Source organism: Calypte anna, chromosome 9 (assembly GCF_003957555.1).
Source record: "Calypte anna isolate BGI_N300 chromosome 9, bCalAnn1_v1.p, whole genome shotgun sequence".
Classification (NCBI taxonomy): domain Eukaryota; kingdom Metazoa; phylum Chordata; class Aves; order Apodiformes; family Trochilidae; genus Calypte; species Calypte anna.
This window is the reverse complement of record NC_044255.1, coordinates 7,828,082-8,116,439: the sequence shown is the minus strand read 5'-3', so window position 1 is coordinate 8,116,439 and position 288,358 is coordinate 7,828,082. Positions and strand designations below refer to the sequence as shown.

General features: G+C 43.5%; 8 protein-coding genes across 23 annotated transcripts in view; 4 read left to right on the top strand and 4 right to left on the bottom strand.

The window, feature by feature from the left end:
- GIGYF2 (GRB10 interacting GYF protein 2) overlaps positions 1-72,940 on the bottom strand; it is a 75,041-nt gene extending 2,101 nt beyond the window's left edge. The window contains exons 1-29 of one of the 16 annotated variants that reach the window (XM_030456248.1): positions 72,842-72,918; positions 72,149-72,269; positions 60,289-60,368; positions 57,569-57,698; positions 54,776-54,871; positions 51,628-51,736; positions 44,477-44,588; positions 43,892-43,932; positions 26,076-26,255; positions 19,867-20,084; positions 19,599-19,761; positions 19,312-19,512; positions 18,644-18,834; positions 17,801-17,960; positions 15,980-16,146; positions 15,488-15,576; positions 14,397-14,504; positions 13,727-13,824; positions 13,148-13,248; positions 12,168-12,329; positions 10,274-10,375; positions 7,287-7,445; positions 5,844-6,080; positions 5,200-5,322; positions 4,407-4,610; positions 4,074-4,279; positions 3,652-3,806; positions 2,227-2,396; positions 1,528-1,675 (exon numbers count right to left, since the gene is read on the bottom strand). In XM_030456248.1, coding sequence (XP_030312108.1) covers positions 1,528-1,675; positions 2,227-2,396; positions 3,652-3,806; positions 4,074-4,279; positions 4,407-4,610; positions 5,200-5,322; positions 5,844-6,080; positions 7,287-7,445; positions 10,274-10,375; positions 12,168-12,329; positions 13,148-13,248; positions 13,727-13,824; positions 14,397-14,504; positions 15,488-15,576; positions 15,980-16,146; positions 17,801-17,960; positions 18,644-18,834; positions 19,312-19,512; positions 19,599-19,761; positions 19,867-20,084; positions 26,076-26,255; positions 43,892-43,932; positions 44,477-44,588; positions 51,628-51,736; positions 54,776-54,871; positions 57,569-57,698; positions 60,289-60,329 — 3,871 coding nt within the window. In that variant the 5' untranslated portion in view covers positions 60,330-60,368; positions 72,149-72,269; positions 72,842-72,918. Of the gene's footprint in view, positions 1-1,527; positions 1,676-2,226; positions 2,397-3,651; positions 3,807-4,069; positions 4,280-4,406; positions 4,611-5,199; positions 5,323-5,843; positions 6,081-7,286; positions 7,446-10,273; positions 10,376-12,167; positions 12,330-13,147; positions 13,249-13,726; positions 13,825-14,396; positions 14,505-15,487; positions 15,577-15,979; positions 16,147-17,800; positions 17,961-18,643; positions 18,835-19,311; positions 19,513-19,598; positions 19,762-19,866; positions 20,085-26,075; positions 26,256-43,891; positions 43,933-44,476; positions 44,589-51,627; positions 51,737-54,775; positions 54,872-57,568; positions 57,699-60,288; positions 60,369-71,791; positions 71,819-72,148; positions 72,270-72,841 lie in introns of those variants that run through there. The other 15 variants (XM_030456249.1, XM_030456247.1, XM_030456250.1 and 12 more) reach the window with 15 other exon arrangements.
- Positions 31,496-40,221, top strand: KCNJ13 (potassium inwardly rectifying channel subfamily J member 13). The gene is made up of 3 exons (XM_008490989.2): positions 31,496-31,552; positions 37,460-37,940; positions 39,029-40,221. The coding sequence occupies exons 2-3, from the start codon at positions 37,463-37,465 to the stop codon at positions 39,649-39,651; spliced, it is 1,101 nt and encodes a 366-aa protein (XP_008489211.1). The 5' UTR covers positions 31,496-31,552; positions 37,460-37,462; the 3' UTR covers positions 39,652-40,221.
- Positions 72,941-77,132: 4,192 nt separating the features above from the next.
- On the bottom strand, positions 77,133-92,598 carry EFHD1 (EF-hand domain family member D1). Its single transcript, XM_030456286.1, has 4 exons — positions 92,258-92,598; positions 84,974-85,121; positions 79,885-80,019; positions 77,133-78,769 (listed from the first exon to the last, which is right to left on the bottom strand). Exons 1-4 carry the CDS (start codon positions 92,539-92,541, stop codon positions 78,635-78,637), a joined length of 702 nt encoding a protein of 233 aa, XP_030312146.1. The 5' UTR covers positions 92,542-92,598; the 3' UTR covers positions 77,133-78,634.
- A 6,043-nt stretch (positions 92,599-98,641) lies between these two features.
- LOC115598764 lies at positions 98,642-105,692 on the top strand. Its single transcript, XM_030456319.1, has 6 exons — positions 98,642-98,978; positions 101,033-101,233; positions 101,855-101,955; positions 103,389-103,487; positions 103,613-103,706; positions 105,449-105,692. The coding sequence occupies exons 1-6, from the start codon at positions 98,642-98,644 to the stop codon at positions 105,568-105,570; spliced, it is 954 nt and encodes a 317-aa protein (XP_030312179.1). The 3' UTR covers positions 105,571-105,692.
- Positions 105,693-108,060: 2,368 nt separating this feature from the next.
- Positions 108,061-268,459, bottom strand: STAG1 (stromal antigen 1). The gene is made up of 35 exons (XM_030456265.1): positions 268,418-268,459; positions 230,752-230,880; positions 227,012-227,110; positions 224,172-224,274; positions 216,506-216,670; positions 203,347-203,443; positions 183,141-183,217; positions 179,274-179,478; positions 176,395-176,546; positions 172,120-172,193; positions 166,410-166,533; positions 160,802-160,900; positions 156,027-156,106; positions 154,346-154,453; positions 152,030-152,144; positions 149,773-149,890; positions 148,546-148,649; positions 146,918-147,010; positions 146,701-146,790; positions 146,338-146,541; positions 143,719-143,789; positions 138,980-139,067; positions 137,345-137,425; positions 130,739-130,831; positions 127,053-127,227; positions 124,769-124,908; positions 123,520-123,621; positions 121,858-122,006; positions 120,755-120,883; positions 115,952-116,157; positions 114,741-114,912; positions 112,635-112,745; positions 111,685-111,799; positions 110,053-110,133; positions 108,061-109,954 (listed from the first exon to the last, which is right to left on the bottom strand). Exons 2-35 carry the CDS (start codon positions 230,778-230,780, stop codon positions 109,931-109,933), a joined length of 3,873 nt encoding a protein of 1,290 aa, XP_030312125.1. The 5' UTR covers positions 230,781-230,880; positions 268,418-268,459; the 3' UTR covers positions 108,061-109,930.
- Positions 268,460-268,828: 369 nt separating this feature from the next.
- On the top strand, positions 268,829-275,834 carry SLC35G2 (solute carrier family 35 member G2). Its single transcript, XM_030456581.1, has 3 exons — positions 268,829-269,138; positions 273,402-273,475; positions 274,181-275,834. The coding sequence occupies exon 3, from the start codon at positions 274,203-274,205 to the stop codon at positions 275,445-275,447; it is 1,245 nt and encodes a 414-aa protein (XP_030312441.1). The 5' UTR covers positions 268,829-269,138; positions 273,402-273,475; positions 274,181-274,202; the 3' UTR covers positions 275,448-275,834.
- Positions 275,835-276,404: 570 nt separating this feature from the next.
- SCLY (selenocysteine lyase) lies at positions 276,405-281,361 on the bottom strand. The gene is given in 19 exon segments (XM_030455894.1): positions 276,405-276,988; positions 276,991-277,035; positions 277,037-277,061; positions 277,445-277,514; positions 277,642-277,747; positions 277,889-277,972; positions 278,293-278,329; positions 278,499-278,606; positions 278,921-279,066; positions 279,068-279,091; positions 279,203-279,330; positions 280,187-280,235; positions 280,237-280,311; positions 280,313-280,344; position 280,394; positions 280,450-280,552; positions 280,656-280,766; positions 280,836-280,911; positions 281,307-281,361. Coding segments are annotated over 18 exon segments (1,401 nt in total). The 5' UTR covers positions 280,886-280,911; positions 281,307-281,361; the 3' UTR covers positions 276,405-276,781.
- Positions 281,362-281,496: 135 nt separating this feature from the next.
- Positions 281,497-286,140, top strand: LOC103525984. The gene is given in 6 exon segments (XM_030455893.1): positions 281,497-281,620; positions 282,632-282,716; positions 282,718-282,832; positions 282,835-282,864; positions 282,867-283,015; positions 283,017-286,140. Coding segments are annotated over 5 exon segments (843 nt in total). The 5' UTR covers positions 281,497-281,620; positions 282,632-282,665; the 3' UTR covers positions 283,515-286,140.
- Positions 286,141-288,358: the final 2,218 nt, after the last annotated feature.

The following is a 288,358-nucleotide window of genomic DNA, read 5'->3' as shown; positions in this document are numbered from 1 at the left end:
GCTCAGCAGCCTCTTGGAAGGGAGCACACCTGAGTCAACTGGCACTTGGAGTGCCTGTCAACACGATGCTTACAAGGTTCCAGAGGCAGAAATAACATTTTGAAGGCAGAATCCATCAGGCTATGCAGATGGCTCAAATTGCACCTGAATTTCTACTCTACCCACTGGCTGTAAGTGCTGATGACATGACACGTGAGAAGTGCAAGAAAAAATTCCAACATGTTGTATGCAACTTGCCTACCGAAATCCAGTTCTTACGGTTTTACCAACCTAATATGGACTATGAGGAAAAGGAAATTTTTCCTGAGTAAGGCTACACAACACAAACCTGACATTTCCTTGTCTCGACACTGCTACTTGCTTGCTCTGTGCTAGAAAACAAACTCCTTTTCACAGCCATTATCTTCAACAGCTAGGAAGTGCTCTGTTCAGTAGGTTTAAGGAAATTGTTTTGGCTCCCTCTCGTGGCAGTTTGCTACACCTAAAAGGTTTTGGAATTTTTTTGTAATAGCATACTGGTTTTTAGGAAGCAGCATCTGTTACTTCTCCTACAGTTGCAACCTCTGAATTGGTTTTAGTGATTATCTCTTCACATGACATGAGCAGTTTTTTAAACTATTCAAGTGAATACCCAGATCGGCCTCACCAGACTGGCACCTCAGAGTGGCTTAAGGCAGGAATTGCACTGAAAAGTTCAGTATGCTTCAGTCCAAAAATCATTGATTGAAAAGATAAAAAACAAAGGCAGGGCTCTGGCAGAACCTTAAAAAAACCAGTGACTTCCAGATAGTCAGTAAAAGGCTGCTTTTAATGAAAAAGAGCTAAGTAGGCCCAGCACAAAAAATACTGGCCCAATGTGGTGCCCTGGTTTCTTTTTCATCACACCCAGCACAAATGTGGAGATGTTTTTTCTAGAAAAATCCTACAATGCTTTACATCCCCCAGTGCTCACTACTCACATACTTAGACCATGCCCTTGCATCTTAAAGGCCACTTTAAAGAAATCTCTACCCAACACATAACCACTCAGACAAAGAAAATAAATAAATAAGACTGTGATTGATGTTATCATCTCCACTGCTTCCAATTGAAAACTTGAGCACTTTTCATCTTTTTTTCATAAGATCTTTGCTATCTTTTCTGACTAGGGTGATTAGCTCATCTAAACAGGCAGGAAGGAATCAAGCCTCAAGATGCTATCCCTAATGAACAACCCAGAAAGTGTGGTTAGGTCAACTCAAAAGATGAAAGGCAGTTTCACTGACATGCCTGAACTACTTAACAGTTCCCAGGGATAACAAAGGTACTGAAGTGGCCTTTTCACGAGGGACAAGGGACAAAAATTTTGACAAAAATTTCTGAGAAAACCAATACAGAATTTTTGAAATCATTAAGTAGTAATAATGAAATTCTACAGATGTTTCAACAACTACCTTTTTTATTCAAATCTAGTATTCCCATTTAAGGCTAATAATTCTACAAGGCTTTCCCAAAATTAAATGTTAATTTCTAAAATTAAAATCTGACCTAGCAAGCTGGGATCTGCACGAACCATCTTCTGTTTCTTCTTTTTCTTCCCACTCTGCACAGCTTCAAAATTGGATTGCTGGTTGTTGCTCTGATTAGTTTGAAAGACTGAATGTAGCGAGCTGTGGTTCATTCCCCACACTGAATCCTAGAAAAAGAAGGGAAATACAGGATAATAACATGCAATGAAGTCTGGTTGTTGGTTTACACCGAAAACATTCTGAGAGCCCAAAGCACTTTCTACATTATGTGTGGCAGCACTAGCTGGTGATGCATCCATCCAATACATTTTTGTCTCACTGTCCTGGATGCAGTCCTGGGTGAAGTGCTCTGGGAGATCCTGCTTTAGGGGGAGAGTTGGACTGGATGATCTCTAGAGGTCCCTTCCAACTCTGGTAATTCTGTGACTCTGTCCTCAAGCCTATCTGGGAGCAGCACCCTGAGACATTACTGGATCTAGAGTTGGCCCTAGATGGTAGTTATAGAAGAAACTTGATTCTGCAGTAATTATTTGAAATCTGTTTTATTATTTGCGTTTTGCGTTTTGCAGTTTTGCGTTTGCTGTAAAATCCTGCTCCTCCTACTATGATTTTTTTGTTCTTTGATTCTATGATTCTATCAGTCTAGCAGAAGTGAAGACTCCTCAGCCTCAAACACAGCCTCCAGGCACTGCTGAGGGCTGCAGTGAGGAGGATTTACCTGTTGCTGTTGCTGCTGCCGCTGCTGACTGGCTTTCTGTTTGGCACGGCGCTCAAGAAACTGCTTGGCAAACTCCTTGGCCTCAGGAGTATCTCCAAGATAGGCTCTGATGTAATCATGGACCTCATAGGGAGACTCCACTTCCTTCAGGAAAGAAACAAACGTGGGAACTGCAAGAAGAAGGCAGACCATGAGGGAAGGCTGTTGATATCTCAAGATGTACGTGCAATTAACACAAACTTGGGATTTGTGTTTCAAGTATTTGCAAATCTGGTAGCAACTGCAAGCAGTTTGCCCTTGTAGAGCCCTAAGATGCCCCACTTCATCTATTCTACTGTCAAGGCAAGGAGAGGAAAGGAAGCTAATAGGGTGAGAAGGACAACTAAACTGACCATCCTAAAGCTACTTACCCCAGGAGCTTCAGACACTGTCAGCTTTACAGCTCAAATTTCATGCTAGGCCCAAACAGAAGATACTTAAGCCTCAGAGATGCCATCAGCAATCTCTTTTTGGCCAAAGCAGAACAGATGAGTCTCCAACAGTGGCTGTCCTGACTTGCAAGCACCATGTACAACAGCTACCTGACTCACAAGCCCTCTTTACCATCTTTTTTTCTTTGGAATACTTCTGCTGCACTGAAATTTTTTACTACTGAGACAAGCAAAGCTAATCAAGCCAGGAAGACATGAGGACAACAGGCTGGCACCCCCGGAATTGGGGAAGGCCACTGTGTTCATGAGGCCCTCCAGGGCCCAGCCTCTTCCCAGTCACCACAGGCAGCTCATCAGTACACCACAGATGGGGCCAACACATCAATTCCTGTATCTCTTTCCCATGAGGAGGGAAGCTGTGGCACTGCCATGGAGTGAGGGGTGATCCTGCTCAGGAGCAGCACCAGTTCAAGGGTTCCACAGAACCCCAGCTAAGCAGCTGCTGGAGGCAGGAGGATATCCACAGACCTTTGGTACAAGAATGTATCTGTTGATCACCTCAGACTGGGCATTCCTCTGCATGCCCTCCAGCAGTAGTAGTAAAAAATCCAACCAGTTTCCTGACAAAAAATGTTTTGCAGAGGGGCACAAGGTAATTTGGCACGTAATTAAGAGTGAACTGGGCCCTCACCCATCAGCCTGATAACATTTCCATGACCACCAGAAGTCCTCAGCAAAGCTCTGGGTGGCACTTCCAAACTGTTTCCAATCCCCTGAGATTTACCCCAGAAAACACCACAGAGAAGATGAAGCAGCCAGTTCTTCAGACCACTGATGAATGAAGCCACTCTGCTGACTGAAGAATGAAGCCATTTTTAACGCATAAAAGCATTACTTTGACGTCATTATGGCTCCCTCAGAACATTCTATCTGGTCAGGAAAGAAATTGGGTATTGTTTCCCACAGTGGATTTACATTCCTCTCCACCTCTTACCATCTAGATTGTTGGCTGTGTTGAGTGCATGAAGCATCTGTTCACACCACTGAGTGAATCCATCCTGGGCTTTATTAACCCCCTGGAACAATTTCAACAGCTTCTCTTCTTCTTCCACCTTCTTATTTTGTCTACTTGTAATACCTACAGATTTACTGAAATAAACATATATAAAAAATTACCAGACTTATCAACTGCACAGTATATGGTACAGTGCTACATGACTTTACAGGATGCAAACACTGGTTTTTCAAGCAGATGACAAAATAAATTGTGAGTGGTAACCTATTAGCTATTTTTGTTGCTGAAACAGATCCTGAGTGACACAGAAAAATGGAAACACATGAAGATATCATAACTGTTAAGTGATCAACTCAGGAGTGGTAGCCTTTCTTTGCAAAAGCTCCTACACCAGTTCCTACCTGAGGCTGGCATTGCTTTTGTTTTTATTGGTCGAGTTACGAGGTCCCACTTCCTTCACTGCATCATCCCAGAAACCCATGTTTGAGTTTTTGGTATCAGCATTACTCCAGATGCTACTGACTAGGTCAGATGCCCACTGGTTGCTGGGATTAGTGTTTAGGGAGCCCCACACTGAATTCCCAATGCTGGTGTGCAGGTTAGAGTGCTGTTGAAACATAATAAAGAGATCCTGGTTATTAGCACCAGACCTGGTGGAACAGTAATGATCAAACATGGAGAACTGTCATGTACTGCTCCTCTCCACAGACTGAGGAGATAAAGACTGTACATACCGTGGTATTTCTGACTCTGTTCGGCTGCTGGTGCTGCTGTTGCTGCTGTTTCTGCATCTGCCTTGCCTCTTCCTGCTGTATTTCCAGCAGGGACTTGGTAGTGCCAGTTGGTTTGGTGACATTACCCCAGCCTGACAATTTTTGCTGCTGTTGCTGTTGCTGCTGCTGGAGGGCCTTCATCAGTTCACGCTGCTGACGCCTTTGCTGTTTCATGCACAAAATAAAGGCCTTGTCCATACTTTACAAAGGTAATTACGTTCAAAAGTCTACCCCAGGAATTGGTTTTAAACTGACTTCACTCCCTTCTGGACAAGTCTGGCTAATTTATTATTTTTTTAAGCTCTTTCAAATAGGGATATATTGAGTACCAATTGTTTGTTAGTCAGGAAAAGATTGCATTGTCAAATCTTGACAGCAGCCAGTTAAGCATTTAGAGTCTTTGAGGAGGAATATCTACGCTCCCACCATCACTTGGCTCCCTCTCTCCCCTTCAACCGCCCTGGTCTTGTGCATATTTGCAAACGGAACACAGATGTGAATTTTGTATTGTTTTGTGAACATATGACACTCCAAGGGTTAAAAGTTTCCCCTCCTTTCAGATACTTGTATTAAGACACTACAAAAACTTTCAAACAAGTACCTGTTCCTGAAAGATGGGATTTTAACCAAGTTCTGGTATTTCAAGAAACATTCCTCACCCCTTCCATTCCTTCTAACAACATACTCAACAGTTAAGCAGTCACATATTTGAGTCCACTCTAAGAAGCTGCACTCCATTACTGCCAGCATTTACCTCTTCTCGAAGCTGCCGTTCTCGTTCTTCTTCTAACTTCTGTATTTCTGCCAATGACAGTGTGGTCTGGGATTGACAAGCTCCTGAATTTGATTGCTGACCCCATGTTGAAGATGAAGGGAGCTGGGTGAAAATAAACATCATTGATAATTACAAAACACTTCAGAGAGTAACACTCAGGAGTATAAAATGGTATGATTAGGTATGAAAAAGTTAAACCGAATAAATTATAAACTGTATGTCTCTTTGAATTGCACTGGATGTATCACGGTGTCAAAGACACTGCATTATCAAGAGTAACAACCCACCTCTGCCTTAGCAACAGCAATCAGTTGTGATTTCAAAGACCCTAGGAACGCCAAGCTTTTGAAACTTCACACTGGCCTTTACTCATTGCAGCAGAATAACTATCTGTCCCCATCTCAGATCCCTTTCCAGCACATTTCTACTGAATGACCCTTTTTCATTTTTTAACTTGCCTTCCTTTTGTTTCTCCCAGTACTTTCAGTCAGCAATTAACCCTCTTTCCTCCCCAGCTATTTCATCCATCTCTGCTCTGTCCAAGCCAGTCCAGAAAACCCTCAATCCAGCTGTGGTAAACTACACTGACCTGAAGGAAGCAGTTCAACCCCAAAATACATTACCTTCATTTGTGCAAGTTGCTGCTGTTGCTGCTGCTGTTGCAGCCGTCGTAAAGCCTCCTGCTGCTGCTGCCTCTGTCTCATTATTTCTTTCTGGCGCTGGAGTTCCAGCTCCTTGCGCTTTCGCTCTTCCTCTTCCAGCCTCTGCCTGGCTGCCTCCTCCTCCATACGGAGCCGACTTTCTTCGAGTCGCCGCTGAGCTTCCTCCTCTTCACGTGCCCACTTGGCAGCCTCCTCTTCCTTCCCAGGACATAAAGAGGAACAAAGTCTAAGTGGACTTGCAAAATCTAAGCTACCCCTGCTCTGTGGTCTTGCCACTCTGACTGAAGAGAGTAATGTCTCTGGAATCCATATCTGTAATCTTTCCTCTCTATTGTTTATTTACCTACATGTTTTGCAGGCAGAAAACACAGTAATATAGTTTGCAGACCCTATAAATACAAGTTTCCCATTGCTCCATCAAGGAACTTGGCAGAGTTTAACACCTTCCTAGTTCAGCCTGGATAATTTGATGCCACTTTCTTTCTAGGAGTTGTGCACCTTTCATTATGAGCCTTTATCTGCTAATCTATTTTCAACCAAGCATCGCTAAAGTTCCAGGGGAATAAAAACTGACAGGAATGAAAAGGGAGAAAAGGTTTTGACATCAAAGCTGAAGACAGGTGACAAAGAGAGTGATGTTCACTGCTGTGACTCAATACAATCTGCAGAGGAAAAGATGCTTCTGCTAACTAAGGAAATGGCTGTGTGGTAGGATAGAAATGTTGATTAATGACTTATAAGGGGGGGCCTTGAAAATAAATTTTTAAATAATTACTGGCAATTCTGAAGTGGACCTACTATGTGAAGCCAATCGTGTTTCAAGGTTAATTTGATTTAGGGACAGTGACAGTATCAGTTAGGGGGCTGGAAGCTCAAGTTCCCCAATATGAATTTCTAAAGCTGACCCCAAGGAGGAAAACAAAACCAAAAACCTGATAGTAAAGGAAATGAACAGGAAGAAAAAAGTTGGAATTTTGATAGTGGGTATAGTCTTGGCATAACACAAAACAGGAAGACTGGAAAAACTGAACAGATGATGATGATAAAGACAATTCCACAGCCACTCAGAGTGACAATTCAAACACAATATTATTATGGTACTGTACTCTGCTTTTCTTTTGAAGACAGGAGTGGACATATCGTGCTGCAAAGCCACTCTTAAGGCTCAAACAAGAAGGAAAACACTCATTCTGCACAAATATCCTTCCCAAAGGCAGACTGGATTCTTATTATTTCATCTGAAATCAGGACACAGGACAACAACCTATTTGTCATTCAAGCAAATGTCTACAAGCAAAAGCGATGATCTCTCGGGCATGGATGCAAGTTTCAAAGCTTGTTTGTTCTGGCAGACTTCATAATTAAATATAATAGATAAAATGGATCCCCTTTGCCATTTTTCACCTGTTTACGAATCATCTCCTCTCGCTGCCGCCTTTCCTCCTCTTCTCTTCTTCTCTCTTCCAATCTTCTAAGTGCTTCCTCCTGCTGTTGCCGTTCTTCTTCCTCCCGCTGCCTCCTTAGTGCAATTTCCTGCTCTCTTTGTCGCCTCAGGGCTTCCTCCTGGAGTTAGGAACACAATGTCCATCTCTAAATGCCATTTTATTGATAAGCTGCATCAGAACACAGACTACAACATGATCTGGCCAGAATAAATGGCCTCAAGAAAAGCTCCACAGTTCCAAGCTAAGCACTAGCAAGATCAACTGAAACACTTCAGACCCAATTCTTAACAAGATCTTTGATGCAATGTGCAACTCACACATAAATGATTTTAATGAAAACAGAAACACATTGAATCATTGAAATAATTTATCTTTGGTTTTAAAAAGAACAGTGTTGAGAATCAAAACAAAGTGTCAGTGTCCTCTTTCCTGTGTATCTATCAAATTTTCTTTTTTTTTTTTGATTGTCAGCTCTAAGCTGGAAGCTCTTCCTGCTCATAGGAGTTTCTAGCACTGAATACTCAAGAGAAGTACAAAACCCAAACTGTGTCTCCAGACACCAGAATTAAGCTGAAGAAGCCCAGAGCTCTCAGGAACACTGTAACCTTTAGAAGTCTCAGAGATGTGGAACTCAATTGAAGGGCTTTCACTGGGCTATTCCTATACTATTCAAATACTATGAGCAGCTAAAAGTCTCCTGAGGGCTTTGATTTTGGGCTATCTTTACGTTATTTAAATAGCTTCCAATAAATTATGTTTTGCTTTCCAGGGTTGGACCAGATGATCCTTGAGGTTCCTTCCAACCTGACATTGTATGATTCTATGAAAATTACTTAACGTAAAACCAAAACATCACCCTTTCCTACCTCTCTGAAGACTGACTGAAACTTTTCCACTCTGGCACTTGGTTTTAGGAGGCACAGGGCAGGACCACCCTTCAGCTGGCTTCCTGTATTACACAGGAACACATCTGAGCAGCTTTTACCCCAGCTCTGACTCTCCCTTGCATAACACAGCCCTGGGGTTTGCTGCCTTTTCTTATCCTAAGTCAAGTGTTGTGTTCAGTGCCTCTGCTTTTCGTTCCTTTATTCATCTCTCTGCTCTCTGATTCAGGCTACCAGCTCAACCTAAAGATCCTATTTTTTTAATAAGAATTTTTAAAGCTCTCATTGATACATTTTCCTTTTGAACCATCGTCTGATAAGTTTTTTACTTACAAGTCCCAGGACTGAAGGGAGACTAATTGTGCAGAACAGATACAAATTTTGTGCTCTGGCAAATCAAGGAAATTAATTCAGAAAGCTAAGACCTTTTTACTAACTCTGATGTGTACATGTATGTAACCTTAATGTCATATATAACCCTTCATGTATATACAGCATGGATAAACTGCAATACAGGTCACTGAACACCTCTGGCAGGGTCTAACCTCAGGTGTCAATAATGTAGCTGTCCAATTGACAGAACCTTCTATTTCTAAGTAACCTATGGCATTGAAGAGCTGCTGACTGCAAGCCAAGAAGTGATTCGGATTCCTGTAAATCACTTCAGTGGTTTAGTACTAAATGCAAATGCTTCTAAGCAAGGTTTTCTTCCACTGGCTGGAGATAAAACAGTAGCCAGTGGGTAATTTGCTTATTAATCAAATTCTTGATTTGTCATATTCTCAAAAGCTTCAAGCACAACACCACAACACCTACACAGTGTTGTAACTTGGGCCTGGAACTGAATGCATTGGACACGTGAGGTAAAGTCACAATAACCAAGTGTCCCCAGCCCAAGAGCTGAAAAATGTCTGCCTGTTGCTTTTGCTGAAAAGTCCACTGAGGAGGCTGGAGACTGTGCCAGTCTGTTTTGTGGGACTGAAGAGATCACACACCAGGATCTCAGCTCAGGAGGCCTCACTGTCAGCCAGGCTGGGAGGAGCTTAGCACTCTCACCTGAGAGAGGTGAGCAAAATCAAAGTTCATTGGCATTTCTGCCCTACCTTCCCTTGGGAAATAGAACTGGAATTGCCACTAATCAAGCTGTAGGCATCTGTCTTGCTCAGATATGCCAGGAGAGACATTGCTGAATGACTGCAATTAAAAAACAGACTTCTCACCCCTAGAGGATGAACAATGTTGTACCAACAAGAGGAAAAAAATCAGCAAGATTATGAAAAGCTGGAAAACACATGGCTGATGTAATTCTTCTTTCCTACTCTCCAAAGCCATAGCAAGGGTTGTCTTATTTTACTTCTGTGTCTTCCTACTATTCAATGTTTTTGTTTGGGCATGTAACTAAAAATATTCAAAGCTCTCCAGCCTGCTGCCACTGACTTGGTATGGGAAACAAACTCATTCCTTTGGCTCTTGCTGCTCTCACGTGGCTTCCTGCTTCACGAGAATCCAAATATTCTTCAGCATTTTCTCTAATAATTGTTTTCAGGCACACATATCTTGCTGTACAGACAGCTTATTTCAAATCTTTTAAAATATCTAGAATATTGCAGAAAATCTTGCATCAAGTCTCATGGCAGTAGACTTGGGTTTTGTAAATAAAATACTATAAAAAAACTTTGTTAGTAGCAAACCAGGACAACCTGCAATTCTGCCTGCTTAGAAATCTTTGTTTTGTGGATCTCATCTTTGAACCAGGCACTTCAAAGGGACAGCAAAAGATGTAATTCAGAGAAAACAATTATTACTAATTATTAAACATCAAACTTTGTTCCTGAAAGTGATCAATCATTAAAAAACAGAAGATAACAGACCAGAAATAAAAAAAATACAGGAGCTACACAAGCTGAGCATTACTGTTTGCAATTCTACAGAGCAAGTAATTGATGAAAACTATGAACAGAACTGGATTCAACATTTGGCATGACATTGCATCCTAGAGAATTGAATTTCTATTAGTTATTTTTTTTATTTAGAATTCACCATCAACAGCATATTTACTAACCTTATATACTAGTCTTTTATGCAGTATTACATCAAAAGCCTTCCTGAAGTCCAGGCAGATTAAGTCTACTGCTTCACCCCTCTCAGCTCTCACTGTCATCTCCTCAAAAGAAGTTAATCAAATTTGTTAAGCATCATCTCCTCTGTATAAATCCATGCTAATAAATCAGTTCATCCCTGATTCTACAATACCTTCCAGTACAGAAGTCAGATTCAAATATTAGACCAGTTTTTAAAAAAATACATAATACAATATTATTTTCTCTTTCCAGAGAAGTGCTTAAACTCTTTGTTACCTTTTCAAGACAGACTGCCCAGAATTAAGCATTGTGGCAATTATTCCATTAGTAAAAAACTAAGATACTTGCTGTTACTGCTTTTCAATCCCATTCTGCTTCTTCCTTGTAAGTAATTATTTCCCACAACACCTCAGAAAAGGAGTCAGAATGTTTACTGTACAAATCCACAGTGGACAAAAAAACTTTGGAATTTAATGGACATTTCTCAGAAAGTAAACACAGTAGCAAAACCATTAATCTGAAAAAAAAAACCAACCCAAGTCTATTTATTTGAAGCCACCATGGATGAAACACATTGAGTTACCAGGTGAACAGCTGTAAAATTAGTTATTAAGACAAATCTAAAGCAACATACCTCAAAAGTTAAATTTTTGAGTCTATGATTGCTTTAGTGCTACAGGAAAGCTTGAACTCAAGCAAAGGATGCTTTTCCAATGTATAGCATAAGGACTTGCTGCATACAAAGTAGATCTATTAATGGAAGGACCCACTTATTTTTAGACTTGATTCTTCAAGATACCAGGAAAGCTGAATATAAATCACACTGCATTCTACTGTAATAGTTCTTCAGTGACATAACCCCAACAATGAGTAAACTGAGGTGTAAGACTAGCTTACAACTGACAGCTTACAAAAACTGAGGAGAAACACCTGATCCTTAAGCCAGGAAAGAAGCTTTTACAATTGCCTAAACATATAGAAAATATTCAAATGGACAAAACTGTTGCTTTCACCTATTATTCATGTGCTACTTCACAGGGCATTTATTGAATAACTCAGAAGGCTCAACAACCATGCTAGCCCTTATGCTTTGCATGCAGAGTGAAAACTTCCACTCTTTCCTTCCTGCAACACCTAACAATTCATCTTCCCTCCCTATAGGATTCAGAAATAAATGCTAGAAACATCAAGCCAATAATCTCTATGTCATGTTCTTGTCTGACTGCAGCCCTTACATTCATTCTCCTACTGCAACACAGATCATGCATTCATTTAAATAAATCTGCTTGTCCAAACTACATTCCTTCCTTTCACATGTACCAATGCAAGAAAATCAATCTGATGGACAGCCCAAATAATAATAATATATTGGAAAAAAATGTAATAAGTTTAAAAAAAAAAAAGGAAAAATAAGCTAAATATTAACCAGTTTTTTCCTCCATAGCCCTCTACATTTCATCTATTTGAAACAGCTGCTCAAGCTCCAGCCTACTTCAGAAAAACACCTTTACCAAAGCACTAGACTGCATAAATAATTAATGAAGATTAAACATATAATAACCAGGCAACTAACTAGAAGTCTAATATTGAAACTAAGAAGTTGGGAGGGAATATTCCAGATGGAATAAAGCCTCTCAACTCACAAACAGGAACCTATCTTGAGGTGACCCATCAAACCCCATTTCTCAGATTGCAATTTGGGCTCTTAAACTTCAAATCAGGAACAGAAGAAGAATCATTTAATATACTCACATTAAAAAATATTAGAACTGTCTTCAAACACACCTACCAAAGATTAATTAGACCCCACAGGATTCTTAAAGTGAGTTTTATAAAGTATTAAAATTAGAGATTAACTACATTGAGGAAACTCACTTGCTTCCTGCGGGCCAGTTCTTCTTCTTCCCGTCGCTTCCTCTCATCTTCCTGCTGCCTCCTAAGTAGCTCTTCTTGTTGCCTCCGAAGCTCCTCCTGCCTTTTCCTCTCCTCTTCCTCTCGTTTGGCCCTCATTTCCACTTCTCTCCTCTCTTGCTCTAGCTACAATTCACATAAAACTATACTCAGATGCAGGTAACGTATTCCTACACCATGTCTTAGGGCAACTCTGCTGAGATCATAGTAACAACATAACAGATGAAGCCTCTGACAAATTCTCTCCCTTCAGTCCAATTTTACCTATCACAGCTGGCTGCCTACTGGAATCAGATTCCTGAAGTAGCCTAGAAAGATTTCTGACAACTTCTGTTCTCTGACGAACACCAGTTCTCTCGTCAGTCTTTCTACATCAGCTCCTTAAAATAACCTCTAACTTTGGAAGCTAGCAGTGAGCTGCTTTGCAGTCATCATACAATAATCAAGTTTCAGGAAATGTACAGAATCATACAGGTTCAAACTTAGAAAAACAATTTAATACTGGAGTAAGTGCAAAACAACCCTTGACAAACAAGACTCTTACGATTCCCCAAACCAATGCTGGTGAAAAGATGCAAGAATTAAGAAACTGACTACCTGCTCCTACTCAGGGTTTGGCACAACAGCTCATCATGATCTCGTTTGAAAACAAAGGTGGCTAGTGAAAAATTTTTCATCTAAAGTGTAAAACACATAACCACTACTTTAAAGGTCAGTAGTACCTCCAGCAGCAATGGTTTCCATACAGCAGTCCACAAGGATTTCATAACTGGTTTCTATAAACCGTATTCTCTTTACGGTGTTTCCCATGAAAACCTAATTAAAATCACACTGAATGACCTGAAGATTGAAGAGCTAATAAACAGTCTTCCACTGGCTCAAGAAACACAGTTACACTGCAGAACAGCAATCCCAACTTCTTACAGTACAAAACAGTTTCTGACCTTTGCAGCTTTGGCCTTCTCGAGCTGCTGAAGTTGTTCTAGAGCTGGTCCCTGAGATGCAGTATCAATGGGGAGATCCCAGACACTGCTTCCTTCCCAGACTAGACAGTGAAGAAAACAAACATTGACAAGCAAAAATAAGCACATCAACAAAAACACAAGTGAAAGGGGAAAATTTTAGGCATATATTTTATGAACTAACATTAGTCTTAATCAGCAGAAGGCCACGTTATCTTCCTGTAGAGGGAGGCTTGTCCATTACTGAAGCAAAACTATTTTATACAAAGTTCTACACAAGAATCAACTGTTCAGGCTCCTCTCACCAGAGCAGAATACCTTCAGAATACAATGTTTGATCTGTTTGGATCAAGACTTTTTATAATCATAGGAAAAAATAACCACATTCTTCACAGCTCTCAAATGGGATTTCAACGGCAAGGCAAAGTATTCTGAACCAACTGAAAACACTGATGCAGAAATAATTACCCCTAGTGTCAAAAAGGGATCAATCATCTCAAAGACGCTGTTCTTAATCTGTGAACTCTTCTGTACAGATCTGACAGGTGCTAAGCATCTTACCTGTAGGCTGTGAAGCTGACTGCAGTTCCCATATTGAGCCAGTGTCCGGCACTGACACAGACCTTGTAACAGGTGGCATCATGTTCTGTTCAGATATTCTGTAATAGCAACAGGAAGAGTCATTATGCCACTTCCAGGGAGAGGAATGTTCTCAACACACATGAGATTCAGTGACTTGTAACGGCCTCTTTTCCTTCCACACCTCCATTTAAAACAAAAATATGATGGGGACAATGCCACTTGCTTGCAGAGTTCTTGTTCACCTCATCCCTGCTGCCAAGCCAAGGGCTAAGCCAGCTCCTGCTGCAGTTTTACTTTTGCTGCACAAGCAGAGGTGTTCTAGCACTGCAGAACTCCATTAGCAAAGCTACTATGCTACCAGCACCACAGACCTGTCAAAAAGTATGACTTCAACTACATGATGTTGTACTTTAAACTCCTTGTTTTCACTGATATTCTCTGAGGTACATATATGTATGTACATAAATAATTACTACATATACGAAGTATTCAACACGATAACTCCTTCATTTTCACACAGTCTTTAAATTGTCTAACACTCAAATATGAGCAAGCTTGAACAGGACAGATCACTGACAAGATTGTAATTATCATTATAGACAAGTTAAGGGTATAGAAAGAAGAATATTCAGAGTCTGGGTTAACTCACCTCATCTTCAGGGCCTGGAACTGTTGCAAAAGAATAGCAAGCTGCTGCTGCTGCTGGGATGAGAGGGCTGCCTTTTGCTGCTGAGCCAGCACCTGTGCATATTGTTGCCTTCAAAAGAGAAGCAGAGAATCACTGGCATTTATTTGCTTATTTACATAGCACCCAAACGGCAGGAGCTGTGGACAGACTCATACTCCAGGACTAAGCCCACTGATCTCTGTAATATCCAGCCTAAATACTGGGAAACCAGAGTGGGGCCTTGGAATGAATCCAAATACAAGATTACAACAAACTGGTTCCCCAACAAACTGTTGGTAAACAGTACAAAATTTCTTTTTGACTGGTCAACTGATTATTGCTGTCCACTGTTTCTCTTGTAAGATGTGCAACACTACTTCTCTTTTTCTATACATTACACAGAGATTGCTCAAATTAATCTGGCTTTAATGACTGCCCTCCTACAGAAATCAACCTCTCCTCAAAATGAAGGTATTCCCTTCAATATACAGGGGCAGGCTCTTGCCACATCAAATCATAAGCTGACATTCATTATTCAAAGATCAGAATCATGGCACATGCTTTCAGGACCCCTTGAAGAGCTAGTCTTAGCTGACAGCTTGCTTTTCTCCAAAACAAGTTGTTAGCCAAAACTGAACAACTGACAATTCTGGCAAAAATGGATGAAAACCTGCTTTCTTCAGCAGTTACCTTCCACTGATCTTCAAAAATCTAAGCAATCAGACCAAACCTAAGCTCTGTCTTCTCCATCTCCAGTTCAAAACACACGTAGCCCTCCCTTAACTCCAAAGCATACAAACTGCATTACAAGGGATTTGGTTTGACCATAACAGCTCCCTGCAGGGCAGGTCTCAAAGTAGCTATGCATGACATTGAAAAACTGAGGTAGCCACACTCTGCCCTAATCCTGCTGCCCATCAAGCCCCTGGTGCCTGAGGAAGCTACTGCTGCTGGAGGTGAAGCACTCCCAGCTCCACTGCCCACAGAAACAATGACAAGAACATGAATCCAGATGATTAAATCTGCAGAGCAGAACACAGCCACTGGAAGAGCTTTGGAACTGAGAGTCTTACTGTATTAAAAGGTGCTGATACTGGAGGTGCTGCATTTGGATCAATGCCAACTCTTGCTGTCTAGTCAGCCGCTCTTGGTCCAGCTCACCCTATGTTTCAGAAAAAAAATATTAAAACAGATAGTCATATATTTCAAATGCAAGCAACAGAAAAGTTGCATTCTGAATTGGAAAGACAAAGAAAAACATCTAGACACAGTTCAATATTTACAAACAAAGCCCGTAAGATGGTGACTGTGAAGTACACAGCACTTGCATGTACCACAAGACAAAGTTTTCCAGGCACAGGCATAGCAAACCAAGCATTTTAAAATTCAGTGTCTGTTCTCTTAAAAAAGTAATTTAACACAGGGTGTTGAAAACATAAGGTGTTCAAAGCACAACTCTGGTGCTTGAAATACCTGAAGTTCCAAGACCAAGCAGTTGGAATGTGAATAGTTCCACATGCATTTGTTACAGGGCTATTTGAATACTGCAACTATCCCATAATTACCAGATGTGGAAGCGGTGCTGGACCTGGAGTGAAGGGAACCCTGCCCCACATTTTCATGATGTCTCCAAGGGGCTGGAAAGTCTCATCACAGGCTCTCTTAACCAACAGTGACATGGTGAAGTATCCAGCCTGGAACCACTCTGCCATCTCCTGATTACTGAAAGGACCTGAAATAACACCAGCCGATACACATGAGAGACAGGGAAGTGAGGCCAAACTGAAAATGCTGGAAACAAAGAGTAATGTGTCTGCTAAAATAAAACAGTACCCAGCAGCAAACCTTCTGTCTGTCTCATCCACCTGTCTGGACAGACACCAGTCCAAGGCTGGAGGGTCAATACATCTATCAAGACGGTTACAGTGGCTCCAGCATTCCCCCAGATGTCTACTGACTTGCCTTCAAATCAGAGCAATTCACACACTTCATGGAAGTCCTGCTTCTGGGACTTAGGTAGATCCATCCACCTCTGAGTGGAAGATTACATATTTTAAGATAATAAGGCAGTGAGTTTCTCCTTCTATTCTCATAAAGCTGCACTTCTCTTCCTCTTTTTCCCCAAGATTTCAGCCACTCCCTTCAAAGGAGGACTCCTATAGACATCTTACATATCCAAATGGACAAAGCCAGTATGAACAAGAGGCTGTCAGAGTAAGAACCACAAGAATACAAGTTTTCCAAAATATCTGCTGAAAAGCCAGAATGTTCAGTAGCTCTTTGCCTTCACCATAAAAAGTATCTTCAGAAGCTAATTGCTCCCAGAGAATATACAACCACAACAGGTATCCCCCTCCTGGAAAAGTGGGAATATTTACTTCTGGAGGTCACACTCAAGGAAGTACTTACTCCAATGAAAAACTGTCTGACCATCACAGAGCAATAAGCATCCAGCAGCAACTAACATAGTTTGAAGCAGAACGGGCAAACAAAATCACTTTCCAGTTAATACCCTTTAAACTTAAAGGGCTGAGAAGAAAGCCCTAAAGATATAACACCTGCAGACAAGACACTGGCATGGATCCCACAAATAACACCCCTACAAGCCCTCTCTGGAGATGGCAGCTGAGGAAGTCATTCACACTAAACAGCATCACTAAATACTAATTAGTTACTACAGCAAGTAAGGAAGTTGCTGCTTAATTGCATTTTTGGGAGGCAGGTAAACAGCTGCTAAAACAGTGCCAAGACCTTCAACAGGAAAGTACCTTCTGAAAGCAAAGGTGCAAGTATCCATATGAAAGGCATGAGTCCAACTGTCATTGCAAGAGATCTGAAATGTCTCAAACAAAAACTGCAAGCATGAAATAACTGGTATTATACAAACTCATCATGCAAGGGCTGCAAGTACAACATAAACTAAGAGTATGCACGTACACTGCCTTGTAAAAACTTGTTTTCTCTTTGCTCTAGATTCCCAACAAGTTCCCCTTCCCTTAACACTGTCTTCAGGCTGAAGACTAGAAAAATGAGGATTCTGTGACAAGCTACTGAATGGTCACATTCTTGTTTTGTTCCCACTGTTATCTGAAAATCTGAGCAAATACTGTCATGAAAAACAGGTTTTAGTCTAACCTCAATCTACAGAAACATGAAGTGACAGCAAGCCTTATCCACAATAATGTTTAACTCTGGACATGAGGCATGCTGAGCTGATGGGGGCAGTGATGGATAAAAGATCCGTTTTCAAAATCCAGTTCTAGAGTGGCAAATTCCCTGTGCTACTTTTGTAAAAATGCACGTTGGTATCTGTTGGTGGTCATTTTGTGAAGAACTCTTAATGGTTCTGTGAAACGAAAGAGGAAGTGTAAAGGGCACAGACCTACCCTGAATTTCTCCTTGTGGATCTTTGTAGTACCACTTCTGCATGGCTTCATGGAACAATGGCATAGAGGAACCCTTTGCTCTGTGCTCTTGAATTTTTGCTGCTAGCCTTTCATCATCAAGGGCACTGTCTTGTAGGTATGCCACCATTTTCTCTGCTTGCTGCAGAAGACACCAGGCAAGGAATACAAGAGGTTAGCAGTGGGCTAACAGATCTGCAAATGAGCTCAAACACAACCACCTTGTACCACCCAGTGCTCAGAAGTGTACTAGGAACTACAGGTGACCCAACGACTGGCGTAACTGCACCACAAACCCTGAGCTCAGTCCACCACCTTGTCAGAATCAGGAACAAGCACAGTACACTTGATTAAGTAAAGCTTTAGAAAAAGCTTGCCAAGAAGGTACCACCCAGTATTACCGGTGAGAAATAAAACAGGTACAGGACCACTAGTATAAAAAATGCTCCACATCCCAGCATACAGGAAACTTCCCTGAACACAGTATGTCTTTTGTTTGTGTGCTTTTGTTTTTTTAAGCACATTGGGCATATGCTGTTATGGATGCTAAAGGCAAACAGCAAGGTTACTTGACTATGGTCACAAGTACTGGGATCTGAAGCTCTTGAACACTGGCTACAGTACCTTTAATCAGAAAAATACTATACAGGCTTGAATTATTTTCAAAAAAAAAAAAAAAGAGGGAAGAAAGCCAGCTTTCAGTATACATTGGAGTGGAGTGCAAAGTTTCAGCTGCATATTTGGTTTTATAGGCTTCAAGTATTTTTCACATTCCACATTCCTCCAGTCTGACAATTGTCACCAAAGGAATTTGAGAAATTTTACCTGCTCTAGGTGTTTGAGGCCCTCTTCATCATCTGGGTCAGTGGGAATGTTGCCCATGCCGGGAGCAGCTGTAACAGGTGTTTGAACTGGTCGCAGAGCAGGATTTGAATTGGAAACAGGAGGAGAAAGATGAGCAGGAGAAGCTGTGTCTGCAGAAATCTGTGGCAAAGGTTGAGCAACAGAAGCCAAATCTAAAGAAAAAATGTTAAAGTTAATTCATTATCTTTAGCATAAATTAAAATTACTTCTAAGAACTTATTGCAGAAAACACTCGACAGCTCAAAATTAGCACCAAAGCAAAAGTCTTTCCAGATCTTCCTGTAGGTATGACTGAACACTTGGTACTGTTACCAACACTGGCATCCAACCTAACTTGAAGGAACAAGTAGCAGAAAACTCAGCATGATTCAGCAGAGCCCATTCCCTGTACATTTGTCCAGACTGCTCTGCTACCACGAGGCACATCCACAACTACCTCATGCTTCTCTAGACTGTGGTGTGAAGCACCCTGAACTGCAAGCATCTGAAACAGTGTTATCCAACAAATCTTGTGTTTACACAGGAGTTGAATTTCAGCTTTTTATCACTATAATCCAGTCCTTGACTCTTACGAGAGACCAAGACTAATCATGACTAATCATGATAGATTTATCTATGAAGTTTATTACCTTCCCCTCTGTTGGACGTTTTGGCTGGTGGTGTACTCTCTGTTCGATTCTCTTTATCTTCTGTTTTTTCTGTTCTTTCCGGCACAGACTCCTCCTTCCTTTCAAAAACGCTTGTCTGCAGTGGGTCTGGAGGCTGGGATTTTGGTGGGGTGTCTGACCTGGCAGCTGGTGAAGATGTCTGTGCTGCTTCCTCTGCTGCTTCTGTAACATTGCACGGTTCTATGTAAGTGAATTAACAGAAATTCCACACTGCAGCATAAAATAGATTCATGAGAAGTCCCTCTTACCTGCCACTACTCTATCTGTTTTCTCCCCCTCTTTCTTGGTGGTCTTTTCATGGTCTTTGGCTTCTTCATTGTGGCTCCCTTCAGAGTCAGATCTTTCTTCACCCTCCTCCACAGGTCGGAAGTCCATCTCTTGTTCCTCAGGGATTGGCTCCTTCTGCACCTTCTACAAAGCCAACATAATCAATACAGAATCACAGAATCACAACCCACCGGACATAATGGCCCATTTTCGCAAAGAAGTTAACAGGGGATGGAGACAGCTTTTCACCTTTAAAGAGAGAAACGCCCCAGATGAGTCAAATGTTCCCATTTCTTCTTCTGCATCTTCTAAGCACCACTCAGGGAGACTGTCCCTGTCGTCATCCATGCTCCCACTCCCACACCGGACTCGTCGATAACCCCGTTCGTCATCTCGCTCCCGGAAATCGAACTCGAATCTCCGCCGTCGCTCCAAGTGCTCTCGCCAGCCTGCGGAACGAGGGCCGTCTAAGGCAGGGGGAAAGCAACTTTACAAAACAGTTCCAGGGGCAGAAGCTCACTTGGAAGGGGGAGGGGTGGGTGAAGAGATGACCAGCCATGACAGACACTCAAAGGCCCTGCAGGGTACAATCCACCTGTGAACAGGCATCTTCTAGACAAGGGAATGAAAACCAGTATCTTACCTTTAAGCAGAAGACTTTCAAATACTGTCCTCTGTCTGTCACACTCTAAATTGCATTATAAGTATTAAAAAACCATGTAAAGCTAGGAAAGATGGCCTACGCAATCTAAAACACATTGGGGCACCAAAATAAGACAAGTGACACTAGATGCTGACCAAATTTACCAGTCACCATCAACTTAAATTTTTGGCAACTTTATACATTAAAGATTCTGTATTTTGTTTCAAGCAACCTGAAAAAGTCTCAGAAGCCACTCATGGTTTTACCCTCCTGCCCTCAGTGACATTTTTGTGCATATATCATAATTTTTGGAAGTATGTGAGGAACGGACAACTCTTCAAATACTGGAATACTGCAACTCAGAATGCTAATAAAGAAAGGAGGAAAAATGTAAAAGCTCAAGCATAAAATTTACTTTACCTTTCTTTCTCATCTATTTAGAAGACATTTTCTTTCAGCCAAGCTTAAAATACTGTCTGCAGTATTATTATTTAAACTGTAAAGAACTTGCTGCTGTGGAAAACAGTTGGGTGTGAAAGGATTGTAAACAGCTTTCCATCTGGAAAGGTGCAAAGCAAAAAAGAAAGCACCTTAGTTTTTCATGACTTTTAGTGGTGACTATGTTCTTTTCTGATGAAAAAATTCTTTCTTTGGTCTCAGAATTAGTGCAAGCAGTGCAGTCTCACTGTTTATCAAAAGGCTACTAAAAAAGTTCCAGTAAAGAGCATTCGTATGAATGAGGAATGTTTCCATATCAACCCTAGCACCCTAAGTATCAATGTCAACCACGCAACTCCATCTTTGTGTTACAAAGTTAGTTCTAGTTATGCCTTATAAACAACTAACACTTTTGGAATGAAGAACTGTCAAACCAATGTTCTGATGCAACCTTTTTAATGTCATTAAGGAGAGAAATAAGGCACACTAAGCTTGCACTCATCCCATCTTTTCTGCCTGCTTTAAAGTAGTTCTTACTATCTTAGGCCTATTGTATCAACCTCTTCTTCACCAGTAACTTCTCAAAGAATATGTAAGCAAAAATAAAGGCTCACTGAACAAAGGCTCACTGAAGGCACGCGAATGGAGTAAGTACTCCAGAGAGCTCAAGCAAGAACCATTTCATGCAGCCTCTTGCCTGCATCCTTCCCTGAGTACCTCTTTCCCCAGAGCCCTGGCCTCCAGCTCAGTGCCAGCTGAGGAAGTCCAGGTTCCTAAGGTCTTCTTTTTGAGCAAGTCATACACACATGAACATCATGTTAAAATGCTATTCCATTTTAAAAGAACAAAAATACCTCCAGAAGCAACCAGCAACTAAGCAGGACAACAAAGTCTACCTGAACAGAAGGGTCTGCTGCTGAAAAAGCAGCAGAAAGCAAAGTTTCCTTCCCCTCCCCCCATCAGAAATATCAAACCCAGGACTTCCCTTGGAATCACAGACTCATAGTCTATTGAGTCCAATGCCCCTTCCACAGCAGGGTCACCCAGGGCAGGCCACACAGGAACACACCCAGGTGGGTTCAGAAAGGCTCCAGAGAAGGAGACTCCAGAACCTCTCTGAGCAGCCTCGGCCGGGGCTCCCTCACAAGAAAGAAGTTTCTCCTCATGTTGAGATAAAACTTCTAGTGTTCCAGCTTAAACCCATTATTCCTTGTCCACCACAAAGAGATTTGCCCCTTCCTCTTGATACCAACCCCTCAGATATTTATAGACAATCATAAGATCCCCCCTCAGCCTTCTCTTCTCAAGAAGAGAGAATCAGAGGGCTTTCTTAAGGCTTAACTTAAGGTTTTACTGGTTTAACACAGGTTTAACTGTGAGAGGTTGCTGACCACCAGACTGCATTTCTGACTAAAACCACTGGCAGACACCTCCTCAGCAATGTCCCTGTCAGGTTTCCCAGTATGTGGAAAAACAGTTATGTCCTTAAACTGCAAATGCTATATCCTATATCCTACAAACTGATTAATCTCTCTGGCCTGTTTATCACCCTGGGGCTTGCAAACAGCTGAGCAGATTTTCTTCTTTCATATGGAAGAACAAAATCTGGTATAAAGAACTTGCTGTGCAGCAGCAAATAGCCATCTTGAGGCACTGAGAAAAACCTCCATTATTTTTACACAGTTCACATCCCCACACTTTACAATGGCACCCAGACACACAGGTTTGAAGATGAATTTTAAATGGTTTTGGTTTCGCAGGTATCTGCTAGGTTCAAATTAAGAACTTCAGAAGATTGCTTACCACACCATCTGCTTTCAAAGGTTCAGTCACACAACCTCCTTTCTGGCCCACACACTTCCAGAGCTACATGGACTAGCCAAAAGAAGAGTGAAGAGGAGCACTCATACCCTCTTTGTTTCTTAATAAAAACAAAAGAATAAAAGCCTGGCTAGAATAGAGTGAGAAATTCAGGTGTGAAGAACAGGGCTACCAATCTTTAAAATAAGACAAATATTATTCTTCCCTGAAGTTTTTTTAATCAGCCCCTAGAACACAAACATGGATTTAAATTCAGTCCTGTAGTACCATTAGGCACCAGCTATATGATCAAGATTCCAAGGTAAATTTTAAGCTATATTTACACCTTGCAATAGTCTCAATTATTAATAGCTACTTATACCTTTAAAGCTATATCCTCTAATTCAGAAAGCTGCAATGTACACTGAAACAAAGATAAAGAAATGGTACACATTTTACTTTTTTGACAATTTTTTATGAAACTGATTTTTATTTTGCTCCATTTTAGAGCAAGATTCAGCTGAATGTGTATTTCAGCTGCTTTAAGATAATCAAGCAGCACAAAGATCAATAGCAACAAAGTAACAAGTCTTATGATTCACAGCAGTTGATTCTGAAAATGGAATGCACCAAGATGAATTTGAAAAGCTTTTCAAAAAAGCATCAATGAAAAAAAAAATGTGAGTTTGCAGACTCTAAAATGCACTTCAGGAAAAAAAAAATCTTAAGATGCTTAAGCAAAGTTAAAAAAATCGTACCAAAGAGAAATTTTAGGCAAGAAGAGGTGGTTCCTATTCCTTAAGGATGACTTTGTAAGAAAAAAACAATACCCACAACCATTCATATACAGAGACAAGTTTAGAGACCAGAAGAGCTTTGTCTCTCTGATAAATTTGCTCTGCAAATTTAAAAGCCAACCACTGTATGAATGGAAGAACCAAGAGAAACATGTGGCTTTTTAGGTAAGCAGTAATTAATTATTTTTTTTAATGGTGAAAAGCATAATTTAAAAAAAAACAAAAAACAAACGTTTGAAGGAGCCGGTGAATTTAAAGCTGTGGTCACACTCCTCTTAAAGACAGTTAACCCTATCTAACAATCCTTTTTCACATTTGCAATAGCAGCTGTACCACATCTACCCAGAGTAACGAGCAAACCAACATCCTCTTTGCATAAACCAAGGAAAGATGGCTTCTCATCAGACCTTAATCCTTACCAGTAGGAAAACTAGAAAAGCACATAAGCTTTCACTAGAGAAGCTTAGTGATGCAATCCAGACATTTTTATGCTGCAAAACTAGACAAGTATACATTCTTCTAAATTAAGCAGTAGAAGGAAAAAAGCATTAGGCTTGTCTTTTTAAGAAGTCTGACCAATTTGCTTCTTCACTTTACTCAGAAGATCTCTCACTTCATCTGAGGCCCAGACATTTAAGAGGAGAAAGTGTAAACACAGTGTGGACACATGAGAATCCTTCAGCTATGCCAAGGGAGTTAACTTTAGCTACAGTAAACCAGACCACAGAATCTGCTAAACTGTACTTGGGGGCACAGGACACAAGACTGTTTCAGCAGAAGCAGTCTGTCCTCTCAGTCCTTTGTGCCTATTAAAAAAAGGCACAAAGTGAGCAATTTAGGTCAACCATCCTGCAGTAAAAACACAGCTGAAAGAGCAAGAGGAATTCAAAAGCTGGAAAAACAATGATCTGTGGGAATCAAAGTATTCTTTGCTTAACAACAGAAGAAGATAAACTGAAGCCTGACAACTGCTATGATCTTCTAAACTGTTCTCACCCAAAAGTAAAAACTAAGCTGCATACAATCTGGTAGGGAGGATGCATAGCCAAGAGAAAGGAAGGTCCAGCTAAACAAATGACACCAGTACTCTGAAGACACTTCTCTATTTTTAGCAGGACACATGATTAGTACTATTACCTAACAGCAAAATAAGTACAAAGAAGCAGTTTAAGGCATGCCAAACTGAGTTAAACTCATTGTTTAAAGCAAGAATGTGATTAAAACTATTTTGATGGTCCTGTGGCTACTACTAACAGGAGAATTCAAATGCTGTAAACTCAGATTATCCTTAAGTTAGCAACTTCTCTGCAGATTCACACAGGTCTTAGAACAGGTTTTTTATTCCATCTGTGAAAACTAACTTCAAAGTGAAGTTGTTAGCTGCAGACTGAACATTCTAATAAGCAGTAATATTTCCTATGATGGAAGTACAAGGAATTTTCAAAACCTTCCTCAGAACATTTTCCAAACAAGTTCAAGACACAAACTCCTGAACTTTAAGGTCCGTGCTTCCTTTTAAGCTAAAGCATGCAGGCTTGTATTTGTAACACACTCCTCTCTGGGTATCATGCTGCATCTGATCATCATGAGGTACTATTGTAGCTGGTCCAATGTCATCTCAACTAACTAACAAAGCAGCAGTGTGTGATGAACAATCATGACCAAACACTGGGGGGAAAAAAAAAACCAAACTATGTTCTTCAAAATTTGCCCTTCAGCCCTGTTCTGAATAGAAAACATCTGATAATAAATCCAGTTGTGGGTTCAGTACTAAACTGTAGTACAAACCAACAACTGTTTGAGGGCAGAGTAATATCTAGCTGTGGTTAGGAACAGAGGGGATTGATCACAGCCACTGAAGCACCAAAAGTCCTTTGGGCTGTTGAAAAGGGAGACACTAATTGTAAGAACAAGTGTCACTCTCTAAAACTGAAGAAAAGAAGTTGTCCACCTCAGCCTCCAAAATGTACCCTGCTTCCTTTGCTTCCCTATGAAAATGTAATAGTAGAGGAGATGCAATTCTCCCTTGCCTTCCCAAGAGCCTTCTGCAGCCAAAAGACACCCCAAAACAAGGTCCCACAACTGGGATGACTGGCTAGTAGGATCTTTTCCAAGCTGTAAGAAAAAACAAGTTTCAACCTCAAATACCAAGCTCTGCATTTCTCCTGCAACTTGGGCAATGCAATGCTGGAAAGCAAGTGAACCAGATGGACTTTGTCATGCCAGGGAAGAGGAGAGTGACACCAAACAGATGCCTGGAACTTAGCAAGAAAAGACTTCATGTAACTAACTAAAAGATGCACAGAGCAACATATTTTTAGATTTTCAAAGGATACCTCTTGGCACTGCGAAAACATCTGAAGAAGTATAGAGGCCAACCACCTGCACGGTTTAGCAATAGCTTCACTGCCCAGCCTTAGATACACACCCTCTCCCCTCAGCACCACAGCCATAGAGGAACAAAAGCCTCATGCCATCTGGCAACTACACACCTGAAGCACAACACATATGCGAACACCTGAAAAATCTCCTGAATACGTTAGGATATTGACGACATTAAAAAGATAGCAAAAGGCACATAATCCTGTGCTAATCTTTTTGGGACCCAGAGCCCCCTGTATGCCAAAACAGTACGCATTGCCCCAAGCCTCAGGATCCCTACCTATTTTTGCCATAAACTTCATGCCAACCTCCCTTTATTCATCTTTCCCTGTGTCCTGATTCACCCACTGCCCTTTCCCTACAACCACAGCTACATTTTTCTCCGGATCTCCTCTCACCTGGGCTGTGAGGGCGCCAGCGCTCACCATCCCTCCGTGACCCAGCCAGTCTCCAGCCTCCGTCATCATCTTCCCCATTTTGTTCCTCCCTGAAGATGCGCCAGTTCTCGCTCTCAGAGCGGATAAACTCATGCTTCCTCCCCGTTGTTGCTGCCCCACCTTCCTCAAAGTTTGGTCTCACTGCAAAGAAAACACGTGCCAGTGAACATGTGTCCTGACTTTTAGGAACCTAGAAAGAAAAAGGTTGAAATCTTGCTCCTTTCGAGGCAAAAATGCATCAGAGGTTAAGTGGTGATAGAAACCTAGGAGAGGAATGGAAGTTCATGGAAGGAAACATACGACAGAAACAGATTTAGGAAATCCCTCCATGTTCCCACATACCTTAGGGTGGAAAGACTGAGAAAAACACACAGAAGAAAGCAAAGCATACAAGAAGTTATGACCTTGATAGGAAAGACAGAGGAGGAAAAGATGACGGCTCAGGAGACAAAGAAGAGTAAGTGGAGAGAAGCTGAAGTGTGCAGATAGAAAGAATGAACTGCAGTATCATACTAAAGGAAAATGAGAATATAGGGAACTGTACACATCACACATCTTATTTAAACCAAAGACTATTTACTAATTCTGTAATAAAGAGTATGAAATCTATATACTTAATCCAATACCCTGTACAGCATTAGGAAAGACTGAAAATTCAAAGAAGGGTTAAATAAAAATCACAGCAGTGTCAATATTATCCAGTGAATCCATCTTCTGGAGAGCCAAGGCCAGCAGTTAAGAGATAGAACCAACTATGCTTGAGCTCAAGAATGAGCCTATCAGAAATCTGGGGATGAGATCATCTTTTAGTTCCTAATTTACATGGTGTTTAAAGTAAACCAGAAAATCCTCCAGTACTTAAGAACAACACTGTCACATAAAGATCGATGTAACTATGGAGCTACGGTGACACCACTTGGCTATTGCTATTAACCAGTATCAACCTGAAACTGTGTGGCTACCTATAACAAGATTCCTGGGGTAGAAAGGGACATTAAGGATTTAGTTTAAGAAGGATCCCAGGGAACTGTATTCCCCTTCCTTCACCTCATGTAGCTTTTTCAGTCAGTGAAAGAATGAGGAAACAGAGTACCTGAAATTCTATGGCATCTCTGATTGATTACTCTTCCTACATTCAGATAACTGCACCCTGGAGACAGAAAACATGCAGTCTTTGGACTTTGCATGTATCTTGGAGAAAAAAAATCTCTTCACCATCTCAAAACACTGGAGGAAAGAAAAAACCCCAACCTCTCTCTTTCTCCAGCTCAAAATTTTCCCCATGTTTTAGGGAGGTACTATAGTAAGAGAGTATAGGTGGAATTCAGTGCAGAGTACAAAATCTGTACTACTGCGACAGAAAACAAGTTACCACAGAAATTCTCATGATGACAGGGCCCTTGAGCTTTCTAGTCAATAGGAGAGGCAGGAAACAACCCCAGGTTTAAGATTAGAGTCCTCTCAGTAACTGTTTGAGTGACTACAGGTGACTACTGCAGGACCTCAGGAAGGTTAAGAATAGCTTCCTCTTATGTTTTTTCCAGATAAAGAAAGAGCTAAAATGCATTGGCTAACTTAAAGTACATCAGTAACAACAGCTATGAGGTCTTATACAACGCAGATATACATGTACTTTACCAAGGAAGACATGTGCCCAAAGATCACTTCTGTACTTGCTGGGCTTTGAGAACAAAGATTTTTAAATGGAGTATTTTGGGAAGTCTCTGATGATATCAGCTCAGAATAGAACAAAACTGCTAGACATTCAGCTCCCTTCCATCTGCTAGTGCAATGCTGGCAGACTTTATCTGGAATGGATAAATCCTTGCAGAAGAAGGTCAACAACATTCTCTTTTCCCATGCTTCAAAGAAAATAAAGCAAGACAACAAGCCAGACAGAAGATATAACTCTGGGAAACATAGGTGGTTTTTTTAATTTTAGGTCTCTGAAAATGTCATGTAGAAGAATGACGAGGAAGTGCAGGGAAGCCTGTCAGTATTGATTCTGGGATGGGCTTCACAGAGGAGACAGAGCTACAGAGAAAAGTCAGCTGAAAGTAAAACACACAGGGATAGTGGCCCAGGAAAGAGCTGCAAGCCAAGAGATCAGATCAGCCCGAGACCCAGATGATAAGGAATATGCTTCATTCTTTCTGAACTTATGTAAATTCCTTTTGTTCTCCAGCACAAGGCACTTTTTTCCCTCTCTACAACAACTGCTGACAGAAAAGTTACTCAAATTGTTATTTTGCGACTAGAAAAATATTAGAAATGTATCTATTCACAGCTATTATCTGACACCAATTCAGCAACATTAATTTGAAATATATTAGACTCTAAAAATTACGAAAGATTTCTTTCCATTGTTATTCAGCTCAGTTAAGATTCTGGAGACTGCTCTTTAACACTGGCAAATTAACAGCGCACAGGCTCTATTCTGCTCTTCCAAAAACATTTGGGGAAAAAAAAGTTACCTAAATAATACTGTGAAGCCTACTTTGCCAATTAATATTCCTATGTTCTTAGCCCCTCTGCAAATGTATACATGCTGTAGATATAACCAAGACAACTCAGGTTTGCTTAGTCCTTAAGGTAGCTGGTCCCACTCCCCAGACCTGCTTTATTAGAGACAGCTTTTGTATTCTGAACTTGCAAAAAACCAGCAGCCCTGTTTGCTGCTGTGGGGTTGGAAGCACACATCTCCACATCACATGTTGTTTGTCAAGATCAGACAACACCCCTCCTCTGATTTGAAGTTCTTCAGCATTAGAAGTCTGAGAAACAAGAAAAGAATCCATCATGAGGGGTTAGTATTGTATTCTACTGAGGATGGTAGCTGAAGCCTTCCTAAACAGAACAGCATTCCAGTGTCCGGGACCCACCAGTCACAAGTCAAGGATTAGGGGAAAATAAAATAAAAAAAAAAAAATCAGGCCACCCAAGTGACAAAGTCTGTGGAAAAACCTGTGTACAGTAATACTCCTACAGCTTACATATAAATTCACCAATTCCAAAGCCCTGGCATATTGTCTTTGAAAACTGTTCCTAGACTAGAGAACACTCTGCTGCAATGACTTGGGCCAAAGAGTCAGGATTTGGCTATGTTTTCAGGATGAAAAAAATGAAAATGCAATCTATGGTTTTGCCTTGGACTAATTGACTGGACTTCCTGAAGAGAAGGAGCAGTAAAAGGGCACCGCTGTTCAAGCCTGTCACACAGCCAGCAATGGTGTTTACAGAAAACTTCAGATAGCACCTAGTGGTATCCAGCCAAAAAAGCTTACAGCAACGCTGAGCTGAAGAGAGACCAATCCCACCAGCAAGTCTGGGATTCTGGGACCGAGTCCCGTAGCAAAAGGTTTATGAAGAGGCCTGACAAACAGAATGGCAAAAACTTCTGTCCTCTGTGCTATCAGCCCACATTGCCTCTGACATGCTCATGGCTGCATGACAGCAATGACAGCAATCCTGTTCCTCCTTAAGAGAGGAAAAACTGGGAGAGTCTACTAAGTGCTTGCTCTCTTCCTTTTGCTGCAGGCTACACAGGTCTCAAAAGAGATAAAAAGGGAAACTATTGCAGCTAGTGGTTTCAAAAAAATTTGAGTAGCTTTGCCTAAATGTATAATTTGTAGTTTGTTTTACAGAAGAATAAAACCACAGAGCCTTAAGATGATGTTTCTAAAGAAGGACCACCTTCTCATCAGGACAGTATTTGACATGCTAGGGACACTACACATCATGAAGTGACTTGTAACCAAAGTGACAGAAATCAGAAGTTCTAATAATGCCTACATCTAGCTTTGCATTTTCTTTCTCTGCATAAAAATCACAACAGTAGGTCTCAAAGACAGATACCACTCTGGATTTTTCACTCAGTTGACCCTTACCCACTATCATGAGCTTGCGTGAACCAGGGAATTAACAAGAGAGTTTAATTCCAAGCATGCACCTGGAAACCACGTACTGTAGCTACTCCATCTGCTTCGTGGTAGTGTTAGATTTTCATTGAATCAGATTAGCAAACCTGTGACCGGACACTGTAGGCTTTCTACAGCACAAAATATGGCTTGTAAAAAAATGCAGCTTGTTAAAAAAAATAAAATAATCCTACTTGGGAATAAAAGAGGCTGTCTGGAGAGTGGTTCAACTGTGCTGCAGTCTAGAGAGAAGGGTCAAGGGCGAGTCACTTTGTCCTGTCACAGTGGTGGGAGTCCCCTTGCACAGCAGCACTTGCCCTGGTTCTAAAGGTCACACTATGCCTGTCACAATTTTCAGTGCTGTGCCCAAACATGTATTAGTGTTCCATACTAATGAAGCAAAGAATTAATGTTTTGCAGTTTAGGATTGGGAGGAAGGTTAAAGAAAAAAAAAAAGCGCGAGGGCGGATTTTGTTTCCTAAGCAGGAAAGTCTACATTAATAATTTTCCCAGCAGGCCTTCAGCAGTTTTACTGCAAACAACCAGTCTTTGTTTCTCAGATCCTCTTACATCTGACGTTCAATCAAAGCCCTCACATCGGCAGCTCACCAAGGGAAAAAAAAAAAGTGTGAAATACTACTGCATTACAAAGCTGTCCTCAGAGAGCAGCACGCTGACCACTCTGCACGGTCCTTCATCAGAAACATCTTCCCTAAACAACTTTTTAATCATTTGATAAGTGAAATACCTTCAGGGCAAAAGTTTCCTGCACAGAATCAGCAACCCACCTAATCTGCACCGTTTCGTTCTGAGGCTTTAGCAAATCCTGTGATTAATTCCCTGTTTTCACAAAGGTGCAATGTGGGTATGAACAGAAGGGGCTAGAGCTGTATCCTCTGAGCAGCACTCCAGAGACCATAGGCAGAGGGGCATGAAGACAGCAGCAGGGAGACACAGGAGTTTCTCTTGTCACCAAGCTGTAGTGACACTGGTTAGGGACAGAGTATGGAAGAGCAGTGTGTTTGTCAGCACCAATATGGAAACTTTTTCCATTCAGCTTTTCCAGGGGAATTTTGGCCTTTTCAACTTTCACGTAGAACTTTAAGATTATACAAACCTAAAAAATTATCTTGATTAAGGAGGTGAAGGAAAAGGCACCCCTTCTCCAAGTAAGTGTTGGAGGATTTCTCCTTGGCTCCTAAGGGTTTGTGTTGGGTAAAGAAATGCTCCTAACAAACCAGCATTCTTTTCCACATGATCAGAGCTAACCGGCCCCCCTGCAGGCAAAATGACCAATCAAATCAGCTTCAGATGAAAACCAACCCCCCCTCCCCAGCACTATAAACACAGGAATGAGACATACAAACCCATTTTTACATATTTAAAAAAAAAAAAAAAATCTCTACCAACCACTTGTGGGAAATCTCTTGCCAGTGCTGGGACCAATACACGAGACCAGCCCAGTCCCTCTCCTGGACCAAGTATTCCCCCTTCTCCTGCACACAAACCCTCCAAAGACTGGTGAGTACACAAAACGATCTTCATTTTTTCTCTTATTCTAAGATTAGAAATTGTTCTGTCATTCTGTAATCAAAGAAATCCAAAGTTCTTCTCAGGGCGCAGGGTTTTATTTCTAAAGCTTGCTAAATTAAGTATAACTTTAAACAAAATGGTTTCGGATTTTCCCTCCCTTCAAAATCAAAATGCTTTCTCAGATAACCGTACTCCTAACATCATACAGAGCAAGACCGAGGTCATTATGCAGTAATTTTCCAGAAAGGTTTCAGGAGAAATAGTGCCAGAAAAGCTCTGCAATCAGGGAGCACTTGCAAGCTTATAGCTAAGGCAGCGAGGCTGCTGCTCAGCCAGACATTACAAAAGTCTTCCTCACCTTCCTGGTACATTCATCCTAACTCAGCATTTACATACCACCACAATTTAAAGAAATCAGCTTCACCTCTTCAAGTCTGTTTTTGCCATTTCTAATCCTACCTTGTGCCTTTAATTATTTTCAACCAATGCATTCTGACCCAGCTAGCCCTGCTGCTCAGAGCCCATGCACAGGTACCAGGTACCAACTATGACACCCTAGAAAGCTCTGTCATTCCAGATAAACCATCAGAAACTCTGAGTCACACAGGGCAGGACTGCTCATTCCAAAAATTTAACAAAAAAAAAAAAAAAAAAAAAAAAGGCAGCAGACTACAATTACTAAAGCCTTACATCAAACATTCTACCTCTTAATTTGAAATTTACTCCACTAGCAACACTTAGTTTTGCATTCCAATTTCTTTGTAAGGATTTAATATATGCTAGCATGTTTTAAAACTTCAAACAACACTTAGGCAAAGCCATGATAAAACTTTTCTGTTTCTCTAAAGGTGACCAGGCTAGTTGGTCTACTCAGATGGTACTTCATAATCAATATGTAGGGTTCATATGGACTTTCACAATATTTTTGGACTGCTTTACTATACTTTATACAAAATGAAGCACTACAGATGTCCCCAGAAAATCAAGTATATCAGCAGCCTTGACTTCTGTGCTATGAAAAGACATACTCTCTCATTTTATCAAAATTTTTAGTTTGGCTTGGTTTTTACATCCTGTTTTTTGGCTTGTTTACTACATCCTGTAGTAAACTGTCACAAAAACACAAGCTTCCACATCCTATATTTTGTTTGGCACTTGCTTTGAAAAGTATGACTTGGGCTCAACAAATTGAAGCTCCCAGGTTTACAAGACTGACATAGGTAGCAAGTTCTGAAAACTGTTACTTTAATGCTATAGACTGCTTGGAAAAAAACAGTTTTGCCACAAACTACTCCCATTCTTCTCAATGAAGCAATAGCGACAAAACATACAGGAAAAACATGTTTGACATTTTAACTACTCTACTAACAGCTGTAGCATAAGCTTTCAACCAGAGCAATTTTTCTAACTGAATTACTTCTAGCATTTCTAAGATTGTCTCCTAATGAAAGTTATATGATCCAGTTATATCATCAATACTGAACAACCCCTTCACTTCCTAACATTAATGCAAGACCAAGGATTGCCACTCAATCTAAAAATAATAATACTGCAGCAAACATTCAGAAAAGTGGCTTTTAAAAACAATTATAAACCTAGTTTGTTCTTGCTGCAAAGTTTAGAGCAATGTATCTGAACAATGCCAGCTTAGAAAACAGAGGTGATGTTTAAAGTTGAAATTAGTCCAGGATTCTGTGAACTGGGGACAAGTAAGGAGGGGACGTACACACCCCCAGGGGGCACGCCAGCACCCCTGAGGCTTTCATACATCTTCAAACCACGTTACAGCTGTACAAACAGTTCTTGCAGCTACTCCCAGCAAACAGCAGGTCCCCTGGACTCCGCTGTCACCATGAGGCAGTGCACTTTAAACCATCACAAATCCCTTCCGAGGCCAATTAGAACAGACTGTGTGCAGAGCAGCAGCGGGGCAGGTGGGGCAGCACTGCAGACATTCCCCCCACCCATGAGCACAGCCCCACTCCAGGGCATCCAGGCCCCTCCTGGTCCCAGGCTGGGAAGGGGGACATCAAATGCCATCAGAGAAGGCAAACAAATAGAAAATACAGACACTGCTGCAAATGAGTCCCCTGCCAGCCTATCAGAGTCGTAACAGCTCAGCATCTGCTGTTCAGGGAAAGGCTAAGCAAGAGGGAAGAACTGGAAAGCAGCATGGTGGCATGGAACAGTAATGCAACAAAGAGCTGTTGCAACACCAGGAAGAAGATGCCAACCAAGAAAGCAAAGCCTGGGAAATCAGTATGCTGGATCAGGAATTTCAGAAATGCAAGTGATATCCTAGAGCTGTAGGGCAAAGTTTTATGGCACATAAATCATTAGCAAGCCGGGTCAGTTCAGAACCTGTCCGTCTGCTATGGAAAGGGAAATTGATTTTAAAAGGTATTCACCCTACTTTGACTTGTCCTATAGGAGTGTATAGGACAGAGCAGACGGAGAGAAGGACAATGACAGCAAAGAGATATTTAAAAAAAGGAACTGATGTGCACCCTGGACTTGGTGATAACCATTTCACTTTCAGCAGACTGCAAACAACAAGGATTAAACACACTGTAAGAATGATAAAAGACTGGTCAACATTCCAAAAGAGGTTTAGTGAAGTAATTTCTGACCGTTCTTGTCCTTCCAGTCAAGGGCTATCAGTTGAGAGATGGAGGGGGAAGGAACACCCCAAACCCACAAGACTTTCAACAAGTCAAGAACCAGGAACGGTAAAACCAGACAAGTAGCATAACACAAAAAGTTAAGAGCTGAGCCTAGACAAATCTGGATTAGAAATACAGTATGTATTTATCAGTGGACACAAGTACTCTCTAAACAATGCACATTTTCTCTTTTCATGTCAAGGTTGAGTGCCTTTCCTAAAACACCTGTTTGAAACTGGGATTAATGAAAGGACATCACAGAAAATGCTGGGCAGGGGATCAGATCAGATGGTCCCAACTGTACTTTGTAACTGCTTTAATTTATCACTTACAAGAAGATATGTATTTTAATACAAAAATTTTTAAAATTCAAAGTCACATCTACTCAAGTTAATTCTGCTTTGAAAACAGAGGACTAATCCTCGAGGGCCAAGTAATCAATTTCTCAAAGCTGTTTTTTCACCTCTTACTCTAAATCAGCTGCATTGCTCTCAGAGCCCATTGGCAATTTCTTACCCATTATTCCCATCCCAAGAAGTTGAGACTTGTGGCTCTTAAAGCCCTCGAGCTTACAAACAACCATCACTGCCATCAAATTATGATACCTAATATTTTAAAGAGTCCTAGACAAGAAAAATCATAGGCCTGCATCAAGTGATACCAGAGCAGTAACATGGCTAACCAGCAAGCAAACTGCCCTGCTGGGTGTCCCCAGAATCAGAGACACAGGACTGCTGCAACATCTGCTGCTGGGGGCTAATGGAGGTTCTCTTCACCAGGTACCTTTGAGATCTCTCAATAATGGATGTGCTCTCACAGAAGATCCAAACCAACCTGCTGGTGAACACTAACCAATTTTTTTCAGAGCTTTAAGTCAATGTTAAGTGATTAATCACCACCCTAGAAAGCTCCTTAATCAACAAAACCGAGACCCTGCAATGCTGTTAACATTCTGCTCTAAATCTGCACTGCTCAAGCATGCCACGTGGGCCTGAAGTATAGCCTCAAAATGTAATACATTAAGACAAAAAGAAAAACATAGTTAATATGACACTGTAGGAAAGGCTTCTGTCACCAGTCACACCATATCAGCTTCATTCTCACAGTGTATGTTTGTTTTGCAAACCCAAGGTACTTTGAGGCTATGAGGCAGATGCTGCTGCTTTCAAAGCACCATGGAATTCACACAAGCACACTAGGTTGTTTTTTTTTCAGGAACACACGAGGTTTACACCCAGAGGCATTCTGCTCTGGAAGTGTTCTCCTCTCCTCAAACAAGGGAGTGCTTCTTGCCAGTACTGCTTATTCTAACATGGTAAAACCAAGGTGTTGTCCAGTTTATTAAGAGCACTGACCCCATTATCCTTTCCATTGAGAGATGTTCATTTTCCAGGCCCTCCCAGGCATCCAGAAGCATTGTTCTACACCTCAGCACTAGGTCTCTGCTCTACAGACAAGTCACTGATCATCTGGTTCCTAAAGCATTTAAAACTGCACTCAGGTTATTGTAAATTACACAAGTGTGCAGCAAGACTGAAAAGTGCCATTTAGAAAGTTCCATAGTAGACCAAAGATAAAACTCAGAGGAAAGCCATGCTACAAATCAAGGGGACTATGACCAGAATTCCTCAAGAAAAGCAGCCTGGTACTACTGACCAGAAGAATCTCAGAAGGCCCACTGTATTCTTTGGCACAGGAAGTGCTTTTGAAATATTCTAGGAAATGTGAATTTGAAAATAAAAGGGGAAAACACCAAATTCTGCTCAGGCCTATAACTACTTGACATCCTCTTGGAACACAGCAAGGATGTAAGAACTAGCTGGATGGTTCTGAGAAGCTAGAGAAAAAGGAGTAAAGGAAAAAAGGAGCTAGAGTAAAGGAAAATCAAAATCCAGCTAAATATTCACTGTGATGTCAGTTCTCATACTTCTGTATGCACTGAAAGCACAAGTAGAAGAGACTTTTGTAATTACTAAAACCTGGTATCAGTATCAAGTAACGAGTCAGGAAAACCGTGGGTTTACAGGATCTAAGATCACGGGAAAAATTTTTACCCTTCAAATTCATTCTGAAGTTCAGGTTCCTTAGCTCTGATGTGTTCCGAGTTAAAACTAGGGCAGTATTCCTGCGGGGTAAAAAAATCTGATTCCACTAGCTTGTTTTCACAATTGTATAATTATAGACTTGCAGAATCTATGTGTATCTTCACAATATTCATTGCTCCATGAACAAGGTTCCTCACAACCTTCTTCATGTAGGTTGCACACAGTACAAAGTCTGTATTTTGCATGAACACCTACTTATTAAATCTGCCTCAGGTGACCTTAAACATTCAGTATCTATATTGAGTGGCCAGTGTATTTCCAAAGACACTCAGGATCTCTGCCAAGTTTGGCAAGTTTCAAGGTTTAGAAGTGAAGAGAGAAGCCCAACACCTCAAATACCTGCAAGTATCCATTTTGCCTCCTGCATCTGCAATTCCGCCTTCATCCCCTAGTTCCCACCTACCTGCTGTCCTATTTTCTCATTTGATCACAAATAAATATGCTGCTTGGGCAGACTAAACTTCCAACTGCAGAACAGTGGATTTTCAGCACTGGTCTGTTTTACCCTGATCCTTACACAAACAGCCTCAGACTCCCACAAAAGCTCTACCCTGAACAGAGAGGGTACAGACAGCAGTCAGTTCCTGACCAAGGAACACCTGAGAGGGCTATCAAAGAAACTCCAGCATTCCCCTAAAATGCATAAAAATGTTGGGAAAAATAATGTAAAAAACATTATGGTACTATTGTTACTAGTGTTCCTAATAGCATCAGGAAACTGTTGTCAGATAAAATGAAGTTACAAGACCCAAAATAATTGGACAAAATTCAATTACTTTTCATATACAGTAAGCATAACCCCATCCCACTCACTCCTTAAGAATCACAGCACCTAACTCAAATGTAAACTTAGAAAGGTAAAGTATGAAAGTTATATTTAAACAACTAAGCAGGGAAACTTGGAGAAGTAGTCAGATTTTTAAACCTAATCTTTTCTAGCAAAGTATTACCACAAACAGTGGTAAATTCCTCTCCTGACTTAATCTTCTCTGGATTGCAATGTATAAGCCCTCCTTTGTTGGCTGCAGTATTTCAACCCCTGCTGATGTGTCAAAAACTGTGAACATTAGGCAAAACACAAATATGCTGCACTCTACTGGATTTTTTCCCTTTTTTCTCCCTTCCAGGAGATGCGAACAGATACGACAGAGAGCAATAACACCAAAGCCAGTGCCCCCCTCCTGACCCAAAGATACATGAGGATGGTCACCAAGGATGGACACAGCACATTCCAGCTGGATGGTGCCCAAAGAAAAGGTCTGGCCTATCTCCGAGATGTATGGGGAATACTAATGGACATGCGCTGGAGATGGATGATGCTGGTCTTCTCTGCTTCTTTTGTCATTCACTGGCTGGTCTTTGCAGTGCTTTGGTATTTGCTGGCTGAGATGAATGGGGACCTGGAGCTGGACCATGATGCTCCACCCGACAACCACACTATTTGTGTCAAGTACATCACCAGTTTCACAGCTGCTTTCTCCTTCTCACTGGAGACACAACTGACCATCGGCTATGGCACCATGTTCCCCAGCGGGGACTGTCCCAGTGCCATCGCCCTGCTCGCAATACAGATGGTTCTGGGACTCATGCTGGAAGCCTTCATCACAGGTAACCCTTCATGTTTCATCTTTAGATAGAATAGGTGGAACAATCAGATTTAAGAAACTGAGCTAGAAATAAATAGTGATCACATTAATACCTGAAAGAACAACTGAACTGGTCACTAAAAGGTTAATGAGATTCCAGCAATGTAGCAGCAAAGTTGGACACCTTTCATTAACTAAAGACAAAGACTCCTTTATGTCAAAAGGCATAAATTAGGCAATAACAAGATCTAGACTTGAGGGTTCCACTATTCATTGGTCGACACTTGTGGCAGCTCACCACTTACCACTCTCAATCACTTATTTCATTATCTCTCAAAATTTTTTCAATGGAATTACAATATTTAAAGTCAACTTTTTGATTAACAGTTTTAAAGTTTACTTTTTTTGTCTAGCTGAAGTATTTTTGCTTGTCTTTGTCATTAAGCACTCCTCAGTACCAAACACAATGAAAATTTTGACAATGTCACAGATATTTCAAGGCCTTTAAAGTTGTTTTGAAAATTTCTCATTTAAAGTATTTCAATAAAGATGCACAGGTTAATCCACTATGTATTAAGAAAGAGCTTCCCCAAGGTCTGGTCCAACTAACAGGCTGGACATTAGAAAAAATTCTTACCCTGTGAGGGTGCTGAGCCCCTGGCCCATCTTGCCCAGGGAACTGTCGCTGCCCCATCCCTGGCAGTGTCTCAGGTCAGGTTGGATGGGGCTTGGAGCAACCTGGGCTGGTGGGAGGTGTCCCTGCCCATGCAGGGGGGTTGGAACTGGATGAGTTTTAAGGTCCCTTCCAACCCAAACTATCCTATGATCATAATAATTACAGTAAATCAGGACAAGCTAACAGCTCTCCTTCCTACAGCTACAGTTGCTCACTCTCCAAATGTCAGCAAGTTAAAATAGTTTAGAAAAGAAGCATTTTAGGGAACGCTATACTTTTTAAACAAAAAATGGGTCAGTGTCATACCAGCCCAGCAGTTTTCAAAGGCTAGAAAGCCCATTCCTCCCCAACATTTGCTTCTGCTCCTCTGACTGTTCCCCAGAGCTAAGAGGCTCCAGGTCCTGGTGTTCAGCTTGTTCTCTTGCCTGACACAGGTGCTTTTGTGGCAAAGATTGCCCGGCCCAAGAACCGGGCCTTCTCCATCCGCTTCACCCGCTCCGCCGTTGTGACACATGCCGAGGGGAAGCCCTACCTCACCTTCCAGGTGGCCAACACACGCCCCAGCCCGCTGACCAGTGTCCAGATCTCTGCTATCCTCTACCAAGAGCAAGAGAACGGGCAGCTGCACCAAACTACTGTTGACTTTCACCTAGACAGTGTGACCTCGGATGAGTGTCCTTTCTTCATCTTCCCACTGACCTACTCCCACTCAATCACTCCATCCAGCCCTCTGGCTGCCCTCCTCCAGCGGGAAGCTGTTCACCATTTTGAGCTGGTTGTCTTTTTATCAGCTGTGCAGGAGGGCACTGGAGAAATGTGTCAAAGGAGAACATCCTACCTCCCCTCAGAGATCATGCTGTACCACCGCTTCGCCTCCGTGCTAGCCCGCAACGCCAAAGGTGAATACCAGATCAAGATGGAGAATTTTGACAAGACTATTCCTGAGTTCCCAGCTGCAGCTGACTCAAAGAGTCCGAAAAGGACTGACAAGGAGATCCGCATCAATGGACAGCACGCTGACAGCTTCCAGCTCTCTGAGACTGGCCTCACAGAATAGAGAGAACAGACTTTGAACTGTGTGCTTTTTTAATTGTTATGACATAAAACTTTCAGGTTCCATTTACAACCTTCCTCCCTTGCCTGCCCTGCCACCTTCTAGTGATCTTTCTCTTGTACTCCCATCCTTTTGATTACAAGACGATAGGCAGAGGAAAGAGAACCGGTGTGCCCACTGTAAGCTGAGGAGAAACTGGATTAACCACCCAGGACAAAGGCAGGTACAAGAATCACAGAACTAATTTTGGGAAATTAGAAGAGCTGTCTGCTGAATTCACCAGACTATGATTAAAGCTGCACTGACCCTGCATGGAAAGGCCTTCAAAACTCCTAAAGCTGACAAAAATCATAATTAACCAGCTTGCACAACTACAAAAAAGAAAAGTCTCAGTCAAAACCAATATGGAGATGTTCACTAAATGTATTATTTCTGGGATAAGCAACTCTATTCATCCACAATCCTAGATTTTTCTGTTCTCCTAACTCCTTTGGGATACAGGGGGTTACCAGTTTTCAGATGGCTGAGTTCACTTAGAAAGTACTGCCAGTCTCTCATGGCAGTGAAAAACACTTTGGCTGTTCTTATTAAGCAAAACTGTAAATACTAACTGTAGCTCTTCCTTCTGCCAAGCAAGAGGAGAACATCTTGGCTCAAGAGAGGTCTATGGAGACACTATCAAAAAATCTTGATGTATGTAAAAAATGCTGCAGTGGAAAATTTTTCATTTTTGGAAACACTGAATAAATTATTTAGTAGTGGAAGAGAGACTATACTAAATGAATTAATGTACTATTTTTACAGGACAATAAACTCCACATGTTCTCCTCTTTGCGCTGCTTGTCCCAAGTAGGTTTGACCTAGAAGGGTGCATTATATACACTAGAACTGCATCCATTTATATTTTATGCTTTTTAACATCAATATTTGCCTGTACACACTGCACATATTTACAGAGACACTTGAATCAATTTTAAAATAAAAAATTAAAAACTATACATGAGACTTTTGTATTTACGTGCGTCATAAACCTACTGCAATCCAGACATTGTTCTGAAGCTCCTAAATAATTTAGGAAGCTAAAGGATAAACAGAATTACGGATAATTATTTCCAAGCTCTCTACAAAAGCAGTGTTGATTATATGTTCATACCTGAATAGTGAGGTACCAAAATAAAGTTCTTTTTCAAAAGTAAAAGGCTTTTCCCAGAAACCCAGAAAACAGATACCAACTTTCCTGGACAACAGCATTGCACACCAAGTGTGCCTCCTAGCTTCAGTGAGGTTGGTAGCAACAGGAAAAAACACCTGAAGCGCTCCAAGATGCTGTTCAACTGAATTCTTCTCAAGCCCCAAAACCTTTCAATTAAGTGTGTCCACATCCCAAAGGAGGTTAAGAAAAAGAAGCTACTTTGCCTTAGAGTCCGGGGAAATGGGAAGTAGTCTCATGGAAACACTTCCCACAGGGACAGGGAATGAGGCAGAAGGCTCATGTTTTCACTGCAGTTCAGCTCAATTTCCAAAACTATTTAGGTATTCCCTCCCAATCAATCCAGACCTCAGACAGATTTGGTTTTATTACAAATACCCTCAAAATCTTTTAATTTTTATGTACAAGCATTCATGAATACTGTGGAGTTTGCAAAGCCACATGCTATGAACATGGCCTTCATCCCTGCTCCTCAAAGCTGTTGACTCATCTGCAATCCACAGATCCTTTATCTACCCTCTTAAGTATTTCCACAAGCATCATTTCCCTGTTCTCTACCAACATACTACCTTGACAAGAGTCCTACAAGTTAAGAATCAGTGCAAGAGAAGTAGAACAGATTCCTGTGTCAAGTCTGAAATAACCACCAAGAAAAAGAGATCCATATTCTGTGCAAGGTATCATTTTTCCCGTATTTCACATACTCTAGTCTCAGACAAACCAATTGTTTTAAAATTCAGATGTATAATCCAAATGGGACACTACTCTAATCTCACCATTTAGAGCCAAAACTATAAATAGCTATTTTTAATTTCAGTTATCAAAGTGTGGGCTGCTTCATTTGGCTTCTAAATGATTTGAAACTTTAAAGTCGTCCTATTTTAAAAATAATTTTCCATTTATAGATTTAGTTTAAAAGGGGGTACAGCAGCAAGTACAGAGGAAAAATGTTTCGTACACACTAAATACAATCTTCAAATATATTTTGGAATGCAATGCTGAAGACTACTACAGAAGCAAATTAGACAGGCACAACTGTGTAGTTATTTCAAAGCAGCTGCAGAATTAAGGTTAGACGAAACATCCCTATTGCTTTTACAGCTCCAGAAAATTGATGAACCAGACATGTTTCACCAAGTACTGGAAATATGTGATGCCCAAATCAGACAACAAGCCTAGAAAGGTTGCCTATAGGCTCTGATGATACAAAATTGCACTCTACACTTTCAACCAACAGGAGGAGAGCAAGATAGTGATGAAACTGCTTCGCATGTGATTCTTGCTACTGAGGCAAGGAAGAAAGCTCAATTCAAAGGAAGTCAGCATCTTTTTTAGAGTCACACCTTTTTTATATTCAACTGATAAAAAATACACATTCAACAGAACCCAAGCAGGTTCCACAACTGACTTACTAAACATCTTCTTCTATTAACATTACAATTACTTACCACCAGTGTGTAATTGCTGGTAACTAACCAAATCCCCTCAGCTACTAAGCTTTTACTAATCAAGAGACTGCTCAGAAAATTAAACTGCTTTTGTGCAGCTCTAAAAGACAGCCATGATCAAGAAAGCAATTTGCTCACTTTCTTTGCTAACAGCCTCAGCCTTCCAGAAGCTATTTGGGCTCTCAGTTAAGCGTCAAGACTGTGACAACTTGCTAAACTCCCAAGGACTTGGTGCACCTTCCATTTGCATACTAAGAGCAGGAACAGATATTGTTCATTATGAGAATCAGTTGCAAACTGTTGCGAGCTCTGAAAAAGTAGCCAATTTTTAAGAATAGTACATTGATCATATTGGAGAAATAATTCTTCATTGAGGGCCTTTTTTCAATCTCATGATTTTTAACTGAAGGGTTCTTGCACTGTCATCCATTATGAATGCCCAGGAGAGTTTAATATTTGATCTCTTAATTCTGTCATGTGATCACCCAGAACAAAGAATATGAAAAAGCTGGCAACTCAGTAAATTATGTAATTTGAGGCTAATCCAAGGCCCTATGAAAGAGCAACAAAAAACTGAAGCACAATACAGCTAGAGAATGAAATCCAGGGTAACAGAAACCACCATGTCCATCTGCTAACACAAGCTGACCTTGAATCAGAAACTGAACACTGATTCCCACCTCAGTCTTTCTGCTTCCACTGTTTTCTGTGGTACCCTAGTGCTTGCTGTTCCTTCTTTTGGCACACCTGTATCCCTGTCTCATACTCAAAATACTGTGTCACTGCAAAGTCTTTCCTCAACAGTAACCCTTAATCAGGGCTCAAGTCAGACCAACACTTTCTCTTAATACTTTTGTACTCCCCACCTTCTTTCTTTTTGAAGGTAAAAAGGAGAGCAGTGGTCCTCCCACCTGTAGGGACATTCATCTCTAACACAGAGATATCCAAATATAAATTGCTATTGTTAAAACAATTTTTTATATTTAAACTTGAGAAATATTGCAGGTCTCTTACTTCTATCGTAATGTGCTACAGAGCTCTTAGCTAATTAAGACCAAACTAGAAGAGAAATAGGACAAGAAACTTCAGAGGAGCAACCAGCTGCTGCACAAAACTTCGTGATTTGAAAATGAGCACACCATCCCTTACTATGAAGCAGGACTTCCACCACAGCACATGCAGACACCATGAGAGGGTCCTCTCTATGAAATGCTCCACAGAATATGAATTCCAAAGTCCTCCTCACTAGGAGGAATTGATACAAATAAGAGACACTTTATACCAGCTGAAAGCTCAGGCAGAATCCAGTTCCACCTGTACGCATCACATCTCAACTGAACAACCAACCTGTTTACTGCAGATTTTTCTTATCTAAAACATTTAAAATGTCTAACAGGAAATACAACATAAAATAAGAAAACCAACACTTCGGGAACACATTTAGGTAACGTGGCACAGTACCACGAATCTTGTATCAACGATATTCTCCGAGTAATAAGAAAGTTTTATGTAAACAGAGGTCCCTTCCCCAAAAAACACCCTGCTCCTCCCTCCCATTTCTGCCCATGTGGTAACAAAACCATACCTGGATCTTTTCGCCCTGGTTTTTCAAAGCGTCTGTCTCCCCTAGAAAGGCAGAACAGAAGTTTCAAATAAGGTTTTGGAACTACTCCACTCTTTTTAGGTATGGTGTTGTTTTGATTATTTTACTTGGGAGGGGGCTTTTTTAAAATCAGAGCTTGATGGACAGTATCCACTCAACAACCAAAGTTTTCAGGAACACTGATACACAGGTAGCCTTTGGCAGCTTGGTATGTTTTGAAATGTGACCTTAAGTACTGTCAATAATACAGAGACTAAAACTGAAGTGAAACTTGTAGCAATCTGTATTTTCCACCCCTCATTTCCACTGCAACTGTGTCTGTTATATTCTCTTAAAGAAGTTCCTTCTCCCCAGGAACTCAGATGAAAAATTCTTTGTGAAAATACCCTCACTTGCTCCAGAGCTTCTAGAAACATTACTGTGTTCACTCCATCCTAGAAATTCAAACACTCCACTGGCAGATACACCTCAACACCTTTCCTCGAGTGTTTTTACGAAGTCAAAAGATACAAACAGAAGCTAGGCAGTTGTATGCAAAAAAAACTTGAAGGGCTAGAGTTCTGTTACCTTTCCTCCCAACTCTGAGATCTGTGCATTTCCCTGCCCCCTCCTCGCCCAAATCCACCCTCCACTTCATCAAAACTTCTTTGGTAGAAACCGCTTTCTCCTCGGCCTCTGCCTGGAAAGACAAAAAACACAAAGTGTTTGTATAAATAATAATAGAAATAGAAAGAACCAGGTAGGTTTCCCTTTCCTGGTGTCCCTGTGAACTAATCTTGCCATCTTAAGCCCCAGTGAAATTAACTCGGACAAAAGGAAAAAGGAACAAAGACTGAAGAAAGAGTCTTAAGTAAAAACTCTTATCAAGAAGCACAAGACCAGACAGAACAAGCAAACAATTCTGAAACAAACACTACAGAGAAAAAAACCACAAAACCCAGATACTTACCCAATAGCAATTGCCAAAAAAGGATGCGTTGTTCACAGAACATCCCCACAGTACATGTATACTTCACACTTACAAATATCAGATTGCTTTCAAGAGTGGAATCCAGTGTAACAGGACTGCACTGCAGATACACTCTTAATTACTGCTACCAAGATTAATAAGGGAGAAGAAAGCTTCACCACTATTCAGTTCTGGCGATCCCCAGCAGAAATCTCCCACAGGAGTAGCAGTGAGAAAAGAAGGCTCACAGGATGTGTATAGATAGGACAGCATGAAGAACCACAAGAGCTACAGAATAAAAACTATCCTCAGTTTCTCAAGAAATTATTCTCTGCAGGTGGCTACCAAGTATCAAGACAGAAGACAAAGTTACAGCTGTATCCTCAAAGCAGAGCATCTTGAAGCACATCTTGAGGGTTTGGGTATAGAATCATAGAATTGGCTGGGTTGGAAGGGACCTCAGAGATCATCGAGTCCAACCCTTGAACTGCCGTTGCGGTTGCTAGACCATGGCACTGAGTGCCACATCCAGTCTCTAATGTAGATGCAGGGTGTTTGGTTAAAAATAAAATAAAAGCACAACAGAAAAACAACACCCACACACACTTCCCCAGACCTTCAAGATAGCTTATAGCACCTTACAGTTAAATTAATGGGGTGAGGATTCCAAATCTACAGGAGATAATACTGCTTCACCAAGTGCTACTGCAGAAAAACGTAGGAGAGCTTTTATCACCTAATTTCCCAATTCAAGGATCTCATGGCAGTAGAAAACCACAATTTGATTGTCAGGATAGTTCCATGCCTACATACACCCAGTCTCTACAGCCAAGTTCAAGAACTTAAAAAGCACCTGACAAATGGAACCTTTGGCTGTGAAGCAAGCAATGCTCACAAGCATCATTCTTTTAGTATCCCTGTCTGCCTGGCTTCAAGAAAACAACCACCACAAAGGATAAGGTGGGGATCTAGAGGAGTAAGACAGAATGAACAAATGAAATGGGAAATACACACCTTGAAAATGAGCTCCAGCCTCTGCAACTTGCTAGAGGAATAATGGTAACAGGCCTTTACATCTAACAACTATAAAGACCCCTGGATGCCTCAAGGAACTGTGCCATATTCCTTATGGTGCCGTATTGTTCCTTATGAAAAGAGGCTCTGAATAAATGGAAATAAAGCACAGTTGCAACAGTTTCTCTAACACCAGATATCTTGAGGAAAAAAAAGTGATGTCCACATAATCTAGTTAGGCTCCTCAGATAGACACCAATTTCATACCAGGCAGCACAAGCTGCAGGGTGTATAACAAAGCCATAAAGTTTGTCTGTACAATTTCTCCCTCTGCTCCTGAAACGGGATTTAAACAAAACTCCCTTTGCATTTAACAAATGCAAAGGTGACACTCAGCTAAGGAAATGCACTGAGCTGCAAATGTCAGGAGGCTGAATATTTATGTGATGTACACACCTTTATACTTTTATACAGTTTTTATTCTCTAGACAAGGTGTCCTCCTTTGGTTGTTGTTAGAGGCAGGATATTGAATTACAGCAGCCCTTGCCCCATTCAGCACAGCTGTTCTTACACAAGTTCAGGTGGAGAGAGTGGAGCTGACAGAGCCCTCAAGGCAGAAGAAGACTAGGATCAAACTGATGACTTTACTAGAAATACAAATCCTCTCAACTGCAGACAATACAATTCTCTAAGGCTGACCACAGTTAGGAGTGCAAAAACAAGTTGCATAGGCAAGAAGCAGTAAAGATGTGATACAGCATCAAAGTACCACAGTGTTTACTGAGTTAAGGCATCACGGGTCCCCTAAGATCCTGAAAAAGAACTCCAAGACATTGCACTATAATAAAGCCCAGGGAAGTTTTAGCACCTCACACAATGGTAATCTTTGCCTGGTTTCTTCACTACAGGAAAGCTCTCTTCCTTCCTCTCACAGGAGATAATAAAGCAAAAGCAGTTCACATGAGAAAGCCACAGGCAGGCAGAGTCAAAACAGAACAAAGGCACTGACTCATTTCCTGTCTCTGAGGTAGTGGAGGTGGAAAGTTGCAAACACTTTTCCAACAGAAACAAAACTGGTTTCTCCTTTCTGTTTAACACAGTGAGTTATAGTGACATTTGTAGTGCTCCCCTTGCAGTGTGAGCAAGCACCAACACACACTGATTATTGACAGCAGACACAAGTAGAAGAACCAGAAGGCTGGATGTATCAAATAAACTGAATGCCCTCTATACAGGAAAGAACAGAAGCAGTTGTTTTAACAGCAGTGTGGCTTATGGCAGCATTAAAAGCAAGTGAAACAGTAGCCTGAAAAACCACTCTCCACTTAGCCTCACTGTTCCTCAGTATTTCAGTTGTGTTCAGCCACTAGAATGTTTGATTTAAAAGACAACCTTGCAGAAGACTAAAACCTCAACAATTCAGTGTAAGTCTGCCTGTGGGGCCACACTACTCAACTCCCAGCTATACTGATAGGGCCCAGGACCAAACAAAGCCACTTGTGCCCTGGTTGTGTTGATCCCCTCCTCCACTGCTTTCTCCAAGGCACTGTTCCAGGAGCAGTGAGCAGACATGCCCATTCAGCAGCACCCTGTTGAATTCCACCTGCAAGGACAGCAGAAAGCAGGCAGAGCACCAAATGAGAAGAATGCTGCTATAAAATAGATCCTCCCAAGCTGCAGCATGTTCGTAGCTAATAAAGGAAAACCGTGGTATACCAAGTCAGTTACTCAGCAAGTATCACATTGATGAGTTGGACATGAAATTGCTCCCTAGGAAAGAGCTAACACTTATCACAGAATGTATGAAAAATGCTTGCAGAGAGGATAAAATTGACATTAAGCACACTGCTTGCCATTCTGTGTTTGCATTTCTTGGCTTTTTTTATGGCTAATAAATTTGGAACAACATGTTTATTGCCATTAGAATGTTTCTGAAAAAATGCCTGCCATATGTGGAGCAGACCTCCCAAGTGTAGAAGCTGTAATTGAATGCAATGTCAGTAGATGTCAATACTCTTCCATTTAAGAATTGAATGGAACAGCTGTGTCATTTGTGTTTCAGTAATTCCTGAAAAATCTCAGAATGATGGCCTCAATCCACCAGATACTACAATTAACATAGCCACAAGTCTCTAATTTGAAAAACAGACAAGTCTGAATTTAAGTAAAATAATACAAGACACAAGCAAGAGAGCAAGAAGCAGTACAAACTGGCATTCTGTCATCACAGGAAAAACCCAATGCAACACAAGAAGCGGTCTTGAAATTACAACATGGCTGACATTCAGGATCTCTGACGACAGCCATAACATTGTGTGGGAAGAGCAGGATGGCTGCAGTTCAGCCACTGCTGGTTAGGTGTGGGAACTTCCCACTTCCACCCCACTGACACACTTGCAAGCAGCAGCAAAGAAGGATTACAAAGGGGAAAAAGGTGGGAGGGGAAAGAGCTCTAAATGGTAATCGAAGTGCCCTTCATAAAGCTTTTAATCACAAAGGAGAATAGCTACAAAACAAGGTGTCTGTAAGCTTACAGCCCATTCCAGGGACTATTTAAATCTCTCCTCCTCTGAGGCTCTTGTTCATGAATGTTGACATTCCAGTCCCGACAGCACAAAGCTCAGGGCTTAACTGCACACCACAGGGAGCTCCCAGCAAAACAAGTCAATTAGAAAAAGGGTCACGTGCAAGTGTTTGGTTTCTTTAGAGAATATAACTTCAGAACTAAAAATGTTTTGCATTGAACAGAAGACACGTGCAGTATTAGTTATGGCAACTGCACACTGCAAATGCTTTTTAATGGCAACATCAAGTTGTATTTCAGAACAGTTAAAAATTTAAAAAATCAAAGACATCAGCTGAATTAATTGCTGTCAGTGAGACTTGAGGTGATTATGGAGAGAATATTTACTCAGTGTTACACTTGAGTTTTAAGTATTGATTAGCAAAGTCATATCTAGAGCTCTAACAAACAGTTCCCATGGGTTCCTCCACCAGTCTGCCACTGATCCCCTCTTACCTTCCTGAACACTGAAACCTTATTCAGTGACTTCTGCCTCAGTGAGGAAACTGGAATAACAGTAACTTCAGGGAAGAATTTCATGTATGATCAGATTTGTTACGTCAGTCACTTCAAGACAGTCATCTGGTTTTGGTAAAGCTGAAGCCCAAGTGTGATCATCACCAGCTTTGTTGCACCCAATGATGCAGGGTCCACAAAAAACATCAGATAACCTTTTGAACCCAGACAATTTTGCAGGGCAATAAAGGAAAATGCTTTTCAACTGTTAAGTGAAGCAGTTCATTTAGTGAACAAACTCTGAAGAAATTCCAAGTTCTTTTCACTGAAACTTGAAAACAGAACAGCTTTTAAAGCTGGCTACTTGCAAGCAACGTGCTCGTTTTTTAAGTTAGATGCCAACAGTCCTACATGAGCTTTTCATAAATAACTGTTAGAAACAAAGTCCTTAATTATAACATCACATTTATATTTCTCAAAAGTCTATAATTTTCTCTCGGAAGAAGCCCTAATTTGTTTGCTGAGAAAAAGCAACTTTGGGGACACTGATTAAAGCCCAAGTCTAATTGCTCACGGAAAGAAAAGGGGAAGAGTGGAAGAAACAAGCAATAACCTGGATCAGTGAAACAGAAACCTCAGTAATTCACAATTTCAAACTCCAGCAAGAAGGAAAAATGAATGGGGTAAGGTGGGCAAAATGCGTTTTCACAGCAGAAAGGTAACCACGGCAGAGTAGCCTAAATAAGCACAGCACTTAACAAATCACACAAGTTAAGAGAAAAAGGTCAAATGAGGATGAAAACATAAGCGAAGATGACGAATTTTTACAACAAAGTTCTTGAGCTAGTATTTCTTAATATGAAGTATGAAAGAAACAGGAATATATGAAATAGAAGCTTTCAAATAGTCTTAATGACACTAAATTGTAGAGAAATAAGATAAATCAGGTGCCTCGAATTGCCAGTGAGTGGGTGTGTGTCCCACCTTTATTGGCCCCCTGGCCTTGCTCATGCCCAATAGGGGCCTGTCCTAATCAGGCACAGGTGGACTCACACCCACTCACTGGCAATTCGAGGCACCTGATTTATCTTATTTCTCTACACTAAATTTTTAAAGCTCTGTCCACTGAAATGTAATGAATCAAATTTCACTGCCAAACAAAAATTCCATGCATACAAATAGATTAAAAAACTGAATTACTGAATTATGGCAGAAACCATATTCTGCCACACTTATCCCTGTGGCCTCACTGAAACTAGCAGGGGCAATTAAAAAGCCACCTACTGCCCATGGCATTGGATGACATCTACTGTTAATGGTAGAGCAAAAAAAAAACAACAACAAAAAAGAAAAATTTCACAGAAAAAAAAAGGGAGTTTGGCAAATGAGAAATAGTCTTGATACTGAAACTAGAGAGCACACTAGTGGTCATATGGTCTTAAATCACCCAATTTTAAGCAGCATTCATTTAATTTGCAGAATTAAGCTTTAATGCATCTAAAAAAATAGCAAGGACATGCATTAACATAACACAGATGTTAGCAATGCACATGAAAAGCACACAGCAAAAAGCAACAGCTTGCAATGTATAGAGATGTAACAAGGTACACTAAGTGTGCACACACTCTTATTTAAGCCCTGAACTTACAGGCAAAGACAATCATAACTAAAGGGCAGTGTCCAAGAAATCAGGAGACAGCCTTATATGAGTTTAAATTGGATGTGCATTAGCTGGGAAGCAACCACAAGAGGACAGATGACAACCTGCAAATGTCTGAAGGATCTAAACCAAGAATGGAGAAGGATTAAGGGGTAAGAACAGACACGAGAGAACAAATTAAGTCAGAGCAAAATTCTGGTCAAGTATTGAATTATGTATGAAGTGATTTCTGAAAATGTTACTTAACATATCACCAGTTCAAGACATTTAGAATTAATTTAGAAAGGGCCTTAAGAGAAACCTCACCCAAGTACTTGCAAAGGCAGAGGTTATACACTTAATTACTCCTATGACATTTCCAAGCTAATAGCTTCTCGTATTCTAATGTAACCCATAATATTTGTATGCTAAACCCCCCAAAATAGTGTTCACAGCAGTATGCACATTTAAAGGGAACTTCTGAGATAAACTCCAGATTTAGCAATTTGTTTTGAATCGAGACATACTGCTTAAGGACATTTTCTCAATTAATTTTCAAATGATACAGAATGAGAGACCAGTTATAGCAATGCACAGAAACTGCCAAGTCTCTAATTTCTCCCTAATTCAATTGTATCTTTCCATTAACATTCACCTATTTATTCTCAGGCTGTTTATATATAAGAATGACTTTCCAGAACAGTGAAAACCACCTATTACAATCCTAATGTTTTAAATGCATTTGTAGATTCTTTTCCCCTTTCTCTGTAAATTGGTTTGACATCTTTATTACAGTTATCTCTGACAATTCTGAATGAAACAACTTCCTATCTCACCTCAAAACTACTTTTCCTTTTGCCTTCTACATCCCCAGTCTGACAAAAAGTAGGTAAATACAAGTACCAGATGTACACCATGGCAGGCAGAACAATTGCTATACACAACATTCATTCTCTTACCAGTATCTTACTGGAAAGGTTTCCAAGTCTTCAGGGAAAAGAAACTTGGCACGAGAAAACCTTTAGATAACCAAGCTCTGACATCCTTCAGACTCTTTAATCTGCCCAAATGGCAGCACACCCCACTAGCAGCTCACCTCGACCTCTAGAGGAACTTCGACCTCGCGGAGCCCCCACCACCGTTCCTCCTCCACGTCCCGTCAACCGCAGGACAGCAGCACTGTTTACAGACATGGAGAAATTTCTCTGCCAAGAAGAAAAAGCCAAGGTGAGACTCTATTAAAAAAAAAACAAAACAAACAAACAAAAAACAACAACAAAAAAAAAAACAAACAAGCAAACAAACAAAAAAACCAAAACAAACCCAGAAACACTACTGTCCTAATTTTAGCTTAGTATCAGCTTTGTTTTCCTTACATTCATCACAAATTCTCTACAAGTGACTAACAAGGAAAAGGAGACATCAGTAGCTGGAGCTCCTCTAAGGATCTTAGTCCGTACTTGCGCTTCCAAGTTACTTACCTGCCATTTCCACACTCTAAAGGTATTAAGTGAGCACCTGCTCCTTTAATTGATGATTCCAGCACAGAAGTGATTACACCAGCAGCTTTAAACACATTCAGTTGCAAAAAAGAGATCAGCACCTACCTATACCTGACACCATTACTACCAACTCTTGACTTAGTTAAGTAAAGCAGGAACACGCAAAGAGCAATAGAATTTGAATAAAAATTTATTCACTAATCTGCTTTGCAGAAATGTCTGGTTTTTTCTCTAAATGTATCATAAGAGTAACATTCTTTGGGAAAAACTAAGTTTATTTAAGCAGTTATTTAAAGCTTCAGAAATTTAAGTGGATACTCATTTTAATAAACATAAAATTCAACTTTAATATGAGATAATTTCTAAATAAAGTTTTCAATACTGAATGCATAATTCACAACTCTGGCCCCATTCTCTGTCCCTAAAGAATTCAAAACTGGGCCAAAGAATTCAGGACTATGTTCAGAAATGCTAATGAAGCCAACCTGAAGTCACACACTTTCTGAATTCAAGTTTTAAATCACCAGAATGCAGTGGATTCCAGACAGCTCTCCTATCAGCTTTCTTGATAGGAACTTAAAGAAGTCAAACTGCTCAGGTGAACCCATCTGTATTACTAGATGGGCTTTGAAGGCCTTCAGAGAACAATGAGACAAGCAAATATATACTACTTAAAATCTAAATGGCTAAGATCAAAGCAAACAGACAGCTGAAGGACTTTTAACTCATTTCAGAAAAAAAGCTTAACCGCTTGATTTGTTCTTCTTACAAAGCAGACCCTCCTTCCAGAGAAAACTGGTAACTAAGACTCCAGAAGAGGGAGAAAAAACAAAAAATCAACTCACATGTAGCATAACAGCAAGGTCAGCCTCCAGTAAATCTGATTTTATTCTCCTAGTGAAGTTTAAAGCACCTACTTCAAGTGAAAATGAAGCACCTCTGTTTGCAAATCACCACCCTAACTGCTGTTGATACTTCTGCTTTTTTGTGAAGTGATGAAATATTTAATTACAGAAACAACTTTAAGCTATTCATCAGCCCCACTATCTTGCCTAGGTGATTCCTTAACTTTCAATGCCTTATTTCCCAGTAAGGAAAAAAAAACAAAACCAGTAATCTCATATCTTTTTCCAGCTGTATTTGACTTGTTTGCCTAAACTCTGAACAAGTTCTGCCTCCCCTCTGCAGACCCTGTTGTGATGAAGATGCAATCCTTGTAATGTGCATAGTGACGATAATCCCCACGGTAAGCAAAAAAAAAAAGGCAAGTCAAAAAAGCACCCTACTTTTGCTTCAGTGTCCATCCTTGACAATGCACACCAAAAAGCAAAGGCGCCCCAAAACAGGGGCTCAACTACTTGTTTAACAGCTATGGAAGATGTCTCAAGAAAAAGACATCAGAAACATAACCAATGAGAGCATAAGAAACCCAACATTCAGCAAAATCTTGAGGCTACATCTCATCTGCTTGTGGAGCAAGGAAGACATCTGAATTCTTTCCTAAGACAAATAGAAATAAGGGGTGAATGGCTACTGTATGTCTGGTTGACCATTTCCTGGGCTGTCTGCCTGAATATTCCTTTTGTTCCCACTGGAGAAGGGAAGCTGGGCTAAGATTTCCCATAAAAGCATATTTTCACTCTCAGGTGTTTTTGAAGACTACAAGATAAAGTGCTACAGCATATACACCTGAACCTAAATATGACTGCTGATGAAAAGCCATTAGCATCTTATGTCAAAGGACAGCATCCTAAAAAGACCCCCAAAATACTCATTAACTTTGAAGAGGAATAAATTCTGGAAGAGGTGAGCAGGATGTGCCAGAATACTCAGGCACAAAAACATGATGAAAATTTCAAGAATACAATAGCATTGGGCAAAGGTAGGAGGATGCTCTGAAATCATAAGAAATTAACACTCCCCACCTCTACAGAAATCAGATTACACTCAAGTCATTAAAATACTCGTATTTTCTAATAGAAAATTTAAAAAAAACACCAAACAAATCACAGCATTCAGACATAAGTGCTAAGGTACCAGAGAGCAACTTCAAAATCTGGAGACAGCATAAAGAAGGAATCAATTCAGAGACAGAAATCTAGAGGAATTTAACCAGAGGGGGACAGGCAGTTTTCTATGCTTGAAAGCCCTTGCTTTAGGTTTGGTTCCTAACTAGTCAAGTCAAACTTGAGGTGGAAACTTTGTGGACTGCCTATTCTCACTCTTATGGAAACTTTGTGGACTGCCTATTCTCACTCTTATCTTGGTCACCAATTAATTATATACCAAAGAAAGAAATAATCATGAAACTGCTTACATACAAACTGGTTGAGAGTACTACACCTTCCTAAGAAATATGGCAAGCCAAAACACTTCCCACACTTTTCCAGCAACCACAAATCTGAAGTTACAGAACTCAGACATTTCTATTAAAACAGAAAAACTGTTGGAAAGCTTTCACTGTTTTTAAAGTGCTATGTAGTAAAAAACAAAAACACCCCAAAAACAGGTAATAATTCCCAGAAGATGATCCTGGATTTAGCAAGTTGACTGTCTGCCATCAACAGAATATCATATTGAGCATGAACAGAATTTAAACTACATGCTAACACAGCATGCTTTCATAATTTCTTTCCCTGAAACCTACTAATCTCCAGTTTTATGTTCTTAATGGAACAGTCTTTATTTTGCCTTTAACCTAATGCCAGCTTTAAGGTTTTTTTATTAATAAAGGATACAAACCTGTTCTTCTTCTGTAAAAGGTACAAGTGCCAGTGGTGGCAGGGGCTCCTCTTGTAAAATAGGCAGAAACTCCTTATCCAGAAGGTCTGAAGGTATCTGGATCAAAGGAAAATAGTTTACAAATGTACCCAAGTATTTCAGTTTCAGGGATGATGCCACATACTTGGATTTACACAAAATTTTTATCCTGCCAATGCTGTCCCCATGCACACAGTACACTGAGTAACTTCCAGTAACAGACTGGGGGTGGCTGTAACTCTACTGCAAATTGACATCTCTAATTAAAAAAAAATCCCCCCCACAACTATAATATCAAGATCACACACAACACAATTCAAACTTCCACACCACTGTAGTTCAAATGTGAACCTAATGAAATTTACACTGGCAAGTTAGAAAAGTTATGCTTTAACCTCAATGGAATTTATAGCTAGAATTTCTCTATTAACAAAAGTACCACATATAGCACAGAGTTAGTATTTGATTCAAGGTCAGCATTTACAATTTACAACCAAGGAGTAAAACTCAAGTAAATCTACCAGTATGGATTTAGTAAGTAGAGAACACTGAATAACTCAAAATAGATTTTAACACTAAATTTTAAATCTGTCCAACATCTGAGGGAAGCTCCATCAGCATGTGGACAAGAAGCTGTGAGTTCTTATTACACAACAGAGAGCTGTTTCATAGAGATCTACCTCACAACACTGGGAATAAAGAATCCTCCCAATTTTAATTGAAGCAAAGCAACCTAGGGCTTTATTTATTCATTTGAGTACGCAGCAGAAGTTGTTCTCCTTGCAATCAGAGCACCTTTTAATCAGAGCTGCATCCCAGCCTAATCCTCAGCCAGCATGGAAATACATGTACACCAAAAGCAAGACACACTCAACTGCACTTGTGGCACACACACAAAGTATTCTTTTGGACCACTCATAACCATCAGAGAGCTTCCCAGGACACAGAACCTTAATGGGCTGTTCTGAATCAGTCCCAGCTGCAGAGGTCTTTGCATCATCTGGTGTAAGACACACAAACTGCAAATGACAATGGCCTCTAACAGGCTGACTGACTCAAGCCTGACATCAAGGTTTACTTTTTAGCTTCTCAACACAGAGTAGGGTAATTCTGCATATTAAAGCATGGCTTTAAGCTACACCACACATTTTTTTTAGAAAAATCTCTGACATTCAAGCAAGACAGGGCTCCCAGCACTGCATGGAATCCCATGGTGGGGTAAGAGGGGGGGAGTGGTGTCTGTGCCCATCTACATGCAGAGCTAAAGGCACAACTTGACATCTTTTGTCTCTGAATTGAAGATAAGGCTCTTAGAGAGCAACTTGGAAGCCTGAAACCATATGTATCAATAAGCCAGCCTCTGACACCATCTACAGAAAAACCTAAAATTTACAAAGGCAGAATGTAGGAATCATTTGCCAGAAACACTTTAAAATGTGACTTTTCTATTGCTGAAAACTTGCTTGAAACATAATGAGAAGCATTTGAATGAGAAGGTTGATAATGAGAAGGTTTGGATTTTTCAACACTTCTCTTTTGTATCACATGTGCTCAATTGCTTCTGTGTCCCAAGCACCAGAGAAGTGAACAACTTAAGGACTGCTCTCATGGACCTGATCACCTGCTGAATTACCTTGCCTCCACATAAGTAAGGAGTTCTTGCCTTTTTTATAAGATGCTAATACAATTTCACAGAATTGTCAGAGTTGGAAGGGGCCTCTAGAGATCATCCAGTTCAACTCTCCCACTAAAGCAGGATCACCCAGAGCAGATTAAACAGGACTGCATCCTGGCAGGTTTTCAGTATCTCCAGAGAAGGGGAGTCCACAACCTCCCTGAGCAGTTTGTGCCAGTGCTCTGTCACTCTCATAATAAAGTTTTTTCTTAAGTTTAAACAGAGCTTTTTTATGTTCCAGTTTGTGCCTGTTGTCCCTTGTCCTGTCACTAGGAACTACTCAGAGGAGCTTGGCTCCACCTTCCTTGCACCTACACTTTAGATACTTGTAGACATCAATAAGCTCTCCCCTAAGCATTCGCTTCTCCAGGTCCCAGCTCTCCCAGCCTTTCCTTATAGGAGAGATGCTCCAATCCCCCAGTTATCTTCTTTACCCTCCTCTAGACTCTCTCCAGTAGTTCCCTGCCCCTCTTCAGCTGAGGAGCCCAGAACTGTATGCAGTATTACATCTGTGGCCTGGCCTCACCAGGGCAGAGCATGAGGGGGAGAATGACTTCCCTCAACCTCCTGGCCACAGTCCTGTTTATGCAACCCAGGATTTCACTGGCCTTGGCACACTGCTGGCTCATGGATAATTTACTATCAGGACTCCTAGATCCTTCTCTTTGCAGCAGGTCCACCCCAAATCTGTACTGGTGCTTGGGGTTCTACCTCCCCAAGTGCAGGACCTGATTTATTGCCTTTCAAGGTGCATGGAGTTACTATTTTACACTATTAAATAAAAATTAAAGAAAAACTACATGGCTGCAAGGAGACTTCAACCTCAGACATCTGTGGCACCAGGACTGAATATGACAATCTGGTTGGTTTTGTTCTTGGGGGGTACCCCTAAGCCTAAGTTGCCCCTAAAGCAGCAAAAAAAAAAAAAAATAATCAAATAAGGGCAGCAAGAATGGGATCAAATAAGCAACACACACAAACCCTGCAAGTGGACCAAGGGACAGTTTCTTTGTCCACAGTCACAAACCAGCTGGTTCCTAATCACAGAACTGTCAGTAGGAACACACATACACCAAGGCCTTCTTCCTCTTCCTGCTCACCTTGTTATCCTTTAGAAAAAGTGCCAACATTTCTTCTCTCCCATAGCGATAGTCTGCTAGTTTGTACTTTGGCAAAGCCGGAGACAGAGGAGGGGATGTCACACTCCCACCACTAGACAAAGCTCGCAGCCTGAAAGAAAGCAGAACAGCAAGGAAAACTCACCTGGGGAGGATGTTTCTTCACCAGGGCCATCATCACTCCACACATTTATAGATTTGACACAAATAAAATAAATCCAGTAATGATGACAGAGGAAAGACATGAGCAGTCTAACTTTGAAACTCTAAAACCGTGTGCTCCACCAAGAAGAGTGAAAGGGCTTCCTGAATTTTTCCCACAGCCAGGAGAGAGAAGGAAAACAATATTCCCACAAGCACATCAAGGAATTCAACTCATCAGCCAGAAAACTCTTTTGTTTACTATATAGCAATACATTCTTAAAGCCTTGACTAAGCTATTTGCACAGGCTGCACAAAATTCAGTTTTAAATCTTCCCTGCATATTAATGACAGCAGCTTCTTTCTGACAAGTAACCACACCAAGGACAGCACAGCAAGCATGAGGAAAATGTTTATTCAGGTGTGTAGCAAAGCTTAACAGAGAGTATAAGACAGTAAATTTTGCTGAGATTTTTTCCTCTCTGGAATCCTACTCTACTCGAAATTCCTTTTCCAGAACTCAAACTTAATGTCATCTTTCTCAAAATGCACAACCATTTAGCCATACTTTACACATCAGAGGTATCTCGAGCAGTAACCTAACATGGTAACTAACAACTATGCTGTTGAGTTTGGTCCTACCCCACACAGCTAAGTTGCTCAACTTCTTGCACATCATATCTTAGTTAGATTATATTTCTCAAACACTACAGGTGGAATTGTCTCATCCTACACAATCGCTTCCTCAGCTACCCAAATATCCCGTGGTTTTAAATTTGAGGAATGTATTACATAAGGATGTGTGTCAGGAAAGAAAACCCAGACCACTTCCCTACATTCTCTGTGATGCATCTTAGAGAAGTAAAGCAATGAAAATTATCCCCAACAGTCAAAATTCTTAGAAAAGAGGATCCTCTAAGCTAAAGCATGGATTCAAAGGCTACCTTTCGCCTAATTACTGAAGCATGCTTTTAATTTGCTTGATTATTCTTTTATCTTTAGAGAAAGGAAAAAGTAATTTGCAAGTCAATTGTTTATCTTACTTTTTTAGTTTGGTGCCACCCAGTGGCAGCTTCTTTACATGCCGCTTCCAACCCAAAAATGCCTTGGGAGGCATTATTCAAAGGATTAGGTGGCTCAGTGTCATGTTCAACCCCAATAAAGCTCAAACGTGACCGAGTTTCCCTGGTAACTGATACACCAGCACACAACAGACATGACAACGCTGCAATCCAAAAGCATAGTTATATATCTTACAATTTTGTGCCATTATTCCTGTAAAAATCTAGTAAATCCTTAGAGAATTACATACACTTCTATACTTTGTCTAATCTGATTGTTAAACTAAATGCAGATCGAAGTTCCCTCACTATGACACAGCTCTCAAGTCACTGTTCAGATCTGTGCTTTTTTTAGAGTTGCCTCCCCCCCCCCTTTTTTTTTTAATATAACTTTGGCTTCCATCTATCAATGAATCCAATCATGTCTCTCTTACACTGAAGAGCACTCCAGCATAAGATATGTGCCTGGTGAGTGTATTTAGAGATAGTGATAAAATCATTCTTTAACCTTCTTTCAATCTCACAAAATAGACTGAGCTCTCTCATTGTTTTCTGGGCCACAAATCATGCCTTATTTCTGTGTTGAATACTCTCCAATTTTTGCACATTGTGTAGAAAAATCTGTCAGCAAAAGTGAGTACATTATTCCAGTAATAGCCTTACCACATGCTATGCAGCAATTATATTGCCTATAAGCACTCCCCACTGCCATTTACATACTTAAGGCTCACATCACTCCTCAGGAACCACACCAGCCAGAGCTCGTTTGTAACAGCGCAGTCATCAACACACCAACAAGAAACTGGAACAAATACTCAACACCAGTCACACCTGGGCAATTATCCTTTAGCAAAAGCCAGGAGGATGCATGTCAGACAAGCCTGAAAACTAACAGCTGACACCAGGTTATACAACCTCATGGATTCCCTTCAACAAACTAGCTCATTCTTCCTGACACTTCTCCAGGTGACATGAAATGCACTTTCACCCTGTTCCATAGAGATTATTTTTTCAAAAACAAAAGTGCTCAGAGGAAACCCTTGGAAAGGGGACACTCAGGGAAAAAACAAAAAAAAAACAAAAAAAACCACAAACTTGCTTAGGTATAGATTTAAGTCCAGTAAGGAGAGTGTAAGAACTTCCTATTTAGTATGTATCACATGGAAAAAACAAACAAGTGATCCTTCTTCACTTGTTTTGCCACACCACCTGATCACAAATATTATTCCTTCCCCAGATGGCAGCAATGTGAATATCATACATTACCCTAACACGAAGCCTAACTCATTTCACACACAATGCCAATTTACAAAGTGAAGACTAAATTTATAATACTGCTTTCAGTCACAGGCCAGAGACTGAGGTAAAGCATATTACAGAGCCATCATGTCCCATTCACTCTTATACCCAGTTAAGACCCAAATGACAAAAATTTTTTTTGGTTTTTTTTTTGTAATTTTAGACAAGGTTTCAGAGTTTCAAAGAACAGAAAAAACTTACCATTCAGGCCCAAAGTTAAGTGTCTGAGTTTCTGCTGCCATTTTTTCCTGTTCTATTTCTCTTTTTTAAAAAGTGTGAACCTGAAAAATAAAACGTTTACTATGAAAAGAACTGGATTAACACAGTCCCTCATAAATGTCTTCATAATAAGAAAAGCACACCTGGTCATGCACAGATCTGGGTAAAAAAAAAACAAAACAACTGGAGACTGTGGAACACATAGCTTGTTAGATTTGGGGTTTTTTTGAGGAATCCATTTAAGCTTTCTAACATGGATCTCTTACCTAAATTCCTCTTTCAACAGCACAAAAAGGACACTGGATCAGAGTGCCTGAAGAAACAGTTTGTACAAACAGCCCCTTTTTAAATTGGTGATTATCACAAGACAACCAAAAACACAGAATTTGATGCATAATCCTCTTCTGTAAGAAGAGTAACGCTTAATTAACAGAATTTCAGCTTCCTGACAATTACAAGAGGATAAAAACCCCACTAGAGCTACAGCAGGAAAAGATTTGCCAGCTGTTCAAGAAATTCAAGAAATTTCCACTGCTCACTCTTGGACACTAAGCTCTCTAAAGACTGTGACATCCTCCCAAATCTGCAGGCAGATAACCATATCTCTCATTCTTAGCTTAATATATTAAGCAAAAAAAAAGAAAAAAAAGCCCAAAACAATAAGAAAAAAAACAAAAACCAAAAACCAAACAAACCCTCCCCTGCCCCCTGCCAAAAAAAAAAAAAAAAAAAAAAAAAAAAAAAAAAAAAAAAAAAACTAAACAAAAAAAAAACAGACAAACAAAAAAAAAAACCCAAAAAAACCACACACAAAAAAAATCCTACACCATTTCAGACCTGAGCTACTTTTGTTTCCATTATCCAGGGTCCTGCAGACCCTAGAGAAGAACAGGTCAACTTTCAAGGTACTAAGACAGCATGGACAACAACAGATGAAACCACACAAACAAGACTGAGGGAAGATCTCTTTATCAGAACCAGACAGTTCTGAGGAAGTATCTTTTGCAGTAAGAAAATATAACTCCTCCTTCATTCCATCAACAGGAAAATCCAAGCTGCAGAGGAAGGTCTTTCAGTTTTCTAAAATCAGATATGCTGTAGCCAAAGCTTCCTCCTCAAAAAAAGACTTGAAGCATTACCTACATAAACTGGTTGATTAGACTCAAAGAACCAATAAAGACAGAAGGTTGGAAGACAGCTTTGCTGTATCAGAACTCTGATACAAGGAGCAAACAAGGAGCTTCCTAAATCTGTCTGTAATTTGAATGAAAAGGTGATGGGAAAGAAAAACAAGATGTGGGGAGACAGAAGTGGGAAGGGCATTTGTTACCAAAGAGATGAAAAAGACAAAAACAAATGAAGGAAATTTTTTCTTGTATGCTACTGAAGTAATGATATTAAAATTAAAAAAAAAAAAACAAAAAAACAAAACACAACCTGAAAGCTAGAAAATGCAAAAAAACAAACCAACCCAGGGCATAAGATTACAAGTAGGTGTAAAGTTCCCTGCAGTCTAAACCTATTAACCAACATTTGGCTCATGTGTTTTATATATATTATATAAATTTTAATTTATACATAAATGATAGTATTTATATTTTCATAATAGCCCTACATAATGAAATGGCATTATCCTCACAAAATGCACCAAAAGCTAATACAAAAATATCCAGCTAGTCTCACAGACATAGTTTGAGATTCTTTTGGTCCAATTTGGAGTGCCTCTTTGAAGCATCCACCAGCTTATTAGAGCTTTCAGGGAATATCCACCCACTCCTCTGCAAATCAAGCTAGAGGTTTAGGTAGAGGTGACATACAGCACCCACACATGAAAATATTATGGGGCAACTCAAGTCAATCATCACACATGCTTGGGCAGAGACAGAGGGAGCAGAGCTCTTGGATCAACCAACATGGATCACTGGGGATTCCAGGATCCTTCCCTCCTAATATCAAAGCTAGGTTAGCATCACTGACACCAGGAAGGATGGCACTGAATGTTTAACTGTAATGGAAACACAGCTGAAAAGTATCAGCTACAAGGAGAAAAGACTAAAAACCAGGCAGGATGGAGCAGTTTGCTAGTTTTGGAGCCACTGGGTCTCACCCCTCTTCAGCTTCTGGGCTCCTTCCCAAAAACTGAGGTTACTGTCCCATTTTTCTCTACTACATTCCTACGTACTTTGTACTTAGTACTTCCTGTTTCACTACCTACAAGCATTCTCAAAGCCTCTAATTTCATCCCAGTGAGCTGCAAAATGGCTTTCCTTGCCCCTCACTTTGGCCACCAGACTCTGTTTTGGGAACTCTTCACTAGCTTCCTCTTCTTTGTTGCATTTCACTAAGTTCCTTTCTCCCTAGAAGTTGACTGTTTGAAATTTGATTCCAAACTGAGACACCTGTAACTGGATAAAGTTGTAGCAGAACAGGAGAAAACCCCACAATGAAAAGCAGATGTGCAGATGATTTGAGTAAGTGTAACAGGTGAATTTACTCTAATAGGCAGTATGACTCAGACATAAGACGTAGACAAAAAAGAAATGACAAGCAAAGCAGTGCTCAGAGAAAACCCTTGGAAAGGAGGCACTCTGGAAGCAGGTAATGATTTGGGAGAGGGGAGCTGGGAAAGAGCAAAGAGAGACTGCAGAAAGGTAAGACAGGAGGAATACACTCAGAGCAGACAAGATGGGGAAAGCAGAAACCCTGTGTTGCTTCTGCTGGTTCCCAAGGCAGCAGCCAAAGGGGAGCGCAAGGAAGCCAGACCAGAGAAGAACCTCTGACTGGGACACAGAAGACAGCTGGAGTGCAAAGGAGGAGCTGTTCCAACTGGAAAGGCAAGTTGGGGTGGCCTACAGCATGCTTGTGAGAGGGATGAGTCAGGGAGGAGCAAGAAAAAGGGTGAAGAATTAAGAAATTTATGACCCAATCTTTCATTTCTTTTTAACTACCTTGGCATGGATTTATGCAGATCTTTGTCATCTAGAGAACTTTAACAGGTTCTCAACTTTAATGTTAATAATTGTTACATTTTGGTCTTTTTTATCTATGCTGCCACCTTATTCATGAAGGATAGAATACCACACATGTACTACATACCTAAGTACATTTCCCTGATGTAATTTAAAGGGGGAAAGCCCCTTTCTGAACTAATGGAGTTTTGGAAACCAAGTTTTTCTACAAATTAATGGTTATTGAGTCAGGAATCTGCACAACCACAGACTTTCTATGGGCAAAGAGCACATAAGGATAAGCCTTAAGCTGAAGATGAGGCCATATGTAGGTAAATGAGTACCACTGCTTGGGCAAGAATGCTGAGGGCTTGCCACCACTCCTTCAAAAAGGAACCATTTCTCCAAGGTTTTCTTCAAATCAGTTCAATCTTTGATCAAGATGCCAATGCAGCCTTACAAACAGCTTTCCTGCATTTATGGGGGCAATTGTTCCATAAACTGAGACTAAGAAGACATTTTCCAAAGGTGGTACCACAGCCACATACTCAATAGCAGCATTCAAGACTAAAAGAAGGAATCACATCAATCCCATCACCAACCTGGCAAGGGAAAAAGCATCTTTTTTATTTTGTCAGGAACTTAGTGCTTTGGAAGTCAGAAGACCATCCTCTGAGCAGGGACAAAAGACAATCCAATAATATTAAGCCCCTAAGTGGCTTTCACTCACAGTTAAGTAATATAGGTACAGAAGTTGCTACCACCACCACTCATCTCATTTCCTTGGCTGGCTTTAGGTGCATGTTTGTTTCAGCAAGATCATGGGGTTTGAAAATTCTTTTTCAAGCAAACTCTTTAGGACCTGACAAACCTATTAATGTTTTTAGAAACATCTGCTTCAGACACAAGTCCAACCTTGGTTCTACTAGCTGGATCTGTGTTAAAACACAGAACATTTCAGTAAAAAAAAAAAAGACATATATATATATATATATAGGTATGTATCTTAGGAAGGTCTATCATCTCTGTGGCACATTTTGGCCACATACAAAAAGTGGCCAACATACAGCTATCTAATAAATACCTAGCTACATACATATCTTCTACAACATACAGCTATCTAATAAACACCTAGGCAAAAAACTGTAATTCAGATTTGGAAAGAGCTGAAATTTCATGTTTTCCAGACTTAGCTCAATCTCAAGATTTACATGCAGTTGCCATTTTAAGGCTTGTCCCTTATTCACAGGCACTTGACATTTTCAGGCAATGTTAAATTCCTGCATTTCCATTACAGAAATCTGTTGGCTGTAAAGTTTCACCAAGATGTTTTGCTGTTTTGGATAAACTGATTCTTAGCATCCCAAGTTGAGTCTAAGCGATGACTGCATTCAGGTCTACCCATCTAATCTTTCCTACAAACAAAAACCAGTAAAGATTGTCACTGCAACTTACAGCTTTGGGGCTGCTCTTTGCTTCAGCTTTTTATTAGTTTTGGAACTTCAGTCTTGGGAAAAAGATAGATCACTGATCCTTCCTATACAGAGCTACTCATTTGGAAAGGGTTTCCTGTCTGATCAGAGACTTTTAGGAAGAAAAGTATTATTTCCTTTCAAGGTAGTTCTGTTGCTAATGTAGGCTGGAACAGCCTTTTTAACCTGTAAGTTGGCTGAAATGTTGAGAACCACGGCATACCATGGAAATCTAACATAAGCAGATTAAGAGCAAAGAACTGGGTACTCCTTAAACAAACAGGAATTTAACAGCAGTGCTCTACCATGCAACAGCAACATTACATGGAGTTGATAAAACTTTACTTTCCAGGAGAACACATTCCACGGGCAGCTATCAGAGCTTGCTAATTTCAGTGCCAGCAAGTGTGATTTAAAAAAAAAAAACAACAGGCTGTCTGAATAATTTATGTTGATTTTTCTCTAATTCTTGAAATATTAAAGATTCAGAACTGTATGCAAGCTGCTTTTAATGTGCAGTGGTAAACAGGATGACTCAGGTGGCCACACTATCAGGCTCTTTGATATTAATCATTGGCTAAAGCAGGCAACACTGATTAAAGGACACTGACATAATTAAGGCCAGCCAAGATGGGTTCATGGCAGACATTAAATCAAAACATACTTTTATAAGAGTAGATATTTCATTGCCCCAGCAAGTAGGTAGAATAAATTTTTAACTTCTGTAGGACATTTCCATTATGCAGAATGTTAAAAAGCACAAGATCATCCAGAACCACAAAGTCTCAAATCATCACAACCTATTTTTTAATTTTGACCCTCTCTTCTAAACAAACCCACAACAACCAATCTCAGAAGGCCAAATATTCTCAAAAAAGAGTAAAGGGTAAGAAGCTATTCTCTGTTTCTATAGAATTTTTAACACTGGCCCACATAACTTGTAAAATCTGAAAATTACAAACATGTATATGGTAAATGATGGAAATGACACATCATCAATAATACCATTATGAATTATTCAATTACTCAGTCCAGTATAGCAGGTTGCATTTAATAAGGCCAAGCATACAATCAAAAGACTCCTGAGCAGAAAACATGGGTGATTCACAACAAATGCAAGAGTATTCTGGAAAAACACAGTCCTGCAACCAATCCCAGATTTATGACAATGATCACCTGAAATGAATATATGACACAACATTGACAAGAAGAGCTAACAGAAAGCACAGAGAACAGAAAAAAAGGAAACAGTAAATACAGAGTGAATTTTATCACTGTAAGGATACTGTGTCCTGTTCTGTTGTCCATCAATCAAAGCTGATAAATCAGGTGTTCAAATACTGATAAAGTACTACAGATATGCCTTAGAGTGAGAAAAAAAAAACAAAAACAACCAAACAGCATAGCTCTATTTACTGGGCTTTGAGAAAAACTTAAGTATCTTGCTCTGCCTGTAAGTGACAATGCAGGTAAAAAAATGCTGAAGACCAAAAGGTTATTCAGTAAAGGTATGGAAACAAGACATTCAGAAATTAACAGCACAGTAAGTTGTCTTCAGATCAACATTAAATGATTTTCTGAAAAGTTTGTTCTAGTTTAAATAGAAAATTCATCAGAGAAAAAAATCCATTAGTCATATTACATAAGATGCCAGACAAGTCACTGTAGTCCCTCCTGGCTTACTAAGACTTTATTCTGATAAAGGCAGTAAATTTTTCAAGACCTATCTACCCAAATGCCAAGAGGAAGTTTTTCCTACAGGAACAACATCTACACCATCCGCTTCTCCAGAAACTATCACTCTGTTATTATTTACATTTTTAGATCTCCTAAAGCCTTACAGCCTTCCTGTCTCAAATAATGGCAAAGGTGTTTCCAGCTCAGCATTTTCTGGTCAAAAACTGTCTGCAACATTCCTTAATGACAGAACCAAACTGATGGCCCTCTGCTCATCTCATACAAATCCAGATGAATCCTCAGGGAGTGCTGCAGCTTGCAACACTTTGCACCACAGTCAAGAACAACAAACACAAGCAGCAGGCACTGAAGCTCTTCTGGGACAGGATGACAAGAGAAACTAGGGAGACCTGCACACCTGACAAAATCCAAGAAAAATAAAGGAACATTAAAGATGACAATTCCAGACAGTTTCCTGCTCCAGTCCTTACTATGGTGAGCTTGGGTGGTTAGAAGTAAGTTAGGGAGCGATCCACCTCTTGCCTCACCTGAACAAGCAGACATGAAAGCTTTTCCTGGTTTCTCCACTGGAAAGCAGCATGACCTCCACCTTTCTGAGAAGCCTCCCAGCCGAAGGCAGACACCAGCCATTAAGCTCCAAGCAGAGTCAGGGACCACACCCTTGGCCCTGCCACTGCATGGAACGCAACCCAATTTTTCCAAATCCTGTCCCAAAAATTCTGCCAGCACTCTTGTTTTGCAGCTGAAAGCAACACTTCCACCTCTGTCTACCTTGTATATTGAAAATTTGCTGGTAGGTAAATACTTGGTCTGTGCCATTCCACAGGACGTTATGGATCAGGATGCTGGCTCTGCAGGGATCCCAGTAGCCATACCACATGAACTCTACCAAACCCAGGCTGCAGCACCTCGCTCTTCCTCGTCAGGCACCTTATACAGCCTATGTGCACAGATTCAAAGTGGCAGAACAAAGCTTCAGACTGCATTCACTGAAAACCTAAACTGAATTAACTGATCTGGGGCTTGTGAGTTTAGTTGTTAAACGCCATTTACATAAACTGCTTCCTTGGGCTTTGTAGAAATTCTCTTTTCCCCACTCTTTGTTAAGGTCTCCTGCTAATACAGTTCTGAGATGCCCTGTATTTCAGGAAACAGCCAACAGCGAGAAAGTGTCTAACATTCACAGAATCATAGAATTGTTCAGGTAGGAAAATACCTGCAAGACCATCTAGTCTAATCTTTAACCTTACTCTACCAGCCCACTGCTACATCATGTCCCTAAGCAGTGCCTAACAGAATAGTAGAGCCTATATGCATCAACCAGGAAGTCAGAAGGTAACTTGTAATCACATGAATTATAGCATTTTAACAGCTTATCACTTCTCTTTACATTAAGATTGCCAAGATATTCACTTGTTTTGATCTAAGAAGCCTATCTTTGTATATTGACTTGTGGTGTTATTCTCATCCTACCTTAATACCCCTAAAGCCTAGCACAACACAGAGAAAACCAGGCATATGGATGAGTCAGCACTAAGCCTAATGTAAAAGCTTCCAATGGTTTTAATGGTAGTTGAACTGGGCGCCTGATTTATCAAATCATTAGATGCTTTCCCTTAAAAACCCTGCCATATGCTACTCCCATCATCAGCCTCACCCACTTTCTATCACACACACGTTGTTCAGCCTCACACTGACGTCACCCCTGCCTGGAGGAGGAGGCTGGAGCAGGCAACAACCAAGCCTTGGTCTCTCCAATCTAAAACATCCTCAGACTCAGCCATGGCTCAAAACCTACCAGTTTATACATCTATTACTCCCTGGTCATACAAGCTCCTTGCTACAGGACATTCTGACTCCAAGTTCCATACATTCAGCATCACAAAACTTCGCTCAAAGTGATCTTCATGAGTACAAAGTGCATCTCTTCCTCCTGCTCCTGCCAGTCTGAGCTGCCACACACAGACCACACACACCAGCCTGACCTACATGAGAGCCTCTGACTCTCCCAGCCACACAAACCTGTATATTTATCCCAAAATACTAACAATAGAATGCAAAGTATTTCCGTTTTTTATCCATGACAGGAGGGGGAAAAAATGTATTTAAAGTAAGTACACCTTGAATAGAGTATTTCTCTACTGAATTAAAAGGATCAAACACCCAGTGAAAAAACATTACCTTCACAGAGTGCAATGCATGATGCTTGCTTTGGCTGTAATGACAGCTATGTAATAGACAAAAATATTTTTCTAACCTGTTCATTTTCCTAAATTGTTATATGCAAGCTCACTTGTCTGTTTATAATGACAAATTATATATACAAGAGCCACTGCTGAAGGCATCAAGTAATCATTCTTACTTGCCTTGATTTTTTTAAAGCAAATGACAAAAAAGATGGGAATTCATCATGCACAGCTTTAGTAATTAGCAGAGGGAACCAAAAAGTAGTAAGTGATCCATAAGGTACTGTCAACAAGGTAGTATTTTAAGACAAATTGTCTGAATGTCCATTAAAATTTCTCATCCAGCTATAGACTCTGCTACCTCTACAGAGCTCCTGGTAGCCTTTCTGCTTTTCTCCACAACCCTGAGGTCTACAAAACCAGCTCCTGTGCATTACAAGCCTCAGGGATTACAGGAGAGACTTGCTCCTGAAAACACAAACTTAGATTTCATGCTTGCCAAAAATACTCGGGTGCAGCAAAACAATTCTGTGCATCCTTTCCATGCCAAAATAAAATAAAAACTAAAAGTGAGGGATATAAACAGTGGCAGCCTATTTTCCCCCATAGATATCAAGCCATTGCTACAGTTTCTATATTCAAGAAATATTTAACCACTTTTAAAGCCAATGGACTGCCAGCCCTCACTCTGACAAGAGAGAGGTGGACACAGTCTGTAACCAAAACTGTGGCCACCTCAGCTGTACACTGCTTTGTTATTAGACCTCAGTCTGCTACAAATGCCTGCTACCATCCAAGCTGAAGATGAAACATTAATAGTATTAAACACCACTCTGGTGAGCTACAGGGTTTATGTATACTTATGCTACCATCAACCACAAGAGGGCCAATGTTATAGAGACCTTATAATTAAATAACTTCATTCTTCTTAGTTCCATCCATAACTTAAGTATACCTTGAACAAACTTGCTAGGTTTTCTCAGTTCAGACAATTTCCAAGTCAGATTGTTTGTGCAACCAAAAAATGGTCAGGGGTTGACAGCAAGAGGAAAGGCAAGGCTAAGCTGGGCTGAAAACTGACTCTGTTCCTATCCACCATCCTCCCTGTAGCATTTCACACATGTAGGTTTCCAAACGTCACTCATTGAATTAAAATAAAATTATGAGAAAACCACACAAAGCAAAAGTGCCTCTTTCAACATCAATGCTTCTTCAGTAACAAAAAGCTGGGTTTCTCCTTACCAAAGCATCCAACAGATCTCTAGCAAGCTATGTAGGAAGGAGAGGCAGGTCACGCCTGTGCTTTTACACTTATAAGCAGAAGCTTCATTGCTCTGTCCTTAGCTCTATCTGTAACCATGAAATAAATACAGCTTATTTTCACTCATCTTGAGCAGATGCACTGAGAGGAAAGCCAAAAAACAACAGCAAACAGAAAAATGAGGTAAAAATGCTAGGAAAAAGGGTTTTTTTCTCAATCACACTATAAGAAGATTTAACATCACTCCTTAAAGAGCCCCAAGACAGAAACTTAAAGACCTTAATGAAAGAGTAAGAAACATACATATGACAGTTACTTGAACTTACAAGATCAGACAAAAGCAAGCAGAATCAGATTTCACATTCTGGGTATTTCAAGCAAAAACAAAACCAAAAACCAAACCAAAACAAAAATCTAAAGATCTGGAAGCCTGAACTACTTTAGAAGAGAGGGCAGAGGGGAAAGAAATGATCCAAGAAGTGCAGGTGCCCAGCTCACCTTTGTCAGTAACTGTGAACCAATGCTGCTCTTCTGTGGTCAAACAGAAAGATCTTTCAACAAGAGGCATGAAGTAGCAAATGACCTCATCAGGCAACAGATGCCCCAGAGAAATGTTCCATATGACTTTGACATTTAGAAGTATCTACAGATATTAAGAGCTGCCAACTTTTTCCTTACTTTCAGGTGTAAGAAACTCCCAACTGATGGCAGCACTCCATTTAGACAACTGGCTTGAAGAGACAGCAAGCACAGCTGCAGAGATGCAATTATGTTTAGCCTAATTCCTTAAAAAAACACAAAAGAAAACATACCCTTCACATTACCCTTTTGCACATCATGTCTTTCTCAAGCAAAGAGTAAAACAGTTTAAAAAATTAAGTTATAAAGCACTTCACCCTTTATTTATACGACTTTTTTTCACTTACATCAGCATAAAGACTATTTTTCATTTATTGTGTGTTTTGGGAAGACAAGAAAAAAAGGAGCATCTAAGGACACTCTACAGTTCTTTTAAGATCAACATGAAAACAGAACCTGCAAAAGTCCATGTTTTTACTGTGGTATTATTTTTGTAAGCACCCTATGAAACAAATCATCACTGAAAGATGACTACTTTGCAGGTTTTTCCTATGCTCTTGCTTTAAAAGACAGGCTCAAGAAACAGTTCAGAAAAGGTCCTTAAAAAAACCCAAAAAACAAAACAACAAAAACCAAACCAAACAAAGCAGTGACCAGGTAGCCCCACACATGCTCAAGTGTCGCTGGCACTTCAAGGCACTGGAAGAGCCTCAGCAGCTCTTAAAATCATTATGAATTCATAGTATTTATACACAATATTGTCAGGTACTGAAAGGGACTATCAGAGCCTCAACACAAGAAACAGGTCTTGCTGGAAGTGACATTCAACTCTACCTCCTTTCTAATACAGCTGACCATTAGACAGCAACTTTTTTTCAATCACACATTCAGTGAGAAATTCACACTGACACACCAGTGAAGCTCTAAGCCTGGGGAGCAAATAGGTTACAGGAGGGGTAACAGACACCCCAATGTTTCTGAACCCCCAAGGCTGATTAGGTCAGCCACTTCTACCTCAGCATCAGCTAACGGTCTGAAGAAGGCCTATGCAAGTAAATGGCAACAACACCAACACCTGAGAGTACTAAAGCTCTTATTATCTATTGGAGCCAACACCCAGAGCTCAAAAATACCAGCACAAACCTTTTTGTTGGTGACAACCCATTTTTCTTTACAAAGGTTCCCAATTACCACAATGTGCATCTACCAAATGTTCTATTCATAAGGCAAATTAAACTGTGTTTATTAAAAAGTTTCTTAAGGACAAAAGCAACCAGCAGAGTTACGGTGGGAAAACAAAAAGAGAAACACACACCAAAAAAACACCACCACCTCAGGTACTTTCCAGGAACTTGCCCAAGTCAGCTCCTGAAGCAAGAAAACAGAATGAGCAGCAAGAAGTTAGACAGAAGAACAGCACCAGAATTCAGAAGTTCTCTCCTCTCCCACCCAAGAAAAGAGACACTTTTTAAGAACTACAATAAGAGGTAAAGCATTACAGCAGTGAAGCAAAACTCAAAACGTTGAAATGAAGGCTACTGGGGAAAACACAGATTTTATTCCAGAAGTACTACTTGGCCACATCTCCTTTTGGTCTACAACTTGTCCCACTTCCAAGTGCCATTACACAGAGCCGAAAGAGTGGAGACTGCTTTGTTGACACTAAAACTACTTGTCTTGAATCAATACCAAACGTACACAATCCTGATCGATGTTCTCTTCGGCCTGCCAAGGCCTCTCCAGTCAGACACTGCTGGTCACTGCTGCTCTCAACACCCTGCTGCCCGCGGAGGGGAAAGGCTCCCTCCTTCCTCTGCCTCTGTAACATGACAGGGCTGAGCGTGCTCGGAGCGGGGCACACACAGGCTTCCACCAGGGCGCACCTGCCCACGGCGCTGCCGGGATGCAGGCCCGCTCCCGCCGGGCAGGCACGGCCGAGATCCCGAGGGTCGGCGCCAGGGGAGATGACACCGGGGAGGCCACTGCCAGCCCCGGAGGCCGTGAGGAGGCCGGGCGCTCCGCCTGATAGGCACCGCCTGCCCCTGCCCGGACCCGCTGCCAAGGAGCCGCATGGAGAGGGCAAGGCCCGCACCGCCGAGCCGGGCCAAGCCCGACGGGCCCCGCACAGGCCCACCGCCGAGAGCGCAGAGCGGGCCCTCCGGGCGCGCCCCTCGCCGCCAGGCCGGAGCGGCCTCGCCCCCCGGGTAGGCCGCAGGGCGCCTCGGGGCTGCGGCAGCGGCGGCGGACAGCAGCCGCCGGCGAGGCCGGTGCTCGGCGCGGGGCCTAGGCCCTCTCCCGCGGGCGGAGAGCGCGACGGCGGCGGCGGGAGCCGGGCGGCGGCAGGGGCGACCACAGCGGCGGCCGGGCAGGGAGCCTGCGGGACGGCGTTACCTGCGCTCCCGGACGGAGAGTCCCTCACGGCCACAGCGACTCCTCAGCCCCAACAACACAAGATGGCGGTTGCGCCGCCACGCAATGTCACGTGAGGATAGGCCCCGCCTCCTGCCTCCGCCGCGGGACCCGGATGGGCGACGGGGCTCCTGCCCACCCCTCTTCCCCCCCCCCCGCATCCCCCCGGCACCCCGCCCACGTGACGACACCGCGTCGCGCGCACCAAGCCCAGCCCCACTCCCTCACGCACCGCCCTGCGGGGGCGGGGAGCGCCCCCTGCTGGAGGCCATGGGGCACTGCTCCCCCGCGCACTGACTGATGGGAAGGGGCGGGGCTGTTTCGCTCTGCCCGTCCCGCAGCGCCGTGGTACCGGAGTCCGCGGTCCCGGCTGCTCCATGCTCCTTGAGCTGCCTCCTGCTCCAGGAGTACCGATCTCCTCGGTCCCGCCTGGCCCGGCAGCACCGGTCCATCAGCCCGGGAGCTACGGCTCCTCGGCCCCTGTTGCTCCCGGAGTACCGACCCCTCAGCCTCGGAGCTACGGACCCTCAGTACCGGCTTGTCCCGGACTACCGGTCCCGAAATTCCGCCAGTCCCGAAGCTCCTGCCCTGGAGCATCGGCTGCTGGCACCACTATCCCCTCAGCTCTCGCCTCTCCCGGAGCACCGGCCCCTCAGTCCCGGCTTATCCCGCAGTACCGCCCCTCAGACCCTGCAGCCGCAGCCCCCCGGCCCCCGCCCTTCCCCGAGCACCTCTCGGCCCTCCCGAGCACCGATCCCTTCAGCCCCGCGCTGTCACGGACCACCGGCCCCTCAGTCCCAGTCCCGGATTTTGCCGCCTGGGCAGTCCCAGGGCCGTCGGTGCCTGCCCCGCTGAGATGAAGTGTCTCGGGGTGCTGCCTCACGCCTCCTCGCTCTTTCCCTCCCTTGGGGTTACGCGTGGGTAATTCAGCTTTCTTGTGGCACCAAAAGCCCCCAGGAGGCTGCCTGGCTCTGAGCAGCTGAAGCACGGGCTGTGTCCAGGCCCCAAGAGCAAGAGCCAGGGGTCCCCGAGGAGTCTCACCACGGCAGGCAGAGAAAGGACATCGGGTCATTCATAGTTGGATTCCAGATTTTCTGATGGAAAACTCAGGAATGCAACACGAAATATTTTCAGCTAAAAATAATGCTTTATTTTTAGTCCTAAAATATTAGTGCATGATGCAGAATAGTCCCATGTGGTTCCTTCAGACTAAAAAACCTGTTCTCAGCTGTTACGCCCCGTTGAAGGTACAACCGTTTTTAGCTGAAACAACTTCTCTCCAATCACGATTTCAGCCACAGTCCATGTGGCTTCGTCCCTCCTCTTCTAGGTGAATGCACACTTGTCACTGTGCACACACTGCTGGCCAGAAATGATGCAACCGTGAACACAAGTGATTCTTCTGAGCTAATGGGCTGAAAGCCTGTAAGTCTTAGGACACATTTTTCGCAGCATGGGACTGGACTACTTGACACGAAAATCTTGGAATGGCATTTCTCCTTTAGGAGGATGGGATAAAAAAAAAAAAACAAAGCCCCTAAGCAAAGGGCTGGCCCCTGATCAGTTCCGTCTCATCCCCCAGTTGCTGCCACACAGCTTGAACCAGAGCCAGTGACAATGTGGGACAGGAAAGAGGCAGCACAACTGTCCAGCTGCAGAAGGGGCAGGTTTGGTTTTGGTTTGGTTTGGGTTTTTGTAAGAGCATCTCCACAACACTCATTCAAGCAGGAGAGGGAGACTGCCATGAAAATTCAACACTATACCTGTGTGGTTAATTCTTGTGTGGTTCAATGACAGGGCTTCAGCTGATGCTGTCTAGGTGTGAAATCAGCCCAGCAGCTAGTCTGACATTCATTAGAGTACCGAGGGCGTGGAAGCACTTCAGAGCACTCTGAATTACCATGTCAGTTAATCCACACTATTAAAAATCCAAGCCCAGGGAAATAGCACCCCTGACAAACTGCCTCCCTGGGTACAGCAGAGGAGCCAAAAGCCCAGAGCACAGCTTTGGAACAGTGAATGATGATCACAAAGAAGTCCAAAAGGTGTGGCAGAGCCTGTCACATATCCCCTTGCTACCCCCACTTTTATGTGTTTGGAAAACCCACTCTCCTGTTTGCCAAAATACCAGGGATTTTGACTGAGAAGAGTCAGTGTCTATTCAGCAACTTCTGTTTTCCATGAAAGCAGGGACAGTCCTCATTCATCACATCCCTAAAAATAGCAATAAAAGCAACAGGCAAAGCAGGCAGGGGGACATCCAGCTGTAGTTTTTGAAGTCAGTCACTTCAATGGGCCTGTCACCTCAGGTGGCTTACGCTGAAAGGCAGACTGCCACAAATACACTGCTAGTTCTGCAACACCCAATTACTTTAAGACATCCTATCCCCACGTGGCAAGCTGCGCTCACAAGGCGACGCTAAAGCACTCTGATTACCCCAATCCCTCTTGCAAGGGATTTATTTGGACCCTCCCATAAGGCTACATTTTTATTTAGTCACCTTAATCCTCGCAGCTAAAGCCTGGCTTCTTAGCTGTGAGGAGCCCAGTGGTAACGTTTCTCTTTCCCTCCTCTATTTACACTGAGCTTTTTAGGTCAGACTTGTGCCATCACACAGCGTGTCCAGCAGCTGAGCCCACAGCATGGTGAGGAACACCCTGCATGCCACTGCCTGGCAGGCTCAACCCACTCTCAGCGCTGGGGGGAGGGTCAGGGACCCCTCTACTCTTCACCTCCTACGCTGGGAAACATGAAACAGAAAACTTCCTGGGATCAAGGATTACCTGGAGCTCCCGTGCTAGGAGATGAGGGACTTGAGGCAGATCTTGTTCCCTTCTGGGAGAGACCCATCACCACAGCAGGCTTGTTACCAATCTTCTCCACCCGCCATCACCAACAGACCTGGTGTCACTTGGTGCACGTCCCAAGTGCCAGAGCAGCATCAATGTACCAGCAGGTGTCAGGAAAGAGAGCTGGGACTGAGCCAGCTGTGGTGACATCAGGCATAAAAGGACTGCCATATATTAATTATAGGTAAATAACACTAATTAAGTGTTGTCAGCCAGTATTAGATGGGAGCTTTAGCAAACCAATTTCTTTTTAGTACTTCTGCATAACCTAATGACGTTGTTATTCAGCCCAATGGTTGGCAGCAAAACAGAGCCATTTAGGAAAAATTAACTTCCCAGTTTCATTTTTTTGCAGAGCTAAATTCAAAACTTACATTGCTGCGGCTTCAAAAATCCCAAAAAACCCACTTACTGTTCACTGCGTGGAATCAAGGCCCCAGCTAACAGCACCTTTGTGAAATGAACAAAGTTACCACAGACACTGTGCACTTCCTTACTGAAACGTGTCAGCCAGAGTTGACTCAAATCTATTAAAAAAAACCCACTGGAAACTTTTTCCACCCTCTCCTGCTGCTGCCCCAGGCACCTCACCAGCTGCACATGCGGAGCAACAGGAGTCAGCAGCACTTGCTACACCATAGAGAAATAAAAAAAATTACGTATAAAAATCATAATTTTTAAAACTACAATTAAAAGCTACAGTGTTGACATTTTCCTTTGGAAACAGAGACTAAGGAGTGTTCACCCAGATTTTACCTGACCTCTGCCACCCCAGGGCTCAGAGACACACAACAAACACCTCAGCTGCCAGCAACGCACAAAGCAGAGCTTCACTGGGTAAAATATTGACCTCTTCCATTTCATCATGGGATCATACCTGAAATGATGCATGGTTAAACCTTCCCCCAAACCTATACATCCCCAAACCAGCCTTGCCAGCCAACCTTAGCAGACCACCAACAGCCAGAAACAAGATGTTTGGGCACATTTTCAGATGTCCACATATTTGGTTTTTTCCCCCCCTAACCATTCCAAAAAGGCAGAAAGAGCAAAAAAATTGGCTTGCTAAATCTCCCATCTCATAGTGTCTGAAGCAACCTGCCTGGCTCCCAGCTGGGGCACTACCAGGGCTGAGAGAAGCACAGGGTAAGAGAAGGTTTATGGTAAGAGAAGGCTGACAACGTTCAGATGTCAACATTGAGCAGTGGACAGGATTTCAAATATTTACACAGCCATGTCCCTTTCGGAGGAATTGCAAACATTAGGGCTTTTTACACCAGAATTGCTGTGCAGAAAGGGAAGTGCCCTCAAGAAGGCTCAATACATCCCTCACTTCTCCAAGTCAGGGAGCCAAACTTAGGGAACTGCTACTGTAACTTGTGATCAAAATGGTATATTCAGGGAACTGAAACCACAGAGAAGACCAGAGATAACAATGCTTTATTTGTACATTTCAGCAACAGGAGAAATAATTGAAGATGAAATTATCTGCTTTTTGTAAAGTATAAAAACATTTAATTATAAATATTTAGCTAAAAAAGCGTGATTTATAAAATATAATCTGTGAAGATATATACACACAGTTTAATTGTTTAGCAATTCTTTCACCTGACATTAAAGAGTAGAGAGTTTTTTCTACTAATTATTCCACACTCACAGTTTAGTGCTCACAGTTTAAGAAGCAAAACAGAAAAGTGAAAGGATGACCAGTGAGTTTAGTTGGGGGGGAAAAAAAAATGTACAAAATGGGGCAATAGCAGGGAGAGAATCTGAGCAAATCCTTGTTTCAAGAGAGGTCTCCAAGGGAACACAGCTCCCTTGCCACGACCTTACAGTGTATATATCCAGACAGGCAGTGGGCATTTGAACATTTGTGGGCAAGTTTCCTGTGTCTGCAAAAGAGAATGGCAAACAATATAGTGCAAGCCCTCCAAATTCGGGCCAGCTAAGTCTGTTCACCTCACTGCTTCCCCCTTCTTGAGCAGAGTGCTCATTATGCTGGGCTGGTGTTTTCTGTTTTTGGCTCTAAGGACACCAAACAGTGTCACCTTCATGATTCAGGGTATATGAGCAAATTTCCAAACAGAAATTCACAGTGTGCCATTCGATTGCACTGTCCAGCTGGCAATATCCCTTGAAAACTAGATACAGCTGCCTAAGGCTGGAAAACACAGTGATGCCATACAGTACACTAAATATGATGGAATGTGGAAGATGCATGGTCAGGCAACTTAGTTTTCTATTCCTCATTTAAGAGAGAGCCAGCTTCCTCCCTACGAAGTCTCAGGAAATCTCACCTCTTAAGGAAAGGTTTTGTTACTATGGCACTTCAGAGAAGAACTGGAAGGCTCTCCAACACACTGGGCAACAGAAAAAAGCTACAAGAAAATAATTAATTGATCCATGTCCCTACTAACTATCTTTCTTTCTTCACAGTGTTTTCACATTGCCTGTGGCACAGGGCTTTGAGGAAGAAGGGGTAGTCAAGGATGCGTGACAACATCCAACAGCAGTACAAACATATAGGGCATCAAGCTGTACCTTGTACAGCTTGATTTACACAAGACCCTGCTACTTGCCTGTAAGCAAGGAATGAATTAATAAGGAATGAAGAGAAAAAGGATGTATAGAAAAGAGGGAAAGAGTGAAGCAGGCGAACACAACACTTGTCAGTGCTACCTGCTGTTGCTGCTTCAGGGTGATGTGCTCCAGACAGTTTAGAGCAAACAGCACATAAACAGCTCTGAATGCATCGTAACTGCAAGAGTTGTGCCCTTAGAAACTTGTGAGGATCTTCAGGACAGGAAGGCTAGTGAAGCTGTAATGAGTTTCAGGCAGGATCCAGGCAGTTCTCCCCAGGTAGAGCCCCGGTCTGGGAAACGTACCAAGTCATGTGCAATCTCAGAGCGCATACTGGATGGTTGGTTACTGGGTAAATGCAGATTTTAACTCCCTGAAAGCTGCTCGGCGGTGTTTCCTTTCCTCCTCTTCCCGTTTTCGCTCATCCTGCTCAGCTTTTATCTCAGCTTCAAACTTACTGGCTGAAGAGAGGGCTTGAGCCTTTGCAAGAGAGAAAATAAGGGAGTGTCAAGCCCTGCATCGGAGGGAAAGCCAGAGCCTGAGCTACTCCCAGATGAGCAAGGCAGAACTGTTGGCTGCACCTCCCAGCTCTTGCTGGGAAGCTCTGTAAGTATGTGTCAAGTATTAATTGTATGGCAGTGCTTGGGTATTTACACTCAATACCTGTTAGCTGGCTTGACTTTAACATCAATAAAAGAAAGGTCATTTATTAATAAGTCACAAACAAGTGACCAAAAACCCTGCTGCCAGTACTGGGTCACATGCATTCTTCCTGTAAGCAGGCAGCACGGCATAAGCTGTGAGTATACAGTGGGAGAAACTACTGCAGAAAACGGTTCTGAACCACAGCCAGATCCTAAAACATCATGCTACACCATGCATAATCTGCAGATCAAAGAGACATTGTTTATTTGCTGGCTATTTTTCCAGCTTTCATCTCAGTACATCTGCTGTGCAATAGCTGTGTTACGCTCTTGGGAAAAAACTTCTTATATAAACAAGCAGGATTATTTTCTCTCCAAGAGTGCTTTCAAAAAGGGTGCTTTGTCAGCTCGGAATAGTGCAAAGCTCTTTCTGCCTACCCCAGGACCTTGCAGAACAATTTTGATTCCAAAGGTTACAGAGAACCACTCGAGAAAGAGATGTCTGAAATCCTATACTCCAAAATACTCCATTCACCACCAAAACTCTGAGCATTCAGGCTGAGGGAGGTTTTGCAAAATGGGAAACTGGGTCCCATTAGTTTCCAGGACACTTTTGTCTTTCAAAGCAGTCAGTCAGCTAGAGCTGCCAGGCACAGAGACACAGGTCACCCTACCCATCAGCTCTGCTGGGGGGAGAGCTACAACAGGGAGAGTGAATAAAGCCCTTGTAGTGTTGCCTGATCAGCAGAGGAAGGCTGTAGCTAGAGCCCAAAGTCAAGTTTGAAGGGAAAAGATGAGTTTGGGAGGGGTGGGGCATGAAATACTCATCCTATTAGCTGGGGGAGAAATCTGGCAGTGTCTTCTACTGAAAAGCAAGCAGGTTAAGTGTCTCAGTGGCAATTAAGGCCTATGTTGCAAAGCTTTTTCATGTTCCCCCATGCCACACCATACCTTAGCTTCAAAGAAGTTCTTGGCTCCTTTGACTCCCTCAATGGAGACATCTATCTCTGAGAGCTTTGCAAGGGTCAACAGGCCACTGTCCTCCTCAAGTTCCCCAGCTGCTGCCTTATGGAAAATCAGCAGGAACTGGCAAGACAGAGAGAACACATTCAAGTTCTTCATGAAGGCTCAACTTAAAATGCAAACAGTGCAGACATTTACCTGGAGGGAGCTGAAACTTCCATTTCTGAGCAAAGGAAACCAGGCCTACATAAGTGAAGTGGCACATCCAAATTGTGCTCCAGAGCCCAGGCACACAGTCCTATTGGACTAAGGAGTAGAAATTTCATGGGAGATCCCCTGGGGCAGGATCCCCTGTTTTTCTGAAGAGCAGAGCCCTGGTGAAGCACAGATCCCACCAAGCTGAGCTGCTGCAAAGCCAGAGGAAGGAGGCCACCTCTCTGCTTGCCTGGTTCAACTGTAGGGAGGGCTCAGATATACCCCTTAAAAGTCCCCCACACCCTAATGGCATATTCACACGTTGCCCACGAGCTTCCTCAGTGCCCTGGGGAGTTCAGATCACATCCCAAAGCAAGGAAAAGATGGCTCTGGCTCACACCTGAACACAGGCTCCCTGGAGCCAGAGGAGGGGAAAACAGAACAAAGGTCAAATGAATGCACCAGAAGAACAGACATAGCTGCTTCAACTCATCCCTTTGTCCAAGGCATGGAAAAGTGATTTTCAAAAGTTGTGGAGCCCATTCCAGGCTGGTTTCACTATGGAGAGAAAAGTCCATGCATTCCTGTAGTGCCCATTAAATGACAAACTGAAGAGCTGCTCTGAGTCTCCAGAGGCATGCCCTGGTGACAGTCAGGGTGGCTTGAACAAGTGTTTACAAGGCAAATGGGTTTGAAATCTTTGTCCTGAACTGAACCACACATCCTGAACCACTGCAGTCTGGTGCACATTGCCATGTGAAATGCAAAAGGAAACAAACAAAAAGCCACCTTGCCCTCCAGGAAAACATAGGTTGTTGGTTTTTTTACTGAAGGAACAAGACTTGCCTACTTAAAAATAAAGACCTCTGCACCAGCTTCAACCTGCTAACCCAGCTCCGGGTTAACATGTGGATACTCTGTGCGTAACTGGAGAGGTGCTGTCACTCCTTGCTATTCTTGGCCACCCCAGGAGGTGTCCTGGTGCTTGGCACAGCACACAAAGAACAAAGACGGGGACAAGTCACTCGGGTACAAAAGCAGCACAAGACAAAACTGCGCCACTGCACCACTGCAGCCCAGGGCTGAGGGCTGCCCTGAAACTCGCTTGCAGGGTTACAGGACCATCAAATATCTCCAGTGCTGTGCTCCAAAGACTGCCAGGCTCAGGACTCAGCTTTTCCCCAGGAGAGCCGGAGCAGTCCCAGCGGAGGGCAGCAGAGCCCCAGCATCGCGCTGAGCCCACTTCCAGCTGCTGGGGCTGCAGGAGCTTGGGAAGGCTTCCATGGGGCAGGGTGTGGGGTGAGGGCAGCCTGACAGTGCCACCAGGCATTGCTTCACCCAATGCCCTGTAACCCCCGGGTGCTCAGCACAGAGCATGGGGTGCTTGGGGAGGAAACTTCTCCCACTACAAACACCAAAGAATTCAATGCTGCTCTGCTAAATGCTCAGAAAGAACCCAAATGCTCCATGAGATATCCCTCCCTGCTGGGTCTGGTATTGGGCTTGTTCCTGTTCTCCTCTTTCAGGTGCAGGGACTGGAGGGCTAGCAGCCAGGATGGGGTTAGTCATGATTTGTCCTCAGTTTCTGCTCCACCCTGCAAGTCCCACTTCTGGCACTGGAACAGGCCAGCACAATCCTGAGGTCTGGTGCAGCTGTCACCCAGGGAGGGACTGGAAACACCCAGTCATGAGTACAACTGTGCATGAATCACCCTGAAACTAGGGGACGGGGCAGCAATCCTTCTCCTGCAGAGCACAGGCTGAGCTCAAGGAAATCAGTGACTGAGCCACCAGTTGGGGTGGACACAGAAGAACATCAGCCCTAAGGACTCGGTATGCAGACTGTGGGGCACCACCACAGGAGCTCCAGAGCAATCCTTCCTCATGTCAGCAACACCACTGGCAGCCCACCACACCAGTTATTTGCTCCTGGTCCTCACAAACTGGAGAACACAGGTGATCTGTATTCAGCCTCTGGCTGAATTCTCATTCCCAGCCCATCTCACACCCTTGGTGGGCCCAGGACGCATCTCACGCAGCTAAGCCTCAGAAAAATGCCACTAGAGAAGCGAAAGGAAATAATGTCAGTGCTTTTAAAGAAACTCTGCTCTCAAGGAGGACATGACACATGCTTTCCACCCCACTAACCTCATAAGAGCTGTACCTGCTCTCGCATCCCTTGTGACCCAAGACCCACCCCACCGTGCCAGGTCCAAGAGGGGTGCTGCAGTGACACGGCCCAACTGGCACTGCTGGTCCTGAGGGACACAGCGAAAGGCAGAGGACAGACAGACCTTTCAGCAGCTCACCAGAACAGCCAACAGCCAGGGCTGTGGTTTGCACCAACCAAGCTGGCAAACATATGATGTGGGGCAGCATTTTGAGCTGAGGCAGGCGTAGGAGATTTTAGTGGGTTGTAGACAGCAGCTACAATTAGACATTGCTATTACAGCAATTAACTCTGGTTTCCTGTGGTAATGCCTGAACCAGACTGTCAGAGGGTTTTTTTTTCTTCCCCCCCCCAACACTGTACGTAACCAGCTTACACCTAAATTTCTTTGCTTGAGTCAGGGAGGAAGTCTTGTGCAGAGTTAATTGCTGATACATATTTGGATGCACAAAGGTCAGTGGTGGAAGTCAGCGTTCCTAACGGGGCTAGCAGCTCTGCAGGAGATGTCAGAGGCAGACAAGCCTGGGACAGCTCCCCTGGGAAGGGAGGACATGATGCCCTCAAATCAGCAACTAAAGGTGAGCTGCTGCAAGCAGAAGAGTCCTAACCAATTCTTGTCCAGGCCATGAGGACCTAATTTCAGGCAGATATGGCAGGACTTGGTATACTCCAGAGAGGCAGACAGGAGCCCTCCAGTGCTCGAGTTAATGACCTGCTGAATTCAGACATTCCCTTAAGCCAAGCTTTTGTCTTGCATTGTCAGAGCACCCCAAGTCAGCTTGGTCACCCACCACCTGCTCACTGGTCACCACCAGTGGGAAACAGAGTGGGACAGGGCTATGGGCTGGTTTGGGCCTCCTCACCCACCAGGAAACCTGTCTCCCTGCCAGTCTTCTGCCCAAACACAGCAGCTGGACACAGTGCATCTGCAACCAGAAAAGCAGCACCCTGATTCCCTCTGCCACAGAAAGCTCTGGGTACATGCCAAAGCTGCTGTGTAATTTGTCCCCAGAGCTCTGCCAACGCTGCCTCTTTGTTCCCACCCGTGTGTCACTCAAGCTGGCATTTGCCTGACCATGGGTTTGCATCTGGTGAGAAGTGACAACAGCCCCAGCTGCTGGCCCTTGGCAGCCAGCAGGCAATGGTACTGCAGCCCCATGCTGGGGCTGTGCTCCAAACAGGTGGCAGCAGAAGAGGAGCTGCTCTGCCAGGACACCACAACATCTTCTAGAGCCTGGGGGAGATAAAGGCCCTTCTCCTTTAGGGGACAGCCCCTGCAGCAAACCCAGAGGCTCTCCCCAGTGATTCAGCCAGGGTGAGGGGTGGCCCCAGAGGGAGGCAGGAGCTCCTCCAGCCCACAGGGTGATTTGGCAATCCAAGCCTGAGCTGGAGCCAAGGCATGGTGCTCTTCCTGCTCCACTGGAATCTTTGCTGCCCCTGGTTCAGCTCTTACCAGGCACATCTGCTGCCCTGGCCACAGGGGCTGCCAGCTTAGGGCTTGGCTGGAGTGCACTGACAGGCTCTCACTGCCCAGCACTCTTTGTGCTTCCCCCTTGCCATGGGCCAAGCCCCGCAACCCAATGGTCTTTTGGTCTCTGCCTTCTACTGCCGCCATCAGGGGACAAGAGCAGGTGATAGGGTAACGTGCCAGGGCAGAGAGACTGTGCCACAGCTCTGCCCTCTCCCAGCCCAGCCCTGGGCCCTGGCTGCTTATCCTCCCTCCCAGATGCCACCAAAGGTCCCAGCACTTCCAAGATGAAGAATTTGATGTCTTGAGCTGTGGAGAGCTCTGTGCTTCACCCCCACAACCAAGCCCCCCACTCCACAAGAGGCATAGTGAGGGCACAGCCCCTGTGGGAGCAGGGAGCCTGGCTGCTGGGGGACACCGTGGTACCATGGCCCCACGGTGGCTGCAAGACAGGGGCAGTGCTGCCCTCCTGCTCCCTGCATGCTGCCAGTCACTCAGAGGGACACAGCATGAGGTACACCCTGACTGAGACAGCAAGCACAGCCTGGGAGGCAGAGATGATGCAAACCAAGGTTTTCATAGGACTTTCAGGGTTGGAAGGGACCTTTAAGATCATCCAGTTCCAATCCCCCCTGTCATGTGCAAGGGCCACCTCCCACTAGATCAGGTTGCTCAGAGCCCTGTTCATCCTGGGCCTCCAACACCCAGAAATGGGGCCTCCACCACCCCTCTGGGACACCTGTCCCAGTGTCTCACCACCCTTGAAGTGAAGAATTTCTTGTGCTTTGGTTGGTCACTGCATGACACAGAGAGGAACCCAATAGCAACTGGAAGAGGGAATCTCCTGCCCCCTGTGAGACTGCTGCTCTGAGCAGAGCCTGTCCCTGCACACAAAACAAGGCCTGAGCCACTGCACCATCACTCACCAGTGACACGGACATGCCACCTCCAGTTACAGCAGGGAGTTCTGTCACCACTCCCAGGCAGCTGCAGCAGGGTTCTAGTGGGCTCCCAAAGCAGGCAGAGAGGTCAGAGAGCTCTGACATCAGGCACCATTACTGCATGTGGAGACAGAGGCTGACAGTGGCCCCGACCTCCCCATGGGATGGGGAAGCTGACTCTGGTCCCCATCTCTGGAGAAACACAGAGGGAACAGTGGCACCTACAGCTGGAGTACACAGCCTGGCTGCCTCCTCCCTCTGCCCCAAAGCCACCTCCCTGTCTGCTCCCACAGACAGCTTTACCTCACGAAAGCTGAGCTTCCCATCAAAGTCTTCATCCACCTCCTTGATCATGTTTTTCAGCCCCAGGTGAGTCTGCGGGGCTCCCAGCTTTTCCATCATCAGCTTGAGCTCCATCAGGTCAATGTATCCATCCCGTCCCGAGTCATACCTGTAGGGTGTAAAGGAGAGGGGGTCAGCCCTCATCATCTACCACATGCATCTTCCCAGAAGAGGAACAGTGCTAACAGATAAAGCCACAGGGTGATTCAAGCTTGGAGGAGAGAGGAAGCTGCACAGCATGACCAGTTTTGAGATATATTAAGCTCAGGGAAGTAGTGGTCAGCCTTCCAAGCTATCTCACCAGAGACCAAAGTGCTCAGGGGAGCTCAGGCCAAACCACCCACACAGCAGCAGCATGGAGGAACTCTGCTTATTTCAGTGGGATTTCCATCTCACCCACTCATGTGTCCAGCACAAAGATTACTTACACACAGCTTACCCCATGCACCAACATGGTTAGGAAAAGGCATGCTGCAGCCAGCTGCTGCCAGACCTCCTCCTCCAGAGGGGAAACAGGAGAGCAGAGACCAACCAGGACCTCCTAGCAGAAAGCAGCTATCTGTCTCTGTAAGCAAAACATCCTCCCTCTAGCTGCTAAAAAATCTTTCCTCTCCAAAATGGTTTTGCTGTTTACTCTGTGTTCCAGGGCAGAGCAGAAGGATAGCCCTGCGGGAGCACAGTGGTCCCAGCCAGTGCCAGTGGCTGCACCAGGGCCAAGCTGGCAGGGGGAAACAGTGCCCACCTCTAGGAGCAAGACTGGAGAGGGACCACACTCCCAAGTGGAGCACAAAGGACAGCAGGACTCTCCAGGACAGCACCCATGCAAAGGGTGTGCTTCAGGGACAGGGAAGCAGTGACCTGCTCCGCTCAGCCAGGGACCCTGTGCCCATTCCTCACACCCTCGCATCTGCTGCAAGTGGGAGTGAAGGATCTGGTCACGCAGCTGGATGCCCTCCCTCATCCTGGTCCTGCCTGCAGGTCCAGCAGGGCCAGGAGCTGGCACAGGAGGATGGGGCAAGGATCATCAGGTCAGGCTCAGTCCCAGCACACTGCCCCTTCTCCACATCTCAACCCTGACAGAGTTAAATCCTGCCAACCAGTCAGAAAGGAAACCTCAGACACAGTGCTGAGGCTTTCCCCTTGGCAGGAGACGGCCAAATCCTCCCACCCATCATCTCCCATTGACTGTTAGCCCTCTTCCAAAGATATGAGGGCTGCAGCAGTCCCAGATGGAGATTTGCACAGTTGTGGTTGCCCTGGAAGAGAGCCCTTTCCAGCTGAGAAACCTCAGAGCCACAGAGGAAGCTGTGGCATTGGAAGGTATCAGCAGAGCCACTTGCCCCAGCTGCACCAGGCAGGGCTGCAGCCCACAGCTCTGCCCCTGGCATGGTGCTTATTCCCCAAAATGGAGTTATCTCCACAGCTTTCTAGAGCCCCACCACCTCCACAACCATCCTTTATTCTCTCTGCCTCTCTTTTGTTTTCAAAAGTCCCACGTCTAAATGACGGGGAGGTCACCACGGGACTGCTGGCACACAGCCCTGCTACCATCCTGCCTGCATACCCAGCAAACCCACCGTGCTGGAGAGCTTTCTGGAAAACTAGGAAAGAGACCTCCATGACAGCAGAAACCAGGTCACAGACCTGAGGTGTCACAGGGAGGAAAGGCAGCAGGTTCCTCACAGCAGAGGAGGTGTCAGTTAATTAAGGCACATGTTCACAGCATCACCCAGCCCAGCTCCCAGACGAGACACACTTACAAGCATAATAAGTGCAATGTCTAATTGCCAATTTGCTTTTCCTTTAAGTTTGGGGTAAAGGGTGTGGAGCTGTTCCTCTGGAGCTGCAGAGACAGTTCCTTTGATCAGGTAAAGCAGCAAAGCATAGAGCAGCAGGGAGGGCCTTGGGGTTGGGGGCTTTTGGCTCCAGCAAGCTCACACAGCCCTTTGGCTGGGTGCAGAAGTGGGATGACACCAAGGTCCACTCCAAATGCTGCTGATCCCAGATTCAGGTCACTGCCCAGTCCTCTGGAAAGCACTGGGTAACAGTGATGGAGGCAGGAAGAGAGCACAATCCCTCACCTTGCCCTTCTGCCAGGGACACAACCTGCAGGTAAATGCCATGTACTCCAGCACCGAGCCCAGGGGCAAGCATGCTGCCCTGAAGGGGTTAAGCGAGGGGCACAGCTTCTGGGCTGTCACCCCCACAGAGGCAGCACAAAGCCAGGATTGTCACAAACCAGGTCAGTGGTGGCAGAGCTGTGCCATGTACCAGTCACACAATGGGTGTCTGCACTCTGGGATGGGGTGCAGTTGGTGCTGAGGTGCACCCCAAAACCAGCCCTCAGGCCTTCACCTTGGGGACAGCGCCACAGGGGGGACATGAAGCTCCTGGATTCCCAGTGCCAGCCCCACAGAGCAGCAGCAGCAGCACTCTGTGAACTGCTGCATTCCCTCCCCATCCCCCAAACAGCCCCAGTATTGTAAAAGCCAGTGAAGCCACTCACAGCCAGGCTATTTTGGGAGAGATGTATTTATTTATAGGGCATGAGAGGACTCATTCCTTCCCCCCACCCTGCAGACTCTCAACACTGCACAGGCTGCACCTTGTGGAGCAGACAGTGCTCATCTCCTACCAAAATCCTCTCTGCCTGCCCTTTGTGATCCCCCTAAGCCCCTTCGCCCCCCCAAACACCTCTGCATGTGCTTTGGGATCTCCTTCCAGCCCCAATACCACTCACACCCATTTTGAATCAGACCTGTTCAGGTGATGGACACAGATCAGCTGTCACAGGCAGAGCTGGAGGAGGGCACCAGGGTAAGTTTAGTCCCCAAAAGCATCCCAGGAGCCATCTCCATACTGCAGGAGCAGCACACAGAAGCCCACAGCACTCAGGTGCCCTGCAAGCCCTCCCATCCCCACTGTCACCCACTGTCCTTCCATGACACCAGAGCTTTGCTTCCTTCAGGCTCAAAGCTCCCTGGGCCACCAGCCAAGCTGCAGCCAGGTGACATGTGGGCATTAGGAACAGCAGGGCTCTGTCACCGAGGGGCACAAACACCTCAAGTCCCAAGCAGGTGGCAGCTCCAGCAGCAAGCCACTGCCACCCAGGTCCCCACCTGCAAGGTGGGATGCTGCAGGCAGCGTTGAGGAGGGTGATAAGGCTTCACCACGCCACCGCAGCAGTGTTCCTGGCAGCAGATGAGACAGCAGCTGCCAAAATCTGCTGCAACAAGGATGCACCCGGATTCCCATGCTGGCTGGCTTCCACTCAGAGAGCTGAAGAGTGGGGTGGAAAGGCTGAGCAGAAACTGAGGGTAAGAAGGGACTGGTTGCTGAAAGGAGGTGCTTAAGAGCAAGAAGCATGTTACACACAACTACAAGGACAAGAAGCATGGTGCTGGTGCTGGGCAGCCTGGCTGAGGGGTTACACTGCAGAAGATAGAGGGATCAGGAAGGGAGAAGGAAGGAGATACCGAGGACTGCATCACCCCTTCTAACTGTAGTCACCTCCCAGCTGCCTGAAAAAGCAAAAGGATAGCTGAGTGAGGAATCCCAAATGATTCTGTGAAATGCTAAAGGATCAAAGAGCAGTTTCTAAACATTCATGCCTCTTGAGAAAAGCTGGAAAAGAAACCTGCCCTCCTTGTAGACCAGTCACTGTACCTGAGCTTGCTCTACATGCTACAGGCACCTGTACCTTGATCTGCAGTTCCTGCATGCTGCAGCAGCCAAATACAGGCACTGAAATAAAGCAACTGGCGTAATAGTGATGAAGTGGGAATAAGCTCATCTAAACCATTTCAAAACCCTTTCTAGGCACTAGGCAATACTTGATTCCCTCTGAATGTTGAGTTTCACTTCACATGGAGAGGGAGGTGCTGATCTCTTCTTTCTGGTATCCAGTTATAGGACAGTGGGAATAGTTCAAAGCTGCCTCAGGGGAGCACCAGACCAGACATGAGGAAGCCTGTTCCAATGTCCCACTACCCTCTTGGTAAAGGGATGCTTCCTGGAGAGGTGGTTGATGCCTCAATCCTGTCAATCTTTGAGACATCTGGACAATGTGCTATAACTTCTGGGCCAGCCCAGTTGTGGTCAGGCAGTTGGAGCCGATGATCATTGTAGGTCCCTTCCAACTGAAATACTCTATTCTGCTGCTGAGAGCTTTGGAAACAATTCCTCCATTCTGGGGTGGGGACAGAAACAGGCTCCTCAACCATAAGCAGCTTTGGCCTCCTCAGCCAGGACAGCAGGAGGTCTCCTGCTCTTGAAGGGATGTGAGGGTGAGATTAAAGTCTCCTCTAGCAAGATCTCCTCGGAGCAACTGGACACCAAAGCCTGCAAGGGTTCAGGCTGGGAGGCTGAGTGCCCATGGGGTTGATCTCCCTGAGCATTGGGACTCCAGAAACATCCAGATGCTGCCCTGGAACAGCACATCAGCAGCACACCAGACATGTCCCTTGACACAGAGGCACTTGGTGAGGGGTCCCCAGGCAGCTCCAGGAGAGCCAGAGGACATCACCTTTTCTCCTGCTGGCCAGGCATACAGCACTAGTGAAACGTGTAGGCAACACACAGAATTCCCCAAGCACAAAAGCAATAGCAAGGCTGGAATTCCTCCACTCCCTCGCACTCCTGTGGATGAAGCCAGTGTCTGTTTTCCTTTCCGCAGCATCCCACCAAGCCCAGCCTGGCTTTCACAACCCTTCTGCCACTTCCCCAGACAAGATGGAGAGCTGCAAAACTCCAGAGATCCAAAGGGTTCGTTTACAAATCTTGGGGACAGGAGGTTATCATGGTTATAAAAGTCCTCACACTTTGTCAGAATAGGGAGCTAATTAGGTCACATTACAATTAGAGTGAGCTGCAGACTTCCCAGTCCTCTCTGCCAAAAAAAAGCAACCCAAAATACCCACCCTGAGGAGCTGCCTGCCCCCAGCAGCAGACATCCACATCCCATCACCAGGAGAACAGGTCTGGAACAGGGGATGCTGCCAAGAGCAGGCTTGGGCAGGAGGAGGAAAGTGAGCACAGCCGTGGCAGCAGGAGCATCATTCCTGCTGTGGAAGGATGATCCTGGCACAGCACATGGCACCTAGATGGAGCACTGGATTTCCAACAACTCCCACATTCAGATCAGCCCTTTGCTTCCACCCCAGAAGATGGTGGTCACAGCCACCAGCCACTTCCTGGGACAACCTGACAGACACCAGAGCAGCCACTACTACCAGCAACTGCCTCTGCCTGGCTGGAAACATCCCAGGCTGCCCACGCCATGCCCAGGGTCACAGGCTCCAGTTTAGTTCAAATCAGAAATTTACAAGCCCTGCTAAAATGCTAAGAAACACTTCTAAATAAGAAGTCTAAGAGCAGATATCTGTAAACCCACGGCAGTGAGAAGATGCATCTCTATCTGTCGAAGTCTTATTTTTTTTACCATTAGTAAGAAAGGCTTTGGGTTGTGGTGGACAGGGCAATAAGCCATAGAGAGAATAAAAGCATTAATCACATTAATTCAAGCTCTGACCGACAGGAATTAAGAGAAACATTTCCTCTCCTCAAGGAGCACGTGGTAGCAGCCAATACTCGAAACGGGTGGCAGCAGATGAAGCAAAGACCAGATCCTCCACCACCACTACACCAGGTGCCTGTAAGGGAGTGAAAACCAGGAGGGGGGTGGGGTGGGAGGTTCTGCCCGCCTGTCAGGGGAGCCCGGGAGGTTGAGATCACAGCCATATTCTTCCCCTTCTGGCACGGCTGGCTGGTTCTCAGCTGTGACAGTCCTCACAGGGCACACAAAAGTTTTCCAGCTACACTGACCCGCTGATTAGCATTCAACAGCAAAGCCTAGGTTTCCTCGCTTACAAGGCCGGCGCCTAATGAGCTCATTGTTGAAAAATTCGGCTGCAGTTCAGCTCCTCCACTTTTTATTTCCCAAACCACTGCTGTTCCTTTCCTCATCCCTATGGAGGCAGCGGCGCTGCTCACCCCGGCCTCTCACCCACGGCTTTAGGGTGCTGCAGCTGCCAGCACCGCCGGTCCTCCTGCCCTCGTCGTGCCACATCTCAGCCCTCTGCAGAGTCGCAACTCCTTTAACCATCGCCAGCTGCCGAAGCAATGCTGCCCACACAGCCAAGAGCTCCGGTGAGCCCAGAAAAGCCATCGCCTGGCCTCCTGCAGGGACCGCCCCGGCTGGGACCCGCAACACCCTGCACCCTCAGGACCCGGGAAGGCTCAGCCAAGCTTACGTTCTCCTCAAAACGTTTCTAGCTCCCAGGGCAGCATGCAGACAGGAGGACCTGAACATTACAAACCCTGCTGTGGTCATCTCCCTAAGATGAAGAAGTTCTTTGCACCTTGCTGTGACTGCAGCACCTCCCTGGGCATGGCAGTAGCTCAGCTCTGGTCCAGCTCCCTGCCTGACCCCTCTTCTCGGTTTTGGGAGGACACTGGTCCCCAAGAGCACAGGATTTTGCGGTGCTGTAGGGAAACCTGGGCACGGGTAACCAAAGCCACCCAGGTACAGTCTAGCTGCAAGAGCCAGGACGAGGCTGGAGGGGGAGAGACACAGGATGGATTGTGGCCCCGGTAAGGGCTGTGCTTCTGATAGCTTCTGCTCTCCAGATGGTCACCAACCTTCCCACCAGAGGGAATCTTCATCCCACGCCCCAGGAGGGGGGATGCCAGAGGCAGCTGAGCTCAAGCTTCGTTTGGGTGCCCGGGAGGGAGCACACAGCCTAGAACAGAAGTGTGGAGGGAGTGACAGCAGGGCCAGGCAGAGCTAGCCGAGCTGCTAGAAGTGTTCGGCGGGAGGCAGCTGCCGAAGGGTGCCCCATGCCAACCCCTGTCCCACCCGAAGTGCCCCTCAAATCCGTATCTCGTGGGTGCGAACCACCAGCAGCAAACAGCCATCATCTCCAACCTGCACAGAAGTAGCCCCAGGCCAGAAGCTAAGAGCAGAACTGACACCAGCCCCGAGGGGGAGACGAACCCCACACAACTCCCCCCAAGGCAGAAAGACAAGGTGAGGATCAGGAAGGGCGCTGGTCACCCCTCGCAGCGACTGCGACTGCCCGAGCAAGAAACCGCGGAGAAATTCAAGTATGACCCCCAGAGCAGCCAGACCCGCTTCTGAGGTGCCCCCGAGGTCAGGGATGGGGAGGCTGCGGGGAGCTGGAGGGGAGGGACAGTGGGACAGTGGAAGTGGGGGGACGGAACGGGGAGCCCCCCTGCCCTACTCACAGGCGGAACATGCGCTCCATGTCCTTGACCTGCCGGCGGCTGAACTCCTTGAACTCGGTATATGGGTTGAAGACGGCGGCACGGCGGGGCTGGGCCGCCCCCTCGTTGATGTCCTGCCGCCGGCACAGTTTGGCACTCAGCTCCGCGCCCGCGCTGGCCGTCAGGCAGCTCCGCTCCTCCTCGGGACCGGGCTCGACCTCCACCGCCTCCGGCTCGGCCCCCACCCCGCTTTCCTCCAGCTGCAGCCGCCGCTGCAGCTTCTGCGCCAGCTCCTCTGAGGCCATGGCCCGTCCCCGCTCCTCTCCGCTCCGCTCGGCTAGGCCCGCCCGCCCCGACCCGCAACTTTATTCCCTCAGCCGGAGGGAGCGGGGCGGGACGGGGCGGGACGGGGCGGGCACTTAAGGAGGTACGGGATGGGGGGGAGGCTGTGCTGCTTCACTCCCCACCTCGGGGTACTCCCACATCAGCACTCGGAGTGTGACTCCCTCCCTCGCCTCTGCGCTACCTCACTAGGGACCGCGCACCCACACTCCCCGCATGGGCACACTCCCTCACACACACACTCAAGTACAGCCCCACGATCATCCCCTTCACGCTCCCCACAAGCGCGCACTTCCCGACAGGGTCCTCACATGGACCCCCCGCGCCCCACAGCAACGAGCTGCGCCCGCCTTGGGGCACACACGGGCACCCACCCCCTTCTTGAGAGGCGTGGAGCCCCCAGCCCGGCCGGGGCGTGCAGCCGGGCCCCGCCGGCTGCCGGACCGTCCCCAGCCCACCCCACGCCTGCAGGCACGGCGGGGCCAGGCCCGGGCCGTGCGGGGCAGAGGGACCCCTTAAGCCCCGCCTAGCGCCTCCCCTCACTTATCTCTTTGGGCTAAAATTAACCCAGGACTCAGCTCTGGACTCCCCCCCTGCCTCCCCCCACCCCGGGACCTGGAGAGCCCACGGCCTCTCCCCACCTCCCTGCTCCCCTTCCCCGCCCCAGCGCCCGGTGTCGTCCCCGCTGTCCCCTCCCTCTGCAGGGCGAAGATTGTCCCCCCGGGACCCTCCGGCCCTGGGTCTGCTGACAGGAGGCTGATGGCGTCCGCCGAGATGGGATTAGGGCTGGCGTGGGGTGGTTTAGGGTGGCTGCTGATGGGATTTACCCACGGGGAGAAGGGGGAGAGAAAAGCACCAGCTCCGTTACACCGCCTGCTTATGGCTCACGCGTGCCGAGCCTGTGTTTCACGGGGTACCTATCCCAGCCGCTGTGATGTGGCTGTTTCACTCCTCCAGACAGGTAGAAAGCAGCTCTCAGACCCTCCCAATGATGTGGTGACCTACAGCTGGGCAAGCCCATTCCCAGCAAACCTGCAGAAAAGAACTGCCGAGGTGGCTGGCAGCAGCCCTGCCCGGGCACCTGGGGGCCGGATGGCCGCAGGGTCACCACCGCCGGCGGCACTGGAAGGTCACTGCGCCTATTTCACACCACGACTGCCGGACAAGGCTGCTGAGAAGAAAGGACGGAATGTGCCATACCCACACAGCTTTGCACTCAGGCAGTGCCACATCCCTTGTGGAAAGTGGCCCCTCTCACCCGAGGAGCCTCGGACAAGCACTAGGATCTAAGTCACTGGCCACCTAGGCGACCCATGAGCCAAGAGGAGCTTGGGGGTGACTTCAGTGTGACAAGGAACCTGAGAAGAACCAAGGTGAGATCACCAAAAGCACAGACAGGTTGCCATCTGCTGGAGATAAATTTGTGGGGTAGGAGATAGTGGGTAAATATGAAGAAAGAACAGACAAAATCGGTAGTAAGAGCAAAGGGAGATGCCATACGAACCAGGAGAAAGAGTGTAGGGACCAGCATTCCCACCAAAGGACCGGTCCAAAACCACATGAAAGGAAAACGGGGACTGCTCTGGACCCTTCGAGCCCTCTTGAAGCAACACACACCAAAACACACCACCCCTCAAGCAGGGCACGGCCCACACACCTAACAACCAAGGCTGAAAAAAACATAGCCCCCAACATCAAAACAGGGCACAGACTCACACCCCTGCATCCCAGTCTGCAACATCCCTTCCCACAAGCCCCAGAAACCCAAATGGGGGACATACTACACCCCTTGCATTCCCCCCCAAAGGACCCTCCCACAGCTCCCCAAAGGAAAACCAGGTGATGTCCTGAACCCCTCGAACCCCTCTGAAGCAAAAACACAACCAAATCCCCCCTGGCACCAAAATGGGACAGGGGATGAGGACACGGAACCCCTCACGTTTCCCCCACCAAAGAATCCTCCTGCAACCCCTTGAGAGCAAAACGGGGGATACCCCGCGCCCCTCCCACCCTCCTGCAGCTGAACACCCACCTACAGAGCCCCGGCACAAAAACGGGGGTCAGACCCACACTCCTGGCACCCCCATCTCCAACATCCGGCCCACAACACCCCGACACCCGATCCTGCCACACCCCCGGAGACCCCTACCTTCCCCCCCGGCAAAAAAGACCCTGCAGGCCGGCATCCCGACCACATGCCTTCCCTGCCCTGTCTTGTCTTGACTTTTGCTGCTGTTTCTTGACCTCTTCTGCCTTTCCCTACACATTCTTGTCCTTTCCCACCCTGTCCTGCCCTTCCTTGCCCCTGCCTTACCTGTCTTCCCTTTTCCTGCACTTTTCTGTTGTGTTGTGCTCTGCTCCGCTGTGCCCTCATTGCCCCTGGCTCTGCTCTCAGCCTCAGGACCGGCTGAGAGGGAAAGCAGGAGACTGTGGGAAAGGGGACAGTACACCCCAGTAATCATAATTACAATAAAGAACTGCAGCTCAAGGAAGCCTCTGTCCCTACTCTCCCTGAAGGAAGTTTGATGGTTTTCATGTCGGGAAACTAGAGATAATAATCTGGAGCAAGTGGTACCTGGGGGGTGAGGGGGAGCCGGGATGCAGTGATTCCCAGGGAAGCCCTGGGATCAGGCCCATGCACAACACCCCACAGGCTTCTCTCAGCCGGTTACATTGCCACCTTCCCCGTGGCAGCAAAGTGCAGGAGCAGCAAAATCCCTGGTGTGTTTATGAGGGAGGAGAAACACACTGAGTAAAAATAAGCTTCATGTAAGCTGCAAGCTAAATATTTAAGGGAATGAACAACTGACATTTGTGCTTTTAGAAGATCCCAAATTATAGGCAATGCTCTGCAAGCTTTTTATCATGCTTTCAACTCTGTTGTGAATACCTTCCTGCAAGCTGAGGTTATCTGCACCACTTACAGGAGTAAAACTGTAGGGAGAGATCAGGGTGTTTGGTTTCAACCAGGTATGAATAATCCTATCCTTTCATTTGACAGTTGTAGCTCACGGTCTGGTTTCTGACAACACAGGAGACCATTTTTGCCCACAAGTTTCATTTCAGGTTGTCAGGACATGGGCAGAAGGAAGGGTTTGCTCTGAGACACTTCACATGAATATCCAGGGTGCTTGAACATATTCTAGTATGCTCGTGACAATGAATGTGAATACTGAAAAAAGCCATTAGAAAATGAGGGCTATTTAGGTTTACCTCTCATCCCTGAGGTTCCTGCACAGGGGTTTCACAGCTGTGCCTCAGTTCTGCACCTCACAGCCTCATTGAAGCACAGGTTTAAATCCCCCAAAGTCAGCAATGCACATGCATATTACCCCTCACTAGCAGTTGAGAGGAGGAAGCCCTCTCACCCATGAGTCCTTGGTCTAAGGACTGCTCTAAGCTTAGCAGAGAAAAATATCACATCAGTTCAAGCCATGGAGCAGGACTCACTGCCCGATCCTTCCAGGAACCTGTGCCCAGCCCACCCTGCCCAACAGTGAGCCAGCTCTGCAGGGCCCCATCTCTCTTCCAGCTCCAAGAGCTCCAGGTGGATCTTCAGGGCACTGGGAACAAAGCACTTACCTGGACCCTGGAGCCATTTCAGGCCCAATGCAGCTCTGTCCCAAACACCACAGGTCTGCCACCACAGCAGCCAGGTCTCACCCCCATATGACCAAATGCTGTACCTGAGCATCCTGCAAGATCCAGCTGCCCCATCACCAGCTCTCTGGATTCCCTCTTCCCTAGGAGAAGAGGTTTAGCACTACAAACCCTCCACACAGAGGAGCCCAAGAGTCTTCTCTGAGGCATCCTGTGATTGCAAAGATCCCGCTTAAAATTAGAGTGCACAGCAGCACAGAGCTGCTATACAGGGATACTTGGCTGTTATCACATGCACAAGCTCTAATTCCATGGGTTTGCTTTTAAAATGTGTCCACAGCTATTGACTGTGCTCTTTGGGAGAGCAGTGCAGAGTCTCTTATTCCCCTGGAAGGGGAGGCACTAGGACACTTTCCTGGCTGGCAGCAGCCACTAGGTCTGGGCTTTACTGTGTGCCAGGACTGACCCTGCCCACCTGGACACCCCAGGTGCAGTCTGGGCAGTCCTGGCTGAATGTATCCTGATGCTCCTGTTCTGCTAATATTTGATTTTTAAATCTAGACATCACACAATGTTTAAGAAAAACCTTCACCCTCAACGAGAAGAAGATGATAACCCATCAGAGTCATTACTGATTAGAGCATCAAAGATGCAGAAGGGGGGAACCAAACCACTGTGAACATAAGTACTTCTGAAGTATTTTAATATTCATTCTCACGAACAGATGCAGAGGAAAAACTCCAAATTGCATGCTTCCTTCATACTGGAAATCTGTTCTGCTTTACACAGTTGAGTGCTCAAAGCCTGGGAGCACCCCTGTTGTGGTTCAGGAAACAACAGCAAGACAAGGCAACACTTTGAACCCAGAAATCTCCCAGCAATGCTGCACCCTGACAGCACTTGGTACTTGAGATTTTGCAAATGTCAACCATTACAATATTCTGATATTTAAAGTGAATAATTAACCTTTTTTTGTGATTATGAGACCTCTCCTTACAGTTATGGAGCCCTCTGTGTTTATTAAGGCAAATGAGGAACTGAATTTACATTTAAATTTCAATCTTAAATCACAGGATCCCACATTGTGAGGACAGAGGTGAGTGAGAGAGGATGCTGTGAGTACCTCGAGGGCAAGTCAGAGCCACAGAACTTACCTTTGCTCGGGCTGCAGCAGGAGCCAGAAGAGCTTTCCTACAGCTTCTCCAGAGCTCGTCCCTGCAGAAGATGGTGCCTCTTCTGTGACTTTGAAAGGACTGATAAGCCTCCTGAATTTCACAGCAAGGCTTTCTGTGGTCCAAGCCTCACCTGCACTGTTACCTGTTACCCCAGACTGTGCTGCCCCATAACTTAGCCTAGGCACAATATAGATGTGACTGCACATCTGTGACCCTTGGAGTGGTGTGATCTCCTTGCAGAGCCAGGGTAGCAGCCCCTGATTCCTGTGTTACTAGGATTGTGGGGATGGAGGCAATTAGTTGCATCAGATTTTCTGAATCAAGCTATTGTAGGAGACCTTGGGGAGCCAAGAGCACAAGGATCCTCCGGATTTATTCATGGGAATATCTTACAGTTGTTGCCATCCTGCATGCTCCCCCACCATCAGTGGGGAAAAGAGGGGCTGTGATTACCTCTGGCCCTTCTGAGAAGCTTACTGAAAGGAGGCAGACAGGCAGTTTCAAAACAGGCTTCTTCAAGCAGAGATTAAGTCTTGAGAAGAAGAATGAGATTTAAGAACCCAACATTTTGCCAAAATTAGCCAGACTTACCCCAGGGGATAAATTTGTACCTGCAGAGACAGGAGTTTCAGAAAACAAGCAGCTGGTTTGTCCTCTGCAAAGAGGGAACTGAAAGTGTCAAGACAGACACGCTCTGAGCAGGGGTCCTGCACGAGTTACTGATGTGGGGTGCCCAGCAGGCAGGGAAGGGGGACCCTGGGGGTGTGGGGTGCTCAGCAGAGTGCGGAGGGGGCACTGGGGGGCACGGGGTCCCTCCCAGCAAGGACAGGGGGTCCCTCCCTGGGGGACACGATGTCGCCTCCAACGAGGACCCTGGGGGGCTCAGGGGGGTTCCTGGGGGCACGGTCCCCCCCGCCACACCGGTCAGGGTGTGTGTGTGGGGCTCGGGGGCTGTCCGGATGTCCCTGTCCCCGGGTGACAGTGTCCCTGTCCCCGTTGCAGGCGGTGCTGTCCCGGCAGGACGGCTCCCAGGGACGTTTCCCCTTCACCTCCCAGGCGCCGGGCGAGCCCCAGAGCCGCCTCCACTCCAACTCCCCCCGCATGGCCCCCTCTTCACCGAGGGCAACCCGGGCACCTCCAGGGAGGTCCCCGAAGGTGGGGAGGGGGTGACAATAGCGGTGAGGTGCCCACTCGTGGGTCCCCACCCCGTTCTTTTACCCCAGGGTGCACCTGGACATGCGGGTGGGCGAACACCAACAACGACCCCGAGAGGGTCCGTTGGGGCTCGATGGTGGTTACTGGGGAGAAGCTGGGGGGCGTTCCGGCCTGCGGCTGCTTCTCCACGGTTTATTTCCCCTCCTTCCCCAAAAAAATCTCGGGAAAAAGGGACCCGGGCGTCCGGGGATCCCCAAGCGCCCCCGCTTCCAGCAGCCGGGAGGTCCTCCGAAGCAGTCCTATGCCGCCAGGGGGCGCTGCTTCCCGCCTTCCGCCCCCGTTGTGGCCGCTCTGGGCGCGTGGCGGTAGTGTCGCTGGTGGCGCTGTCACGGGCCGCGGGCAAGATGGCGGCGGAGGCATCGGCAGCGCTGGGTTTGGAGCAGACGGCGCTGGACGGGCGGGTGCTGCGGGTCCGCCGGGTTCTGAGGGGGGGAGAGAGGGGGGGGGAGGCCTTGGGGCGGGGGGCGGCTCGCGGGGGCCTCAATGGGGAGGCGTTCGGGACAGCGGCGTCCCCGTGCGGGGCTGGGAGGGGCCTGAGGGGGCCCAGGACCTCGGGGTCCCTTAGTGGGGAGGGGGATGTGGAGGGGCTGGGCGTGACAGAACTGGAGGACATGGTCACGGTGCCCCCAGGCCACCCGAGATGCTCATCCACGGCCCCGGTTGTTGAAGTGATGTAAAGGACACTTTTTTCAGTAAATTCATCCCTCGGGGCTTTGTTGGGGGGAATATTCATGAAGGAGAAGGTCCCAGGGGGAGTTAGTTGTTGGGGGGAGGCAGCCCCCGAGGTGCAGAACTGACCCCACGGTGATGGGCTCATCCTCGTTTCCCTACATTTCCAGCCCAAAACGTGAAGGAAGGAGGGAAGGATGGGGAGGGGGGTGTCCCTGCCCTGTGGGATACAGGGGTGGGGGTCTCCATCTGTGAGGGCACAGTGGGGAGAGTTCCCAGGGTGAGACCCCAGGTGGCATCCCCAGGGGAATGGATGTCCCCGGGGCTGTGCTGTGCCGTGGTGCGTGTGTGCACACCCGTGTTCCCCCCAGCTGCTCTGTGGGTGCTGAAGCAGATACGGCCTCACCGGGCTGGGGGGGGGGGGCAGGCAGGCAGCTCACCCCCACCTTGGGACCTCCCTGGATACTCCCCCCTCTGCCATGAAGCCCCCCAGTGATAACCCCAGTGGGGTTCCCCAGTGCTTCCCCCCCATGGAGCACCCCAGTGGTAACCCCACTGGATCCCCCCTCCCAGTGCTCCCCACATGAAGCCCTCCCCATGCTTCCCCATGGATCCCCTCGGTGCTCTCCTATGGAGCCCCCCAATAATAACCCAAATGGACCCCTCCAATGCTCCTCTCCATAGATCCCCCAGTGATCACCCAATGCCTCTCGCAGTGCTCCCCCCATGGACCCGCCCCGGGGCTCCCTCTGTAGAGCCCCCCAGACTCCTCCACCGCCCCGCACGGACCCCCGCAATGTCCCCCCCCATGGGCGGTGCTGTGGGGTGGGATGTCCGATCCCGGCCGCTCCCCGGGGCGGTGCTGGGGGTTGGTTCTGCGGTCCCGCCCCGGGGCGGAGGGGGCGGTGTCGGTTCGGTTGCGGGACGGCGGAGGGGGCGCGGGGCCGAGTGTGGGCGCTGGAGCGAGAGCGGCTCCGCGGTGTGCAGGTGGGGGGGTCCGGCTGGGAGGGGGCGGGAGGAGCCCCGAGCCCCCCTCCCCCGACCTCGGTGAGTGCTCCCCCTGCACCCCCCATGCCCCCATCCCGCCCAGTGCCGTTCCCCCCTCCCCGCCATCACGCCTCGGGACGAGCTCTGTCCCGCCCCCTGCGTGCCCTGGGACCGCTTCCCCCCCGCATGCGCTGTGCGGGCTGCGTGTCCCCACGCGAGCTTTGTGCCCCGTCCCTCCGGTCGTGCCCTGAAGCCACTCCCAGCACATCCCCTGTGCGCCCCGGTGCCCCAAACATTCCCTGTGCCCCCCCATGCTTTGTGAAGAGGTGAACAGATCTGAGGCTGTACCGTGATCTTAAATTATTGTATTTTGAGGCGTTTGGCATTAGATTGGTACATAAGTGTTAGAAATTTCAGATTAAGTACTAAATTCCAAGGGTGGTGGTCACCTCATCTCCCTGTTTAGCAGAGAAGACTCTTACGTTGGCTCACAGAGGTGTGCAAACCATCTCAGTGTTAGTGACCCACACACCTATTACAACCCCCCCCCCGTGTAATAGGTGTGCACATAGAGGACACTGAAGGCATTCGTGTCCTGTAGCTGGATGAAAACAAGTATTTAAAACAAGCCTGGGACTCAATCTATGGCCAGAAAAAAATCATTATTTATTATACAAAATATACAATGTATAATTTATTATACACTGCCACAGGTGGAAGTGTAAATAGTTCAAACAGCAGCTGAATCAAGGTTACATTTTAAAGTGAATGGCTACTGTGCTGTTCTAAATGTGAATTAAAACCTAAGGCTGTGAGGAGATGACAAGGTCTGTGAGTGCTCTCCAGCTGCTGGGTGAGGTTGAGCATCCATCCAGCTGTGGTCAGGCTGATCCTTCAGGAAGGAAGAGGTGGCTGTTCCCACTTCTGCTGCTGGGGAGGATCTGCAGGCCCACTGCCTGGAGGGAAACACAGGAACCAAAAGTGAAGTTGCAGCTGAAAAGACACGTTGGTAAGTGTAGGTGTAAGTAAGTAGATGCTCAAATTCCACTTGACAGGAAACATTAAAGTCAAGTCACCACACAAGCTACCAAAGAAGTTATTAAAAAAAACCACAACGATTTTTACCTAAAATCTTAAAAAAAACAAAAACCACCAATCAAACAAAAAAACCTCTATCCATTAAGAAGATCCCAAGAGAGTTTTATGTCTTGTCCTCTAAGGTCCAGCAGCTTGGGCTTGCTTGAAGGAAGCCTGGGAGGTCTTTGGTGGGGCAGCCAAATTGCCTGCAGTGTGGGCCAGAAAGAAGGGGGGTTTGGCAGAAGCAAATCTAGGTTTTGTTTTTCCCTGCTAGTCACATTTGGAGTCTTGAAAATGATGCATTTTGTTCCTAGGAAGAGACCATCTGGTGAGTGTGCTGGTTCTGTGACCTTATATACAAATATCTGCTGCTTTTGGGGAGAGGTTTTCAGAGCTGCTCCTGGGTATTGCCTTCTCTGGAATATTAACATGACTCTGGTGGTTGTCAGGTTTGCTGCTGGTAGTGGATGATGACAACAGCCAAGCTGCATAGGAGGGTTTTGTGAAAAAAAAAATAGTTAAAAAAAATTTAGAAATTGTTTGTCACTTGTAGGTACAGCTCAGGAGTATGGTGGAATCATCCGGCATGGTGCCAAACTACTGTTTGCCTTTGCAGAAGCAACTGTGCCTAAAATTACTGTCATCACCAGGAAGGTGAGTGGGTACAGTTCCTCATTTCACCAGAAACCATTTCAGTTCTGTGAAGCTTTGTCCACCTGTCCCACTTGTGCTCTCTGTCCTCCTCACAGCTCTCTTGGCCCCATCTGGTGACACCTCCTCACTTCAGGTTACCTGAGGCTGTTTTGTCTGTTCTCAGACTGTTACCTCAGCTCCTCCATTCTTTTGTCTCCACTCCACATTTCTGCTCTCTGCCTCTCTCCCAGGAATGCCTTCAATGAAGTATTTGTCCTCTGTCACCAAGTTTGTCTCACAGGAAATGCCATTCCAGTGTTCCTGCCACTTGAGTCTCCCAAACCCCTGGTGTCCATGGTGCCTCTCTCCTGCTTTGTTTGCAACTTTAACCCTGATGTCATTTCTTCTGTTCTACAATTCTGTCTTCTACTTTTGCTACAGTCTATTTCATTGACTTCCTTTCTCTTTTTCTGTAAGGTACCTGACACCATTCTGCCACAAGTTTCTGGGTCCTAGAAGCCTTAACTTTTTTCTTGCTGGTCTGTTTTTTCTGCTGGGCTTTTGACTTATCAGAGCAAAAATCAAAAAGCACTTTCCTTCTTCCTGTCCCTTTGCCTTCTCTGGTTCTCCTGAGCACTACTGTGCTGTACTTCCCAAGCCTGCAGCCTTGCTGTGGTTTTTCAGGAATGCTTTGAAAGAGCCTTGAACTGCAGTTTGGTCTGCAGTGTCCTGCAGTGTCCATCACTGCCTGGGACCACTGGGCCCCAGTGCCAGTGTGGAGCCTGCAGAGTCCAAGTGCTGCATTCCCTGGCCAGCACACCCACTGCTCAGTTTGTGCACAGGGGAAGGGTGCAGGAGGAAGCCCAGGGTTCAAGTATTTCCTCTCCAGCTGCCATCAAGAATGGTCTTTGATACCAGCAACCTTTCCCTGCTCTTTGGTGGCTTTTGCTGGTCTTAGGAGGTGGTTGTAGCAAAATGGAGACCCTTGTGCTCTCCTTCAGGTAAAACTGAGTGCCACTTGCTTGCCTTTGGAATAATAAAAGCTGCAAGAGGAATCATAGATTCATGAAGTGGTTTGAGTTGGAAGGGACCTTAAAGATCACCCAGTTCCACCCCTCTGCTCTGGGCAGGGACACCTCCCACCAGCCCAGGTTGCTCCAAATACCACCCAGCCTGGCCTGGAACACTTCCAGGGCTGGGACAGCCACAACTTCTCTGAGCAACCTGGGCCAGTGCCCCATCACCCTCACAGTGAAGAACTTTTTCCCACTTTAAAGCCATTCCCTCTTGCCCTGTCACTCCAGGCCCTTGTCCAGAGTCCCTCCCCTGCAGTTACTGGAAGGTGCTCTAAGGTCTCCTCAGAGCCTCCTCCAGGCTGAGCAAACCCCAGACATGGGCTGTTGGTGCTCTGGGGTCATTACACACTAATGAATCCCTTGTTTTTTTCCTTCCAGGCCTACGGGGGTGCCTATGATGTGATGAGCTCAAAGCATTTACGAGGAGACGCCAACTATGCCTGGCCGACAGCAGAGGTGGCCGTGATGGGTGCCAAGGTAACTGCAGCTGCCCTGAGGGGTATGTGTGTGTGTGTTTGTGTGTGTGTGTGTGTGCACAGTGAGGATGCAGCCAGCTCTCCTCTGCCCTGGCTGTCACTGACCTGGTGGCTTCATGTCCCCAGGGTGCTGTGCAGATCATTTTCAGAGGGAAGGAGGCGAACGCGGAGGCTGAGTACGTGGACAAGTTTGCCAACCCCTTTCCTGCAGCCATGAGAGGTGAGGGTGCCTGGCACAGAGTTGTTCCCCCTTTGCCACTGCACACTGCTAAATGTGCAGCTGCTCAGCTTTTTGGGAATGAGTAAGTTACTTGTGCAAGACACGTGCAGGTGAGTCAGAAAGGTGATGCTTAACCACAGCTTGTGCACAGGAAGGAAAAACAGATCCACACACAAAACACACCTTTGGCTGGAAAGAGGCTGCTGGGATGAACCAAAAAGCATGTTTTCAGTTTCCTAGATATTAGAATGCATCTGAAAACTCAAGACTTGCCTTTAAAAGTATATGTGCTTTGATGACCTATTTATTTGACAGAATGAGACACAAACCAGTGGCAATAAGGAAGGGTTGGAGTCCAGGTCAGTTCATTGATGTTTCCCAGGACTCTTCAGAGCAAATTTCTCAGCTCTTCTTCCTTCTGAATTTTACTTTGGCTATGAAACATTAACTGTGCTCTGGAAGTAGACTGGAGTCAGTTCTCCCTGTGTCCAGCCATGCTGCCTGACTCTGATGAGGGGTTTTCTGCTTCATCTAAACCCCATTAGTAGTGCCACAGAACTGGGGAGCCTGGGCCAAGCTGCTCTCCAGCACAGCCACCACATGCAGCATTGCTCCCTCTGCTTTCCCAGCAGACTGTTGCTGCTGTGTGAGTGTCAGGGTTTAACACTGGCCTGGCAATTAAACCAAATGACAGATGCTCTCTATTAATCCCCCTCCCTCCCTGATAAAGAAAGGAGAGAGAATAAGGGAGAGAGACTTATGGGTTGGGAACTAAACTACACAACTTTAGTGAAACAGTAATGATAAATAGGAAAAATTACTCAATCTATACAAATATACAGGAAAATTCCTCCCCCCTCTCCCCAAGTAACTCTCACATCACTACAGAGGCTGCAGGGCAGCCCTGGGAAAGTCCAGGCTGGAATTCTGGAGTCAGCAGCAGTTGGGAGCTGGAGGCAGGAACACACATTCAGGATGGAATGGATCAGGACTACAGGCAGAGGAATGGATGGAATCCTCCCAGGATGCTGAAACAAACAGGGACAGGAGAAGAAGGGGAAGCAGGAAGGGGTTTGACCCTGGTGATCCCTCCAATTTATACTGAGTATGCCATGTGTGGGATGGAATACTCAGTTTGGTCAGTTTTGGCGTCTATCTTGTCTGTTGCTCCCCAAAGGAGAGTTCCAGCTGTGACCTCTTGACTCCTTTTCTCTTTCTGGAGGGCAAAATGTTCCTCAGAGCTGAGCAGTGTCCTTGGTTCTGCTGTAACTATAACCATGGAGTGTGATCAGTCCCAGAAGCAGGCACTGACTGAGAAACTTGCTGCTCATTTCAGCAAGTGCAGCTGCTTACAAGAGACTGAGCTGAAAGCAAAAGTACAAGACAGAAAATCCCCTTTATCCTGGCCCAACCCAGGACATTGAGCCAGGAAAAAACAGACTCCTGCAGGTGCAAAGGCAAGTGCAGTGCAGACCCCTCTGCAACATTTGTGGCTTGCTAATTATTGTAAAAATATAAAAAACAACACCAAAAAGCAAATGTTTCTAATTTAAAAACCACTGACACTGGAATAGTTCCTTTTCAGGCTATTTTAAATTATTTTCTTACGTTACTTTGTAGCTTGTGAACTGTCTGTTTCAAATACTGATGTGATTTTGCTAATTTACATCACACCCTCAATATAGAAGGCTTAGAGGCCTCATGGTTGGTTGGGATTTGGGGGTTTTGTTTGTTTTTTACAGGGTTTGTTGATGACATCATCCAACCTTCCAGCACCCGCACGCGCATCTGCCGGGACCTGGATGTGCTGGCCAGTAAAACCCAGTTTGGTGCCTGGAAGAAACATGCCAACATCCCACTGTGAGGGGGACAGGGCAACGTTCTCAACACCAACACTGCTCAACTGAGGGCTGCTATGCAGTGGAAACAATTCTTTTTTGATTTTGCCAATGAGCATCAATAAATCACAGCACATCTCTCATTTAATTTGGGGTCTCTGTAAACCCTTCTGGGTGGGCTCATCACTGACACAACCTGCTGTGGTGAAATGAGGCAACCAGGTGCCACTAATTGCCAGGTAGTGGGCATGAGCTTGTGTTAAGACCAGCTGTGCCTGATTAGGGTGGGCCCCCACTGCGCATGAGCAGAACCAGGGGGCCAATAAATGCCATCAGGGTGAGGCTTTGAGTGGCGCAGCTGGCTAAGACCCAGTACTGCAATTTATTGGCCCCCTGGTCCTGCTCATGCGCAGTGGGGGCCCACCCTAATCAGGCACAGCTGGTCTTAACACAAGCTCATGCCCACTACCTGGCAATTAGTGGCACCTGGTTGCCTCATTTCACTACACCTGCAGTGGCTCACAGTGATAATGCTGCTCCCTGGGCTTCTCAGTCTCCTGTAAGTAACCTCAGTAATTAATGGCACTGTAAGACAGAGGACACAGAATTGCCCTACCTGCTGCTCACTGCCCAGGCACACACCTGAAGTGGAAGGGAGATCAGGCAGCAACTTTCCAGGTAGCATCTCCTCCCAGGAAGGTGCAGCCTGAGCACAGTCATGGAGCTCAGATCCTGTACCTGGGGGGAAAAAATAGAAATCCTCTGAAAGCACAGTGCAGAGGGGGTGTTTCAAGGATGAGTCCAAGCCCCACAGGACTTTGCAGGTGTAGTAGGTATTGGAAAGGACCAAGAGGATTGTTCAAAGGCAGCTGAGAGAATGGCTGGTGCAAGCTTAGAGGCAAAAGGTGTGTTAGGTAAAGTGCTAAGCATGTGGTTTCTTCAGCCTGAATGAGAAGCCCAATCCTCATTGCCATGAAGAAAAAATAGCACCTTTCTTAGTTGTCTCCTGGCCTCCTTCGTTCCACAGAGTTCATCTTCACAAATTTGTCCTTCTGTATCCTCTGGCTCTGCAGGCAGGCAGCTGCTGTACCAGCACGATGCTCTGGGAACACTGGGAAGCTGCTCTGGCCACACGACTCCTCCACATCCTCCTGATCTCTGTCACCTGCAGAAACAACAGGTGACAAATGAAATCCTTCCCCCAGTGAGCAGCCCTTGACCTCAGAAGCATGACAAGGTACTTACTGTGGTCCACAGTGCACCAGGAGTTGAGGATGACTTACCAGTTGTTGGAGATGCAGGAGCAGGGCCACATCTCAGGAGCAGAGTCCTGGAGCAGAGTTCAGCCTTGAATCTGATCCTTCTTCCTCACCCTCTGGATTCTTTTTCCACCTCAGGGGGTTTTTCTTTTTGTGGGCCAGATGAGAAACAGGTCAGCTTGCTTTAGCACTACAGAGATGCAGTCACTGATGGAAAACAGCACCTTTTCCAAACCATGGGAATAACATGACATTTAGCTTCATGAATCTGTAAAGCTTCACTTATCTCAGCTGGTGGAAACCTCCCAAGCCTTTATCACTTCTGGTTCTTCCCACAGAGTCCAAGTCACTTGAGGTGTACAAGGCAGAAGAGTGAAGTTTTTCTCAAAATTTGTGGCAGTTCAAATAATTCTATTTTAACAATACAGCTCTCACAACTGCTGTGAAGGCTCACCAGATTGACAGCCTCAAACCCCCCAGAGCAACCAAAAAATCAAAAAACACACCACAGGGGAGGGAATTAAAAAAAGAGGACGCCCAGGCAGGGTTCTCCTTTGCTGTGAGGCTGCAGGGACACAGCAGCCACACAGCGTTGGGGTGTGAAGCCTGGACTGCAGGAGGACAACCTTTCAGTGGTCCCTTGGGCTGCTAATAAATGGGATGGCAAGATGTGATGGCCCAAACGAGCAGGTAAAAGGAAGTTACAGTGAAGAGGGTGCTCATCACACTCATGATTTTGAATAGTTTATTAAATGAAAGGTGAAGCATCAGTTTTTAAATTGTACAAAAGGAAAAAAAAAAGAAAAAAAACCTCATATTGTAAATGTACAATTTACAGAATTACTAGCAAAAAAACCAATCAAGGAGACACTCATAATACAAAAACCTATTGACTGCAAACTGAACTGGAAACCCATTGCAGGTACCGTGATAGTCAATGTTTGTTATACAGTATGCTACAATGTTAACTTAGGAATCAGTTTTCCACACAGAGGACTGTGAAGCACAAGGTTCATCTGACACTATGGTGCAAACCAGGCAGCATTCCTCATGCTACTACGCTCACAGAATTACTGTGATGACAACTTAATGCACCCATTCCTGCCAACCCCCTCACCTCGTGGGGCGGGCAGAAGAGGAAGGGAGGGAAGGGTATTTTATAAAGTTCCAGCTGCTTCTCAGCCTTTAGCCATTTCCCAGCCAACATCTGAGGAATGGCAGAATTACCTGGTCAAACATTTTTGGCAACCATATCTGAGAACTGCAGGTGTTGGAAGAAACAAACCCCAGCTGTGTAAAATGCTGGTTTGTTTGCTGTTTTTGTTTTTTTTTTTTTTAAATTTGATTCTTTGTTTCTCAGCTTAAGCACTGGGCTTTAACTGTTGTTTTGGGTTTTTTTGGATTCACTAAAGCTCGTAACAGAAAAAAAAATGCAGCTCCTTCACTATTTTGCAGTTGCTTAAAAAAAAAAAACCAAAACCACAAAAACAAACCACAAAAACAAGCCCAAAAAGCACCTCTAAAACTGCTGTGCTCCAAGTGAGTCAATCAGTTTTCAGTCTCAGATGTTCATATCAGAATTGCAGAAAGGAAGATTTAACATTTTGGGAGCTGATTCTGAGTGATCCCAGAGTCAGTGCAAGTTGTGGCTGGCCAGCACCTCTGGCAGCAGGCTGCTTGGGACCAGTAGCAGCTGCCAGGCAGTCACAAAATCAAAGCTTAATGAATTTCCAAATTATTGAAGACACTGAAAAATCTCTTATTACAATGAATTAGCTGAGAATGTTTGGGGTGGTTTTTTTTTTTGGTGGGGTGTTTTTTTTTTTTTTACATTTTTAACTTTTTTGAAAAATTGTATTTTTTTTTCTCCAAAGAATTACTCTTAGTATGCACAGTTAACACTGAAAATGCAGCTGTATTCCATTGTAAGCTTAAGAACTTCACCATCTAAGCACAAATCTCTATGCAGCACATACAGTACTTCTAACTGGCAAAATTAATTTACAAAAATAGCGCAGAAGGGTATTTACGGCATGGAAAGTAGACTTTGTTTTTATGGTACAGTTAAAATTGCTTTTTGTAAGCTAAAGTGATTCCCCCACCCTTTAATTACTTTTTTTTTTTTCTTTCTTTTTTTTTTTTTTTTTTAATAGGAAAGTTGCTGTTTATGTACCTTGGGCTGGCAGGGCTTGAAGTAGGTAGTAAAAACAGCAAAGTGATTACTTGAGAACCATTTGTGTGTTTTACTGAGAATACTTTATTTGCTGGTATAAGTTGCTAAAAATGCACAGAGCAAGTACCAATAGAAAATTTACTGTTTTTTGTGTCCCCGTGTGCTATATAAAATGAATGTTACACAGCATCTGTTGGAAAAGTGGCTTCATGGACATCTCTTACTTTATGTCCCATTATAAATAAAAATAAATCTTCTCAAGAGTATAAAATCTGGGTTTATCATATCAGAATCTGAAATTTTTTGGCAGAGATGCACGTCATTAGAATTCTACCCTCTTCTAGAAGAGTATTCTTCTTGATGCCTGTGAGAGGATATAAGCGTACCATAATGTTAATCAAATCCAGTGTGTTCAAAAACACTTTTTTTTCTGTAGCCAGAATGACCTGCTTATAGCATCATTGCTAGTCAATGGCTGATAGGCATAGGTTTAATAAAAATGGCTAGCTTTTAAAACATAAAAAGGCAAATGTTAAAACTGTTTTAAATTGTACAGCAGAAAAATAAAGTTAAAAAGTTCTGTTTTCACTCAAGGTTGTTTTCCAGAAAACGTATGTGGAACAGTGTTTATTTCGACAGCTGTCTTAACAATTTAAAACTTCCTCCTCATCCAGAAAAAAAAAAAATCTGTATTAGGACAGTCAAGAACAGGGATAACAAATGATTTTTTTTAGGTCAACCCCTCTGAGGTGACCAGATTGGCCAACATTCCTTTGTGTCAGTATGAAGTTCCTCTTCTTTCTGTCACCACAAAAAGGGATTGACCTCAATCATTTGGTTAAAAATCAAACCGTATCACATCAAAAATGTGGTTTTCATACAAGCTATCACAGTATATAGGCCTCTAGCTCTAAACAATAGAGTTCCAAATTTGTAAAATGTCTTCCCCAGACTTCAGAACATAGGCATCCCAAATCCCTAGAAAAAAAAGGATTTAAAAGAAGGTAATTAATGAGATGGGCCAGTCATCAACAAGAGCCTAAGATTAACAGCAAGCAGGACTGGTAAAGCCTTACTGAATCGTCCTCAATGATAGCTGCAGAGTCAAAGAAGTCTGGCCTCAGCTCAGCCCGCTCTCGCCGGTTCCTTGACGGTGGCTAAAAAGAGGATTCAGCCATTTTAGAACATCACGTGGGTGACATTGGGAGAGGCTGCCCAGGGCAGAGGTGGAGCCACCATCCCTGGAGGCATTTCAGACATCATACTGAGGGATATGGCTGGGTTAAGGACTTGTCAGTGCTGGGTTAACAGTTGGACTGGATGATCTTGAAGGTCTTTCCCAACCAAGGTGATTCTGTGGTGACAGCTCTACAGCTCCTGGCTGTGGGCTGGTGAGCTGTTCCTCTGCAGAGCACCTTCCCAGGGATTGCTATGAAAGCTCAGATATAAATGGAGGCCCTGACATAGGAGAATGCTTCTTTAATGCATGTTTTATGAGGAGTGGGGTAAAGGCTGATGGATTCTGAAGTAATTTTAAGCCTGTGCTCATAGTTGCTCTTGCTGATCTTGTATGAAGACTGTAGACCAGACTGCATAAAAACTTTTTACTGTCTTCATGCTTTTAAGTTTATGGTGAAACTAACTTTGGCGTGGTCAATAACTGGATTTAGAAAAGAAAAGGTACTTAAGAAGTCATAGTACTGCTGAGGAGTGAACCCTTGGTGTTGTCCTCCCCTTGGAATGTAAGAGTAAATGTCAACTTCTCTGGCATGGAGCCATTCCAGCATTTCCTTGCCTTGGATTAGCAGTAGGAGAGAAATTTTACTTATTTGCTAATCATTTGAATGCTTGTAATAATCTCAGTATTAGCAGCAGCAATGGAATTCTTGTCTAAATTTTCTTTCTAAGACATTATCAGTTAAGCTGTGTCTTACTGTTTGGCTAGGAAAGCACAAAAAAACAGTGTAGTGTAGGATGCAAACTGATCCTTCTTCCCATTTTTCAAGGAAGCATTTGCTCCAAATGGTGAGGCTGGGAAGGTGATCAGCTCTACAGAGGGAATCCTGCCTGCAGCCAGTATAGAACATGAAAGGACCATCTGATGGCACGGCCTGTTTGGGAGCAATTCCAGTGTCAGGTACCACCTCAAACCTACAACCTCTCCCTTCTGCTCTGCCAGCACAATTCTGTGCCTGTCTGTAAACTCACCAGAGCGTGATTAAAGATCCCACCACCAACCCCACCTCCCAGAAATTAAACACATAAGGAGGCACAAATCTGCATCAATTTGGGAGGGTCAGTTTGACAATGGAGTCATGTCAGCAAGAGCTGATGATGGCTGTGAGGAGGGCAGGGGGGCAGCTGCACCACCTGTGATAACCTTTGATGATGCTGTTCCCAAACTCCTCATGATGTCAGCCAACAACCAGAATCAAACATTGTCACTGGCTTTTAGAGGCCATTTGTGCTCTGTGAGGCAGCCCTGTGAGATAGCTAAGCAACACTCTCCTTGAGTTGATATGAAAAGAAGTCAACTGGGTCTGAGTCTGCAGTTGTAAGATCTAGGGAGTGCTGAGGTCATTTCTGCTCTTTAATACTTAGACAGTAGAAAATCAGGCTCAAAATTTTGCAGGCTTTCTGTTTGCGCTTCTAAAATTCATTTTGAATTATTTTTTGACCATTTTAAACCTGCTGTAAGATTTACTGACCAGATCAATGACCATCGTGTCCTCAAATTCTTCATTCATATCCTCTAGCTGACCTCGCGAGGACATCATTACATCTTCAAAGATGGGCTCAGCATCATCTTCCATTAGACCTCGTCTGATTAAATAAAGAGAAAGAAAATGTCATTTCCAGGCATTTGAATTTCCCAACTATGATCTTAGTCATTCAAAAGAACTCATAAAGCCCAGCCCTTCATGCCTTCACATAAAACCGGAGGCTGAGAACAAAGCCAGCACACTTTCTGTAATATTAACTGGAAGAAAATCTTCTGTGAAACCAAAGCCAGCACTTGCAGAGGATGAAGCAGGAGGTCCCCCCATAGTAGCTTTACAAAGAGTAATCAAATTTGTCCCTAACAACAAAAGGGCAGTAACCTCCCAGTGTTTGCTCACCCTTTTACAAGAAGGAGTGACACTACCAGATCACTAGTAAATCCTAGGGAATGCAGAAGTGAATCCAACACTAGCTTCTGCCACTGTAAGGACTCGATTGTGCTAGAGACCCTGAAAAGTCTGTGCTGACAAGAGGTGGCTGGGCTGGCACCTCGCACAACAGAACCCTTCAGTGTTCACCCACATATGGGCTCCGGCAAAAGATGGTGTGGGTAGAAGGAAAAGGCTGATGGGAGGACTGGACAACAACTGGGGAGGGTTCATTGGGAGTTAATTGGCAGATAAGCACTAGGGACCACCACGTTCATGCTCTACTCACGTGGGACCTGCTGGAGGCCACATCAGGAGGCAGGACACTGACCTGGAGTGCCACCAGCTGGTGTCCATTCCAGCCCCACAAACCTGCTACTTTGCCTTAATTAAGAGCAGTTAAAATGTCACAGAAATTATCATCAACAACCCAGAAAAGGTAACATAAAATGCAGCATTATCATCTCAAATGGTTCTGATCTGGAGATGAGGATGCTTTGGACACTTACACTGCATGCCTTACACCAGTTCTCCCTTTCATGTAGTTCATTCCTGTCCTGTCCTTTCGATTTAAATCTTCTAGCTTCTGTTGGCCCAACCAAGATATCTGCATCTGGGGACTAACAAACACAAAGCAGCATTAGGACTGAAAACAATAACAGTTGTCAGTCAGCTCTTTTTAGACAAATCCACCCCTCATGGTTTGTATCTGGCCACGCTTCAGATTAAGATATTTAAATCACATCCATCATTGCACATGTCTTCTGGGTTCCCTTCCACAGCTTGACTCCTCTCACTGTATGTGCACACACAAAAAAAAAATTCATTAATTATTGTAATAAACCCAGCTCCATAAAATACTAACATTACTCTTCCAGTAGCGTGGCAGGCTCCTCAAGTGGGAGCACTTCTCCAATTCATTAAATCCTCCTTCAGTGTCTCATGTGAGGCACAATATGAGCAAGAACAGATCCTATTAATAACTGATGCACACTTGAAAACAAAGATGTCACACACAGTGCTGAACAAAAGGCTTTTAAATACAAACCCCAATTAACTTAAATGTGTACTGATGTCCCCACACCTGAGAGGCTTAGTGCCACCTAAATCCAGCAGCAGACATCAATGTGTGTGGTGTGATTTGTGTATTGCAGCTCAAGGAAATAGTAGTTAAATGAAGCACAGCTCTTCAGGAGCAACACCAGTTTTGATTTATTTAGTCTCATACCCTAAGAAGATTGACTTAATAAGTTATCATAGAATCACAGAATGGTTTGGGTTGGAAGGGACCTTAAAGATCATCCAGTTCCAACCCCCCTGCCATGGGCAGGGGCACCTCCCACCAGATCAGGTTGCTCAGAGCCCTGTCCATCCTGGCCTTAAAAAACTTCCAGGGATGGGGCTTCCACCACTTCTCTGGGCAACCTGTTCCAGTGTCTCACCACTCTCATGGTGAAGAACTTCTTCCTAACTTCCAACCTAAATCTCCCCTCCTCTAGTTTGAACCCATTCCCCCATGTCCTATCACTACCTGACATTCCCAGAAGTCCCTCGGCAGCTTTCTTGTAGCCCCCTTCAGATATGGGAAGGTACAATAAGGTCTCCTTGGAGCCTTCTCCTCTCCAGACTGAGCAACCCCAACTCTCTCAGTGTCTTCACAGGAGAGGTGCTCCAGCTCTGATCATCTCGTGGCCTTTCCCTGGACACATTCCAGCACATCCACGTGTTTCTTGTAAATTGGGATAACCTTTGTGAAAACAACTAGAAAAAAACCTTCTTCTGGACAGGACTGACCCCATTCATTCAGCAACTGACTGCTTGGTGTTTGTGTTTCAGCTCTCCTAGGATGAGCTGTAGGAAAGGCAGTGAACTCCAGGCTGAAGGGAAAGGATCCTGCACTGTCAGTTCATGCTGTGACCTTGGCTGTGGGATCCAACCCTTTGAGAGCACCTGAGGAGAGTGACACTGCTCTGCCTCTGCTAAGCAACTCTCTGCTGAGAGGAGAAACAGGTTCAAGGCCAGGGTGAAGAGCCTGGCTTCACCTTCCCCCAGTCCAAGAAGGGGAAGGTTCTCCTGCAGCTCAAGGCAGTCCCAGCCCATCAGGCTCAGGAGCTAAAAATGGTGATGGGAAGTTGTCCCACTGCCTGGAACTTGTGCCATGATCACAAAGATGGAGCTCTGTGAGGTCAGAAGGGGTCAGGAAGAAGGTTCTGCTTCAGCAATTTTCTTTTGTTTTTACAAAAGAAAAATTTAAGGAGAAACTGAGAGTTGGAACATTCTCCTCATCACCTAGAAGTTATGGTAACATCTGAGGAGGCAGGAGTCTGGGAGGCAAATCCTTGACCTCAGAAAGGCAAGGAGACATAACTGCAATTGCAGGGTTATGATACGAGGTACTTTGAACATAAGGAATTTCTACAATGATTTCACCATGAAATATTTTTCCTGCGAACTGAGAAAAAAAAAATCGAGGTGCTGCTGAGCTATAGCCAAGGTATTTCCAGTTGGTTTTGCAAAAAAATGATACATTACAGAGCCACAAACTATCTGTGTAAATAATATGCAGCCCCCCCAGCCTGGTTCACTGTGTTTGAAACTGAAATTTCAACACTTACTTGTGTAAAAAATCTTGTTCAGATCCCTGCTCCGACTCATGCTCCTGGATCTGCTCTCCCATTTGTCTGGTGTTCTCTCTCAAGACAGTTGAAGTGAGCTGTGGTGGCTGCAGTGTCCCTGGAGTATGTATGTTCTCATTCCTGTTCAGCCAAGAGCCTTCTAGGCTCTCATCTAAGAAAAAGACATTTGGGATTACCGAGTCAGCCCTGATCAGGACCAACACTTTGGGATTTGTTCAGCTGACCTGTGGAACCATCACCCTGCATTAGTAAGGAAACCTTCCACCTGCTGACATGCTTCCACACAGTTCATTTTCATCGTGGCACCTTTTCCAGATTTGATTTTCAACAGCTTAGTTGTAGTGTAACGAGGCAACCAGGTGCCACTAATTGCCAGGGAGTGAGCATGAGCTCCTTTTATTGGCCCGCTGGTCCTGCTCATGCGCAGTGGGGGCCCACCCTAATTAGGCACAGGTGGGCTTGACACCAGCTCATGCTCACTCCCTGGCAATTAGTGGCACCTGGTTGCCTTGTTACACTACACTTAGTGTCTTTTAAAACAGGTGTGCCTTCAAGAGATCCACTGGAGAAATACTCCAAAGGACACTATTCTGCAGTGAAACAGCAAATTTAGATTCACAGAAGTATGCACAGATTAACCAGAAATCTTGGAATGCAATCTGGGAAGATGTTTGCTATCACAGCCAAATTCCTGATGAAAATGCCTCAAGTCACAGAAGGAGTAAATACAGACACTGGATATCAACACCACATTAAACAAAACAAAAAGTGTCTTTTTAGTGTTCTCAAGTGGTCCTGCAAAAATACAGATCTAGATGAGAATTTCTGCCTTGCGTTCGCTCTGTCATCCTGTTAATTAATGATGGCTCCAGTCTGGAACACAGGCAGGCAGCTGAGAAAGGAGCAGAGCAGAAAACTCCAAAAACACCTCCTGTTTCCAGCATAAACAGCAGCTTTTAACAGCTCTGACATTGCAAATTTCAGTGGAGACAGAGAAAAACAGGGGCTTGTGGTGGCATTTCTCACAGAGACACATTAGAGCCTGACTGAAATTTGCAGACCAGACTTTACTACCTACAGAGCGTATTTCAGCATTAACTGATAACCCACAAGGACTCCTATGAAGGAAGGCTTTAACACAGAGACAAAATGTGAAGTACCTCCTCCGGGTGCCCTAAAGTCATACCAACCTTCTACCCTCTTTTTGTGGAGGGGTGGCCGTCCTTTCTTATTCCTCACTGAGGAGGCTTTGCTGCTGCTGCTCCCGCTGTTCACAGACATTCTGTCATCTTCCCCACCCGTGACGAGGGAGTTCCTATAGGAAATGAGTGGAAGCCACACATCTTCTCTTCTTTCCATCATCTGTTCCGTCAGAAACTTCTCTAAGTAGGAGTGACTGAAAGGAAAAGAGAAGTGAATACAGAGGTGCATCGCTTTGTTTCATCTTCAGTTGCCCTGCAGCCCCTTCTCGTGTTGTGGAGAGCTGGACACAAATCCCACGTAGTGTTGCCTTCCTTTAGTTTAATGAGATCTGCTGAGAGGGCACTGTATGGCTGACTGAATAATTCATGTCATTCCCACAAAACAAGTGGCTTAGTTAACCACGCACAGGTTACTCACAGGTAAAAACACCAAATGTTCCCTCTGCAGCATCTCCCTCCCATGTTTGCCTGAACACTCAACTTGAATCCCTCCTCAGTTCTGCACAAGGAAGCTACTGCTGTGTGCTGCTACTGTGTCAGCAAAGACCCAGTGGGAATCACTGTGGTGAGGATGCAGGGTATCCTTGAGCAGCCTGGAACAAGAAATTGGGTGTCCTCAAATGCAAGCAGTTCAGTTTTCAATGCAAAGCTGGAAGATCTGTTGCACTGACAAGGAGAAGCCCAATGCACACTTGGTAAGGGAGGAACCAAACCACCTCCCTGTATGGTCTAGAAGGCATTTGAGTTCATAGAATGTTAGGGCTTGGAAGGGACCTCTAGAGATCATCCAGTACAACCCCCTTGCCAGAGCAGGATCACCCAGGGCAGGAACAGCAGGAACACATCCAGGTGGGTTTGGGAAGGCTCCAGAGAAGGAGACTCCACAACCTCTCTGGGCAGCCTGGGCCAGGGCTCCCTCATCCTCACAGGCAAGAAGTCTCCTCATGTTGAGGTGGAACTTCCTGTGTTCCAGCTTTGACCCATTATTCCTTGTCCTGTTACTGGGCACCACCTAAAAGATGTTGGCCTCTTCCTCTTGACACTCACCCCTCAGATATTGATCGACATTCAGAAGATCCCCTCTCAGCTTTCTTTTCTGAAGCTGAGCAGCCCCAGGTCTCTCAAGTCTTTCTTCACAGGAGAGAGGCTCAAGTCCTTTCATCATCCTCATAGCTTTCCTGATGGACTTTTGCCAGTAGGTCCCTGTGCCTTTTGAACTGGGGAGCCCCAAACTGCATGCAGTATTCCAGGAGCTGTTTTCTTACTGCACTGATTATTTATTAAAGTATTAAAGCATTAGAAGTATTCCTGAAAATGAACTTGCAACTCCACAGAAGGTGATTCTAATACATTTCAAACCACAGAAGACAGCGTTCAGAATTTAGGCCAGAGGCTTCAGGATTCTTCCCCCTTTCCTCTCCCCTTCCTTTACACCCATTCCGGTGCTCCCCTCAGTTGCGATTTCACTTCATGCCACACTGCCAGGCTGTCCCCAGCAGGAGTGACAGCCACAAGCTGTGCCCAGAAATGAACTCTCCATCTCCCCTTTCCTCTGAGTGCTTGGGACAGGCTCCAACTTCTTACACAGCCCAAGACAAGAAGCCACCCTGTGTGCGCCAGGACATTTTGGTTTGATTCAGTGAATTTTGCTCAAGAAACAGCAGTCTGTCTACTCTTTTGCTCAATATTGTGACTGCTTTTTCCTTCTCCTTTCCATGTGCTGATACCAGGTAGCACCCAAACCTTGCACTGAATGGGGAATTCTTGGTTCATTCATCTTACGCAGTAAACAGTACAATACCTGAGTGCTTGCTTAAAGACTTCACAGAACTTATCTATGGAATAGTCTTGGAAAGGAAGAACCTTTCCTGCACTCATTTATAAGACTAAACCACACAGATTATTGCCCAAGTGTGAAAAATGAAAACTGACACCACCCGGGGGTCCATTACTGATCAGATGCTAAACTTGAACCAAATTTCTTGCTCAGCATTTTAGAGGAGCTTTGTACTGGCTGTTCTTACCAGTTTAAAGGACAGAAACTCTGCATTCCTAGGAGGAATAACACCACGCTGAGGATCCATCCCATCCCACATCAAGACACCCAAGATCAATTGTTTAGTCTAAGCTAAGAGTCTCCATCTGAGAGAAATAAAGGGAAATTAATGTCTCCACAGGGCAATTCACCTCTCTGCTGTCTCAGGTGAATTACTCTGCAGTTCCCTCTCTAAATCTGCCTGTGTGTCTGTAACTGCACTAGTATGCATCTTGTTTTGCAAAGTGTAGCAGCCTGGCACCTTGAATACATAGGTTTAGATTAAAGCCATAGATTTCAATAAATTCACAACTGGCATGCTGGAGGCTACTGATAAAAAGCAGGACATAATAAATAAGAAAGACAGGAAAATGAAATTAAATCAATGTTACTGTCCCCATTCCCAAACTGGTAACACCTCCTTTTTCTGCCTCAAAATAAGAAAGCCAGCAGTAAAGCAGAGAGGCAGAAGCCCTGCAACAGTGTTTGCTGCAGGTTGGCAGGACTGGCACTTTGTACCAAGGGAGGTAACCTGTAGACACCGGGAGTCAGTAAGTCATGTTTTTTGGGTTGGGAAGCCATGCTGGGGGCCTTGTGGGAGACAGGCTGCTTTATGCTGCTTCTGAGGGATTTTCCAAAGCTTTCGCCTTCCAGCTAACAGCCCATGTGTGAGTTTAGGAAAGGTCACTGGGCACGAGGAGACCCAGCCAGGGAGGGAGGTAAATGATCCTTTTCACAGGCCTTCTCCACCAGATGGTGGTCATGTACCTTCCTGTTGACAGGCCAGCCCTTTGGAGGGAGGGGAGGTCCCTGTGGATGGGGGAGTCATGCTCCAGAGCAGGGCACCCCAAGGCCCCCCAGCAGAGCCCAGGCTGGGGCAGTGCAGCAGCTGAAGGGCTGCAGGCACCCCAGGGCTCTCAGGGGAAGGCAGGGAGGTAGCACCAAAAGAAATATTCACATTCAAGCAGGTTACCTTGTCTCTTTTGACAGTCACCACAGGCCGTGAGATCCCGGCATGCCTGAACTCATCTTGAAGCAGTAATTTAGCACAGATCAGATAAAACCTGCCCTAAAGGACCTATTTCTTCCCACTGATCTTCCCATTCAATTAACTAGCTCAGATACAGATGCAATAAATGACAGACAAAATCAGAAAAAAGGGATTCCACCCCAGCAACCTTCACAGTGCAGTGACAGAAGGTGGTGACTGGGTATGTGGGCACTGAGGAGGAGGAGAACCTTGGAGCAAAAAAGGTTAAATGGCAACACAGAAGGTGAAGGAACAAGATCTCCCCAAGAACTGGATTTCATGCAAAAGACCAAACCAGCTGTCAGGTGAAGTGTACTGAATGATGTGGCTTCAAACTTTAGACACCAGAGAAACTGGTGGAAGGGATGCTGGCTGTAGAGGAAAGATAAGCAAAGACTAAAGCTAACAGGAACCAGGCCAATGGCACTTAAGCTAACAGCAGCAGGAGAATCTAGAGTTGAGCTAGGAAGACAGTCATAAAATCCTATTTACCCCATGTGGATCATCCAGTTCTCAAGTTTAACTATTTCTTGTGCTGTGTTGGCTGAAGTACAAAGTATTGATACAGTAAAAAAATTAAATTGGTTCAAGTGTGTATAACTTAAAATGATACAAAGTTAACCACGATGCATTTCTTCTCACTATAATATTCCTAATTGTTAACCCTAACAGAAAAGTCACAGAAAAACTCCAGTCAGTGTAGGTAATTACAGTAGATACATATGTCTTACAGTCCTTGTGGTCAGAAAACCAATGGGAAAGATATTTATACCCATAAATCACCCAAGATCTGGCTACTGCATTTTTAGAATTGTTAAGTTATTCACAGAATGCAGTTCCACACTGGGCACATGGTGCTTGGCTGATTTTTCACTGGAGTCCTCATCCCTTTTGCCCTTACTATCTCTGCACTGTGGCCAAATCCTGACCATTTGCTACGTAACAGATTAAGGGTGTAGAAAGTTATCTCCACAGTGCTGCTGATGATTAGGAACTTGTCCTTAATAATGCACTTTTCTCTTCGCCAAGGCTGTTGATATTTGTGGTCCCTCTTGACAGTCTGTTCAAACATGGGTTATAAAACAACATTTTTTCCCTCTTTATGCAGTTCTTTATAACCATACCACTGATTCATTTAATTTCCAGCATTTCATCTGCAGTAATTACCCACCAGGTCAAATTCAGGCTGCTTGTTTCAGCTTTCCAGCCCTGTCACCCTGCTCTGTCCTCCCACCACCACTGTCCTGCCTCAGGCTCTTGCTCTAGCCAGTAAGGGAAGTCTTGACAAAGTTTCCAGTTTAACTCAATACATTAAAATAAACAAATGTATCTTTACATTTTGCGTAGATATCCAACAGCCACGGCTGTTACTGCAGTATATGCAGGCCAGCAAATTCCCTGCACTGCCAACATTTAATTTGTTTTTTCTTCTAGCCTTGAAAAAAAAAAGATTTTATTTTCAGTGCCCCATGGGAAATTTTGAGGAACTCTGTTTAGTGAGGTGTCTCAAACTCCCCTTGTCAGTGGATCTGAATCTCTTTTGCTCATTTGTTTATATTACTTGAAAATATAAACTGATAAATAACTATGGATGTGAAATAGCTCACTGGGACTGCCTCTCACCCCTGCCAGGTAGTGAAAATTGCAAAGCAGAGAGCTTAAACACAGATGATAGTGATCAGCAGAGCCCAGCAAGACCCATAGAAGAAAATGGAGCATTACTTACACAGTCTTTTTGTCCTGTCGCAAAAGTTTAGAAGAAAATTCACTGAGCACTTCAAGGAAAGCAAGGTTTGGAGGTGGGTAGTCTTGTCCTTTTTGATTCTGATATTTGAAGGCAAACTCTATGCCATCTCTACAGTAAAAAAATATTAATATGTTCAGACACTTGTAATAAAGTTTTAAAAATGCTGCCCAAAATCTCAACTGTGATGAAATCCTTTATATATTTAAATCCCATTATAACTTTTGTTTTGTTTTTCATTCCTAGCAAACATTTGCTTTTGGAAAAAGAGGAATCAAATGTTCTCTGTGGATTTGTGAGGATTCTCTCTCAAAAGACAACACATTGCCAGTGACGTGGTAGAAAGGCACTTGGAAGGTGCTGAGAGCCACTGCCCTGGCAGGAAGAGCCAACTGGCTCCCTCTTGTTTCTGCATGAAGCAGAAGTTGCAGTAAAAATAATATCTAAGATATGAAAAGATACAACTTCTGGATCAAGACTCAGGTAAGAGGATTTACTTACCAGTATATCTATACAAACTTCACACTTGCTTAATCATTTGAGATTAAAGAAAACAGTTCTTTATACAACACCTCTATATTGTTTATTATTCTTTACAATATTTTATGCTTTTTTAATGGCATGAGAAAATCAGAATTTTAATTTAGCAGCACCTTTCTACATGTTCCTACACAGCAGTTACATAAAGTAATCAATCCCCTTAAAAATAATTTTAAAATTGCAAACTAGTTTTAGTATTTTAATTAATGTCTTTCTGTAAAAGCCCTGGTGCCTACAGAATCCACAATGGTGTGATCAAAGAACTAGCAATTGTTAGATACAGGCCACACCAGTAAGTGTAACACCAGCAGCTTTACCTGAGATAAGCATGGCCATTCCTATAAATGCCAACAAGTAAGTAGGTAGCAGCTAATTTTATTTCCTTTCTTACAGAAATTCATGTGCACCCCTCATTTTTCTAGACTAGAAAAACAATATAATTATTGCAGGACCTTTTAAGCTCATGCACCTTTAGCAAAGGTATGCTGAATGCAAGCTTTGAATCTGAAGGAATGTAAAAATCTTATTTATTTACCACCACTCACTTGTGTAGTGTGGCCACAGCCTCTCTTGTCTTGATCTGATCCAAGCCAAAAGTGAGAGCAAACCGACGAGCCAGCTCCTTAATCCCACTGACGTGGGCAGATGTCCTGTCCAGATTGGGACCTTGCTCCTGAACAAGCTCATTGAACAGCTAGAGAAAGGATCCAAGTGTTAAAATCTGTGAGCTAAAAAACGCTTTTCTGGAGAAAAGGACTTTTGTGTTCACCTGCTGAGAGTGGCCATCACAGTCACCTTCTTGGAAGAGCAGTAACAGAATTCTCTGATGTTCAATCTCTCACCCACTTCAGCTCCCAAACTTTCTCCTGGTTAACTGCTCCTTGCCAGCTGTGTCCCATCCTGCACCTCTCCAGGCAGTAACTCTCACCCAGAATTTTCCACTTACCTTCACTGAACTGCTGCTGTTATTCTCCCAGCTCATCACAATGCTTCTGCATTCTCATGCTGTTTTCTAAAATAACCTGCAGCACCCATCACAGCAGCATCTTTGAATTTGGGAAGCAAAATTGCTGTTCCATCATTCAAGATTCAATGAATACCTGAATCACTGGGTAAATGCCTTCCAACCTGCTTGATAAAGCCCTTTCTGTACACTCATGAACTCCCCCAACTTTTCCAGTAAGTTCTAGAGCTCCTCCTGCTATTGCCATCTAGACCACACTCTCCTACCTTGTTCATGACAGTATGAAGGGAGACAGTGTCAGTGACAGCACTGAACCAAGGTACATTAAGTCTCCTGTTTCTCTGCTATCCACAAGCTCTGGTACCCTATAATTAATGGAAGCAACTTGATTTGCCATGATTTCTCCTTGAGAAATTCACACTGGCTGTTACCTATCTCTTAGGCACTTGACAATAGCTTGTCTAATCAATTTTCTTGTCATGAAATGCTATTTGGCTGATTGATCTCTGGCACCTGGCTGTGTCCTCTCTCCAAGCTCTAGAAATAGGAATTGCTTTGACACTTGCTGAACTCTACAGCTGCTTTTCTCAAGTTTGCTCAGATTATCTCTCAGCTTCCAGACTGCTACAGAAAAACCTTTAGTATTCTAGAGTCAATTTTGGGAAGCCCAGCTGATTTGAAAACATTTGATTTACAGAAGTAATTTCTCTGTGTAATGAATATAGCTGGTAATTCCAGAGCCAAATGGTACTTAGTGGAGCACACAGTTCATGCTTCTGGCACAATCAGGTCATTAATTTATAGTAGATGTAAAGCCCATTTTTCAGGAAAAAAAAATGTTTAACAATACTGGAAGATTTAAACTAATCAGCTTGAACATTGAAAAATCAATCAGTATTTAGAGGAAAAGCAAAGAAGATGCATTACTTCCAGTTTTTTATAAGAAGAAAAATTCATCCTAATTCTTCTTGTTCACAAGGCGCCAGTAAGCAAATGCTATGAATCAGCTTGGACCAAAATGCCTTCAAGGCTCTCATCTCCCTTCCTTCCACTTTAATCTGACCAAAACTTTGTCAGTGTGGGGGTTAAGGAGAGAGATCACTGAGACAAATGAATAGTGACAGCCTGAATTGAGGAGCAAGATAATCTCTTAACTGAAGTAAAGTGTTTTCACTTCACTGTAAAGAGCACCAGAGAAAATCCCATCTTGTGAGGCATTTTTAACAAAAATCAATATTCTTACCTGTTGCAAACTGAGAATGAGTGTCTTTGCACACTGGATTTTATCAATTTGCCTTGTTTTGCTCAGGGTTTCCTTAATGATATCACCATAGTCATTGTAGTACTAGAAAAAAAAGGTGGAAAATCCCTCTTGAAATTGAACCTCTTACACAATTTTTTACAGTTTTCCTGACGGAATGATTACTTGTAATTCTCATTTTGAAAAGGCAGCAGTTGCCAAAAAACCCCAGTCTCAGATCCAGGTTTTTTTGGTGAGTGGGAGGTGATGTTTCAATACCAACTTTCAAAGTGATCAGTAGCCTGCACCCTGTGATGAGGTAAGGAGCTTTTGTATTTTTGTTACCTTTTCTAACAAATATGTTGAAAACCAAACAAAAGAGTATTTCTGACTCCAAACTAAATATTTGATGAAATTGACCCATTGCTGCAAATTCTAAGAAACAAGATGACATTGAGTCCATACACCCTTCCACAAGTAGTTGGGAACAGGGCTCACAGCTCCATATACAACACTGGGATGGCCAGGAGAGCCAAAATGCCGAGGGAGAACTCAGGCAGTATGAGGTGATTTTCTTTGGGTTAGAAGAATGACCATTTGGGTGGAAAAACCTGGATAATCATTAAAACTTCCAGGCTGAAAATATAAACATTTTTTCCCCAAATAGTATTCTTTCAGCCTTGTTAACATCTCTGATTTTGCAAAAACTTCTTTCCATTCACTCTAACATATTGCTCCTGCCTTCTTTGGTACAAAGATCCTTGTATTCTAATACAAATTTGATTTTTCTCCCTCTGCCCTGCTTCCAAGAGAAGGACAGGTGTGGGGACATAAGACCAAGCAAGGCAGGTAGGAAACTAAGCTGGACTGTGACAGCTTCAGTTTGAAAGTCCTGCTCTGGAAAAAAAACCCTAAGCCAGACCCAGAGGTGTAACAGGGTCAGTGAACAGATAACTGATATTGTGGATTCTAAGAGTGAATTTGGGGAGCAGGATAAAAAAGTCTGTGTAGAGAGGAGCCTCTCTGGAAATACCCATCACCTTGCAGGATCAATGTTTGGTGCTGTCTTTCATAAGGCTCTCCAGCTACACAGACCTTCCTCCTTCTAAGTGGCAAGTGTAAATTAGAAAGGAAAATTATTTTTGAAAAATCAGGTAAGGCTGAAAAAGCTTCCACAAGTGCTCAGGGAAGAAAGGGCCTGCACACTACAGTCCATGTCTAGTTTGGAAGAAGAGAGTACAGGGAGCTGTACCTTCATATAGTGTTTGAAGATATCTGCAGCTGCGTGCATGTCCACGATGTCATAAATGATCAGCTTGCTAAAGGCAGCCAAAAGGTTTCTTCTCTTATGTAAAGCTTCTATTTTGTTTGCTTCATCTTCTTCATCTCCCTCTGAAAAGTATCAACAAGAACATACTGTCTATTGAGGAGTAGCTTTTAGAAAAAATCAATTATTTGAAACCAAGCTGGGATTATTGCAGGAGAAGCTAAAATGAAAGGTGTTAATTCTGAAGTCCTGCCTATTTTAGGGCTTTCAGGAAGGTTCAGGAACACAACATACCATCAGCCAAGGATGGTCCTGAGGGGGCACTTGAACATAACCCACGTGGAACTGAAGAGCTTATTTTCTCTACCCTGTGGAAGGCCACAGATGAATGGTTTTTTGCTTAACTTCTGAAGCACAGGACATTTGGTCATGCTGCATTAACATGCCTAAGCTAAAAATTTTTCACGTAAGGAAAATTAGGATCAGCAATACTTCTACTGCATTCTATTCAAATCTACTCAGATTTCAGATACAAAGTTGATGGCTTTTAAGCATCAATAACAGGAAGCAAACTGCAGTTGTAAGAAACCTTAACACTGAATGGCAAAGTCATAAGTATTGAGTCCCCACGTAGACTTCACTCTGTGAATGCAAATGAGATGATACACATAAAATGTTAAAAACAATATATGATGAAAGCATCCTCCAGAATTTATAAAACAAAATTAAATCAGCTATAGCAGTTGTGATGGAAGTGAATATTCTGTGGTATCTGGTTCTTCTTGGGAGCAGTGGAGCTGGTTGAGACACACATGCACGTCTGAATCCTGAGATGCTTTAACCCATGGCACTGAAGCCTGTTAGCACACTAGCACACTCCCCACCTCTGCCCTTGAATTCTTTTCATCATTCCTGATGTGTTCTGAATAGCAAATGTTGTAAATGATCAGACTGACTTCCTGGATTCAGGGTAGCATCAGGGAATGGAGATTAAATACAAAGATCTTCATCCATCTTTTTGCTCTTTTCCCAGTCCAGGATGCTACAGAATGACCATTTTGCTAAAGAACAACAAAAACTGAGACAGTGCCCTCCTAAGATTCTTGATGTGTTGTTCTTCTGAAGACTGAAGTCACAAGGCGTGATAACTGTAATTTCTGGTGAAGGTGTGTATCATAATGTCTTCTTCCCAGAGGTGCTCAGTAAAGGTGCTCCCTACTGAGAAGGAAGGGAGCCAGAAAACTCAAAGCACTTTCAGAGCAAGAACACATTCTCTGAGACCTCAGTTCTATATATTGCTGTCTTGACAGTTCAAATATGGCCCCTCTGTGTCATGCTAACATAGAGGTAACATTGGGTGCAATGGAAATACAGAAAATATGCCAGGGAGAGCAGTGCCCCATGCCCCCAGCAGCCCTTCCACTCAGTTTGACTCACTGGGAAACCAGCTCTTCTGAAGCTGCTTAGAATTCAGGAGTTGGGAACCTCTGCTCCTGCATGTAGGTGTTTATGTATAAACACACCAGCAGCACAGTTATTTAAAACCAGACCTAGCTGACAAATCTGCCACTCAGCAGTGAAAAGCCAAAAATCTCCAGTTTCCCTCGCAGGAGGTGGAGATGGATCCACCTCCAACTCGGTCCTCTCTAGGGGTGGCCAGGGGCAGGTGCTCAGGAAAGAGGAAGAAAGCCCAAGACTGCCCAGGTACTGCCCTGGTCTCCAACCAAACCACTCATGTGCTGAGCCCAGTTTGTTTTGTGGGGAGGAGCAGAAGGGATGTTTGTTCAATAACAGCAGAGTTCCTGAAGGCCTTCTGTGCGTAGAGCTTGGCTGGTAAGTGTTGCCTTCAGGACCCTGCAACTCTACTTAATAAGTTTAAGAGATTTCTGTTTACCATTCCATCATACTTCATCCCTTGAAACTGTATCAGATGAAGTCTGCTGCTGAACTAAGACTGCAGTGTTTTGGAAATAAATGCTAAGAAAAATATAAACCAGTAAAGGAAGAATAATTTTGCCCAGATTGATAGCAGCTTAGAGGCCACTTCCTAAAACATCCCTTTCTACAAAGGAAATGTTGTCTCTACTGTTTCTTCTTTAACACAAGTTGCATGGAATATTTCATATTCACACCTCTCAGAAATAAAGAAGGAATAGTTTTCGAAAGTATTTGTGCAAACTGATCTCAAAATTCCATTTTCTTATTTCTTCTGTGTGTTACAGGGGGGAAAAAAAAAAGTGAAGTAGAAAAACATGAATGCTAAACATACCCATGCTCTGGTTTTCATCATCTTGGTCAATAAAGACATGGTCCATCACAAAACTGAGTAGTTCTGACTGCAGACCTGAGTCTGGATTAAACACCAAAGGCTGAAGACCTTCTCGACCTCCAGTCATCAACTGATGACTAAAAATCATCAAGAGATCACAGAGCAGCATGAAAGCCTGAAAGGTAAAAGAAAATCAATGCAGCAACTCAACATTAAAATTCTATTTAGCTCATTTCCCCTGCTATTATTACATGTCTTCCTTTATATTGGGCTGTAGCTGTTTGTGTGCTATGAAGAATATGCCCTTGATTCCTGTGGAAGGAACTTTGTTGACTGCCTCTTCCTTGTGCAGGACGATCCACACTGAACTTACATTTCTTCTCTATGACAAGAACTCTAAATCCACCTCTAACCCAAGGACTATAAGCCAGTTTGTGGTTAAGAAAACCACTTCTTTTGATAAACAGTCAGAAAAGCTGAACAAGCAAAAAAATGGATAAAATTATGAGGGAAAATCCAAGGTGAGTCACTGGCAGATCCCCAGAATACACAGGAGCAGCAGAAAGCAAAGAAATCCTTTCAGAATGTTATCAACAAATCACTGCAAAAAGGATCAAGCAAGTCTGCACAGCATTCAATTTCAGATAAAAGCTGACCAGGGCAGAGTCTTTATGCTCATTATTTTTATGCCCTCATTATCTGAGAAGAGAGAAAGAGGCAACTATCAAAAACTTAATTTCTTTCAAGGGCTTATTTGCACTCCCATGGCACCAGCCTAACACTGGTCTAGGATGGAGTGTCCCAGCCAGCTTCCAACACTTGAGCACCTTTCAGAAAGTGCTTTTAATCAGCTTGGTTTCTCTGTCTTTAACCTCAGTTTCTGAAAACTGAGCTAGAGAAGAAGGCTCAATGTGTGGCTGTGCTGTCCCTCCTCCCACAGAGCCTCACCCCAGGCAGGGGCAGCCCTAGCCCCAAGGAGATGGGAACCCAAAGACTTTTTCCACTAAAGGGAGGTTGCAGAAGAGCTCTGACAGAGTCAGGAAATCCAGCTCAGGCTTTGATTCACCCTATATTACCCCTCCACAAACAGCTGAACAGAAAGGTAGTTAAATGTGTGTTTAAAACCAGGTTTGAATCCAGCCTAAGGAAAAGCAGAGTGTGAGAGCAACCTACTTTACAAACCTCCAAGATGGCATCTTTGTCAATGCTGCATGCCAGAGCAGCTCACTTCTTTCTTGAAGTAGGCTGCAAAATCTGAACAAGCTATAGCTAAGCAGGAACCAAATACAAATCACTCTAAACCATGTTCTGCCTAGACTTTGGAGACAGATGACAGTATTTGAGGTGTTTTTCCACTGGATCCAAACACTGTGATTCATTTCAGCAATGATGTCTCATGATTTAAACTCCTTTGATACTCAATGGGCCTTTAATTTTGTTCTAATGCAGCCCTCTAAAATAGAGCAGATGAATTATGCACTGCAAGTGCTAATTTCTGTCCAATCTAAGGACTGCAATGGACTCAGATACAGGTACCTATATACTGTAGATACATCTAGTCACAGGCAATTTATTTCATTCAACCAGACTAGGAAAAGTTGAAAAGTTGACTTCTGTTTCTATAAATACTTAATATTTTCTTTCCATCTTTGATATGTAAATTCATCTTCTCTGGAAAGAATGGATAGATTAACAAGCACATATGGTATGGAGAACACTGTCATTTACACAGAATTCTCCAAAAATTCCTATAAAACAAAAGGAGTAAGGAACAGTCCTGCACTCATACAACTTCCTTTTAAGGAAGAAAATGACAAAGATCATGGAAGTATTAGCTGAAAGGGACCTCAGGACTCTGCAGTCCAACGTGCTCTGAGTCAGACTCTTGCTGTCTCTAGGCCTGGCTGGCAGTGGCTTTGCCAACCTGAGGTTGGAAAGTGCCCACAGAATTCTGATCTGCAAAGCAGCTTCTAAGAAAAAGTTTAACTCACCAATGAAAAAAAAAAATAATGTCCATGCATAAGCAGAGAATAAAACCTTGTTAATGGACCTCAAGAGCAAAAACACTGCAGTAATGGAAGGGTTATTTACCATTTGTTGCTGCAAAAGAGACATTAGTGCTAGCTGATGCCAGAATGGGTGCTATTTTCAGGAAGCTAGATGATATTTACACATTATACAATATTAATAAATGTGCCAAGTGTAACAATTCAGAGTATTAAAAAACAATTACTGAAGTTAAGGCTGCTGGAAGACAATGACACCTCAGCATCTTTTGAAAATGTATGAACTAGCAACATCTCTGAGCCTTTAACATTTAAATTTATCCACTTGGACAATGCAGAGCAAACGCCAAGCAGAAATATCTGAAAAAAGCCTGCAACTTAGTCCTTTAAGAAACCATATCACAAAACACAGGACAATTAGTTCCAGTCTTTGCAATGCCTCAGAAGGTCTGACAGAAATGCAGTTTGCAGACAACTAAAAGATGCCAACAGACTTGGTACAAATCAGCATACATTCCCCAAAATCTCAGCAAACAAACCAGCTATTGTTTTTGTGGAGACTGAGAGTTATTTCAACAAGCTCTTTGATTTCCTTTCTTTTATTTAAATTTCCAAATGCACACAGCAGAAGCTTCCTATTCCATGCATGTGGGACTTGCCAAAAATCTAAAACAAAGAACTGGGTAACTACACTGAACCATAGAAAAACCCATCTGATAGCTTACTATGTAGTCATGTTTCACATATCTACTTGTGGCATCTGTGTCCACAGAGGGATGTGTGCACCCAAGTGTTCATTCAGCCAACCAAGCAGGGAAGCACAGCAAACTAAGGTACAGTGATTAAATTGATGAGAATCCAAAAAAAAAGAAAGGTCCAGATCTTATGATAATGATTCTATGATCTTGATATTTATATAAAATGAAGACACCGTGTCACTAGGTATCTCACTCTGATTTCTCAAGGAGACAACTATTTGCCAAGTGAGAATTTTGGCATAATGTGAGAGGACACATTATAAATAACACATTCTTCATGTTATTTAGAGTATTTCTGTAAAAGTAACTTTTCTTTTTTTCTGCTAGGAAATATACAGGAACATGAGCTGTACTGCTGAAAGCCTCAATTTTCTCCCATTAGCCACAATGGGAAGAGAGATGCAATAATTAATATTCACCACTACACTTAACTGAAGTATTAGGATAAGGAAAGAATAAAATATCCTTGAGGCTTCGATTTTTCCTGTCTAGCTTCAGGCATTTGGCATGGCAGCAATCACTCTACATTCCCTGTTAGTCAGTAACAAGGGGAAAAATATTCAGAAAAACACAGAGAAAGCTTCAACCTACTTGAGATCTCACTCACCCTATGAAAGTGCCTATTTCCACCGATTAATTCAGTGTCAAAAGGAAGAGGGTTTTATTTTTGGTGTTGGAGTTAGATGCCTGAAGTTCTGACAGCTGAACATGAGCCTAAGGATCCTGGTAACTCTTGTTGTTATGTTCTGTCAAAGCTGAATGTGACATGAGCTGTGCTTGGAAGGGGCTTTGAATGCAGCTCTCCTCATGGAGTGCTTGTTCAGTTTTTGTGGAAAGCACAGATGATTTTACATCAAGTTTGGTACAATGTCCTCTCTGAATTTTACTCCACTTTTAATATTCACAGAGACATTTCCTTTACCTGCTCCTTGACTGGAGTGTTGACGTTTGACAGACATTGCTGGCAGACAGCCAGGAAGGATTTCACTGTTTTCCTCAATACCAACAAGTCCTCCTAGAATAAAAAATAAAAAGGGATAATGCATAAATATTACTAAAAGGGTTGCTTAGGAAAAAAAACAACTAAAAGAGAACAAAAAGATGGGGATAATTTAATCCATTCAAGCCTATCAACTAGCCATACATGGAGAGGCTGTGAAAATCTATCTTCATACAGCATGGAATAAAACAAGTCAGTAACTTTCAGAAGAATGGACCAAGGCTTCCTTCTAATAAACAACAATAACCAATACATTTCTGAGTTAAAATTGCCTCTGCTTTATATTAAATGTAAATGTTTCAAAACAAAAAGTTTAATATCCCAAGATCAGCCTACCTGGTAGTTTATAAAGAATTCTTTACTCAGATAAATCACCATGAACCAAAAAATAAATCACACTTCATGTCTCAAGTTCAACAAAACCCTTCTCCTAACTGCTGCAGACACAGGAAATCCCAGAAAGTTGCTGAATGGGAAGAAGGAGGTTTGTTGATGGGGAGGAAAAGGGGCTTGTGAGTGGAAAAAAGCAATGACTGGCTCTTCTCTATCACCATGCTCTAGAGAGAACTGATGGGTCTTTCAAATGTAGATCCCAGAACTGGCAGGTTCAACAGGGGAGCTGTGTACATTGAGCTGGGGGAATTAATGCCATGCCCTGATGACTTTTTAGGGATAACAAGTACGGAGGAAAAAAATGAAATAAATATGAAACATAAAATAGTGGAGCATTATCATAACAAAAGAGTAAATATCCACATGGAAGCAGCAAAACAATTACAGACTAACAAGAACCCTCCCATGTGGAAAGCACAGACTGCCTGGGACCCAGTGCTGAGGATGGACAAAGCTTCTGGCACAGGCTTGAACAGCCACTGCTGCCATTGGTCATAAATCAAACACCCACAAGAAAATGAGACCCAGGAATCACCAGGACTTTGTGTCAGCTTCAGGTTCTATTGAAAGGACTTCTGTTGTCAGCTGCCATGCAGCCATCCTGTTGCCTTCCCTGCCCCTGCCTCAGCCCTGCCCACCACACCATGGCTCTCCCAGCACTCACATCTCCTCCTGGGCCATTGCCAGGGCCCCACAGAGGACAGCAGTGCCCACATGCACCTGGGGACAGTGTTCCAAAGCCTTCCCCTCCCAGTGTAACTATCACCACTTGGACAGAATGGACTTCTTTACTACAGGTAAAAGAACTCTTGCTGAGACATTCCCATCTTCCTGTGAAACCATCCTTGAACCCTTTCTCACGTGAAGAACAGGTTTTTCTCCAGGCTGCAACTGCCTGCTTCCACCCAGTACAAGCCAGTCCCCCCAGTACTGTGCTGGTCTGCTCACCAGCAGCCCACACAGGCATGGCCTCAACCTCTGAATGTGGACTAAGAGGAAGACCCAAGGCCAGAGCACTGGACTATGAATATTTCAAGGCTTAGACAATTTCATCCTTACCTGCTGCAACCTTCCCTTTAGTAGTAGATTTTTCCTTTCAGATTTTAGACACCAAGATGACTCCACAATATGCACTTTTTTCCACAGGCTACCTTGAAAAAGAGTTTTAAAAGAACTGTCCCAACTCTATGCTGTTTTTACCTGGTGGAATTGTTACTAAGCAGAGAATTTGGACTTTCTTACTAATTCAAATAATCAGGACATTTTGCCCTGCTCTTATATAATTTCTGAAATATTTTTATGCTGAAATCAGTTCCTTAACTTCAAGGATCAAAGCTGTGATCTACAAACACTCCTCAGTGTGAGGGAGTCCACAGAGCACTCTGTGGTAACAGGCTGGACAAACACAACAGCTGCAGCCATGAGAACATGAGTGCACTGCTGGTTGTGAAGACAACACAAAACTACCTGTTCTGAGGGGTGTTTGCCTAAAAGCTGGTAACACTTACCAGAGGGTTAACGAGGAATTTGCTTAAAATGACCAGATTAAACTCTAATCAGATTACCAAAACCTTCTGAGAAATGGAGGAGTCACGTGGTAAAGAAGTATAAAAGCAGCATGAGAACTTGTGGTCATAGAATCATGGAATGTCAGGCGTTGGAAGGGACCTCTAGAGATCATCCAGTCCAACACCCCCTGCCAGAGCAGGGTCACCCAGGGCAGGCCACACAGGAACACATCCAGGTGGGTTTGGAAAGGCTCCAGAGAAGGAGACTCCACAACCTCTCTGGGCAGCCTAGGCCAGGGCTCCCTCACAGGCAAGAAGTCTCCTCATGCTGAGGTGGAGCTTCCCATGTTCCAGCTTCAACCCACTAATTCTTGTCCTATTTGCTGGGCACCACTGAAAAGCAACTGACCTCATCCTCCTGACATCCAAGAAGATGGAGAGGAACCCTGGGGTGAAAAACAGCAGCAGCCAAACCACCTCAGACACTGCTGCCTGGTCCTGGTGGCCCATCCTCCCCCCCTGGAAGCCCCCAGTAGCCCACATCCATCAGAAGGCATCAGAGGGCATGTCAGCAGGGGCTACAACCCAGGAGAACCTGCACCCCAGCACGAGTGTGGCTGTGGGGATTCTGTGGGGCTGGAGCACCCATGAAGCTGGAGCATCCACATGTCCTACAGCAGCCACATGCAAGCAGGGGATCTCCTGCCCCAAAACCAGGGCCATGGCCTTGTCCCTCATGTTTTCTGGGAGGGTAGGTGAGCATCTGGGAAGGAGATTTGAGTCAGTTGTGAACAGCTCTGCAGTCTGCAGGTTAATCATGTGTTGTTAATAAATGGATGAGCTGACTTGAATCTGATTTGATTTAAACCACAGGAGTCAAAGAGCTTTTCCCTGCTGCACAGACCAACACATGGAGCCTCACATCGGCAGCCCTAATCCCCAGCAAGGCAGCTGTGAAGTGTCCCTCAGACAGGAATCAGTGTGCCCAGGGCTTGGGCTTAGTGCCTAAATAAGAGTCTTCAACCAAGGGCAATCCTCTAAGGACACAGGCTGTATTTTTTGGAAGAGCCATCTGATCACCAGATGAAGAAGAAATACATTCTAAAAAAGCTTCCCTTCCTAACTGCACAGCCCTGGTTGTCATGTGTGACTCTAGAAACAATACACAAAACCACTAAGCAATATTGAGCTCCACTCAAAGAAATCTCACCAGAATCAGCAAAATCCCTGCAATAAAATGTACACCTAAAGGGTGCTGAGCATACCTGATTCAGAAATATAAAATACACCACTATATGCCCAGTATTACTAAACTAACTGCTTCCTCCCACCAAAACATTATCCTTGAATCCTGTATTTAATTCCAAAATATTAATATACTTCATCCTGAGCATGGTATGCCTACACACTAACTAAGCAGGTGAAACAGAGCAGCTAACATTTGACAGCACAAATTCACACAAATGACCCCATTGGCAGCACATGAACACTTCTTACAAGCCAATCCCTGCATCTCTGATCTCTCGGGTTTGTTGCTCAAAGGAAACCCAAAATACCATCTTCTACACATAAGTCTGAGAACAATAATTGGTAAATCCAATGGATATAGAAAAACAAGGACACAGGATTAATTTTATGGCATAGTATGAATTCCCTTCTCCCCATTAGCCTTTTTATCTTTCACTTTCATTCTCTGCCCCTCTCTCCAGCTCCTACTTCCCTCCTAGTAACTGTTTTATCTGGCCTTGCCCTGCTCCCCCCCCCGCAAGTACCAATGACCTTCTTTTAAGAGACAGTTTACCTCACCTGTATCTGAATACAAACCAAGCAGTGCTTCTCAGCTTGCATTTTGCTTTGTATTCTTCTATTTCAAGCCTAAAAGCCTTGTGTGCCCAGAAACCTCTTGAATTTTTACAGCTATATCCACTGGTCTGCTAAAGTTACCACTTCAGCCTATGAACCATCACCTCCCTCTGGCCTTTACATTGTTACAACAAAGTAACACTAGAAAGCTGGATGGACCTACATATTAAAATGCGGTGTCAGAAATATTCCAGTAAAAACCCAACTACTTGAAAAATTAATTACATGATTTTTCATGTTGTGATACTTGTGTGAATGCCTTTGTCTTCCCACACACCAGACTTTAGAAGTGATTCCCTTTAATGCATGCTAATTTATAAGCCTAAATCCCATCTTATAAAACAACCAAGGGCAAAATGATCTCCTAATGGATTAAATGACAGATACAGTGCAGATCAGATTTAGTTTCATACTGAACAATCTGCAATGTAAAATTTAACAGGAAAAAACCCCACAGGAGAAAATGCTACAAGCACATCAGGTCTGTACATTTCTCTTTATCCCCTCACTGCTGTGTAGCTGAGGTTGCTGACCTGGTATAAAGAGCTGCAGGGAATTAATGCAGTACTCCTCTGGAACCAAGCAGGCAGAACACAGGTTGTATTTGTAAGGGGTGGTGTGAAATCCCACACAGTAAGTTACTAACAGTCCCTAGGCTGTTTGGGGATTCCAGAAGCAGCACTGACTTGTCCTTCACGTGGTCACTCTCAATGGAGCTTTCAAAATTCTTTCCATTCCCATGGAGTACATGATGATTAGTAAGAATCAGAATAGAATTAGAAATAAAGGAAAGATAAAGGCTATTCTCCATAAAACAACACCTCGTATGAATGCATCCTGTTTTTAAAAAGCAGGCAAAGCCACCCAATTGCACTAAACTTGTCCACAAGAAAAAGCTACTTGCTGTAAGAAATTAAGGTCTTTTTCTCTGTCAGTTTAACTGGATCACTATGGTGGTAGTATTGCAAACAACAACCTGCTTGCTTTATTTCTGACCACCTAAATTACAAGCTTCTGTTCAGGTTCTGTATAGACAGGTGCTGTGTATGTTGGTTGCTGGCTATAGCTTACAGTATGTTTCTTTTGCTACAGAAAACATGAAATATTTTTTGAGCAATGCTGGCAGCTGTCACCCTGCTCCATCTATGTAATCCTGCTGCAGGTTACTGTATTTAGTTCAATACCACAGAGAAATGCTGTGAACCATAGAATCCTAGAATGTCAGGTTGGAAGGGACCTCAAGGATCATCTGGTTCAACCCTTCTTACGTTGTTCATGTCAGATGTCTCAGCACCCCCTTGAGCTGAGACTTCAAGCTTTCCAAGGTGGGGGAATCCACCATTTCCCCCTGAAGACCATTCCAATGCTCGACTCTCCTCAGAGAATAGAATCACAGAAAAAGAAAAAACAGCAGACTTTTGTTGACTCAACCTTTGCCCCCAGGGCAAAGAAAGGCAGGGCAGAACTGTTGGCTGAGACCCAACAGTGAAGAACACATGGGGAAAAATTCAGTGCAGTGCTGAAGAGAGAGTCTAGGCTTGCACAGACAACCAGGTGCTCCAAGTGTACCTGCTCCAAGTGCTTGGTTTCTCAAACCTGAGTCACTCACTCCAAAGGTAACCAGCAGTCTGGTTTTCCTTACCAGGGAGGCAGCAGGAGAGATATGGTGTGTTGGCTTTATGGCCCAAGGACTGGAGCAACGTGTGGCCTCCTGGATTTGCTTTTGGTTACCGAGCTCCTTCTGTCAAAGCAAAAGTTGTCCCTAAAGATAACAACACTGCTAGCTAGCAGGACTTGAGATGCTTTACTGTGATGAGATTCTGAAATCATTTAAAAGAAATGGGAGGTATTCAGTTTTCTGAGCTGTAGTTGTAGTATATTACAATTGTAATAGTACAGTTGTAATATGGAGTCAAGCTGTAATATTGTATACCACTAGCATGATAAAGAGAAAGAAGCTGAGAGGGGAAAATGGAAACAAAAACCAGAATACAGAACAGCAATTTTTTTCTGATCAGTATATCAGTATTCAAAACAACTCAAAGAATTCAAAATACATTTTTATGTGCATAAAATGCTTATTTTAGTAGTTCTTTAGGACAGCATCTTCTTGATGCTGATGCATAAGTACACTCAATACTTCAGTTTTCATACCATTTTAATTTGATGTACAACTTTTGAAAAAGCCATAAAAAGACAGGATGCTGGTTAAGAAAAGAGCTAAGGAGAGGTCCTGAAAAAGCTAAGGATAATAAACAAGTTACATACAACACTGTCCTCACTGCACTACACATTTGTGCCCTCTGTATTAGTAATCCTCACCACTAGTAACCTTATACTTGTATTTAGCAACATAAAAGATGTAAATAAAGGCAAGCAAGATAAAAAGACATAAATATTAAGCTACCTGATGTGTGCAGACCAACAGCACTGCTTCCAACCATTAGGGAAGCACTGTCAACATCACCTACCCATCCATGCAAACTGCTGTACTGACAATCAAGTCCATTAAGTACCTCCAGCAACAAAGATACAAAAATCATCTGGTGCCAAACGCAGATAAAGACACACTGCTGCTTTGTGTAGCTTATTTAGGCATAAGCTTGATGTTAAACAGATTGAAATATTGAATAAATAGAAACACAAACATTTTATATCTGCTTCACAAGAAGCAGTGGATGGGGTTACAGAGACTCAGGTCTAATGCCTTGTCAGGCCAGTTGTATTTCCTCACTGCAACCTATTTAGTCAAATGCCTACTTACTTTGGAAGGGGAACCCTCAGTGATCTTCACCAGCTGCCAGAGAATGGAGTAATGGGAACACTGCAGTGCCTGAACAACGATCTGCAACAGAGGGAACACAGAATCTCAGCATTGGAACAGCCAGTGGAGCAGCAAAGGGGATGCAAAAACTGTCACATGTTTGGGGGAGAAGAAACAGAAGCAGCTCTTAGGTAGTACTTTAGTATCCTTTCCCTTAGTCAGTCTGGTGCAATAAGAAACCAGCTTACTACAGGTGAAAAAATACTGTGTAAATGATGGAAAACAGAACAGAAAACTGCATTAGAGTACAGCAAGAGGTGATGCCACAGCAAGATAGAAGTACAACCCAAAACAATGTACCTCCTCCATTCAAAAGCATCAGTTTAAATACTTCTAAATCTGACTTCACTACTAAAACAGTCTGGAAATTTGTTCACTATCAAATGAACACGAAGACCAATTTCTAAAAAAAAAATAAAAACAAAACCAAAAAGGAAGAAAATACAAACTTTACTACAGAAAAGACTAGGCTCATGTTTTTTCTGCCCATAAAAGCATCCGTGGTGTCTTTTTAGTATTTCAAATCTGTATTAGGTGGTAAAAATTTCAGTATCTTTATGGCTTGGAGATGCTTTCAACAGTTTGTGGCTCTGTGTAGAACAAATCAAGTTCAGAACAGTTCTCATCACCTCACACAATACTTTTCTGATAGATACCCCTCAAGACCAAATGACTCATTTTCAGCAAACTCCTTGGGGACTGGGGAAGAAATACTGAGGAGAGTCCAAATCTTAGAACCTTTTTCCTAAAATCTTACAGAAGTATCTGGGGAGTCATACCACTGTCACACCCAGGAACTGAAGATGGTTGATAGCTGCATGTCCTGTTCCCTCCAGGGAGCACAATTCCAGCATTAAGCAGCAACTGCAGAGTGCAGAAGGTTCCACAGCTTAAAACCATGCCTTTCACAGGGTATGTGACAATGCACCCTCTATGTGGTCCTACTTCTGGAGAATTTAATGGGATTTTTTTTTTTCTAAATGAGGCTGGGTTAGAATTAACAACTGGATTCTAACAGAAATCAAATGATAACTTAAAATGTCCTGAACTACTGGAGTAGGCTGTCTGCAGGTTAAGCCTGAATTCTGGGAGGATCTGAAATGTTCCCTGTGCTCATCCAGGAGAAGACTAAAACTGAAGTAGGAAGAAACAAAGTCCAAGATGTGCCTACTGGAAACATTCCCTGCTAAACGTTCTTCTTGTTTCCTGTGTTTCAAAAGCTTCCATCTTACCTTCAATGAGCAAAAATAATTTCTGATTACTCTGACTGCAGGCAGAGTTTACAAATATCAGGTTTCAGTGGGAACATCATGATTTATGCATTGCTTTTTCACAGCCAGGAACACTAGTTATGCCTTTACTTTATAAGTGAGAAAGGTGAGGCAAGTAGCTCAAAAATCACAGAATCCAAGATTTCTTTTTTACCTCCTGGATTTTACCTCACTACAATATAAAATTCCCTAGAAGTTTTTCCTAAATAACTGAACTCTAGTGCATCAATTGTTGACATTTCTCTATTACTACTTGAAACCTTTGACTCCCCAGAGAATGCAGTGCAGATGTTGCTGGCTGTACCTGTTCTGGCATAGCTCCATGTTCAATTCCAGTCCTTAGTAATCTGTAGCAGTTGCTGAACAGGTCCCATTTTGTGAGATCGTGAGCACTAGAACGAGAGGTAATAGAGATTAGTTGTGTTCCTCCAAACTCCTCATCACAGCAAGAATAGAGCCTGACCTGGCAGCTCAGCCAGCAGTTTGATAGCTCTGCAAAGTAGTGACAATATCAGCTGCTGACAAAGCAGAAGTTAGGCTTCCTGGGAACTGAGGAGAAATGTTTTACTGCATGGGATTTCTGTAAGGAGGAGAGAAACTCTCTGAATACCATCCATCTTTAAAGGTTATTTAAGTAAGAAGTAGCTCCAAGCTGCTTCTCCCATGTGTACTGAGTGAGAAACTGCTATATGCAAAATAAAGATACACTTTTTTCTCCCTTATCATCTAAAGTCATATATATATATGTATATATATTTATATGCACTAGATACTAAATGTCCTGAAATACCTAAAGGAAGATAGCATGATACACATGAATGAGACAGAGGTGTGGCTGCTACCCCCCATTCATTGTTTCAGTTGTACCAACTTGACTGAGAAGGTTAGCAACATATATTACAGATCTCACCAGTTTGTGATACAGCTTTTTTAATACAGAACTGAGAAATGCAGAAGAAATTACAAAATATAAGGTTTTCTGAAAGACAGGAAAAAGGTTTAGATTTAACATATTTTTCTTCAGTGGAATGAAATTAAGATAATTTAAAACAGAAAGAGCAAGTCTCCTCAGAATAGTAACAAACTTGATGAGTAAAATACTCATCTAGAAGATGAGTATTGGTAAGTCTAAATTAGATAAAACAGCCTCTTGCATCTGGCTGCCTTTCATCCCAGAACCTTGGGTCACCCAGGCATGCTCACCTGTCCCAGCCCTTTGCAGCTGCCTTTGCTTAAATAATTAACTGCCCTCTTACAGAAGAACTACCTGCCAGCAAGGATAATTCTTTAGTTCCAAAATGGACAGGGGCTGAAGAAGTTTAAATGCCTGTTGACACCCCTAATATGAAATGCTTCCCAGCCTGGAGCGTGTTAGCTCTGGAAAACTTCACTGAGTTTCACAGAGGACAGATCAGTTCATGCCCCTGCACTGAGAGCAAATGAAGGGGCAGTTCAGGGTTGTGTCACTGAGCCAAGGGGTGTCTTGACTTCCAATGCAAATTCGTGAGTTGAAAAACAGGAAAACTTTAAAATAAAGGAAAAAAAACCAAACAAAACAAAACAAAAAAACAAAACAAAACAAAACAAAAAAAAACAAAAAAACCACAAAAACCCAAACCCTCCCTCTGCCTGAGTTTCTCGATGGTCTTCAAAGTATGGAAATAAAATGATTCAGAGATAAATTCCAGGCTGTCAAAGAACTGCCTCTGATTAGTGACAGTAAGCACATAAATGCTGCCTCAGCAAATCCTGGGGCTGCTACCAGGGAGTAGCTGCACCTCCTGAGTTACAGCACTGTAATTAAAGCAGTGAAATCTCCTTGGAGTGCAGAGGCAGATAGCAGCAGAGATTATCCCACAGAGATTATGAATGGAAAAACTGTCTTGCTTCTGTCTTGTCATTTCAGAGCCCTCCATGCGGGATGGCTGTGACAGGGACATGGCCCTGAGGCCGGTGGCTCTTCAGCTCTGCTCCAAGCCTGTCCTTTCAGCTCATCTCAGAAGATTTACAGCTTCCAAGGCTGAAAAATTCCAACTTTAACAAGTTGCATGGGGCTTTTCAATATGAATTTCCCTAGAGCCTCCAAATTAATTTAGGCATATTCAGACTCACCTTTGTCTGGTTTGTGCTGCTTAGCAATCAAAGTGATAATTACAAAGGCACTGTGGACACAAACCAGTTCTCCACAGGGGTTCAGACTGAGAGAGCTCCTAGAATCAAAATTCATCCAACAAAGAATTTCCCCATAGTCCCTCCCATGCCAGAGTCCTCATGGGTTACAGAAAACAAGGCCCACCATTTCATCAAAGGTTTCTTTCCTTCCCTCTAGATAGCACTGTCTGCTGGAGCACTTTTCTGCCAGAAAACAGATGAAGTAAACAGCAGTCCTGCAGTGTGTCTGAAAGCCTGGAAAGAAGCAGCTTGTAAAAATTCCATTTTAGAGAGAGGATCTCTCTACCCACCAAACTGCTTCTCTATTAATGAAGCACGAGGTAAGAGTAGCTGTTCTATAGACCTTGGGCAGCCAAGCCAGATCCAGTCTGACTTTGCTACTGAGGTTTCATTTCTCATAATTCCTCCTTCTATTGGATACAACAAAGTTCTGAATAATTGAAGGATGCACTGGTCAGCTTCTGGAAATAAGGTTAAGCAAAAGGCTTCTGTAACAGGAGGAGATTTGACCATGAACTTCCTTATCTTGAAAGTGTCCTGCTCATGCCTGTGATGATAAACCCATGGCTCCTGTCTGGAGAGGCAGCATGGAACCATGTGCCCTGTCACAGTTGAGGACTACTGGACAGAGATAGCTACAACCATAATTTCTAAACGTGTACCAACGTTTATGTACAAGACAGCACCAAAAAGGCACATCCAGACTGATGGAGATGATGCTTGACATTCATGTGTCTTCTACTGAATTAACTGATGAATCAGAAATGTTGGTATTTTGCAGCACACCAACTGCTACAGCACTGATGTGTTACATATAAAAGTTTAGCTGAGTGGAGCTTGAGTCAGTATACAAAAATTGTCTCCATGTGCTCACACAGAGAAAAAAAATGCAGTAAATATCAGTAAGACCCTGGGAAAAGGAGCACATCCTCCAGGTGTTCTGTTTGGAGGAGCTCAAGAAAATTTATTATTATACTCTGGAAACTTGGAAGGAAACAACATAATGATGAATTTCATGTGTACTGAAACAGTGATATCCTTGCCTGATGAAAAGACATGAATTAAAAAGTGTGCTGTGAGCCCTTGGTTGCCATGACCCCCTCAGAAAAAGGATTAGCTCAGGCTCAGGAAATCTCAGTATAGAAGCTTTGTGGTCTGCAAGCTTTGCTGATAATCCCCTGACATGGTTTCTTCCACTTTGCTGGGCTTCTTTTTCCTAAAATAGGAAGAAACAGCAACTACCGAGGAAACACAAGCACAGAGAAGGTACAGTGGAGTTTCTCTCTCTGGAAGAAGAGGGACTTGTTTCTTTTCAAAGCCTCAGCAACTATTTTACCAGTTCACCTTTAGAAGATTTGCAGGGTCAGTTGTTTGCCTGCAATTTCATCTTCTGCCATTGATTTTATTTATTCTGGCTCAGCAACAGTTTCAGATGACAGCCACTGCTCTTTGAGATGAGAATGATCAATGCGAGTTTTGAATGGAAGATCCTGATCTCATAGCTAAAGGTTTGACAAAAATTGTGTCTTGGATGGTATGACTCTTTCCCTTCACAAAGAAATCACATCAGACTCTATATTCAGTAATTAAAAGATTTTGTTACTTCTTTATATGCAAGCAGATATTAATTAGAAATTGCCACTGAACTACGATCATAAATAACACATCAGATGAGAATGTTGCACAGCTGCTCTGCAGCTTTGATTCTTTTCTCTTTCCCATTTTTTTGAAGGCAAAGGTAGAAATACATAGGGAAGACTCTCAAAAAAGGCTTAAGGATTTGTACTTGTTTCTTGGAAGTGAGCTATAGCTTTTGCCAGTCCTCTAAGGAAAGGCAGAAGTGGCTCCAGCATGTTACCAGGGAGACTAAAAAACCTCATTTACACATGTGTCAGCCTGCTGCACTATGGAAATTAGTAACGATTTAATGATCTCCCTGGGACTCTTGTTGAATGGAAACAAAGAGTAGATACTGCAGAACCACTTCATGCAATGATCCAGTGCCAAATTCAGTGTCAAGTGAAGACTTAAAACCCAAAAGAAAAGAGAAATTAAATAAAGAAAAACAATTTGTCTAAAAGAGGGGGAGAAGCAAGGTCCTCTTGCATCTTGTGGTAAGGAAGAAATGATTTCTGGCACTCAGCCATTTGCAGATGAAGCTTTCTTACAGGCTGACCAGAAGCAATTACTTCCTACAGTTGATGGGAGGGGAAGATGAGGTCTTTGTCCTATGCTTCAAAATTCCCAGCTCAGGTGACATTTTTCATGCTGCTCTCCAAGTTCTGGGGGTGCTCACAGGTCTGACAGAGCAGCAGGAGCCTCGGAAGCTGGACCATGCTTAGTGAAGGAGTTGCTGTGAGATCCACAGTTAAGACTGCCAACAACTGAACTAGAAACAACTAGAGAAGGCATCTTCCAGACTCATCATAAGCTGTCAATTATTATAATTACTGCAACTCATTTCTAGAATTTTGAGGAGAAATACTGCAAAGGCATATGAGAAACTGAGAGAAGCAACTTCCTCCAGGGCTCTGCTAAGCTGAGGGCTCCAATTTGAGGAGGGGTCCCTTATGCACTTACTGGCTGCCACGCAGGGGAGTAAAACTGCTAGTAGGACACTCACAGGTGTAAAAGCATTTAGTGCAAGGGATGGTATGCCACTTGCAAGTCAAACCTGTAAAAACAATGGCATTAACCAACCAAGGACCCAGAATAATCCAAAGACCTAAACTGGCAAATATCACTAATCACTTCTCAAGATCAGTATTTCACATTGCAGGGCAAGTATTTGCTCATTTCTTAATGCCAGACATCAACTGACACTCGATGAAGAGGTTAACATAAATTTTTGAGGGAAAAGAAAACACCTACTTGTGGAAAGAGGTTAATCTCTTCAATGTGGAGAGCACATTGTATATGTCATCATCATCGGCTTCTTCTCCCTGAAAATGAAATGAAATCCATGAAGAGAGTTCAGCAATCCAGCAGAGTACAACACTGCACAGGGAGAAGGACATTTCTCAGAGGGTTTATGCTAACACCAAAACCAACTCCAAATTTTTCAATGACTTTTACCTAGATTTCACAATAAAATTAATATTTAAGTAATCACTGCATAGCAGTAGGAAATAAGCAAGTTCACCTGACAATATTCAGCAGCACTCAGTCTGTACTCAAACCAGCCTCCTCTGGCAGTAGAAAACATTCCCAAGAATTAAACCAGAATTTTGACCTATTTTACAAAAAGGGCTGAAATGCAGTTTAGCCATCAGCTGATGAATGTGGCACTGGAATAAAGTCAAATGCTCACACCTGCACCATGCCAGAAACCTGCAGATGCCAACAGCAAGCTTTTTAAAAGCATCAGTAGGAAAATGTCTTTCTTGCCACCCTAGACTGGTGCTATAGTAAACCAAACCATAGCCTAACAGTACTGCTGGCTTCCAGAAGGGTGTGTGGATGAGAATGGGGAAGTCAGAGGAGGAGCAGCTGCTGTACAGTAGAAGGAAGGCAAGTGTTTCCATGGTTGCCAACCAAGTTTGGGGTTACAGCAGAAAAAAATCAACTGTGGGTCACAGCAATACTAGTAAATGGTGAATGGATCTTTTCCTGGGGTAAACTATCCAGAGAACAGAATGTTGCCTCTGAATCCTTGAATGGATCCATGGATATCTGTAGAGATGAACAGTGTGGAAACTTCAAGGGGGCCCTTCCAAAAAAGCCCAGATTTCTCTTACAGTGCGTGTTATGTGACTGACTCCACAGAGAAAAAACATGGCATTTGCTTTGGAGAAGCTCCAAGAGAAAAATCTACGAAAAAGGTGAAAGTATACAGACATATTCATGCCATGGCCAGGGACACCTCTCATCCAGACAAGGTTACTCAAGGCCTCCTCCAGCCTGGCCCTGAACACCTCCAGGGAGGGGGCAGCCACAGCTTCTCTGGGCAACCAGGGACAGAGTCTCACCACCCTCATACTGAAAGACTTCTTCCTAAGATCCAGTCTAAAGTTCTTCTCCTCCATTTCCCCTTGTCCTATCACTGGACACTCTTATGAAGTCCCTCTGCAGCCTTCCTGTAGGTTCCCTTCAGGTACTGGAAGGCAGCTCTAAAGTCCCCCCAGAGTCTTCTCTTCTTCAGGCTGAACAATCCCAGTTCCCTCAGCCTCTTCTTGAAGCAGAGGTGCACCAGCCCCTGCATCATCTCTTTGGCCCTCCTCTGGACTATGTCCTTCCTATGGTGAAGACCCCAGAACTGGGCATGGCACTTGAGGTGTGGTCTCACAGAAGCAGAGTAGAGGGGGAGAATCCCCTCTCTTGCTCTGCTGGCCACGTTCCTCTTGATGCACCCTAGGATAGGTTCGGTTTTGTGAGATGCAGAAGTGCACCGCTGGCTCATGGTGAGCTTCTCAATCAGTCTTTGTGCTGGCAGTCCAATTTTAGCTTTTTTTGCTGCCTGAGTCAGCAACAGATTCCCCAAGGTTTTTGTGTTGGAGTTTTTCATTCTGCTGACCAGAGGTGAGGGACTTCAAAAATCCATGGCTATTAAAACCGACAGCTAAGACACAAAACATGGCATTAGCTGAGAGGATCCCCTTGCCACCAGTAGATGGGAAGAGAGGTAGCACAAATTCTGGAATGTCTTTCCAGGTTCTGCTTAGAAGTTTCTGAGAAGCAGTTCTAAAATGGCAGACAGGTAGAAAGCAGATGTATTCTACTGCAGAATGCCCAGTGGGACACCTACTTCCCAGGGCATATTACATATGGATTTTTAAAAAAAGCTTATTTTCTTCAACTTGCATTTCTAAAAGAGACTGTGGCTTAACTTTCTCTATATCTACATTAAAAAATAAATGTATCTGCCACAGTGCAGTGCATGATGAGAAGCAGTGAAAAAAAGATCTGTGAAGCCCTGAAGTTATGATTAAAAAGCATGAGAATTAGAACACGTTACAGAGTGCTACACAAAGTTGAATTGATGTAAAGCAAGAAAAAATGAGTAAGGTTTCTATTCTAATTTAATGTATCCTGTCGTATGCATTTTGAAGGATAAATTCTTACAAGTAAACCCCAGGTGCCTCCTTCAGGTTTCAGGTGTGTATGTTTTTTCATTCTTTCCAGAGCTCTTTCAATATGCTATCAATAAATATCGTATTAAATCCTCTCTTCCATTCCAGACATAATCCAATCTTGAGTTGGCTGCTTTCACTGATTCATCCCTTTAATTTCTTACGTGGACTGTTTAAATACTAGACTAAATTTTCAGAAGGATTTCCCCATGGCCTTTATTTCACAGTCTCAATGCTTTGCAGGCTTAATGGCTAGTCCAAGGGGTTTTCTACCTGGAGAACTGGCTGCAAATGATGATGAAAGAGTTGCTGCTGCAGTTTGCCTTTAGATGGCTGTTTTCATTACTTGATAAGAATGTTTTTCTGCAGCTTATCATAGCGTATTTTAGGTAGTATAACAATGAATTTTGAGAGAACAAACCTCCTGCAGCAGATCCTCTACTGAGTGGTTGAATCGATCCACAAATTCATCAATGAGTTGGCTGTGGGCTATGTCAACTCTGTTCTGGATTGTATATTCTTCACTACAGAGTATGCTGTAGGTTTTGCTGCAGGCTTCGAGAACATCTGATTCCACATGCTTCTCCACAACAAACTTGATCTGTTTCAGTAAGGCATCCAGATGCTGTACAGTAGAAAAGAATTTAAGCTTTCACCTTGTGAGAACAATGAAATTCATAGCTAGAGTCATTCAAAGAACACACGAGAAAAGGCACAGTGCTGTGAGATGGAAGAGTACTTAGGTACTTGAAAGCAACCAGACTTCTTGCCCCAGGTACTATACCTTTTCCATTCTGCCCGTGCTATAGATTTCCAGATCAAAATACTGAGGGATCTGCAGAAGATTCGCCACCTTCTCAGCATCAGCAGAATACTAGAACATCATTGAAACAAAACAAAATTAAATAATGAAGTAAAAATAAGCACCTACACTACAGAATGGAAAAGTTTAAAAGAAGTTAAAAACATCAGGGAAAGACTGATTCTGTTAAAAAATGTACCTTTGACAGCAACATGGGAAGTGCAATAATGAAATGCTCTGTCAACTTATTTCTGTCATCTATCTGAGTTTTTCTTTCTTTTGCTGTCAAGACCTGCAAGTGATCAAAAACAAGGGAAGTGAACACAATTTCTGCATAGAGTACTCATTATTTCTGAAGTTTGTATTACAAACAAAAATCCATGCAGGTGTGTATTTAATAAATCAAGAGAGGAGGGAATAAAAAACTCAAACATGTTTGGACTCAAGAGTGATTACGTGGGAAGACCAGGTGTCATGAGGAGCTGGGATTTAAAATAATAGCCAGCATGATACTGTCTGGGAACATCAAAAAGTTTTTTAAGATTGAAACTCAAATATAACCCAGGTCAGTGGAAGTTTTGCTATTGCTTGCAAGCAAATTGAGCTTTCACTCATTAAACAAAGTGTTAATGTAAGACCTCAGGGAGAACTGAAGTATCATTAGGAAAGCCAAAACCAAACCCCACTGGAACAGTGATTTTCATTAGCAGAGTCATGGCCTTATCTCTAAACTGGAATGGAATTCTCAGTGAGTCCATGTATCCAAGTTCACAGAACCCATTCACATTTCAGTGACGGATACACAGAAGCTACTAGATCTGTCATAGCAATCTCCTTGAAACAGTGAATAGAGAGACAATAATAGTTCCATAATTCTATGAATAATCAAACCAGCATGCTTCATAAAAACTTAGATCCAGCTTCTTGGCTTCAGAAAAGGAGAGAATACTTTAGAAAACAAATAATGATAATTAAATACTCAAGTTAGCTACTGATTCAATACAGAGCAAAGCTGCCAGACCACACAATAGGGCTTAGAAGCTCAAATCAGAGAAGAAACTATTTCACAAGAAGGTGAGTACATAATTAGCAATCTGCCCCCAGAGAACACGCTAGGGAGATCAGGAGATGACACCTCTGCTGACCAGCCAGAGATCCCTGCAGCTACCATCCCACACCTCATGAGCTAACTGAAAAGAAGCAAAAGCTCAATGTCATACCTACATCCCTCTGTGAGGAGGAACAGCCAACACCAACCATGTGCCTGGATGACAGGCAGCCTGTTGTGACAGCAGGAACCCAGAACAGCCAGGGAAGTGAGGTGGAACAGATCTGTAACCCAGGTAAGGAACCACAGCAGTCCCAGCTCATAGGAAGGCAACGGGAATGCTGTTGCAAGTCAGGCTGCTGCTCCCCCATGAGAACCCAGACATGATGAAGATACTGTTGGCTTTTTCTGCAAATTTTACCTCCATATTAGCAGCACATACCTCTTTATGGAAAAAGTGATCTTGTTCTGCTCCCCAGCTCTAAACTTTCAATTCTAACCTAGATTTAATGTTAAGGGCTGCAGATGGGGGTACACTGCAAGTGTAAACTAGGAGTAAGATAAAAAAAATATCTAAAAAATAAAAATATTTTCATGCTGTACAATTACATTACTGAGCAATGGAAAACCCCAAATGAAACAAGCAAAACCTCACACATATCCAGGTCACATGAAATGGGAAACACCAATTATAATAACCTAATTGAAAAAGTGACACTGTAGACAATTTTTGTTATTCACACACAGAGGTCCAAGCTACCTGGTGCAGCACCACTTACTCTCTTGCCAGTGCCTCTGCCTACTGGAGGGTGTGCTTCAGCAGCCTGTCTGATTGTACACACCATCAGCTCAATCAGAGCACTCTCCTGCCGGTCAGACATTGCTACAGGGGAAAAGAACAGTAAGGTCAGTTCTGACTGCCAGTCAAGCTGTGAAACACAGAGGAGAGAGAACAATGTCTTTTTGTCTTATTTATGAACTCGAAGCTTTCTTGCTTGCTCTTTGAATTGCCATCCTCCCCATCATCTTAAAATGGATATGGCAGAACTGAAAGAAATCCAGAGAAATGTAGCCTGGGAAAAGGATGAATGAAGGGGAGCAAAACAAAGATCTATAAAATAGAGTGCCATGGAAGACAGAGAGTGACTGCTCACAGTCACCTCCTTATAAATATTCTCAGCATTATGAAGTATTATTTCTGTTGTTTGCAAAGCTCTTCAGGTCAAGCCCAACTAGTCTACAGAGAAACAAAGAACCAAAGTACCTGATTTCCTACAAAAATCACCATCTAAATCCTACAACTGCAGCAGGTGGATACTGGAAGGTTGAACCAGATGGTCCTTGAGGGACCCTCCCAGCTTGGCATTCTGTGATTCTCTGATTTTTGGATCTGCACACCCTGCTAGGAAGCAGCAAGAGTACATTTGCATCTCAGACACCTGAGCCTTGCCAGGGTCCCCAAAGAAGGAGAATCCTGAAGGAACAGCAAGGATCTTGAGTGTCACTCATTACCATTGTGGACTTTCTGGCACAAGCCTCCCAGGCTACCTTGTGCACACAGAACCAATTAATAGTGAAAGGAGATTAGAAACTAATGGTGAAAGAATTTCTGTGTTTTTTTCCTTTTGGGAATTCATAATGTTCTAACATTGCCTGAAAAAGCTGCATATTTAACTAACACCACCTCAAGTGCTTGTTTATCAAAACTGAGGTAGCTTTTTAATGAAATGGTCAGGTATATGCTAGTTATTTAAACATTCAGACAGGAAGATGTTCTAGCTTTTAATATTAGGGAACCCCAGAACAGCAAAGTTAACAAAATGAAAAACAAAAATGCTGCTTTTGAAGCAAAGTGCATTAAAGATGCATTAAACAAAAATCTTTTTCAAATATAACTTTCCAAACAAACCAGAACATAAATACCTCTACCACCACAGTGCAAAAGCTTTTTAAGGACTAATTACCCACACTGCAATGTCAGTAAAGTTCAGAGGTTAAACAGCTACCTTCCTCTCCTTGGATTGGCTCCTCCAGGAGCAGTTCTGTCATACATTCCCAGTCTTTCAGCAGTTCTTGAGAGCTCTCCCACAAACTGTCCACCAAATAGGCTGCATGTTCATGCAACTGGAAAATCCAAAGCAACCATCAGCATTCTGGTTCAAGCAGCAGTCTTCACTTTCATAATCATTTTGCCACAGAGTGTGTAGAGTGTGTCCTGGGTGTCTACTCATATGTTAGTTGGAGAGAAAATGCAGTTTAAAACTAACTCTGGAAGGTCTCCTTCCAACTCAATGATACAGCTGCAAGATGACAGGGAATATGTTTTAATGGAAAATGGAATAAAAACTCTTTTCCATAAAGAAGCTTGTTTGTGAAAAGTGTTCCTCAGAGTTTTGACCTAGAAGCTGTATACTTACCTGTCCTCACTTTCTTACTGCATTAGAAAAAGGAGAGTTAGTGAGACATGAGACTAAGAGAGAGCAGTAATGTCAGTAAGGCAGTTGATTTCAACAGGCATTCATTTTTTACTATCTGCTCAGAAAATGGTAGCAGAAATCCTACTGATTTCAGGGGGTAGAGAATTAACAGGAACTGTAGCTGCAAAACAAGTTTTTATGTAAAACAGCACAACCTTATGTAAAACAGCACTTGTGAAGTGAGAAAAAAGGCTCCATGGGCCTCTACTGTTTTACGAACTGATCTTCAACCACTCTCCAACAGTCACAAGCACAACATGCAGTTTTGATTTGCTGGCCAGATATGGGACTCCTTAACTGGAAAATATCTATGATCATAGGGGCAGGAGGCTTCTGTACTTTTACCTACTCTTCTGTTTCTGACAGCTTTGGCAAAAAATGCCACGTGTTCTCAGGAAGCCGTCACAGCATCCCCTGGTCCCCCTTCTGAATGCACCCTCTCAGACTGCAGCACTTACAGCCTCCAGGCCTATGCAGGTGGAAACTCCCAATTCTCTAATTCTTCATTAAAACTATTGTCATAATATTCTATTTTGTTTCTAACAACTCTCTCAAGAACAGCAGTAGAAAAACTGGCCCTGAGAGACAAGCAACCTCCAGGAGCAGCATATAGCAACAGCACTTTGCTGATCATGGCCTGGGAACAGAGCTGAGACTCTCTTCTCCTCAGGACAGACAAGCATTATGCTGCCAAACTTCCAGTCATATGCACTCTAATTTAAGGTAACTGCACCAGAAAATACAATAATCTATTGCAATCTCTGTTTTTAAGAAGCTGGAACTAAAGCTATATTCAGGTAGCAGAGTGAGGGCTCACACAAGGAGTGACATCTCATCTGGATTTCATTTGGGGTTTTATAAGGTGTTTCTAAAGAATGTTAACATTAACACTGCACCCGAATGTTATCCTTCCTCCTCAGCATCTCTGACCATCCTCATAGGCAACCTCGTGTTCCAGGCTTTGTAATAAAATACCCAATTGCTATACCTTCCCTTTTGCTTTTTACACAAAATATATTACCTTCCCTTCAGAGAAACATTTCTGCCACCCTTTTCCTTCAATCTTCCTTTGCTATCTATTTATTACCAAATCAAGTATGTCATTTTTTTAAACCTTTCCCCCTCTATTTTAAGAGCACCCTGTACCTGGTAATATACCTTCTCAAGTTCTCCTCCACTCTACAGCCACTCCCCACCTAAATTACCATCACTATGCCCCTACCATACAACTTGCCATATTTGCTTCCTCTGTAGACAAAATAAGGGCACCTCTCATCCTGAATGCTTTCATCAGGCATTTAACACCACTCTGTGTTCCTGCAGTCTCCATCCTCCAATGTTCTCAAGATGCAACTGCATAAAGCCCTGAACAACCTCTTCTGCTCTCCCAGATAACTCTGCTTTGAGCTCATGACCCTCAGGTCCTTCCCATGCAGAATTATTCTAGGGCTCTAATCATAATTTGAGGTACTATATAATTTTTATGCCTTGCTGTTTCAAATGATTCTATTCCATAAAGAGTCACTCCAGAGGTATACTCCTTCAAAAAAGATTTTTACATTTCTATGTAGGAATGAATGCTGGTAGCCACCAGAAGACTACTGAGTACAATGGGGATATGCAAGTGCAAAATAAATCATGAGGAAGATTTTGAGCTGTATTTGCTTGATGGGCAAGGAGGAGAAAAAAAAAAAAAAGAAATACAACTTGTTACTGTATGTTGATAAATCACTATTTAAGTTCCAGATTTTATTAAACATGTAAAGGTTAAAAATTAATTTTTTACCTCGCTTTCAAGAAAGAAAAGAACCAACATTCTAATAAGGTTTCCATTTGGACTATTTCGCCCCCTCCTCTTTGCTAGAGCCTCTTCAGCTTGGGGATCATGTCTGCTGAACAGTCTAAAAATAAGCAAAAGGAGCTATCATGTTTATCAAAACATCTCATTTCTGCAACAATATGATGAACATTCACCGTTGAGATAGTAGATTTGTTCATAAACCATAGCAAAAGTTCCTCAAGATACTTCTTTCAAAGGCATGATCTCTACCTGAAGAGATGAATTTATCTTTAGAGTCTTCAAGTTCACAGGGCTGGAAGAATTTCTCACAAAAAAGTATTTATATAGAAAGATTCCACACAGTTTTACATATTTATATAATTTGTACAGTGTTGCATTTTTAACTTACCTTAACAAAGATCTTAAAATGGGGCTAGCACTTACTCCATTAGTGCCTTGAGAACTAGGGTTGTGTCTTTGCTGTGCTCACACTGACTGTGATATGGTATAAACAAAGCCAACATCCCATTAACCAGATAGCCTTAGGCACCAGCAACAAGAATAAACCCACCTACCAGTCAGTTGTCTGGTTTGCTTTTTGGTTTTTTGTCAGTTACATTATACATTCTGCATTGAGCACCTGAATGGCACAGTTAATTCCAAACTCCTCTCAAGGCTGGAATCTGTTATTTTAAAGAGATCTCAGCTGGGCCCACAGCCCAGTTACAGCAATAACTGGTTTACTCTGAGCAGTAAACTTGCTTTTACAGTGAAAAAATCCATGCTTTTACAGCGAAACTGCAGTCACAAAGTGCATCAGAAAGGTGAAACGCTTATTCTGATTTCTCTGCTGCAACTTATTGAAAAGGACACAAACACTGTGTTTTGAAGACATCACCTTTTATCTTAATACATAAGAAATCAGCACCTCTGCAGATGCTGAAAAACCTTAAAACATGCACCTCAGGGTAAAGCCAGTGACTCCCTCTGTAATATTTGCTTTCCTTTGCTAACTACAGAAAGTCCGATGACCACCCTACACATTAAAAAAATGACATTTAAATGTATAAAATCAGATGAGATTAAATCTCACCTCAAATACACAGAGCTCCAACTCTTTTTTATAAGCAGAAACCAAAGGAACATGAGTTTTAGGAATGGGACAATCTTCTCTCAATGCTGTTTACCTTGAGAGACATCTACAGAACACAGCATAGTACCCTGCTGCCAGAAGAAGTCTGGATAAATGCTTGTCTTTACTCTAAATACACTAAGGTGTAGCTTTGTCTTCAGTTACCTTCAAAGCATTTTTCAAAATTATTGTGTCACATGTTGATTAATGAAGACATTTCAGGATACATTTTTAACAAGAACCTAATCCTTCCCTACAACTTGTAAAATTTCGTGTAAAATAAATGTAACTGAATTTTGCAAATAAATTCCTTGAAACAGACAATGCCTGATCACAAAGATGGAATTCCAGAAACCCACCAACAAAAGCTTGTAATTATAAAGTAGACTTCTGAATGCCTAATAAACAACAGAAAATTAGAACACTGCCAAAGGAAAACTGATGTGTTATATATTTTTTTCTATTACATATCTTGGCATGAAAAATAAGATCACCTCACTCCCAACATAAATAGCCTACAAATATATTAAAGAACTCCTAATGTCACAACCACAAGGGGAAAAAATAAAGCTAGTACTCAAAAATTTTAGCTGCAAACACTAAAATGAAACAGTTAGCTACTATGATGTGGCAATGTCCTGGTCACGGTCACTGATGTGGTGTGATTCACAGCCATGGAAAAGTGAACTCAGTTCCTTTGGCATAATGGGTAGATGAAAGATATAATCACACTGAAATGTATTTTTAGGGGAAATCAGTGAGTTCAGAAACAAAGTTCTTAATTATTACTACATAAAAACCTCTCAAGTTCACAATTTTGAAATAATCCAGTTTAAAACTTTGTAAGGATGATGATTGTCTATCAGATAAATCATCAGAGGTGGTCATAGCAGTAATTCAGATAACACCTGCAGGACTTAAATCATCTGTGCAGGTTTATGCAGCCTGTATGTGTATAGTTAGGCCTAGAGAAATAAGGGAGTTATCTGAATTCTAGAGTGAGAAAAACATAAATTTAGTTTGAGTCTTTAGGTATTGAATTTAAACAAGAGAGCAAGTTTCTGCTTTAAACTAAATACCTCATGTGCTAAATTGGGGTATTTCACTATAGCTTCTTTGCCTTTCGATCTCTACCTTTACTGGGAAGCATTTACAAATCTCCTCTTATTCCAGAGCAACTCATAACTTACTTTTTGTGAAGGAATTCTCCAGCAGCTACTGCAACAGGCCGGTGTGCTGAATACACCAAGTGATAAACGTTCTCACAGTCTTCATTGGACAGAGCTTCTTCACTTCCACTGGAAGAGTCAGAAAGTAACACCAGAGCTAAAACAAATGTTTCATTTTGATCCCCTCACCTCCCCTCAATTTCTGTTGACAGCAACAGGGTTGATTATTTCATACAAAATCTGAAATGGTTGAATATTTACTTCGAGGATCTTTGGTTCAATTTCTGAAGACACTTTGAAAGAGGCTGTAAGACTGACAGCTTGTTTGATTTTCTTCTCCCAGTTGTATCAAGGTATACATATAAAATTAGGGGAAAAAAAATCATCACAGCTTACAAATCTCACCTGGTTCTTACTACTGAGACCCTCACATTGACTACAGTGCACACACTGTAAGGTGCCAAACATTCAGTATCAAACATTTAACTAAAAACATAGAATGATCTTGCTTTAATGGGAGAGTTGGATGGTCTCTAGAGGTCCCTTCCTACTGATAATTCTGAGATTCTGTAACACCTTGCTTAAACTTATTTACTTCTACAGAAATACCTGTTTTCATCATGTAACCGAAGACAAAACAGAACACAAAAAAAGGTGCACTGGATAATATGTTACCTAAAATATTACTGTGTTCCCAAATGTTATTAATAATGTAGTGAATAAACCTGTTCTACATCTCACTTGTGATCACAATTCTTATACTTGCTTTAAAAATGTAACAGTAGATACAGCATTTCCCACCTTCCTAATATTACAAGTCTAATATCTGTAAATCAGAGCGACTCAAATTAAAAAACAAACCTCAGACTTCTTTTACTAAGAGGAAAAGCTAGTCTAATCTTTCATCCAAATTCTGGGTCCAAAAATGTTCTTCAAAGCAGAGCCACAGGGTATTAAGTATTATGCAGAAATTCTGCACAGCTGTTTGTAAAACAGATTTTCTTTGACATAGGTTTGACTGAGCATCTAGTCAAAGCATAGGGGAGCTCCTCCACTGCCCACTCTGGAGGCTGCTGTGGGCAGCCTGGTTCCAGCAGTCAGTGGGATGATCTCTGGGCTGGATCTGGACCTTTGCCTGGGAAGACACTGCAGCTCTGTAAGGAAAAGCTGAGGGCCTGGCAGCATGTCCCCTCCAGCACAGCCAAGTGTTTAAAACTGCAAGTTGCCACCTCTCCAGAGCCCAAAAACAGGGGTGGGTGCAGCTAGCACCCTGCCACTTTAGTTACCAGACGACTCTGTTCTGCTGTGTCAGGTAATCAAATCTCCTCCACTGGGTCTTTGCTCAGTTACCAACATTTTAGCACATATAACCCAGCCCAGGTACTTGTTTTGGGTGGGACAATCATTTTGCCCCTGGCAAAAGTCTAAATGCCCCTTGGCATTCTTCTACATCAATGGTTGTGCTAATATTCCCATAACACCAATACATTTTTACACTTTGCCTACTGCATTTCCATGAAATGTAACATCTTCAGCTTTGTGACCATATTACTATCCAGTTTGACTTCATACAAAGTGTACAGCAACAGATTGACTTCCCTACACAAGCCTAGAAATTAAGTCAGTTAAATACTGCCGGCTTGGGTAAACTAAGTGGGTTTTTACTTAGGTAAACCCAAGTGGGTTTTGAAAAAATACTCACTGAAGTATGAGGGTGACTAATCGAATGGCTTCCACAGCAACATCATACTCCTTGTCAAGTGTCATTGATACAATGCGATCCTGGAAGGGAATTATTACAAGTGACAAAGCAGAAACACACATATTGAGTGAAGAACTCTATGGATTACCAAAGAAATACTCTTGGGGAACAAGGTCTTTCACCTAGCCACGTGAAAGCTCTAAATAGCATTCAGCCATGTGATGCACGCCATAGGAAGCTGCGTGCACAATGAAACAGGGATGAGAACAAGTGCTAAACAAACAGTCCTCATCCCTGTGCACATCCCAGGAAATATGTAAGCAGACTGCAGAGGTGAAGCTTTGCTCTGGGCCTGCTCCTGTTGAACAACTCTCCTGAAAAGGGATCTGCTTAGGCTGGATGACAGCTAAAAAACTGTGCTGCTTCATCTGCCTGAAAACAAATAATTTTAGAGCAACAGAAGTTACACACACACATATTTGGAAACACTGTAAAGGAAATTACACCTGACTATACACACCCCCATACTGCCTATAAAGTTGTGGCCTTCAAATCTGGCTACACCTTAAGGTTTGAAGCTGATCCCTTGAATGACACTACAGACCTTCTACTGTAGGAAGGTAGGAAATTCCATGGTTTGACTTCGAATTTTCCTACGCTCCTTCTAGTGGAGACAAGCACAGCACTTCCCAATCAAATCTTATGATTTCCTAATTTCTAAGGCCCCTGCAGTCATCAGAAGTCTCCTAAGGGTTTCCCTCTCTTTTGCTTCAGCTTGCTTACTGGCAACCAAAAATAGAAGTGATTACCATATGTTGTCCTCTGTCTAGGGAGAATTTCTACCCATCCATAAAAATGCAGTATGTCCTGATGTTCTCTGTTCAACTGATCAAATAAATGAAAAGAAATTGGGCCATTTGAAAATAAAACTTGATTTCTGTGGCCTGGCATGCTCCAGCATGGAACTAGGTACTACAGGACATATTGGGACTTAAAAAAATAGCAGTCAGTGACTGGAAAAGAAACAAGGAAATGTTAAGAAACAACAGTGAGTCACCAAGAAGAAATCACGACAGAATAAAGGTGTTCACCTCTTTTCTCTCCTATTCTGGACATTAAAAGGCTGAAGCTGAGTATCAAGCAACTGAGGCTTATTTCAATACTGAAATTTAGGAACAGTATGCAAAGAATGCTTTGTGGCCATCTCATGTAACCTCTCAACAAAACCAGGTCTGTAGAGGCAGCCTGTGTCACTCTGACTGAAGACCCCTGTATCAGTCACCATAAAGATCCTGAGAAATTGGATACATTTAACTGTTCATCTAGACAGTTTCAGAGAATCCATGAGTCCAATCACTTTCCAAACATGAAATTCTGTTAATGTATAAGAAAAAAAAAAAAAAAAAAAAAAAGCTGTCAATCTTATTTCCTAAAGCCCTGGCCAAGGAAAAACAACATCAGGAGAAAGAACACCCAGAGATATTGATCTTAAAAGTTTTGGTGGAATTTCATACACTTCCTCAAAGTTCATCTTAAACTCCAGGACTAACCACACAGAAAAGAGTAAGCACAGAAGCAACAAATCCTTCTACACCCCTGAAAAAGGTCTGCAAGGGAAGAGGTCTGCTGCCTACAGAGGAAGAGGTACTCTCAATCTGGAGTACTTTGGGACTCTGAAACAGACTGGTGTGACAGTATCTTCTATATCTAAAAAGACTGTTCTCTCCTCTGAATATTTCCTAGAAACACCAGGTTTAAAAATAAGCAGTGTGGACACATCATTTCCCATTTTCTGCCTTAGTGCAAGCACCTCTGTGCAGTGACACCTGCCAGCCAGGCACCAAGATCTTTGAAAATGAGATCTGCACACCCAATACCTCTGGAAGGTGTAACTTCTGTACCTCAGTAAGGTACAAAACCCAACTGCTCCATCACCTTTGCAGAAATTTCCAGCAGCAGACTAGCACACAGACCTCTATTTATAACTTGAAATACTGATTTCCATTCTGGATGGAGATCAGGTTGCAATTGCATATCAGGGGGTGAACAAGGCTGGCTGAAGAGCAAATCCATCTCCTTTTGCCCCTCAGGTTGTGGAGACAGCACTCTTGCTGTCAGGGACAGGAATGAAATGAAAAGGAAGGCTGCATGAAAATCTGGCAGTGTCTTGACTTTGGCACTGACTGCAAAAGAGCTACATTCACATCTTTTCCATATGGCTCAGTTACTGTTTGCACCAGACAGGACTTCTCAATAGAAAACAGAAGTCTCCTCCTCAATGGACAAGAATTTTTTGGCAGACAAAGCTTATTTTCAAGCATTATCACCTACCCCTGGAAGCACAAACACCTGCTGGAAAGAACACACATCTTTCCTTTGGGGAAGTGACAATAGCAGAAGGAAGGTGGTGAAATATGAACACCCCAGTACAAGACACTCAGGATCAAACTAATTTATATTTTAAACAGCTAGAAGAGAGTTTGAGTGGATTGAGCTGAACGCCAGCTGACCTGTGAAGGTCAATTAAAGTCTGAGGGGGAAATACAAAATAAGCAGACAGGGAACTGAGAATGGCATTTAGGTAAATTATTTTTCAGAGGGCCATGGTAGAGTTTACAGTTATGAGACACTGATTCACAGATTCTAAAAGCCTAATGTGAATCTTTGCTCCACGCTGGTGTACTGGCTGCATCCCTGTTGGCACAGCTGTAAATCCATGTGCAGGCACCTGGGCACTGCCAGTGGTTTGTTCTCTTGATGGGGCTGGAAAAGGAAACTGATAAATCATCACCTTAAGCATAGCTATTCTCCAGTCTCACAGAGCCTTTGAACTCACCTCTTCTCCAGTTTATTTTGTAATGATGCAGATTTCTGAAGTAAAACCAGCTTTAGTGGTGCAGAAGAAAGAGGATTCCTAACAGGGTTCCCTTTCAACAGAATCCTTTTGACAGAAATGAATATTCTTTGGGCTACTCTAAAAGAAGCAGCAACCCACAGTTTAACCTTCCTTCTAACAAATTATCTATACTGTGAACAAAGCCAGGGGGAAACATTTAGAGGTTTTGTGTCCTGTAGTTTTTGAAGGACATTGCTGAGTAACTATTTCCCAAAGTGCCTCCACAGTCATCTTGAAAAGTTGCTGGTGGATGGGACAGGGTCAGACCCAAAGCAGCATTTTCTCTTACACATTATAGGAGGCTGAGAGAAGCACCCAGAACATTTTCTAGTAAAGAGAAGCAGATATACAGACAGGAGTAAATACAAACAAGTCTATAAGTCAGTGCACATGGAACAAAGAAAGCAGCAGAGCTGGATGGTTCATTCTTCTGGAGTGTTAACTAATTCTTCTGGTTGTCCTGAGGTGAAAAGTAAATCAGACTCACAGAGGCATTACAGAGTAGCCTGAGGTTTGAATCTGTGTGCCAGGCACTCTGCTATGAGAGAGAAGTCATCTTTACTGCAACAGGCCCCAAAACTGACTTTATAAAATCAGAAGAATATAGGCCTGAAGTGATCTCACAGTCTAGTTTTATCTCCTACTTTAAAGTCAACTATACCTAGCTAATTCCTGATGTATGTATTTAATCTGCCCTTAAACATCTAAAGTTAAGGAGATTATTAATAAAGAGTCTGTTCTATAACTATAATTTTGGAAAAAAAAATTATTTTAATATCTAGACCTTACTGCAGCTATAGCATCTTTTTTCTCCCTCTCAAGTGAATCTGGTAAAAGGCTGATTACCATTATGGTTTTATGAATAGTTTGCACACAGGGAACTTTTCTATACTTTTGTGCTTTCTCAGATCAGTTACATTAGCAACTGTAATGACTGAGAAAACCACTGTAGTAGAATAAAATATACTGTGAGAAGTTTTAAAAACTTATGCACAGAACTTTTTAATGAGTAATTAAATCACTTCTTTTTTAAATAGAATTTTGCATCAGTATTATAATAATGATTGCAATTAAAATAAATTAACGTAGTCTTTTTCACAGTTCTGTGTTCTGCAGAACACAAAAGCAATGGTAAAAGGTGCCAACCAAAATGGTGACAGTGTCTGAAACCTTTCCTCACAGAGCATCCAAACAGCTGCAGTGACAGCACTGCTACACTCGTCTCGTGAAATAAAGCAGCCAGGCCACAAAGTTAATTAACAGCCATGTTCTCAATGAGGTATTAAACAAAAAGTCAGTGTGTTTGTGCTAGTAAAAACCCCCATGAATTACTCCTCCAGTTTGTATCTACTTAACAGGACAACTACACTCAGGGGGCTGTTAAAATCACAGTGTAAGCTCCTGCCACAGGGCACTGTACTGTATAGAATTTTGTGGTGGAGATGAGTCTCTCTCCCTCCAAACACAAACACATATTCATCCCAAAAGCTGTCTCAAAATCAATCTTTTGTTACAGGCTGTAACTTCCAGATGTATTTTAGACTGTGTGAAACACCCAGTACACATCTTTAAAATTCAATAAATCTAAAATTAAATAAGCACAAGCAGACTGAATAATTACAATGTATAAACTATTAAGAACACAAACAGATAAACAAATGTCTGGCCAAACCTGACAGATCTTACAAGATAAACACTGCAAAATGAATCTGGCTTCATCTCAGCATTCAGTAAGTTTTACAACTGCAGCTACAAGCCTTGTCGCAAACAGATGAATTTATTTTTGCATTTAATATACATGACTCAAAGGTTGCAAGAGGGTAAGACAGACAACACTTTTATTTTCTGTACTCCTTCCAAAAAAGGTATTCCCTCTTACCTTGAATCTGTTAGTGAACAGCTCCAGTTTTGGAAATAACTCTCTGTTGGTATACAGACTCTGCAGAGCTTTCAAACACTTCAACCTCACTTCACCTTGCTAAACAAAACACACCAAGATTAGCTGATATAATACCTCAGTCAAGTGCACATGAATATTAAATCATATCATATTGTAATTTAAAACATTTAAAAATCTATGCAAATGAGTTACCAAAGCCAACTTGCAATTCAGCTAAAACCCACAAACCACATGCAGCTGCCTACAAACAATGTTAAATTTTCTCCCTGTGTACATACATAATGAATTGAATTTGCCATCAGTTAAATGTCTGTTGCTGCTTCCCTTTAAAGTAGCTCCACAAGAAGATGAAGGTAGCAAGTAAGCTCAAAATAAAGAGGTATGATCTCCAGGTGGTTGGTAGAAAGCCAGAGTGGGAGAGAGGACAAATATCTTCTGCCTGCTCTTTGGTGGTTACATGCAATGCACAAGTGTTCAGAGTGCCACAGGGTGGGCTGTGAGTAGCCCACCCAAGCAACCCAGACATCTGGACACTGTCTTTCCTTTTCACAGGGAGAAGAAATAATCAATAGATTCAACAATTCCAAAATTTTCTACATCCTCTCTCTCCTTCCAGGAAAGGCCCAGGCTGAAGGATGCAAATGGTGTGAGACCCTCCAGTGGGCAGCAGGCTACTGCCACAAGATGGATGCCCTCACACCCCCACCCAAGGAACCCAGGGGAAGAGGACCAACTTTTGTCCATCCATCTGAGCTGTGCCAGTGGCTCACCCCCAGCAGCTGTGTTGGTAGGATTGCTCTGCTCAGGGGGGCTGCAGGCAGGAAACGTGGGCACCACCAGACAGGGCTTAGGGATCAGGGTTGTGGCCTACAGGAACATGGAGGACAAGGAGAAGGGTTGGATTGCTCAACTGCACGGTCTCGGCAAAGCAGGGATTTGTCTTGATAAGTATTTGTAGGTTATGAAGACAAACCTGCCCAAATACAAGCCATAGAGCTCACTGCCGTGTTAAATTCCATCTGTGTGAGTACATTACCAAGTCTAAGGCCCTAAGCCGCTCTAGAAGGAACACAATGGACTGAACTTCACTGATGAAGCTCCATACCTGGAGGGCTTCACAGCAGAGCCTCTCTAACCTAGAATCAAGTCTGTACTTAAAAAACCTACTTGAGGGAAAAACTGAAAAAACATTCAGAGACTGACATAAAACCAGAAGCTAAGAATTTTTGCTTTTACATCTTTTTCCTCCTTCTCACCTATTTCAAAAATCAAAATAGAAGATAAAAGGACAAAAGTTGAAGAAAAGATTTTCAGAACAACTTTTCCTTCAAGAGTTATTGTTGCTGAGAAATCATCTCTCTATATTTGTAAGGAGTCTCTGAGCACTCATGTTCCTCTCTGGGGAGCTTTTTGACTACCATAGAGAAAGCCAATGAGATGAAAGTTACATTTGAAGGATCTATTGCATGATCACTAAAGGTGCAGAAAAAAACCTTCTGAAGAATGTTTATATAGATGTGACCAACTGCTAAAGCAGCACACAGAAATGCTGCCTGTCATTTTTCTTTTAATGGCACCAGTGTCACAGTGTCACCAGCAGCGGTGCCTCTTGTGCTGTATGGTGCTCAGCATGACCAGGAGCTCTGGAGCCATCACTCAACAGAAGCATGGGATGGATTTAGCCACTGAGGATCAGTATCAGTTCTGGCATTTGGTGAACACTACAGAGCAGCAGTGAGGTAGCAGGTAGTCTCTAAAAGTGAGGTAGTCTCTAAAAGTGAGCAACCCAAGCCAGGCAGATAGGAAGCACACTCATGAGCATCTGGTGCTCACCTGGCCTGCCAGGAGATTGCAGCCAGAGGCTGCCAAGCACCCTGAGCCAGGCTGTGCCCTCCTGCCACTCCCAGCCCTGAGGCAGAAGACAAGTGAGTGCAGGAGCAGGTGAGAGCCAGGTTGTTGGTCCCTCTGGCTGAGAGCAAAGGCCCTGAAGCCACAAAGGTGGAGCAATCCCTGGAAATCACTGCCCTTCTAGGCAGGCAAATGATACTGGAGGGATTTCTCTGAAAGCAAAAGGCTCTGGTTTCTGCACTGCTGCTCAAGGATGGGGCTCATCTCTTTGGAAAGGGAAGAATCCTTGCACATCAGCTTGCAAATCCTTTTAAGAGGGTTTTAAAAGAGTCAGCACAGATTAGAGACCCACAAGGGAGCATAACCCCAGTGACCGGGTCAAGAACCTGAGAAGGGCAGCAGTGAAGGTGTGCACCACACCCCAGACCAGAATGGAAAAGCAGCAATGGGCCACAGACCATCATCATGCCAGACACAAGATGTTCCCTGAGGAGCTGTGGGAATCACCCAGGTCACCTGAGCTTTTCACACCCCAGACACTTTTGAGGGAATGAAAACCAGCAGAAATTCCCAATCTAGCAAGGAAGTAAGTGGGTGGGAATGGTATGTTTGGGTAATTCCCAAGAAACTTACACCAGGAAGAACTGCAAACAGTGATGCAGAGCAAGGACAGGAACAGGCTCTCTAAATTAAGAGAGAAACTTATTTAACTGATTAATTAATACGGAGGTCAAGCATAGGAGGAATAGAAAAAACAGAAGGAAGACAAAATAAAAAAGGCCTGGGCATGGTTTGAAATGGACACAAGAGGCAGCAAAAACTTTCTGTAAATATCTTTGCAGCACAACAGAAAATAGTTGGTTTGCTTTGAAGGAAGAGAAGAAAAGTAACTGTCACTTTTTATGTGCACATACGATAGGAAGAGAAATAAATTAAAATTACAACACAGATTATGTAGTTTCAGCCAAGAAGAGCTTTTTAGTGGGAAAAACAGTTAAGCACTTAAATCACTGCAGAAAGCTGGGGATAACCAACACTAGAGTTTTAATACAAAATGTGATTGTCTGTGAGAGCCACTGCAGATCTATAGGGAACTCTAGCTTAAAAAGGAAAAGAAATAAGCAAAAATGTTTCCCAGGCTGGACTTCAGCCAGATTTTCTGCAATTCTGAAGTTCCTAGTGAATGTTAGTCAGCTTAAGGCAGCAAATATTTGTGACCATGCAATACTTTTAATTATGTTATAGAAAATGAGCATTAGTTCTTAGTTACATCTATGTTATTAGTCACATCTATACTTTACAAACAGAAGGAACTTATCTGAAAGCCTTGACACTTTCTAAGTAAACAGTGGACAAGACATTTACATTGTCAGCATTTTAAAACTAAACCTTCTCTTCTCCTGAGTTTCATCTTCAGAAAAATATACTTACTTGGGGTTTTATATAATTTTTTAATAAGAAATGCTTTGCACTAATGCTTAACTGTTAATGCATTATTAATATTTGAAATTAAAACCTAAAGCAAAAATATGAAATGTTTATCAACTCTGCTTAATACAAACAGCATTTCATTTTTTTCCCTAATTTTGAGATAATCCCCCAGACACTTCCAAGACATGGGAATTAAGGTGCACTGCCATGTGTCAACTGAAGCTCCAGACAAAGGCTTAGGCCACACAGAAATTATGACTTTTTGAGCCCCCAGACTCACAGATTAAGTATTTTAAAATAGATGGGTAGTCCAAGAGAGCCAGCAAAGTAAATTATCTCTCTCCAAACTTTATGTTTCTTATTTTGGATCTGTCCAATTCTTTTTTTAGTGGCTAAGAGTATTCTGCTTTCTTTAAAAATCTATTAACTTTCTGTAATAGATAATTCATTTTCTCAGCTCTTTGCCCTAACACATTTTGCAGACTACATTGTTTGCCTTCTTTTTCCTCTTGTGTAGAAAAACTACCTGATTAACTGGGTATCTTCAATCCCACGATTTAAGGCATGACCATGATACATTGTGCTGCATTCTGATGCTCTAGTGTGGTGTATATTGAGGTAAGGAGCTGCCTAATGACCGAAATATTTACACTGCCAGAGAGAAACAGGAAAATGTCTTGCAGTAATCAGTACCTATGGCAGGAGCAAGCTGCTGTGCTCTCCCTGCACACGTCCCCTTAATACCATTTATGAAGAGACTGCATCCACTGGTGCATTTTTTTGTTAAAGCTTAAGCTTTCCCAAAACTAAGGAAATTAGGTGCCAAATATAAAGTTTAACATTCAGAAGTTTGGAAAAAAATACAGATTTAATTTCTATATAATTTTTATGAAAACAAGGTCCATTTTTTCATCCTTAGGATGCCATTACAATGAAGTATTCCTCTTCCAGAGAACTCTGGGTTCGCTCCTTTCACAGAAATAGACAACAGGAACGTGAAGCAGGAAAAGGCATTTTCTTATGTGTTATGAACTGGTTTAAGATCCAAGGCTGTGCAAGTATTTAGAGACTGAAACAGTTCCCAAACAAATCCCATGCATCAATGAGGCAGGTGTAAATTAAGATTGGTCAGGTTTAGCATTTCTTTAAGTTTTTTTTTTCTTTTTAAATGCAATTGTGTTATAGTCTTATGTTTTAAATTTATGCTACCAGACCCCCAGGAATGAAAAAGAAGGAAAGAAAGACAGATCTAGAAAGCCATATTCAAGTAAGAAAGTAATCAAAGCCCTACAGACATTCACCTGAAATATATGAAAGAGAGAGGATAAACACACAAACTAGACAGCTTGCCCAAATCAGAGAACTGAACTGCTGTGTCCTATCTCTGAAACGCTACACTGGAGCTACTGTATTTAAGTTACACAAGTCATCAGAATGAATTTACAAACATTGCATCTTTTTCCCAGCAGTGCTCCTAGAAAATAATAGTCTGAATCAGGATGCTGGGCTTTAAGATGCATTTCAACAGCACAGGTAGGTCTCATCTGTTTGCCTTGAGCAAAGTTAGCAGAAGAGTCTGGAGTGCAGCAAGTGTTTCTAGTGGTTTTGGTGGGAGTGGGAGGACAGACAGCCTTAGCTGCTGCTTGGGGTACACAGAAGTGCAAGTCCTGCTCTGCTGGTGTTAGCAATGGGTGTGGGAGCTGCGTGGTACTCAAGGCCAGCTGCCACCCTGCAGAGGAATGTCATGGATACCATCAGAACTAAGAACTGTGGTGAGATAGGAAAGATCTTCTGGACAGAAATTTTCTTGCTTCTATCTAGTGTTAACAATTTTTTGAAGATAAAGCTTAAGAGAAGTTGGAAGGACTTAAGGGAAAATGAACCGATGAGAACTCCATTGGATGTAGAGCCAGGGATGTCTGTTGGGGTCCCAGAAATGTTCTCTCTTCTCTTTTGGGCAACATAAATGGAAGGAACATCTCAATCTCTTTTCCAGTCTGTTTCAGACAGAAATCTTCTCAAGGGTGGTCTAAGAAGAAGTGTCTCTTGTAATCAGAAGAAAGCATCACAGAAGCATTTCCATTAAAATATTTGTACAGAGACTGCAACCACAAAAAGCAGGCAGTCTGGAGGTACTGTATGCCAATTTAAGTGAATACTTTGAAGTAAGCTGGTTGAAGATAAGTAACAGACACAAAAAAGAACCATCTCTTATAGATCAGAGATGATACATCAAACATGCCTGGGGTAGTGTAACGCCTCCTACCTGCAGTACAGTCTGCTATGCACAGCAATACACAGCACTTACCCTGTCATGTAGTGTCCAACCAACATATTTTAAATAACTATCATTCAGGAAGGCATCACTGTACATTTTCATCCAGACACCAATTTCTTCAATACAGACAGCTCTAATCTCAGCAATAGCATCACTAATAAGGAAAAAAAAAAGAAAGAATTAACCATATTATAGGCACATAGCATTTACTTTTCATCCCCATAACCCTAGCTGGAATAATTTTGTTTTTATTTTTGATGAACTTCAGTATGTAAGGCCTGTCGCTGTTCTCACTCCCATCTCTCTATCCTTGTGTTCCTTTATCTCCTTGAACTCACTGCTGTATCTAATAATTTCAATATTTCTGCACTCAGATATGATATTGCTCAAAAACCTCTCCCCCTAGATTGTTTCCTCCTTTATTAATCCATCTTTTATCTCAGTCTTCTCAAATCACAACTCCAAGCTACAAAACCTCCTCTAGACAATCACCTCTGACACATTGTCACCAACATTTCCTTAGCACCCTGTCCAGCTAGATTTGCAGAACAATTCCCAGGTGCAAAAAATTATCTGGTCTCACCCAACAAGCCTGCCAGAGATCTTGTATGCTGCACTGAAAGCCACAGTAACAAAAGTCAGAAGAATGTTTCCATTCCAGCATTGGTTTCTTCCAGTTTTCTTGCTTTTGTTTTAACTACGTTCTGGCTGTGGCAATTGATGGAAGAGGCAAAGAGATGTATCTCAGGCAGACTGATAGCTGCTTATTAAGGTAGGGCAGCAGGAAACTGTCTGGAGAGATCACCTGAAGAGATCAGGGATGGAACTGATTTGAATCTGCATAGCACTTTTGTGCCTGCCTGACAGGGAGCAGGGAGAACTTACTAATAATGAACAATGGGAAAAGGGCCTGGGGCCATCTGGCCCTTCAGTGATTCCATCTCTGAGACATCTGTTACGCTGAGAAATCACTTGTGCTACTCCAGCTGGCACTGCTTCCCAGTGCAAACCTTCAGCTGTGCTGACAGAGGAGCATAAGGAGCCACTGCACAGAAGGGAATGGCTAGTGATTTGCAAACTCTGGCCTTGCTTACAATTGAGACTCTTCTTCTGTATTTTTATTTTAAAAAACCACAACTTTTTCAAAAAGTCTGGAAAAACATCAATTTAATTCTAATACAGCATCAATAGAGCCCAAAATGCCATCTCATTTGTGACATGAAAAAATTAATTCCAAGCTTTAAGCAAGAGAATAATCACACAATTAGAGGAACTGAATTTTTCCTAAAGTCTTCAATTTTACAAACTATAAATAGAAGTACTCAATCTTCTGTGGAAGAAACTTAACAAAATCATGTTAGGTCCATGCTGCAACTGCCTGTGTGCTTCCAACCTTCAGACTGACCCTCCACAGGAGGTGCCCCTCTACTGTATGAGATGTTCCAAGGTGAAAACCACGCACACAATGAGATGGAAAACTACTCCAAACAGCTCTCTTGTTTTATCATTCAGTTTCAAATTATAGGGAGGAAACTGTTCCCATGTAACAGCATAAGACATGGATTTCAATGTAAGGTACAAACGGGCAGTATCCATGTCTCTCTGCCTCTGTGAAACACATTGATTCTACCAACTATCAAAAAGAGCCACTAAAATTGGTCTGTCCAAGTCCCTAAAGTCTCTCTGATCTCAAAAACAAGGTAACTCTCAAGACACAATGTAGACAAACCACATTACAAGCGGAGCAGGGCATTAAATAAGCTATTCCTACCAGGGATTTCTCAAGTAGGTTTTAGGTAGTCTAAGGACCAATGTGGTACAATATTACATTCAATATTACACGACAAGAACTGCATTAATTAAAAAAGGCAGCTACCATGAAAACAAGCTTTAATTAAAACTAGGATTATACTAATATGTAGATAAGTATATCTTACTTCACACTAAACTCAATCAGCAGTTCTCTTTCTATGAAATTATTTTCTAACCTTTCTTAAAACAAAAGAGAGATGAAAGAAATTGGAATGCAGGACTTCAAGAATCATCTAAAAGACTGAGAAGTGTGAATTACGAAAAAGAGGGAAGCCACAAGTGCAGGAATACAAAGTAGCCATGAAGACATTTCCACCAGGGGATGACAGCCTGACTACTCACATCCAAGTAGGTTATTTCACCACCTTGTAAATTTTACTAACTGTGAAGCATTCTGGAAGGATTTAATGGCAATCCTAAAAAGAACCAAAGTGTCAACAGCTATTTAATCATGCAGCACAGCCAGACAATAATCAGGAAATTTATCTTTTCTGGAACAACACATTCAACTTGCTGATTCTTGATTCAAAAGCTTCTCTGAGATCCGCAAGAACTCCAGACACTCACAGAATCACAGAACTCATCTTCCAGGTGACTGCAGGACAAGTAAGAATCATTTGTCTTCTTGCAGGAATCATTACCACAGATTCTGTATCCATATGATGCTCTGTCAACCTTGATGCAGCCAAAAGGCCTTTGCACATCTGCTCTGGATAGGATCAATTGCTTCCTATTAAGCTAGTATTCTTTTCTTATTAATTTTTACACTCTTAAATATATTTCAGCTTCTTATTGTCACTTCTTTAGTTGGTCAAGGTCAATTCTTTAGTGTTTTGAAAGTATCTGTTATTTGTGAATGACACAAGAACATAGAGATACTAATCATACCAGCACTGGAACTACTTTGGAATACGTAATGCATTATTAATCATAACTATAAATTAGTGACCAAGTTTGCATTATTTTTTTGATGTTTCTAGAAGGAACAGGATATAGGCCAGCAAAGAAACCAGAATTAATGCCGGATCTACAAATATTACACATAAAATGTATTTAACCTTCTTTTCATTAAAAAAAGCTAAGTAATGGCTCTGCAGTGAGTGGGGAACCCCTGGCAACCATCAAAGAAACTCTGATCTGCAGGTACAATGGAAATGAAGATATAGGTCTTCCTCCTTTTATACATGTATGTATCCTGCAAGCAGTTTTGAGTCTGTTTAACTTCAGACCAAAAAAAAGCTACTTTTCAGATCTCTGACCTACCTACCAGTATGAAGTATCTGAGTACTACACACAAAGGTTTATCACTCACACAGATGCAAACCCGGTTATTCTGAGATCAGGCCACCCAAACATCTCCAAGCCCCTACGCATGCCTTGCACCATCAGTTTTTGAGTATTTCCAAGGGCAGATATGCTACATCCTCTCTGGACAACTTTTTCCAGAGGCTCCTCCAGGCTCTGCAATCCTGCTCACCACAGTCACCACCATCTCCACTGGTATTATATTTGCCAACATGAGCACAGCAATTTAACTCTACCACCATTTACTCTTATGTCTTCCTTTGATGCTAACCCTCAGCTTTAGAGATTATTTTAAAAAATCATCAATGGACAACCGACTATAAAAGCATATAGAAAAAGAGATTCAGGAAAGAATAAGGAAATATGCAATGGGGCAGGTAGATCTCTCGCATGTTTATTGAGAATATCTCAATTTTTGACCAAATTTGCTGTAAACACTAAACAAGCACTGTACCTAAAAAATAGTTTTGCTATTTCTGCTAGTATTTTTGTGTTGTGGGTTTTTTCTTTAATGTGAACAGTGAGTATTGAAATCTTCCAGTAAAATGGAAACCAATCTACAGAAAGATGTCACCTCACTGCAACATGAACTTACCAGTAGGAAGCCAGCTGCATTCTGAATGAAACATTTCTGGGGGCTTTTTGTTCAGATCAAGGACTTGCTATTTGAGCTACAGAGGTCACTAAGCATGAATCACTGTGGTGGAGTCTGAAGGATATTATGGAAAAGGATTTATTCTCTAGAAATAATCAAAATAACATTCTTTTAAAATCATGAACACTTGTGCACAGTCTGAGGACTGTAGAATGATGTTTCTAGATCATTTGAACTGTCAGAGAGAATGAATACTTAAGGAACATTATGGTAGCAGGTATTAGTTTGAAAACTTTACCTTTTTTCCCCCCTACCCTCTGCCCTGGTTCTCTCTTTAACTGGCACATCTTATTAAAGGTACTTTTTCCTCTGGGTGTGCTCGTACAGCCAGGACTGCAGCAATTTGAATTAATCTTCTCTGTTGCCTACAGATTCCTGATATTTGGGTGTTATGTTGTTACAGCCTCTCTTAAAAGTTTCACCCAAGTTAAGCAAGCTGGAGAGATGATGACTCCTCACTAAGGTGGGCCCGTGGGGGCACACTTGGAAGCTGTCACTTCTGACCCTCTCTAAGGGGTGGCAAAAGTGGTGCCACACACCCTGCCCAGAGCACACCACTGCCTGACTGAGGGCAGCCAACTCTCAGGGTCAGTGAGCCTGGGCAGGTTTTCCAGGGCACAGAGAAGCAGAGGTTATTTATTTGGCCTCTCCTATTAGAGCACTCTCAGCAAAATCAGGCTTTTACCAATTGTGGCAGGAAGCACAAGAAGAAATCTGGGTTACAAAAGGAGGATTTAAAAATAAAGGAAAAAAAATAGAAACAGCATGCAGACCATCAAAAGGTAGAGTCTTTTTCCAATCCCACACAAGAGCACGTGCTACTAGGGAAATGTTTTAAGTTGACTTCTTGTTTGATACAACATGCTGAATTCTGATGGGACAAAGATGGAAACACTCTTTGCATTTAATTTCTTAAACTTTACTAATGCAGAACATAAAAGCTGCTTTCATAGCAAAATATTATAAAGAGTGCTATACTGAGCAAGTATCCTAATATTTACCTGTTGACTCGGTATACCCATCCTTCTCTTGCCTTGTAGACCTCAAGGCTCACTGACCATAAACATCCTTTCCAGTATTGTGCTCAGGTACTGAGAATTCATGCTCCAGCTCCACTGTGCTGTTCACACTCACACATTTCTCAGCACCAGGTTTCCTGCACACTAATTACAAGAATCCCTCCACCTGGTTGAACTAAGGGTCCTCTTCACCTTTTAACCCTCTTCTCAAACACCCTTTCTTGTTTGGTGCAATCCTGCTTAAAACATTTCATTAGTGATAAAATTTTCAACCAGAATTTAGATCTGAGAGATTAACTGCAAAGTTTAGCATCCTTGAATTTTATATTTTGACTTCAGTAAGTCAATTAACATTTAAAAGCTGGCTGCAACCAAGCTGCTAAAGATGCTGTGAGGTACCCTGTAATGCAAAACAATCCTAAATCTTTTTTAAAAGACTACTGTTCTCTGATAAGCCATACTGCAAAACAGCAAGCACCAGTCCAGATCCACTGGTTTGTACAGTGAAGTTTTAGCTGTGACTAAAGTGTATAAGGTAGAAACAACAAAATTTGCTGTTTACACTTCAGACAAAAGCAAATGCAGAGCAGAGGTACTCAGTAACCAGATCTCTCTCTGATGTGCAGAGGTCATTTGATTATTCTTAAGGTATATCACATTTGTACTCCCATCTCAGGCAACTTTTCAAAACAAAAAGATTCAAAATCTGTGTCTCCACAACTCTAAAGCTGTTTCACTGAATTAAAATAAAGCTGTGTGGATGGCACTACTGAGTAATTCACAGGGTTTACACTAACAACTAACACCTCCATAACTTCAGTGGGTTTGATACCACTTTTGGGGCATCTAGAATATTGTACCAGAAGAAAAACCCACACAGAAACTGCCCCTGATGTTACTGGTGATTTAACTTTGTTAGCAGAGTCTGCTGCAGCATACATTTTCTTACCGGTATCTGTGGACAAATATACCCTTAAAAATAGAGTTCATCATATTTTCAATTTCATCTTGGTTTTCTTGTAGCTGTAAAACATAAAAAGAAATAAAAGATCACTGCTTATTAGAATTTTATATTCTACAGCTCCTTATTGGAAAACATTAGAAGACGATGGAAGAGGTATTTAAAGATATTAGCAAATTTAAATTAATGTAAAGGTATCAGTAGACTCACCATTGTCTGCTTTTCCAGCACATGCCTTTGTTGGGGGTGCATACATACATACATAAACATATGTGCAATGCCTGAATGGAACACAGTTCACATTCTCTGCAAGCATCTATTAATTTAGTTTCAAATTAGTCCTTTCAAGTGGTCATCACCATTTCTGCTACTGAAATTTTGGTAAGTAGAGACAATCTTCAGTAGTGGCAGCAGCCCAGTACTCACAGTCCAACAGGCAGAGCCACGAGTGAGTAGCAGCTTTAGATATGAAGCTGGTTACACACTAGGAATCCCCTCATAAAAACCCACTGTCCTATTTAAGGGAAGTACTTAAGTATGTTCTCAACCTGCAGCACAAGTTGTGTTAACTTCAGCACCCATGCTAATGGAGTTTCTGATCCAGGGAGTTCTCCAGAATCAGAGCAGGGGTGCTTGGCATTGGAGTACACCTGACATCCAGGCAAAAGAGTGCAAAAAGCCAAACCACTCTCAAACAAAAAACAAGCCTGAATGAAAAAGGTGTTATGAGCTTGTTTGTATTAATGAGAGTGCTTTTTCAGAAACTTAATATTTCATGTTTAACATGAGGACACTGTGTAAGTACAATGGAAAGCTCATTTATGTTGATGAACATGTTAATACATCCTAAAGGAACCTCCTGGAATCAAGTGAAGCCTTCTCATACTGTCAACTCTGTACTCAGCTAAGTATGTCTTAATTACACCAAAATTCAGCTTTGTTAAGTAAGATGCTGCCAATTTTATACCATCAGCTTTTGGAGCACAACTGCTCCTACACTCAGAGCCACCTTTCTTCCACCAAGGTGTTTCTGCCAGTCAAAGCAGAACACCACAACATATGCAAGTGGTAATTTTTCCACGTGTTCTGTATGCAAACCACAACAGAGCCTTGCTTGTGCACAAAAAATAATTAAAGCTGTTTAATTAGGGACATGGTGTTTAACAGAGAAAACATCTTGCAGCCAGAGGCAGAATGACGAGCGGCTCCTTTGCCTTCCTGCACAGCACAGGCTCATCAACACTTTCACCTAGAGGATAATGTTTTTCAAACCACGTTTATAAATATTTTTACATGTAAGGACTAAAGTAGTTTGCAAAACTCAGTGAAGGAAGTCTTACAGTTTTCTAAAGCGTGGGGAGATGCTGTCTCCATTTTGCATGTGGGGAAACCGAGGCACTGAGGGTTCTCTGCTCCACTGCCAAATGAGCACCAATTAATTTCCTAGCAGAAGAGATTGTATATAAAGGGCAAAGCTGGGTGCAACACCTGCTCTGAGTGTGCCCACAGGCTGGCACACGAAACAAGCATATTCAAACATTATTTTCAGCATCAGCTCAGCCCAAATCCAGGCAGACTAAACACTTCTTCACAAATACATAACCCACAGGGCAGTGTGACTTCTGAATTGCTGTGTAATTGGTTGAATTTGTGGGCTCCAAACAAGTAAATAGCCACAGGAACATGAGGCTGGAGCCAACCTAGTATGGACTGGGGAGTAAAATGAGGATGGAATGAACTAAGAAGCCTCCAAAGTCATCTGAGAAACTAGTGAGGCTCTGAAAGGGAAAGGGGAAGATCCTGAATATTATTTGTTAATATAAAAACACAACACAGAAGAGAGGTGGGAGAGACTGAACTTGATGAGCCATGAGAAAGGGAAGAAGAGCGTACTCTAACATTTCTTTGATGAGAAGCTGAGCAGCACTACGCAAGGATAAAAGGCACAGATGAAGGGACAGCAAGGTTGGCTTCCTCCCTCTTATTCTGCAGGGATTTGACAGCTGGATTGTAAATACAGCAAGTGATCAGCTACACAGCTGATAGGGGGATCCAGATGCTGCAGCAGTCCTGGTGGACCAGGAGAATCAGAGATTCCATAGGTCTGTGTGAGATCCCTTTTAGTTTTCTGTGCTCACATTTAAGACACAATTCTCAAATGTACCTTAGTTTCAGTAATGAATGAGCAACTCTTTGAAAAGGATGAATTTTCTCCAAAACTTTAACTGGTTTTACACTTCCAGCTTTTCTAGATCATGTACTTGAATCTGTGCACTTAAATTTAGGCACCTTGAGACCATCTGTGTCTTGGGATTCCTCCCAGTGCAAAAGTGACTTAAGACTTTTCCCTTAAACCTAAGTAAAACTGGAATCATTCTCTTCTTGACTCTGCAAATATTTTGAGAAGCTCAAAAAGACATCTATGAAAAAACACAACATTTCAGTTACTACCAGCAGTAACTAAATCACAAGTTCCTCTGTTTTGTGGCAGACTGTTACATAGATCACCCAATTTACTTGAAAATCTCACTGAGGGGAACAGACCTTCCCACACTGCTCTTAGATGAGGTACAGAGAAGATGACACGAGAATGAAACACTTCAAAGTGTTCCTTCTCCTCTACTGCAGATGAATTTGCCACACTTTTTTTGCCAGCTGTCCCTGTCTAACTTCATGCAGACAGACATGTGCCTGTGGCTGTGCCTGGGAGGGTTTATTATGCTGGCACTACATCAAAAGAATGAGCTAAGAAAGTGCCAGCACAGAAACTCAGCATATATACAAGAAATATACAGGACTCCAGCAGGAATTTATTTGTGCACAGAACCACTGAGCCATGTGAATGACCCTCACTCATCTCCTCTATACAGGGCCCTCCTGGTGCCCTGACCACCACGTACCTGAGGAGAACCTCAACCACCACCACTCCCCTACAGCTGACTCCTACTCAACATTTTGATTAAATTTAGAGAGTAGTGATAGAAGAGAGACTGGAAATATAAAGTTGAAGTGTCATTGCTTCTGAGCCTCCCCAGAGCATCTCCACAAGATGCTGAGAGGAAGAGTGGAAGGAAGGAGTACAAAGAAGGTCCAAAGACACAGAGCTGGAGGTATCAGCGTCATTAGGGACTTTGTCCTTATATGAAAATTCAAAGAAGCAATCAGCAAATCTGGAAGAGAAACCCTGCTCTAGCTATTTTGACAAAGCAATTCAGCTTTTTAAAATGCTTCCAGGCTCACATTTCAATTAATATTTAATTTAAAATAACTCCCTTGCAGTTTAGGCAGGTAAGCCTCTTACGGCTTTGGTACTTTAATGCATGATTTAAGAATTAAAGAAACCAAATAAAATGATGTTAAGAATCATAAGGATAAAATAAAAATACAGAAATGTAATTATCCCCAGAGAATACGAAGTCAAGCAATTTTGAGTCAAAGTTATACCTAAAAGAATCCAAGGTGCTTACAGATAAAGCACCCAAAGACCCTGAATTGGCCACAGAGTAACACAGTGGTGACAACAATATATTCAAAACAAATATGTTAAAAATAATAAATTTCAATCTAAGCCACAAAGACTTCAGTTCTTTAATCATGATTCTCATATGGCATCTTTACAGATTTTGTATGTTTGGAGGTAAATGTATTTATTTCCTATTGTTTAATCTTTAAATTCCTTGTAAGTATAACTCTAAACCTGAATTTCCTGGGATATACTACTTTATCTAGGGATGATTACAGCAACGTTCTAATGATTTTGCTCACCTAATGCTAGACTGGTACTTACTACAAGCAACTTTAATATCTCCCTGGCTTCTTCTCCCTAAGACCAGGTGCTACAGCCCCCACATTCCAGTGTTTTTTCAAAGCAGCTACAAAAAGAAGTCCTAATGAGACACTATGAATGAACTACAGAGATCAAAGGGAGACATGGGCAGTGCAGTGAGAGACTACATGTGAACCTCCTTTCAAAAGTATTTTGCATAACCAAAACTGTTACTACTAACAGTCTGAGACTATTTTTCTTCCTGCCTGGTCAGGTACACAAGTGTGAGAATAGAAATTATACTTTGTGTGCAGAACAGCAAACTCAACTGAATGGCTTAATAGAAGATTTTAAAATGTAGCCCAGGTAACATGCTTGAGATCACATAGAGCTCATGTCTTGTTTCTCACTATGGGACACAAGTTACAAACCACACTGGACTTTCTGTCGGAGGGAATGCATACAAACCAGGAAAAAAAAATCATCTTTTCACTTGCCTCTTTTCTTTTCTGAAGCAGCAGCTCCAATCTTTCATTAGCTCTTTTGCCAATCATTTTGTTTCTCTCAGCTTCGTACTGCCTCTGTGTATTATCCTGATGAATGCTCAGGTTTAAGGCAACATTCACAAGAGCAGTCATAAGCTTCATAGCTGCAAAGGCAGAAGACAGAATGTAACTCTTTACCCATAGTCAGAACTAAAGGATGTTGCCTCAGCAGATCCATACTCACAGAAAATAACCATCTCAGCCCTGACACAAAGGCCCCTGGAAAAACCCTTCCCACCCAAGCAATACTCAGGTCACTTGGCTGATGTAGAGATCAGAGTATACATACAGCTCCAGGCCATGGTCTCTGACATCATCTGCAGAAATTCACCCAAATTCTGAGTGCACAAGGTCACTGGAGTCTGCAGGGCCATGGTACACCATGATGCCAGTTACTGTGGAGTTAGACATCTCTCTCCTAAGAATCATGTAGTGTCACTGTAGATGCCTCCACACTAAGAGTAACTTCACCAGTAGCTGTTGAGGATTACTCCACTCCCAAGGGAACATAGCACTGTTTCTCTGAAAGCAATCTGACATTGATTGCTCTGTAGAGTTGTACAAAAACACAATTAGAACTTTGTGTACACCTTTGAATGCATTTTCACACATGCTGGATATAGTATTTTTCAGGTCTGCCTCCATTTCTACTATTATTTATGTTTACAAAAGCATTACTGTGTTCTGTGTGGTTACATGGCACACCACATTTTACAATATTGAAAAACAGCAAAATAAGGTTACAAACTATCACTGGCAAAATATGCAGGACTGTCTTCAAGGCAGAAGAGCACCCTAACAAATGGGGAACTGAAACTATTGTTATGGTAACTTCTCTTGCTGTAACACAAAGCTGGTAACACTAGAATTACCCATGTTAACTTCTTGCCTTTAGTTTTTTGCTATAGTGAATTATTCCTCGTTCAAGTTGGCTAGCAGAGAGGAAAACTGGAAAAAAAAAAGAGACCTGAAAAACACTCCAAGATTACATGAAATTCTAAAAGTAGATTTTCAAAAATCTTATCAAGACTGAGCTCCATGGCTTCATGCTGGCCTCTGCAGGAGAGAAGGGTGAAGGGTGCAAAACCTAGCTTAAAGGAAATTTGCAGAACCACAACAAAGCTCTCAAGCTTGTTAAAAAACCAAATGGAGTGTACTGTCTCTGAGAATGCTGGAGACCTCTGGCAGCTCCTGATTCTACTGTAGGGGCTAACTGCATGTACATCCAATGCAAGGAGCAAGCAGTGGCTTTAAATAGTCCAAGATAGCTGTGATGAACCTTGGTTTTAGCATTTGCTTATCCTGGCTCAAAGTTTCTAGCTACACAATCTGTTCCAAGATTGGCAACTATTTATTCCACACAGCACAGGCCATGTATAACATCTCTAAGGTCTGGTGCTGTTCCCTGTCTTTTCAGCCAAGCCTCTCCTACCTTCCAAACATCTGTCCCACACGTGGATGCCCCAGGCAATGACAGAGACTACAGTGCACACCTCACACCATCATCTCTCTCCTGTGAAACAATCAGCCCCAAGCTAAGCAAACAGCAAAGCCAAGTCACCTGGAATTGAAGACAGGATCAGCTGGAAAGGATTCCATTTCCATCTCAGCCCAAGGAACAGGCAGAGATTTCCAGCAGGCTCACTGCAGCTCAAGCAGTGCTGACCTTTGACCACTGAATATTATATAAAGGCCAACTCTACAGCTGGAAACTCATGCTTATATAATTCATGTTTTTACCATCCTGATACTGAGTGAGGAATGCAAGGCAGTAAGCTTCCAAAAGAGTTCAGTCACAGTGACATTAAAGGTTTGGTTACAATGTTAAAAATCAAACTGCAGTCATATCTGGAGTTGGTTTTTCAGTGTCATTGGAAATCTGCCTCTTACTGAGATTCAGAACAAGACATGAAATTTTAAACAAATTCTGATTTATTTTGTTGGACGCTGGGCATTACACTTGAAATCTGAACAAATTTGTACGATGCTGATTGTGGAAAAATGAAATGAATCAGTAACAAATATTGTCAGCAGAAATATTCAGGTTATGTCAAGTGTCTCCTGTAAAAGGCTTCAGATATTTGGCATGACCTGTGTGGACAGGCTAGGGAAAAGAATCTTCCTCTAGGCTGTATTTCATCTTGAGATGAGCAGAAAGACAGCACCTCACATAACCAGCTTTAAAAACCTGCATCTGAGGTAGTTTTGCTTTGTCAGTGGAGAAAAACAGAACTTCTAGAGAGCAATTTCTCCATCCTATGATAGATGTGACATACATGTCTGATTACATATGCCCTGGAAAAGCCTGGTGCCATCTAACGAGATACCCACTGCTTCCTTTAGATGCAGGCAGGTGTCTTGAAAGGTGCACTTGTGGCTGGAGGTAGAAGACAGTGAGACCAATAAGTCTGGCCCAGTGCCCCCACATTAAACACTTCAAAAGAGTGAAAGCACAGATGTTATTGTTCAGGGGCCTGAAATTCTTTGATAAGACAATTTCCTTGACCTTTGTACTCAAAAACACACATCTATGAAAGCATTCTATAAAACCAATGAACTAACAACGAAACAGAAGACGTAAGATTCACTGAAGGCCCCAGGGTGTGACAAGGATCTGAGATGAAATGCATCAGCATAATCCTTTACAAACAGAAGTGTATTTGAACTGCAGTCCTACCATACACAGTACCTGGATTCCACCAGGTTTTTCAGAATTCTCAGTGCTCCTCAAATTCCACTTCAATCAAAATTAGACGTAATTCTCCAAGTGGCTAAATAGTAGCAACTCCTTTGAAAAAACAAAAAACTCTTCTCTGAGTTGGCTTACTTACCAGCTAATGTACTGGTGTGCCTGAAAGCCCGGACCTGGGAATCTGACAAACCAGTCAGAAGAGAGATGACTGTGTCCATCATGTACTCATCATAAATGATGCTGTACTGACACTGCCGAATGAGCACCCCGATGAACTCGCAGAAGTTGGATCGAAACTTCTTCCACTGTGGCCCAGGCATGGTAAGTGGATAATCACCACTGTCCTGAAGAACAAGGAAATGAAAATATTAAGTGTTAAAAGCCTCAACATTTAATTTATTTTGATGTTGCTGTAGCCATCATGGTCTAAGCTTTTACGTTAGACACTTTTTTCTTCAAGCCAATGGTGAATAATAAATAAAGCCAACAGAAGTCAATAAACAAAAAATTCTATTAGAATGAAACAACTTTTTCAAATACTTCATAATAACTGTTCTGAATTTGCAGTGTTAGCTCTCTATAGTCTAAGACATGCATCAAAACTCAATTCTTTTTCTTGTGTTCTCGGTTAGGAAGTGGGGGATAAGGATGAGAAAGAAATATTTACAAGTATTTCAGGCCAAAACCTAAAGAAAGGCTTGTGTGATTGAAGGCTGGTGTCATTCTCCATCCCAACTTCAACTCCATGGCAATGTTCTAATCACACAGGAGCACGAACTCTTCTTTACTCGAATTTATAATTCCGATCTTACCAGAAAGTCAGTACCATCCTTTTTTTAATATTACAGATTTATCCTTTTTCTAGTGATAAAACCTGCCTTCTGACAGAAGTAATGGAAGTCTTACTACAGATCCATTTTCCACTTAGTTTCACACATCTCATCTTCCAAAGATCACTGCAAGCCTGGAGTAGGCACAGAAATGTTCAGCTCATTGAACACCTCTTCAAGTCTGCTCTCACTGGCATCCAGCAGCATTGCATTTCTGTGAGGATGCCCTCCCCCTTCCATCATTAGAAAATGTTTTTTTCTCCTTCAGTGAAAATGATTACATTTAATCTGCCTGGTCCCAGGTTACCCAAAGCATCAAGGCAATAATGCTTCATCCTGAATCTTTCCCCAAAGATGGGAAGTATCAAAGTTACATACTTTTGTACACATTTATTCTGTGTTTTTGTGCAGAACAAGAACTTCTACTCTCTTGGGACTAGTCTTCCCACCCTGTCTGAAGCATGTAAAGCCAGCAACACCATCATGGAAAACTTGCCATCAAAGAACCTCTTACCTCAACTTCATCAATGACATTGCCCTGCAGCAAAAGCCCCCTTTCCAATTTACCAATCCCATTTTCAATCACACTAAAATAACATTTAAAATTGCAAAGGCAAGTGCTTCGATGGTAGAAAAGGACAAAATCTTAAGGCAGTCAATAACCCTCCTGTCTTATTTGTGGGAACGCTGTGACCTCAGTGAGCAACAGTTTTCCTTCTAACCCTGAATGCCCAATTGGAGAGAAACAGGAGCCTTGGTTTGAACAACAATTGAGGCATCTGGAAAGACATCTCCCAGCGTGTTCAATGTGTAGCTCTGAGTCCTCTCTGCTTCTGTGAATTACATCAAAGTGTTTCATAATGGAAACACAGATAACTACAGCCTAAAACCTGCAGCTATCATGAGCTGTGCTGCATGGGTTTTTAATCTCTTGGCTCTGAATTCTGCAAGACACATTGTCTTGCCACTTCAATATGAGTCCTGCATCAGTCTCATATTTATTATCATTTAGGACTGAAGTTAAAATACTAAAGTTTTATCCTTGGTGTTTTCTTGACATTAACTCCAGATGAACACCCCAGACTCCTTTTCTTCTCCCTGCTTACACCTTACTTTCAGAAATAAGCTACAGTCCCTGACTGCACAGAACCTGTGGGAACCCAATAATCCATGCTTTCCAGAAGCACGTACATGTAATTTTTGGAACAGATCCTCAGAATCTCAATAGCTATCTGTGAATACTCATTTATACCATGTATTTCTGACCTACAATTACCTATTAGACAAATAGATATGTGAAGACTCTACTGAGAGCATCTCATCTGGCTGAAATAGGAATAAGTTTCCTTTTCTTAGATCTTACAGATTTTAGCCACTCTTTCTTGAATACCAATTAAAACATGGTATGTGGCACTGAGATGTGATACTCAATGTCCCAATTGTTACACAGTTCAAACAAAATCCTGTTTTCATTCACCTGCTTGAAATTGAACCTGTGACAGCAATGAAAATATTTCCATCACTAAGGTGTTGCATGAGTGCTCCTTCCCTCAACCAATGCTTTGATCCCTATCATAAATGCAGAAATTAGGACCAGCAGCCATCTGATTACTGCAGCCCTGACAGAACAACTCAATGATCTTGAAAAACTGAAGAAAGAAGCAAAGCTGAATATTATTCAGTGGGAATGAAGATATTTTGGGGGCAGTATAGTGCACTGAGGAATAGGTAATGCAAGATTTTATCCCAGTTAACATTACTTTTATTTTTTATTCCCCTATTAGCTCTAGCTGGTATGTTGGCCTAATCATTTTGACGAGAGCCTCACTAACTCTCTGCTTCTCCTTCACGCCCACAGCATCAGCTCCTCACCTTCTCATGGGCTGCCATTAGATTTAGGGCCATGTGAGGAAAAGATGGGAAGAGAAATGTTGAGGTAGCAACAGCCCTTGGCATCTGCTGTCTCAGGGTGACATGAAGGGGATGGCTACTGGGAGTGTCCTGGGGTACTGGAAGAGGTACTACTGGAGAAACGCCAGCAATGATATCTGGAAGGAAGAACTGAGGAGTACTACTCTGACTGAGCAGGAATAGGAAGAGAGTTTTTTTTCTCCCTTGAGAAAAAGCTGTCAGTTTTTGAAAAGGGTTTTTTGATAAAAGCTTTTCTCATCAGCTGTGGGACAATTCTCCCTGGGGCAAAATCAATGTTCTTTGGCTTTTGGACAGTGCCTGAGCCATCTGATTTTGTACAACAGGGATAGTACAGATACAAATTCCAGTTCTGTTTTCAAATTATACTAGAAAAATTCACCACATATAACTAACTTTGGTTGGGTGCTGCTTTAAAAAGCAAGACTATTTCAGCCAGAACATAGCACAAATTGATACAAACCTTTCATTTACCATTGTACAACTAAATTTTATTCACTATACCCTACGCCACCCCTACATAAAGGCCCTGAGTGACTACCTGAGCACAGCAAAAGGAGCATCTACACGGCTGTGAAGTTTATACTTAAAAATTTTGTTGTTCAAGGCCATGAAGAAGATGGAAATCCTGCAAAATAAAATATTGAAAAAGAGCAGTGTTCACATTTACAGTTCTCCTGCTTTACTTTTTGTATCACAGGTTTGGTATTTCATTTAGAATTGGTCTCAAGTAGACACTGCTATCCTACATAGAATTTGTGTCTCAATATTTGCTTTCCTCACTACACAAAATGAACACTCAGAATATTTCAGGTTTCTTACACATGAAAAATCAAATTAAGAGTTTGATTAATCTCAAAGCTAAAAAGCATTCAACATTAGGAACATTTTTACTTTTAATGGAGGATAGCCAATCTGAATTTTAAAATTGTAATATACTTGCTCCAAACAAAATACTTAAATCTTTGGAAAGATATCTTTTTGTGTATCACTATTCTTAAATTTTAAAGTCAGGTTTACACAATGCTGACTTTGCAAGATGAGCAACTATAACTTCCTTTTCAAATTAGTTTATTAGTTTTGGGTTTTGTTTTGGTTTTTTGTTCTCTTTCCTAAAGCTCATGCTGGCTTGTTATTCTTCATCCAATAGTTTAAATTGTTACTTTGCTTATGAGTGCAATTTCTTATAGTGAGAGATTGTTTACCCACTATATCATCATGTTTAGAGACCTATTTGTATACTATACCTCATCAAATTCTTCTGTCATTTTCCTTATAATTTCTGCATTTTGCATGTTCCGGAACATTTCAATTCTGACAGTACCTGTAATGTAATGAAGGAAGAGAATAAATTAAAACAACCTTTTTTTTTTTTTTAATGTCAACATATCAATGTTTATCTGCTGCTTAACTTGCAGCTCAATAATACAGATGCAAGAGTACATAATGCAATAACAACAACACAGTGAACAAGACTGTCTCTTGAAGGAGTTTAAAAAAAAAATTCTATCCTGTAAAGTGCTATCAGACCAGGAGTGAGTAAAATTCTCCATCTTTTCATTCTTTACAGCTGAGCAAGTGTGGTTCAGAATTGATTGCAAGTTAGGTCTGCAGCTGCCAAGTGTTTTTAATTGTGTGTAAAATGACATGAAGATTATCCTTCAGTTCCACAACCACTACAAGGAATCCTCCACTTTTTATGCTGAGTCCCCTGTGTTACAGATGTACCATGAGCTCTATGAGGAGACACAGAAGTGGTTTTCAACCTGAACATTCCTGTGACTTGATCCTAACATCAGTCAGTATACTTGAATATTTTTTTACATTGTTTACTCTGCAAATAGACATGGTCCAAATATCCAAGCATGCAACCCCAAGCTAAAAGAATGTTTTTTTGCTAATGCACAATTTTCTTTATTCCAATTCCCTAACTGCTTTTGTTCATGGAAAATGCAGAAATATGAAGCAAAGTGCAGAGTTCCAAGATCCATTCGAATACCATTAACATCACGAGGAGTAACTCTCCCTGCTTTTGCAGGAAGTTCAATTGGATTAATGATCCAATGCAGGCCGCCAAAAATTCAAACCACAACAGAAGCAGCTTAACAGCTCAGTGCACTGGTGCTGTGCAAAGGAGAAAGATAATTAAAGTAGTATACTGAATATTAGGGAAAAGTTTTAATTTCAATCTTTTATTCCATGAAAAGCATGCAAGCACAGTGAGAGCACATCAATCCTCTGTATCTTAGCAGGAGTACTGTTTGACAACACAACTCAAACATTGATTTCTTCAACTGGTTTTGCTTCTTCATGAAGTAATATCTACTTGTTATCTGTTTCATACAGGTAAAACTGTGAACTTTGGTTCTAGCAATGGCAATTTAAGATTGTCTGTGGCAATTTCCAGAATAAGCAATTAGTAATGCAATATATTAATGAAAAACAAGGTACCCTTCTATTGCCTTATTCTCCAGTTATTCCCAGGAAAAACTGTACATTGCCCACCGTCTGTCACCAGTGAAGGAGTATTCAAATGGTAGAATCTGCCTGAAAGACACAGCCCTAATTCATCTCTAGAACAGCTCTAGATGGTGAACTCTTACTGAATCAGCAAGAATACTAATGGGGAAAAAAACAAACAAACCAGTACAGTCTCATGCAATTAAACCCTTATCAGAAAATCACAGGCAACTGTTGAAAAGAATCTTTGTGGTTCAGTTAAGTGTAACCTCCCTCAATGAAAGCAAAACAAATTATTTGTCACTTCCTAAAGTACATCTGGATGCCTTCTCTGCAGGCTCCCTGCAAATTTAACTCCTTCACATTCACTTGATACAGGACACATAAGAAGTTTATTGCTGCAGTCCAATTCTTTAATTGACCTGCTCTTTATTCATTTGCATACCAGAGTATAATTTTGTTACCCTAAATTTTATTTTACTTACTTTATGCATTGCTCTGATTTTGTCTAACATGCTCCTGCAGTTTTGAGTACTTATCTTTAATTCTTTGAGTTTTCAGATTCCATTTTGATTTTTGGACCACTGCAGAACACATGATGCAAACAAGTTGTTCTCTTGCTCCCAACTCCTATTTCAACTCTGCTTTAGGTTATTTTGCACTTTTGTCTTAAATAGAATCTTTGGAACAGTAAGCTCATAATTTTATTTCCTTGGCTGTGTTTCCCATGCAGACTTGTGCATTTGTTTTTTCAGTATAGTTTCTCCCTCTTTTGAAGACCATTATCATTGCTTTGCCTATCACTTTGCTCTCACAGGTCTAAGAACATTCTTATTGCTATGATTGAGCTCATTTAATTATAGAAGGAGTGTTTTCTGCTTGTGTTCATCTTCTGTATGAAAAGCTGTCACCACTACACTGTAACAGTTCACTGGGACACACTGCTAGTTTAAGACCCTTCATCTCACAACCTACTATGTATCCTGTAACTCAGCATACTTACTAAAAAACAACAACAAAGTTTTTATATCTGGCCTTCCTGGTTTGCTGGCTCATACTAGATGTCTAAAGCAGAAAGTCCCAGCTTCTTTCCCCTCTATCATGGCTCACAACGTTTTCAAGAAAGCTGTTCTAGATTTCAGGACAAATATGAAGGTAAATGTTACACCAGACAAGGATTTAGTAGCAAACTCCTTTTCCTGAATTTTCGGATCTTGATTTTGCTAAAAATCCTTCCAAGCAATTTTTAAAAATTAGATACAAAAAAGCCATGACAGAGACCTGATGACCCACTGTGAGATTTAAATGCTACGAGAAACATAGAGCAGCAAAGAAAATGACAATAAAGTGATGTGACTTGTCATTGTGAGCAGACACTGGAGGGCAGAGGCATGCTCCTCTCTCACAACATGAGGTTAAAGCTGAGAAAATCTGCAACAAAAATGAGGTTCTGAGAATGAAGGAAACTTGGTGTTTCCAGCCCTTTCATCATTCCTATGTCCGATGGTGCTGTTTGGTCCCAATGCCTGACTGCCACCTACAGTTCCCATTATGTGCCTGTGACACGTCCCATGATGGCAGGGACACATCACACACAGAGTCACCACTGAGACAGGAAGAGCCCCGTTCTGAGGGACCCCACCTCACGCAGTTTGGGTTTCACCTCCTCCATCATACAAGGCCCAAGAATCTCTCAGTGTTCTGGTTTACACAAACACAAGTAAGAAAACACTGCTTGGTGTCGCTTAATAATTAACTTAACTGTTCCTGCTGACCTTTCACAACCAAATTCAGACTAAAAGATGATGATGATGTCTGGCCCAGCATGGAGGCCTCTCTTAAAATTTACTGGAAGGGAAACTGACTTAAAGCAGTAATGTTAATAGTGCCTATGAGGAGTAACAACGACGGTTGTCAAAAACATCAGTAAAGCTGAGAGGACTTCATTGCTTTGATTGTCATGGGGCTGACTGCACAAACAGTGCAATTTTAGTATTAAGACCTTGTTGGTTTTGATACCCAAATTCAAGAAAAATTGCTTCATTTTTAGAGCAAGAAATTCTATTACACCGATAAATTCAAAGTCCTGAATGAAATTAATAAGTTGATAACTTGCCACATATAACCAGTGTTTTGCATGGATGCTGTTCATCTCTTTTTAAAACAAATTGTTATGAGAAATAACAGTAAATGTAACAGCTCCTTCCTTACAGGTATGGGAAGAAACAGTCAAATGTTTAGAAAAAGGACAATGATCTGTGTCACTGACAATCAACAGTTCTCAAAATAGCAAACTAAAGTGATTTCCCCTTGTTGCAAAATAAAAAAGTAAACATCCCTGTCTGCTACAAAGAAACCAAATCTTAGAAGCTCCAATTATACATGAGAATTTGCTTAAACCATCATGAGTGTCAGAAGAATACAAAACAGGGAAAATAAAAAGGTTATTATAACATTGGATCTGACTGCTGTGCCAGAGTGGGATGTACTACAGAACTAGGGGACTGTTCAGGGCTTGATGTTATTTTTGTGAAGCAATGCTTCACAACCCCCTTGGAACTCTGTAAGGCACCAATAACCAGCTAGAAGTAATAAACCATGCAACACATGCCCATTTTCATCTCCCTCTTCTTAGGTCTTTATTGCTGCATATCAGAGTTAAGAAAATTTTCAGATTAAAAGGCAGGAAGGCAAAGATAGGAAACATGGTCATTTTTTAGAATAGGCTGAACCTCTCAAGAGATCTTTCTAATCACCAATGTTGATAGGAATAAACTAACCAGCAGATACAAATGTTCTGACAGAAAGGATGATAACAGAGCAGACAGTTTGCTGCTGACAGATTTATCTAGAATAGCCAGAACGAAAGCTGACAGTCAACACTGCCGAAGGACTTCAAAGTAATGGAACTGATAAAATGGCAAACCATGGTCTTCAGGTAAAAAACATGCTAACTCCACAAACTACTAGTGAAAAAAGAATAAAGGCCTATATTGCTAAGTGCATTAAAAAATAGCACACTTCTGGGATACAGGTCTTATAATGCTGATAAAGGAAACTTCCCTACTCTGAGTTGAGGGCAGATAATACTGTTCTGACACAGCTGTCCAGCACTTGCATTTGGAAACTGTAAACTGCTTTTCACCTTAACACAGACTCAGTATCAGAAGCCCAATAATTAACTCTCAAACCCACTGAAGCTGCAATATAGTATTTGTAGTGAATGACTTTGTGAAACAGATCTTCTCATGCTCTGATGGCTTGAAGCAGCAATTCTCACAAGGCACTCACCTTCTTGCCAGGTAACAACAGCAAATGACAAACATGAGTGAAAAGCTCAGGAGCTTCCCTACCCCAAAGGCAGTGCTTTGCTCCCAGTAATGTCTTAATGCTTTTGCACTTGGAAATACCCACAACTGCAGCCCTCAGCCCCTGCCCTGCTCTGCCTCCATTCACTCCTGCTGAAGGAGCAGCCTCTGGAGGACAAGGACACCAAGGCTTGACAAGAGAGGGCCAGCACTGCCCCCAGTGTATTCTTTGGTTTCCCCTTCTCTGAAACTTCCCATCTGTTTACTTAGAGCTGGTGCCAAGGTTCACTTCTGTGAGCACTACTCATTGCTGCAATTTCCTGCATGTGAGCTGGAAGGAAATAGTTTAAGAAAAACACTCCCTGTAGAGCTGGTGAAACAAAAACTAACATACAGATTTGTGTACTTGGTATCAGCACGTGTTAGGAAGAGTGCAAGCACAAGTCATCATTACACCAATCTGACATTCCTCTAAGAGTCCAATAAATTTAAACTCTTACAGATGGTCCACAAAAGCACATTCACCAGTGTCCTGGCATCCACCTTTCAATCTCATAGATAAATTCATATCCATGCAGTACACAAACAACTGTACACTGATCATAACATAGAACCACAAAATTATTTGGGTTGGAAGGGGCCCCTAAAGCTCCCCTAGCCCAACCCCCCCTGCAGTGAGCAGGGACACCCTTAAATAGATCGGGTTGCTCAGAGCCTCCTCAAGCCTCACCTTGAATATGTCCAGGGATGAGGCCTCAACCACCTCCCTGGGCAACCTGCTCCATTGTCCCACTGCCTCATGGCAAAGAGCTTTCTCCTAACAGCCAATTTAAATCTACTGCTATTTAAAACCATTGCCCCTCATTCTACCACTCCAGGCCCTTGCACAGAGTCCCTCTCCAGCCTTCCTGCAAACCCCTTCAGGTACTGGAAAGTCACGGTTGTAGTGTAACAAGGCAACCAGATGCCACTAATTGCCAGAGAGTGAACATGAGCTTGTGTCTCAGGCCTCACCTTTTATTGGCCCCCTGGTCCTGCTCATGCACAGTGGGGGCCAACCCTAATTGGGCACAGGTGGGCTTGACACAAGCTCATGCCCACTCCCTGGCAATTAGTGGCACCTGGCTGCCTTGTTACACTACACACGGTCTCCCTGGAGACTTCTCCAGGCTGAACACAATCCTTCATGTGGGAGAAAAAACCTAAACTCAAGAAAAAGGGGAAAAGATGGCAAAGAGGAGGGCTTAGGCTAGAGTCCTGCTTTGTCTTTATTGCAAACAGGTAACTATTACACAAAATACACCACTTCAAAATTCTATTCCATTAACTTTCAAAAATCGCTCCACAATCCAAGCTTGTCCTTAAGTTGAAGAGGAGTAGGAAATCAGTAACAGCTGGAGTTTAAACATGTAACATGCTATCTGGGAAAAAAACTCCCCAGAGGGAGCAGCACAGATACTGTATCTGCTGTGTCAAAAGTTTTTTATATCAGTGACTCTGTCCTGCATTAACCCCTCAGCTCCCAGCCTAAGCTGTATGACCACCAACTGGAGACTGCAGAATGAAGCAAGAAAACACACATGGATCACAGCAAGAGTCAACCAGACAGATATAAGTGGGAATGTGGAAAAAGGAGCAGGAAACTGAGACAGCTCAACATAAATAACTTGTTCCCTAACAGTGGATGTCTAGGATTCACCAGGAGTATTTGAGAGTGAAACACAGGAAAAGATAATCTAATATAAACTTAAAAGTACTAGAAAAATCAAACTTAACATGTGATAAAGCAGCAAGTACTGAAAAGAGTGCTGAAAGACAAATAGTAATAAATAGCAGATGAAACACAAGAGGGAATGAAGAGCTTGAGTGTATCAATTAACACAAAGATAGTGGACTCAGGGGGAACAAATAATCAAATACCACTAAGAAAAAAGGAAAGAAGAAAAACAGAGAGTAAGGCAGATCTAATCTGGAAAATAGTTTAAAACCTTATTTACAACCTCCCCTTTCATTGTTTTAGATCCTTGCTGATTTTATTATCAGAAGTAGTAGAAATGGTTGTTTTGTTCAAATTAAAAATTACCCTGTAAAATACATCAAGTATTATCATGCCACAAATACTGTTCTTTGTGAATAACCAGAGGCAAAATATGACCACAGAATAAAGCAGACACCTCACTCCTCTTGTTCTGCCTCACAGCTTGGTGGAAAAAACTTTAAGTGGGAAAATTTTAAGAGAACCTACAGCAATGGTTTTATTTTTATAAAGAGCATTTAATTTCCTCAGTACTTTGTAACAAATAGCTGAGTTTTGGGTTTTTTCTCCCCTCCTTGCCCAGCTTCCAGCACTTGAGGCAATCCATCCCTTTAAGGTTTTTTCAGTGCTGCTTCTCCCCCCACTATCTGCACAGAACACCTGGAAATCTTAATATCAGGATGGCATACACATTTTTAAGTTCAACCATAATGCTGAATTTTCTGTATATTACCCAGCTTTTTTGGCATAACTACATTCTCACAGCTGTAACTCCACCTCAGCATCAACTCTGCCCAGTAATTGCTTTATTGTTCTTCCCATGTGAAATTTTCCTTCAAGTCCACACTAAAAACACCCAAGGCTGTTACAATCTGATCACCTGCTTGATTAGAATATTCCAAAATCAAGTAACATTTTTAATTCATGGCCCTGTTCAGCAGTGTGTCCTGGCTCTGCCATGCTGCAAGCAGCTTAAAACAGCCCCCGAACACACCCACCAGATCAAAGGAGTGCAATTGGCAGCTGAAGCAAAGCTCAGCCACTGGGGATGTACCTGCTCACCTCCATCTCCTCCTGCTTCCTGGGCTCCCCTGAAGATGTGCCCTCACACAACACAGACCCTTCTCATTTTCCTCAGGTTCCTCCTTTTGCCTCATACTATTCATACAATATCTCCTGCATTTAAAGGCACAAGTTTCTTTCTACAGCCTTCAGTCCAGATGTTCCAGCTTCCCCTTCTGCTTGACTTTTCCCAGTTAATGTGATCTTCTGCATGTAATTGACTTTTTTCTAGGACATCAAGGATTTTTTTTTTTTGCTGTTATTACAAGCTGGTAAGAACTAATGCATGGGGGAGTACCCATTTCCAGAATGCCTGGCAGTGTGCACTGTTTCCCTGAGATCAAAGGCTCAAAGTACCCAGGGGTTACATTAATTTTTCAGACTAGACCAACATCTCTTACTGGTTCTCATCAGAATGACCTGCACGCTTTGCTCCAGACAGGCAGGCAGAGAGAAACACTGTGTGTGAGGAGCAGAGATGCTCACCTCTCCCAGGACCACCTTGCTGCCTCCTCTTCCCTCAGAGCACCAGGGAACACTGGCCACTTAGATCAATTCTCTGTGTGTTTCCCTGAAAGCAAGCAAGGGGATATCCAGCTCTCCATTCATTCAGGCAAGGTCAGCTGAAGTCTATGTTTTAAGTTTAACTTGTCTCACCTCTTCAAAGCTCAAGTCTATAGTACTGCTCTTGATTTTGCAACCTACTATTAATGGGAGCAAAGCCAATGCCAGCAACCTCAACTATAAATCCTGTATGCTACCAGACATTCCAAAACCAGTGTGCTGCACTTATACACATCATAGAAACATAGAGTGTCAGGTTGGAAGGGAACTCAAGGATCATCTGGTCCAACCCTTCTAATATTACTGTTCATATGAGATGTCTCAGCACCCCCTTGAGCTGAGACTTCAAACTTTCCATGGGGGGGGAAGGCACCACTTCCCCTGGGAGTCCATTCCAGTGTCTGTCTTCATGGGGAAAAATTTTCCTCTTGTGTTCAATCGGAATCTCCCCAGGAGCAACTTCTGCCCATTGCCCCTGCCTTGTCCATGGGACTCCTAATAAATAGGGAGTCTCCAGCTTCTTTGTAGCCCCTGTAAGTATTGGAACATCACAACTATGTTATACTGGACTATACTAATATTACTCAGATGAATCACATTACTTGGAATACGTTAAAATTCTTCCCTCCTTCCCCAACCTCTGATTATTTTGCCTCCCTACAATGTGCCAGCCACCCCTGTAATAGCTGAGTAAAGGCTCCTAAGCCACCACTCATGCACAACAGCATTGCCAAAACTAAATGCAGCCTTAATTTTAGATCCCAATTAAAGAGGTAAAAGAAATAATTGTGGCATTATACACATCCCATGCAAAGCAACCTTGCAAAGTAGCCCTAGAAAGTAATCACTGTCCAAAGTATTAGATGACCAGAGCAATAAAGTAACAGATGGAGTCAAAAAAGCTTCTAGGCTACCCTGTCTTTCTCAAGATCCACCAGCTCACATCCAACAGTTACTGCTTGTCCTCTGATGTGACAACTGCAGGGCTCAGCCACTGCTCCTTATCAGTAAACTGCTCACATGAAGTCCTCATGGGTATGCAGGTATCTCAGACACTTGGGATAGAAGCTGGCTGCCACAGATGAGATAGCAGGGAGGAACCACAGGACCCAAGATTAGGTCATAAATATCCTATAAATGTAATTCATGTCTTTCCTGCCTGGAAGCAGCTACAAGCAGGTCAGGACACACAGTGTTTAAAAATCTTTAGAGCTCAAGTGTACTCTCACACCATCCCCACAATGACAAAAAGTACCTATTTGAGAAAAGGATCAGTAACTCCAAATGTACACATCAGAAATTAAGCTTTAAGCCACGGGTTTAGTTACAGAACATTAAAAAATTTATTCAACTGAGACATCACATTAGGGAGAATAAGCTGTATTCTCCATACATCTCCAAGACAGATTTCTGCATCAGCTGCAAACCATTGCTATCTTGCTGTTAGCTTGGGGTCTCCAGGATAAGAAAAAAAAGTCAGTAAAAATTACTAATATCAAATCCTTACACCAAAAGCAAACTGACTTATCCACATTTTCTGCATGATCAAGAGAAAAGCTCTATAAGTCAGGACTCAAAAGTCTGAATTTCTTACAACGCCCCCCCTTTGCTAAGCAGGACTTAAAATTCCACTGTTGCTGAAATACCCACAAAAGTGGCACCAGGAACTGACTGGCGTATTTTTCCTCTGTATACTATTGGAAAGGATTCCATCTTCTTGAAACAAGTTCACAAGTGTCTGCTAGAAAAGAGTCAAGAGTTAAGCAGCTGCTTGGAAAACTACAAACCAAAGTTCTGCCAATCTATAAACTTGATCTTTTCAGAATTCAGAGCAAAAAGCTACTTCATCACTGGTCACTTACCAACCAGCCAAATAATAAAGCCAAGTAGGAAAAAAAACTTACAACTTTCCTCTGAACCTGAGAATGAAATGATTTGCTCATAGTCTAGCAACAGTGCCAAACCAGGATAAAATTAGGATTTCTAGTCAGGCGTAACAGCTTAATTGATTTCCTTCTCTCTTGGGAGGCAAATATGTCAGTGTATGTGATTCTGTACTCTGAACTGCAAAAAACAGTGAAGATTTTTGTTCTGTTAGGCCATAGTTTTAGAGTAACCACCTTGCTGCAGAAGTAAGTCATCTTCAAAGGCTTTAAAGAAAGAATTTTAATGATTTCCATTCTATTCCCCACTGACGCTTGCTTCACAAGAACAGAGACTCCTCAGCTACCTCTAACTATATATAAACATTAAGACAGGAAATTCTTGTTTCACAAGACGTGGTATTAAGAGTAGAAAGGTCACCTGGCAACTTGAGTGTCATTGTTTCTTCCCCTCCAGTTTCGGACTCCAAAACTGGCCACGGGGACAATGTGCACATCAGAGGGGCTGATGTGCAGCTGCAACCAGGATGACCCAGCACCTGATGCCTTCTTCAGTTACCAAGTCTGAAAGGAAGATTTTGAGGACTGTGGCTGAGCAACATCCTTGGAAGCAAAAGAGCTCCCTAAAAATGCAGCGCTGGGAACTCAACAGGCAACAGGTATGCTCCAGCTGTCAGGATTCTCTGTTTCTTTTGGTTTGTAACTTCAGAAAGAACAAAAGGAGTCATGATCAATCCAGCTCTAACTGGAAGAAATGACTCGAGTTGTTATGGGGATCTGTGGAAATAAACCTGACCTCATCTAATGGGTTCCATTTTATAGTTCTCTGGTTTTTCCATCTAAAAGGAAAAAAAAAAACTGTCTAAAAGGCAGCCAGGGGGAACAGAGAAGTAACAGCAATCTTTTGTTAGCCTCAAAAGATGTTCTCTTTGTGAAATGCATAAATGCCATGCATTCATGTCACCACAAACTGAAATTCCACGGCAACCACCAAATCCACAGCACTATTCACATCTCAACTGTTTGGGAATAAAGCTGTTAAATATATGTATAATCTCCTGTTATAGTTCTCAGTCTAATAAAAATAATGCTACCTACCAGCACTGCTACGTCTCTCTGAAATGTCCTCATTGCACAATCATAGAATTCAAGTCACTTGCATGGTATTCTATTTCCCTGTATAAACCATGGGATGTACTTGCTAATCAGTTTTGCTCTCCCAAAATGAAAATTTAGTCCCTTTTTTAATAGCCAGCCATAAAACAATTTTCTCAACAGCTTGTGTGCAGAATTGCTTTGCCACATTCCTCTGTTCTTGTACTTAGATGCCAGTGCATTGCAAACAATTTGGCTTTCTTATAGAGAGAAGATATCTCCCTTCTTCATCTACGTATCTTAATTAATTCACTGATTTCTTTCTTAATCCTTGTTCCTGAGCTGAAGTATGACTCCCACCTCTGCCACCAGAGGCAAATTAAACCCCAGTACAACTCCAGCCTCTTTAATGAAGGTTCAATACTCTGAAATAAAACTGCAGGTTGATTGAGCTGCAGCATGTACATTGCAAAAATACTCACAGCCTCCCTTAAAGACCCTTGGCAGAGAACCTGCTGCATTGCAAATGAAGCTGAGCAAAGTCTCAATGGTTCAAGTACGTTCCTCCATTTCTCACACACCATTTGAGACACCAAATTTGAGGGTGAGAAATAGCAAAAAGTAAATTGTCTGCTCTGAGACTGCCAGTATTCAGTAACTGCTTCTTATACACACTGATAATCCAAGCAGATTCTTCATTTTTAAGCAGGTAGTTTATTTCCAACAGTGCTATTTATTTTTACATTTCAAGAATAATTGCTTAACTGTGTCAACTATTCTTTGTCATTTTTTGGTTATATCTTAGGAAATTATCACCACTACCTCTGATCACAGAGCAACCTGCATTACTTCATGCTTCCATTCATGGAGTCGGCTGAATAATCTGGATCCAGGAGTTTGTGCTGGGAAAAAACATGGTTTATAGAAAATGTATTCCTGTCACACTACATTAGATTTGAAGTAAGGCTTGTTTCAGTGGTTTAATCCTTGAGAATTTGAGATCTGATCATTTCTAGTGCCTAAAAATAACGAGGAACAGCATCACTGGCTATATCTATGTAATTAAATATATCAACAGTAAGTTTTAATTCTCCACAGTTGCTAAAAGTACTTGTAGGCTCTTTTCCCATTTACCACATTTTGCCAGGTCACACAACTTACAAGTTATCCAGAATGCTTATTGCTAAATGCTAAAATAAATACAAAATACTGTGATAGATCTGATTAACTGCATTGAAGGGATCCCAAAGGATAATGATCTGACTTTGCAGAAGTTTACTGCCACAAGACGTGGTGCCCACTGAATTCCCCAGACTACCCCTGAGAGAAAAGGCTTTCCACTCAAAGGTATTTATTTTAGCCTCCCAAGTCTTGAGTTCAGCCCTTAATGATCTCAGGCAGTTTCAAACTGAAATACCCAGGAGCCAATGCTGCAGGTGGAGAGCAGGAGCAGAGGTTATTCTGAGCTCAATTGTATTATTGAAGCTCCTGGTGCTCACTGGAAGAAGTGCAAGTACCTCTACTGATGGGCTGGTTCCCAGTTGATAGAAGTTACTTGAGAACTGGGTTTGGCTCTGCTGGGGTCACCATTTCCTCACTTAAACTGGGATACAGAGACTGTACCTGGATGCTCCTGCTAGCTGTGATACCAGCTGTGCACAGCTCCCTGTTCCATCCACCATGGTGGTGGATCCTTCTTGCTCGGTGCAAAGAAGGAAAAGATGACAACGTGAAGCAAAGGCCATTTTCATCAGTCTCCCCTGTGAAAAGTTTGACCTCAGCAGAGCCAGAAAATGCCACAGTTTCCAGTGAAAAGGAGGTGAAAAACCTTAGCTCAGGCAGTGACAGTTCAGGTGGAAAATAACCAAGGCAATACGATCACACTGATAGAAACAAGGCCTGCAGCAGGTAGCAGTGGAATGTGAGCAGGATTGTGTCTGCTTAAGACCCCATTTTTTCTAAATTTATATCTGTCTTTGAAACCCAAGATGCTCCTTTTCTTCTACATCCAGCTAGTGTTGAATGCTTACAGATTAAGAGAATACTGAATTTGCTTTAACCACTTCGTTTGTGCCAGAGGATAAGGCTTTTTCATTAGGCTGTAAACCTTTTTAATTGCCCTGGCCTTCTTCTCTTCACTGCACTTAATAAAATATATCTATGGCTTCCTTGAATCATAATTACAGTGACAGTGTTTGCTGAAAGAATTGTCATTTTTAAAATTTCATTCTAACCCTTGGTTTGGAAAATGTCTGACTCAACCCTCAGTAGAATTTCCAGCTATGGCAGAGACACAAGGAGCCTTCCTATTAGCAGTCCAGTAAGAAAGTGTTAAGCTCTAGTGCTATCTGATTGCTTTTCATAATTAGTTCCTGCCTTCACAGAAAATACCATCTATGCCACATAAAAAATAAACAAACCCAGCAATGCATATAACACACAGGTGGAGAGAAACTCATACCCAGGCATAATTTGCTCACAAGTCTTAGAACAGTAGTATCAGAAAAATCAAACTGATGTTTTTTCCTATCTGCTGAGCACAAATGTGTCCCCCCTGTAACAAATCAGTTACAGAAAAACTAACCAAGGATAAATAAAGAGAAAATGACACAGCTATGGCTAGTAAGCCAGCAACTATTCTGAATCATTAACACCACGAGGTGTTTTTCAGTCTTCTCTGTAGGAGCTGTAGCATTAAAGACTCATTGATCTGAGAGGCTGCCCCAGCAGTAACCCTGTGTTCAGATGTGCAGCACCAGTCCCCAGATCAATATGTATGGCATTAAATGAACACAGTGGAAAGCAAGCAGTGGTATTTGAAAGCCTTACACAATTTCTCTCCAATAAGCAGTGCCAAATGTAATTTTACAAGCTCTATTTTACTTAGTACAGAGGAGTAGAATACAGCCTGTGTTCCACACACAAGGAGTGTTTGCATTGTGATCAGAGATTTAAAGGCATTACACAGACCTGGCAGGGCAGAGCTTGCTCTAGGACTGTAATTTCAAAGGTAATTTCTCTTTTCTTACATCACACATACGCTCTAAAGTACTCCAGGACTGCAAGTTCTGTCAATTAATTGAATTAATTTTCAATTATTTGAAAGTTAAGTTAATCCCTATTAATAAATTAAAACCATCTGACTTAAAGTCATCTTAACTGCTGGTCTGCCCCGGTACTTGAAACATGGCTTATAGTTCAATGTATTCAGTTAGAGAGTTATAAAACCACAAAGGTTTGGTTTAAATTACCACCACTCCTGTTACCAACTCATGGGGTGAAAGCTTGGACTGAAGTCAGACCTCACCTCAGTAGGTATGACATTCAGATTTTGAAAGCACAGCCCAAAGTGCCTTTCATTCATGTGTCCTGTGCTGAGAGGTCAGCAAATTCCTGTGGGTTTTTTCCCTAGTTTCTGAAAGTAGTAAGATGCAACTTTCGGGAAAAAGATGCCAGTAGTGCACAAGTGGCCCTGAAGTCTGATGTATTATTTCAAGGTTTTTTTCAGGCCTTAATTCTTTTTCATTTTTTCAGTGCTTCCCATATCCAGAAGTTAGAGAGCTGAAAAGAACAACGAAAAAAATCCTTTTGATGCTATTTTTCCTACAGCCTAATAAACTCTGAAGAGGTAAAGAACAGGAAATAAAGTAGTATGGAAAGAAGAGCACATGGGATTAGAAGAATAGATACTATTTAGCAGCAAACAAGAAGAAATCCTGAAAACCTTTTTTGTTCAAAAATTATATACACAATGCAACCTAAGCTTTAATTTCAACAATGTGAACAAATAGCAACCATTTGTACTTTTTCACAAAAAGGTTGGGTCTGATGTAACCCCCAGTAATTGTCTAGTGCTTGATACAAGATCTTGAACCTTACCCATCTTCATTTAAAAAACTGACCTGAAGAAACATGTAACACATGCCTGGTAATTTGATTTATCTTCCACCCAAACCAGTTTATTATTTGCATCTTATTTTCAGTGTGAATTTTATAACCTTTCACTTAAAAGACCAACAATCTGTTAAAATGACCTCAATGCTCAGAAAAGGGAAGTACAAAGTCCAGACCTGGTTTATCTACATCATGCATGAAATTAAAATTAAAATTAAGTCACTTCCATCCTTCAGTCTTAGATTCCCATTTTTTAATGTGGTTAACAGCATGTTTTTAACCTCCTCATATAGTTACTGGGGCTGTATTTATTTCTGTGTACTATGTATACAAAATATTTTATAAATACTTAACACTACTGTGAGTTAAATCATGTATAAGTACCATATTTAGTTTTCATCTGTTTCAGTTCCTTTCATTGCCACTTCTCCCCTATACTCACACACTAAAAAGGGATTTTGATGAAGAAACAGTGAAAAAGCTTGTTTTACACCCTCAGTAAAAATCCAAGTTCCAAGGCAATAAACAGTACTATTTTCAAAACTGTACAAAACCCTAAACATTTAGGATATCAACTTCCTAATAATACACGAATGACTGAGGAGATAAAAGCTTTTTGCAATGTGCCAAACAGCAACATTTCCCACTAACAATTTGCAGTTCCCTATGAAAGGACCATTTGCAGGAAATTCTACTTATCAAAGCAGTCTCTTTCCATGCTTAGTAACATCTATGTAGAGTGTTATTACTCTATCGGTCACAAAACAAAACCATGTACAAGATGACAAAAACTGGTATTTTTTAAAGCCATTTCTCTATTTACAATGTTATAGCCCCTATTAAAATATTACTAATGAGAGTAAATAATACTATTTCCTGAATAATTTGCTTTCTGAAATCCTTCCCCATAGTTAAGCAACCAGTTCCTTGCTCATTCCTTTTCCAGACCACAGAATGGCCAACTTATAGTGGGTTTTGCTATTTTTAGCCTACACTTTACCTTGGCAAAACAGAAATCTGTTAATTTGCCCTTAAATGAGAGAATAAAACCTTACTAAAACCAAAATGAGCATGCATTTAAGCAAAGCCACTCCAAACTCCTGCCCTTGGTGACTCAGGTTGCACAATTTAATGACAGAACTTCTCAAAAGATTTAACTAAAACAGGTGACAAACAACTAGAGAACCAAGGGTAATGCTGGAAGGGAGTGCAGGTGCCCAGGTGTCTGATCCACAAGTAAAAAGTCCACAAAGGAAACCTTGTGGAATGTAAGCACTGGGCAAAAAGTTCCTGTACAGATTCCTTGTTAGTGACAAGGGAGAGATCCCAGCCCTAAGACCCCATCCCCTAAGGGATGGGAAAAACAGAAGAGGAATAACTTTACTGTATACTTGAAAGCAAGTGAGTAGTTCTCTTCAACTCTGTGAGAGACCTTTTTTCCCTGCAAAAGCTTTTCTTAAACAGACTTGGGGGGTTGGTTGTGCTGTCCTTCAGGGTTGAAGAGGTTGTTCCAACCACTAATTGCTCCTGGTTAGGAAAAAAAAAAAAGAATATTTATTCCACAAGCATGGCTCTAAAAGGTAGGTCACAGTGCTTGTGGGTGTTTCTGTTTGTTTTCCAGCAATAACAGAAGGCAGAAGCAGATACCCAAATCAGCTCTTAAATCCATGAAACTCCTCCAGAAAAGGAACCAGCCTGGTTGCCATGGCAGCAGAGCAGATATACCTGAGCTAATTACTGAGGCTGAGAGGCAGAGCTAATTAGCATAGATGCAGCATCATCCTGAAAGTTACAGTCCTCCTGAGACCCAGGCACCCGTATTCCTGATTAGACATTTCAGCTTCATGCAGCCAGCTGAGATCTCAGCATCTTCCAATGTGCTTTACACAAGTGTTCAAAAAAGAAAGGAAATTAAAAAGGGGGGGAAAAAAGGACAATTACCTTCCTACAAAGGAGACAGCAATGGAAAAACATCTTCCAAAAAAACTGAAAAAGAAAAAAAAACCAACACCCCAAAAAACTGTGAATGCTGATCTGCAACTCTTGGAAGCGTCCTCAAGGCCACAGACCAAACTACACCATTTGAAATGGGGACCTCAGGAGGATGGGTGCACTTCCAACCCTGCAGCCAAGTGAAAGTAATTTCAAAAAATTGGTTTATCATTATGAAAACCTCAATTCAAAACATACTCTGTTATCTAAAAATGCAAACCCACAAATCCCAGGAAGAAAAAGTATCTTAAAACTAACCTTCTCGTCCTCCTGAGCTAGTATTTGATTCAAGATCCTCCCTCTAGACAAAGCAACGCATTTTTCCAAGGTAGGAAACAAGTGAATAGGTGAATTTCAGTCCTTGGTAAACATTTTTCTGCCCCAGAAATACAATGTAACATCGCAGAGGAGAGTACACAAAGGGTGAAAGCCAGGGATTGTTCTTGGGTGTTCTTGAAAGGGAAAAACAGCAAGATAAAGGAAAAATTGTCTAAGAAATTATTTTCATTTTCTCGTAACCCCAATCGGCAAAGCCAGCAACAAAGTACAGACTGAGCAGACAAACTACAGGGGAAAGACGGCATGAAAAGTGATTTAACTCCTGTGCAAACCTAATAATGGAATTGTTTTTTCTAGTTCAATAGGACAAACTTTAATTTATACCAAATAATTCCTTAAAATCCCAGAAAGATTACTGAAGTTGTGCTAAAAACAAATCTTTTAGTAGCCATTACTGCAGGAACCAGAACACATTATCAAGAAGGTAACTGCTTCAATAGAGGAGGTGACAAAGGACAGAGGCGCTTGAAAATTTTGTTCTATTTTTATTCAGTTTTAAGTTGCAAAGACCTTTTAAGTTCACCTGCAAAATACATGCATTTTACAATTTTTTTAGGAATCCTAATTTACATAGCATGTCTGCTTATTCTTATTTACATGAGATCACTCCTTGTTTCAGGAACATCTCTGAACCAAACTGGGGAATGCTAAGAGCTTCATTCAAGTGCATGCACTGCCCAAGAGAGTGGGATAAATATATAAATTCAATGTTTTGCCGAGCAGGAAGATCAACACTGTGGCTAAATAAAGCAGTTTGGTGCCTGAATAATTTCTAACTGAAGCCACAAAACAGGCACACACTCTTCACCTGCTTGAAACTTTTGAAGGTAATGTCATGCTAACTGCACGTGCATATATTTAGATACCAAATTATTCTAAGCATTTAAAATTAACAGATTTATAAGCCTAGCAGCACTTTCACAAAATTTCCTGAGGAACCTGCTCTCAAAAATTAGTTGTCCTCCTCCCTCCAAGGTAACAATCACCATGTCAGAAAGAACATCAGTGAGCATTTAGCTCCAAGACTGGAGAACCTGAGATGGGTTCAGTGGAGCCAACTGAAAAGAAGAAAATTAAGGAATACTAAAAGGAAGATTAAGCAGCCATTGAGATTGAGGAGGAGGTGTTCTCTATCAGAAGTGGAAACAAACAAGAATGTCAACAAAATCTTTAAAGAGAAATAAAAATGTCATAGCAGTATATATAATCTTCGGATGAAAAAGAAAGTTGGTCTTCCTCACTAAATACAGAAAATCCCCATATTTCTACAGCTCAGCTCCATCCAGGACAGCTTAGCATACCTTTTACCCTAAGTGGTAACTGTTTCTGATAAAGCTTTCACATACTCTAAAAACCAAAATGCTACTGGAAGCTGGAAAGAACTGAACTATTTGCCTGGATTTTCACCTCACTTCCAGCTGTTACTGTACCCACTGCAAAAATTCCAACACAGAAATAAAGCCCCCATGCACACAACCAGCTCAGAGGATAAATCATTTTTGCTTTCTTCCTCTTTTCATTGCTGTTTGGGACCAGAAGGCCACTACAGCAAGCCCAGCAGACATATATACCTAAGGGTACCAAGTAGAGTAGTGAAAATGGATAGAAAGTCACCATTAAAAACAATTAAAAGATGAAAGTAAATTACATCAGCCACATGAAGTGCTGTTGCTTCATAGCCAGTAACAAAAAGCTTTTCTGGGAAGCAATTGCTTCAGCAGGGCCTGGTTGACAATGGGCACTCAGCCTGCACCACACAGTAACAAGAGGTTGAAAAAATTATGCATCTTCTAAGACTGGAAGAGTGTGGCTTTCCCTAAGAATGAGACAGAAAGGAAGGTAAAAGAAAGAATAAAAACATATGGCCAAGGATCTACTTGGTTTAATGCTGCCCAGAACCTTATGAAAAAGCTAAAGGGTTGGGTTTTTTTCACACACATCTTTAGGAGAACATTACAAAAAGCAAAGAGAATACAACTACTTTCACCTAAGCTGCCAAAAAAATCTGAGAAATACTTCAGAGAAGATTTGTGAACAGTATGGAGACTGACAAAGGCTGGAAATATGAACACTAAGCCTCATCCCTTTCACAGAATGCTTCCAGAGCTTCAGTCTTTCCCCTCATGCACAAAATAAGTTTATCTCCTTAAGCTATGAAAAAGGGTTGCTGAAGCTGCTGATGGCTCATGCTTCGTTTCTCAGATGCTTTTAACTGTACTTGGGACTTGATCTTATCTTTAAGAAGGAAGAAAAGGAACTTCTAACCCAGATAATTTGATGTCCAAAGGTGTATTTGCTTAGCAGCTACAAAATGAGGAAAAAGAATTTCTGAATTGTGGGTTGCTTGCAATTCTGCTCCAAGGAAATTACAGGCAGCATCAGGGAACAGTAAATAGATTGGTTCTGGGAGCTACAGAGAAGAGCTCTGTCTTTCTCTCTTTTCAAGGCTGAGTTAACTGAAAAAAGACAACACATGAAAAATTCATTAGAAGGTACAGAGCGGCAAGGGCCTAATTTGTGCCTGGTAATGGAGACTGCTTGAATTGGGTATGAAAGGCAGGCCACTGGCTGCTGACTTGATGAAGTATTACAGAGGAAGAAATAAGATTGGTGCTTCATCCAGAAGAAATCTTTCTTGCTAGCTGAAGTCAACTGAAGCCTGACTCCTTCCTCTTCTGTTTAAAAAACCCCATAATTTTCCTAGAAAGAAAAAAAAACAGGAAAGATAGCAAAGTTAATGTATAGCTACACCTACTAATTCTTGTAATAAAAAATGGGAAGATACAGAAAGGGGAAGTAGAGATATGCCTACCTTGATAAACAGATCTTTTGTCTTCTTTTGCTGATGAGTTGAGTGGCTCTGTGAGGATTCGTACACTTTAGGATGATGACAGGGAAGTGAGAGAAAGAAAGGGCAGGCCTTTGACAAACAAGCTTTAAATTACATTATTTCTGAAGGCAGACAATATTTCTGTATTAAACCATGCAAACAAGGAATACCAAGCCACGTGCCTCCCCCATCCTTACCAGCATTTGCACTAACACACGTTTGTATGACTGTCAGATTTATTCTATACAACTTGTTCCCAACATTCTGTACCTCGACATCCTGAACACTGGATAAAGAAGTTGATTAAATCCAGAAGTGCTATGTCCCTGTCTTGTTTATATGATTCAATCCAGTCGTCCACCACAGACTGTCAAGAAAAAACAGAACACTGATCAGAGACTCTTTAAAAGTGTTTTATTCAAGGCAAGATTACTTATGCTTTTCAGAATATAATTCTATAACTGAACATTTATTTGGCATCATTACATGAGCATACAAATTCAGAAATCTATACACCTTCTCTCAGGGTGGAGACAGAACAAATGTTTGAGAACAGAACCAGCTGCATTGTTTTCTGGTATTGTCACTGTGTCAAGAGAGGTTCAAACTGAAATAACTGCAATTCCTCAAAACTCTACTGGCAGTGTTTATCCCGTGTCAAGGTTGTGTTACAAAAACAGAGGCTGTGATTCTGTTCAGAACAACCAACGTATTTTCCTTGAAAACTGATGAGTAGAAACAAGTTGAGATTAAAACTGAATTTATGATATCACACAGCAAACATCTCCGAATTTATCAGGGCCAAAGCAGTGGATCAGTCACTCAGAAACACCATACATGGAGTTCAGGAAGACAGAATGCAACGAGGAATACTTTGTAAATAAAAATAACACACAGAAGTTGGTCTGACAGCGCTTGGGAGTCAATAAGCCACTTGAATCACACTATATGAAGCTAAGTCACAGTTTCAAGCTGTGCTCACAATTGCAAGCAGCCAGGAAATGTTTTTATAATGACCAGCATGCAGTCATTACTACAAATTATAGCAGGGGGAAGGAGGACAGAAAGCATACAGGTGTCAAAATGTTGTCATTTGTCATCTACTGATCTCTGGGGACACCCAGAATACCTCAGTAGCTTGATGAGAAAAGGCACTATATGAAATTTGCCACTCAACACAGAAGTGCAGTCACAGGATGAGAAAGAGTTAATGGCAGAGACACATCAGCTGTCCCAACAGCAAAGCCTGCAGCTGCTCCCCATGCTGAGACCTCACCCTGCAGCCCCCAACACAAAACCCTGGGACACAGACCCACACCTTTTTAAACTCCTGGTGGAGGGAAAATGAAGCCTACAAAAGCAAACAAAATAACTATGGAAATGCTTAAAAGAGAAGGAAGAAAAAGAAAAGCAAGAGGATTGTGTGAGGTCCTTGTTCAGCCTGCTTTGTGCTGAAGTAAGGCAGAATGGCTTTGTTTCCTGTCACTAAAATACATAATCTGAAGTTCTTCAATTACATGAACACTGAAGGTAAGGAACTTGGTATATTTCATGTAACCAAACACTATATTTTACTTGTGTTATGGGGAAAAAATCTTCACTGTTCTACATGTGACATCATTCATCAAGAGAAGCTTGATTACACTATATCAGCACACCTTGCAAATGGATTGTTTCATATGGGAGAGTTCAGATTACTCAACCACCACCAAAGATCCCAGAACATTCACTTTTCCAGGAAAGTTTCTAGGGTTTCTGTAGCAATACCCACCATGCACATGCATGCACAGTAGGAGAAGCAATCTTACAGAGGTCCACCTGCTACTTTGAAGATGTTAAAAGGGAAGTCAAATTGATTGGCCTCAAATTGATTCTCAAACAAGTTAAGTAGCAGCACAAAACCAGTTGTCTAGAATGCTTCACTGCTATTTTATCATTAATTAGACCTGGCTCCTGTAAGTATCAATAATTTCAATCAGCAGAATTCTCAGGACACACAAAACCAAATGTAGTCAAATGTAAGAATTATTCACTAAATCAAATATTGACAAAGCTTAATGACAAGGCTGATGGTGTATCACCAACTTAAAACATTTGTTTGTACAGCTCTATTAGTAGAGATATCAGAACAAGATGCCAGTAGCAGCAGTTATTTAGCTCACTGTAGAAAGGAGCAGCTATGCACAGGTTCACCTGCCTAAGTAACAGGGCAAGAATATACTGACACTCCCAAGTTATTCTCCCAAACCCTTACAATCCTAGGGTATTTTTTCTCTCATGAATGTGTCTGTCTGAACCAAAACTACATTTTGGTACATTTGGTACTACATTTGGTACAGCAGTTACCTTGCTGTCTCCTAGGAGCTCCCTGCTGCTGAGATGTTTTGACTGGTGATGGGTCTGAGCCTTCATGTCCCTCTGCCCTTCTGAGACACCTGCACAGCTGGAGAGGTCACAGTGCAAGATGTTGCCATTCACAATAGGTCTCCCTCCAACCCTGATGGAGTAGCAGTATTAAACACCAGCCAGGCAGGCTGGCAGCAAAGTCTTGTGGCTTTTTTTTTTTTTCTTTTTAAATTGGTTGGAAACAGAAGTGCTGAGGTACTAACAGGCTGACCCCTGTTCTTACCTCTGCTGTCAGAGTGGTTCCAAAGAATGTTTATCAATATGGTGATAGGCGCTTTATATATATAAATATATATATATATATATATATCTACATTATTTTGCAGCAATGCGTCTCAAGGGTTAATTACTCCCTGCAAAAAAAGAGTAATTGTGTTGTTTTGGACCTGACAATTCTTAGATCTATCTGATGTCACTCAAAACTTATGGAAAAAGAGAAAACAAACCTCAGTGCCCTATTTATGTTCTCCATGCTCCTGTCTGGTCACCTCTTCTCAGGCAGAGGAATACTGCTCTGTGCTGTGTGGCTTGCACAGCAATGCTTCCATACCTCTACCTCACTCTGGTCATCCATCTCTTAAGAGTTTCTTTGACATTCTTCTTTGACCCTGGGAAACCTGAAATTGTTTTCCTGGTTCTTACTAACTAGCTTGTCAGCATCTGTGCATTGGCCACAGCCTAGTTTCACTCAAAACATTCCCTGCAGAAGCAAGGCTGGCCCTTGAAGTTGCTTTCCACATCCAGTCTTAATCTCCTTTCTTGCTACAATACTGCTCCTTCAGCTAGAGGGCTGCAGCTGTTTCTGGACAGGGCTATGAATATCGACAGTGAACCCACCTGGACTAAAGAAACAAGGGGAAAGACTTGGAGGAATGTCTTTCAGTTGAGTTCCTACCTGTTTTAAACCATTCTTTCTATGCTGCTTGCAGCACTGCCTCAAAACTGTAACATCAGTGCAGCCCATCTTCCCTCTGAGATTTTTTTGTCTCTTCACACAAAAAAAATTGTGAAGCACATGCTGTGTCCCCAGGCACTAAGGGCCTGCTCTGCCCTAGCTAGCACAGTGCTTGGATTTTCAACCCAGAGCCACAATGCAATTCACAGAAAAATAAAGCAGCTGATCTCAAGACTCACAGACCAAGTTTTTAGTGGCAGAAGTAGATAAAAAAAAGCAGCAAACCCAGAGGGAAGGTTCTGAGCAGAGGCAGCAGCATAGACCTCCATCCTCACATAACATATATATATTTATAAATTTATATTTTATACATATATTTTTACATTTTTTACATATATGTGTAGCAAGACAAACCTTTCGTAGGGATCGGCACCTCAAGGTCTAACCAGGTGGCGCAATAGAGACTTGTGAGCGGTGCTCTAAGTCTATAGCTCACAGAGTGGAACTAGCCTAGATCGGTCCTGGGGCTCGAAGAGCTACTGGCCTCTCTGTTGCCTAGCCCAAGAGTGAGCTGCCCTGTGGCTGTGAGCCTCACCTTTTATTGGCCCCCTGGTCCTGCTCATGCTCAGTAGGGGGCCTGCCCTAACCAGGCACAGGTGGACTTGATACCAGCTCACACCCACTCCTTGGCAATCAGAGACACCTGGTTGCCTTGTTACTCTACACCTGGTTGCCTTGTTACTCTACATATATGTATATCAAAATAACACCCACAGATCTACATAATTCAACCCCTTGTGCACATTTGGCACACTCATTGGTAATATTTTTGAGAGATTACAGTTTAAGGCAACAGGAGATAATGAAGCCAGACTACATATGCTACAACAGTTGGAACTTAATCAGACTGTTGGCTTTTGATGTAATAGAAAAGAGTTACAAAACCTGAAAACACTGGGATACAAAAAAAAAATCATAACCTTCAGACCTAAAATAGAGGCAAGTATTCAACTGAACCAAGAAAAATAATCAGGAATCTAAATGCCAGGAAAAAAACTTCAATATGAGTAAAAAAAGAAATCAAACATCAGGCAATGGGGTAGCAAATCATGCAACAAGCAATTGTTGCCAGAAAAGTAATTATCTGGCATAAACTAAATATGCAGAGAAAAAGACTCCTATCAAAACCAAGGATTTCTAACCAGCAGTCCACAAGTTACAGTAAAACCTCCAGGATTATATTATTTTGTCACCAGCCTCCACTGAGTCACCCTGTTTTCAAGAGCTTCTCAGACACAAGAAAGGAACAAATTCAGGGCAACAACCCATGTTTGGTCACCATCCTGCCCAGAGATATCCTGCCCTGGCCCCCTCCCTGTCATCCCTCTTAAACACTGAACTGATCCTGGGAATCAAGGGGTGACAGGAGGAGGGAAGGACCAGACAGTTCTTTGGGAAGAAGGTAGTTTCAAGTGGACTCCACTCACCAGAAGAATATATCCCCACAGGAATCTTGTTGCCTACTTTGGCAAAACCCTTATGAAAGATGTAAGGAACAGACTGCATGAGTTGTTCTTGTGGTACCCATCTGCTTCCACATGTTTTTACCTTCAGGGAACATTGATTTACCATATGGAAGTGTGCCCTTGAATCCTGTGCGTGAAATAGATGATCAGTTCAGCATTCCTGGGAATGCTGAGATCTTTACTATCCGTGCTGCAGCCCTCTGCCCAGGTGCAGGAAATGCTTTTGGGACTCACCAAATCCAAAGCATGCGCACAAGGAAAGGGCTCCCCTGACAACAAGGTTATGAGGCACAACAAATGAGACACTGCATTTAAGAAAAACTCTTTAGCTTTCATTTTCATCATCAGATTGGACCAGCAAGGAGTACTGGAACTAAATCTTGAGCAAAGTAAAAAATTACCTAGCTCAGTTACATAGACAAAACCTCAAGATTACTCCAGTACCACCCACACCTCCCTCTCCCTCCCTGTTCTCAGAAAACAGCTAAACGTTTGCATACAGACACACAATTCTGTACATACATGTGTACATACTCAGATATGCATCTATATACACTCAGGGGCACCACATCCCTAGGTCAGGCAGTGTAACAAGTCCAGACAAGCACATGTTAAAAAAACAAGGCTCAAGAACACTTGTTTAATCTGAAAATGCTTCTGCTCCTACAAGAACTGAGTGAAAAACCAAGGTCTTCTGCAAATGGCAGAGGAGGCATGGTACACACAAAGTAAAGGGATTTTTAAAAGCTTGTAACAGCTTTCAAGAGACTTTAAAGGAATTAACTCTCCAGTGACTGTTTTAAGAACTACCATGGAGCATAATTTGAAGAATATGTGAAATGGGCAACCCTACAGAAATAAGCTTAAAAAAAGTCGAGCAGGTAGGAGAGTAAGTCCATAGTCTGAGTAAACAACTTGAAATCAATCATGGAGATTTGCACATACACTGACCTTCACTTCGTACCTCTGGCTAAGAGGTAAGTAGGAATTTTTTACTGGACTGAGGAGAAACAGCAGCTGGGATTGCCAGTAAAAGCACAAGTCTGATGCAGTGAAGGAAAGAATGAAGCTTGTTATTACCTCCTGGAGGCTTTACAGCTCTGAATCCATTTCATATTCCTTCCATGCAAGAACATTACTGTAATTAGGAGCACTAAGTGCTGGAGGAACCAGAGGGACCAACTGCAGATGATACCTTGCCAGCTTGTGTAAAGTAGCACAGTCCCATTAAATATTAATGAAAGATTATTTCAAAAAAGCTATTTCACAATGTAAATTAAGTAACAACGTAGCAGCAGTGCCATAAACACAAAGTGGAAACAAATGACACCATGTATGAAGTGCATGTCCAAGCGTAAGATCTGCCCCAACTGTAAATCAAGGCAAATCAAGTAAAAAGAGCATTTAAATAATCTGCCATTTCAAACCCCTAATAATGGACATATCATTTACAGAAAAAAATTACTCTAGAAGGAAGGCAGCATATTTGCACTAAAGGTAGGCTAAAAACCAAAATCAAAGCTTATACCAACAGCTTCTGCTAAAGACCCCACAAATGAAATTTGAAGCTATTAAAACAAAAAAAAAAATTAGGAATGGAGAGTGAAATTAAAGATTTCAATTAACTGCTGAAAGAGCAGTGCAAATAACTGATAAAAGTTAATAAGTATACTTCAACAGGCAGTGAGAACTTGAGTCAGAACTGCAGGAAAAGGGAAGTAGTGAAAACCTTGGAGTCCTCTGTGTAGAAGTTTTCCTTAAGTGAATCTGTTCAGGTTTTTTTAAACAAAAAAAAAAGTCTTCTAAGGTCAAATTTTGTGAAGACTGCAGTAATTACAGAGGCAGTTACTGGGGAGAAGGTAGTTCCTAACACATGGAAGTACAAGCCATTTCATTCTGTGCACCAGACTTAAAGATGCCTGTTTGGTTGCATGCCAAATTGCAGGCAGTAAGTCTAATATGCACCCATTGAAAAACCTAGTAGAAGCCTGATAAAAAAAACCTGCAGATTGAGAAGTTCCAATTTATTCTTTTTCCTCTAAAGATGGGTGTTTTATGTTTCAAAAGGATTCACTTTTCTCAAATCTAGCAAGCACTTCTTGAAAAGCCAAAATGATTCTGAAATATCTTCCCTAATGGTATGTTTCTTTTTTTTTTATTATTATCAGAGCAACAATAGGAATATCTGTTTTATGCAGTGCTTACTTATAAAATTCTATTTTTTTCCTGAAGCACTGGGAGGGAAGGAATACAATCCCAGAAGTATATATTCCCAATAAAGTTAAGGGATTCATGTTCTCCATGCAGATGTACCTGTGTTCTATGGAACTATTTGGGAAAAAACAAAACACTGATGAAAGATAAAAATATTGATTTCTCTTTCCCATTTGACATTCTACACCATGTCCAAGGGGCTATGTCCATTTAAACTGCAGTTACCATGGCCAGGAATGGTTCAAAGATGCTACGGAGAATCAAAACTACTCACATGCATTGAACATAAGCATAAAAAAATCCTTAGAGGAGAAAAAAAAAAATCAGTTCTTCCAGTAAAACCCATTAATTTATTAAAAAACAAGATTCAAGCTCCTTTTCTAGCAAAACTTGTAAAGGCTTTGTGAATCACAGCAGTGTGGATCTGCTGTGACATGAGTGCTCTTCCTCAGTACCTCCTGGGATTTTACTCCATTTGAAAGAAGAATTTTCCCAGGTACTTCCAAAATGATGAAATTCTAGACAGCAAAAGACTTCCCCAGCTTTAAATACTGTGGGTGTTTCCAGGTATATATGTTTTCACACACACTGACACTAAGAGCAAAGCATCACCCCACGTCTAACTACATCACAAGAGAAAAAGTCTTGTGTGATGAGTGCAGAAAAACTCATTTGGTATTAGGGGATATGAATCTATTTAATTAATGCTTCATTAGTGGTTAAACTGTTCCTGGTATAACAGGAAGGAAAGCATGTAGCTACTTTAGACTTCTGGTTTTGATTCAGCAGCACAGAACCAAAAACAAACCAAGAGTAGGAGTAGGCTGCAGAAGAAATCCATCTAGCAACATGAAAACTAAGTACCAGTTAAAAGGACAACAACAGTTGTTTTATCCTGTAAACTTCCGAGAATGCGCAGTTAAACACCGAAGGAGTTTCTGGGACAGTTTGGGGGAACTCAAAGTTATTACTCATCCTTTAAATCAGGTGATAAGGCATTGTTAAAATACAACAAAGCACAACTAAACTAAAACATGGCTTTGACACAAACCCCATGGATGATACTGAACACCATACATCTGTATGCTGGTAATCTTCAAAGACCTCACTCCCAGAAAGAGCTGAAGCAGAGGCAGACACCATCCAGCAAAAATAACTTTTAATAGGGGGAAGAGTCAAACTCTGGGAAGATAAAGGCACCAAGGCTACAAAAAACACAGACACCACACTCACCCTGAGCTGCCAATTGTTAGAGGGAGGCAGGATTCCCAAAATACTCCCTTTTTTGCCATATTCTCAAGATTCTTAGCTGCCATTGCCAGAGATAAGATACTAGACTTTTGTAGGATCCAGTTCCAGTTGCTCTGGTGTTCCTAGTCTCAAGCAGGCATGTAAAGCATATATGTAAATTACAATTCCTCCTAAACAAGGTAGGTACAGTGATGGTTTACACAGTCATTCTGAACAAGAAAACAGTCTGAACTGCTGCCAGACACGAGCCAACTCAGGGAGCTGATGCAGCTGAAAAAATGCAAAGTGTCAGGTTCTAATTAAATCTGTTTCCTGGGTGACTACAAAACACATAAGAGAGATGTAAGAATCATCAGCTATAGGTGTGGGAGAGGGCAGAACCAGTCTGTTCAACAGCACCCTCAGTTTCTGCATGATTAAAGCAGGTAGATAACAGTTCTTTTTAACCAGAACCACTGGAAGGACCAAGGAACATTGGTATCATCTTATGATAATGATATTAATGATTACATGAGTAAAATAACTGGGAGAGGAAATTGCAGGGAGTTGAGAGAAGCAAGCAAAGCCAAGTCCAATTCATGCAGTGTGTAAGGAACCAGCTGATAAAGCTGTGCCTTGTTCTACTATCACCTTCCTTACCTGGGAGAAGCACCCCAGAGGAGCAGCCTTGCTCTCAGGGGGACACCAGATACCTTCTCCAAGACCAGTGCCACCCCTTGTTCCACCCTCCCCAGCCCAGCTCCATGCTGCCAAGGCCAAGATACCTGTGACAGCAAGGACAGGGGAGCAGCTACTGCTGTGGGACCTGAGTTCAAAACTTTGAAAACCACGAAGTTTGAAACTTTGGCTCTACCTCTACAGTTGCTCAGGTTGGCCTGCTCAAACTTCTAATTAAGGGCAACTAATATTTACTATTAATACAGAAAAATGAGGGTTGGAAAAGAAGCTGTTGGCTTAATACAAGAATGGGTGCAATCCCATGGTCTGAGCTATGCAGAGAGGGAACCTACAGACCACAATGGTCCAATTCTGCCCTCAAAGCTAAGGAAATGCAAAAATTACTGACATTATATAGGATATGCCCTGTTAATGAGATGCATAAAGACATGCCAAGGCTTTGGAACAACTGACAATCTTGCACTTCTTGTACAGATCATCAAATCTCAAAGTGATAGGAAGAGATACAGAAGGTATTAGGAATTTCAGTCAGGAAATAATTTCAGCTTCAGGTGTTGATGACTAAATGTCACCCAAACCTGAGATGCTACGAAAAAAGGAACTGGCAACCATTCCAGTGAGGTGCTAGTGCATGTTGAACAGAAAAAAAGATCACTGTTGGAAGTGGTCTGACTGTTTCCTTTACCTGTTCCATAATATTGCTAGCAGCTCAAACATGTAATTCCAAGGGACTCATACTCTTTTTTTCATGTAATAATCATTAACCTCAGGCTGCAGCAGACAATGTGGATAAACACCAAAAATCAATGTAATACTGGAAATAGTACTGAAAATATTGTTACCATTTCAGAAAGATTTTGAATTCATGCTAGTGAAAGATTATTAGCAACTGAAGGGAAAAAAGGTGTCAGGATGATGTTCCTGCTCTGATAAGTACAGTGAACAGGAGTCAGAGATTGCCAACATGAGCCCAATATGTGCCAAAAAGGCAAAAGTCTGAGAAACTGGAATATAAGAAGCCAAAAAATCTTCTCATGACAGGGTACGAGGTGCTACAAATACAGCTTTACTTTGGGGAGGCAACCTCATAGACTCAAATCCATGCATGCTAATGTGAGCAAACAGGAACAGTGAGGAACCACAGACATTCCTGATTTCTGGAGAGACAAAGAAGAGCTGGTGGCACAATGAAAAATAGCATTTCAACATCCATGGAATGGTCTCCATAAATAAATATCTAAAATGCTTCTCGGCATATAATGGAGCCTTATTTAGTCTAACCATGTCTACGTGACACCAAGATTACTTTTATTAGCTAAGCACAAGCAGAGGGGTCAAATATTCTTTCAAAATCAGCATCTCATCTGCAGTGAACTGCAATTAAGGGTAAGAGGTAAAGTATACCACAGAGTAAAAGATGCAGAGATCTGTTCATATTTTGGCAATGAACACCTCTTCTGATTCCTGATGTTCCTCTCTGATGTTCTGGGGGAGGCACAAATCCCCTTTGCACACAAGAAAGCAAAACACTTCTATGCTTGGTCCAACCAATATAAACTTCATTATAGCTAATTGGTCATAATTTACTTAGGCCACACTAAGGCCTGTGGGACATCATCACATGCTCTTAGCTTTCCCTGCCAGTTTAATGCCAGGGTCGTAGCCCAAGCCAGTCTTGGGAGATTTTAAGCTCACAGTCTGTGCTGGGGGCTCGGGGGGGGGGGGGGGGGGGGGGGAGTGGAGGTTCACCCATGCCCCTCCATGCCAAAAAAAAACCCTCATGGAGCTTAGGAAAGCTCTATGAACAGTCTTTCCAATGAGCAAAACATCCCCAAATAACACATGAGCAGCAGGTGCTACCACACTTCATACAGAGAGCTACTGACAGAAACCCTGCTGAAGCAACTGACTCTGTAAAAGGCTACAGAGCACATTAAAAAACAATGACAAAGAATATCAAGCTCATGTGGGTATCAAATTGTGTTCTAGAGTTCAAATGAGACTTAACCCTGACAAAAGTCCCTAACAGAGGCAAAGATCCAGATGTAAAGAGCAGCTCTGAAGTTATATACACTTACAATATAAATTATTAACCCAACTTTGCTTCCCTGGAAGAATCAAAGAGCATTAAACCTGAAGAAGTAAATTAATCCTGCCATGAGAACCAAAAGAGGATAAACTTAAAAGAAAGTGAGAACTGAATTCAGCTACAAACTTCCGAGAGTTGGCAGCACAAAGCCAGAAAAATCTAACAACTAAAATAAATCCTGGGAGCAAACAGCAGGAACAGACAGATCAGAAATGAAAGCACAAAGTAAAATTCTCATGTAATCTCAGTACACACTAATTGAATTTTTTCTGGGTTTTCATTGCTGGAAGCAAACTTCAGAGCACTACAGAAAAATGTAGGTTTGTATTACAGGAGAAGAACTGAGAAATTCTGACAAATACAAGTATATGGCCCTTGCCTGAAAATTTGTAACATGAACAAAACTGCTAAAATTGGCCATAAAACCTGCATCCAAACTACAAAAATCCAAAAATGTCAAATATTTCTAATTGTTACATCAAAAATCCTTCAACTATGAAGGAAAAATAAAAGGCTAAAGACACTAAGAAATCTAATGTGTAGAGCCCCAGCTTCACAGGAGATTATTATCCAGAAGTGCAAGTTAAAAATTACTAAATCCTATTACAATTGCATCCTCTTTACCACTAAAGGGTTCCTCTCTCTCCCTTTTTTTCTGAGTATTTTTACCAAGAGCAAAATTTCCCAAGATGCATGAGTGACACATACTCTTGATTGGTTCTCCTAAAATATGGCTCCAGTAATTTATCATGGTTTTTGCCTATTTCTTAACAATTTTCTTATCATTTCTCCACTGCTTAAAATGTGCCAATTCTTCCTCAAATATAGAGGCTGGGCAAATTTTAACTCTGTGCATGCACACGTATATATGCACAGACACACATACACCCCCCATCTCTATTTGCATATACAAATACAAGATTTCTCAAACAATTCCTTTGTATTTGAATTTCCAAAGTTTCTTAATACAAACACGTAGACAATTTTTCTACAAATTGCAGAAGACTTCCAATGGCATCTCTCTTGAAACAGATGAAATGTAGGAAAATCAATGCCACACACATACACAAAGTCATCAAACATAAAATAATCACCTCTTCCTCTTCATTTGGCTCCTGCAAGTACCAGGAACTCTAAGACAAACATCCTACATAAAGCATTTTGTATGTTCTGTACCACAGTAAAACCAGAAAATAGGCTCCAGATGTTTCCTCAAACCCTGCCAAAATGAAATTTGAAGAAGTGTTGAAAAATCAAGCAAAGTTGGAAGCCCTGGAGTTAAACATGTAGGAAGAAGAGGCACGAGGAATCTGTAGCTTTGTTAGGAGTAAATTTGTTCTGTCTTCACCTACCAGAAAAGAAGGGTCAGTCCTGAATAACAGTAACTACAGAGAATAAAACCTCTCATTTTCTTCCCGTGCATTAGTTTTTTTAAAATTGCATCCCAGATCTTCCACAGATTGAGACAGAGAACATTTTCAACACCTTCCACTCATCTGGAAGAGTAGATTCCCCTCTGGGTGTTAATTAGACTTAGCTTTTAGCCACGCAATCAGTAATACTGAAAATGGAACCTGACCCCTAATTTTCCTAATTTCTAATGTTTATCTCTTAGTTAGCACCACAAAGTCAAAACAAACTAACTGATACTGCATGAGTCCCATTCTGCTGAAATACAAAGTGGACCCCTCAGTAGGAACAAGTGCTGGCTTTGCACTGCCCCAGGTGAACTGTGATTTGGGCCCATTGTTTCTTCCTGAGTGCCAAAAAACAATAGCTAAGCACAGTAGCTTACTAAGAGCATACAAGCATGGTGAAAACCAATAATCTACAGACATTCTTGAGCTGAGACTCATCTGGTCCACCACAACCTGCAAGACCTCTGAAACTGGTCAAAGTATAGGAGTAAGGAACACTTCCAGAGGCAATTTACTGCTACTATCTTCAATATGTATTTTCCAATAAATTCACCTTTAGGATATGTTTCTCAGACACAGAAAAAGTCTAGGCTATCAGTTTATTTTGCATCTGCTGCTTTGCTGAGGCAGCAAGAAGAATGCAAGGTGCCGTGTAAAGGACCCAAAACTCTGTGTCAGCAGGCACTTTTGCAAAAAAACCAACCAAACAAAAAAGTGCTGATTCATCACTATCATATACTTTTTCCTCTTATAAAACTCATGACAAAATATTCTTTAACAGACTCACCTTTCAGACATATGACTAAGCACATTCTGTCCCTTACTTTATGGAACACCCTCTGCTGGACCAATAGAGGTTATCAAAGAACACAGCTGTTCATGAAAGCATAGCTGAGTCTTGCAGAGTCAGGATACACTGAATTTGAAGGGTTAACACAACCAGTTGTTTTACCTGCATGGCACTCTTCCCCAGCTTAACCACTTCAAACAAAGTGACAGGGTCCCCTTCTCCGTTCTGCTGCGGGTGGCCATTGGCTCTTCCACGACTTGCTCCTCTAGCTCCTGACTCAGCACGGCCCTTGTCTGCCGGAGACTTCCGAGGTTTCTTAGTGGCAGACTGGGCAAAGAAAACCAGCAGAGGGAAAACTTATTATAGCTCTATCTGACATGACTCAGTGTATGCATATAAATCATACATAAACCTTACACACACATTTATACAGTCCCACATGCAGATGCCCTCAAGCAGCACAGAGTAAGCCAGGCTAGAAGGGATCTCGGGAGGTCTCCAGCCTGACCTCCTGCTCAGACCAGGGTCAGCTTTTGAATTCAATCAGAATGCTTAGAGCTTTATCCACTCAGAGATTTTATTTCTTAGTAGTTCTTAATGAACAACTTAAAAGTCATCGTCATGTGAAGGTAAGTTGTGGTGAATTCCCAATGCTGGAGTACCAGTTCCCATCAAGACAGCCTTACTCAACACATGACTAGAACTAGATAAATGGCAGCAAATTAGACAGGACAGCAGAAGTGTTATGGTGACTCACCAAAGAAACTCCAAAAATAACTACCAAACTTTGGAAGATACTCAGTTATTAAAAATACATTTGTCATATTAATATTTGTGGTTTTGCATACCTTTGAAAGAAACCATGTGCATAAACAGTGCTTTAACTCAAATTACTAAGTTTATACATCCATATTTAGCAGGTTCTCTTAACGGCCCCTTGCTTCAAAATTTTATCAGTGAAAACATTTTCCCTGTGATTCCAACTCACTGAGTGCCAATTTTCTCTAGATTCTTCAGGCCTGTACTGAGGTGGCAGAGATCCCACCCATAAGAAGTCACCTAGTGAACAGTCTGATTTCAATTTAAGTCACCTTACAAAACTAATCTGGGGAAATTAAAGATTCCTGCTATGATCTTCCTTCCATATTCCAGTCCTTCTCCACACTGGGAGGCAGACAAAAGCAAAAGCTGCTGCTTTCCACAGAATACTGAAGCTATTTTGAGGAATCATTACAAGCAAGCAACTCACAGATGACATTTAGGACAATATCCTCCTGGAACCATTTACTCGAGCTGACTGTCATCCAGTTCCTACTGAAGCTTTTAGTAAAGAACAACAACTCAACATTTTCAGTTGCATTTTCCAATTGCAGAGACATGAAGAGTTTTCCTGCAGAGAAAAGGGATCCAATTTCTGGGGTAAGCTGAGGTAGCTAAATCCAGACACAGGATCTGGACTGAATCCTGCTGCAAGAGACTCAACAAGCAGACAAAGGATCCTCCCCTGAGCAAATGATGGAAATCAAAAACTGAACCTTGAGCTGGGCAGATATCAAGATTATCCTGAAGGTGGAGGGCACGAGAGGGAGGGTGTTCACCAGATTTCTGTTTCAGAGCACTTTTACCTGGTAGACTTCCACCTGTCAGACTATCACTGACATGTGACGGTTTCACATGATCAAACTGAATGAATTTGTAGGAAATCTACTCTTGTGAGAATCCACCAAATTGTCATCAAGATGTAAGACAAACAGAACCCCTGCTTCCCAACAGGAACAACAGCTGTGGTTGCTGCTTGCCCCTTTCAGCCAGCGATTGTTTGCTTCTGCCTAAAGCATCTTTAAACTGACAGTTCTGTACAGGTTTGGTTCTCTCCTTCTCAAGGGCCAGAGGTGGGAAATTATCAGTTGTTTCCCAGACTCGGAACAACTTGGGTGTCAAGAGGAAGGGGCCAATCTCTTTTTGGTGGTGCCCAGTAATAGGACAAGGAATAATGGGTTGAAGCTAGAGCCCAGGAAATTCCACCTCAACATGAGGAGAAACTTCTTGAGTGAGGGTGAGGGAGCCCTGGCCCAGGCTGCCCAGAGAGGTTCTGGAGTCTCCTCCTCCGGAGACTTTCCAAACCCACCTGGATGTGTTCTTGTGTGGCCTCTCATGGGTGATCCTGCTTTGGACTGGATGATCTTGAGGGGTCCCTTCCAGCCCCTAACATTCTATGATTCTACCAAAATGGGTTTTTCTCCTCTTCATGAGAAGGAGCTCAAAAAAGTCACCAGAAGGCAAGCTGGTTAGCAACATTCTACCTAAAAGTTCTCAGAAATCCTTTGTTACTTTATCTCCATAATCAATGTATCTGGGGTAAACTGCATCTGCTGCAATGGCAGAGCCAAAGTAGAGGTGAACTAGGACTATTCAGAGGGAAAGATAAAGCAGCATGATCTGATAAGGAATCTTGAAGCTTTTAAATCACATACGTAGAAAGGTGCTGCTTGGAGCTTCGAGCCTGTAGCAGTTAAACCTGTGCTTTCACTCAGAGACCCAGGACAGACAGGCTGATAGCGGTGTCAAAATGGCCTGAGCTACCAAATGAGAACAGAAGCTACTAATCATTCTTCAGATCTGTGCAGTGAATTCAACTGACAGCAAGTAAAGCTGAGGATTTATACACACCGGTGTTAGGAAATGCAGAAGTTCCACAATGTGCCACAGAAGCAACTCTAAAATGGACACATTGATGACCACATAGTTTACCTGTTGCTTTATGGATTAAACAAAGTCAAAAAGAAACAAATTACTCACCTGGACTGCAATTAAACTGAAATGACTACCATTTAAAATTTTGTGATAAATTAGCTAGGTAACACTTTTCATTATATGTCTTTAAAATCATTGTGAAGAAAAAAAAGAGTGACCCAAGTTTGTAGAACACACACTACCAAAAAAAGAACCAAAATATGAAAGTAGGTTGGCATTTTCTATTAACATTTCCCAAGCTGATCTGATGTGCTTAATGAAGAAATAAAGACAGTGAAAGTGCTACAGGTCAGTAACTCCACCTCACCAACTGCAGTAAATGAGGCTCTCCAAGTGTGTTTGTACTGTAAGTAATTGCAAGCACTCTCATTTCTCAGGCGAGCTGGAAAAGGCTTTTTAACCTGACACTTGAGGAAGGCTGAAGAACCTGCCTGTCAAAGGCAGTGTCCTCCTGAGAGGCCTCTGGATTATAACCTTGCATTAAGCAGGAGAATGGTAATATCTTAGCTCTTTCTGAATGAATCCTGATTAAAAAAAGAAGACTATGGCACACTTTCTATCACCCTCACAGTTACCTAGAAAGAAGCTGTTGGATTCAGTCAGCCCTCAAGATTCTTTCACGACTGAAACAAACAGATGCTCCTGTGAAAAGCTTCATTCTTCTACAAGAGAGATGCAAGTCCCTCAACATCCACTGTGCAGAGCTGCTTCAGCTGTAGCACCTACTGTTTAGACAAAGCAAAAAAAACCGAGCCAGTGTTGTTGCTGGGGGTTGTTTTAAAAGTTCTAAAAGTCATCTTGAAGAACCAAGAGCCTGCTATAAATGCTTGAATCACTTAAATTCTTCCAGCTGATACAGCTGCTACCAAAAAAGACAACTTCCACAGAAAAATGCTGTATGTGGTGGGACAGAAGAAGTCTTCACATCCTGAGTGCATGTGCCCTGTATTTCCTCAGAACTACAGACAGACTCAGTTCAGTTTTAAGGTACAGACCTACAATACCAGGCAAGCAAGATGAAACAGGACACTGATTTAAGTCACACCAAACCACAAGCCTTGACTACTAAGAAAAGAAATTCTACCAAGAGGATTCCATCCATCATCAGAATGTGGATGATTTGGAACCAGAAGAACTCAGTCCCCTGCAGGACCCACCATCCACACCATGAGAGTAAATAAGGCTAAGAGTCTGCTGCAAAGGTAAAACTTCACATGTGAATACAAAGGCAAGGTATGGTGGTCTGCCTCCTCTGTACCAAAAAATGGACCTGAATATAACTCTGTTCAGTCTGTGATGGGGACAAAGGGATCAGAACTGTCTTGCTGGAGTCTCTTAATAGAAGAACCTGAGGTGAGGAGTCAGAGAAAGACATTGCTGTGGCTCCCAGTATGGGATGAGAGTCCAGCAGAAAGCTCAGAATTCCCACCTCTGGAACAGTAAAAGTGATGTTTCTTCTCAGGCTCTGAGTCACAAAGGATAACTTGTCTGCTACTACTTCAAAGCTGAAAGGCAGCCAGGAACATCTCTCCCTTCCTCAGCCTCTAAGAGCTGAGGCTTAAGCCAAGGCACTATGAGCTCCTGGGAAGGTAAGGCCAGGTAGGCTAAAATAAAGCAAGCTGACCATGTTGAAGAGAACACAGTGATCCAAGAGAAGAGACAAAACTGGATAAGTAATGTGAAATCCGTCTCATCATAAGCCCATAGGCTTCCAATCCTCCTGTCTGGAACAGAAGAGCACATCATGCCCAAGTACTTCAGTTATGTACCAGAGAGAAAAGGCATTTTTTAGCCAATGTTCCTCAGAAACTTCAACCAGAGGACTGTTATAGTCACTCCTTAAATACAATACACTCCCCACAATTCAATGGAGATATATGCACATGGGAGGCTCACATACAGCATCACAAAAACACATGCACCAAAATATCCCGCTGACTGGACCTCTTGGCTGGTTGTTCCACAGGCACTTGGTACACAAGACTCAGAGATCAAAACCAGACAAGAGCAAGGGGGAGGCAGCCCCATGCATTGTCAGGATAGAGCAGGACATGGTGCAACTCCTGACAAAGTCACTGGAAGGGTTGGTGAATTCAGACCAATCAGATTAGATTGTGAGAGTCCTTTTAAAGGGCCAATGTACTTAACCCCATTGCAAGTTGACTGTCTTGTCTACTCAGCCAAGTGCTCATTAGAATAGGCTCTTACAGAAGTAGAGTGGCACCTTGGAAAGGAGCATTTTCAGCAAGTTCAGTCTCCTCAAAATACTAAGTTTCTCTATGAAGTGAAGAGGTATACGTGCTCCAAATGACAAATTTTCAAATTATGATGATCTCCTTACAAAGGCCTTGAAACTGCAAAGAGGAATGTCTTCCTTTGGAAAAAAAGTTGGGAAAATCCTCTAGTGATAATCTATATTTATGATAAAAAATATCTTCATCATATAAAGCTACAGAAAAAACCTATTTAAAATAAATCCATCTATATATCTGATGGAACAGGCTGTGAGCAGCTTTGTAACAGAACCATGCAGTTAGACAGAACTCTTTCCAAAAGAGATCAATATGTTTATGGCAGATGTGTCACTATAGATGTGATGGCCTAAGGACATAAACAAAGCAGCACTTGCAGGAAGAGATCAAATCTTATTAGACCACAGTATTTAAGTTGAGAAAAGAAAAAAAACCACACCACCACAAAACCCAGAAAAAGCCTTGGGGCAGAAAAGCTTTTATGTCTGTAACAAATTAAAGGAATCAAAGCTAAGCATCAGTTGAGAAAAACAACTCTGAATTTAACTATATATGTTAATCTGTTTCACATCCGAGAGCAAAGGTAGGTGGTGCCTGTGGAGGAAGTAAAAATACTGTTAGCAGGTGGAAGGATGAGGGAGAAATGTCAGAGCCACATCTCCTGCAGAATCAGGGAATTCACCTGTGGAAAGTGATGGGTTAGCAACAAGAACAGGTGAACAATGTGGGGAAGAAGGGAAAATTAAATACAATGTTTGCAAGGTCAGTACCTCAGTTACCAAACCCATGACTTCTAATATCAAATGTTATAAATGTAATTGCCTGGATGACACTTTGCAAGGTATCTGCAGAGCAGTATCCCAAGGAAAGGGATTATACCCTTTTACTCCACACTTCTCAGCTGATGTCTGGAATACCATGTCCAGTTTTGTCCTTCTCCGTGTAAGACAGGTACTGATAAGCCAGAGCACCTTCAGCAGAGGGCTACCAACACAGGTGGGGGCTGGGAAAACTTCCCCTGTGAGGCTTTTTACAGCAGCACAGTGGGAGGACACTTGATACTGGCCATGAACTGAGCCAGGGAGGTTCTGTTTGCCTAGAAGGGAGAAATTTTTCATGAAATAAAATGAAGTGGGTTCCTGAGGGAGGCTGTGCAGTTTCCAGCCTTGGTGATTTTCAAGACTGGACTGGAAAAGTCCCAAGAAAGGTGAGGTTTGAACAGAAAGCTGATCCTGCTCTGAGCAGGAGGTTGCAATGACACTTCCTGAGGTCCTTCCCAACCTGCTTTCATGACTGACTGCCAGAGTTTCTCTTCTCAGAACCTCTTCCAGTCCCAACAGACTCTTCTTGTGAATGTGGGACAGAAATGCAGAGGGAAAGGGAAACTAGAATTGTGCAAAGTACTCCAAATTTTGGCAAAACAGTTTTTCACAGGACACAACATTTGTTTTATTCTCTGTTCTCCTCCTCAGAGTTTTAGACTGGATTTGGGTTTTTTAACCACTACCAAGAATTAAGATGATGCTTTCATGGACTCATCTCTGACAGACCTAGGGTCTTGCTCCTTAGCAGCAATGGACAGCTCACAGCCCATCATCTAATGTAGGAAGCAATGGCCACTTCCCAACCACAGTGTACACTTACTGAGCCTGGAGTTGTTCTAAAATGAGCAGCTGGTGCCTGGAGAAACTTGATAGCAGGATGGTAAAGTGCTTCAGCAAGTGTTCCACCAGGAGCTACTAAAAAGCTCACATAGAGGGACAAGACACACACCTTTTGTAACATTCACCTTTCCTTTCCAGTGCATCATTGAATGGGGGCACAAAATACCATTAGTTCTGGTTTAACTTGAATTCCTACACTTACAACCTTCCAGGTTACCAATCAGATTGCAGCATCCTCTTTTTTATTACACCTGTAAACCCTCATAGATTTACTAATGAGATATTCTGAAGATAATCTCTGATTTTGCCTGCTTTTTAATCATATAAACAAACAATCTATTCTCTTTAGGGTCTTCTTTAAAGCTTTCTGTAAAGTAACTCCATGTTTGAGAGCAAATCTGTCTGATTACAAACGTATGCCACCACAAGAAACACTGTTCAAAAGCTTAGAAAAACAGAGATCTGTCCAGAAAAGCCCGGGACTTAAAAAGTTGTCTCCTGAAGTAAGTCCAGAAAACATCATGCAAACTGAAAACCAATACTAAGGTGGAGTTTGTTCCTGCTTGACCAGCATGCTTGAGAGAAACCCCTGGTCCTGCCCATTCTTACAGACTGAGTAGCCCACGCTTAAGGAGTTAAGATTTAGGATCTGTAGAAAGGAGAGAGTGTGTGACAGCTACATGAATTTTTGAATGTCTGTTAATAGATTTTTTTTTGAGGCATTTAGTTAATACTATAGCAACTCTTCCATTCACATTAAGAGTTTCTCAGTTATTAATAGGACAGCTCAAATGTTGTTTGCCACTTAACATTCATTACAACTTTCAAAACAGAAAGTGATCGTGCTTGCTCAGATTATTCATGTGTCTGGAAGAATGCTGTAAATTGACAACAGCAAAATTGTAATGCTCATGTGAGTAGATAGGAGGGGGGAAAAAAAAAGCTATTATGAGGTCATTTTTATGTCCCTTTTTAAAGACTCCTAATTTGGCTTGTACAACAATCTGAGAAATATTTCATACTACAAATCATCTTCACGAAGTTTGACACAGGACTCGTTAAAAGCCTATTTACATGACCACAAGATGATAAGATGAAAAACAGTTTGCAGTCAATTTTAAATAGATGCATAACAAACCAAAACTAAATGACACATACTGGAGGCCTGCCAGGACGGCCCCTTTTTCTTTTTCCTTTGACTTCTGCTTCTTCAAGCTCACTGCCAGCATCTGAATGTGCAGTAGTTTCATTTGTAGAATCCCTAGGGGGGGAAAAACACTAGATAAATTAAAATGATTTGAAATAAACAAATAATCTCTAACTGACTGCTTAAATATTTAGACCTAAGCTGGTTAAAAAGAAAAAAAAAATAATTAAAATAAGAAAATAAGTCAGTATTAAAAGGCTTCCACATTTATTCTGCAAACTAAAAAAATAAGCATTGTTAGCCCTGCCAAAAAGCCTTACCTTTTTATGGGCTGGAATGTCATTTTATTGCCTGGAAGTTATTTAAATTTCTTTTGAAACCATGTTACTCTTCCAAAACTGGCTCTATTGGACAGCACATTCCCAATATATCCATCCTAGAATAAAGTCACTACTACCAATTTTCTTCTAGTAACTATTTCTGAGCTGCTTTCAAGGCCCTGAGAAAGCAAACTGGAGCCCAGACTGGCTCTCACATCACCAGAAGAGTTATACATGTTCCCACCAGGGTTAAGCCCTGGTTTTAGTCACACCCAAGGACAATGGCACTGTGTGGCTGTTGATAAAGAGGGGATTAACACTAACCATGAGGCACAAACCACAACACGCACTTTGAGCTGAAGACATTTATGGTTCTTACAGTCAGAAAAACGTTTTCACTTGGATAATAAAAAACTCTTGAGACTCCTCAACAACGATCAGAAGAGAAGCCCACAGTGTCATTTTTCAGTCATTCCTGGTTTAGACCTAAGACCACACTAATTAGTGAGAAACCCCAGTTTCTCCCTCACTCTAGGTCTGCAGGTACTTCTCTGGCCACAAAACAGACCTGGCTGCTCAAAGAAACTCAGCTTGTAATTCATCTCCTGGGACATCATATTTTGCCCCACAAGAGCCCACCAGCAAAACCACATCTGTTACTGATGTGCTTTGCTTTTAGTTTTCGAGACAATCAGTGCGTGCAATCTCTGTAAAAAAGTAACTGCAGCAATGTCCTAGATTATTCAAAGATGGGTCAAGTTTAGCTTGAATCCGAGAGTTCTTTAAATCTAGTACCAGCTCCTTGAAGATAAAGGAGTTTAATTGCTGTAAAACTTGTTTAAGGAGCAGGCGAAAATCTGGCCTATTCCATTCCTTTGTACAGTCTCAAACATAAAAGGCAGCATTAGTGATCTGGTTTGCAGAAACTGAGAAGCTTCATCAAACCATGATCTACACAGATTTTCCACACTCTCTGAGGATTTGTTTTTTTAATTTTGTTCCATCAATACTTCACAAATACTTCATAAATTTGCTGTATCAGCAGAAACATACAAGCATCACTGAATCAGAAGGTTCTGATACTTCTCTTTACTGAAATTACTATACTGTTCCAGGTCTGCTCTAGCCCAGATAACTCTGTAGAACTAGGAAGAATTTCTAATATTAAGATACTACTTTTCCATCTTTCCCAACTAACAAGCACAAAAAACACCAATGGGTCCACAGAATCATTTCCAAAAACTAGGAGGCACTAGAACATATATTAATCTCCTTTTCTGAAAGTAACTGTAAGGGATTATTGCTAAATACACACCCCACAAAATCAGGCAGCCTGAATCTAAAATTAACATTTAAGAGTACATTTGAGTTTCCAAATTATACTTGTGTGGAACAGCACCTCTAAAAAAACACTGAAAATGCAGCTTTTTGTTGTAATAAAATTAGCTTTTCTCCTTCATGAAATATAAAAACTTGACAACCTCAATGTAAGACTGTGAATCTGAGAAAAATAAAATTGTAAAAAGCCTAATACCAAATAAAAAGATACCCCACACGCATACTTCAAAATGATTTCATAAAATAGGGCCACATTAAAAAAAAAAGTTGAAACAAGTTCTATGAGGAAGGTCCTGTGCCCAGCCATCACATTGCAATTCAATTTGACAAAAGTACATACTGCTTCACAACAATGCTAATATTTTTCAAAATAACTATTAAATACAGCTGTGAGGAACCCCATAAAAATATCTGCTGCTTTTTATTGCTGCAGAGAAAATAAAGCCATTTTCTCTTGAACTCCATAGCAAAAATAAGCTGCTTTCTGGCCTACACTGATCCTTACCAGAAAAAGCTTAGGCATAGGATGGTCTAAGCAATTCCCCCAGTTCCTGGGGAAACACTACAGCTTTGATACCTTATAAAAAACACACCCCTAAAATCCTTAGACAAAGATTTTTCTCTACTAAAGCAGATTCAGCAATCCTCCCAGGCAAATGGCTGAAGCTTTTCCCTTGAAACACTACAACTATGGAAATAAATTAAACTGTATTACTATTTTGCATGCATCTAGCCCACAGGGAATTTGACTTAGCTGCAGCCTGTGCCTAGGTCCAGCAACCCCTACTGAGTTCTGTGTTATTTTGTTCTGGAAATTTCAGTTGCTTTGGAACATAGCATGTGGAAGGGACAGTTTAATTATTAACCACCTTCTCTTCCTTGTCTTCAAACAGACCATTGTCTTAAACCTGATCAACATGCTCCTTTATTATTTTTCTGGCAAAACTTCTTTGGTTTGCTGGATGCCTTTTGGGAAAGGCTCAATAAAGTAGTGCTAAGGGTGAGATGCATTTTAACTAAATTTCAAACATACAAAACTCAGAACACAGCAAGTTTTCACATGCAACATACCTCCTGCTAAGGTCAGCTTCCAGAACTGGTCAGAAAGTTCATGTTTCATAAACTTTCTTTTCTCTCTATTGAGACAAGCAGCTCAAATAGAAATGTTTAAAATTAAACCAAATGCATCTTACCCTAACAATATGTGAGGCAGAGAGGAGATTTCTTCCCAGCGAAGAACATAAGGGGTGGAGGGGAAAACATCAGACAGCAAGCTCCCTTCAGTCTTCACACTATTTGGAGCAGGGAGACAGGAGCAAGGACAACCTCCAGTCCTTGGCTAATTTCACATTAAAATAAACATAATTTCAAGCAGCAGGGAATTCTGTCTCAATCATGCAACTTCTACCCAAAATGGCCCTTCCACTGCAGACTCCAGTCCCTTCATTTTGAGATGCAGAGCTTACTGCTCCCCTCAGGGCCTTAGAGCTGCTCTGGGGGTACAGACACAGAAGACACTCCTCCAGAAGAGGAGTAAAATATCTCTTAACTGCCTACAGTTCTGTCAGGTTTTGAACAGTGGCTGAGAAGAGCACCTGGCCAGCATCCAGCTCCCTCATGCCCTACACAACTTGCAGAACTGCTAGGAAGTAATTTATCTGGTGGCAGTCATCCACAGCTTAATAGCCCAGAATTATCCCATCCCTGTTCTTCGTGCCTGTGTCCCAGTCACCTGAGGGAAGAACTTCAGCCTCGTCACAATTTATCTTTCCTGAAGCTCCTGGGAGAGAAAATAATCTGGGCCTAAGCAGACTTGTCTCATCCAAGAAGCTGAGAGGAGAGTGGGGCTAAGGCTGCACTTTTTTAAGATACTTTTGACATGACAAGAGAGGAAAGAGAACTTAAGACAGAAGAGAGTGTGAGAGCCCTACAACACTGGGGTGGGTCAAGTAAAGCAGAGAAATGCTGATTCCTTTCAGGAGCTCAAATGTACTCTGCTTCTCTTTCTGGTGTCTGCGGTGGCTAAAGATTACAGAAAGACAGCAGTAACTCCAGAATCCCTCCTAAAAACTCCAGATACTTTTCCAAAGATAGTAACAACTATCCATTGAACTTAACCATGTGATAAAGACAAATTAACAGATTACTGGGTAGCCCTTTGCCATGACATGCTTCTGAAGAGCCTATTTCCACAGACACAGTGGATTTTATATCTTTGCAAAATAAATCAAATTTACCTTCCTTCTTCATTACATAAAGCCCCAGCTATAAAGCTTATACCATCCCCCTTAAAAGCATACCACACAAAAAAACTACATTCATGTATCTGTTTTTGTAAATGAAAAATCTTATACAAGCACAATCAGTGTTGCTGAGGTGGCTCAAGGTTCTGCCAGGGATAGATTCAGTAATTGCTACCACTAGACTCAGCCTTGTGAAGAAAAGCATTCATGAAGAAAAATGGCTAAATGCATAGGCTCATGAATCATGGATGAATCAGCTCTCGTGGTTGATCTTCAAAACCTAAAGAGGAACACACCTCCTAGCAAATGAGTCATCCCATTGAGAGAAAACTCATAACAGCCACCCAGGTCAAATACACTCAAGGTTATTTTCCCCCTACATCTGCAACACTAGTAAGTAAAATCCTGTTTTCACTGCATTCTGAAACCTCTTCTGATTCCAGAAAGAACTGAAGATTGATTTCTCCTTCCATGTTCCCACAGCAGAGAAGAATATGGGAGGGAATATTTGATATGGTCCTAAGCAAGGTACCTTAATGTATCAAATTGCCTTTAGGACCCTTTGTTTAAAGGGGGTAGCCATAAAGATTAAAACACATTACGAAAAAGTAGAAATGAGGCAGAGGAGCAGTAGAGTGTAACAATCCTTCAGAGCTGCCTATTGTAGAGCTAGAAATAAAAACCTGGCTTTCTCTGTATGGAACTACATTCTGGGGTCTTCAAATACATATGTGTAAAGCTAAGCCCCCTGACCAAAGATTGCTCCAGGTTCTTTTGCCCTTAGCAGGACTCCTGTCTGATCAAATTTCTACCTACTGAATTACTGGTTATCACTTTCTCTTAATACCTCGTCCACACCCCACTCTATGTTCTGAGCCCTCAGGAGAGTCTCAAAACCTTTACAGGCAAATCCTGCTGAGATTATTTTTTTTTTTTTAAGTGTCTTGGTTACAAGCAATCAAAACTATATACATTACTGATTATGATATCTCTCCAACACTTTGCACAGTGGCATTAAATGATTTCCAGCTCTACTGGAAAACACAGCATACACTTCCTTTCACTGTTCAATGCTGAGTGACACTGGTGGCTCCCAACCTTCTAATTAAGCAACACATTGACATCTTTAATGGCCCTCAGGCTTTTCAGCTGGTGTGCAGCTACCAAATTTATTATTATGTGCTTTTTAACCTTAAACTCTACAGTATGTCAGTCACTTTCTAAGGATATGAGAATATCCCTGGTCCCAGTCTTGCTGTGACAGGTTCTCCCAGCTTATGTTTCACAATCCCATTCTTACCTCTTGAATCCAGGGAAATATCATCCAAGAAAACTTTTTTCCACAAAAAATCCCCTCCGAGCCCCAGTGCTGCCCCCTCGGTGCTGCTCACCTGGCTCAGGCCCGTCCTCAGCTGCCTCCTCATGCACCCCAGAAATTAACTTGCTTTGAGAGAGGTTTTAAAAATATAATAAATATTTGAAATATGAGGAAAAAAACATTAAAAAAAATTTTTAAAGCCACAAGCCTGAAGTGCAGACCACGTTGTTATTTAGGTCATACAAATAACAATTTATTTCATTAAAGCACTCGAAATCCTAGTTTTGGACGATCACTCAGCCTTGGTCTACTGAGGCTCTTTCACACCCAGCCATAATTCAGATTTTCCTACGTTTATTCCCAGCAAAAAACCCTCTAAGAGCAGGTAACCACCGAACACCCTCTGCCAGCAGCAGGGCGGCGGCAGCCGCGAGGAGCTGAGGGGCCGCCTCATGGCCGACACTGCCACGAGTATGCTGGTTCTAGCTGGTTCCAGCCAGTTCCAGCCGGTTCTGAGGGGCCCGGGCCGGGCAGTGCTGTCTGGGAGGTCATGACCCAAGCCGCTGGGGGGGAAAGGGGCAGGGGCTGCCGGCACAGCCTTCCCACGGGCCCTGGAGCCCCGGAGGGCTGAGGGCGGGAGAGGAAAGCGGGAGTGGAGGGCTGAGGGGTAGCGGGGAGAATGGCGCTGGGGCTGGGAACAGGCGCTGGTTGCTGACTTTGTTTCTCGCCTGCAGCCAAATCTTACTCAATTGCCGATAATTTCCCCCAAGTTGTGTCTCTGTTTTGCCCCTGGGTGTAGTTGATAAGTGAATTCCCTGCCTTTATCTCACCACACGAGCTTTTTCATCTTACTTGACGCTGTTCTGTGGAGAAGCGGAGTGAGAGCACAGCTGGGTGGGTGTCCGACCGCTGCCAAGGTCAACTCAGTGCGCCCATTAGAGCTCCGTTTCCTTGACGTTTCTAAAATGCCTTTCTTACTTCTACCTCTTGTACTCTCTAGCTCCTCATTTGCTCTCAATTGCAGAAGCCAGAGGCGTTTTGCACAACAAAAAAGGGTACACAATTGCAACACACCAATGTGTTCAACTATGTATCCACTTTCTTAAGTCTCACAACACTCAGAAGTACAAAAGCAAAAATCCTGTCTTGCTTTTCATTGGAAGTTACATCTCCAAACATTTAAAGGAAATAGATTTTAGATTTGTTTTACTTTTTACACAGTTTTTGAGAATAGGACAACATGGGAGACCTGGAACTGTCAGACTAATCTGCACTTCTCTCCAGCTTGTCCCTTATATCTGCAATCACCTCTCTGTGCACATCTACAAATTAACACTGAAGATTTCAAATATAGAGAGAACCATATACTCACTGTAGTACTGGCAAATCTGAAGTAATCATTTTTGCAGCACTCTTGAAAGTAAGAGCTACATAGAACTTCTTCTCAAAGCTATTACAAGACAGCTACTTAGAAACCTCTCTTGAAATGTTGAAGTCCAGGCTGAAAAAAAAAAAAAAAAAAAAGAAAGAAAAAGAGAGAGAGAAGAATGTTAGTTGTGGTTCCAAAGTATTATATAGTCAATAAAAAAAAAAAAAAAAAAAAAAAAAAAAAAAAAAAAAAATGGTCATTTCAGAAGCATTGTCAGTATTAAGCCACAAGAAATTTAGAATGTGTGTCCCCAGGACAGCTTAACCATATTCTTGCATTCACTTTTTACAATTCCATTTAATTACCCAAGCTATTTTGCATTGCCACCACCCCCATGTTTGTTTACAGTAAATAATGCAAAACCACATAGAACTATCTCTGAGAAAATTTAAATAAACAAATCTATAACCATAGGCAGAGAATGTGATGATACAGACTTAAGGAATCTATTTTCTGGTCACACAATAGACCGAACTTGCAAGACAAAAGTTTAGTCTAATGAGAAACAGTATTTCCTATTTTCAAATCGAAACAGAAGATCTGCACCTAAAAATCAAACACATTTTGATTTAGGCAAAAAAAAAAAAAAAAAAACTGGTAAAAAACTGGTAAAAGACAATACCCCTGATAATATTGCCTTTAATGGAACTACACCTATGCAAGTCAGACAAAACAGTTCAAAGGTTTATGTAACTGAATTTTACAGAAGCTCTGCAGTTCTCTAAATGACAGCAGAAGCATTTTAACCTGATGCAACCGAAGATGCACATTTAAACAATAAACTACACTGTATCTATGCTACCACTACACCCAGTAGTAAAATCTCACCATCCAAGATACAAATGAAGTTGACCAACAACAGCAGACATGACTTTACTATTAAAGTAACAGCACAGAGTGATAGATGCACTAATCTCTGATGTAATAAAACATAGAACTGCCATCCCATTCTTTCAGGAAATGCAAGTCTTGGAAAAACTAAAATGATTTGTTTCATTCTCCCCTTTTACAGACCTTGGAATGATGTAAATAGCTGCATGGTGCTCACCACTGTGGAGGAGCCCTAAGGAATACCCAGGACTTAACTGCATGTTTTGTAAATGGGATATTTGAAATATCTTCTATTTAAATATTGTTTGTAAATGAGGTTTTCTCTGTGTTCTAGTAGCTTTATACAAGACAGCAGGAAAAGTAAGCCATAAAAAGGCAACCTGGCTAGCACCCCAGTATCTAAATAAAATTGCACCAGCATAAGCAAAACAGTACAACACATAAAGCATTCTTTTCCATCCTAACATACACACACCAGTATTTATTCACCAAAACCATAGCTGTGCAGCATGAACAGACTTTTTTTGCCTCTGGTTATTGCAGTTCAGTTAAAACTCAGATGACTACAACCAGTTCTTCCCATAATTACTACTCATGCTACCAAGAGTTTTACTTGCAGTATCTCAACACCAAATTTAATTTTTTCCTATATACTACCATTACATTGACCATTTTTCCTACTGTATCATTAAAAGCCACCTTGTTGCAACACAATGTTCACAAAGGAGACCTGTGTTTGAAATGAAAATTACCACTCCAGCATAAGTTTAAAGGAGGTAATTTTCCACAGCCAGCACACCAGGGTAGTTTAAGAGCTCTCCAGTTTCACTCTTAAGACCCAAGCAGGCTGAGCTCTGCAAGAACAGCAGCATTTCAGGATATGCCTTTGTGCATCCTTCCAGAATTTGTTTCCACAACAATGTTTCTACATTAGAGACACCATGTTCTAAAGGATGTGATTGACTGGTCTGAACAGGGCCATGGCATGCCCATTCGCTAGCATTCAGCAGCTATTTCAGACACATGCAAGAACTTCATAAACACAAACATAGCATTAGACTGAATTAAGTGTGAAGTTGGTTTCCTACCCAAAGCAAAAAGGGAATGCTGAGATCTTTGGAATGGGCACATTCAGTCCAACTGGAAGAAAATGCACTCTGGTGGTCACAAAACGCTAATATTAAGGTTAATATTTAATGAAATCCTAAAATAGAAGAAAAGTTTTGACTAAGCTTCTGTAAATATTTTTCCTACTGCCGCAACAATTAGATGTACACATTTTTGTAACAGCTTCCCTTTGTTTAAGAACTTGGCTTTGTACATCCACAAGTACAATGTACTCCCTCACACACTCACTCTTCTGTGTCTGCTAACTACACCTCAAAGGAAACATATCCAGTTTGGGTCTCCAGATTATCCAGTTCTAGCAGGATACTGGGCATCAGTCATCCTCTTCAAACGAGCTTCCTAGAGAAGTGCAAGAAAAATAATGTGTGTTTCAGGGGAGATATTTTCCACAACTGCTACAAAAGAGGCACAATCCTGCCAATTTTATGGGACTGACCAGAGAAGGAGTCCCCCTCCTTACACAGGATGGAATAAAGCCTTCCACAATCTGAGCTGTCTGTATCCCTCCCATGCCTCCCACAGAGACCCTCTGGCCATCCTGCTCTGGACACCAACTCCTTCTTCCTCAACCTAGACACTCTGCTGAAGCTGAGAAACCCTTGATGGACTTGGGACAACTGCCTTGCAACCTCCCTCAACAGGAACACTCCTCTAAGCTCAAAGGAACACCACCACTTGCTTCCAAAATTCAGGCTTAAATTATCACCCATGTGGCTTAGGCTTGGTTTGGAAATAAAATTAAGTTGCTCTAGTGACTAATGAAAAGCTTTATGTGCTTGGAACAGAGTTCTTAACTGAGTTTCACAATTAAACTTGACAACTGTGGAAAAATCACTGATCCTTATGGACTACACATGTGAACCTTCTCTTTTTTTTCTGGTTTTAATAAAAGAAACACCTCTTTTTTTTAAATCGGTGGTCTCACAAACACGAAAACTGAACTCTATTCCTTTCTGTCCTATTCAGCCTGAGTATTAAGACATTGCTAAAATCTTCTGAAAGCTTAAGACACATTTCCATTTTGTCACCTTTCTCTTGGGGAAAAGAAAAAGGATGAGCACTGCACACTTTTGCATTTTTTAATTACTTAAAATATAATATAGCTAAACAAGTCCCTTAACTTGCAGTCAACTGCTTGTATTTTAGAAGTTAAAAAACCACAATGTCTTCATTCAAGCCCCATTTCAATGGCCTTAGCACATTAGCAGCAATTTAAACCTGCACATCTATGCTTTAGGATGACATAAAATTCACGCTGGCATATTTAAAACAGACCTATAGAAGAGTAGGCAGTAGAAGAGACCATTCAGTTGAAACACAATGGGAAAACCAGGAAATGTTTCTTTTTTGCCTCTAATTTTCAACAACACACAATAACGAGGGCAGACATAATGACCATTATATAATTTTTGGTTTTATATTTCGTCATTTTGTTTTTATATACAAAAAAAACCCCCAAACCAAACAAAACAACAGCAACAAAAAAATTTCTTTTAAAAGAAATCTTTCCTAGTAATGATAATTTTATGGTAATTTTTCTTCCGTGAGCACCTCAGGAGCTTAGCTTTAAGAAAGGCTCTACAATTTTACAATAATAAATGATGCCTGCATTACAGCAATATTTTCTATAGTTTCCACTAGTATATAGCTACCTATATTTTTTGCAGTTTTAAATTGTTTTATTTGCCTCTCTGGTGCTGAAGTAGTTTAGTCAAAAAACAAAACAAAAAATATTTACATGAACCTGACAGAAGTGTTCCAAGCAACTATCTGGTAGCAACAGCCAAAATCAAGCTCACCTGTTTATAAATTAGGTAACTACATGATAACAAACCAAACAAAAAACCCCAACTACTGAGTTCAGCAGTAGGAATTACATCATAATTAAATCCATTGACCCCAAGACATCCAAACTAAAAGACAGCTGTTACTTGAGAAATGCCCACTTAAAACCCTTTCCTTGTTGACCAACTGACCTTGTCCCATCCATGTGCAAAATATATTCAAGCACTGGCTCACACTAACAGAGGAATATCTTCTGCTACTTAATTGCTATGGCCTAAATGCCATAAATTCAGTTTCCATTAAAAATTGCTTTGCTTTTTCCCTTGGTGCTCCCTGTTGTGTCTTCTCTTGCAAGCTGTAAATCAATAAGCAGCAGACTTCTCCAGAGCAGCTGCTCTACACCACGACTTGCCATGCTGTTGAACAGCACCCTGGCACAAGACATGTCCAGCTCAAGTTTCTGGTATTCAATTTGGAGAGAAGATTTGTCCCCTCAATATTCTTGCCCAACAGCAGCATTGGACAGCTAGGGAAAGGCCTGCAGCCAGCAAGGATGCTGAGAGGAGGAAGCAGGTAGAGCTTCAAAAGTTTTGATCAAAAAGGTGGGAGAGAAAGAAGGATCTCACAAGCCAGACAGATAAATCCCAGCCTTTTACTGCTTTAACCACCCCCATGCATGGCCTTAGGCACAACCACTTCAATCCTTCCTGCTCAGCTATCCCATCTGCAAAGTGAAAATAGTTTTTAGAAATTGAAAGCATAAATTCTAAATCTTGCAGAACTAGAAAAACAGTCATCAGGTACTAACACTGTAACAAATTTACCCAATGCTGTGATGTCTTCTCACTGAGGAGTTCTTTATTTGCTTTGGATTACGTGTTTCTTTGAGCATAAATTTTAATCCATATTGACCCTGAAGGCATAGGAACCAAAAGCTAAATTAAACCACATAGTTAAATATACATAGCATCATTTAAGGCCAAACAAGACACAATGCTTATTTAGCCTGTCTTTGAGACAATTTCATTGAAGTTCTAAACAAAATCTACATTTCACAATGTGATGTTTTAGCATATATTTAAACCAAGACTGAAAGTCCAGGTGGTAGACAGTATAGTGAGTTCCCTCAGTCCATGAAGTACACAGCAAGCTCTGCTGATGTGTGGCCTGTGATGCTCCTGATCCTGTGAGAGAGGAGGAGGGATGATTAGGAACAACAAGGCTAGTGCAGCATGGCTCTGCTTTGTCCCCTACAGCCTTCAAAAGCAAACTGGACATGGTAGTGTTATTCCATGTCTCTCTCCTATATGTGTTTCCTTGTTGTTGCTGGTACTCCCTTAATACCCAGCAGGACCTGCAGTTCCCAACCCACAGAAATATATCAACAAGAAAAGCCAACATCTGGGACAGCTTGTTGATACACTAGCTGCTTGTGCTGCCATGCAGAGGGACCCAGACAGGCTGGAGCACTGGGAATACTGGAATGGCTTGAGGTTCAACACAAGGAACCACACAGTCCTGCACCCAGGGAGGAACAACCCTTTGTGCAGGACTGGGACCAACCATCTGGAAAGGAGCCCTGCTAGCCTAGAAAGGCCCAGCCCAGTCAGACAAAAAAACAACCTGAAGCTTCACTTTCTGGTGTGTGATATCATCCTGTGCTCTTCACAGTAAGGAATAAAAGACCTCGCACCCACAGGTTACACAGAGCACTTCTTGCAGAGCTGGGAATAAAATCTGCAAATGACAAAACTCTCCAAGTTATACCATCACATTTCCATACCTTCTTTTCTGTCCCTAAAAAAGTGTGAACTGCCAAAACCAATCAGTTCTGGATTTTTTTGATGCTATTCCCAACAGGCAGTAGGTAATTCTTGCACTGTGCATGCCTGTGCTGGGGCACTGAGGCCAAAATGGAGCAGCACAGCTGATACAATCTCTTAACAATGGATATAACAGAATAGGGGATTCAAATGTCACACCTCACTCAGAAATTTGTTTGCTCATCTCCACTGTTTACTTCAATAGCTTTTTAATACATTATCACATACTGCTTCCTTATCATGGCTGGGATGGCTGCCACTAAATAGACTGATCACAAGCTTTGTGGCAAATGACTGTAGATACAGCTTGCTCAAGAACAGAAACGGTCTCCTTTTCAATTCCTAAGTATTGTTATTTCATATAAAAAAAAAATTGATGAAAACCTGCTTGCTTTCCCTTTGCTATTCTTACAGTCTCTTCAGACACAACTGCACCTCACTCTGCAGACACCCAGTGAGAGACCTGACCTGATTTTCTGCAGCAATGAGCATTCACAACTGTGAGATCACGGGGGGCTACGGGCACTTCATCAGTCACAAGTCAAATAATTGTGGTCTGACTGCATAAGACAAAGACTTTAAAACCCCAAGTTCTAATGCTAGTCCAATATTTGAATGATTAAAAACTTCCTCCTTGCCACTGCTCCATTGGGAGCACCAGCCATCTACAGCTTCCTGCATACCTGCTTTGAATACCCAATAAAAAGTGTAGCAGGAAGAGCCTTTCTTGCTCCTGAGGCTCGACAAGCTGCTGGCCTCTCCATTGCCTCACACCAGAGTGAGCTGAGCTGCCTCTGTGGGTGTGTGGCCCACCTTTATTGGCCCCCTGGTAATAGGGGGCCTGCCCTAACCAGGCACAGGTGGACTCACACCCACTCTTTGGTAACTCGAGGTACCTGGTTTATCTTGTTTCTCTACAAAAAAGGGCTCTAGAAAGTGAGGTTCTACTGTCCTCAAACTGAGCATGAATAGATGGATTCTTCTGCTTCTCTGCACTTTGTGTTTCCAGGACTCAGAGTCTTGAGAAGATAAACTGGATCATCTTTTTAAGATGATGCAAGAGCACTGAGAGTCATCAAAAAGGCCACAGGACAAATTTCAAGTCAGGAGATCTTGCCCTCACAGAAACTATGGTGTTGTTCTCCTAAACAGAAGCCTGGGCAACCAATGAAAATTTGGCAAAAGACAGAATGCCAGTAGGGACAGTGTAAGTGTTCACCACACCTTAGGGTAAGGTTTTAAAAAACAGCTGAGTTTTCAAAGCATAAAATGCTTCCCCCAAAAAGGGCCTTCCTACTCAGCTCACTCCTCAGCCTCACACAATGGCATCAAACCTCTCAGGGTTTGCACAGTTAATGTGCAAAGATGCCACAGACAGTGGTCAAGGGATGGGATTCTCCCACTCTGCTCCCCACCTGGAGCACTGTGTCCAGGTCTGGAATCCCCAGCATAAGGACACAGAGCTCCTGAAACAGAGTCCCGAGCAGAGCCACTCAAATACTCAGAGGGTTGGAGCACCTCCCTGCGAAGCCAGGATGAGGGAGTTGGGGTTGGTCAGCCTGGAGGAGTCTCCCGGGTGACCTTATAGCAAACTTCCAATATATGAAGGGACTACAAGAAAGCTGGGGGAGGGCTTTTGACATGGGTGTGTAGAGAGAGGAAATGGGGAAAGGGTTTCAGAGTTGAAGAGGGGAGATATAGATTGGACATTGGGAAAAAGATTCTTTCTTGTGAGGGTGGTGAGACCGTGGCCAGGTTGCACAGGGAATTGTGGCTGCCCCATCCCTGGCAGTCTCAGGTCAGGTTGGATGGGGCTTGGAGCAACCTGGGCTGGTGGGAGGTGTCCCTGCCCATGGCAGGGGGTTGGAACTGGATGAGCTTTAAGGTCCCTTCCAACCCAAACCATTCTGTGAATCTGTTTCTGGGCTAAGGCAGGGAGGGCTCAGCAGCAGGAGAGTACAGCTGGGCCCAGACCAGGCTGAAGGAGGTAAAAACTGCAAAGGCAACAAAGGGGGAGAATAAGCTCTTTCTGAGGGAAAAAATGCTGCAGCAGGGAAAATTCAGGTAAGACACAAAAAAACCCTTGACAATGACTACTTACGCACAGCTTGCTCTAGAAAATGTGAGTCATCCACCATTGAAGAGTTTTTTCTTTCCCAAACAGATGGGTCCCACTTGTCAGGTACATCAAACACAGCAAAGTTGGTGGAAAAGCTTTTATTCCTAGTAAACTGAAACAGCTGGGAAAAAAGAGGAAGCTTTGGGAACACAGCCTGCTTTGGGTCTGAAAACATGGCACTACAGTAACTGTGCCTGCCAGAGAGGAAAGGGTGAGAACCCCTTCTACATCCCCACCCCTCCCATTTCTTCTAATGTTTCTCTGACTTCATCCTCAATCAAATCCATGTGTGACAAAAATCAAAATTAAAGCCAGCAATTAAATTCACACTCCAGCACTTCAGTGAGTGAGTGTTTCTTCCTGCACAATAATCCACACTAGAGGAAGGCAGGAATCCCTGGTGTGGTCAATAACACATGGATGGTCCCAAAAGCTTCAGATTTCCATCTCTGTACAGCACACAAAGCACAGTGAGCCAAGAACACTGGCAAGTCTGAAGGCACACCAGAAGCAGTGGTAATAGATTTTTATGCTACCTCAGAAAAGTGTTTATTCATCTGCAATTTTTCCTCAGCAGTGGACATCTGGTGTTCTATTATTCATTGCAGCTGGAAAACTGCCAACAAGAAAACCAATTTTCACAAAAAAAAAAAAAAAAAAAAAAAGAAAAAAAAAAAAAAAAAAAAAGGAAGGCCTATCACAGAACACACAGAATAAAAAAAACACAAACACTTTCAGAATGATTTAGGGGTTTGGGGCATATGATGTTTTGCCCTTTTTTTAATCCTGCACATGAAACTCTAATGAGAAAAGCCAAGAGGAATGGCAGGACATTTTATTCAGATGATCAAAGAAAACATGCATTGTGAAGTCACATATAAAGGAAAAACTCAGTGAAGTGACTGATTCTAGTACTCCTATGGATCTTTAGGAGGATGTGCATAAAGGCTCAAGAAAAATAAGGTCACTAAAATAGTAACTTCAGTAAGCTTACATGGCTGCTAGCAGAAAGAGTATTAAAAGGTAAATCTAGAGAGGCTCCTGCATGTATCAGGTAGAAGCAAATCCAGGACCATTCTGAAGTGTCATCTCCCCATTTCCTGACCACAGGCCTTTATTACCCTGCCCTCAGAAGAACATGAAGGCATGATGGTTCCTCAAAAGAAGGTTGGTAGTGTTGAAGACTATGCTAAACCATTCCCACCACCAAAAAGTGCTCAGGTGAAAACCACGTCTTGGCCTCCAACCTTTGAGAAGCAGCTCCATTGATTTCCAGGTTGCTAAACCTGTCAGGATCCTTGTCCTTACAAACATGTCATGATCCAAGTCCCTTGAACAGCGAAGATTTCTAAACATTACCTAGGAGTGACTCAGGTACTGAAAGCCTCTCCTCAGAGTTCGTACTTACTACAGAGAGAAACCTTACAAAGCTTTGTATGATACAAGAGAGTATTTCAATGCTGTCAGTCCAGGAACAGAAAGATCCTGGAGTAAGAGTTTTTTTCAGCCCAGGGAGTTCAGCAGTGCTCACAGGACAGAGGTATGGATTCCTGTACCATACCAGGTACAGGTCTCCTACCAGGTTGGAGATTCAGTTTAACCTCCAGCCTGGGTTCCTCTTTCACTCAAATTCAACCTTTGTGCCCATGAGGGTAGCTGGATTGTTCAAAATTATTAAATCCTTCATGTTCTGAGCTCCTTAGAAGAGCAGTTGCATTTAATAAAGGGATTAGCAGCTATCCAGTAGGCACTACTATAAGCAGCATAATGCTACTTTTCTTCAGTGAGGCAGCCTAAGTACCCGTGGCTCTCAGGAACCACTGTGAACTTGTGCTATCATGAAGAGGACAGAGGTTCCACTGATGCTTTTCATTAAGGCAGGAATAAATTTCAACAAGAATCCTAAGAAATCTGTTTTTCCAGTCATTAATTATTTCAGTTAACAATTAACTCTGTAATTTATTTTTTTTAATCACTGTTGCTTTAGCATAGGAGGGACTTCTCAAAAGAGCACAGAGTAGAACAGATCTTTTGACTCTAGATTCTTGACACTCTGCTGAAGTGTTGATGAAACAGTGGTGTACCACAGAGACAGAAAAATTTCCACATTCTTCTTCTACCCACTAGCCAGAGTTCCTAAATTACAAATATCTGTTCCTAAAAAGCTGTGAAAACTGAACAAGAGCCAAAAAAAGTAGCAGAGGTTGTCCAGAAAAGTAAGCCAATAAAGTAATTATATATATATATATATATATATATAATAATTACAGAATCAAAACTTACTTTGCAGCCCCAACAACTTCCTGAGAAAATCCAATCCCATATTGGATTGGGACACCCTTCACCCTATGTCTTGCACTGCTATAAACCCTCTCTGAAACAATCTACAACTGCAGCCTTTCAGCAAAAAATTACTCAAGCCTTAAATCCCACCATGTCCCAGACACGAGAGAAAGAGCTACAGCGATCCCAAACCCTGATGATCATGAAAACAAGCTGGCAATTCTTATTTCTCTTTAATATCTTCTTGATTCCTCTTCCCTTTAAAACTTGTTTCAAGTTCTCTACCAATCAACTAAGTGACCTTATTCTCTTATCCTAGGAAATTTTTACTTTACTTGCTCTCCAAGACCAACAAGCCTGGCAGGTATTTAATACCAGTACAACAGATGAAACAAAAACATCAGAATATATTAAAGAATTTCTCCCTCCCACTCTTCATGCCTGTTGTCTTCAGGACAAACTAAACATTATCTATCCATGACACAATTTAAATCATCCCTCCATCAAAGCTACCACAAATGTATTGAGTCAGATCACCACTTTCTCATTTTGTGATACCATATTTTGCCTTAACTTAAAAGAATCGTAACTCCAGGACCTGCAAGCTGCTAAATACCTTCAATCCATCCTATCTTGACACTGCTCAGTCTAAAGGCACTGAATGGACCCACAGATCTTGTAAAATCACCAAGGGCTTACTCAAGGAAAGAGATTTAAAAGATTCAACCAAGACTCCAAGCAAACATTTCTCTGTCATTACACTGCCATTGACCAACACACCTGCTGTCACAAAGGTGACCCTCAGACCAGCCCTCAGATCAGTCTGTGCTGTGAGGGAAACTGTTGTTGTGAAGCTTCAGTCATTTACAGAGAACTGTCCCCAAGAAGCTGCTACACAGAAATACAGCTACATTTTTAAGGAGTTGAATAAACGACACTGAAATGTACTTCAGGCAGCCACTGCCTGTATGTCCTCAGTTGTGACAAATGGCACAGCCTGTACCTAATGGCAGTGACACATCTAAAACCTAAAAGAAGGCACTAAAATCTATTCCTCTCATCCTCCAACCTTCAAGCAACCCATCCACCACAATAAACTTGTGAGGAGAAACACATTTTTCCGATGAACATATTAACCATGCTGGAGCTAAAAATAAAAGGCCTCACAAACACGTTTTTCCCCACGACTATAAATGCCTCATACTACAATCAAAATTCAAATTCCCAGATCCCAACTATCACAACACACCCAGCAAAGCCCCAGGATGACTTCTCCACAGCTACACACGTGGAAAGTAGCAGGGCTAGCAGGAAACACTTGGAAATAATAATTTATCAGCAGAATACACACAAAAGAACTCTCACTCCTGATCCTAGAGTTAGAAAATACACGGCTGGAAATGAAAAATTCACACTCATTTTAAATAATTGACTCAAAAGGGAAAGTGGTTTTATTACACATTAGTTTTCTCCATCCCTAGGATATGACACCTTCATATTCCACAGCCAAAGTAACTTAATCTCTCTGCCCCAGAGCAGAGATTCTAATATCCTCCCCCCATGGCAGCAGAGCTCACAGCAATTCTTTGCTTTTCCCTTTTACTGAGCTTGAGGGCTGTGATTTGGTTTCAGGCTTAAGATACTTGATCCAGAAGCTTGTCTACTTTTTCACAGCAATGTCAACTGACCTGTAAAATACATTACCTGTACCTAACAAGCCTCCTCTCTGACACAAGGGGAAAAAAAGGAATGTAAGGACTCATGAAATTAAAGATAAATGGGGTTGGCTGCACACCAGAATATCCCAAGGACCTCACTGACACAGCATTCACAAGAAATCAATGAAAATTATAAGAAGAAATAAGAAAGAAGTTATTCTTAAGCACTACATAAAATTGGAAATAGCCCTGCAGTAGTTCAAAATGAAAGTATCACTAGGGGAAAAGACAAATCAGCACCTGAGAAGATTTATTTTAGCTCACTAAATAATCCTGAAGAAAAGCTTTCATCCTTCAGTGTTAAAGTGAATTTTGGTCAGTCAACAACCCTAGGAAGAATCAGCAGGGGATGAAACTGTCCTTCACACTTCAAAAGTGTCTTGCACATCACAACAGATCCACTAGAAAGGAAACTTTCTTGGGAAAAAATGCTTGGAAAAAAAAAAAAATCTCTTTCATTGCTCTGAGAAGAGGAATGCTGATTGTACAGATGGAAGCTCATTTCACTGTGTGAAACCTGTGGAGAGCCCAGTTCCAAACTGGACAAACTGAAAAAACAGACAAGTGTTATGAGAAATACAATGAGGAAAGGCAAGAACAAAGAAACCAACATATGAGCTGATTCAGCTTCCTTTCTCAAGGATTTCACATCCAGCCAGGCTGTTTGCTCTTCAGTAACTTCTGAACGTATTGCCAAATAAAACCAGAAAGACACAGATTCACCAGGGGATTTACTGCAGTGAGAAAGATAACAGGATTAACCAAACTGGGCTGTGCTGACCCCAGTGACCATACAACAGCTTATTTCTCACCTTCTTCCCCTCTACCCTTCAAGATTGGTTTCTCTCTTGACTCACACAAACACATTTTTTTGAACATACAGTGACAACTCAAACTGCAAAGCTGTCACCAGTTTACTTGTAGAGCCAGACTGTAAATTGCAAACACTGATGCTCTTTTTTTTTTTTTAATTTATTTTTACTGTGTTCTGAATGACTTACAGAAACATGGGAACATCTCTGATTTCTGAACAGTTACTTGGACAAGCAAAAAATGGAAATAGTGTGACTGTGTCTGAGCCAAGCACCATTCCTTTTCCTGCTACTAGCTTTAAAGCCTAGTCAAGTGCTTTCTCCCAGAACACTGACAGCATTTGATCTAGGAGCTATTTACCAAAACAGTTCATTGGACCAATGCAGTTGTTTTCTTCATGTAATAGCTCCGATAATGCTTTACCCAAAATGGACCACTTGAAAAGAGACAGAAGGAAGAAGAAATCTTGCCTCACTTGGAAAGGCTGTCCCGTGATGCTGTTAAAGAAGCCATTGAGATTTCTGGCATGACTGACAGAATGCTTTATTTTCCAAACAGAAAGGAAACCTTGTGGTGCTGGAAAGCTAGAACATGGGCTTTTCCAGTCACCCTTTTCTCTCCCATAGAAAAAAAAAAAAAAAAAAAGAATAACCAAACCTCCTCCCCACCCCAGTCCCTAAAGACAGTTAGCCTTGACGGAACTGAGAAAAGAAATTGAGGATTTCTACCAGTAGAGCAGAAATACAGAGTAGCTGCAGGAAAAGCAGCTGAGAAAATGGGCTAAGAGAAAAAATCAAGAAGCTGCTTACAGGAACTGAGAAGAGAGAAAATGCCACCACCAGAAGCTGAGGCTCTCCAGTGAGAGGGGAAATTCCAGAAGTTGATCCACACAAGGGGGTATTTTCTACTGCAACACTTCTTGGCTTTTGTTTTTTTGCAGAGTAAGGATCAGATCATACTTTTGAATGTGACAGAACTTCCAGACACTCTTCTGCACTTTCTGTAGAAGATACTGAAAATCCTCTTTTCAGTTACATAAAATTAAAATACGTACTGTAAGTGATACTTGAAGCTGCCAGGCTTTAAGAGCAAGAGTGGGAATATTTTGAAGCATTTCCTTAAACAGATTCTGAGCTCCCATGAGATAAGAACAAGTTGTAACTGAAAACTGTAACCCCAAGAGTTAAGTAAGGGAACGTTTCTAGGAATAAAACTTATACAAAATACAAGGAAGATATGAGCTTTCATTTTATTTCTGGTCCTACCTCCATCTTCTTACAACATAAATAAATAAATTTAAACGTCTATAAGCACTGCCTTCACTCTTGGGGCAAAGTTAGAGCTAGCTTTTCCAGAGTACACAGTATATAGAAGTATTTTTAATAAAGCATTCAACAGTCATTTAATTACTAAAAAAAAAAAAAAAACCACACATGAAGGAAGGGTTGGGGTTTTTTCCAGGTCTTAAATCAACACTTAGCACTTTCAGAAATCAAGTTCTTAAAACACAGAGAACATGACTGGCTACAACAGACTATAAAGGAAGAACTTTTTACAACCCTGGCCCAGATTGTCCAGATAGGTGGTAGATGCCCCATCTCTGGAAATATCTCAAGTTAGGTTGGATGGGGCTGAGCAACCTGATCTAGTTGAATATGTCACTACTGGGGCTTGGACTAGATGACCTTTCAATGCCCCTTCCAGCCCAAACCATTCTGTCTTTCTATTCAGGAAGGTAGGAAAAAACCAAACAACAAATTCATCATGGAACAGATTTGCTTTTTCAGTAGTCTTGGGGTGAGGTTTTATACAGTAGCTGAACCAATCTGATGGGTTGTCAAAAACACAATCCCTGTTCTTTCTTCCTATGCCTACATGTTCCTGCTCTTCCCTTTTATTGTAGCTTTGATACCTGTCTGGCCTGCAGCAAGAAAGTGAATGGAGAGACAGGAGACACTGGAAAAGAAGAGACGGTAGCAAGAGAGGCTCAAGTCCTACAGTCCTCGCTCCACTTCTTACCATGATCTCTCACCAGTCCCACCCAGAGAGCAGAACAATTCTACCATATTGATTCAACAGCAGATGCACCAATTTCTTCTGGAGAAAGAAGAACAAGAGAGTTAACATAAAACAAAGTTCATGTGCTGGGCTTGGGTGTGTTTTTTCTTTTATGGACAGCACTATAATTTAAGAAAAACCTAGTGGATTACAGTATCATAAAACACTTGCTACCCTTGACACTATTTTAATTTATTATAATCTAGAACATGTTAAATAATTAATTTTCTCCCATCTTAAAGGCAGCATTAAGTCAAAACCTGAGAATAATGCCCTGGCTACAGCCTGGTCACTCCAGAAGAGATACAGAAATGCTCTCTAATTAGAGCAGCAGAGTGCTATTTAGAAACCCAGAAGATACTTTCAGAGAACTATTCCAGAGAGAATACAAAGAATTTAGAAAGACTCCTTTGCATGGTACTTTCGATTAGGTTTCAGAACCAACTAAAGCCAGAAGTCCGTGGGAAGCAGCATGTTCATCCCTTCTGAGAGCTCCTGGGCTCTCCCACCAGGTACTGAAGCTGCTCTGCAGCTGTGGTGGTTCCTCCCTCTTGGGGCTGGGCTGGCACTGTCTTGCTGCCCACTGATGGGATTCAGAACATCATCCACCGATTTTTCCCATTGTTTTCAAGTTGTTGGTGTCTGGCTCAGCCCCCTGAACTGGCTCAACCCTCATTCACAGGAGCACAGCAGTAGTGCTGGGGAAGGGATGGGAGCAGGAAGGGAGAAGAGGAGCCTGGAAACTGTATCTGAATGGGAGTGGAAACACATTGTACCTACTGAAGGATCTTACAAATGAGGAAAAAAGAAGCGATTTCTCAAATTTCTCCCTTCCAGCATATAATATGGATGCACTTTGTCTTTAAAAATAGATTTTCACACTTAATAAATACAGCATATTGCTTTTAGATGAACAGACCACGCACTCCTTTCCTAACTGAACTCTAAAGATGCCAAAGGAAAACCAGAATGAAGTTAGGGCATTTTTATTTTTTATAATCTTTGCATAGAGAGAAAGCATCTAATTATAGCAGCTGATAGCCAGTCTCTTGCCAAAACACCCAATGCCCTAAGTAAGCATTTTGTCCCCAAAAATTCTCTTACCCCGGTTTTGAGGGGAGAGGACAGGAAGGGGGGAAGGGCTACTTTCTTTCTGTCTCTCACATTTCTCATTTTTCTATTAGTATTAGTCTGCATTAACAGCCAAATCATACACACACACACACTCAGATAAAACACTGCCAGTGACCTACTAGAAAGTTGCTATAGCAACGACTGCTTTCTGAAATACATGTTGTGCATTTTAAGTGCCACCATAGTGTAACACATCTGTCAATTAATAACCACAGCTCAGAGTAACACATCACATACACTGAAAAATATTTCCAAATCAACATTTGGCCTTTCTGTCTACAAAAGAAAATATCTGGAAACCCCCTACAGGCTTAGACTCACCGCCAATTAAAAAAATAAGTAAATGTACACAAATTGCATGTTTAGCACCAATGTATTTCTTGAAGTGCACAAAATCAATGAAGTATGAAAAAACATCACTGCAACCTAGAAAAAGCAAATGTCTCAGATATATCATTAAATTTCTAATTTAAGCAAATCCAGGCTACTTGTAAAATCATCTAAGGGAGTATCCAGAAAACATAATTTGTTATTTGTTTCAAGTAAAATATCTGTAATAGGAAACAACAATGCTGTATTTTTAAATATGCTGAGTAAACCAGTCTCAACCTGACTGGACTTCAGGAAATGACCTGGGTAGGAGTTCTCTTTCTTCAGACCTACATATCTACCAATCTTTGGTTGGTGTTCCTGATGATAACTATTGTACCTAAAGCATAACCACACATATAAAATGCCAACTAGTTACCCTCAGGAAAAACACAAAAATGTCCAGAAAATTCAAGCAGCATAATTAAAAAGCTTGACAGCAGTGCAGCACTACAGGCAGCAGTTGAATCAGTGTTGTTCCCTCCCAAAGCTTTCCCTGCTGGTAATCATGAAGGTGCAGGTACTACATGCCCATGTTTCACCTCAGCTGTTCCACACATCCTATTCATGGACTCTCCTGTATGACCTTGGAAAAGTGGCTGTGTTTTAGGGTGGAGGATATTCTCTTTCTGAAATGCCAGGACTAACCAGAGGGGACTGCAAAGACTCCAGGACTGTCAATTGCTGCCTCTGCCATGCTCCTAGCCAGCAATGCTGCTGTGGTTTCTCATCTCCAATGCAAACTTGAAAAGCTGGAGTGTACAACATAAGGAGGACACAGAGCTCCTGGAACGTGTCCAGAGCAGAGCCACGCAAATGCTTAGAGGGTTGGAGCACCTCCCTGTGAAGCCAGGATGAGGGATTGGGGTTGCTCAGCCTGGAGAAGAGGAGGCTCCCAGGTGACCTTATAGCAAACTTCCAATATCTGAAGGGACTACAAGAAAGCTGGGGGAGGGCTTTGGACATGGATGTGGAGTGAGAGAACAAGGGGAAAGGGTTTCAGAGTTGAAGAGAGGAGATTGGACATTAGGAAGAAATTTTCTTGTGAGGGTGCTGAGCCCCTGGCTCAGGTTGCCCAGGGAAGCTGTGGCTGCCCCATCCCTGGCAGTGCCTCAGGTCAGGCTGGATGGGGCTTGGAGCAACCTGGGCTGGTGGGAGGTGTCCCTGCACATGCAGGGGAGTTGGAACTACCATCAGTCCTTAATAGCAGGACTAGTTGTTCCCTGGGCACGTCTCTTTAAGATAGAAGACAGAGATGGGGAACAGATTAGGCCCTATGGATTCCATGAGGAAATGGTTATGGGCTGCTTCATAAGCTAGATACTCATAAGTCCATGGGACAGCATGGTTTACACTCTAGGGTGCTAAGAGATTTGGCAGATGTGGTTGCCAAGCTTTTCTCCATCATTTTTCAGAAGCCCTGGCTTACTGGGGATTTCCCATTGAACTGGAGACTGACAAATGTGACACCCATCTTCAAGAAAGGCCAGAAAAAGGATCCCAGTAACTACAGACCTGTCAGTCTCACCTCAGTGCCATGGAACAGATAATCTCAAGGGCCATCATAGAACAGTTAAAGGTCAACCAGACAATCAGTCCCAGTAAGCATGGGTTCATGGAAGGCAGATCCTACTTGACAAACCTGATCTCATTCTATGACAAGGTGACCTGCTCAGTGGATGAGGGAAAGGCTGTTGATGCAGTCTGCCTGCACTTCAGTAAAGCCTTTGACACTGTCCCCCATGACATCCTCCTAGAAAAGCTGGATGCCCAGGGCTTGGATGGGCACATACTCTGCTGGGTTAAACACTGGCTGGGTGGCCAGGCCCAAAGAGTTGTGGTCAATGGAGTTAAATCCAGTTGGCAGCCAGTTGGGGCCACTCCTGTTTAACATCTTCATTAATGATCTTGATGAATGGACTGAATGAACCCTCAGTAAGTTCACAGATGACACCAAGCTAGGAGGGAGTGTTGATCTGGGGGATGGTAGAAAGGCTTTACAGAAGGACCTGGACAGACTGAATCATTGGGCTGAGACCAACTGTATGAAATTCAGTAAGGCCAAGTGTCAGGTCCTGCATTTTGGTCACAACAACTCCAGGCAATGCTACAAGCTTGGAGAAGAGTGGCTGGAAAGCTGCCTGGCAGAAAAGGACCTTGGTTGACAGTCAGCTGAATATGAGCCAGCAATGTGCCCAGGTGGCCAAGAAGGCAAATGGCTTCCTGGCTTGTATCAGAAATTGTGAGATCAGCAGGACCAGGGAAGTAATCATGCCCCTGGACTCAGCACTGGTGAGGCCCCACCTTGAGTACTGTGTTCAGTTCTGGGCACCTCAATACAAAAAGGACATTGAGGTGTTGGAGCAAGTCCAAAGAAGGGCAACAAAGCTGATGAAGGGGTAGGAAAACATCCCCTGTAAGGAGCAACTGAGAGTGCTGAGGCTTTCCCAGTAAATGGATCACTGTCCCCAGTAAGTTGCCAAAATATTTCAACAAGTAATTCTTAACACAAATCAATCACTTCTTAAATTAAAAGGGAACTATTAATCCATAAAATTCTACACAATATGCACAAAGTAGAATAAAACCTTATTCCCTGCCACACTGATCAATGTGTGTTCCCCTCCTGCAACCACCTGCTGCCCAAGGGTGACATGGTTGAGTGCACCAACCCCTTTTCCTTAGGGAACTACAGGAACAACTACTCCAAAAGAGTAAACTGTGAGACTCACTCGTCGCCCAGACAAGAAAATCCCATCTAACAGTACTTTTCTCTTGTGTGCAAGGATTCCTCTCTGTCAGTGCAGAAAGTGGATTATGTGGCTTTGGAACAGTCAGGCACAACGCTGCTTTAAAAATATGAATTTGCAAGAAGATGTCAGGAGCCATCAAGTGAGATCCTGGATATGATCAGCTGCTTCAGAGGGACTGCACAGAAGGTCCTGATGTATTTTTCTGTTCCTTCTGCTCTCTTTCCTGCAAATGTAATTGCTCTGTATGAAACTATACTCATGATTTTCTTCTAAAATAAAGTCATTACTTCTGTTTTCAGTAACCCCAGATCAAGTTTCTTTGCTGCAATCCTGAATCCATTGCTAAAAGGGCTCTCTCTCCATTGTTTGTCCAGCTGAGACTGCTGCGTGCTTATGCTTTCCTCATGTTTGTCTTCTCCAGCAATTTCACGAGCTGTGGAAACAATGCAGCCTGGTTCTGAAGGGATTACTGCACTATATATAACTGCATGAATTATCCACCATTTTACAGGCATTTAAATCCTGCTGCTGCTTTTCCTTAGAAGAGTATATGTAGGTAGGAGAGGGATGGGAAAGAGGATTGGTATTAACCAAGTAACATGAGCCAGTTACCTACCTTCACAAAAACTGCAGACATTTGTCCACTGTCCTCCAAATTTGATTGAAATTGGTTTAAGAAAACCATGCAGCACTTAAAACCCATGTCAGGTTGTACCATACACAATCTGAACTCTGCTCAGCTTAAAAACAAGACCAAATATTAACAATACAAAAGCATTCCAAATTTATTGCTTATTCCACTGGCACATCCTCCTATTCTGCCAGGACAGCAGCCACTGTAACACTTGCAGAACCACAATGCCTTAGAAAACCAAACTAAAATCCATCAGTCTTCAAGAGCTGACATCAAAATGCCTGTGTGAATGTAAATTATGTCAACCAAGAAATTCCCCAGAAAACAGTTAAAATTCTTGGGTTTCTATCTAAGCAGCATGCATTTGCCAAAAAACTTTACGCTCCTTTGCTACCTTAAAAGTATTTGGAATACACACAGATAAATGTACACTGAAGAGTTATATTAAAGAACTGGTTTCTCTGCTTCCAAATCCATGTCTCTTCCTTCAAAGACTTGTTTCAAAAATCTCCCAGAATTCAAGGTTCTTCTAAAAAAAACAGTAGAAATAATAATAGAGCTTTAGTAGAGCTTTATCAAAGAGCTTTAGTAGCACAGGATATAAGGCTCAGCACTTCGTCCTTACAAGTTTGTTAGCCTTTATTTCTTATGCTGTGAATGTTTATTTCTGAGGTTATGAAACAGAGTGTCATTTCAAAGGGTTTAAAACTAAAAAACATTTCACTATCTCAGTTGATTAGAATTCAAAATACATTTAATTTAATTAAAACACTTACTGCAAACATAGCTAAAGCCACGAACATGTCTTGAAATATTTTTCCACCCCCTAAGTGCAATTTCCTTGGTCATGTCTAGCCCCACATACCCACAGGGAGATGCTAAGGAAGCCACAGTCAAACTCTCAGAGAGAACCCACTGATGACACTGCCCCGTCTGACCCTGTGCCTCATGGTAAAGGAAATGCCATAAAGTTACTATCTGAAAATGCTGTTCCCCTCAGAGAGGACCAGAGTTCTTTTGACAGTCCTCAAAGGGGAGTTGCACACGCAGAGGACACCTGAAGCCATCACACTGCACCCAGGCTGAATTCCAGTCACCTTCCAAGCTGACCATCTATAAACAGGACATTCAGAGTCATTTTGCTGTTTAAATAAAACTTCGACTGATAAGTGGCTTTTCAGAAACCATCCTTTCAGAGAAGAGGAAGCTATTAATGGTTTCTCTGATAACATGAGGAGCAGACAGCTTAACAAATGACTCTAAGGGCACAGAATGGGATGCAGCTTCCTGGGGCAGAGGCAAGGCAGTTTTGTCTCCTTAATGAATAAATGGCACCAACCCTTCCAGGGAATAACTTCCCACACATCCAGACTCATTTTCTATCTAATACTGAACCTATCCTGAGACATCACAGAGTACTGTATTGATTAAGAGTGCTGCTAAGAGAAATGCTGAGGAGAGCATGAACGTAGTTCTGAAAGGGGATTTAGTTCCCTTCAGTTCAGTGGTCAAGGCAAGACCCTTCACTTGTACAGCTGCATGTAACCAGAAAAAGCATTTTCCCTTCAATTTGAAGAAAAGCCAACTCAGCAACAGCCTTATTATTCAGAAATTCTTCTTGAGGAGATGCAGTAAGGATAAAACTTCAGAGGAACCAAGAGATAATTAAGACATTTGCAGTATTTCTATGACAAATAAGGCATTAATTCTACTTTGGGCTTCAAAAAGTGACGGCATGTCTCAGATTCCATTCAGGGAAGACCCTTTATGTCAACAGTGAGCCAGAACAGCTCAGAATTCAATATATATCCTAAAGTATCTGTTATTCTTGGAAAAAGGTAATGGTGGGCATTAGTAGTCCATGATGCTACTACAAAGGTAACTCATCAACAAGCCCAGTTCCCCCCTGAGCCTTCACATGTTCCCTAATCCCAAAGGGCCTTGGTCTTCACCACCAAACCTGCTGAGACTCCCCCACTCCACCCTACTGCCATGGTCCAAACTACAAATGGCAAAACCAGGTGTTAGAGAAAGAACACTGATATTTGAACAGAAAGTGAAGAAGTCCTGATTGCCACTAGTGAGAAGTGGTTAAGGCAAGAAGCTGCCAGCAAACAGAAAGGTCTCACTCTTCCTTACCAAATCCAACTGACAAATCCAAATCCAAGTGACAAGATGTAACTCAATACTCAGAATAACCTACTACAGGTTCTGGTGATCTCTGGGAGGAATTTATGAAACTGGAGAACTTTTAGCCAGAGAGCTTTCTTCCACTCCCAGCAGCTCCTGGCCACCCTTTGAGCTCATCCAAAGGCTGATGGAGAGGCAGCTGAGATCCTCTGCCACCAATTGATTCAGCCATTCCACCACCAAAGGGACACCCCAAGCCAGCTGCTATCAACAGAGCTGCTCTTTGTTTCCTTCAGGGAGCTGCCACTGTCTGAGGAGCAGCAGCAGCCTGACAGCTACAGCAAGGAAAAGCTTGACAACAGAGTGCCAAAAATCTTTCACCACCTAAAAATGAGGAAGCTGCTTTATTAAGCAGAAAAGCTGTTATATCATCCATGGTCTAAATCTCAAAAATACACAGCAGACAAAAAAAAATCATGTTGCTTCCGATTCCCTATCAATTGAAGTATAAATTTAGATAAACATGCAAAGGACTATCTTCTCCAGTTTTAGAAAGGACATGGGAATATCCCAAATTATACCCTATACAGGAAGAAGACAGTCAAGTTGCATGTTTCTTATTTAACTAAATCCAACAGAGAGACAATAACAAGAATTTAAAAACAGATTTTTCCTTTTACACGTTCCCTTGTGAGCTCCAGCAGGAATTTTCTTTGCCTAAGCATAATTAATTTTATATATTAAAATAGCATCCCTAATTACTGCCTAGAGCTTTTATAAATCTTCAATATTCTGATTTTATTGCAGCCATTTCAATACCCTTAACTAGCTTCTTCAAATTATTTTTTATGCCAAATACTGCAAATTACTGAGTACCACTGGAGTTTTCTACTGCTAAAGACAGCTTTTTAATATTATAGATGTGACAGGTTCTCCTGTTTTACCATGGCTGAGCTCACCCCTCTACTCCATTATACAGTTCATGTTCAATACAGCACAAGTTGTTAGTGGCTCTTTTCATCATTAATTACACATTTCAAGTCTAACACTGCTCCTATTGACTCTCAGCTCATAACATACAAGAAAGATAAGACCAAACTCACCTCTTCTTTAACTCTGGCCTGTTCTGCTCTTACTACCATGTTCTCCTGTCTCATCACACCTTGACCCCTAAATACCACGGCGTGTGCTTTAGCACGCTTGAATAAAATCTAGCAAAACACATTCTCAGCCTAACTCAAGCCTCCAGACACTTCCAGAGCAGAATACAGGAGCAAGAATTACCATCTGGCCATCCCATACCTGGTTGGAGGTATGTCACAACAAACATGTGACTCAAAAAAATTTTAGAGCAATATCCATCATGATTTTTACATTGCTTTATCTGGAACATACATACATCTGGTCTTACTACTGCTAAGGACAGAGAATGGAACGGGTGACCTTTTCCAACTAAACCCTTTAGGCTCTCTGTTCTTCTCCAGGAACTGAAATCCCCTGTCTGTTTCCTATGGAACCTGAAGGCTGAACCCTGGACTTCACTGTATGCAGGTGTTTAATGCTTTAAAATATACTTATTGAAAATAGCATATCCTTCCCAAGTGCAAGAGGTCCTGAACACAAAGCTCCCAGAGAATTTACAAGTATTTCCCCATCTGATATATGTTGCAAAAATCCCACCCTTGCTTACATTGACCTTTTTCTATGCCTGTTTTTTTTTCCTGTTCACACATTTTCAGTAAAAAATAAAGTGTGAAGTTGGTATTTGTCTCAAACTTTCCATTTTCAGAGGCATCATTCAAAAACCAAGTTGTAAGAAGGACTTAACCTTAAAAGGACAGGAGTATCCTTAGCAGACCTGACAGGATAATACAAGTGTAATACATCATCTGCCTTCTTCAGTGGGGTAACTGCTAATTTATATGACTGCATTTGTTCCACTTGTACCCACTACCTACTACAGTTTTCCTACAGACTTCATACTTTGAGGTGATGACATATCTAGCACACAGCTCTGACATAAAATGGATTCAGCCCCCCACCCACAGGGCTGCCATCGAAATCTTCCACCTGTGCTGGGTTACAGAACCACACAGACTCCTTCACAATAACACAACTCATAGTATAAATCCAACAACTAGATATTCAGTCAAGAAAAAGTCTCCTAGAAGAGCTTATGGAGTATGTAGTTCACATTCAACCCATGCAATTAAGTTACCATGCCCCTGCAGTAGGACTGAAATCCCTCTTCACTGGCAGAAGGTAGAAGCTGGTACCACAGAAGTATTGGTTGATCAAAATTCACTATTTCCAAAGGTCTGTTTTCTGCCTGACAGAACTTGGGGCTACTGCAGCATTTTTTATAAAAGGCTGTTTTAACACCAGCCCTCTGAGTGAACAGATAGTGAAGCCCAACACCACTAACAACTCCCAAGCCTTGGATCTTCCTTTGCAGTCAGAATTAAGGAAGCTCTTCACCATTTCTATGCCCACACTTTATTCAGAAATTAACAGCTGTCAATACAGCCATTTCCTAGTTTTAAATATATTGGACAAAATAAGAGAATGCAAAGCAAGCCAGTTTTCAGTCATGTCAAAATTCCCCACACTGAAGCTAAGAACATCTCACCAGCATCCTGAGAAAATCTGTATTTTCAGCTAAAAAAAGAAAAAGAAAAAAGAAAAGCTTCCAGAGTTCCTTACCACTGGATACCAAAGCCTCTTCCATGGGTTTTTAATTATTCCTCAAAGGAGGGACATCTTGACATCATCAGTTAGTGCAAAAATGGAGCAACTAACTTTTCTGTAGGAGGAGTATCCACATTTTCTTTGAAGACAGAAAATATTTCTTGAGCATGAAAATGCAATTTGGCAGCCACACTTGGAAAATGGTTTTCATTTTGAGGAGCTGTTGACCTTACTCAAACACCAGAAGAACGGTCTGGGAGAACAAGGTATCAGGTCATTTGCCAAAGGAGGAAAAAAGAAAACAGAATGAGATTTTAATTCACTAAAAAAATGGGAACCTGAACAAATTGTACAGTGTCATTTTTAATAGGAATGGTTTGGACAATTCTTTTCATTTAAATGTGAACATTCAAAAGGGTGTTTATTATTGATTGTTCTCTAAAGCACAATTTCATTTCTCATCTGCTTCCAAATGCCCAGAGTGATGAAGATTTGGATAAAATTAAGCTGCACAGGGAAATGGAAGAGAAAACAATGAGCATAGTAGTAAAATTTGACTTGCAAATATAAAGTGGTTTCCTGAAATCAACAAACAATTGTCATTACAAGCCCAGGGTAGGTTTTAAATGCACACTGAAAATCTGATATCTCATTCTGAGAAGAGCCCCCAGGTTACAGGGGAAAACTAATCCTTAAGGTCAGAAAGACAATTTCTAACCACAGCAGAGGAATTGAAAGGTAAATCACTTTGTCAGCTAGCTGGTGAGATTCTAACACTAAACCATCTAGTTCTTTGCTGTTAGAAGCAAGAAATTCTGCTTTGAGCTGTTATACTCCATGTTTAGCCTTTACAGTTCCCCTTCCAACTGCCTGCCATTCTGATCTGTTACAGGGTTTCTTTTTCTTACATTTATTTCTGATAAGAAAGAGCTACACATTTCAAGCATCTTATGCACAGTGTCAAACTCTTGAGAAACCAGAGAGCAGTTGGATTTTTTTTTTTTTTTTGTCTCCTGGATATTTGAGAGCTGTTAAAAGGGAAAGCAAGAGATAGATGATTAGGTTCTTCCCAGCCTATTAAAGAAGGCAATATATTAAGAAAAGTGATATAATCATGGAGGATATGAGTTTCCCTGGGTGGTAGATTTGAAGACTATAAAGTACTGATGGTCTCTCGATCAAAATGAAAGGGAAGAAATCCACGTTCTTAGAGAACTAGCTGGGCTCCTTGAGAAATGCTGTGCTCCTGTGCCCTGTTACGCCCAGGAAAATGCCCAATTACAGAACAAAGCCTGCTTCACTAGGTTGAGAGCCACAGCAAGAAATGTGGTTGCCACACAACTATAAAATCAAAATACCAACTCCTCCTCCAACCCCAAACCAACATCAGTGTCACAATTATTACACATCAGACCACAAACTACTCTACCCTGCAGGGACCCCTGTCTTCCAGCACACCTTCACAAGTAACCACCACCAGACAAGCAGCTCAGCAAACACATATGACAGTGCTGGGGGGCTGTAGCTTCACAGATGGGGCCAGACAGGAGGAAAGGAAGTGCTGTTCATTGCCCTCTTCATCATTTCACTAGTCAGACTTATTCATCTGACCACAAACCAACTGCTAACAAATTTCAAATTCTTTCAATGGGTTAATAAACAAACAAAAAAAACCAGAAAATAATACATTCAAACAAAACCCAGTACAAACTTAGCAGCTACTGATGATTTGGCAAACACAGCATTGTAACTGCTAAGTGAAACATACAACATCCCTTACTTTATACCCAGAGCTGTACAGAGCACTTGTTCCCTGCCAGGCAGATGACCCTGTGCTGTAAGCAGGAGCCAAACTGTTGCCAGAGAAGGCAGGGACAAGGGTGGAGAGAGCAGAGGCCAATCACTCAAAAACAGACACTTGGAGGTGACACCAGAGCAGCAAAGGTGATGGCAGTGATTGTCACAAAGAAGAGGAAAACACTAATTGAGAACAAAAATGCACTAAAAGATTAGGGATGCTTAGCAATATAAAGCTACTAAATGAAGATAATTCAGTCATGCCTAGAAAACACCAGCCACTGCAATTCACCTGACCCAAGAAACTTAAGTTTGTAAACCACAGCAAGACAGGTCCAAAATAAATAAATACGGAATGAAATTCAAATTTCAGATCATCATGCACTATAAATAGTATAGTACCATCCAGATCTATGCCTGAGGTTATTCAGTGAAGATCTTAAGAAACAAATCCTGCTAATCTGAAGAAGTCAGGATCTGAACAGTAAATGAATAAATGTTTCTAAGTCCTAACTGTAAGACTGGTTTCAAGGTTTAAACCATCTCTACTTGGTATAAAGCATACCCTTCAGTCTGAAAGCAGCAAAAGCTGAAAATAGTCTGTGCTGGAAGAGACATGTTTTAGAGGAAGACTGAAAAGCCACAGAACACATTCACATTAAATGTATCCCTTTTCCACTTTTTTAGCATACAATTTAAATTTTTACTTCCCAGCTTTTTTATTTCTCTAAAAGTTGCTATTATACTTTTATGAAGAAAAAGCAAATCCTCTTTCTGTACTGTCAGATGTAGGCATGAAGATTTGTTCCATTTTATAGTGACATGAAGAAAACCAGCACTTGAAATCAAAGGACATAGAGGAACCCATGTTCCACGAATGCTTTCAGCAGCTTGACACTGAACAAACAAGGCAGCCTCTTTCTTCACTACTCTTCATGAATATTGAAGACTGCAGCTAATCAAATGACAACACAGACAACTGCATCAGGCACCGGCATCAAAAAGGGAAGTCCTTGTTCTCCTAGACAAGAGCAGGAAAGCCACAGCTCCTTTTGATCAAATATCATCAGCCAAGAAACTAATAAAACGTTTATTTTGTACCTCTTGCTAACCACACAGGGCAAGCTGTTTGTACCAAGGGGCAAACAGAAATGTTTCCCTAATGACAGCAGTTTCCCATGCAGATTGCCATCCTGCTTTTTGGTTTGTGAGAAGGAGGGACATGCCTCTGAGTAACAGGAACCACCAGTGAATCTTCATCACACAACCAAGATCAGCCCAGGCAGAACCTCCAAGGCTGGGATGGCTTGCAAAGCCTGATAGGAATGACAAGGCAAAGCGGAGAGTAGAGCAAAGGAGTCCGGGGAAGAGCTCCTCTAAGTAACCAGAGAGCAAGACCTGGAGCACCAGCATATCTCCAGCACCACAGTGGGGGGCCCAGTTTGGCATTCCAGGCTTCCAGACATGAGCTGAGACAAGAAAGTCTGCAAAGCAGTGAGCTGGATCAGGAAACAAGGAAAGATCTGTGAGGAGACTTTGGAAGAAGTGCAATATGAAGATGCACAGTTTGTGTTGGAGGAGATACCAAGGGGAAAAAGTGGTAGATCAAATACATCCAGGTACATCAAAAACAGCTGGACATGACCAAATCAAAGCTTACTGCAAATTGTTGCACTTAAATACTAAAAAAAACCAAGCAGTAAGAATATAAAGCCCTTGAACAAGCTGCTTGAGAAACACAGTGGGATTTCCAGCAATTAAAAGATTAGACAAGCACCTGTCAAGAATATTGTAAATGATCTTTCCTCAAGACAGAGATTAGCTCGAGGTCTCTCTTAATCCTTTTTTTGTTTTGTTCAATAGTCTTCCAGGAACAAAGACAGCCCAGGCAGAACCACAAAAGCAAAAGTAAATAAATAACCATTCTACTACAAAAATTCATTGTTAAAGTAAAAGACAAGGCTGAATAGAGATCTCTGAATACTGTAGCTTTAATACCCCTTAGAGGCTGTAAAAGCAACATGAATTTGGAGTTATGTGGCTAGGGATTCCAACAATTCACACACGAAAAAATTGGAAAAATTAGAATGAAATTAGATACAAACACACTTCAGTAGTCTCCCCAATATCAGTTATATCATCAAATAAAATTTCAACAGTAAAAATCTTTATTACACATTCTTTACAAAACAACACATCCCAGTCAGAGGAGGAAGATGTATAAAAGAGACTGGCGTTGCAATTTTTAAAAAATAACCTGCTGTTTCTAAAAGAATCCTAGGACAAAATTATAGTGTATTTCTGCTTGAAAGCCAGGTGTGAGAAGGCTGCAAAGCAGATCTTAGGTGAAACTGTTAACCAACCACCTGAACATTTGGGGCAGTGGTCTTCAAGGAAACATACTGCGAGGCTTATTCTGTGTTGGTTACAGGAAAATTCTTATGAGCTGGACAGTGAGAAAAAAAGATTATAAGGAAGAGAATATGGAGGAAGAAGGGTGGTCTCAATTTTTCACATCACTATGAGCAGGATATACAGAATTAAGGGGGGGAAAGGTAATAGAGGCATTTTTGCTCCACCAGTGAGATCTCGACATCGTCGGTTAGCTTTTGGCAGGGTTAAAAGTGGTTTAGGTTGTTCTTTTACTTCATATTCTATGTCATCACTATGACATCTTAAACTGCCCAAGCACAAAGCCATTCTATCTTGCTAGTTTTACAAATTTTCCTGTGCTGGTGTCTGTTAAAGTTGCTCAGGAAGACTTCAGCCAAAACAAATGTTGTCTCCTAAACCAAGTTAGGAAAAACATTTTTTGAGTTCATAGCAATTTGCAGGCGTTGGGGGAAACATGAATGTAGCTCAAAAGATACCCAGTGGGGAAGACGTGCCCTGCAGCAGCAGCATGACCACATAAAGCCCAATTTTCAAACCTTGGAAGTCCTGCCTAAGACAGGGGGACTGCCTTGTTTTACCCAGTAACAGACTGATGTCTGTCAGGCTCCTGCCCTTCTCAACAAAGCTGGAAGGACTGAGTGTAGGATTCTCTCACAGTGGCACATGCAATCTGTTCCTTACACAAAATCTGCTGAGTGCAGATCCACTCTGAAAACCATTGCTCGAAGTCCTTTCCCAAGATGCCATTTACTATTTTGCAGACACTTATCAACTGGTCCAGCTATGTGGATTTATTTATTTTTGTTTTAAAGTAACAACTTCCAGCTAGCAACACTAAAGCCACAGCACAGGTCAAATACAGGTCTACCCTAAAGCAGGAAGAGTCAGTAGCTGAGCTTCTCACTGAAACAGTTAGAAAAAAATGCACATTTACCACAGCCATAAAGAAAAAAAAAAAAAAAGCACCTTAATTTTGTATTCAAGAATTAATTTGAATAATTTCTGTTGGAACACTCCAAAAGTAACAAATCTGCAGCTAAAGCTCTGCTACAGGAATTTCCAGCCTGATGAATGATTTGTTTATCAGAGGCACGTATTATTTGAAACAAGATTTAAACAACTGCCTAACAATACCCATCTCAACCACAGGCATGCTCATCTGAGCTATTCAGAACAATGTCATAGCCAAAGTTCCCCTTTAGGATTAAAAAAATCCCAGCAAGTAAGACCCTAACTGCCTGAACTTACAACTAAAATACAAGCATGCTCTGTGTCTTGAAGTTTGGATCTTTACTGATAAAGAGGAGAGTCTAGTGAATGTAAGACAACATTAATAATATTTCTAATGTTCTACCAAAATATTCTTCCGTTTCTTAACCACAGCTTTTTGTCCTCTCAGCTAAATCCTCCATTTCAGGGAACTCTGCCAGCAATATTAGAAAAAGAGAATGGTTCTTAAACTAACCTGAGAGACACAGAATTCTTTTGAGGCACGTCTCAAAGAGCCTGACACACAAAGCATATTAGCAGTAGCTAATTTGCACTTAGTGGCACAGAGGCTTTACCTTTTGACTCCAGCTTGAATGCAAACATGACTTACAAAGCAGCAACACATTGCCTTCGGGACAGAGGCAGATCCAGCAGTTAAACTCTGAGATGTGGGTGTTATCAAAGGAAGATTTAGGTCAGGGAAGTTGTTTGAAGGAGAGATAACAAAGGAACTGACTGCCAAAAACGTACAGGCCAGAAGATACAAACGGGTTATTCCCAGGTTCCGGGAGAATGCTACGGATGATGCTGTGAATGACAAGGAAAATGCAGGGTGCTCCTCATGGATGAAGTCCTGGCTGAAGCCTTAAAGTAATCTCAGAGTTTTTAAAATACACCAGTAAGCTTTAGTGGCTTTGTAACAGTGCATTTGCTGTGAGAAATACCAACAGCTACAACTGACCATTCCTCCCCTGCCCCCACGTGGGATCCACACTCCTATTTTCCCTCTCAACTTTCTTCCTCAACACCAACATCCTCTAAGTCAACAGAGTCATGGCAAATCAGAGAAGTACAGCGTAGTGAGGGAGAAAACTGAGCGGTGGAGAAAATTTGCTTTACCAGCATCACTGGCTATGACATGAACAAACATTGCAACCCTAAGACAAGAAATTCACAACAGTGGCCACCTCAGGCAGGAAGCATTTAAAGGGGACAATCAGACACCAACACTCCATAGTTACACACACCAACAGATCCAGAGCCCTGTAAAAACTTGCCTTTGCAAGGCAAAAGACAAAGAGGTTCTCTGGGCTGTTTTGGGGGAAAAAAACAAGTCTAAAAGTACAATACTGAAATACATCTTTAAGAAAAATGCCAGATGTGGGGCATTTCACTCCCACTCCTTCTCTGGCAGTGCCAGTAGCATCAGTTATAGCTGAACCTTGACTAACTTTTATTAACGAAATAATACAGCATTCTGTGTGTCCCTTCTTCAGGTTATGAACACATCCAATGTCTTGTACAAGAGCATATTAATTAGTATTCAAAAGTCCTGATGACAATTTGAAATATGAATTAAATTCAACTCCACCTTATCACTCTGGCAGAGAAAAAACTTCCAAATGGAACTTACTGAAACAATACATAAAAAAAAAATCACTCTGTTACTACAGAAGACGAGACATACAAACTCCCAGCAATTATGCCATTTCTCTTGACCCACTACACCAACCCTTTTTAGAGGGATAAGAAAGGATACATTATAGGCAAATTTTATTTAATTTCTGTAAATATAAGTAGAACACCCAGCTGGTGCTAAAACAGAAAAAGCCTGAGAGGTGAAGCAAACCACCAGAACTCTGGAATAGAAAGGAGATAAAGTATGAACAAACGATGAATTGTACCTAGAAGGGCAGAGCACTGGAATTGTTGCAGTCTTTCAGAAGGCTTGGCAGCTGTTCTCTCACACCCTCACTCTGGGAGCGTTAGGTATGGCAGAACACAAATGTTAGACCCTTGAGCTTCAGCTCTGTAAGCAAGGGTGATCTCTGTAGTGCTGACTTGCAGTCCCCACACTGCATTATTTGTTTCACAGTATCACTGCAACCCTGTCGTTTTGTTTGGGCTTTGTTTAAAGCTCAGTATCCAACAGAAGCAGGCCTTACATGGCTGCATTTTGTGTGTTATCTTTCTCCATCCTTTTCCCACTACCAATGTCAGTCCCTGGACCATTTTTCACTGAACTCAGAAAAACAGAGATCCCAAAATACACAAGTTCCCACTTTAAAAAATCATTCATTAGAAGAGAGATTCTTAATTCCTCTCCCCTAAGCAGTGTCCTGCTGAAGTATGGCTACGTGAAAAACAAGGCACAGAAAAGAAACCACTTAGGAGTGAACAAATGAGAACAGTCTTCAAAAAATTCTACTGCTTGAAGCAGTTTCATTCTTGAGCACAATTTATAATTGTGTTTAGTCTCATCACACCTAACACTATGTGATGTTACAACCTAGTGAGCCTAACCTGGCAGAAACTATTCTATAAGACAGATCAGTAGACAGTTAAATAGAAGACAGCATTTAGGCAAGGAAACAAACTCCACTTTTGCAGAGGAAAGAAGTTCCACAAACCTACAGGAGTTCTCTAGAACATCTCCCTTAACCACACACCGATGGACTTTGCTTGATAAAACCTGCTTGAATTTCCAAGTGACATTTAACAAGAGTCTTCACAAAAGGCTCTTGAAGAAACTGAGCTGTCATGGTGATGAAAGGCTTGCATGGACAGGTAATCTGGTTGAAGGAGAGGAAAGGAAGAGCAAAACAAATGTTCCTTTCTGACAATGGAGTAAGGCTACCAGTGAAGTCCCACAGGAATATGAGCTGAAGCCCAAATTGTTTGAGACATTCTTACATTTGGAAAAAGAGGTCAATGCTAATGCTTTGCTGATGACACCAAGCTGTTCACGGTAAGAGCAGCCACACAAAATGGAAGAACTAACACAGGCTCCAGAGACAGAGTTGGCAGTGAACTCAATAAGAAGAGAGTTACTCAAAGGAATCCCAACTTTACACACCTGAAGGTGGTCTCCAGCCTGAACACTGACACTCAAGAAGAACACACACAGCTGCATCACTCCCACTCCCCCACCTGAAGGAGGAAAGCTCTCCAGCACCAGAACAATTCCTCCCCAAAACATTCTTTCCACTGACCTTGAATCACCTCCAGCAGCACTCCACTGGGATGGCCTGACAGCAGCCCTCACCAGAAGGTGGCCTTTGACAGGGAGAAAATTCAACTTGCTCAAGGGAAGGTCAAGCCAGCAGCAGCATGAGGCCAGGGAAAAACTGGAGAGAGAGATTCCCCTCTCAGCTGTGGCAGACCAGCTCAACCATCTTGTGCAATTCTGCTCGCAGAAACAAGTTCTTGTGGTCCAAATAAAGAGACCTAAGAAAACAACAATGCAAAACTGGTATATTTATCACTCAGCTAAGATGGAATTCATTACCCATTTGCAAATGAAGTTTTATTTTCCATTTATAAACACTAACACATTGGTATCTTCCTGATCCTCAGGGATTCTAACCATTAAAAGGAGAAACCCTCATGTATGGGAGAGCAAACAGAATCTCAGCTCGTCATCTGATTTGTTTCAAAACACACTACCACATGCTATCCTCTAGTGTGTATATATATATAAATCTGAGATTGTTTTCATTTTTATTATTTTATTTTACAAAAAAATCTGATATTTAGAAACATTTCTGACACACAGGTCTATCTATTCCTATGTAAAATTACAAAGAAATACTTTTTCTCTATGAGCTCAACAATCTGTTGATGCTGGTTTCATTCAGCTCACTTGCCCATGTAACATGAGTCTACTGCACAGAGAGTTTCAGAAAACAGAATCATTAGATTTCTTTATAGAATAAAGAGCATGTGCAGGTGAGCCCCTGCACAGCAAGAAGCACAGTTGGCTGGACACTGCCTAATGGGCTTTCTAGTAAAACATGAGTTTTGGGATCATCAATCTTTCAGTTGAGGGAGGACAGGCTTAAGAATTCAACATCTTGCTCTTAATTCTGGAATGAATTATTCTTAGAGTGGAAACTCAGAAAACTCTCCCACATCAAGCTCTTGTGTTTAGTAGTGCCGGCAACGTGACTGAGAGGCTGTCCAGCCCAACAATGCTGCACAGCACACTCCTCTTTACTTATCCTGAGACCGAATATACAAACCCCACCGGGGCAGGACCTGCAGTGAGCACTTGGCAGTTTGGGGAACTATTCAGAGAGGGGAGGCAAAAAGTTTGTATTTGCACCAGTCAAATATGGCATTCCTCATACATGAGCATCTTCCTGCAAAATAAGGTGGCTTTGAGACTGTGTAAGATGAAAGCAGTTACCAAATTCACCAAGTTTATGTTGAATCTATAGTTCAGCACAGGATACACACAGTGCAGCCTGGGCTCGGTGACAATACCAAAGCACCCTTTTATCTCTAGGACACTTCTTATTAAAGAACACTTTCCAAAACACTAACATGCCTGTAGAGATGCAAAGAAACATTGCAAAACTATCAGACCCAGTAGTGTGGTTCCTTCTCACATCAGCAAGAGGACCTGGGTGCTCTCTCAGGATTGACACACACACGTTTTCAGGTGGTGAAACTGTTGCCTTCACTCATACCTTCAGCAGGACACCTCAGAAATGAGCAAGTAGCTACAAAATCAGAACTAGGGGGAAGATTCCATGTGCTGCTCCTTCTCTTCAGGTTCTTTCAGGCAGCTGAAGGTGGTGTCTACCTTAAAAATATTTCTGTGGACCTTCGCAAAACACTTGCTTCTGAAGTGTATTTTCAGATGAAAAGCTGCAACAGAGGTCACAATAATGTTCTCTCTGTTTTCTAGAGGAACCAAGAAATGTCTTCATATTCTGATCACACATACAACACACAAATCAGCAAAATTAATTCAGTTTGGAAAAGCAAAAAGTTGCTCAAAACAAAGCATATCTCTAGGTATTCTGGACAGAAACAACAAAATTATCTGGAGGGGAACTCAGATTTTGTGGGATTTCTTTCTCTTCTATGAAAGGAAACCAATTCTGCTCCCTTCTGTTTTTAGCCAAAGGAGCAAGCACTGCAAGCAGATGGTAATGTGCAATGGGAGAGTTCCACATGGTAAACTGGAGTGACCACGAGTAAAATGCCAAAATTTTTTAAAAGCCTGAAGTTTCCCACAGACTTGGGTTGATATTTTAAATCCAACCAGCATGTTGTCAGATTCAGATAAGGCCCATCCTTATCTTGGCACCAGACTCCAGTGTCGCTTTCTGGGTTTGACTCCAGAGACAAGGGGCAGCGTGGAAAGAAACAGATCTCTCTGAAGTCAACCACTCGTTCTGCAGCGTGGCATCCAAATTTAATCTCTACAGCTCCTACACAACTTGAGTGGATGAAAAGATGAAAAGATAAGCTGGCTGCTTTCACTTGTGTTAACTGCAGAACTAGCACTTCCATATTTTCAGGAGGGAGCCTTTTGTGTGTTCTAACAGAAAATAATATACAGGTGTTAAGATGTTTTTATCACAAGAAATGACTTGCCTTAGAAAGTCATCACAATTAAGCATTTCTATCCCACTGTGTCCTTGAGCTGCTACAGGTTCACTTATCTACCACTGTGATATTTAAAATGCCAATGTTTAGCCACGTAAATCTTCCCAACAAAAGGAAAGAAAGGAGAGAATCCAAAGTCACCAGGGCAAACTTGAGGTATGTATTCTTCTCTAGGAAAGCGTTCTCTCAGATTAAAAATAATTTACTTATCTAATTTCTGAACACTGTAAATATTTTGGACAAAGCATCCACATATTTAATGTGGACATAAGCCCTCTCAACTACCACAAGGTGCACTGCAGGTTCAGAAGGTGTCACAGGAGCACTGGCAGGATACAAAAGGCAGGCTGTGGACAGAGCCAGCAGCTGAACAGCTTAGAGACCCCAGTCACAAAGCTCTGATGTCAGGACTTCAGCTGGCCTCACACCACATCGTGTGTGGAAGTCTGGCCATAAATGCCATCTCCCACAGTGACTCTGTCACTCCAGTCTATTTGTAAAATGTTATGAACCAGCAGAAACCCCAAGCTGTCAACAGCCAGCCACGTGCTCTGGTCCTTAGACACCAGGCTGGTAGAGGAGATGCTGTGAAACTCCACAGTTGGCACCACTGCTCACTCAGCTTTAGAAAAGCACCATTTTCCACTACGTCTGTGAATCCACACGAGAGCCCAAGAGCAGAAGCAATCAAGACTTTCAACTCCAGGCTCTGTGTTTTGCAGCCAGTAAAAACAACATCCTCTCTGATTCATCACACCATAGTTAGACCCTCCACCTCTGCTCACCAGGAAATCCTGCTGCACCACGGGATGGCTTGCCATTTCAGAAACCCACCCCAGGTTCTTTCCCAGGACGGCCATCAAAAACTCATTGTAATTGAGTCAGGAAGAATAAACTGGCCTTTAGTTCCACAAAGCAAGAACTTCCTGCAGTCAGGACACTTCTCAACAAAGCATACACTGCCTTGGAGTCCAGAAATTTCTCTGTGGATTGATGGACTGCACTATAGGAATGATCATGGATTGACCTTGTTATCTGCAGATGAACTAAATAACCTCACTGGACAAAACTGCTTTGCATCCAGACAACCTGGACTAATCTTTCTCCCATACCACCCCTTTCACTAGGATAATGACATGGGCAAGTTCAGCAAGCTCCAAGATGCCTGAAACCAGACATTACTGTCACCCATCACACCAACCCATGGCACAATTCAAGAAGAGTTTCATCAGTGCCGTGAGCTAGAGAAGAATTTCCATTCCTCAACAACTTAATTAACACCATTACTTGACTAACTCTACTGATCTGCAAGTACTACAAAATCGTGTGAGATGCAAATGAAACCATCAACACTTATAAAGCAACTCAGTTTAATTAGCCTCACACTGTTTTACCAGAAACTCTGTTTTTTGACACCGATATTGGAGGTCACATCCTTTTCAGTCGCTCTATGGGTATTACATCCTCTGCCTCCTATCTCCCGGGCCACCACGACTCCCATTCCAAACCCGGGCACACGGGGAGAGCCCAGCGCGGTTGCCCAGCACTTCCCAGTGCCGGCCAGTCACCAGCGCAGGATTCCTCCTCCCAGGCACATCCCTTCCTGTTGTGGCTGCCAGAAACCTTAGGACCCAGCGGGGACCTCCTGCGCTTCCCAGCCCGGCACTCCTCAGAGGGCATCGCCTGCGCCCCGCAGCCCCCGTTCCCGGCACCCCAGAGGGTCCCACCAGCACCCCCCCATCAGCGCCCTCCCGGGACGGGACGGCACAGCGGGGTCTGCCCGCCCCGCATTACCGGAGGGGGCCTCTCGGCCCTGGCCGGGCCCGCTGCCCCTCGCCCCGGGTCCACCGCACCAATAACTCGGGGAGGAGCAACAGGAGCCGCGGGCCGGGGGTCCCGGCCCCACATTTCCCCCAACCCCTGCCCGCCCTGGACGCCCGCCAGGCGCCAGCGGCGCGGGGGCGGCCCGGGTGCTCCCATCGCCCTCCCACGGGCCGGGCCCGCCCCAGCTGGCGGGGCGGCTCAGGCTGGGCCGGGTCGAACCGGGCAGCCCGGCGGCTCCTGCAACTTTCCCTCCCCGCGACCCCGGCCCCCGCCGCCGCCGCCTCCCGCGGGCCGCCGCCGCCGAGCCCCGCGCGGCGGAAGCGCCTCCCTCGCTCCGCCCGAGCATCCCCCGCCGCCGCCGCCGCCCTGGGCCGCGCTGCCGCCGCCGCCCGGAGCGGGGCGCAGGCCCGGCCGCGGGGGAGGCCGCCCAGCCCGGCCCGGCGCCCCCGGCAGTCCCGGCGGGGACAATGAGATGGCGGCGAAGAGCGCCGCGCCCGGGGGACCCGTTGCTCCGACAGGAGCCGCCCCGCCCCGCGCCGCCTCCTCTTCCCTCCCCTCCCCTTCTCCTCTCTCCTCGCACGGGCAGCGCCCGCTCCCGGCCCGGCCGCCGCGGAGACCGAGCGAGCGAGCGGCCGTGGCCCCGCTGCCCCCGCCCCTCGCGCCTCCATCTTGGATCGGCGCCTCAGCGCCCTCCCTCCCTACACCCGCGCCCCGCTCACCTCTTGCCCGCGCCGGGCCGGGCCAGGCCGGGCCGGGCCGGGCGGCGCCCCGGGAGCCTGGGAGGCGGCTGGCGCGCGGGTCCGGGCGGGCGCGGGCCGGGGCCGGGGCGGCGGCGGCGGCGCTGAGGGGGCCGCGCTCACCGGGGCCGCGATCCTAAACCGCCACCTGGCGGCATTTCCGACCGCCGACGGCGCAGCCGCCGCCGCGCGCCGGGACCGCAGCGCCCCCTACCGCCCACCCGCCGGCAGTGCCCGCCCGCCCGCCGCCGCGCGGGGAGGAAGAGTGAGGGGGAGTCGGGGCAGCCCCGCCCGGCGGCACGCGGGCGCCACAAACGTCTTTCGCGCGAAAACGCGGCGCATGCGCGAGGAGTGGGAGGGGGGGAGAAGGGGGAATGGGGACGGCAGCGGGGAGGGGTCGAGGCGGGGGCGTTGCCGGGTGATGGGACAGCTGCCGCCACGCGCCTCTGTCGCGACAGAAGGCGGGAGGGGAGGGGAGGGGCGGCCCCGGGCTCTACGGGAGGGTGGCCCCAGCTCTGTGAGGCGGCCCAGGGTAGCGGGCCCAGCGCCTTCCCAGCTGCTGTTGTGCAGCAGCTGCCGCTGCCCGCGCTCCCTGACCGGGCATCGGAACGGCGCGGCCATGCGGCCGGTGGGCTGAGGGACGTCGGGACCTTCCCGCTATGGGTGGCTGAGGCGGCGACGCCGGGCGGGTGCTTCGGCAGCGGTAAGTGCCGGGAGCAGCGGCAAGTGCGGGGAGCAGCGGCGGGGACTGCCCCGGGACGAGGCCCAGCGGCGGCAGCACCACCTCAGCCCCCCCGCCCCCGGGCCGGGGATGCTTGATGCCTGGAGGTCTGACCCACCTCGGGGCTTCCTCACGTCTGCTGTCGGTGCTGTGGGGTCTGTGCTGAGGTGTTGCGTTCTCCTTCCCCCTCCCCGCCCTTGCCCGGAATTCCCGTCTGAAGGGCTTGCTCAGTTCAGCGGTTTTGGAAAGGGAAGTTTGCAGGCAAAGTGCTTCCAGAAAATCATTGTGTGCAAGTGATGCTGAGGTGAGGGTTGCAGCAGACCTGCTTGCGGAATTTGGAGCAGAGTGTTTTCAGGGAACGGGACGCGTTGGGAGCCGTTGTACAGCAAGAGGAGAGGTTGGGTAAGGCAAGCGGTGTAAAAGGTGTCACCAGCCGTCCCTTTGAAATCACTCGCTTTAGCGAGCCAGCACAGGTTGCTTTTTGTGTAGCAAAGTATTATCCTGAGTGCGCCCAACAATTTGTGGGGCATAAGCTTAGGTTTGTATTTGAATTCTGTGGAGGGTGTGCTGGCTCTTCCCTCGGGAAGTGCTGCTGGATGTGACTTGGTTAATTTGAAAATCATGGGAGACCGGTTTGTTGGTTTGTGTGTAATGTTTGCTTTTGTGTTTAAGTGCTGAAAACTCCTTTCGTATAATTGGATTTCATTTCCTTAAGTGCCATTCATCAAATTTTAATAAAGGCTTGAGGTTACCTGCATGTGTTTTTTAATAAAATTGATTGATAGATTCAGACCATCTGACTACAAAGATAAAGGTACTCTGGTTTTCCAGCGTGCATCTTATTCATATAGTTTCAGTGATCCAGCATTTATTTGCCTGCTCTGCTCCTTATCTTCCCCTACGGCCCACCTCATGTTGCACTGGTCAGACATCACATACCTGTCAATCCCTTGGTCCATTCGGTTGCCTGAACGACCCAGCACTGAAGAATCTCCAGCAAGATTATGGTGGTTTATGGAGCAAGTGGTGAACCAGGAGTTTAGGAGGTTTTCCTGCACATGGTGCGCAGGGATGCTCTGGGTGAAAGGGGCAGAAGGGCAGGCAGCTGCAAGGCTTTGTAGGGATGGAGTGGGGTTTTTGTACCTACAATATGCAGGGGAAGTGGTTAGTCTGTGCTCAACACATGAAACTCCTTCCAGAGCACGGGACAGGCACCAGCTGCTCCTGAGCTGCTTCCAAAGAGCTGCAGCTGCCATGGCTGCACAGTGTTTGTAAGTAACATGTCGGCTGGCTGAGTGGTTTTCACCAGTCTGGCAAAAAGGAGTGTTTTCCTGCGAGTTTTTTGTAAACGTGGTCAGAATCACTAGTCAGACGTCATAACCTGAATTCCTCAGGCTCAGTCCCTGCCCCCTGTAAAGTGCCAAATTCCTACCCTGGTAATCAGCAATGACTGTTGTTAACGACTGTGTAGTGATTTGGGGGGAGAGCGGGGGGGTGTTTATTTATTTCAAAAGAGATCATGGTGTTTCTTCTGTTACTGATTTGTGAGATTCATTGAGTCGTGATTATTTGCTCACCTGTGGAAAAACAGAGTGTCACACTTTGGCAGTCGGTGATTTCCACGAGCTGGAATTTCACCTAGCCCTTAATTTTCAGCCTTGCAGTTAGGCTAATTCAAAATAATGTTCTTTGTAGATAATGCAAATAAAACATCATCCCAGGTCAGAAGAAAAATAAAAACTTTGTGTGATCTCTACAAAGGTGCTAGCAGAAAGAGAAGCAGCAGGTTTCCTGCACAGGCTGTGCATCGTGTTAAGTTGTGCCTGGGACTAACAGAATGTGTTTGGGATGCTCACTGATCTCTTTTTCCCTTGAAATTCTCACTGGTTAAGGAAAAAAAGGTCACCAGAGAGTACAAATGGATGTGCTGTGTGGGAGCCAGCATAACCTCTGTCATGCACTCAGTATTTCGTAGAGAAAATTACATTTTGGTTGCCGTGTTCTTTGTCACCTCTTATCTCCTGCCATTCCCATTTCTCAGGTGTTTGCCATTCCACTTTCCAGCCTCCCAGCTTTTTGCATTCCTGGTGCTGGGGAGCCCTGGAGGGAAGGCAGGGCTGGCCGGGTAGGACAGCCATTTTGAGCTCCCGAGCTGTTGTTTTTCTCCAGGGAGATCTCCCGAGCCCATTACGCAGGCCTAGTGCTGAATTTGCAACTGCCTTTTCTCTCTTTTCTGTACCTTCTGCATTTGTTGGAAAGAAATGTAATCTGAACTCGGGAAGCAGAAAGTTACCATCATATGCTGATGGTTTGGGGTTTGCTTTCGTGGACCAAGAGTTGCCTCACGTAGTCTGCTGTTTCTTGATAAAATCGAGTGGGTATACACAGGCTGGAGCCACTGCCACTCTAATAACCCTGCCTGCTGGGCACTTTTTCTCCCTTTTTTCCTGCCACTTATTTCACTCCTCATCCATATATTGTGCCTTAAGATCATCTCAGTAATTCTAAGATGATCACTCAAGGAAACGCTGGGTAAGAAAAGCTGTGATTGTGAAAATGACTGCCTTCCCGGGCTCATTCAGTGCACTTTGCATTTGCATATTAAAAGAATCTAAAATCAACAACTTCTCTGAAAGAAAAGTGTAAGCAGCAGGTGGTGAGATGGGGGGGAGGTTCTGGGGTGGTGTTTCTAAGCATTTGCTGGGTTGTTTGCTGCCGCAGCTCATCCCCACCTCTTGCCCTTCAGATTTACTCTCTGTGGCAAATTTACTTAGCTGCTCATTCTCCAGGCTCTGGAGCTGTTCAGAAGTGCTCTCTGGAGCACTCCTCCAGTAGCAGTAGCATGCAGGGTTTGCTTCGTGTTTTCAGCCAAGCTCTGCTGAGAAGAGGGTGAGCAGGAGGAGAGTGAGACTGCTGTGCAGACAGAGGTGTTTCTCATCCTCAGATCCCTGCTTCACCATCTGATCCTTGCTTCACCGCGGTATCCCAGGGTTGCTCTGCCACCTCAGGGGTGAGGTGGTGTCCCAAGGAGGACACCTTGTTCACCTGGGGTCCAAACTGGTGTCTCCTGGGCTGGCCTTCCCACTCCCATCCATCCATCCCTCTCTCCAGAGAGTCACTCAGCCCACAGGAGCTCGGGTTCAGCCTCCCTTGGATGCAGCAGGGGGTTCCATCAACACTTGCCCTGTGAGGAAAAGGGAAGAATGTCCCACTCTTTTTGCCCAACTTGTCTTTGCCACGAGAGCAGACAGTGCACGGCTGGGTTACAGATGGAGGAAATGCCAAGGCTGAACATGACCACGCTGTTTTTTAAACTACTTCTCTGAACACAGAGAACTCACAGATCGCCTTTGGTCTCCCTGACAAACTGACATCGTGCCCAGCACAAGTGTCCACTCAGCTGTGTTGTGGCACTTTAGGACCTGCTGTGGAGCTTCGGTGGTCCCTGTGGACATGGATTTGTCCCTGTCCTTCCTGGGCAAACTGCTGGCAGGGCTGGGCTCCTAGGGATGGGTGATGGGATTGGGAAGATGGGCCCTCCTGGGCACCTTCTCCTCTGCAGCACTGGGGAGGTGGGAGAGCAGGCATGGGATGGTGGGTGTTCTTGATGTTAAGCTGTAGGAACTTCATGCTCACCAAACCAGCACCTCTTCATAGAATCACAGAATGTCAGGAGTTGGAAGGGACCCCTGGAGATCATCGGGTCCAACCCTCCTGCCAGAGCAGGGTCACCCAGGGCAGGCCACACAAGAACACATCCAGGTAGGTTTGGAAAGGCTCCAGAGAAGGAGATACCACAGCCTCTCTGGGCAGCCTGGGTCAGGGCTCCCTCACACTCAAGAAGTTTCTCCTCATGTTGAGGTGGAATTTCCTGGGTTCTAGCTTCAACCCATTTTTCCTTGTCCTATTACTGGGCACCACTGAAAAGAAATTGGCCTCATCATCTTAGGTTAGTTCCATCAATACTGAGAAATGGCTGAGGGGTGGTTGTGGCAAGATGACACTGATTGCTCTGTCTCCATCTCAAAGTTTTTTTGGGGGTTTGTGGTGCTGTTTTTTTCATGTTGGGCAAAGGCTGCTGGTTCCTGAAGCGCATGGCCTCACAGGCATGTCAGTGCTGCTGGAATTTGCAGCTGTGAAGAACAAACCCCATGTTCCACACCACCCTTGGGTACTGCCTTCTGTGCTGAGATTATTGTAACCTTTCCTACCCACTCTCTAAGAGCACCTCCTGTTCCTATTTAGATACCCGGAGAAGGATGTAGATGACCAAGAGGTGTTTTCCCCTTCAGGCTCGGGATTAAATCTCTCCATCACAGGTAAGGTCTGCAGAGGTTCGTTTGCTAGGGCGAAGAGATGGCAGAGGAGGTTGTTTCTCCTGCTGCCCCCTCGTTTGGATGGGCTCTTTGTGCAGGTGGTGGAGGGCTGTGCAGAAACAAAGTCATTTCAAGGACATCACCATGCCTGAGTCACACTGCCCTGGTCCCCTGTCCCCATGGGACTATCACTGGAAATTATGTGAAAAGAAGGAGGGGTTTGTAACGCTGCCCGAGCATTGAGCAGGAACGCAGTTTGTTCACAGGCTTGCTCTGCAAACTGGCACAGGGACCCTCCTTTTTCCCTGGGGGGCTCTGACAGTTCAGCAACACCGTGATCATCTCCTCCAGCTACATTTCTTCTGTAATCTTGTTAGCAAGCAATTAATAAGAAGTATAGTTCATAATCGCAGGGTGTTTTAGTGTCCAAAAAGCTCAGTGCAAGCACTTTCTCATAACAGGGAGAATAGATGTCAGGACTGAAGTGAAGTTCTAAGGCTGGCTTTTAACCAGATCCAAAGGGCCTGGCTACCAGAGGTGTTTAGCAGTAACTCAGCAGAAAATTAAAGCAGAATCAAGAACAATCTCCTTGTGCTTAGATTTGATTGATTAAAATGGCTAGTAGACATCAGCAGCATTTACATCCTAATGAGTCCCGTGCTATGTATTCAAAAAATGGTAACAGGGCGTCTACGTTTTTCTCTTAAGACCCAGACATTTCTCTGAGGAAATGGATGCATCTTCCCCAAAGTATCCAGTCAAAAAGCGAGTGAAAATTCATCCCAACATGGTAACAGTGAAATATACTTCTCATTATCCCCAGCCAGGAGAAGAGGGATTTGATGATGGTAATAAAGATACAGGAGTATTTCTGGAGGATAATCCTAAGAAAAGACTACTGAATGATGGGACAAAGAGAGAAAGGAGAGAAAGGAGCTTTTTTGGCACAACAGACACCAAGTTTCAGCCAGTGCAACTGCCAAAACCTGACAAGATGGGGCAATCCCAGCATTTTTCTGACAGAAATCTCCTGCAGTCAAGGAAAACGTGGGTCGTCCTTTTTGGATCTGCTGTTGCTCATGGCTGCGTGGCTCTGATTACAAGATTAATTTCTGATCGATCCAAAGTGCCATCCCTGGAGTTAATTTTCATCCGTTCAGTCTTACAGGTCCTGTCCATAGCTGTGGTGTGTCACTACCATGAGCCTCCCTTTGGCCCCAAGGGCTACAGACTCCGGCTCTTCTTCTATGGAGTCTGCAATGTTGTCTCTATCACCTGTGCTTACACCTCCTTCTCCATCGTGCCCCCCAGCAATGGTACCATTATGTGGAGGGCTACCACCACAGTGTTCAGTGCCATTTTGGCTTTTTTATTGCTAGATGAAGGCATGGCTTATGTAGACATAATCACTGTAATTGGCAGTGTGTTTGGTGTTTGTCTGGTCATGATCCCCAACATCGTTAAGGAGGAAAACTCTTTGCTGAGCACCTGGAAGGAAGCTTTTGGCTATACCATGACTGTTATGGCAGGTTTGACCACTGCTCTCTCCATGATAGTCTACAGATCAATCAAAGATAACATCAGCATGTGGACAGCACTGTTCACCTTCAGCTGGACAGGAACGGTGTGGGGAGCATCCACCATGTTCTTCATTCAAGAGCCCATCATCCCACTGGATGGAGAAACCTGGAGTTATCTCTTTGCCATCTGTCTCTGCTCCACAGCAGCCTTCCTAGGGGTCTACTATGCCCTGAGCAAGTTCCACCCTGCTTTGGTCAGCACTGTGCAGCACCTGGAGGTTGTCATTGCCATGGTCCTACAGCTCCTCGTGTTGCGGATCTTCCCAGGTGCTTACGATCTCATTGGGGGAGCAGTTATCTTGGTTAGTGTTTTTTTCCTGGCTTGTTATAAGCTATCATGGAAGAGTTTAGGAAGACAAGATTACCAGGAGATTGTGGATTCTGCCATTAAATGAATCGTGGGTTTGCCCTCCAATTCTGTCTGTGGGACCAGGTGAAAGGAACAGTGTTTCAGCTCTGTGGTGGTGTTAGCATAGTGGCCAGGTCCTCTCTACTGTTTAAATTCACAGCTAATGTAGCAGTGTTGGCATTTCCAGACATCCATGACCAGTGAACTTGTTCTGCGTACAACCACTTATGTTTTGTCCCATGAGAAAAGTATGGAAGTAGGAAAAGGAACAGCAAAACCATTTAAAGTGGTCACCAGCCTTCATGTCCTCTGTACCACCTCTTATGCTTTGGCTGTAATCTTCTAAATGAAGCAATGCTCATATTCCTGTGATTGAGACTTGCCTTTCCTGTGTGTATAAAGGATAAGTCAGTAAAGCTTTTTGTGTTTTGTGGTTCAGTTTTGGTCTGAATTAGTGCAGGAAGCCCAGAGCTCCTGTGGGGGGGGAAGAAAGCCCTGAAAACTGGATTTCCAGTCGTACCAGAGCTGTGAAAGAAAAGGTCTCTGGGAGCTGTAGGGTCCCTGGCAGATAAAAGAACAGCAACATTCTTTCTATAGAATTTTCTATGGAATCACATTTTCTAAAAAGAGGTTTGGAGTCTTATGCAAGGGATGAAAAATTAAGGAAAAAGAAAAGGTTGCATACAGAATGGAGGTGTGAGTGGTGGCAGTGACACTCAGCAGCCCAACAGGTGCCCCAGTGACTGTGCTGGGGTCATGAAGCTGCTCTTAAGTGGGATTTACAAAAATACCCAAGGTTCTAGGTTCCAAATAGGATTCCTGGCTGTGCTCATGTATGGCTAGTAAAGAAAAAGACGGCACCCAAGAGTCTGTGTCTGTGGGCTCTGTGCCAGCAGGCTGTCTCTCTTTCCTGTGATTTTTTTTCTGAGGGAAAACACATCTGATGACTTCCCCCACCCTAATCCCCCCATGTGAAAACACACTTTACTTGGGGAAAACGCCACAGCAGCAGCTATCGCTTTTTATTCTTTTGAATACCCAGGGAGATGCAGGTCCCCAACATCAGTCAGTCCCACCAGCACTGCTCCTGTTCCGGGTAACACCAGTGTCCTCTGGTGTCAGTGACGAGTACGTGGAGCTGGGAAGGACAGGAGGAAGGGGAGCAGGTCAGGGGAAACCATGCCCAACACCTTCCCAGCCAAAAACCGCGTTGGTAACTGTGCAGGCAGCTGGCTGGGCACGAGCTGGCAAGTGAGGAGCAATCAGCAGCACATCATGCTGGGTGTTCCTCACTTGCCAGCTCATGCCCAGCCAGCTGCATGACTCCATAAACACCTGTGCCATGCAGTGGGGACAAGAGAGGCCCAAGCAGGTTCTTGGTCAGCTGCCCCAGCTCCAAAAACAGCAAAGCCCACTCCTCAGCTTTTTGCTGCTTCCTGCACCAGGCATCCCATCCTGAGAACTTTCGGTGCTGGCCAGGAACTGGTTCCCAGGGTCAAAGGGCCTGGTCCTGGTCCAGGCTGTTGCCACAGCCTGCACGAGGTCCTGCACAGCCAGGTCCACGTCTGTGTGGGTGGTGTCCTCGCCCCCACGCTAAGCCGCAGGGCATTCCGTGCCACCTCGTAGGGGATCCCACAGGCTCAGCAGAATTGAGGAGGGCCTGAAAAGCAACACGGGGGAAATGAAGCACATGCACCACCAGAAAACTTCACCAAGGAACCCCTGGAAACCTGAACTGGGCTTGGAACGGGTAAGCCAGGCACTAAGACATAGGGCAGGCTGTTCTGGCACTGCCAGGTGCTGAAAAGCACTTCTAGGCTCAGCTGGATGACCAAAGACAGGAGGGAAAAAGTCCTCCCAAGCAGCAGTCCAGACATTCCAATGCATATAACCAGCTCCACAGCCCTTTGGCCCCTCTGTGCTCTTTTCCCCAGCTGACACTGCCCACAGCCACCCACAGTCCCCTTTCCTGTCCCATTTCCTTCCCTCCCACCGACTCCCATCTGGGAAAACACCTCAGGGCAGATGAAGCTGGCTGCTTACCTATCCCCTTTCTCAGAGTGGCAAGCAGCACCCACACTGGCCAGGAGCCTCTTGCAGGCAAGCCAGCACCCTCCGCCCTGCAGCACACACAGGCACAGATCTTCTGGTGCCCAGAGCATGCTGCTGGCCACCTTGCCCTGAACCAGCACCATTTGGGCTCTAGAGGCACTGTCACCAGGCAGTGGTGGGGTTAGAGCTACCTTGAAGACCTGGCCCCAGGATGGAGAAGTTTGAGGTGTTGCAGAGCCGCTTGGAGCCTGTGAAGTGGCTGTTGAGGTGGATCCTCTGCTTCCCAAAGGAGGCCTGCAGGAACAGGGGGGGGCTGGGAACCACTCCTGCTTCACTAGCAGCTCTTTCCCTAAGGAGGAGGTGGCATACCCACCCCAGCTCTGCAGGCTGAGACCCCCAGGAGGGGAGACACGGCCGGGAACCAGGTCTGCTCACCTCCAGCCTGGCCTCCAGGTAATCCCGGACATCCCGCATGTGAGCCTCATAGGCCTCCCAGTTCTTGCTCACTAATTCTGCAGCCTGAGGAGAGGAAACCCAGACCCGCTCCCTCAGCAGCCCCCAGGCACCAGAAAACACCCTCTCCACTGCCAGGTTACCTCTGTCCCCTCACGGCCCCAGTGCCTGGGGCCATGCCAGCTGCAGGACTGCAGCAGTGCCCTGAAGCACCTCCTTTGACCTGAAAGCACGCAAAGCCTCCATCCCCTTTCCCAGCAGCTTGCCCGCTCTCCTGCACCCTGTGGCACTTCTGATGACCGTGGAGCATCTGTGGCCACCTCCATGCAGACTCTACACAGCAGCACCCCTGGGAAGCTGCTCGCCTGGGCCCAGTATTGGCTCACCTGGCCAAGTCCAGCAATCATCGGGGTGTTCTCAGTGCTGCACGGGAAAGAGGGAATTACTATTTCTCTGGACCAGAAAACCCAACTTCCAGCGGGGCACAGACATTCCCCTTGCTGGTGGCAGGGTGTCCTGGACACCTTCGGGATGGGGTGGTCAGTCCCACCCTGCAGCTCCTCCCAGCGGCACAGCCAGGCCACCACCTTACCCTGGACGGAAATTCCTCTCCTGTCCCCCTCCAAAGAGCAGAGGGTGCAGGGGGGTGGTGGTGCCGGGGCCCCGCGTGTACAGTGCACCGATCCGGGGGCCATAAGAACTGCAAGGAGGAACAGCCATGGTGACCCTGGGGACACTGCCAGGCACTCCCTGCCCAAAACCCAGCGCCCTCCAGTCCTGCCTCACAGGCACTGGCTGCTGCAGAGCTATCCCCAGCTCCTGGTCTCCTCCTGCTCCCCTTGCAGACAGGTCCCCACAGCTTGCCAACCCTGTCCCCCAGCTGAAGACCATTTTCTGAACACCATCCAGCAGAGGCCTCCGGCCACTGATGAGGTGTTAGCTGTGGGAGCACCCCAAGTCTCCCTGGCACCCCAGAAGAGATGCCTTCAAGTGGCTGGGCACCCTGAGCAGGACAGTACCTTGTGTCCCACGATGGTGAGGTAGTCCACCCCTAGCTCCTGCACATCCACGTGCCCCTTGCCGATCATCTGCGCCGCATCCGTGTGCAGCAGCACCCGGGGCAGCCCCTCTGCTGCACGCTGCTGGTTGAGGGCACGGAGTCCGCAGGCTCAGCTCGGCCACAGGCTGCGGGAGGGAAGAGGGTCTGTGTCCCAGGGGCTGCCCACTGCCCCTCAGCAACCCCGCTTTTGTGAGGACATCCCCCACCCGGTCCCACTTGCCTGCCCTCGGGCTCACCATGATGACCCCTGTCTCATTGTTGGCCAGCATGATGGTAACCAGGCAGGTGGTCGGTTGGATGGCAGCGAGGACATCATCCACCTCAGCCTGCCCGCTTCGTGGGGACACAGGCACAAACGTGGCTTCTGCAAGCCCAGAGACAAGCCCTGCTGTCTGGCAGGAAGCCTGGCAGTGCCCAGGGCTGCCTAGAACAAGGCAGGGGACCTTTGCAGGCAGCAGCAGGTGGGCAGAAGGCACCACAGAGCTTGGGGCGCAAGTGGGAGATGTCAACAGGGGGAACAACTTGTCTTGAGGGAACGGGACACCACATGGAGAGTCATGGCCCTTTGCTGGAAGTGTTCAAGGCCGGGCTGGATTGAGGGTTGGAGCAACCTGGGATAGTGCGAGCTTTCCCTGCCTGTAGCAGGGGATGGGAACTGTATGATCTTAAGGTCCCATCCCAACCCAAACCCACCTGTGACTCTCTGGGTCACAGAATCAGCTGGGTTGGAAAGGACCTCTGAGATCATCAAGTCCAACCTTGATCCACTGCCACCGTGGTTACCAGACCATGGCACCGAGTGCCATATTCAGTCTCTTCTTAAAAAACCTCCAGGGACAGAGAATCCACTACTTCCCTGGGCAGCCCATTCCAATGCCTGATCACCCTCTCTGTAAAATAATTTTTTCCTAAAATCTAACCTAAACCACCCCTGGCAGAGCTTAAGTCCATGCCCTCTTGTCCTTACTGGTAGCTGCCAGGCAGAAGAGACCGACCCCCACCTGGCTACAACCTCCTTTCAGGGAGTTGTAGAGAGTGATGAGGTCTCCCCTGAACCTCCTCTTCTCCAGACTGAACTGGGGTCAGTGCTCAGTGAAGGAGCAGTGTCAAAGAACAGCAGATCCTTGTTCTTTTCTCTGCAGATGACAGCCCCCCCCTTGCCAACCCATCTGCAGCCAGCTGTTCTGGCCCTGTCCCCAGTGGCCTCTCCACCGCTCAACCCGCCCGTCGCTCCTTCACCAGCTGCTCCAGGGGCAGGCGGATGGAGTCCGTGCTCCACACTTGAGGTCACGATGTGCGGCACTCCCCGGCTGTCTCCCGGCCCGGCCTGGCTCTCCTGGAAGTGCCCGGCAGGCAGTGTGGATCACCATGTTGTTGCCTGGGAGGGAATGAAGGCACAGCGGGAGCACGGCGCCCGTCATCCCCACCCTCCCTACAGCCACTGGAGAGAGGGCAGGTGGTGGGCAGGGGGTGATGGCCGCACCTCTGTGCCCCCCGAGGTGAAGATGATGTCCTCCGGCCGGCCTCCCACCATCCTGGCCAGGCTCTCCCGGGGCACTGCCAAACCCAGCTCCTTCGCCTTCCTGCCTGTGGGGAGGAGAGCAGCGGCTTCACCTCAGCCCCCCCAGCCCACGGGGCTGGGCCCGCTTGCAGCCAGAAGCCGCCACGCGGGGTGCCCGGGGGTCCCACCCTGCAGGGTGGAGCTGCTGGGTTGCCCAGGCCTGGCACAGAGCATCCTGCACGGCACGGGCCACCTCGGGGGCCAGCGGGGTGGTGGCGTTGTGGTCCAGGTAGACAGTCCTGGGGGGCAGGGAGGTGAGGGGATGCCGGGGGGGCGGCAAGGGGGGCGGTAGGTGGGACAGGGCTCACCCCTCCGAGGCCTCCCCAGGCGCCTCCGATGGCTCTGTCCCAGCACCCATCGCGACAGCACCACCTGGGCTCCGACCTGCGGGCATCCGTCGGGACATGAGGCTGCCCCACACTCCGGGATGCCATCAGCTCCTCCCGCCTGCCCCATCCCGACTGTGCCCACCAATCACCTCCCACCTCGCCCCCTACCCCCCTAAGCCCCGTCGCGGCGTTAGCCAATCAACTCCATGTACCCTTCCCCACTACAGCAGCACCCGCCAATCAGCTCCTCCTTTCCGCCGGCCAATCCGCTCCCCGTCGCCTGGGCATCAGCCAATCAGCTGCCGACACCCTCGCAGTCCGCGCCGCACCCTCCCATTGGCCGGGAGACCCCGAGACCGCGGGGCTCCCATTGGCGCCGCCAGGTGGCACCCGGGACGCAAGCCAAATTGGCTCTGCCCGGGGTCTGCCCGGAACACCCCTACTCCCCACCTCCCGCCCCCCTCCACGGAGCGCGGGGGCCGCGGGCCGTTGCGCGCTCACTGTGGCGCCGCTCGCTGCTCCGGCAGAGCCAATCCCGGGGCCGGAGGGGCCCGGCGCCGGGCGGAAGGGGCGGGCGGGCGCCGGGCGAAAGGGCGCGCTTCCGGTGCGCGGAGTCTCTGCGCGCGCGGCAGGGGCGGCCCTTTCCGGAAGAGGCGGGCGGGGCCGCCGCGGCGCTGCCCCTCTCCAAGATGGCGGCGGCTCCCTCGGCCTTCTCCCCCCGCTCACTCCTGCGCAGGCTCCGCAGACCCCCCTCCAAAATGGCGGTGAGCTCCGGGGGAGGGGAGGGGCCGGGCCGGCCGGGGCAGGGCGCGCCAGGCCCCGCCGACCCCCGCCCGGAGTCTTCGGCCCCCCACGAGGCCTCAGGCGGGGCGGGCGGGCGGTGCCCGAGGCCCTCCCGGTACCGCGCCGTGACTCAAGCGCCGCGGGGGGCCCGGGCCGGGGGGTGGGGCCCGACCCACTCCCCCGAGGTGTCCCCGCAGCCCTCGGCGCGCCCCTGCCTGCGGGACCCTCCGGCCGAGGGGCCTGGGGCGGCGGGAGGCCCGCGGCCTGCCGGGCGGGCCCTGGCCTCGCACGGACCGGTGCCTCGAGGCTGCCCGGGCCCCTCTTGCGAGGCAGCGGAGGGCCCGGGCGGTGGGCTGCAGGGCTAACGATGCCGCTCGATCCGGCTCAACCGCGCCGGGGAAGGCTCCGGTCGCCACCGCGGGGCTGGCTGGGCCTGACCAGGCCGCGGGCGTGCGGCTAAAGGGCAGTCCTGGCTCTAGGCTTGTGCCGCCCGTGATGGCTCACCCGGGAGGGCGGTGAGCACGGGGCGCCAGCCGGGCTTCGGGTCCACTTCCCGGGGCGAAAGGAGCAGCGGGGGATGCAAGCCCAGCCGGCCTCGGTCTGCCCCGGCAGGGGCAGGAGATAAGCCGTGTGGTGCAGCCGGTACTGAGCCCTGCCTGCCCTCGCAGTCCAGTGTCCTGGGCGGTCTTGGTTTACTGTAATTTGCACTCGTGACATCCAAAACCCAATTAAAAACTAATTAACATAAGTAACAGACCGTATTAGGCTTGAATAACCACACAGAGTAGTGAGAAAATGACATGCATATATGTTACAATGGGCTGGGCTAACCCATCAGCCATCCAACAGCAAAGGAGTGCAACTATAAAACCCTAGATCTTATTGGTCTGAGTTTGCTTTTCAGCTGTTTATTATGTTTGCGGGGAAAAAAATCAAAACCAAAAAACTTTATTTGACATAGGTTTTTTTCTTCCCTCCATCTCATCTTTCAGATGATGTCATAACCACGAGATTAAACGAGCAGTGATGGAATCACTGGACACTGAGGTGAGAGCACGGAAGACTCTGGGGACTGTTTGAATATGTTGAGTCTTCCAGTTTCCCCCAGGGCATCCTGCCCACCAAGAAGGATGTGGTTCAGAACATGCTGTATTTGCTGCAGCCCAAACGAGCTGGCCAGGCCCAGCGCTCCAAAGAGATGCAGCCCAGCTGCTCGCTGAGCACCTGCAGAGCACTGGTTGGTGTGCAACTTGCATACCATTGCCACCCAAAATATAAAGAAACTCATCCTCAAAATGTATGAGGAGTTTACCAGATTGTACCAGACCAGGAAGCAGAGACAGAACCAGGCTTTTACCGAGCGGGCAGACAAATTCCAACGAGAGTTCAGAGAAGCTCTTTGACATCTTCTGCACCGACACGGAGCTGAGGGATAAACTGGAGGAATACAGTGGGATCAAAATGACCAGCATTGAGTGGAAATTCCTGGAAGATCAAAGGAGTGAGAGGAAAATGTACTACGAAGACTTCACGGACAAGCAAGAGCTGAAGATGATGGAGAGGAGACAAAAGATCCAGTGTCTGGAGCACTTCAGGAAGCTGGCCAAGGAGGAGAAGGAAGGCACCAAAGCCAAGGAAAGGAAATACAAAAGCGATGAGCAATCAGACGAAGGCACCAGCGTGGATGAGGCCTACCCTGCCGAGGAGGAGGAGAACGGGGGGGCCCCCGCCTTCTCGCTGCGGGGCCGCCGGAAGCGCCGCTGCACCATTCCTGCCGGCGCCGCCGTGCCCTTGGAGTGCGAGCACATCCGGATGAGCATCAGGCGGGTCAGGCCGGGCTTCTATGAGACTGTGGAGAAGGTCCAAAACTGCTAGCGCACGCCGCCGCCCTCTGCAGGCAGGCAGGCAGGGCTGCTGGAGCACCAGGCGGCAAGGCACACGTCTCAGCAACTTTGAAACCCCACCCTCGACTGGAAGCGATTGTTGGGAGATCCTCCCTTCCCCCCGGCAGCACTCGGGAACCTCCCAGAAGAGAGCACTGGGACAGCGACCACAGCGGCAAGGACTGAAAGCCCCGAGTTTGGGAGAAGGAGGCATCAGCACGAAACAGTGCTGAGGCTCTGGCAACCCGAGGTCACGATGGAAGCTGCTTCTTCCCAGGTCCTGCCTACACCCGCGGGTTTTCGGGAGTCTCTCTGTGCTAGGGGTGGCCTGGCAGTGTGGAACAGGACTCGGGCTTACTGCAGGGAAACCACTCGGACTTGCTGCTGCTGCTGGAAAACCCGCCTGCTGAAAAGCCTCAGCTCCTGCTGGTTACAGTGGGAGTGAGAGGTGCTTGACCCCTTCCAGTGGGGCTCAGCGTTCCTGCTGGGAGGGACACTGGTTTCCAGCTGGTGTCCCAGTCCTGGAGAGGCACCCGTGTGTGGGGGAGGGGTTGCTCTCTTGCTTGAGGAGGGGGAGAGAGCTTGAGAGCTGTTGGAGTGCATTGTCTGTAAAAGAGTTATTGATCTGAATGTTTATTCTAGATTTCTATTTTAATGATGTTTCCTTGATCAGGAGTAACCTTCCCCAGAACTGGATGAGCTTGAATGTCAGGTCCCTGCTCCGGGGTCTGAGGTGGGAACTCCTGAACCAAGGGGTGATGTTTGGACTGCTGGGGGCACCTTACCTAAATTTTAAGATGGGAAGGATTTTATAAACTGTTATCCTGCCTTCTTAGCCTGTGGGGAAGACAAAAGCCTTCCTGGGTGCAGGGAGCTGCTGACATCCAAGTCTGGATCCTGGTGTCCATGCAGACCATTTGGGTGGAAATGGTGGTTTTCCACCAAGAGCTGTTTGGACACCATGTGCCCCTCTTGCTGCATGCATCCTGAGCAGTGAGGTGTCTGACTCGGGATACCTGCAGCAGGAGGTGTCTCCTGTTGGTAGGTAGAGTTGCTTTACTGTTTTGGTTTTTGGCTTTTTTTTTAAAGATGAGAGACGTGAACTTTTAGTGAAAAGGCAGTGCTGGAGATCTCTGCTGAGATTACCAAACTTTGCTGACAGTTACCAAACTACACTGACAGTTAAACCCCCCCATCTCTCCTTGGCCACAGGAGTTGCTGTCAGGAAGTGTGCAAACTTGCCTGGTTTTCAGATTCATCTCCCAGTGTGAGCATTGGTTTCCTCACTCCAATATCTCGGCTTCCACCTCCCCCCCCCCCGAGTTTCCTCCCTCTCCGCCCCGCACACCATTTTACTGACATTAACTCTTGCTGTTTCATTCTTGGCTTTTGCTCCCTTTAACAAATAAATGCATGTACCAATAATTTTGGACAGTTCCTGTTACTTTTGATCAAGCAGCTCCCGGGACTGATTTCAAGGGGGCCAAAGGGGGAATGAAACAAACGCAACCCCGCTGCTGCTCCCCCGGCAGCCAGCGCAGCCCCCGCCCCCTCGGGCAGGCTCCGGCCATCCTCTCCGCTCTGTCCCTCCACCCCCACGGGCGGCTCCCAGCTCCCAGCAGCAATCCCGGGGCTCTCAGGTCCGTTGAGAAGTTCTTCATGGTAAGTTGCTGACAAGTATTTAGCGATCTCAGCGTAATTCTGCATCGCTCATAGTGTCGTGACAGGGTTGAGAGCATGTGCCCTGCAGCACCCTTCAGCCCCCTCCCAGCCCTTTCTGCTCCTCTCTGATGGGCTTTACTGATTCCCCCCTTCCCGTGCAAATGATGTCATGTTTCAACTATTTGCCTTCCAGCCCTGAGGTGCTGGACTTGAGTCTCTCCCGAGGCTCCTACACCAGCAGCTCTGTTTCCGCAGGGATTATAGCCAAGCTCAGACCTCGCCGAAGTAGAGTTTGTTTTTGTTTTTTATTTTAATAACTGCTGTAACCCTCCCCTTGTATTACAGACCTAGCTGACAGCATAAACACCCATGTGTCACACAGATCCGCCGGGGTTGACTCGACCACGGAACACAGCTCTCTAGTGTTTTCTGATTTTCAGGGAGTTTCAAGGTTGTCGAGTCCCAGCTTCCTGTGCACCCCAGGGAATGACATTTCATCCAGAACCCCTGTGCTCAGCCTGCTAGCTCTGCTTGCAGAACATCAGGCAGAGGACATCAGAAGTCAGTTGTCCTCCTCAGCAACAGACCTGGTGGTTTTTCAGCTTCGCTGCTTTAAAAAGCAAAAGGAATTATTAATTCCAACCAATTTCTAGGCTGTGGTTCCTTTCATGGTGACATCCTGTACAGGCTGAGCTGTGTTTATATCTTTGAAACCACGCTTGTGTTCTTTTTTTTTGACCTGGGTCTGACTGTGGGTAGGGCCACAGCCTGGCTCCGTTTCAGCTGCAACAGGGGAGAGGAGTTTCTTGATGATGTATTCTGATCACTCTTCTTTGGGACCATGGTGCCTTTTTAATCAGGACAGTAAATCTTGTCCCAAGATTCTGTACTTTTGTACGTTAACAGTTGTTGACTCTCCTTTTTTGGTGTGTCCCAAAATAAATTAATATAACATACCTCTAGGCTTTTGGTTTTTTTTGTCTAAAAGGGGGAGGAAAGAGGAAACCGAAGTTAAAATTAACCTACTCTGTTCCTGCTCTTCTTCTTGGGCCTCGCAGGCACAGCTGTGACACAGACAGGTGGACCCCATGTCTTTGGGGGAGGCTCCTGGGGTGGGAACCTTGGATGGAGGCTCCACCAGAGTGGGTTTATTAATCAAAAATGCTGAACCCTGGAGCCTCCCAAAGGTAAGGGGAACGGGATGAGACACCTGCACAGCAGTAGTGTCTCACCGGGGTTCTGGGTTTGCCTCAGGCTTGGGGGATCTGCACAGGAAGAGACAGTCCTGGAGGGTTCCCCACCTCTCCTGACTGGTTCAAGGAGGTTCTGGATGAGCACAAGGGGAGGATGTCCAAGGGACAGGCAGTGGTTTGCACCACAGGACCTCAGTGCAGAAAAGAGATAATGGTCCAGCCATTAACCCCCATAACCGCTCACCCCTGCCCCCTAAAGAATGGGAAAGGAAGAAATGCTGGAACGGGCACGTCAGCTTCAACAGCTGCTTGCAGGAGAAGGAATCAAAGTGCACCGCAGGGGCTGCAAAGGCTCCTGAGGGAGGTGCCAGTTTAACTGAGCAGTAGAAAAAGAAGGTGCCCTGGCAGCCCAGCGTGGCCCAGCGCCCTGCACCCCGGCCTTGCCCTCACAACCTCCTCTGGGGAGGGTTTGAGGCCCCTCTGGAGGTGGAAGCCAACCACTTATGAGTGCCCCACTGCTGCCAGGGTCTGCTCCACACAGGGGCTGTGCAGAAACACCCAACACATCCTACAGAACTGTCAGAGTTGGAAGGGACCTCTAGAGGTCATCTCCCAGGATGTAGGTGCCTCTCTTCACATGGCAGCTGTGGCTCTGCCTCCTCTGTGGAGGGGGAAAGGAACATGAAAAGGGGAAGAAAACATGAAAGGGGAAGGAACATGAAAAAACAACCCAAAATGCAAATTGTAGCATTTTGGTGAGTGGGTGGATGTGGGAAATGGTCAGTCAGTGTTTCAGAGCACAGGAATTGTCACAAAGTCAGAATTTAAGGCAAGCCTGAGCCCTGTGCTGTGGGCACACGCTCATGGTGGGCTTGTGCAGCACCTGCTGGAGGTGGGCATGGTGGGGGGAGCAGCTCCAGAACTGTGTCCCAGAGGTGCTGGGCAGCTTCATGCAGGGTAATTGTGCCAAGCTGTGGCACTGCAGGAGGTGCGATGCTGGGGAAAATGGTCTTCCTGGAAAGGTTCCACACTGTGAGGTTGTGTCATGAGCGTGCTGGTGCTCAGTGGTGCTGCCTGGGCTTCAGGGGAGCTCTGGGAGGGGAGAGGAACCTCCTGATTCACCTGAACCCTATTTTTTTTTGTCCCTTGGTGGGGAGGCACATTGCAGGCAGTGGTGGTACTGCCTCCAGCATGGCAGAGCTGGGCACTGACATCCTGGTGTGGGGCACAGGAACCCAGCACAGCACCTGCCTGACCCCCACACCCCAGTTCCCAGTGTCGCCTTGGGAGAAGTCACCTCAAATCCTGAAAGGAGCTTCAGGGTGTTTCCAGGGGTAAACACATTAATTTATTAACCATAAATATATGAGGGTGTTTCCCGCTCTGGCGGAGGATGTTGCCTTGTTATTCTTTTCTGGCATGGCTCTGGAGCCAGCAGATACCACTCCAGTCTTGAAGATTTATTGGTGGCTGTCCCTCCTACCTGGCTCCATGTGTCCCCTCATGTGCCCTTTCCCATCCTGCTCAGGCAGGGATGGTGTTGTATGGTGGGGTATCAGGTGCTGCCCTGTGCTGTGGGGACAGCTTGGCCTGCCTATGGCACCCTGGCTGTGAGCCATCTGGGGCAGCAGGGACACATCTGCAGAGAAGAGGCTGAAAATTAATTCTGAGGAAATTCTAAACATTCAGGAAGGGGGCTGGGAGCTTTGCAGCTTTCTCTCTCCTGGATGCCTGTCAGGAGGAGCAAAATCCCCATGCTTTTCTATGCCAGATGCTCCCAAGGAGCCGGTTCCTCTGGCTCTGAGTGCTTTTAACAGATGTGGTATTTCCAGTGAAAACCCTTCTTGCCCAGTTTCCCCACCCTTGCTCATTGCTCCGGCGGGCTGAAGGGCAGCAGTGTGATGCTTCAGGCAGGTTGGTTGTACTGAACACAGGTTTGCAGTGTCTCTGCCGTGCCAGAGCAGATGGAGCTGTGCAGGGC

What these genes read in the sequence shown, in the direction of transcription:
- KCNJ13 (XM_008490989.2), top strand. Translation starts at nt 37,463, where the DNA reads ATGCGAACAGATACGACAGAGAGCAATAACACCAAAGCCAGTGCCCCC. An exon ending in GCTGGAAGCCTTCATCACAG is followed by an intron (nt 37,941 to 39,028) that starts GTAACCCTTCAT and finishes TGCCTGACACAG; the next exon opens with GTGCTTTTGTGGCAAAGATT.
- EFHD1 (XM_030456286.1), bottom strand. Translation starts at nt 92,541, where the DNA reads ATGGCCTCAGAGGAGCTGGCGCAGAAGCTGCAGCGGCGGCTGCAGCTG. An exon ending in GGAAGCTCAGCTTTCGTGAG is followed by an intron (nt 80,020 to 84,973) that starts GTAAAGCTGTCT and finishes CTGTCTTGCCAG; the next exon opens with TTCCTGCTGATTTTCCATAA. An exon ending in AGAACTTCTTTGAAGCTAAG is followed by an intron (nt 78,770 to 79,884) that starts GTATGGTGTGGC and finishes TCTCTTGCAAAG; the next exon opens with GCTCAAGCCCTCTCTTCAGC.
- LOC115598764 (XM_030456319.1), top strand. Translation starts at nt 98,642, where the DNA reads ATGGTGGTTACTGGGGAGAAGCTGGGGGGCGTTCCGGCCTGCGGCTGC. An exon ending in TGGACGGGCGGGTGCTGCGG is followed by an intron (nt 98,979 to 101,032) that starts GTCCGCCGGGTT and finishes TTAAAACCTAAG; the next exon opens with GCTGTGAGGAGATGACAAGG. An exon ending in GCAGCTGAAAAGACACGTTG is followed by an intron (nt 101,234 to 101,854) that starts GTAAGTGTAGGT and finishes TGTCACTTGTAG; the next exon opens with GTACAGCTCAGGAGTATGGT.
- STAG1 (XM_030456265.1), bottom strand. Translation starts at nt 230,780, where the DNA reads ATGATTACTTCAGATTTGCCAGTACTACA. An exon ending in GCCGTCCTGGCAGGCCTCCA is followed by an intron (nt 216,671 to 224,171) that starts GTATGTGTCATT and finishes TTCTTTGCCCAG; the next exon opens with TCTGCCACTAAGAAACCTCG. An exon ending in GCCAATCCAAGGAGAGGAAG is followed by an intron (nt 148,650 to 149,772) that starts GTAGCTGTTTAA and finishes TTTCCCCTGTAG; the next exon opens with CAATGTCTGACCGGCAGGAG.
- SLC35G2 (XM_030456581.1), top strand. Translation starts at nt 274,203, where the DNA reads ATGGATGCATCTTCCCCAAAGTATCCAGTCAAAAAGCGAGTGAAAATT.